The 258,637-nt window shown below is 46.7% G+C and overlaps 3 protein-coding genes and 1 long non-coding RNA gene across 29 annotated transcripts; 2 read left to right on the top strand and 2 right to left on the bottom strand.

Annotated features, from left to right (window-relative positions):
- Positions 1-38,618: 38,618 nt before the first annotated feature.
- Positions 38,619-46,124, top strand: KIF12 (kinesin family member 12). 3 transcript variants are annotated; one of them, XM_033123905.1, is made up of 19 exons: positions 38,655-38,677; positions 38,870-39,035; positions 39,135-39,213; positions 39,340-39,467; positions 39,570-39,645; positions 40,034-40,168; positions 40,350-40,485; positions 41,270-41,361; positions 41,539-41,686; positions 42,388-42,506; positions 42,590-42,694; positions 43,280-43,382; positions 43,464-43,554; positions 43,757-43,843; positions 44,223-44,313; positions 44,385-44,489; positions 45,092-45,192; positions 45,284-45,402; positions 45,733-46,124. In XM_033123905.1, exons 2-19 carry the CDS (start codon positions 38,944-38,946, stop codon positions 45,852-45,854), a joined length of 1,929 nt encoding a protein of 642 aa, XP_032979796.1. In that variant the 5' UTR covers positions 38,655-38,677; positions 38,870-38,943; the 3' UTR covers positions 45,855-46,124. The 3 variants fall into 3 exon arrangements, with proteins under 3 accessions (XP_032979797.1, XP_032979795.1, XP_032979796.1); XM_033123906.1 differs by having other exon boundaries at positions 38,619-39,035; positions 41,542-41,686; XM_033123904.1 differs by having other exon boundaries at positions 38,619-39,035.
- On the bottom strand, positions 45,222-57,207 carry LOC117032394 (uncharacterized). The gene is made up of 4 exons (XR_004424725.1): positions 56,900-57,207; positions 48,270-48,334; positions 46,131-46,220; positions 45,222-45,395 (listed from the first exon to the last, which is right to left on the bottom strand). It is a non-coding gene; the product is annotated as an uncharacterized LOC117032394 (long non-coding RNA).
- Positions 56,255-69,956, top strand: AMBP (alpha-1-microglobulin/bikunin precursor). Of its 2 annotated transcripts, XM_033123907.1 has the most exons (11): positions 56,255-56,462; positions 57,747-57,889; positions 59,398-59,474; positions 60,406-60,522; positions 61,007-61,108; positions 61,851-61,897; positions 63,650-63,652; positions 67,235-67,316; positions 68,406-68,573; positions 68,898-69,071; positions 69,791-69,956. In XM_033123907.1, exons 1-11 carry the CDS (start codon positions 56,346-56,348, stop codon positions 69,820-69,822), a joined length of 1,062 nt encoding a protein of 353 aa, XP_032979798.1. In that variant the 5' UTR covers positions 56,255-56,345; the 3' UTR covers positions 69,823-69,956. The 2 variants fall into 2 exon arrangements, with proteins under 2 accessions (XP_032979798.1, XP_032979799.1); XM_033123908.1 differs by lacking the exon at positions 63,650-63,652 and having other exon boundaries at positions 56,257-56,462.
- A 2,981-nt stretch (positions 69,957-72,937) lies between these two features.
- Positions 72,938-240,054, bottom strand: ZNF618 (zinc finger protein 618). Of its 23 annotated transcripts, none has more exons than XM_033123367.1 (16): positions 239,940-240,054; positions 148,806-148,849; positions 131,313-131,572; positions 120,299-120,376; positions 119,597-119,635; positions 114,963-115,052; positions 114,059-114,094; positions 113,888-113,965; positions 107,110-107,169; positions 106,475-106,564; positions 96,987-97,226; positions 93,164-93,247; positions 91,000-91,044; positions 89,877-89,954; positions 81,367-81,468; positions 72,938-80,729 (listed from the first exon to the last, which is right to left on the bottom strand). In XM_033123367.1, the coding sequence occupies exons 1-16, from the start codon at positions 239,970-239,972 to the stop codon at positions 79,213-79,215; spliced, it is 2,874 nt and encodes a 957-aa protein (XP_032979258.1). In that variant the 5' UTR covers positions 239,973-240,054; the 3' UTR covers positions 72,938-79,212. The 23 variants fall into 23 exon arrangements, with proteins under 23 accessions (XP_032979258.1, XP_032979259.1, XP_032979269.1 ...); XM_033123368.1 differs by having other exon boundaries at positions 93,164-93,244; XM_033123378.1 differs by lacking the exon at positions 239,940-240,054 and adding an exon at positions 199,452-199,485.
- Positions 240,055-258,637: the final 18,583 nt, after the last annotated feature.

Here is a 258,637-nt window from a genome sequence, read left to right as displayed (position 1 = left end):
CTTCACAAATTGTACATGTTTGAGCACTCTTCTGGGTGAGGGGCCATGGGTTTTCCGCAGGTTTTCAGAAGCCCGTGGTTCTGGAAAGTTGAGAACTCCCAGTCCAATCATAGTTGACATTTTTTGAGCTGCATGCTTTGTGCTAGGCGGATCCTGTCCTTATTTACATTTTTTGTTCATCGTGGATTTTTTTTTCTGCATTAATTTTGACATTTTTAGAGTATTGCATTAAAATATATATCTTGATTAGTTAGGGGTTTTATGGCACCCCCTTAAATATAAAACTCCTTTGCATATGGTGGTTTTTGGGGGTCCCCTAGTATTTTGCCTTCTCACCAACCTCAGCGTACCCAGGTAAGCACTGTGCTAAGTGTCACCGTTGGTGGGAGGCTTGTTATCTCCATTTACAGATGAGAAAGCCCGGAGTCTGAAAGGTTAAGCAACTTTCCTGAGATCACTAACTGGCACGTGGTGGAGGTGAGATGTGAACCCCCGTAGTCTGATCCCTGTCGTCTGCAGCTGAGCATGAAGACCCCAATCTTAACTTTTAAGGGGTTCTGAGCAGATCCTTGCCAGTCTGCCCAGCTTCATGTCCTGCCTCTGGGCTCCACTCTCTCTGATGCTTGGACCCAGGCTCTCGACAAGCTGGGATACTTCAAGGCCTTGTCTGTGCTGTTTCTTCCAGGGTTCTCCCTCTCCCCCAATCCTGTTTTCTGCCTGATCACATCCTCTCTGTCCTTCTAGGTGCAGTTCAAAGCTCTGCCCACACCCATATTGTAGCACACGTCACATGGTGTTGTCATTGTTAGATCTCTGTGTTCCCACAACCAGCGTGGAGGCTGGGACAACAATAGAGACTCAAACCATTAATAATTTAAATGAATTTCTTTCAACTCCTATAGCATGCAAACCCCTGTACAAAGCTAGGGGAAGAGTGTCTGCCACAATGGGAGTGAAGACAAAGAAACTTGCACGTGGTCCTGCTTTCTGATCACTCACACATTTGTAATGTGGACAGAAGATATGCACAGCAGTCTTGGGGCAGGGAAGAGAGCCTGAATGGGAGACATCAGACATGGCCATGTCACAGAGAACCTCCTGCAATCACATAAAGATAACACAAGGAGAATGTGATAGACGCTATCAGAGAGATATGAATAAATTGAATTGTCAAGCACACCAAGGAAGCAAGAGAAACCAGGGAAGGCTCCTAGGAGGAGGTGGCTTTGACTCCTAAAGGGTGTGTTGGATACATATGCAGCTATGGAGGAAAACAGCTCAAGTGGAAGAGTCACATAAAAGGCCAGGAGGGTGGGAATAGATTTCAGGCAGGTTTTGAAGGAGGAGTGAGGGGAGTCCAATGGAGAAGCAATCTAATTCTGCCCACTGCATCATGTGGGTGACGTCCTGTCACTGTCCACAAAGTCATCTCCAGGCAAGGGGATACATTTCCTCAAAGGTCAGTGGCTGAGCACAAGGCCTTTCCAACTCTCACTCCCAAATCTGAGTTGCAGTGGTGGGCCCCAAGGAGCCCTGCTCCACTAATGACAGCCCAACAGAGTCATGGGAAAGCCCTCAGAGCCCATAAAGATTAATGGTGTTCCCTTGTAGAGCCTTGCTCTCCGTCTGTAAAATGGGTGCATCAAACATGATCATCTGCATGGGCCCTTTGAGCTTGGGAAGATGAGAGCATTGTTCACCAATAACTCTAACTCAGTAGATGACCGAGGGCTAGCTGCGTTTTGCTAGGTTAGGAGGGAAACAAGGCTTACAGCCTTCCAGGAGCTCATGGTCAGCTGGAAGGAGAAGACGTGAAGACTGATAAGAATTTTTGGGAAGAGACCTTGTTTCCTGCCTCTGCTGCCTCTTCACGCTCAATCTTCCTGCCAAGGAGTTTCCTGGCACAGTGCCAGTGGCTGGGCATGAACAGTTCTGGACACAAGTTCCTGGCTTGGAAGGGACTCAGGGGCCACATAGTTTATTTCCTGCCCAAGTAGATCAGCCATGGACCCATTGCTTTCTGTGGCACATCTGCCTTGAGAGAAACCGTTAAGCTCAATAGCCTCAATGGTGGACACATAGTAGGTATTCAATAAACGTTTATGAATGAATCACTAGTGAAGTCTCAGCCTGCGGAACACAGGGTTGCACATGGCCAAGGTATCAATCCCCATCGATTTATCCACCACATTTTTCTGAGAACGCTCTGTGTGCCAGGTTGTGCTTCCTTGCTGTCAAAGTGCTGTAGTCTGCTGGAGGAAGCCAATAAGGAGACAGACAGATAACACAGGTCAGGAAGACCTGCCTCAAGTCCTACTTGTTTAACTGGTGCTACAGAACCGGGACGAGAACTTAGATCCCAGTCTTAGCCTTTACAGTCTTAGACTGAGTCTTGGTCCCAACCTTCCCCAGTATCCTCCCTGCACTGCTGGGCACACCCGGACAGCTCTTACTTTCGTATTTGGGCCCTGCAGGGCGTGGAGCATAGGATGTGTGCACACACACAATATATACTAATAATAGAGTCACTCCTTATCTGGTCTTCTGGCCAACTGGGAGATGCTAGCATGCATCAGACCCTGAACTGGGCACTGATCACAAGCAAATAGAAGCTGTGGCCCCTGCTGTGAGCAGTTGCCATGTTGACTTTCTGGGACCAGCATGAAGTACAGTGCTTGGCACATAGGAAGTACTCCATCAATGCTGAGTGAAAGACGGAATGAGTGAATGAAGGGATGAATATATGAACGAGAGTAAAGTTTGCCAGATTAGACCAGGTTGGCTCCCCCCTGTCACCTGCTTCCTCTCTTATATCCTGACCCTCACCAATGAACACATATTTGTTAGGCACATGCCATGGGGCAGGCCCAATTCTAGGTGCTGTAGATATCCTACCCATGCCAGTCTGGTCCCTCTCTCCAGGGGAGGTGGCTGGAGCCATAACAACTGGCTGCTATCATGGCTTGCTTGTCTCCTAGAGCTTGGGCTCTGCCTGTGGAGCCAGGTCACGCTGGCCTGGCAGCTGCCAAGAGCCCAGAGACAATCATTCCAATCATTCCACCAGGAGGAATGAGGGATGAGGCCAGGGAACCTCCTGGGCCACTATCCAGGAGAGCCCATCCTCTGGGCACAGGATCCCATTGTCTCCCTGAGGTTTTCTCTCCACTCCCCAGTCTGGCTTTATTTCCTCAGGGCTGGGCCAGGTGGCTGAGGACTGTGAGATATACAAAGTCTACTTTGTAGGGGCTGATAACTGACCCCAAATGTGGGGGCACCAAAAGAAATTCAGGCCTGGAAGAGACCCTAGAGTCATCTGACCCAATTTCCTCATTTTACAGGTGGGAATACTGAGGCTCAGAGACAGGGTGTATGATTTTCTCAAGGTCACACTGAGTCAGTGCACGGCCTGGGGTGAGAAGCTGGGGCCTCCCACAATAATGTCTAACTACCTATAAGACCCGGTCTTATTTTCGGGGAAACATGGTATAGAAAGTCAAATCTATCTCCTCATTCTTCGATTCATTCAGTCAACCTTGGAAGAATTAGACCCATTTTCCAGATGTGAGAACTATGGTAAGCTAAGATCACTAGACTCTCTCTGATGATATGTCTGGAACCACTGGCTGTACCAAACAGGCCATTAATGTTGAGTTCTGAGACACTCCTGCAGCTAAGAGTGGAGACAAAGCAGTTGACGACCTAGGAGAGTTTCAGGCTTTCATGCCTGTGACCACCTCTTTCTGGAAAGTCCCTCTTCACAGGATCCCCCCTCAGATTCTCACAGCTGCACCACACACAGTCCTCATCCTGCTTGGTTCTTAGCATAACATTTCACATCGGGTTATATATTTGTCTCATGTACCTACTCAACTGGAGCTCCTCAAAGGCATGGCTCTGTCCTGGGACCCACCCAGTGGTAGCACACAGTAGGCTCTCAGTAAGTGATGGATGAATGAGAAAGGAAGGGTGTGAGGGGCAAAGGATGGAGGGAAGAAAGGAGGGAGTAGAGGCAGAGCTGGGGGCTGGTCGACCATCATCCTAGGATATCCCCACAACAGAGGCAGACACTATTGTTTCATCCTTGCTAACAGAATTCTATCTCCACCCACTATCTTCTAAGCAGCTTCATCCTTTCGTGGAGACTGTGTCCCTCCCAAGCCTCAAGTATTGAATCCTACTTGGAATAAGCCCACCTTTGTGGTCCTTCCCCAGGCCAGTGAGTAGTTGGAGTGTGGACGTAAGATATAGTCCAGCCACTGAGATGTGAGAGGAATTATATATCCTAGGGCCTTCTGAGAAAGTTCTCCTCACCTTCATAAGTAGACACAGAGCAGCAACATACCCCATTTCTTCTCTTTGAACATTGTTGGGTGAGGATGTGTTGCTTGGCGAGGCTGCAGCCATCTTGCCACAGTGAGTGACAAGCTCTAGGTTCATGGCCAACAGGCTGAGGGTGGCAGAGAGGAAAGGCAGAAAGAAACCAGGTCCTTCGAGACATGATTGAGATGCTAAATCAGGCATGCCTGGATGGCCCTTTCTCAAAACAACAGTGCCCCTTAATTTTAGTTAGGTCTTCTCTCACTGGCCGCTGAAAGCATCCGGGTGGATGGAGCAGAGGAAGAGGAACTTTGCTCTGTATGATACAGATCAGTGGATGACAATAACAAAGCCAGTAGTAATCCCCTCCCATCACATAGCACACGACAACTTTACTGTCAGCCTCTCAAGTTTCCCCATCAGACAGGATATATTATTCGTCTTTAATTTAAAGATGAAGAACCAACTTCCAAAAGGGAAGAGTCTTGCTAAGTTCACCCAGCAGCTAGGTGACAGAACTGGGGCTAGAACTGTGGTGCTAAGTGCTCCTTACAACGTAGCCTCATGTATGTTGTGATGGGGTCATGGCGAAGTCCCTTAACAGTCCAAGGAGTGGTCAGTCAGAGCCAGCTGGGGAAGGGACCCCCCCACAAGGTGAATTTCAGAGTTGAAAATGTGTCCAGTCCAGTGCTTGATTCCACCATGTCCTGAGCAAACTCCTAGGTGGAGAGACAGCTGTAGGCAGCCATCATTCCCCCTCCACTAGCTGAAATCCACACTCCAAGACCTTGGCCGCCTCATTCCCCTATTCCCAGGCCATGTGGTGTAATACATTCCTGCTTGCAGGGAGTTCCAGGAAAAGCTGGCCAATGCAAATGCCCTTAGCTGCTTCTCCTTGTCACAAAGTGAGGACAGAAGAGTCACACAACACCACTCTGCCTTCCATCCAAGAAACCAGTTCTGCAAAGAGCTCTTCAGCTGCGTCTCCAAATATCACCGTGCCAAAGCCCCTTTACAATGGCTACTGAGAACAGCAACTCCAAAATCAGCTAAAACCTGACTCTGTGGCTGAAATCGCTCTGGAAGTAACAACCCCACTCCTCTAAGGCATCCTTTTGCCAGGCTTAGCATTCTCATGTCCTCTAACCACTATTCATCTGGCACCTGTTTCAGGTTTTCCAGCATTATCTCTTCCAAAGGCATTGCGGCTTTGCAGTACCCAACTGCTACCAAGTGACCACAGCAAAGCTCAAGGGTTCAGATGGCATCTGACTAGCACAGAGCTGAGCAGGACTATCACCTCTCCCCATACATGTTCTATGCTCCTGTTAATACAACCTGAGTGCACATTAGCTTTTTTTGGCTAATGTGCACAACTAAGTTGATGACCATCAAGATTTCCTAAGATTTTCCCATGTGCCTCTTCTGGGGCAGTAAAGTTGTGTTCCCCTGAGCGAAGCCCTTGTTAAGTATGGTCCATCTTTTCAACTTATCTGAATTGTTGTTTGTTAAATATGCTTATCTTGTTTTTGCTTAAGGACCTATGATGGCAAGACACTGACCATTTGTTGCACTGATGACCATACTGATGAATAAAGCTTTGTAACCAGGGGTCTGAGGCATTTCAGCATGGTTAGTACCACGTGTCAGCATAGTTGATTGATAACAGTGAGATTAATGATTTGTACTTGGTCTTGGTGAGACCCCCGGAAATCTCTGCCATTGGAGCTGGCTTCCCAGCAGGAATACGCCTGTGTGAACCGGCTGGGATAAGAAACCCCCGATGAGACTCCATTTTGATCTCCCTGGTTTTGAGGTGTTCTGTGCACAAGTCGGTGGTTCCTGATCTGAGAGAGGACATGCACCCTGGTTTGTCACTTCAAAGGGAGGACAATTGGAGCTCATGCCTGTCCTCTCCAGACCCCTTGCTTTGAGGCAGCCTTTGGCTGAGAAGGATAGTCTCACCTTAGTGAGGTGGCTATAGTACACCATTTTCCTGCAAAGAACTACTAGATGTGTAAGCATTGTCATTTGGAGTGTGTCTTCTTTAGCAATTGAACCTTGTCTAACTGCTGTCACTCATGCAGGACCATCTCACAGGCCGGTCAAAGGGAGATGCTGATTAACTGCTTAATAGGTCATCAAAGATGGGCGGTTACCACTCCTTTCTCTCAGGGCTGGGCAATTTGTTCATGGATAGGTACTACTTCCATATTTTCTGCACTTTTTCAACCACACTCTAGATATCTGGGAATGGTTATAATTTTATATGACCCCCAAGCCTGCCCAACACCTGAGGCTAGCTGCAGGGGGTGGTCAAATTGACACCCCTGGGCTCATGTCACAGCTCCACTGTGGGGCCTTGGGGACTTTCTTTTCCCGTCTGAGACTGTTTCCTCATCTGTGAACTTGGGGTAACTAGCATGCACCTCCGTGGTGCACCTCTTCCATCTCATACCTGAGCCAGTAGTCTGGACACTGTAGAAGCGGGGTACGTCCTTCTCCCTTAGATCTGCAGTCTTATCCTAGGGCAGAGACCCAGGTCTTGCTCAATCTCAGGGCATCACTTGGTGCTGTAACCTTCTCTGCCTTCTTGAAACTTCCTTCTTCTGCAGCATCACACATTCCAGCTGCACTCAGGTCTTTGTAGGTTCCTAAAAACGATACAGTAAAGTCCTCACTTAACATCGTCAATAGGACTTCAAGTAAAATGACATATAAGAAAACCCATTTTACCATAGGCTAATTGCTATAAAAGGCATCTCATCAACGCTGTGATAAAACGACATTGAACCAAACAGTGTTATTCTAGGACCTGCTCTATACTTTTTCCCACGCCTCTGGTGCTTTGCACATTGAGAAAGGCATGTTCTTTCTCTTCTTTTTCTAGATTCTTATTCTGCAAAATTTAGAAGGTATCTCCTTCTCCAGGAAACCTTTCTTGTACCCCCACCCCTGATGCAGTCTGGAGTGCAGTCTATAGTGGCATGCTGGTAAATATTCAACAACCAGCTCTCCAAAAAGGGAGGGGAAAGCCTTGGTTTTTAGCATCTGCCAGTGGCCATGGTGTAAATATTCCCATCACGACCAATTTCAAGTTACCAACATGCTACCCCTGAGTATGAAGTTGGGTAGAGATGTGTAAGGCGATGTGAGTTAATTCCAGCCACCACTGGCTGGATCAGATGCTTCCCTTTTCTGTCCCACAGCAGCCCCCAGTAATATAGTGACATGCTAAGCCACATTGGAGCCTGAGGCAAATGGCAAAATCTGTGATATTGTTCCTATCTTCATTTAAAAGTTTTATCTTTTGTTCATCCATTACCTTTTTTGTGTTAATTTTGATTTTTTAAAAAAATATATTGCAATACATTTTATTTATCTTGATTACTGAGGGTTTTTTTAACACCACATTAAATTTTGTTCCTGAGATGAAGGCCTCCCTCACACACCTGGTCCTGGCCCTGACATACTAGCTCATATCACACTGCAATAATGACCACTGATACAGTTGTCTCGCCTACCATGCTGTGAATCTTGGGGACAGAAATTCCTTTCTGCGTTCCTAAGACTTGGCACACAATAGGTGCTCAATGACTACTGTCCAGCAAACGAGTAGATGGATAGATGGATGGACCAATCGCTCAGTTCCTTTGCCCATGAAATAACATGCTGATGAAATACATCCGCCACTCTTGCCGAGGGGCAGATTTTGAGTTTTTGAGTTTCAGTTCTTCCAACTCAACAAAGATAACCCTGCTCTTGACCCGGGTGAGTCAGCCCCTGCACTGGGCATTCTCACCAGGGCCAATCTGCAGATGCCTCAGCCTCGGGCAGCGATGGCAGGAAGATGAATCTGAAAAGTGGAGACTGTGATAGGACCAAGGATGCGAAGTCACAGAGAGGCAGCTGTCCCTCAGATCCCAGAAAGACTTTCTATCAGTTTGTGTCAACTACCTCAAGAAGTAGCAGAGTTTTTGTCTCTGGATGGATCCCAGGAGACCGCCGTTTGGCAGGGTCAATGGAAAAGAGATGCAAGCAGTAAATACCTCAGCATGACTTCCAGCTCTACAATTTGATGGCTTATCTGCCATCTGAGGGCACCAGAACTTGTTCCCATGCCTGACCCCTTCCTCACCCCAGAGGTCTTCTGGGGGTGCCCCTCATTGGCTTCTTAGGTATCCCACTGGATTGCAGCGCGGGTGGGGGTGGGAGTTAAAAGTTTCTGTTTCTATAAGATTGGCCATGGCCTCCATTTTTAAAGCATATGATATATGCCATGCCCACCGCAAAGAACCTCACACATATTCGTTCATTGCTTACCCACAAAACTCTCAGCTAACTTACAGATGGGAAACAGAGAATTTGGCAACTTTCCCAAAGTCACATAGCTGGTAATTGATGAAACTGAAATTCTTACCTAAAGTCATCTGCTTCTGAGAGTCTATGATCTTAACCCCATCGATGCAAAGAAAAGGAATTTCTAAGAGGCACTTCTTTTGAGCACTCCTGTGAAACTCAAAAATGAGGGTGGAATGGGCAGATGTAGCCATTTTTGTCGTCTGACCTGGCCTTGTCACCTGCCCCAGACATGCTCTCTGCTCTCTCAGCCCTCCCGCCACCATATTCCCCTTTCCACCAGACTCCAAAGAGGAGTTGCGTGTTCCCAACAGGGAATTCGTCAGCTCAAAGACACTTGTAAATCCACATTTCGAGGGGGCAGGAGACGGGGAGGAAGTGAATAAGCAGTGGGCATCTATCACGTGCCAGGATCTATGTCCACGTTATCCATCCTTCTCATTCCAGGACTAGGAGCAGGTGCTTTTTCCATCTCCATTTTAAAGGCCTGCGTTGTGCCTTTGGTAACCACTAGCCATATGTGGCGATTTAAATTTAAATTCCTTAAAATTCAAAAAAAATTAAAAATTCAGTTTCTCAGGCACACTAGCCACATTTCAAGTGTTCAATATCAATATGCAGCCAGCGGCTACTGTATTGGATAATGCAGAACTAGAACATTTTCCTCCTTGAAGAAAGTTCTATTGGACAGCACCGCATTGAGGAAGAATGCGGACTCTCAGAATGACTTGCTTGGAGCCACACAGCGAGTTGTAAACAGAACTGGGATGGGACCCATATTTCTCGCTTCCAAAGCCTCCAGTCCCAGAGCCTGGAATAAATTTGCCACCACCTGGCCCCAGAACAAGGAGGATTGTTTGCCTGGGATGGTAGGTCGACTTGGGAAACCAAATAAGAGATCAGAAGACTGTGGGTGAATACCAAAGTGGAGAAAAGGAGCCAGCTGTTCTTGAGGGTTATTTTTACCCTGCCCAGATATCCTAGGGGAGCTGCTCCCCTCCCCTTACAGCTATTTTTATCTCAAGAGCTGGAATCAGAATGTTGTCTCCTGTGGATGGATGGAAGGATCCACTGACACATCAGAATTCCAGCATCAGTACCTCCCTCCTGCTTGGCAACTTCCAAGCAGCTTTATGTCCATTCTCTGATGCCATTCTCGTACCAGCACCGTCAATGGGGAGTGCAAGCTCCAAATGACAGATGCGACAGCGGGAGGGTGTACAGTGAGTTGCTTCGACAGCTTGTACGTAGTAGAGCTGGGATTTAAACCCAGGCTGAGACAGGGAACTTTTTTTTGAGTGGGAGTGGCTTTTATATGAGGGGTATCTGCTGAGTGGTAGAAAAACAGCCTGAATTTGTTGCTGACCTCACCTCACCCCTTTCTGGATAAGTGGGCAAGTTGTTCAATATCTTTGGGGTGTTTTTTTCCCTCGTCCATGAGAGTTCTAATCTTTTTCTGCCTCCTCCATGAACTTGCTGGGAATCTGGCCAGTGGGAAGGCTTTGGAAAAATTGGAAAACACCCAACGCCCAGAAAAGATGATTTATTACTCTCACCATCATCATCGTTATCATCATCAACATCTTCTTCATAAGCTATGAAACCTATAACTGTATGCAGCCTCCATCCCTTCGTCCTCTCTGGGCCTCAGTTTCCCTGACTGAAACCTGAGCAGTTTGGCCCAGAGGATCTCCATGGGGCCTTCCTTCCAGCGCTGGTGTGCCATTTCTATGACCCATTCATTCAGTCAACAAGTGTTGATTGAGTTCGAGCAGGCTGACACGGTGGGGAAATGAAGGATAGCTTCTCCAGGAGGCTCCCTGCCCGGGCTGTTGCAGCCACATACGCAAATTTCCTTGTGTTTTCAAAAGGCAAATTATAGGAAACATGTTATTCACCGCAACACTCCCTCTCCATCTCTCAGGGAAAAAAAAATCTCTTCAACCCCACCAAGAACTAAGCTAACAGAGGACAGAAACCCACCCTTGTTCCTTTGGGCAACTTTCCAGAAGCTCACATCCCTGTTGAAAAAGGGGAAACTGTATGTGACTGTGTCTCTCTGAGGCTGCTTGGACCTCGTAAACAACCTGTGTTTGTCCCAGCTCCCTCTATCCTGAGGGGTCAGCCACAGCCAAGGAAAAAAACAGTTCTGTTCTGTGCCTGGCCATCCCCAGAGTGCGGAAAATTGTCCATAAATATTTTTATCTTCCTGGTCACCAAGGGAGCTGAGAGGAAGGCTTTGATTCTCCAAGCCCCTGAGCCACTCCCTTCCTCTGGGGACGCAGTGGTCAAAGCTGACCTGGGTGTCCCATCTCCCACCCCCAAATTATAGGCTGCTGCCCATGCCGCCTGGTCCCAGAAGGTGGTGGGATTACAGGCGGGACCACACTGTACACCATGGCAGGCCTCAGGGCTGCTGGAACAGCCTCTCCCGGGCAGCTGGTTTCCTGCCGGGACCTGGGTGGTCAAAGCAAAGGAAGGGGGGACCCAGAGATGGCCCTGGGGGTGGGGACAGGGCCCCAGGGCTGGGACAGAGAGAGACTCAAGGTCGCCATCTGGATCTTGAGTTTCCTTGATCATCAGGGCCCATGTAGAGGAAGTCCTGAGAGCATTACTGACCAGGAAGTGGTTTATGGTAAAGCAGATGATTGGAGGTCAAAGGACTTTCACGTTCTGAGGAAAGCATGGCTAATGGTGAAATTTCAGACTCCGTGATAGCCACTGACAACGGCATTGAGGGTCAGGGATACCAAGCCAGAACTCCTAAAATCACCTGTCCTTCCTTGTTATAATCGCCAATCCATCTGAAGCAGACTGCTACTTTCTGGAACTTTCTAGAAGGGAACACTGCCTCGGGGAGTATATCAGACATGAGAACCTCAAAGGGTCATCCAAGTACAAGGTTCTGTGATTCTGTGGTTCCTAGATCACTTGAGCCATAAAATTTTATGCCCAAAGCGCTAGACTTCTAATGCCTTTTGATGCCAGGACTCTGAGGCTCTAAAATCCTAGAATGGCACCTGGCACCGACTTTCTGCTTCCATGATTCCAGGCCACAGAGCCTAAGATTTCTGTGATCCTTCAACTTTGTGACCTACTTCAGAGCAGACAAGGACCTTGCACAAGGAGGCATTCATTCTCAGCAGGGATTATGTGTGAAGCAGCCCCATGGGGCCAGCTGACTGCTCCTCCATCTTGATGGGCAGAATTCCATGACCCAGAGGCTCCCTGAGCCCAGCTTGCCTTCTGATCTCCTCCTGGCCATATTCACACTTGGCTCCCACTTAATCCTGCCCAGCCCCTCCTAGCTCGCGTCACCAGGTATGGGCAAGGATGCTGCAGCAGGCGGCTCCAATGTCCTACACTCCCCAACAGCAACCGTTCCCATAGGGCAGAGAGAAAGGGAGGCAATAAATATGTTTCCTCAGGCAGTATGTCTCCCAGGAACCCAGAATTGGAGAAACCAGAGAAGGTGGGCTTGTCCCTGGACCCAAGACTAACTTGTTTCACCCTGACTTACCTGACCAGAACCAGAATGACCATATCTGGGTGACTAAAAGGTCCCATCAGCCTCAAGGTATGTTCTTCCATGGCCTACCCTTCTTGGGGTAGGAATTTCCTTGTTGGAAATCCCATCTGTAGAAGATGCTTCTTTAGATGATGGTCTCTGGAAAGACTGTTTTAGCTGGAAGTAAAGGGGGATCCTTCATTCCTCTTTCATTGTCTTACTCATTTATTCAACATACTCAAAGGATAAATCTCAGTCCACAACTCAGGATACAAGAAATGTGACTTCCCTTTATTTTCTTTAAATAAACTAAAATCCAACTTTGGGTCAATGTATTAACATGCTAGCAGGAAACTCAGTGTTGGTCATTACTGAGGCTGCCTTATATACCCTTATTCTGGTTCTAGTCATGCAAAGGTCCTGGAGTCTTATGCAGAATAACACATTCTGGGAAGTCTCTCTGTCCTTCTGCTTTCACCTTTGGCCACTGGGGTGCCCATTGTCTGTGCCAGATGGCCCTTTACATCCAGTGACCTGAGGGCATGCTTGAGACATAGAAAGCTGGGACACCAATGTGTTGGGTCCAGCCTCCTTAGTGATACCGTGGACCATTCCTTTTGGGCTTTATCTGTTTCCCACCAACCTAAGGACCCACCAACACCGACTTTCACCTCCTTCTTGCTTTCAGAAGCATTCACCTCTTCCTTTCCCTCTGAGACTCAGAGCCTCATCTCCTCACTGAGTTCACACAAGACTTAAATTCAAGCAGCCTCAGCTTTCAGCTCTTTCAAAAATACAGCGACCAGAACATCTTGAGGGCTGACCATCTGATTGAACTGGGGACAAAGGAATAAGCCCACAGACCATAGTGCAAATTAGCACCTCACAATCTCATCGCCCCACACACATTTATTTGCACATGATCTTGGAAGATTTATTGGAGCAGCTGGCTGGCCCCTTGCCAACAAAGACAGGAGTAGAAACCTAGAGGATTGGGGCATGGCATAGGCATGGTTTGTGTGGTCAGTGAAGAGGTGAGGTCTTAGCACTGAGGTCCTCTGGGAAATTAAAGCTGGGTGTGGCAATATTGGGAGGAAGGGGTTGGAAAGGAGATGGAACTTTTGTGGAGGCCTGATTGCCTCAGTGTTCCCAGGGTCCTTCCTGCAGCCCTGGGAAGGGTCCTGAGAACTGCTAGAAAGAAAGAAGAGCTGTACTTTACGGAAGGCATCTGGCACCCATTCAAAAAGCATTGGGCTTGGAATCCGGAGCCCTGACTTCTGGCCCTGGGTCTGCCACAACTCACTGTGACACCTTGAACAAGTCCGTTCCCCCAACGCCCATCCCCAGGCCTTGGTTCTCTATCTGAAAATATGAGCTTTGGGCTTCCCTTCCTGTAGGGCCAGGTCCTCATTTCCTGGTTCTGATGACTGTATGTCTAACTGGGAGTCGGCATCACCCTTGTCTTTTGTCTCCTTCAAGCCCCTCCCACCATCTTGAATAGAGCTGTCCAAGGACTATTGTCTAAGTGGAATCTGGTCTAGAATCACAGCTCAAGGATGGCTGGGGATGGGATGGAGCCCCAGCCTATCAGAAGTGGTTTCATCTCTATATACAACGGAATATTATTCAGCCATAAAAAGAAGGAAATCTTGGGGCCGGCCCGGTGGCTCAGGCAGTTGGAGCTCCGTGCTCCTAATGCCAAAGGCTGCCAGGTCGATTCCCACATGGGCCAGTGGGCTCTCAACCACAAGGTTGCCAGTTCGACTCCTCGAATCCCGCAGGGGATGGTAGGCAGCGCCCCCTGCAACTAAGATTGAACACGGCACCTTGAGCTGAGCTGGCGCTGAGCTCCCGGATGGCTCCGTTTGGACTCCCGCAAGGGATGGTGGGCTGTGCCCCCTGCAACTAGCAACGGCAACTGGACCTGGAGCTGAGCTGCGCCCTCCACAACTAAGACTGAAAGGACAACAACTTGACTTGGAAAAAATCCCAGAAGTACACACTGTTCCCCAATAAAGTCCTGTTCCCCTTCCTCAATAAAATCTTTAAAAAAAAAAAAAAAAAGGAAATCTTGTCATTTGTGACAACATGAATGAAACTGGGGGCATTATGCTAAGTGAAATAAGTTGGACAGAGAAAGACAAATACTGTATGGCCTCACTTATATATGGAATCTAAAAAAATCGAACTCATAGATTGGTAGTTGCCAGAGGCAGGGAGTGAGGAGTGGGGGGAAATGGGTGAAGGTGGTCAAAAGGTACAGACTTCCAGTTCTAAGATAAATAAGATCTGGGGAGGTAATATACAGCAGGATGACTATAGTTAATACTGTACTGCATATTTGAGAGTTGCAAAGAGAGTAAATCTTAAAAGTTCTCATCACACACAAAAAGTATTATAACTTTGGGAGGTAATAATGTTAATTGAAGTTGTTATGATACATTCACAGAACTAATCATTATGTTCTATATCTTAAACTTATTCAATGTCATATGACAATTATATCTCAATATAGAAAAAAAAAGAAGTGGCTGCATCTCCTCCCGATTCCTTTCTCCCCAGCTGCAGAGACCAGGCTGGCAGCACCCCCACACATAAATCCACATGCATACACATGTACATGTAACGTGGCCCCCTGGAGGATAATGAGCGTTGCTGGGCAAGGAGGCCAACCAAGGAGACAACGCTGCAGAGCCTTGAAGGCCGCCCTCAACGCATCTTGTCCGCCACAGGCAGCAAGACCCTCGCAGCCCTGCCTAGCACACCTTCGCAGCCCTACCACTAACCCCTGACTGGTCCTGAGCGGCCCAGCCACACAGGATCAGGCCCAGGTGTCGGCAGTCACAGGAGAGAACGGGGAGAAAGAGGCAGAGAGAAAGAGATGGAGGTAGGAAAAGAGAGAGAACGTGAGAGAGACAGACAGAAAGAAAACCGGAAAGAAAAAGAGAGGTGCAGAAAGAGAAGCCAGAGAGAAGATGGAGTCATACAGAAGAGAGAGATAGACGAAGAAAGACAGATGGCACTGGGAGAAAGATGTTTTAAAGGCAGGAGAGACAGATCACAAGAAGCGGGGGGGTCAGAAATACTGAGAGACAAGTAGAGACATGGAAGGAGAAATGAAGACATGGGCCAAAAGGAGAGAAAGGAGGGACTACACAACACACATACAGTCCGTCGTACACACGGTTGTACACACATGCACATGAAAACACAGTCACCCACACAACCACACCGTGACACACACGCACATGCCCACACAGGTACAGCACACACAGTCACACATAGTCACACACATCAAGGACAGGCCAGGAGAGGAGCTGAACCTCATTGCCTAGACCCTGAACCTCTAGCCAGGAGAGCCCTTCACACCCAGCCAGAGCCTCAATGACTCCCAGAGACCCCTCGGAAGTCCCCGGACGCTGCAGAGCCGTTAGCCCAGCTCACCTCACTAGAGTGTTTCTCCCCTGTACCTGCTGTATGCCCATCTCAAAGTAGCACAAGGCTGGTGGCCTCTCCAGAGAACTGCCCTTGGAGGTCGGGATCTGATACGCGGGTACAAAAGCCTGCCTGTAGCTGTTGTGAGATATATGCTGCAGAGCACACATCCTCACTCCTTCCTCTTCCCTGTCCTGCTCTCCCAGCCGCCCGCACTCCCTTCCAGGTTTTATCAATAAACCACACACAGCTGAATCTCTCTCTCTCTCATGCTTGTTTCTAGGGAACTTGGCCAACGACACTCACCTCTCCGCTTCAACTCTTTCTGAAAACATGAGTAATCAGACTTACTACTCAGGGTTATTCTGATAATTAAATGAAAGGTGATATGCAAATCACTTGATATGGGGCCTGCTGGTATTAAGGAAGCCCTTGATAGGCCCTTCTTGTCATCACCATCATCATCATCACCATCACCGTCATCGTCACCACTATCACATGACCATCATCATCATCACCATCACTACCATGGTCATAATCACCATCACCATCATCACCATCATCGTCATCGTCTTCACCATCATCGTCATCATCACCATCATCACCATCATCATCATCATCACCATCATCATCATCACTGTCATTGTCATCACTATCACATGACCATCATCACCATCACCACCATCATCACCATCATCACCACCACAGAGGGGGCTGGGGAAGTGGGGAGACAGAGGCCAAGCAGGTCCTTCTCTTCAGTCTCTGCCTCCAGTACAGGTCTCTCCCATGAGCTTCCGGCCCATCTAATCCACTCGCCGCAGGTCCTCCCCAAGTATCTCATGGACACTGTAAGCACTATCTGTCCTAAACTCAACTGTCCCCTTCCCATACCCCAACTTGTTCTCCCTCCAGTGCTCCCCTCCCACCTGCTGCTCCCAAGGAGGGTAAACGCTTTGTCATTTATTGATCCTTCTAATGATAAGGATAAAGCCTGGAGTAGAGGTGATACTCAATACATGTTTACTGAATGAATGAATGGGAAACACCAACAAGGAAGGACACAACTTGCCTAACACAACAAGCATGGTGAAAATGAATACAGATGCACGCAGGGCTCTCCTCTCAAAGCCTGCAATAGGCAAAGCAGGCAGCAGGAACTGCTGTAGGTCAGCCTGAGGCAGCGTCTGCCTCCATTCTGGGCTCTTTGAGTCTCTGGGAACAGCACCTTCCTGCCCATGTCCAGCCTCCCAAATTATGGAAATAGTGAGCAGCACCAGCAGAGGCCCAAGGATGCTCACGGGCTCTCCTAGGGAGCTGGCGACAGGCCATGGGGAGCTTCCAGCCACTTCTGAGTCGTCTGCCCAGGCACTGGATACGCAGGTAGGTGCCCTGTGGGAGCGAGGCGTCTCCTGTCCTGCTGAAACTCACCTGATTGGGATCCAGGACTAGAGGGCCCTGGGCCACTTCCCATTGCCCAGATGGGAAGACAAGGGCACCATGGGACCTGTGGGTTGGCGTAGTATCTTGTCCACCACATCTTCTGATGTCAGAAATAACAGTCGCTGTGATAACTGCTATTTGTTCAGCCCTTTCTCTAGCCCAGGCACCATGCTGGGTTCTCTGGCCACGGAGCAATTCCTATGTGTAGGACTTATTACGCCATTTTAAACATATGGCCTGGGAAGGCTGAGCAACTCACTCAAGCTCACACAGATTCAGTTTCGGGCTGGCATGCCACAGGGTCCTGGCTGCTAACAGAGTCAGCTACGACACACTCCTCAGGCCCTCTGATTTGCCCCTTGCCCTGGAGCCTGGGCACAGGTACCCAGCGGGTGCTGGGTGCAGAGGCTTTCCCTTCCACGGCCCTCACCCACCGGCCCTCAAAGCCCCTTTCATGGGCCTGTTTCACACCCCACTGGGGAGGCCAGACAAAACTGCTAGTGTTGGGATTATTTTTCTATTTCCAGATGGATCTGTTTGCTGGCTCCATCCAGGGCCTCCCACCACTGCATGGGGGCCAGGGGCGCAGCGCCAGGTTAATATTAGGAGGCGGCAGGAAAAAAAGGCAGTCCAATGCAGCTCCTCACAGAGTTCTGGGCTGTTCCACAACGGCAGCCTCTGAGGAATATTCCTGGGGCAGTTAAGGGGTCCTGGCAACCAGGAGGGCCACGAGGAAGAAAGAATATTCTTTATTTTCTTTAAAAATTTTCAAGGAAGCTCTTGAGTGTCTCATTTTGGGCTGGGAGCCAACACGGAGTCCCCAGGTGATCTGCAGAGCTGAGAACGGTATTTTAAAATTCACCAGGTATTCATTTTACCAACATTTACTGAGTACCTCCTATTGTCGAATAATGCATCACACCGAGAGAAAACAAAGGTTTCTACCCTCGCAGAGCCCATGGTCTAGCAGGGAAATAGATGGCTGTTAGTCAGATAATTGCATATATGAATGGACACTTAGTATTGCCACAAAGTGCTAAGGCAAAGAAGGCCCAGATACAGATGATGGCAGACTTTGACTTTTTAAAAGCCCTCCAATCTAAATGCCTCATTTCAAAAGAAGAATAGTCCCAGAGAGAGGCAGAGACCCTTGGGTACCCGAAAACCTTACCCACCCACTTGGGTTGGGCCATGGCAGAACAGAATGGACGGCAGTGGGATTCTGGCAGCCTGGCCCTTGATCTTGGTGGAATATGTGGACAAGATCAGGGTATAGGCAACTCACTGGTCACCACTGATGAAAGCCAAGTAGCTGAGAAAGTTGTCTCCAAAGCTCATTAAATCTGTCTGTTAATGGAAATGTAACTCAGTTACTATCACAAAAAGTCCAGCACAACGGGGGGAAATGTCCCACCCCCCTCTTCATCCCCATGCCCAAACGAAAACAACAAATGTGACACACCAATGTGTATCTAGGTGGGACACTGGGGCAGAGAGAGACGGGAGGTCCTCTGAGGCCCGAGTGAAGTACCAGAGGAGTGTGACCTGGAGCAAAGTCATCTCACTGGGGAGACAGCCACATGAAGGGCTGTCCTGTGTAAGATGGTCACGTGGTGTAGGTGGCCTCAGGGGGAGCTCCAGAGGGAGATTTCCATCCACACTGAAAAGGAACTTGTTGAGGTTCAAACAGTGAATGAATGGGTGAGAATGAGAAGTCCTGGGATGGGGGCGACAAGAGAAGGGGAAGGGGCAGCGCAAGCAGAAATCAGTGGCTTCTGGGCAGAGGCTTGAGGGGAAACTTCTGGCCTGGTCAGGCGACTGGATCAGAATCCAGGGCCAAATGAGGTCTACACTCAGAATCCTGGCACGAGGCAGCACACACTAAAAGGGTTAACTGAGAGAGCATTTAATGCTCCACACAAAGACCGAGTAGCTTATGAATAATGATACCACCACTACTGATCATGATTTAAAAAGATTGGAATGGAAATTCTCAATGGAAATATTCAAAGTACGGCATCCACCGAGGAGGATTATGGGAATTAGGGCAGGGTTATGGGAACCAGCCAGAACAGGTGAATCTCCCTGGGGCTGGTGGCCATGAGGAACCCTTGTCATCTCAGCCTGAAGGGGGAAGGGAAAGGGGTGAGTTGGTGAAGTAGGGCAGGATCTGCAGCCTTAGGGAATCAGCCCTCTTCAGAGCTACGACAGCAGGGCAGAGAGGGAGCAGACACCCCAGCCTCTCTCCCTTCCTGCCCTCCAATTAGCAGGGCCTCCCACAGACCACACCCCTTCAGAAGTTAGGAGGCAAGGGAGCCAAGGTGAGGCTGTCCAGTATAGAGGTCAGCTTCCTGGGGCATAGACAAGGAAAGGCAGAGAGTAAGTAGATGGGAGCATCAAGAGGGGGAAAAGAATAAGGAAAGGCGTGTTGTGATTGGTTGCCCAAATGTGTCCACCTTTAAAAAAAAATACCTTGGGTTGTAGAGCACGCAATCTCCACTTGGCCACAGGCCCCAGTACGCCCAACGGCCTCACAGTTCAACTGGCCTCGTTCGTACATATGCTCCCAGCTGACCCCTGGGGGCATTTGAGTGATCCCCGGAAAGATGATCTCAGAGGTACCTTCCAAGCCCCCTTTGACTTTGTGATTCTCAGAGGCTTAGATGAAAAGAAGAGGGTCACTTGTTCAACATATACCAAGCCCCTGCTCTGGGTCGGAGCCCGTCTGGAGTTCTGGGGTCCCAGTAACTATCAAGACAGACCTGTTTTTAACCTCGGGGAGCTTACAGTCTGATGGGGAGACCTGATTTTATTTGGTGAACAAACATCTGGTAAGCAAGCATTGATTCCTCTGACCTTATATTCCAGTTGGGGGGAGACAGAAAATAAACAAGAAACCCCTAAAGGTATCATATAAATTTATAAGTACTGTGAAGAAAAACAAAGACAGCTAAGTGGCATGAGTATGAGAAAATTAAGCTTGTTAAAGTTATCAATTGCTGTGTAAAAGATAACTGCAAGCTTCGTGGCACAACACAGCCACCATTTTAATGCTGATGGATTCTGTGGGTCAGGAACGTGGGCAGACCACGGCTGGCTGGCAGGCCTGATCTCAGCCCCACGAGGCTGGGGCCTCAGCTGGGAAGACCCACACAGCTGGGCGTGACTCAAACAGTTAAGGGCTGGAATCATCTGGAAGTATCTTCATTCATGTGTGGTAGGCAGAATAATGGCTCCAGATGTCTATACCCTAATCCCCGCCCGGAACCTGTAAACATCCTATCTTACATGGTAAAAAGGACTTGCTAATGTGATTAAATGAAAGATTTTGAAGTGGAGAGATTATTCCGGATTAGCCAGATGGGGCCAGTGTAATCACGAGAGTCTTTATACGGGAAAGAGGGAGGCAGGGAAGTTGGAGAAAAGGATGTGATGATGGAAGCGGGGTCATAGTCACAGAGAGATTAGAAGATGCTTCTCTGTTGACTTTGAGGCTGGAGAAGGGGCCAGGAGCCAAGGAATGCAGACGGCCTCTCAAAGCTGGAAAAGGCAAGGGAATGGATTCTCCCCCAGAGACTCCAGGAAGAAGGCAGCCCGCCTGCACTTTGATTTTAGCCCAATGGGACTCATTTTGGACTTGCCCTCTAGACGTGTAAGAGAATAAATTTGTCTTGTGTTCAGCCACTGAATTTGTGATAATTTGCTACAGCAGCAATAGGAAGCTCGTACAACGTCTGGTGCCTTGGTTAGGATAATGAGAAACTGGGCTCATCCAGGTTAGCGGACCAGAGCACCCACAGATGACCTCTCCACGTGGCTGGGGCTTCTCACAGCATGGCTGCCTCGGAGTAGTCGGACTTCCCCAGTGGTTCAGGACTCCCACACAAGTATTCCAGCAAAATTGTCAGGAGCTCCATAGCCTTTCACAACCCAGCCTCAGAAGTTCCATGGTGTCACTTCCACCATACGCTACTGCTCAAAGCAGTCACAAACCCACCCAGATTCAAAGGGAGGGGACCGAGACTCCACTTCCTGCAAGGAGGAGGACCAGAAAATTTGCAGCCATTGTTTTTAAAATCATGACAAGGCTAATTGAAGTAGGGCAGTTAGGGAGAGGGCCATCTGAAGAACTAACATTTGAAGAGTCTGGATGAGGTGAGGGAGCAGAGCAGGGGCAGAGTATTCTGGGGGAGGAAACAGAAGTGCCAAACCAGAGGTGAGAATGAGGCAGGCAGATAACCAGACAGTTCCAGTCCATGTAACAAGGGGCTCAAAGGGCTGTAGGAACCCAGCTGTGGACCCTGAACCCAACCTGTGAAGGTTCCAGAAGGAAGGGATGTGTGAGCAGAGGGCTGATGATTGCAGCTGAGACGGCTCATGCTGGAGGACTTGGCAACTCCTCTCATACGCTCCCCACTCCATAGAGGAATGAGGGCTGGTCTATGCACTTCTCACTCTGGTCCTACTGGGCACTGGGAAACCCATGGGGCCAAGCTGATCTTGGTAAAGGCCTCTGCTTCCCGGGCTTCGGGTCAGCTCTTTTTGTGTGCCCTGTGGCCCTCTCTTTCCTGGCAGATGTCCTTTCACAGCCTTCACCAAATGAAATGTTACCTAATTAACGGAGGGCTAACAAGTGCACTTTCTCATTAAGGTAAAGAGAGCCAGTGGAAACAGAAGGAGGCAGTGTATTCACAGGGCACCTGCCTCTGGAGCTGGAGCCGGATACCCATCAGGCCTGCCCAGCCACCCACCTTTCTGGACCCAATCAGAGCTTTCTTTCCTATGCAGATGCAGCCGGGAAAGCGGGAGGAAGCCCCAGGTCCAGACAATCAGGAGGGAGCAGGGGAAATCCTTTTTCTGGTCCCCAAGGTCAGCACAGGGATTCTAGCCCCAACACAGGATTTGACATGTAGAAGATGCTCAATAAATATTCCTTGAATAAGGTGGAAGAGAGAAAAAATAGGGTTTTTTCTCTGACACACAACAAAGATGATTAAAAACACAGGCTCATGTTTCTACAGTCTTGGGTTCAAATCTTGATTCAGCCTTTTACTAACTTACTACAAGTCATTTTTACCTTTCTGAGCCTCAGTTTCCTCATCTGTAAAAGTGGATAATCATAGCAACCTTATAGAATTACTGGGTCGATTAAACAGGATGGTCTCCAAAAAAGGATGATGAAGATGATGACGGGTAACATGTCTAAGCCCAAAGCACAGGCAAAGCACAGTTCTGAGACCACTCTAAGAATAAGGGTTTTCATCTTCACAACTGTAGGAAGCATTTTACAGATGAGGAGACTGAGGAACAGAGAGGTTAAGTAACTTGCCAAAGGTCACAGAGTTGAGAAACCATATAGTGTGAATTCAAAGCCAGGCAATGTGGTGCCAAGCCTGTACTCTGGCACACAGTAGGAGCTCATTAAGGGGCAAGTGCTCTGCCCACTGTGTAACTGTCTTCTCTCTACTGGGTGGTGAGCACCTCAAAGATAAGGGTTGCTTGTTCCTACCTCTGGGTACCGAGCACTGGGCTGCATCTCGGGGACTGTTGCCTGGATGGGTGTGGCACCAACAAAGATGTCACTCTTATCATGCCCTTTAATGGGATAAAAATGCTCTGAGTCCAGCTGCCTGTAGTTGAATTCTGGTGCCACCATTTACTGGCCCTGAGCCTCAGTTTCCCTAACCGTCAGCGTGGACAATCAGAGTGCCCACGTCCCATGGTTTTGTGACGCAGGTCCAGCTGTATGCATATTAAGCTGAGCATACTAGTAGGTGAGAGCTCAATGGATGTTAGCTATTGTTACCATTATTATTTTTGTTCTTCTTGCATACTCCAGCCAGGTTTCCCCACAGGACCCTGGCTTTGCAAGGACCAGGCCAACCTCCCTGGCAAAGAACAGTTAACCAGGCTCTTTCTAGTGACAGGTAACTTAACTCCCATCTCAGATGCAAAGGTGGAGGCCAACACAGAGGTGGGGCGGAATGCGAGATTGGCCCTGGGCCGCATGCTCCCTAGCAAAGCGGCCAGAGCTTTCACCCCAACTCTTTCTTCTCCCGCCTTCCAGAGCAGTGGTCATAGATATGGCGAAACAAGATCAGCCTCAAGCAGGACTGGGGTTGGGAGGGTGTTGGGAGCGGGCCGGTTGAGGGGGTGTAACACAAGCCCTCTCAATGTCCCTCCCAGGCAACATTGGATCTGCCCTTTGACTTCCCCAGAGGCCCAGAGAGGTTAAGGTCCTGGGCCAGTATCACACAGCTTATCTGGCAGCCAGTTGGACTTTCTGATCCTAGAGGTCCCTAATTGTAAAACTCTGTGACACCCCCACCTGAGCTCAGCCCAAGGTCACGTCTTGGGGAATGAGGGGCAATAATGGGGGTTCCTGGAGCTTTTCACATGGGTCTTGGACAGGGAGCTAGACCAGTTGCCAGTGTGGGAAGGGCGGGTAGCCGTCAGGCAGTAAGATCGGGTACCAGGCCCTGCTCCTTTGCTCCCCATGGAGGATCAGTTGCTTGGAGAAAGGGAGGAGGGTCAGGACTCCAGGGATGGAAGGCACTGGAAAGCCATTTTCCTAGTGCAGGCTGAGGCTCTCCCAGCCTCATTTCCTTTTCTCTCTCTGCCTTGTTTCTCTCTGGCCCTCTCAATTTGTGGTCTCTATTTCTCTGCCTCTCTTCTTCTGTTTCCCCTCTCTGTATAATTCCCTTTGTCTCTATATCCCGTCCCCCTGCTTTACCCCCTTTCTTTTCTTGTTAGTCTCTCCATGTATCTCTTTCTGTTTCTGCCCGGTTTTTGCTCTGACTGCATTCCTCTCCTGTCTACGTCTCTCCCTCCGTTTCTCCCTTGTTTCTGCCTCCGCTCCTCTCCCGCCTCTGCCTCCTACACTGTCTCCCCTCTGACCTATTTTATTCACCTGGAAGGAGTTAATGGCTCTGGGCCAGGAGAGTGACACAGCAGAGCTGGGAGGTCAGCCAAGAGGCCTGGAGGAGGGGAGGGCAGGACAAGCAGACAAGAGGCTACTACAAAGGTACAGGGAGGAGATGGCAAGGTCTGAGCCTCGTGAAAGCTATGAGGTGGAGAGAACGGGGTGGCTGTGAGAACGACTGCGAAGGAGGGAGGCTCAGTGATGCTGTGGGCTTGGGAGAAGGGCCAGCAGTTGAAACACTTCCAGGACAAAGAGGAGAAAGGAGACTTCGGCAGGAGCATGTGCGAGGGAACCGCCGAGGCTGAACCACAGGGCTGGGGGGGTGGGGGGTGCAATGAGGAGGGTGAGAAGGGGTAGATGCTGACCTGGTCGAGGCAGGGGCCAACTTGGGGAAAGCCTTAAATGCCAGCCAAGAACCTAACCTTCAGTCCCCATGGAAGTGGCCTTTAATGCGAATCTCGGGGATTCTCCCCTGACAAATATATATGCCTAACGGTTGGCACCCATGTCAAGGCTTCTGGGACCCTCTGAACTTCTTCCACGAGCCACAGATACCTCAGGATATGAAGGTGATTCCAGGCCCTTGGGAGCCACTGGGGTTTTTGAGCTGAGATGGCAGACTTGGAGCTGCACCTGTAGGAAGGTGAAGCTGAAGACGTGTGGCCTTAATTGGTGGGCAGAGCCTTCTAGCAACCTGGCCCACCAGGCCCAGGACCTCTCAGAGTGTCCCTGCTTCCTAGAGACCTTGCAGGGCTCCAGGGATGCAGAGAAGAGGGCCTGAGTCCTGAGCCGGGGTGCCTGCAGCCCGGGACGCCCGGGCTCCGAGGGAGGGGCTGAGGCCCTGTCCCTCACACTGTGAAGGACACTGAGACTGAGTGCCTGGACCTGCCCCAAGAGGACTGAGCCTTCATAGCCTTTTGGATGATCAGCCTGGGGGCCGGAGGCAGTAGCCCTGCCCTGCCAGGCCCAGCCTAGCCTCGTTCCTCTTTCCCACCCACCCGCCTCCTCTCCCGTATGCCCTGCATTGAATCTCTATCTACCTCCTCAGACAATGTCCGTTTAGGCAAGGAACAGCCCCAGCGTGGGTGCTCCTTTCGCTCTGCCAGCTGGGCCAGCCTGAAGTCAACTGCAGTAACCTTAGTCCGCTGGTTTAACACCCATTATACAGATGGGGAACCTGAGTCCTAGAGGGATGAGACTTGCCAATTATTCTCCAGCCAGCTGGTGACTCAGGCAGGCCACCAGGCTCTCAGCCCCAGAGCTCTTCTGTCTGTACTTAAAGGATAGTCCTCCAGCTCCTGCACATCACTCTGGTGCCCTATTACCCAAAATGCCTGGGTCCGGTCCCAGTCACACCCTGCACTCAGGCTGCCCTGGCCAGTTGGAGCAGAACTCATTGCTGTTGCAGCAGTTACGTTTATTAAGTACCTACAATGTATCATGCACTTGATGTCATGCAATCCTCCTAATGGCCCACTGTGAAGGGGATAATATTACCCAATTATGCAGATGAGGAAGCTGAGTCTCAGAGAGGTTAAGTGACTTTCTTGTGATCACCCTATTAGTAACTGACAGAGCCAACATTAGGACTAGATGCGCCCAACTGCAAAGCTTGGGTATATATATACCTTTCTCTTCCTGTCACACAAAAGGGGCGCCAAACTGGCTTGCCTAGAAGCTCAGGAGAGCCAGGAATCCATCTCTAAAACCAGATGTCCAGCCACCTACCTGACTCCCAGAAGACCAGCCATGGGTCAGCTTTAACAGCTGAGGGGGTGTGTGTGTGGGGGGGCTCTCAGCTACTCCCTTTCCTTTAGCAGAACCGCAGGAGAGCATGAGATGCCCATGAACCTGCTCTCCGGTGTTCCAGCTCTACCACTGACTTCCTGTGTGACCGTGGCCTTGTTAACTCCCCCTTCTGGCTGTGTCTCTTTCTCTCCCTCTCAACCTGCAGGAGTTGGACTCCTGGCTCCCACAGGGCCATGGCTGCCTGAGTGCCTGCAATTCTTTGGCTGGAGGGAGATGTCTTAGTGCCCTCTGGGCAGAAGTTTGCCAAGCTATGGGTTTGGCATGCCATCTTTGCCTGCTCTGTTCGAGGGTGACTGTCTTATTCCAACAAGGAGCCACCTCAGGGTGGCCCACTCCAAACCCCAGTGACTCACTTATAGAGAGAGGCGCAGGCGGGCGGGAGCTGTCTCTGTGGCTCTTGGCGTCCAGCAGAGCCCACGGGCCCATGAGCCCACGCTGGGCGGGAACTTGTGTCAACCACTGGCTCCTATAAATCGCAGGGCTGGGACAAGGTGGGACAGTCGGTGGCCTTTGGAGAGAAAGCTCAGCCTGTGTGCTCTGGGGAGGTGACCCGGGGGGACCTTGGGGCGCTGCTCAGGGGCGTTAATGAGTGCTCCATCTGGTGCCATCCTCAACCACCAGCTGACGCTGACATAGCATTTCGGTGGGAGAGAGAGAGAGCGTGTGTGTTCCAAGGCTAGCAAAGGCTCAGTTTTTCCGATCCGGAAAAATCCGTTCAAAGAGAGGAAAATTGATGATGAGGAGTCGAAGATTGCCTGATTTATGTTGCCTTAGTCTGTGACTTAATGGTTCACAGAAGACTATCACCCTTGATGTCTAACTGGGGAGACCGAGGCTCAAAGAAGGCTGGGCCCCGTGGAGAGGGCCTTGGCAGGGCAAGAATAGAAATGTGATCTTTCACCTCCCAACCCAAAGGTCTGACCATTCTGCTATCCTGCCGCCCTCATCCAGGGGCCAGTTCTGCCTTTGGCCCCAGTGGAATATCACCCTGATTCTCTGACCCTGATTTGGACTCACGAGCACCCCATCTCTGGGACCACAGCATCAACAGATATTATTAGGAGAGACTCCAGGCAGAGCAGCTAGAGCTCTGCCTTCAGAGGGTTTATCTTCCTCTTTAGAAGACAGGAGAGAGTTTAGAAGTGAAACTAGAAAAATAATGACCGATGCTTCGTTGGTACTTATTATGCATCAGGCATAGCTCTGTTCCAAAGGTTTTTCATGTATTAACTCATTTAGTCCTCACAACAACCTATAAAATACTGTCAGCCCTGTTTTACAGATGAGGAAACTGAGGTCCCCTGAGGTTAAGTTTCTTTTCCTCAGTCATACAGCTAGAATGTCGTGTAGAAAGGCAGCCTGGTTCTTGGTTCCACACCGCCAAAGAAGAGATTGTGTGGCAAGTGTTAGCTCCCACTCTGTTCTAGGCATCACCCTCACTATTGGGAGCCAGTGTTAGAAAGAGTAGACAAGGGACCTGCCCTCAAGAAACTTGTCATTCTTCCTTCATTTATCCATCCATCCATCCATCCATCCATCCATCATTCATTCATCATCCATCCTTCTGTGTCTGGTTTTACTCACTATTTTACCCCCATTCTCAGCACAGTGCCTGGCATATAACAAGCCCTAAATCAATATATGCTGAAGGCATAAAGAAATGGAGACAGATCTGGGCCCTGTCCAAGAGCTCTTGGTCTGAGTCCCCCGCCCTCTCCCCGTCTCCATGCAATGGGTAGTAAACACTACCTTGCTCACCTCACAGGATTCTCTGAAGGCTCTGTTGGTGAGGAGGCAAGTGCTTTGCAAACTGTAAAGGGCTATGAAGGCATAGTCTGCACTGGGCTGCCGAGCTGCTGTGTAGGCGCCGAGGCCTGCAGAGCTGTGTCTCTCTCAGGTCTGGCTGGTGAGACCTGTCAGACACTTCCCCTCAGCCTGCCAAGAGGCCCAGAAAGGAAAGGAAATTGACATTTAATGAGCATCCACGATGTGCCAGGGCCTTCACACACTTTAACCCTCTCTTCTCTTTTCATACACAGATCAAAGAATGAAAGCCCAGAGAGGTGCATCATTTGCTCAAGGTCACACAGCCAGTGAGGAGCAGAGTCCAGGTTTGAACCCTGGTCTGTGAGCCCCAAGCCTGTGGTTGCGACGGTACCCAACACCACCTCCCCTTAAAGGGATGCTGCCGACGTCCTGCTTTCCAAATCTCCTTAAGTCTCCAGCATTCAAGGTTACATAGCAAGCCCCTGGCAGAGCCTTTTAAAAAGTGGTTCCATTTAGTTTTGCATTGATTATTTCCTTTCTGCTTTACAGGAATTTCTCCCCCCCCCATTTATTTGCAAAGAAAAACCAACATAAATGTTCTCCCCACACACAGGTTAACCCTTGTCTGACAGGTGGATTCTCAGCAGCCATGTGGGGAGGAGATGGAAGGTCAGCTGCTTGCCACAGCTTCCTGCGGGGCCTCTTCACAGACCCTCACGATAGTTCACACAACAGTGTGGCTGTGCTGCCTAATGCTATCCGTAGCAGAAGCCCCTGACTCCCAATTACCAGCTTCCGGTGACCCTCCGCATAGGGCAGCGTTCGGAGACCCAAGTGGAAACCACCTCTTGAAACATAAAGCCGAAAACAGGCTTCCTGAAGACACTGTCTTGAGCCACAGGCTGGGTCTGAAAAAGAAATGCCCATAGCCACGGTTCCTGGGCCACCCACCGAAAGCCTGGCACAGCACTGGGCACCTCACCAACATCCCTTCACTGAGTCTTCTAAATGGGAGAGGCAGGTCTTGATGACTCCATTTTACAATAGAAGTGAAAGCTGAGGCTCAGAGAGGCAAAATCACCTCCCAAGGCCATGCAGCTGGCCAGGGGCAAACTGGGCGTAAGACAGGACCCTTGCTTATACGTTGCTTTAAATCGAGGGCTAAAAATAAGACATTGTGCCTGTGAAATGACAAAGTGCCTCCTCTGTGCCAGACACCGTCCTCTGTCCTGGAGACCTGATCCAACAAGAAGTGGAAGCAAGTCTCAATTCTTCTAGACTTGCTGAATGATCTTGATTGGTCACTCTCCTTCTCTGAGCCCAGAATTTGCCCTATGTGAAATGAGTGGGTTGAATATCTCAGTCTTTTATGTTCTTTCTTGTTTTGCTTGGGTAATAATTTGCAAAGTAGAATGTAGCAGGTGAGAGAAGATGACTGAGGTTTATGGGTAGCACTGCGTTATGGCTGAGAGTTACTAAAACGCCGTCCAGAGACCCCCTACCAACACCACAAGGGGCAAAATTCCCTAAGGAGTTCAGGTACACTTGGGATGGAACGCCCCTGCAGCCTTGCCCCACTCCTGAGCCGCACTACTGAGTGGGAAGCTGAAGAGAGGAGTGGCAAGCCCTGGGCCAGACACCACACGGGCACACAGGATCCTCTGCGCCCCCCTCTTCCCAGCCCTTGTCTCTGGGCTGCCCATCACCCCAAGACCCAGCACCCGGTGCCCCCAGCCCAGCCCCCTCAGCAAAGGCTCCTCCTGTATTTGGCTCCAGCACCAGCAGGTCAGCCATTTAAGGCTCCACCTCACCCCTTTAAATTCTATTTTTTCAAACCACATTCTTGAACTTGGCAGATAAGGTGGCAGTCCGACAAGAGCCCTATTTACTCGGAGAGCCGTGAATGGGCCCTTTATAACAAGCTTCATTAATATTTCTACCTATTGGCCAGCTCTCCGTTTCCTCCCCCTATACAAACAGATTCTCCACACAGAAAGACTTTTCAAATGCTCTTGTTGACTTTCCCCAAACAGGGAGGGCAGCCGGGCCGGCTGGGGTGTATGAGTGTGTGTGAGTGTGTGTGCAGGGGAGGGGGCGGCCACGGGCTCACGCCCGCCTGGCCTGGTGCAGGAAGGAAAGAGGCCCGCTATTCACGGGGAGGGGTGGGCAGCCCGGGTGAGTTCAGGTATGCCGCCTCACAAAGGCACACTGAGCCCAGCCTGCGCCATGAATTCCAGAGTCCTGGCTGGAGGAGTCAGGCCGTCCCTTCTCAGCCCGTTGCCTGGCCAGGTAACCCTGGCCAAATCCCTTACTCACGCTGGGCCTTACTGTCCTCCTTCGTCAGTTGGGTCTACACCCTGCTCTTCAAAGTGTGGTCCATGCACCAGCAGCAGCAGCGTCGCCCAAGAGCTTATAAGACATGCAGACTCTCTGTCCAGATTTGCTGTACCTGAATCTGCGTCTGAAGATTCTGGATGATAGGTGTGCACCACAAGGTTCCAGAAGCATCACATCGATAGCACATCCCCTCCACCAGGACCAAGGCTGTTCTATGGCTGAAAGGCCATCACAGACCTGAAACATCATTGAGGTGGCAGCCACCAAGGCTGTTGTGCTCTCTACTTTGTGACCACAGGCCTGGCCCATGGTTGGGGCTCAGGAAATAAACAACCAGAAAAGTGCATTGTCAAAGTCTGGAAGCCTTGTGCTAATGACAGAAATTCTTCCTCTTCAGCAGATGATAAATTGTGAAGAACAACCTATTCCGTTGTTCAAAAGGTCACATGGCAACAGAAGGGACCTTCTAATTTGCAATGGATGGGTTGAGCTCCCTGTCTTTTGGAGATATGCAAGCAGAAAGTGGAAGACCTGTGAGGGAAATTGGAGAAAGCACTGAGCCCCATGTGTGCCTCTGGGCTGAGGAAGAAACAGTGCAGAGAATGTGGCGTCATCACCGCGTTCGCTCACAGGGGGCACGGTGGCGCCTTTGGAGAGAGGCAGAGCCGAGTTTGAATGCTGATGACGCCCTCTAACAGTGAGAACATGGGCAAATACCTTCCCTTCCCTTCCTTGTTCATGTGATAAATGTTTATCCTATGTGTCAGACCCTCTGCTGGACCTTGGGGACACAACGGTCAACAAAATAGCCTTTGTCCTTGCCCTCTCTGGGAAGAGAGACAACAACAACAACAATAAAATAAATACAAATGCCAAGGAGGAAACAGAGGAGGGTGACAGACAAGGTATGTGTATGGGGAAGGGGGAAACCTATTGGGGGAGTCAGGGAAGACATCACTGAAAGCTGGCTTTTTAAAATCAAGCCTGTAGACAGAGGGACCAACCATGTGAGCAGCTAAAGGAAGGGCACTCCCAGCGGTGCGAACAGCATATGCAAAGGTCCTGAGGCAGGAAATACTCGGTGTTCTGAAAGGGGTCAGTGTGGCAATAGCATTCCTCATACAAGGGGAAGAGGGTTGATCATTTCCAGCTTGCAGACCTGCTGGGAGGGAGGCTGGCACAAAGGAGGTGCTTAGAACATAATGTGTTTGCTCTTGACTGATCTTCAGGCCCCTGTGACTGCGTCAGTCCCCTGTGACTGCGTCAGGCCCCTATCAGGATGGCTGTCTGCTCTTTCCATCTCTCAGGAACAGCAGGGGCAGTGCCTCAGTCTGGGCCCCAGCCCAGAACAGGGTCAGCTGAGCTGGAGGCGGTTGAATGAGCTGCCTGTGTGCATCTTGGCTACCTACATCTTACCTTTTTGGGGAGGGGGTGGCCTGCTCTCTCCTGGGACAACGGCCCAGCTTTGGCTAGCCTAGGCGGCTTGGACAGAAATCCCCGACCCCCTGCCTAGGTCTCAACAGCCAAAGGCTGGACCCTCTTGGGAGGACAGAGCCCTCTGGCCAGCCCACACCCCACTCCCTGGCCAGTCCTTAAGTACCAGGCTAGAAATAACCAGTTGTCTCCTCCCCTTGGGGCTGTGGGCTCGCCCACCACAGGGGCTGAGGAGGCGGGCAGAGTGGGCAGGGCTGTCCTAAGACAGGCCTCTTGGATTCTTCCAGCTGGGAGGCCCCTACACTCAGGCATCAAGAGGTGGGGTGGAGGGAGGTTAGTTCCAATTCTGGATTTGCCATTGACTCCCAGGAGCCCTTCAAAAGCTGCTTTCACAATTTGAGCCTCAGTTTCCTTATCCATACAACAGAGTTGATCACTCCCTCAGAGGGTTGTTGTGAGAATGAAATAACATGAGAAAGAAATATGTGAGCTTTGTAAACTGTAAAGTGCAATGCACACAGAAGAGTTCGAGGTGGGGGGGAACAGTTCACGTATTTAAGGTCATGAAAAGACAGTATTGGGGGATAGTCCCAACTGTACCTCTGGGAAGATCACTGTGCTTCTGAGGCTGTTTCCCCAACTGTAGCGTCTGAATCTTTCTGTGTACCTCAAAGGGTAGTTATTAGAATCCAGTTAATTCAAACAATATATGTATTGAACACCTACTGTGTGAATTGCTCACGGCATTCTACATAGACATCTTGCAAACGGGTAGGTCCCCTTTTCTTTTTCAGCTTCAGGGAATCCTTTCCTGGGGACTCAAGATGAGTGAAGGATGTACTCAGGAAACCAGACAAAGTGTAGACAAGGGGCAGGATTCTAGATCTCAGATTTGCCCCCATAGTCAGGTTGCTGGTCAAGATCCTGCTTCATTCTCTTACTGTCCCTGTGACTTTGGGCAAGTTACTTAGCTTCTCCAAGCCTCAGTTTCCCCATCCATAAAGTAGGGAGAATATTAATACCACAGAAGGCTTTTGTTATGATTAAATGATATCAATTGATAGGTAATGCTTAGCTCAGTCTCTGACCCATTGTATGTAAGCCATTAATGCTTGCTATGAGAAATACCAGTAAATAAATAGTTCACTGTTGTAGTAGCAGTAGTAAAATACTGTACTATAAATACCAGTAGTCGCAAAGGTATTAGTAGTCATAGTATTAGCAGTAGAAGAACTACCAGAAGTACTATCGGTGGTAGTCATAGTAGAAGTACTAGCTGTACTAGTAAACACTGGTAGCTATGGTAGTATTAGCAGACATGCTAATATAATAGTATTAATATAGTGTCAGAGTGGACTTGTGTGACAGGGGAGAGGTAAGGCTAAGAGAATTCAGCCCCTTTTAATTCTGGGGAGGGGGCAGACAGGTCCAGTTGATGAAAATTGGAAAGGAGAGGGGTCAAGATAGATGGGTTGGCAAGAAAAAACGAAGGGCGCAGCGCTCTAGAAATGGGTGCTAATCAAACCCTTGTAGACTAAATGAGAGAAATGACTGTCTCAGGGATGGAATCTTGGGGTTGTGGGGGGCTGCGTCTCCCCCTCAACCTCTCCCAGGGAGGCAGATATAGTGTTTGTTCCCAGAAATCCCAGAAGCCTGGAGCAGGCAGGGTCTTAGCTATCTGTGGTCCCCTGTCCTCATTTGCATGTGGGAACACTGAGGCTCTGGGCGTGAGTGGGAGGGGGGTTTCCACTGGGTGACAGCAGAGAATGATTACTGGGCTGGGAGACGTGCTTCCCGCTGCTCCCACAGGACCAGCTCTGAGGGCTTGGGCTGATGTGGAAGCCCCAGCTCGGCGTTCCAGGTCCTTAGCTGCCAGAGGGGCGAGTCAGCAGTGGGGACTGGCACCCACCCAGGCCTCAGGAACTCAGTGTCCTCAGTTCTGATAGGATGGGTGGAGCTTCCTCGGAAGAGCTGGAATAATCACAAGGAGGGGGCACCAGGGCATCCCCAGGCTCTGCTCCTCTGGAAGAGGGAATGAAATTTCCAGCCAGGAGCAATCCGGGGCTTCCATAGAAACTTCTGCTTTTGGCACTTTGGAGTATGATCCCACCAGTCTCGCAGGCCTTGACCCCACTAAATAACAGTTTGTTCTTCAACTTGTCCCACTTCTGGGCCTTTGCTCATGCTGTCCCCTTTGCCTGAAATGCTCTTTTTCTCCTTTATGCCTGCTTCAATGCCACCTCCTTCAGGAAGCCTTCCCAAATACCCTAGCCTTTGCTCTCTGGCCAGGATTCCCTTTCTCTGCTTGTGGTCCCATGGCATTTGGTCCCAGCTGCTACGAGTAGTTCATTTTAACAGACATGCATTGATTCACCGACCAGTCCCGGCCCTCAGAAAGCTTCGAGTTCTCTGAGGCAGACAGATATTGATGTACCACCTCCACCCCTGGCAAATGGGTTAAGGTCATGGTGCTGGTAGGTGTGGGAGGGTGAGCGTCTTCAGGGGAGGGCTCCCATCCCAATCCAGGAGGGCTTCCTGGGAGAGGATGCAGCCACTCTGTGCTCATAACCAAATGACACAGTGGATTGTTAGTACTTAGTTTATGACCCAGCGCACAGTGGGTGTTTGGGGCATGCTTAATTAACATTCCAATTGAATATGCAGCTGCAGTTGCCACATTGGACAACTTCCTGTCACCTGTGTAGAGGCAATCTAGCAGGGAAGAAAAATCTGGAAAGCTGAATGGATCCCCTGGTCCCTGCAGGCAGGGCCTATGAGAAGTTCTGCTTTGTACAATCTATCATAATAGGTTGTACAGTGGATCCCATGCTAGAAATGAAAAGAGAGAATCCGGGATCACAGTGAGATGGCTCATCAGGAAACGTGGTGCCAAGAGAAAGGTGCGTATACCAGAAAAAGCAGACAGAAAGTCTCAAAAAGCCCATCAGGATCTGAAAAATTACTCTACCAAAATATAGCCCAAGACACACACTGGATAAGATGACTTTGGTCATCAAGAAAAATATCAAAAGCTGAATTTGTCAATCCTGGCTGTGCGTTAGATCCATCTGGGGGGCTTTAAAAACATTGATGCCTTGGCCCCAACCTCCAAACCAATTAATCAGAATCTCTGGGGGTGGGGCCTGGAATCGCCAGGTGATTCTGATGCCGGGGTGGAGCTCCGCGGCCTTAAAGTATCACTCGACATTCCCCAGGGAAGAAGGCAGGGCAGGGTGAAAGCTGATATGGGAACACGTTTCAACAGAGATGGTTAAACTAAGGCGAGTTGTGTACTTAAAAGGTCAACTTCAGTTATCCAAGTCTAGTTTTGCAGAACAGCTCACAGAAAAGGGCTGCAGAGAGTAGAGGACAGAAGACAAGCTTTGGTGACAGTCAGATTCCCACACCACTTAGTGGGTGCATGACCTTAGGCAAGTTACTGAGCAACTCAGAGTCTCATCTATAAAATAGGGACGTTTGTAGTGCCAGTCCCAGAGGGTTGCTTTGAAAATTAGTTGAAATGAAGTAGGAAAAGTGCCCAGTGTTCAACAAATATCAACTCCCATCCCTCTGACTCAGAAGGTTCCAGACACATGAGGCATTGTTGTGCAAGAGAGGGTCCTTAATGCCCCTTAACATTCTTACACGTTGCCATTGTTTTTGGAGGAAAATATCCAACTCATAGGTAAGTCATCCCTGGGTGAACAGTTGGTACAGACTGACTCAGGGGAAAGCTGATTATGTTTCTAGGAAAAAGAGCCGAGATCCTGGAAACAGCAGGGAGTTTCAACAACCCTGGGTCCTTTGATTTCACAACCACCCGTAGAGGCTCATCTTTACCAAAAGCCGAAGCCTGGCTTTAGGGTGTCTCATTTCCTCTTGCTTGGACCTTCATGCCTTCATCAGACAGTTAGTTAGTGGGTGCGCCTCTGTGCCGGGCCCTGGGCATTGGGAGGTGATCTCTACCCTCACAAGGCTCCTTGTTGAGCAGGAAGCCTGGCATGTCTGCCAGTACCCACCAGACACAGCAGATAAGCCTTGTGAGGCTGTGGAGGAGAGGAACCAGGTAGGTACTCAGGGGAAAGAGTAGCCCAGGGGCGTCAATGGGTCACTGTGACTCTCTCCATCTCTCCCTAAAATCACAGCTCTTCACCATCGGTACAAGTGCTGCTTCAGCCTATACTGGCCGCCCTTCAGTTTTCCCATCTGTAAAATGGGAGTAGGTGACCAGAGAGAAGTTAATTCAGTGATTCCCTAAGGCCCTTGCTTTGGAGAATGTTGTGAAATGAGTCCTATGGCCTACATTCACATTTTAATTAAAGATTACAGCAAGCTCTGTTTGGAAAATTTCACAACTGGACTTGGATCCATCTGGCTGTCCCTTCATGATGGGGGGGGGCAAAAGGGGTGGTACAAGTGGAACAATGAAAGACGAGTGTCATGTGATAAAGGGAGAACTTCCTTCCTCCCCGATCTTCTTTCTCATCTCTGTCCCACCTCAGTCCAATGCAAAGCTGTCTGGCAGGGTGAGCCCCAGACTCATCTGGGAGCTTGGCCAAGGCTGGGAGAGTGTCACCCAGCTTCTGGGCACATTTGAGAGCAGCTTTGTGGCAGGAGCTGATGATCACCATGATAAATGAGTCCCTAAAGGAATCCTTACATCATGAAGTTGAGTGTTTGCGGTTAGTCTTGAGAGGAGGGAGGGAGGAGAGATGGCGGTTGGCAAGGGATGCACGACGACGCATCCAGCAATCCTCTCACCAGCCTCCCTTCCTCCTCCTTGGCTCCTTCTCTTCTTCCCACCAACATTTCCTGAGCTCCTACTGTGTGCAGGCTCCTGTGCTGGCTCCGAGACCACAGGGATGAAGCCAGCACAGTCCATGCTCCCAACAGTCAGGAAGACCAACCTACTGTGTTCAGTATGGAAGAGTACTGAACCCAGTGTCATCAGCACTGCAACAGAGGGAAGCCCCGGAGGCCGCAGGGGCACAGACCTGGTGGGGAGGGGATGACGGGCAAGGCTTTCTACAGGAAGGCTTGCAAGACAAGTCCACCAGGCAGCAGACAGAGCTCCTGGCAGAAGGAACAGCAGGAACAAAGGTCTAGGGAATTAGAGGGAAGCGTAGCAAAGCTTTTGGGCCGGAGCACTGGATGCAGCGGCGGGGGGGCAGGTGGGTAATGGAGAGAGCCAGCCAGAGGAGTCAGCAGGAGATAGAGTCTAAATGACCTTGAATCTCAGCGAGGGAGCTGACTTTATCCTGAGGCCCCAGGGAGTCAGGGCAGGATTTTCCCAGGGATGAAGGCTGGGATTAAAGAGGCTGGAACCAGGAGCAGGGGTGAGTGTGGGAGGCCCCCTGACTGCTCAATACTGCTTTTCTTTACTCCCTCAAGGAGTACTTCTTGAGGGCCTGCTCACCCCTCTCCACAGTATCAGGCTGGTCAGCCCCTGCACGCTGCTCAAGCTACAGAGAAAATGTATGGAAGCCGTAGCTGCCCTTGACAAAGCCTCCTTTGTGGCGAGCCGTGGGGCCATCGTGGTGTGGTGCTCTGCTGCCCTCTAGCTACCTACGCCTGGAGACACACCCCTGCAGGGTCCAGCGGCTTCTAAAACGCTCTGAGTTTCGCAGCAAGCCTTCCCTCTCTCTCTCCATCAACGACGGGGGGTCCTGCGATTCTGGATGAAAAGGTGCAGTTTGGGATAGAGGACAAGCTCAGAACCTCCAGTGATGTACACATTTTGATCCAGGTTGAGAGCCTGGGGCAAAAAAAATCCCGACAAACAGCTCATCACACCCCAACATGCATATATCCCTTGTCTCTGCCCTATTCTCAAAATCCCTTGGCTGTGAAATCCCATTTCAGTTCTGTTTGAGGTGGACGGCAATCTGATTAAATCAACTCACGCTAAGATGTGAATGACTGATAGTCCTCAACCCTTTTAAGGACATTTAGGGAGCAACTTGTTCACTTCCTGGGTTTACAACTGAAAAGGGAAGCCTGCCATCGCAAATAGCACTAAGATTTAGAGCTCACAGCTCTGGGTTTAAACCTGTTGTTCACCATTTACAGCTGCTTTCTTTTTAGACAGCCTCCCCTGCCCACTTCTGTTTTCTGGTTTTTTTCATCTGACAAACAGGACTAGTAATTCTTGCCCTATCAACCTCAAGGATTAAAAAAATATGTTATAGATTATGAAATTTCAGAGTAGAAAGGAATCTTGGCGCTCATCTAGGGATTTTTATTTTGGCTTTGACCTAATTGTGTACAATTTATGAATCACTTTCAATTACAGGCGCCTCAACTTACAATAATAAACCCGTAGTAAATTGACAGTATATTAAGTCTAAATGCAGAGCGTCAGTTGTTTACCCTCGTGAGGGCGTGGCTGACTGGGGCCGGCTCGCCGCTGTGCCCGGCCTCGCAAAGAACGATCGGACTGTGTATCACCAGCCCGTGAAAAGATCAAAACGCAAAATTCAAGTACGGTTTCTACTGACTGCGTATTGCGTTTGCACTATCATAAAGTTGAAAAATCGTTAAGTTGAATCATTGTAAGTCCAGGAGAACTACGTAAAATCATTGCTCTCTTTTTGCAAGTAGGACACAGTTAAGAACGGGGAAATGACGTGGCCAGAGCTCTCTGGGATGTTAGTGGCCGAGCCCAGGACAGTGGTCTCTGTTCTACCTAACTCTACCTATAGATCCTGCTAGAACACCCTATAACCCTCACCTACCACCCTCACGTCCCTGTCCCTACAGGCCTCTGAACTCTTCCTAAAAGCCCCTGTACACTAAATAGCACTTATCTGTCTCTCTAGCAAAACTATGGGATTTCTCTGCTTGGTGCCCATCATGGAGCGTGGCGCTGAATGGGTGAGTGCCCCACCCCAGCACCTCTACAGCCAGACCAGGAGAGGGTTAAACAACAGTCCTGGCCTTGGATCCGCCTAGGCATTGTAGAAGCAGGCGGCCTAATGTTTAACCAGATGCTTCAACTCAGGAAGAACTCAATCCAGCCAGGTCTTCCCGGAGCTAAGACCTGGCCCCGCCCCCCTCCCCCTCCCCCAGGCCCCTGGGCTGTGAAGTAGTAGCTGAAGCTCCTAGGAATGGAGAAAGGGAAGAGGGGGGAAGGTTACAAAACTGGAGGAGTTTGTGGATAGAATAGGCAGAGCTGTTTGGTCTTGGCTGAGTCCCTCCCATTCCTGCTTCCGTATTCCTATCTGCGCACAGAGGACGCTGGTCTGGGGGGTCCCTTCTGATGGCACTTCGCAAGAGCAAGGAATCCTCAGAATCCAGAAACCTCTCGCTAGGGGTTCCCTAGCTTGGGAGAAACTTCCTCCACCACAGAGGTGGGGGTGGGTAAATCTTTAACTACCTGGCCCAGCGCAGGCCAGAGCCTTTCCGGATGGATGGCGGCCTGGGAAGGGGGGATGGGTGTGGGGGATGTAAGGTGTGTATAGTTAGTCCTAGCGTGGTGAAGGGAGGGTAGTGGGGAGGAAAAGGAACGAAATCGGGCGGGGCTAACTCCGTGTGCACAGCAGGACATGGAGGAACGCGGATCCCCTGATGGGTAAGCAGAGATTCTGGGAGATTCAAAGAGCCGCTGGGCGCCGGGATGGTTAACTCACCTTGCTGCCACAGGGACCCTGAGTGGAGCCTGGAGCAGGGGCCAGAGGGGCCGGAAACGCCCATCCAGGTGGTGCTCAGGTGGGTATAGATTGGTTAGGAAGTGCCCAAGAGAGAGGAAGGGAAGGGACCGATGGAGAGACATCGGGGTGGAACATCAACCCTACCGTCGGAGCACAGGGTGCGTCCCATGAGCGCGGCCGAGCTGCGTCGAGGGGAACAGAGCGCGCTGCACTGCTCAGGTTCCAGGACTCTGCAGGTGAGAAAACCCTCCCCCTCTAAAACAACCTACCGGAAGGATGCCTTGTCCCTCCCCCCCAGGCAACTTTGCCCAGGCCCCGCCCTCCCAGGCGTCTCCCCGCTTCTCCACCGCCCCCTCCCCCAGGTGAGCCCCCCGGGCGGGGGTCCCGATGTAGCTTTCCGCTTCGGCGCGGTGCTGGACGGGGCGTGCACGCAGGAGGACGTGTTCCGGGCTTGCGGTGTGCGGCGTCTTGGGGAGCTGGCGCTGCGCGGGTGAGTGAGGCCCTGGGGATGCTTTGCATCCCCGCACTGCCCTGTCCCCGCCGCGGACCCCCGCCCTCCGCCTGGGCCCAGCCACGCCCCTGCTGCCCGCAGCTTCTCCTGCACCGTCTTCACCTTCGGCCAGACCGGCTCCGGGAAGACCTACACCTTGACCGGGCCTTCTCCCCAGGTGGGCCAAGCGCCATGGGAGCCCTGGTGGGTCTGGGGTTGATGGGCTGGAAGCTCTGGGGAGCCGTTGGCGGCGCAGGCTTCCGGAGGGTAGGGCCTTGTACAGTGCAGCCCAGTTCATGTATTTGCAGACAAGGAAACTGAGGCCCATAGAGGTAAAGCTACTTGCCCCGTATGGAGTTCAAATTTTGTCTCCTTTACTTACTAGCTCCCAGTTTCTTCATCTATAAAATGGAAGCGATAGTACTGATTGTGAGAATTAGATGAGATGTTACATGGGAACTTCGTATAGTTAGTTCCTAGGGCATAGTAAGAAAGGGCTCTACAAAGGGTAGTTATTACTGTGGTGGTGACGACCCAGCCCCAGGCTCAGCTGTTTCTGCCCCCAGGGAGAGGGGGTGCCTGTACCCCCCAGCCGGGGCGGCATCATGCAGAGGACCTTCGCCTGGCTGTTGGACCGTGTGCAGCACCTGGGCACCCCCGTCACCCTCCATGCCTCCTACCTGGAGATCTACAATGAGCAGGTGGGGGACAGAGATGACTGGAAAGACAGCCCACAGTTGAAATGAGGCATTTCTTTCTAAGGAGCCTGGGGCAAGGGGCAGAATAGGTGGTGTGTGTGTGTGGGGGGCACTGTCAGTAAGGTCTAGGGGTGGATGGAACGTGGACTCAGAGCTCCTTCCTTCCCTCCACCCCATCACCCAGGTTCGAGACTTGCTGAGCCTGGGGTCTCCCCGGCCCCTCCCTGTTCGCTGGAACAAGACTCGGGGCTTCTATGTGGAGCAGCTGCGGGTGGTGGAGTTTGGGAGTCTGGGGGCTCTGATGGAACTTCTGCAAATGGGTGCGTGCTATTTCAGGGGCGCTTTGGGGTACAGGGGAAGCCCATCCCTCTATTGTTCACTGAGTGCACTCAGGGCCCCTTGCTGGAGCTGTGGATTCAGAGAAGACCCTTGTGGCAGCAAAAGGCCAGCAAAGCGACAGTTCAGACACAGCCCAAGGAGGGCCCCCATCCCACCCCCAGGCCTGCTGATTGTGCCTTCCAAACTCTTTCCGGGCCCACCTTCTCTCCAGCCCAGGGCCTCTGCGTCAGCCTTTTTTTTCACTCCCTGGATAGGTCTTCCCACCTCAAGGCTCTCCATGCAGCAAACCACATCCCTCTTTCCCTCCAGACACTCCAGACCCGTCCAGTGTCCTGAGGGCAAAGGTCATACCTCTTAGCCTAGCCTATAGGCCCCCTCTGTTCCAGTCTCATTCATTCATTCATCAAATATTTATTGAACATCCACCCTGTGACAGGCATTGGGGTCACTGAGACTCTGGGTTCCTGCCCCAACATTGTGCCACGTCTCCTAGCTGATCTTTCTGCTTCCTCTCCCTCCTTCTACAAAGAAATAGGAAGGATGTATACCAGGTGCGAATCTGACATTCTTCTGCTCAGTCCTTTCCATCCCCCTCTCACCTGTCTGTGCTCACCTGTCTCAGCCCACATCCCATCATTCCCCTTTCCTGCCACTGTGCCTTTGCACAGGCTGGCCCCTCTACCAGGATGCCTTTGCTCCTTTGCCTTTATTGGTGACTACATGCTCTTCCTACCAGGTCCAGTGCCTGATGCTTTTCCCCTCCAGGTCTTAGCCGTCGAAGGAGCTCAGCTCACACCCTGAACCAGGCCTCCAGCCGAAGCCATGCCCTGCTCACACTCTATATCAGCCGCCAGACTGTGAGTGCCCCAGCCTGGGGAAGGAGCTGGCCCAGGGCCACCCAGCAAAGGTCCGCTTCTGGGTATATAAACCAACTTGGGTGTGCAAAGGAAGTCATAGTGGAAACTCTGGCTTTGTGACTTTGATGGGGACAGCCCCTCTCAAGTCCCTATCAGGCTCTGATCCCCCAATCCCAGCAGATGCCTCCTGTGGATCCCGGGGACCCTGCTGGGGGGAAGCTGTGCTTTGTAGACCTGGCCGGCAGTGAGAAGGTGGCGGCCACAGGATCCCGCGGGGATCTGATGCTTGAGGCCAACAGCATCAATCGCAGCCTGCTGGCCCTGGGTGAGACCGGGGAGCCGTCTGACATCCCGAGACCTTCCTCTTGCCTGACCTGTAGCTGTCCACGGGAGGGGTGGGGAGAAGGGAGCGGAGCGGCGGCAGAACCAGAGGGGTTGTGGGGTTGTAGGGATGGAGGAGAATTAGGGAGCTGTGAGCTAAGAGCCACAGGCAGGCCTCCTTCTGGTCTCAGCTGGCTTTGACTTGTGCCTCGCCTCTTAGAACTGTGTTGATGACTTTATAAGCCTATAAGCTTCATTCTATTAGAATTCTAGTTTGGGAGGTAGACACACTCAAGTACAGAGTGTGAGCCCTCAGATATGTAACCTGTCCCTTGTGCAGTTGGGAAGACTGAGGCCCAGTGAGAAGGGACCCGACCTGTCTTCCCACACCCACCCCAGGTCATTGGGCCTCCACTGTGGCGTGCGTGGGGAGCTCCTCTTCATTCAGTCCGTTTGTCAGATGTTTCCTGAGCCCTTGCTGAGAGCCAGACCCTTTGTTGGGCACTGGGGGTCTGGGCTGGACAGGGCCACCTCTGCCCTCCGGCCCCAGTCTGGTGGCAGAGGCCAATCTGAGTGAGGAACGAGATCACATGGAAAGAGCGATTTTAGAGCACACTGGCCTAGGTGGATTTCTGCTCTGCTGAACCAGCTGTGTGTCCTTGGACAAGGGGTGTAACCTTACTGGGCCTCGCTGTCCCCACCCAGGTCACTGCATCTCCCTGCTGCTGGACCCACAGCGGAAGCAAAGCCACATCCCCTTTCGAGACAGCAAGCTCACCAAGCTGCTGGCGGACTCACTGGGGGGGCGCGGGGTCACTCTCATGGTACCTGAGGGGGGCTGGCAGGGAGGGCTGGGGTTTGAGGGAGGGGCTCCCATAGAGAAACACTCAAGACATTCTCCTCCCAGGTGGCCTGCGTGTCCCCCTCAGCCCAGTGCCTTCCTGAGACTCTCAGTACCTTGCGATATGCCAGCCGAGCTCAGCGGGTCACTACTCGGCCACAGGCCCCCAAGGTGAGTAGAGGAAGACACAGGTAGAAGGAAGGCAGGGTCAGTGGTTGGAGATCAGCCAGTAGTTGGAGCCTGAGTTGCTGTCACAGTTAATGTCTGGGACGGAGTCAGAGATAGGATTAGAGCTGGAATCCTGATGATGGGATCATGGTTGGGTCGGGTGGGGTCAGGGTCAGGGTCACGGTCAGGGTCATGGCAAGTCTAAGGTCTAAGGTGGGAGTTGACGTGGGATATGATTCAGGGTCTAGCCGGGATCCCAGCTGGTAGCATTATTAAGTCTGAGTTGAGTTGGGGTTTGATGTAGGGTCTTGTTTGGAGTCAGAAGCGGGACCAAGGTCTGAACAGGAATTTGGGGTTGCACTTGGAGCAGCTTAGAGGGGGCTCTCCGGCATGCATCTAAGGCCATAGGCACTTTGACGCAATTAGGATAAGGTGTCCCCTCCAGGTGTAGACTTATGCTAGGAGGCAAGCTGGTGAGTGAAGCATGGGCTCGTTTTTAGGCTTCACTCACTGCCCCTCCCGGAAGCCCTTGTGCAGTACACAACTTGCTCAACCATAAATGGCAGTTCTGGGTCTCTTTCTCTGCAGTCCCCTATGGCAAAGCAACCCCAGCATTTGGAGACTAAGATATTGCAACTCCAGGAGGAGAACCATCTCCTACGGTCCCGACTGAGCCAAATGAACCTCAAGGGTATGAGCTCCCTGGGGGTTGGGTGCATGTGGAGAGGGTCTGGGGCTCCTACAGATCCAGCCACCTCCCCTTTCCCTATAGTCTCCGGACTCAGTGGGCCCCGGGTGGCCTGGGCCCAGCGGAATCTCTATGGGATGCTCCAGGAGTTCATGCTGGAGAATGAGAGGCTCAGGTAAGGCCCAGCCCCAGCCAGGGGACTTGGTACCCACCCCTTACTGCCGAGCTGCTTCTGCCAAGTTGCCCCCCTCTCTAGTCTATGGCTCCCTTCTGTCCCCACCTGCCTGCTGGGGCTTGTACTACACTGCAATGAGGGGATGACTGATACCCCCGTCAGCCCTGCCTCCTGTTACCTTTCTGGGGCCTGTTCTTCCCAGGAAAGAAAAGAGCCAGCTGCAGAGTAGCTGGGACCTGGCCCGGGATGAGCAGCGCGTCCTGGCCCAGCAGGTCCATGAATTGGAGCGGTGAGCATGTCCACCAGCCCAGAGACAGGCCGTGAGACAGAGGGCAGGTGGAAAAGGGGTGGCTTAATGAAATGGTTAAGAGTCTTACCTCTGGATCAGACCACCTGGGTTCAAATACCAGCTCTGCCACCTAGCTGTGTGACCTTGGGTGAGTCATGTAACCTCTCACTGCCAGGGATTCCTCATCTATGAAATGAAGATAATATAATGCCCACCTTACAGCGTTGTTTTAAAGATTGAATCGCATGAGTTCATTTGTAAAGCATTGCGAACGGTGCCTGGCACGGAGTCAGTGTTCCGTTTGTTGAAAGGAGGGGTGTGGGGGCCAGCCTGGTGGTAGCGTTAAGGGCCACAGGCACGGACCCACTATTCTTTCCAGGCGCCTCCTTTCTGCCTGCTACCTCCACCAGCCGGGCCTTGGCCCAGCCCCACCATGTCCCTGTGTGATGGTGCCAGCTCCCTCCTGTCATGTGAGTCTCTACCCAGCCTAAAGCGGGGAGGAGCAAGGACAACAGGGAACCTCTGACATGCCCTCTTGCAGGCACTGCCACCCCTCTGCTCCTGCCCCTGTTTCCGCCTCTGCCCCCTGTGCCGAGCCCCGCCGGCCCACTGGGCCTGCACACGGAGGGAGCTCCAGCTGCCCCAGGTAGGAAAGGCCAAAGTAGGGGTGAGGGAAGTCTGGGAGAGCTGGAGACCTTGATCTAGGGGATTAGTCCTGGGCTGCAGAGCTCCAGGGCCTTCAGGGTCCCAGGCTGGGTCATAGGGGTGAGTGGCTGGCTTTGGGCTCCCTCTGCCCAGGGTGCAGAATAGCTCTTTACCTTGCCTTCCCCTTCTCCCCACCTCGCCTTCTTTTAGGAACTCACTCTGCCCTTCGCTTATTCATTCATTTACATACGTATTATTCATTTATGCATTTTCTTATTCACGTGTTCACTCACGCGTTCACTGACTCTCCCCTAAGCTCCTTGCTTTGTGCCGGCCCCTGTTCTGGGCACTGAGGATTCAGATATAGACCAGACACGGTTCCTGCTCTCAGGGAGTTCCTAGTCTCCAGGAAGGACATTATAAAGACCACCCGCTGCCCACAGAAAGAGCAACCAAGACCCCATGGCTTTATGCCCACCTGACAGTCTTGGTGCTTCGTGGGGCAGGTGTGGCAGTCATGGTGGTGTCACGGTGAGCTCCAGGGAAGTGGGGCAGAGAGGCAAGGCTGAGGTCCCCCAGTGTGGGCTCTGGTCTTTCCTGCAGGTGTTTGGCTCTAAGGCCCCAGATGGCATGACCCTGTCTGCTCGGCCCCCACCCTGGGCACCCCCATGTAGCCCCGGCTCTGCCAAGTGCCCAAGAGAGAGGTGGGCCTGGTGCTGGGGCACTGGGATGGGGGAGGAGGAGGCCTGGGAACTTGGAGGCTCACCTCCCATCAAACAACTCACCCTGCCCCAGGAGCCACAGCGACTGGACTCAGACCCGAGTCCTGGCAGAGATGCTGACCGAAGAGGAGGTGGTACCCTCTGCACCTCCCCTGCCTGTGGCGCCCCCGAACACATCACCAGTGCTGAGAGGTGAAGAAGGGAAAGAGGGAGGAGCTCTTAGTGTTATTTGATATCTTGGGCTGGAACACATTCTTTCCAGATCTTAGTTTTCCCATCTCTGAAATAGGGTGCATGCTGAGAGGTGATTTCTAGGACATTTCTTGTTTCCAAACTTGGAATTCTCTTCCTAGGGCCACCTGCATGCCCGAATGTATACCGGAGCCCATGGTGTAGGTGGGGGGGAAGGGAATGGGTACCATCACCTGAAGCTTCCCCAGAAGATGGTGGGACCCCCCTGATGGGCCTGGGTAGGGAGGGGTCCAGTGTCGTGCAGGCCTTGAGTCTCACTGTGCCCTTTAGGAGGGGGCACAGTTCCAAACCTGGCCCGGAGACTGGAGGCCCTCAGAGACCAGATTGGCAGTTCCCTGCGACGTCGCCAGAACCTGCCCCCCCACAGCGAGGGCTCACGAAGCCCCAGCTGAGTCCTTCCTCCCCACTGAGGGCAAAACAGAAACCCAGGAACCACTGTGTGACCTTGGGCTGGACTCTGCACTCTGGGATTCCAGTCTCCTCATCTGATAAATGGGGATAGCAGCTACTGCTCCTCTGTAGCCGGGCTGGGCAAGGACAGTTCCTGAGAGCTAGTGGGGAGGGGCTAGAGGGCAATTTGGGGGAGCAAAGGGAGGGTGCCACTCCAGACTATGAGAAATGAGACCAGATTCAGGGGAAACCAGAAGCAGGTGATGAAATATACATACCAATAAAGAGAGACTTCAGCTCCAAGTCTGGTTAATCCTGTCACTTCCCATGGGGACATCCCAGACGGGAGGGGGTGGTCTCGGGGGAGTCTGAGGAAGAGGAGGCAAGGACACTTTGATCAGGAATAGTCCAGGTTCCCATCTCCTTTCATGTATTTACAAGTTTTAATTGAGCAACTACTATATGCCACTGGGCAAACATGGGGAAATTGAATGGTAAGCATCTCCAGGAAGGAGGCCTGGGGAAAACTGATTTGGCCTTGAGCTGGGGCAGGTGGTGGACTTAGGGACTCGCTTCTGTGTGCCAGCTTCCTGTGGGCTTGTGCTGGATGGATCATCAGGCCTGAGTTCTGATGCCACAGACCTGCTCTGAGACCCTGGGGAAGCCCTGCAGCCTTCTTGGACCACTTTCTGGTTTTCAGTCCGTTAGATGGGGGACATGGTTCTCTGTCCTGTTGAGCTCCAGCGAGGATCAAAGAGGTGAGGAATCCTGGTATAGTGCCCAGGAGGATGCAGTTAGTCTACAATTATGGGGAAGTTCAGACGTGACATGAGAAACTGGGGGTGCTAGTGGAAGGACCTCATTACAAAAAGAGCCATGAGGCTCACCTAACTCTCCCATTTTATAGTTAGGAAAACTGAGACCCAGATGGCTCATTCCTTCATTGGTTCAAGCATTCACTCACTCATCCCAAAATCACCACTGGTATCAATTACAAATCAAGGTGGTGAACAAGACTGGCAAGGAACAGGGAGCTCGCAGCAGGTGGGGGACAGACAGACTGACATTTACAACCTCACACATGTGCTTTGACAGGGAAACCCGGGGGACTGACGGCACAGAGGAGGATCACCCACTCAGAAATTGTGGAGGGGTCAGGGAAGGTTTTCCAAAGGGAGTTATGATTAAGGCTCAGAGGGAGGGTGAACAGCAGCTGGACCAGGGCAGGTGGAGGGGCTGCCGAGGCAAAGGCCCACAGACCCCTGAGGTTCCACAGGTGGGCAGGGCCGGGAAGTGCATGGCCTTGTGGGCCACACCCAGAGTTTGGGCTCGTCCCAAGGGCAAAGGGGAGCCACAGAAGGGTCTTGAGTTGTCACATGCTTAGGTTTGCATTTAAGTCACACTGGCCACTGTGGCAGGTGGACTGACCGGTGAGGGTAAGCTGGAGGCAGGGGGACCCGGAGAACGACCAGTGCTGGGAGGGATGAGACTCCTCAACCAGAAGTGCCTGAGCCACGCCTCGAGTTGGGAATCCCCTGAGACCTGGGCCCTGGGCTCGGGGAAGGCCCTGGGCAAGCAAACCTCAGCCATAGGTTTGGGGAACACTGAGGGAGGGGCAAGCCAAGGCTAGAGTGCAAGCCAGGGGGTAGCTGGGGAGTAGCAGGAAGCCTGAGGACACCCCTGGGGAAGGGGTTGCAGCCACCATCTGGAACAGTGCTCGGACTTGCCCACAGGCCTGGCCTAAGGAAATCATGTCCTGTTGTCCCCACTCCTCTAACCCGTGCAACCAAGCAAGAAAAGACCCAGCACACGCCTACCCACCGCCACTCTGGAAAAAAGCCCTGGGGATGTTCCCTAATTATGCCTCCCTTTCCCCAAAGAAGTGAGGACCCACAGACTAAAAGCAAGGAGCCACAAAGCTACACTTGAGCATGCTGTGTGGGTCGGGGCAGGCGACTGGGCTTCAGGCGTCCCCCCTGCAGGGCCTCTGACTCTCGAGTCTCTCTCGGCAGGGCTGGTCCCTGAAGCTGGGCCTGGCAGGCTCAGCCCAGGGTGGAGTCCCCAGTGGCCAGGAATTGAAAGGCAAGTCTTATGACCAAGCATTAGTGGGTGTTCGACAGTGCTGAGTGGGAGACCGGTGCCCACGAAGGCGGAGCGCGGGGACGTGGGGTCACGGCAGACATCACAGGCGGCTGGGCCAGGCAGAGGCAGCTGTGGTGAAGTCCACAGACTGAGTCACACACGTTCAAATCCAGACATCATCACTTATCCGTGGCTGAGCCTGGACAGGTGACTTAACTGCTCTGAGCCCCAGCGGCCACATCTGCAGAACAGACACAGTAATAGTAGCTCCTCGTGGGCCGGCCCTGGAGATTCAATATACTGATACATGCAAAGAGGAGCGCACAAGGCTTCACCTGTTGCAGATGATCTAGCAAACAGCAACTTGTAGTCAGCATGACAATTTGATGGAATTGACAACCTGGGTTTAAAAAAAAAAAGAATTCAACAAATATTTAGAGAACCCACTTTGGGCCAGCATTGAACAAAGCATAAGAATCCTTACGCTCATGGAACACAGACAAGAAACAAGAAAATGGGCAAAATAACGTGGGAAGTCAGATAGTGATAAACGCGAGGAAGCAAAATGGAGTGGGGAGGTCCATCTGCCAGGGCAGATGTAGTTCTAATTCTAAATCAGGGAGTCAGGAAAGGTCTTGGGCAGGTGACATTTGTGCAGAGACCTGAAGTTGGGGAGGAGGGTGAGCCTGACTCATGCCATAAAGTCACTTTTTTCTACTCTAGGTAATTTTGATGCCACATCGGCTGGGGCTCATCCCTTCCCCAGAGCCCTTATCTCACTGGTCCCATGGCCCTGCTTGCTGGGAGGTCTCCAGCCTCAGGCAGGGGAGGCCTCTGGCATTGAGTGTGAGAGCTTTGCTCCACAGCGACAGCGTTGGGAGGATGGATAGGGACCACCCAGGGGGACCCTGGCTGTTGCCGGTTCATTCATGTTTGGATGACTCCTTCTGCTGGAGCCAGCCGCGATTTTCCAGTTTCCTAGTTCCAGCTCGGCAAACCCCCCCATGCACTTTCCCAGAGATAGATACAGAACACAAAGGGATCATTCTTCACTGCCCCATCTCATAAGCTCTGTGTCCATCTCCCTATCAGCATCCTCACTCTCGAACTGCCACTTGTCCAGAATCCCTAAACCCTGGGGGAATTCCATAGGACCCAGTCACATATCAAGGCTTCCAATCCAGTGGTCCTTACTGGGAACTTTTGGATTCCAGGGGACGCTTCTGGAACCCTAAAAGCTGTAGGCTTTTTCCACAATGCTGGAATTTGGGGGCAGATCTCTGGATCCGTGAAATAGGGTAGTATTTCTCCAGAACTGCCAATTTAGAAGATCTCTGGTACCTTAGAACATTAGAACTGGGGGCATTAGAACATTAGAACTTGGAAATCCTGAAGCACGGTAGGAATTTCTCAGAATGCCAAATCCCTAAAAGATCTCTGAAAATTTAAAACATTATACAGAAGTTGGGAGGGGATAATCTGGAATCTTTGGCTGGAGGTGGGAATGTTCAGAGCTTGCAGGTCCATCCATGAGTTTCTAGAATGCTGACAAATCTAGAGAGCCACATCTAGCTGTTGGAACCCTGGTTGAGTTCTCCAAATCTTGGGGACCCCGACTCTTAGCCAATGCAGAAAGGGTGGTAGGACAGCACGAGTTTCAGGCAGAGTACTGCTATGGAGAGTTGTGTTTAAAAGGCTATGAGGTCTCATCTGGGCAACCAAACCCCCTTAGACCCGAAGAGATGAAGTCAGTGTGAGAGTGTGAAGCTCCTACCGCCAAGGGCATCTCGCTCCCATCCCTCTGTCTGCTTCAGCCTCACCAGCCTTCTCTGGCATCTCAGATGTGCCCTGCTTTCCCTCACTCAGGGTCTTTCTTCCCTTTGTCTAATGACACACTTGCTCCAAATTCATGTTTATTCAATTTTATACACAACAGGTTGATTTTAACCACTTTGAAGGATATTTTGTGTCCTCTTAGATGACTTTTCCCATTTCTGTCTCTTTGTTGAGCTTCCAAAGACTTGTCTTTATTTTAAACAAACAAATATGGCGGGGCAAGGGTGGGCAGGTAGGTGGTCCTGCCCAAGCAGCAGCAGCTACTGGGATTTGTAGATGGGTCGGTGCTGTGGTTGGAGACCGGGACTGGAGTGAGGAGACTGGGTTCTAAGCATGTTCCGCAACAGACCTACTATGTGAGCCAGACAAGCCCTCTGGCCATCACTGATACCTGCACTGGCTGGCCATCAAGCAAGCCCTCTGGAAGTTGGCCAGAGGTGTCTCCTTCAAGAAGTGTCATTCAGCTCATGGCTCTGGGCACACACTCTCTCACCCGTCACACTAAGTCCCTACTTAAAGGGCAGACCTGTTCTACTGGGCATGAGGGACATTGGCCTGACCTTGAGCCACTGCCCTATTCTTAAGGAGCTTCCAGCCACGTGGGGGAACAGGACAATAAAAGTGACAATTGCTATCAGCAGACTAAATAACAATTAGCAAATCTCTGTGGTACCGAGCATTGTTCCCAGTATCGGTCATTCATTTCTCACAACAACTCTGTGAAGTAGGAACTATTATCATCCTCATCTTGCAGTGAGGAAACCAAGGCAAGGCCACACAGATAGCAGGTGGCAGACGTGGCACTTCTACCAGGGTGGACTGGCTCCTGAATAGATGCTCTTAACCACCATGCCACGTGCCACCCAGTAGGACCACAGAGGAAGGGCAAATAGAGGAGCCGTTCCTATCCAACTCAGGAACCAATGAGCACATGGGGCAGCCTCCCTGGACAAGTTGGTCTCCATTGAAGCCCAGCACAACCCAGCAAGGCCAGACCACGTAGAGGTCTTTGATGAGGCAGAGGAAGAGACTTCCCAAGCTCTGTTTCCTCCATGGAGGAACCCTCACCACCCCCAAAGGCAAAATAATTCTTTACAAACTACTCAGTGAAGCAAGATTCTGGGCAGCCTGCATTGGAACGAAGAGAATTAGAAGTGGACCCCTGAAGTCCAGCCTTTGTGTGATGGGCAGAGTCCTGGATGGATCTCTGGGTAGTCTCCAGACCACAGCACCTTGGCAAATCAAGTCCCACTCTCAGCCTCAGTCCACCCAACATACAGCGGTGGAAGCCTGGGCAAGGTAGTTAAGGTCTCTGAACCTCAGCCTCCTTCTCCATAAAGTGGGGATATGATTGGTTTACCCTTTGAGCTGTTAATAAGCTCTCATAGAGGATGATGTGAGAATTGCAAGAGTGGATCCATATAAACTGTTTAGGACAGAGCCTGCCACACGGTCAGTGCTAAATAATTGCTAGTAATTACTCTTTATTACTAATGGAGACTCTCAGCATAAACATTCTGCCATTCCGGTACTGTCAGGAGTGGAAGTACATCACTATGTGGACTCTGGTTATACAGACTCAGGAACCTGTTGACATCCAGCTCTGCAGCTCCTTTTTAACAAGGATTCTTCCACAGAGAAGTATCCATTCAGGATTCTCGTCCAACAGAAAAGCCAACGCAGCTGACTGAGAAACAGTCATTCGTCTCCATTGAAGAAAGGCCAGTGGGACTTTATAAGAGTCCAGCTTGCCTCGTGGTTTCAGAAAAGAACTATTTTAGTCCCTGCCAGGATACTGAGTGAGGTCAACTCAGTCAGCCAGGCGTCAGGCAGGCCCCTCGAGGTCCTGCTTTAGATAAGACTGGCCTGCGAAGAGCAGGAAATGCTCGTGCCTCTTCCTGGATGCAGACAGACAGGACTTTGGAAGTTTATTCCTTTGGAATCCCTTCAGGGGTGCAAAGAGAACCAGACCCTCGGCCACAGCTCTGTCCATGGGGCAACCGGATCTCAAGGACACTCAATTCCAAAAAGGCTTATCCTCTGCTTCTCCAGGCTAAGCCACCAGCTCCCACAATCAGGAAGCTAAATTGACAACACCGAAGGGCACCTTCCACGCAGGGCACTTCCACCCAGGGCTAGCATTGACTATTTGCTAAGCTCTCTCCAAAGAGCAAGAACATTCTTCTATGCCCCTAAGCTATGAGCTCTTATTAAGCGTCCAGCTCTACAGCCAGGGTGGGGATAGGCAAGGTAGAAGCCGGATCTTTCACACTCACCAAGGGACTTGAAGCAAACTCTGCGAGAAAGGCTGGTTCTTGCTCTGGTCTGACCTGTCCTATAGGCCTTGGCGCTAGCCTCTGACTCCTGGTCTGTATGACGCCATCTGCGAGCAAACCCGTGGTCTTTAGAAGTCCTCTGCTGCCCTCTAGTGGACGTGGGTTGCTCACGCCTTTTTGCAGCCTGTATGGAGCCCTCGCCTGGTACTACTCCTACGTGCTGTGCTCAGTGCCTGTGATGACATTGGTCCCTCCCGTGTGCACACTTGGGGAGCACTTTCACAACAGTCCCTCATTCAGTTCTTATTTCAGCCCTGTCGAGTGAGTTATTATTACCCTCATTTAGAGGTCTAGATGAGGAAGGTGAGGCCAGGGAGGGAAGGACTGCCCCCATGGTCAGCCAGCAAGTCGCGAGGACTGGGAGCCTAGTCTCTGGGACAGGGATAGGGAATGAGTAACAAAACCTAGACATTTCGGAGCAGTGAGGACATCCCCTCTCTTGTCACTGGTCATGGAGTCCTGGGTGCTGCTTTGCCACGAACAGATAGGCTTTGGCTCCAAGTTCAAGGGAGCTGGGAGGGTCAGGCATTTGGGGGTGAGGCACGCAGCTGGATACCTCCTTGTAGGGAAGGAAGGTCACCCTGCCATCCCCTTCCACCATCAGCAGAGGAAGGCTTGAGCCCTGAGCACACCCTTTGGCCTGAGTTCTGCCCGATGTCCTGATGTCCCTGCTGGTCCACTCACCAGGTCCCAGTGCCCCCGCTCCTTCCTTCTTCCTGGAAAACTTCTGAGGGATCTGTTTTCCTGGGCCTCCCACTCCCACGGCCTCCTCATTGATCTCTCCCGATTATGAGTCCGACCGGCCACTCACCTCTGAAAACCGCCCGTGCTCTCTGCACACTCGACAATGAGCAAACCCTCTGGCCTGGCGTCAGTCTGATCCTCTCAGCCCAGCCCCAGCTGCAGCCTCGTCTTGCCACTCTCCTCTGTCCCCCAAGTTCCAGACCTGTGGGCTTTGGTTGTTTGCATTCCAAATGCATTTTTCTCTCTCCCTCTTCCTCCTCTAAGCCTTTGCAGTTGCTGTTCTCTCTGTCTGGACCACCCTCCGCCCTCATGCGCCCCGTGCACTTTTGTCTCGCTAACTCCTGCTCATCAAGTTAGACTCCCCTCCCCTGGCCTCTGCTTCCCCCATCACTGCAGTGACCACCCTGCCTCATCATATTCTCCTCTCTCCTTCCCACCCCACCCTGACCAGCAGTGAGCTCTGGGAGGTCTGTCGTATTCTCCATCCTATCCCCACCACCAAGCACAGAGTGCGTATTTGGTGAATGAATGAGTGGACGAATGAATAGGTGACGGGAGGAGGCCTGGGCATCAGCTTGGCCACAAACTGGGTGACATTGAACAAGTCCCATTCCCTCCCCGAGCCTGTGTTTTCACCCGAAAATGAGGTCTCTATTCCCTACTGCTCTGGGCACCTCTGAGGCTCTGAGGCCTCCTACATGGGGCAGGCCCCCCCCACTTTGAAATGGTTCTGGAACCTGGCCAGTTCCTGTGGACTCTTGGAGCCCTGGGTCCCCTAGGAGTGCAGGGGCCCCAGAGCCTCCAACCTCCCACCCTGACAGCCAGAGAGGGAAGAGGAGTTAGCAGCTCCTTACCACTGCTGGCTGTTGTGGCCCAGGGTTAATTTTTAAAAAGCCGCTCAAAGTCCAGTGGGGTCTTGGCAGAGTTTGTTCCCTCGCTGGTTAATAATCTCGAGAGAACAAACATCCCTAGAGGCAGGAGAAGAGATCAACATTCGGGGCCCAGTCCCTGGCCTCTCCCCTCCTCCAGGAGAGGCTGTGAGGCTAAATGAACAGCCCTGTCCAAAGAGGCCCACATTTTTCTTGGTTCCGTGTGCCTCGGGCTTCCCATTAGCAAGTGGGGTTGACAACCCTAACAATGCAGACACATGGTGAAGACCAGAGGGGCCATCATGGCAATCTTTGTAGGGCGGATCTACTCCTAGTAATGACTCATTGCTAGTTTTTCATTCTTATACCAGGCCTGGTTTCTCCAAAGACATACACCTTGAGTCTACCACACAGGTAAGGCAGTGGACAGTTTACGGAGTACTGTCACACACACTGCCTCACTTAACCTCTTGGCAGACAGGATAGGGACTGTTATCTTCTGTTTACAGATGTGGAACGCGGGCCTCGGAAAGGGAAAGCCATCCCCAACGCCAGAACTTCCGGCTCCCACGTCTTTGCATTCCTCTTCCTTCAGACTGCCTCCTCACTGCCACCACTGACCAAACCATGAAAGAGTGAGAAATTTTGTAAACGAGAGGGAAGATAATTGTCCCCCAAATCTAAGCCAGTACGGTTGCTGTGATTAAACTTGTCACATGGCTTTGAGCTTCCTGGAAGCGACAGCAAAAAGGAGATGCCCTCAGTAGCCAAACTGTCAGTGTTGGAGCAAAGGAAATACACTCACTTATGGTGGATAGAGACACACTTGTTCCTGATACTGGTGCAAGGTACATGTGTTGTGTGGCTCTTACAGAAGGGACGTGACACACCATTTGTTGGTCTTATTGACTGTGGGGGGAACTCCTGGATCCTCACACGAGCAAGGATCTTGTTTTTGGAACCTCCTGTCTGAAGGGGGTCATTCCCAGCTGTAGCAGGGAGGCTAGTGTGTGTGTAGAGCACTCCATGCCAAGAGCCGTGGAGAGGGCCTGCGGCCTCCCTGGCAAGAGTGTGAGCTTTGCAGATAAACAGACCTGTGTTTTTAAAAACTCTCTTAAATGTTTAGTTTAACGAATGCCATATGGTTTCCTAAGGTTGCTTAAAAAGTATCATGAAAAATAAAAGAAACAAAAAACCACAAACTGGGTAGCTTGAAACAACATAAATTGATTCTCTCCCGGTTCTGGAAGTTAGAAGCCCGACTCCACGTTGCGATCAGGGCCCTGTTCCTCCTGAAGGTCATAGGGAAGAATCCTTCCTCGCCTGCCTAGCGTCTGGTGGCTGCCACAGTCCTTGGCGTTCCGTGACTTGCAGCTGCCTCACTCCAGTCCCAGACGCGGTTTTCACATGCTCATCTTCCCTGCGTGTCTGGGTCCCTGTCTGCCTCTCCCTCCCATTTCCCTTATGAAGACACTAGTCACTGGAATTAGGGCCCACCTCATCCAGTATGACCTCACTTTAATTCATTACGTCGGTACGTAAGATCACGTTCTGAGGTTCTGGGTGCACATGAATTTGGGGGGAGGCCATTTAACCTGCTACAAGCATATTCAGCTCTTACTATGTGCTAGGTGCTCTCCATAGGCTTTCTTTATAAATGTTAACTCCTTTAGCCTTCACAACAACACTATGAACTATTATTATCCCCATTTACAGCTGAGGAAACCAAGAAACAGAGAGGAAACGTCACTCGCCCAAGGCTAGACAGCGGGTGACTGGCACAGAAGGCAGTCTGGCTCCCGAGTCCATGCTCTCAACCACACCAAATGCTGCCTCCCCCAGCAATGCCACTTCCCAGAGGCGAGACCCTGGGCAAGTCCTTTACCTTTTGAGACTCAAATTCCCTGTCTGTAAGGGGGAAAGTAGCACCTACTTTATGGGGTGGTTGTGGGGATTGAATTCACTTCTGTGGTAAGTGTAAAGTGCTAGAACAGAGCTGGCGCATAGCAGGCACTCAGTGAACAGAAGCTGTTATTGTAATCATCACGATTTCTACTATTATTTGCCAGGGCTGTGGGAAGCTGGGGTGAGAGAAGGAAGTCTGGAGACAGGATGCCTGAATTCCAGTTTTGGCGTTGGCATAGATTTCCCGGTGATCTCTGGTAAGGCACTTCCTCTCCCTAGGCTTCAGTTTTCTCATGTGAGAAATAGGCCCAATCAGGCTTGTCCTGCTGTCTCACAGGAGTGTGAAGTACGGGTGGGATGACTCAGCAGGAAAGGCCAGGGCTACCCATGGACCCCGTCCTCACATGCCACCCGTGATAGGTGAGAAGGCTTCGGGGAAACCTTCTGAGGGTGAAGCCTACCAGGGCTGCTTCTGGGTCCTGTCGTGTTTGGCCAATGCCTCCTCTGAAACAGACACGCTGGCCCCTTCGGACCACTGACCCCAGCCAGGGCCCTACAAGGGATCGATCAGACCTGGCCTTGGGGCCCTGATTGGTCCTGGCTAAGCAGGGCAAACACTGAGGTCACCTACAAGTGGCAGACCCCTTCCCCAGCCTCAGTTTGCAGCTGCCTCAGGCAGGGAGCATCTCTGTCCCCAGACTGAGGTTCAAGAGCCACAGCCATGCCGCATCTCGGGGCCCTGTTTCTGCTGCTGACCGCCTGCCTGGTGGTGTGTGCCAACCCTGTGCCAACACTACTGGGAAACATCCAAGTGCAGGAGAACTTTAACATCTCTAGGGTAAGACTGGCCTGTTTGGGGGTGATGGCGGGTGTCTGTGCAGCTGGGCTTTGCTGGGGGGGCAAGTCCTGACTGCCTCGGGGTCTCTGTCTCCCCCTCTGGAACTCCAGGGTTGGGTCCCTAAAGGCCCTTCCTGCTCAGACCGTCTGGGTTTTGTTGAAGCGACAACTCTACGCATCTGCCATTCTTTGGGACTCTTGTCTGATTCTGAGTCAAATGTCCTCATTCAAACCTGCCCTCTCAGGCTCCAAGGGGAATCCACACTTCGATTAGCACCCACCCCGGAGAAGGCTTTGTCCTGACTGCTGCCCTTGCAGACCCCGCCACCCCACCGCCACACACACACACACACACACACACACACACACACTGCCTAGCTTGTCATGACTCTTCCTCACCCCCGCCCCCACCCCAGCCGTCACCCTTTAACTACTCACCTCTCCCCACATCTCCGTTATCTCGTCCTGGGTCCTCGACCCTCACAGGCGAGGGGTGGCCTGCGGTGTTATGGGGAGAAGCGAAGCAGGACAGAAATCAGGACTGCTGGGAATGGGAGGGATTTTGTGTGCGGGCGTCCTAGGACGGCATTCCAGCCCCAACTCTGCCCCAAATCACTGGGTGACCTTGAACAGGACCTTGTCCACTTAAGGCTCAGTCTCCACTTCAGGATGAGGGGCTCCCAGCCCCTCCCAGCTGTGGCGTTGGATGGAATTTGTTTACTTTCAGGGACAAGTTCGGGTGCCGGGTAGAGGGGTGGTGCGGGGCAGGGCCCTAGGCGTGGGCGGGGGTGGCGGAGGGTCGGAGGCTCACTGACCCTCTGCAGGGGTGTGAGGGCTCCCAACTCTGTGATGTGCCGTCAGGAGAAAGGTGGCAGCTTGTCCTGCGTCAGCGCGAGGAAAGGTGATACGTTCTAACAAGGAGGCTACGTGGGCTGCTTGTGCCCTGTCGCAGAGGCGTGAAAGACGGGGCTCCTGCTCTTATCAGAGAAGAGGTTGATGATGACCTTAGGCACAGGGTTTGCCCCCTGGCCCCGTGAGCAGCACAGTCAGGCCTTCTGCTGCTGGGTGCCACCGCGTCTGCACATCCTCCTAAGCTGGCTCATGCCCGCAGTTCCACCATTCGGGTTCTGTCTCCCTGAAAGCTGTGTGGCCTCCCATGAGCTGTAAGACATTGTCACTTAAAAGGATCAGTCATTGAGAGGAGGGAGGGGAGCAGATGTCTCCGTCAAGTCTTCTTTGAGGTCTGAGGCGAATGCAGATCCTCAGGGCTGTGGCTGCCTCCTAGTTCTACGGGAAATGGTTCGGCGTGATGGTGGCCACCACCTGCCCATGGCTGACGAGGTTCAACAACAGGCTGACCACAAGCTTGCTGACGCTGAGAGAGGGAGCGACGGAGACGCAGATCAACACGACCAGCACTCGTTGGATGTGAGCTTGGGGATGGGGTGGGAGGCGCAAGAGGGACCCCATCGTGGAAGTTACAGACCTCCCCTTCCAGGCAGGCCCTCCCCTGCGAGCCCCAGATCTCTCTGCCCTGCCGCCCCTGGACTTCCCTTTCTAACCATCCCATCTGTACCTCGAGGACAATGCCCCCAACACTATGCCTGCTTGCCAACCTGCTCTTGCTCCTCCTTGGCCATCCCTTTGCTCAGTAAGGGCACTTCTACCTGCCAGGGACCCAACCTGGAAACCTGGGCAGGAGCAGGTGGCCTCGATGCCTCTCTCTGCTGTCATGAGCCATTCAACCCATCATCAAGTCCCATCCATCTCTTCCTAACTCCTTCCCATCTGTTCACTTCTCCCCTCTTCCCCACCACCGCCTCGGTCCAAGCCACCTTCATTTCTTCACGGGTTGTGTACAACAGCCTCTCTACATTTTTCCCTACCTCTAACCTTCCATCCAATCCATTCTTCACTCAGCAACCAGAAAGACCTTTCAAAAACTCAAACCTGCTTAAACCTTTCCACAGCTCCCTATTGCCCTTGGAAATAAAATTCCACCCCTTTGACGTGGCCTTCCAGGTCCCTCTCAGAAGTCACCATTCCCTGCCCCACTGTTTCCCATGTTCTCTGTGAACCACCCGACTGGACCTTTCAGTTCCTCCATCCTCTTGTACCTCTCGGCCTTTGCATTGTATGTTCCTTCTACTGGGAAAACCTCTCCCCACTTCCCTGGGCTAATTCCTATGAATCTTTAGGACTCGGGTTCTATGTCACTTCGTCCAGGAAGCACTCCCTGGCCCCCCAAGTTCAGGCCACATGCCTTCCTTTGTGCTCTCGGAGCCCCTTGTGCTTCCCCCCCACAGGGCACACTGACTGCATCTGCCTCTGGCCTGCCCACCTCCCCCACTTCATTGTAAGCTCCATGAGGGGACAGGGTCTGTCTTGCCCTCCCCTGTATTCCCAGAACATAGCACAGGGCCTGGCACAGAGATGCTGCTCAATGTTCATTAGCTGAAGAATATTCACCGTAACAATAATAGCGACGATGTGCATAGTGCTACCTCATTTGGTCCTCAGAGCCACCGTGTGAGTTAGAAACTATCATTATCCCCATTTCACAGATGAACAAACAGAGTAATAAATGAATGAATCCGTTAATTAATGGATACACTCGGATTCCCCAGAGCCTCAGTATAATGTGCAGGATAGGTTAAGGAAGCTGATGTTTCGTGCTGGATTTGCCAAGGATCACGTGGATAAGTCCCTGTTTTCTCTGTCCCTCTGTTCCCTCATATGTGAAATGGGTGCCTCCAAGGCCTGGTGTGAAGGTTAAACAAGATATTTGAAAGTGTTACTTTCCAAAATAATAATAATAATAATAATAATATTATTATTATTATTATTACATTTGGGAAGGACCCGGCGGGAGAGTAGGGTGTCAGGACCATGGTCTCTACCAGAATTTACCTTTCTTTGCGCTTGTTCATTTCCAGAAATGGCGCCTGTGAGGAGATCTCTGAGACTTATGAGAAAGCAGACATTAATGGAAAGTTCTTCCATCAGAAACCAAGTAAGTTGAGTTGAAGGAGACACCCAGTTTTCTCCTTTGCTAAAATATACCTTGATGTCTTAAGCTCTCTTTCCTTCTGTCTCAGCTCATGAGATTATAAACTTTCCTCCCATATTTCTGAGATGTCATCTAGCTTTCCTCCAAAATTCCTCTTCTATCTCCTCCTCCTCTCTCTCTCTCTCTCTCTCTCTCTCTCTCTCTCTCTCTCTCTCTCTCTCTCCCTCCTCCCCACCCCTCTCTCCCCCCCTTTCTCTCCCTCTCTCTCTCTTTCTTTTGCACGTGCACATCCAGAATTAGAGTGATGGTGTGAAAGCTGAGGAGAACATCACGATTTCATCAGTCTTCATATTCGGCATCAGCAATCAGCTGATAAAAATGTGCTGAGCATCCACCATGTACAATGTGTGTGTGTGTGGTACTTCATGACAGAGTCTTGGACATGAATTTACTCACTTGTCCAGCACATGTTTATTGAGTATGCTCTATGTGTCAAACGATTGTGTTAGGGGTTGAATATATGAATGTTTGGGTAGATGGATGAATAAATGAGAGAACAAACAAGTGATTGGTACACGAATGCATGTATAGATGGCAGGTAGGTGAGTTAATCAGACATCTAATAGATCAATAAACTAGATGGTTTAACGGATGGAGGAAAGAAGAAAGGAGGGAAAGAAGGAAGGAAGAAAGGAGGGAGTGAAGAAGGAAAATGGATGAATTTATGGATTGATATGTGGGGAGGATGGAATGATGGTGGATGAATTAATGATGAATACATGGAGGAGATGGATGGATAGAGAAAGACTGAAGATGGATGGAGAGATAAACAAGTATACAGAGAGATGGGCAGACAGGATGGCTGAACAGATGATGTCAGGCTGAGGAGCCTTCTGACCACTGAGCCCTTTTGCTTCCTGCATCTCCCATGCAGAATGGAACCTCACCCTAGAGTCCTATGTGGTCTACACCAACTACGACGAGTATGCTATTATTCTGACTAAGAAATTCAGCCCCCGCTATGGACACAGCGTTACCGCCAAGCTCTATGGTAAAGGCCTGGAACCAGATAAGCTCATTGGAGTTGGGGGTGGCAGGAGACCAGTGACGTAGGGATAGTGGAGTGCGGAGGAACAGGGAGTTTTGCTTTTTTCTTCTGACAAAACTTCACTTAAAGGAAAGGTGAGAACATTTACTCTTCTTGGAGGAGGTAGAGCTCAGTCTCCCATTTGAGGCAGAAAGCTCTTCTTTTGATCCCTAAAATTTCAGGCCCAGAGAATTCCAGAGCCTCCAGGCCTTTCAAGGAACCAGAGGAAAGAGCCCTGTGTGGAGATTTGGGACCCCTGGGTTGGGGCCAGGAAGGGGACACATTTCCTTTTCTGGAGATGATCTTTCCCTAAGTGTGTAGAAGAGATCACATTGGGCCAACGGTTTTCAAACTTCCCCTAAATAAAAAACACTGGGCAAAATCATCTCAGGCCTTGCCAGCCCAGGCACCTCTGGTACTAGGCATCTTCTCTGCTTCCCACTGGCAGGGCGGAGGCCTCAGCTCCGGGAAAGCCTGCTGGAGGAATTCAGGGAGTTCGCCCTGGGTATAGGCATCCCCAAGAAGTCTACCTTCACAGTGGAGAACAGAGGTAAATGGCACCCCACCCCACCTCACATTTGTGTGCCCTCCTCATCCTTTACGGCCCAGAGAACATCTTCCCAGCCCCTGGGTCTTTCATGTAACCCTCTGAGATAAGCAGGGCTACAGTCCCCTTTCCTTCTTTACAGAGAAGGCAGCTGGGGCCCCTGGATTTGCTCCAAGTCACATAGCATGTACCCGGCAGATCCCAGACTAGAACCAATTCAGTGTCCACTCTACTTCCACGTGTCTAAGTGAGGTTATATCCAAATCCATAAGTACCTCGTAGGAGGCAATAGAGTGTTGGGGTTAAGAGCCTGAGCTCCAGACTTACAGCACGTAGGTTCACTCTGAGCTCTGTATCTTCAGGCTGGTCAACCTTCCAGAGCCTCGTTTTCTTCATCTGTAAAATGGGGCTAATAATGCCTCCCTTATAAGTTGCTGTGAGGAGTCAATGAGATAAAGCCATTCAGTACAACAGCGCTGTGCCTGGTGTCTAGTTAGTGCCCAACAAATGTTAGCCATTGCTGTTCTTGTGATGGGGCTGATGAAACACGGGTGGTGGGGCAGAGCTGATACAAATGGGGGTGATGGTGCAGCCACCAGTCTCTTTCTTTTCCAATGAATGACCTTCAGCAAGCCACGTGGGTGGAGCCATTTATGAAGTGGGCTAATGCACAAAACAGTTCCCAGCGAAATGCCCTCCAAGAGAGGTCCTCTGTTTCACCTCTGTCTCCTGTCCTCTGATCTAGGAGAGTGTGTCCCTGGGGATCAGGAACCAGAGCCCACTCTACCCGCAGTGAGTACCTCTTTCCCCACTCCATCCCCTTCCGGCCCACTTGAATTTTGCTGCCCTTGCTTAGGTCCTGCTGTGGTGGTAGGTGGGGTCATTGAGAAGGGTTAAGGGAAGACAGGAAGGGGCATGGGTTTTGTAATGAGACCCACCTGGACTCAATCTCGGTTCTGTCATTTAGGCTAGTTGCTGCTCCATCTGGACCTCACTCTCCTCATCTGTGAAATGGGCTGATTATACTTACATTCCAGGTGCTAGAATTCAGCCAAATGCTAGAAAAGGCCGTTTAGCATAGTACCTAAAAGCAGTAATACACTTAATGAAATAACAATAGTCAATACTCAATACTGAAAGTGAACTTAATTGATCTTTCTAAAAAACAGCAAACCTGAGAGCAAGCAACTTCCCAAACCACCTCTTCTCCTATGCTGCTTTTTGATTTTTTGGGCTTCCTTACTCTTCTGTTTTATTTTCCTGCTTTTTGATTAAGCTTTATTCATTATTTTTTTCTATGATTATTTGAAAATTATATGTTCTAATTTATTCTACTGATGTGTGTGTGTATATATGTGTATGTATAATTATATATAAAATCTATTCAGAAATATATTCTTTTTTTCCTTTTATTTATTTGTGTTTTTCCAGGACCCATCAGCTAAAGGTCAAGTAGTTGTTTCAATCTAGTTGTGGAGGGAGCAGCTCACAGTGGTCCCTGTGGGGATTGAACCGGCAACCTTACTGTTAAGAGCAACCAACTGAGCTAACTGGCCGCCCCCTAGAAATATATTCTTGAAAATTGAAACAACACAAGAAAAAACATGTCCTTATTCCTACATAGAAGTGACAGAGTTAACATATTATTTGTTTGCTTCTACATTTTTAAAGAAAAATTACCAGTGATTTTATAAAACTATGTTCATTATAAATAATTAAAACAATGCAGAAAAGTATAAAAAATACGTTTTTTAAAAATTCCACCACCTAAAAACTACCACCATTCACATCATTCCAGGAATTTTGACATGCATATCCATGGATAGAAAAACACATGGAAGGAAGGTGTTAGATAGGCAGATGCACAGATTTAGATATACTGTTATTCCATGATATATTATAGATACATTACAGGAACTATTTGCAATTTTTAAAAGCTTTAATTGTAGTTTTATTTGAATTTTTAAAAAAACGAAGTGAACTTCTTGAACTTCCAGTAGATATTCCTTTACCACAAGAGATTCATTTCCTAAAGAATGCTCTAAGTAAATTCAAGGTTAAAAAACAACAAAACAAAACAAGTAAGAGGCTGGCATCACTGGATATGCTTTTAGAGAATATCTGTTGTCACTATGATTTGAAAGACAAATATTAGCCCTCTCAAACTTTGTTGCATCTCCTGTCCCCTTTTCCCTTGACGTTGTCCATATTTCTACCATCCCCGTTCTGCTCTGTCGTTGATTCCAAGACATTTAGTAGTTCTGTATTTTAATGGCTTCTACACTTACCCTTACAGAATATAACCACAGTGTCTCAATTCATGAGTTATTTATTTCTATTAATCTCTTAATTGTGCCATTTCTTTACCCAGGGGTGTTTTCGAGGAGGGTTCGTGAATGTTTTAATCCCTGAATTCTTTCTTGCTTGTGAATGTCCGCCTGTGTCTTTCATACTTGAATGACGTTTTGCGTGGGTGTCATATTCTTGAGTCATGTTTTCTTTCCCTCAGAGAAAGCTTCATATGCATTTTTCCATTGTTCTCAGGCAGTGATTATCACTGTGGGAAACTGGAGGCCAGCCTGATATTTCTTCTTGTAAGCACTTTGTTTCTTCTGCCCAAATGCCTGAACAAAATTTATCCTTGAAGTCAACATCTTAATAAGGACATGTCTTGGTGTTGAGAATTCCATATCAAAATTTCCTGGAATACAACATGCTATTTTTACCCACAGATTAGATTTATTCTGTATTTCAGGGAACTCTCTTGCACCATATGGAATCCATCCTCCATTCCTTTTGTTGGGTTTCAGTACGTCAGGAACACTTGTTCATCCTGCAGCCCTCTTTGTCTTCCACATGTACTAGCTTCTCCCAAATTACTTTCATCTGTATTCACTGGACTTATCACCAGTCTTTCTTTCATGACAGTCACTCCATTTAGCAACATCCATTTTGTTCCTTACGATTTCTCATTTATTCACTCGCTCTGAAATTATGTTGTTTTGGTTCTCAATTTGTTTATCGGGGCCTGGGTTCTCTCTTTGCATCTTATTCTGTTGTTTACCATTTCATCTTTGAGTCTTGTTTTAATAAATGCATGTTCTTATTAAGTCATTCTATAGCTTGAGGCCATTGAGGAATTTCCTTCTGCTCCTTGAGTTATGTTGTCTCCTAAGTTGGTGTCACAGGTGGGATGCCTTGGATCAGCACTTGTGGAAGGGAAAGGATGAAGGGAGGACTGAGCAGTGGGAGAAGTAGCACTGCAATGCGGTCACAGCGCCTCAGCAAAATCTCTAAGGAGTTCTGGAACCAGGAGGACTGCTCTGAGTTGTCCCAATGGTGCTGAGGGGCGGGGTCTTGATACCCCCATGTTGATCAGTCTGGGAAGGACACACGACCTTGAGCTAGAGGCTTCCCTTCGCTGAGCAGGGGCTGATAGCTGAGGGCTGTCAACAGCCGCACTTCTGGCCTCTGGGAATGTAAGTCCATTCCTGAGGGGAAGTCTAGGCAGTTCATAACCATTGGGCTTTCTCTAGTTCAGGCTATTTTTTCATTTATTTCTGAAGTGGAGCTGGGTGGTTTCTGTATCATTTCCTTTTGTCTTGCTCCTGCTTAGTCAGTTTTAGCCAAACTTTCTGTTTGAACTGATATGGTGGGGTGGGGAGTTTCATTTACTGCTTGGCCCTTTCCCCACTAAATTTGAGCCTACTCCCCTCCCACCGCAATTTAGTGTAAGGTCTGGGTATTTTGTGTTCCATCCACTTTCTGAAGTCCCAGGTTGTTTGGAATAGCCTCATTTTGCTCTCTCTTTTGAAGGACTGCTAAATATCCTCTGTGGGCTTCCTTCCACTTGGTTGAGGCTGGCAGCAATGTACAGCTGTCCCATGGCGACACCCCGAACATTAGATCATGTAGCTCCAGAACCTTCACTTAGAGTCAGCCTCTAGACTATTTTCCTTTTTCTTCCCTCTAGTCATTCTTAGTGCTCTTCTGTCAGAAGTGGAAAAAGATAAGGTTCCCCTCAATTTTTTTCTCTCAGGATCTGGGAATCTCAGGATTAGGGAGGGTTGTCAGGAATGTGATGACTTTCCAGGACTGGGAGTTGGAGAACAGGGTTAGGAATTGAACCTTGCTGCCACCCGATTCAGCTCCAGAATATCTGATTTCTTTCCTTCACCGACAGTTTCAGTTTTTGCTTTAAATTATGCCCCTCTCCTTGTTTGAGTGATGTTGATGAACATTTGGGGGCTCGTATTTCTGAATTGTTTGCTAATTGTTAGGTATTGAAGAGGGCAATTTTGAGGGACATATCAATCTTCCATCTTAATCCAGATCTCAGTGGAATCTATTCCTTATCAATGTGAAGAATGAAACAATAACTAATGACACCACTTGCGAAAGAGAGAAATGTAGCACACTGCCTTTTCTTCCTTCCATGCTTCCCACATCCCCGTTTTTGCGGATGTAATCTGAGATTGATGTTTATATTTTCCACCTTTTCTTTTTGAGAATTATTTTTAACATTTACATTAAATTGAATGACCACTTTAACAATAATGTGACCTCAACTCTATATTTTATTGGCTTTATATTTACCATCATTTCTTTGCTATCACATCATTTTTATTTTTATTATTTTTTTGTATTTATATTCTTTCTCAATTGGTGGGGATATTTCTATAAATAATTTTTCTGGAAAGATACATGGCGGGGAAACTCGATCCTTGCATGTCTGAGAATATCCTTCTGTGTTTATAACATATGGTCAATAGCTTGGATGAGTGAAGAATCCCTAGGTTACAACCTTTTCCCTCTTACAACCTCAGGTAGTGCTCTGCAGCTTCGGTCATTAAATATCATTAATTTGCTCTGAGGGCCACTGGGCTCTTCACGCTTTGTCTCTAGGAAAGGTCTAGGTGGGGCTCTTCATTAATTTTGCCTCATTGCCCTTGAGCTCTTATAATTGGACAACTCAAGTCTTTCTACAACTGGGAAAAGTTTTCTTCTATTATTTCTATGTAGATTGCCTCTCCTTCTAAAACTCCAAGTATGTGCATTTCTTTCTTATAATCTCTGAACTGCAGTTTATTATCTCTACTATGTGGTTAAATTCAACAAAATCTTTTCCACCTCCAATAACTTTCTATTTCTCTTGTATTATTCATTTCCATTAACTGTTGACTTACGTTATATTGATGCAATGTCATCTTGAATTTCACTGATGGTTTCAATTTTCTCCTGTTTCTTACTGTCATCCTGTGTTTAGTGGGGCTATTTCTCCAGCCCAGTCTGATTCTTTTGAGCATCTGCGTTATTTAACTTGTCCCATGATTTTTCCCTTTTCCTTCATTCTCACCAAGGATGGCCTATATGCAACCACTGAGACGGGTTCTGGCAGCCAGTGGAATCCCTAACCACAGCTTTCGGTTGCACCTTAAAAGGAGAAGGGAAAAGTTGAAAGTTACTATAGTTTTACTTTTGCAGATTGCAGGTCTCACCACTGTGCAGGAAGACTGCCTGGTGGCTGGCATTTCCCTGTTCACCCCTTCCTAAATTACCCTGGGATCCTGCCGCAGGGAACTCTATACTCAGAGACACTTTTGACAACTTCGGCCGTCTTCCTTGCTCTGCAGTCCCCCACACGACAGTTAGAAGTGTTAGGGTCAGTCTCAGGGTCCTTCTCCTTCCTCTATAGAAAGCTTTTCCTCTGCAAGCAGCTTCCTTTGTAGGCATCCCTTACCTGCAAACCAGTCACACCCATACTCTGTTGTGTAAAACTGCCTTTAAGTTTCTAACATGGGAGTGCTGCCCTCCTCTGCTTTCCAACTCTGGGGTAGGTTTTTTCCATTATTTTGTTCTTTTGGCATTTCAACTGGAAGTTGGATATGTACATATTGTTATACCTCAAGGTGCCAATTTTCCCTTGCATACCGGAAATCTGTCCTGTGATGCCCATTTTGGAATTCAGCTTGATGTGTTTGGGGAAACAGTCCATTAGTCGGTGTAGTAGCTGTGCTTCTGTTTCCACCTTGATTCCTGAGGTAGATGATTTAGTTATGTATTCCAGGGGTACATGTGAGCAATAGTAGCAAGGTCCCTGCAACAGCTTCTTTTCTTTCTTCCCCCTAGAGAGCCCGGCGGGCTGTGCTGCCCCAGGAAGAGGAAGGATCGGGGGCTGGGCAACTAGTAACTGATTTAAAGAAGAAAGAAGGTAATGATCACTAGCCTTTTCACCCCCTTCTGCATTACTCCAGAGAGGAAGGACTCAGGGCTGGCGCCCCCTGGCTGCCTTCACAACCATGAAGTCTCTCTTATTTTTCTGCTAGAGTTAAGGAATGGGTCTAGAAAAGGCAAATCAAGTACTCTGTCCCGTGACAGGGATTGTGAGGGGACAGGAGATAAGGCATGGTCCCTAAGCTTAGGAACTCTTAGCTCCACGATGAGAAGCCTTGCTCTGTGGGCATCACTGTGTGGTCTCCTAGCCTTGGTTTCCTCATCTATACAATGGGGTAACAGCCTGCTGAGCTGACCACCATGGCTCTTGTGGGAACAGGTGGGGGAAAGGACATAAGGATGCTTTGTGTAGTTGAGTGTTTACGAACTCCCTCTCCAACTCACTCAGCAAACACTGACCCCTGCTCCACCCCAGACCTTGTGCCATGCACCTTGGTCATGGAAACAAACCATCTGTGTCTTTTTGGAAGTTCTGGTCTAGTAGGAGAGGCAGTCAAGGAAGAAAGTAATGGACTCCAAAGGGAGGGTCAGCTAACAGGCTGGGGGAACTCAGAGGATGGAGGGGTGAGGGGGTCAGGAAGACTTTACAGATGAAGGGGAACTCCTGCTGTGTCCAGGCACCCAGGTGGGGTTTTAGGGAAGAATGCATTTCACGGGAAGGAACAATGAGAGCCAAGGCACGGGGGTGGGACCTCAGTGAAGAGGTCCGGTTGGCTGGCATGGGTGCTGATGAATGTATCAACTACTATTATTACAGTTTTTGGGTAAACAAGATCAACACAGGGGATGGTGTGTCTGTGGGTCACTAGTAACTCCCCATGTTATAGAGTGGAATGAGCATTGATTATAGAATCCAACAGCCATGGTTTTGGATCTCAGCTCTATGTGACCCTGAGCAAGTCACTTAACCTCTCAGAGAGTCAATATCCTCATCTATAAAAAGTTGATAATCCTTCCTCTTAGGACAGAGATGAAAACTAAATGAGACGATGCATGGCAAGTGTCCAGCCTGGTGACAGATACACAATAAGCACTCAGTAAGTGCTGCTGTTATGCCCTTCCCCAGATTCCTGCCAGCTAGGCTATGCAGAAGGTCCTTGCTTGGGGATGAACAAGAGGTATTTCTATAATGGCTCGTCCATGGCCTGCGAGACTTTCCAATATGGCGGCTGCCTGGGCAATGGCAACAACTTCATCTCAGAGAAGGAGTGTCTACAGACCTGCCGAACTGTGGGTGAGTGCAGGCCCTTTCCCCCTGTGCACGCCATACCTCACAATGCTGCCCTCCCAACAAACCACCTGCCAAATGGACAGGCAGCTGAGAGAGGATGTTCTGATGGTGGATTTGCAGGGCAAGCTTCCTGAAGTCACAGGAATTGCACATTTGCATATGAGCGACCCCAGGAAAGTTATTTCTTCGCATGCGCCTGGGTTTCCCAGCCTAGAAGAGAGGGAGTAGGTGGCCTAGATGAGCAGGGTCCCCTAGTTCAGGCCCTTTGCCCCAGGTCCGCTGCTCCTAAGGATTACTAACGCTGTGTGCCTCCCCTCCACTCCACAGCGGCCTGCAATCTCCCCATAGTCCGTGGCCCCTGTCAAGGCTCCGTCCAGCTCTGGGCATTTGACGCTGTACAGGGGAAGTGCATCCTTTTCACCTATGGAGGCTGCCAAGGCAACGGCAACAAGTTCTACTCGGAGAAGGAGTGCAAGGAGTACTGTGGTGTCCCTGGTGACGGTACGTGGCTCTGCGGGGTACCAGGCTGGGCCAAGGGGCTGTTGGGGTCCAGGTAGGAGAGCCCTGGTAGAAGGTGGAGGTCTGGAGAGCTGAGTTCTGCACTCTGTACCAGGTGACCAGCCCACTCCCTCTCTGGACCTCAGCTTCCCATCTGTAAAATGGGGCCAAGCCCTAGGCCTTACCCAAGCTGGGATGGGGTATGTGGGGAAGGGCTGGCCAGGCACCGGCAGAGGGTGTGTAGGGCCCGCTGAGAGCCACCAGAGCTGGGCTCTAATTTTGGTGCTGCCACACCCAGGCTGGCCACACTGGACAAGTGCCAATCTGAGCCTGTTTTCTCTTTTGTAAAATGGGACAAAGTACTTACTTCCCAGACTTCACAGTGCCTAGTACAGTTAGGATTCAGCTAGCGGCAGCTGTTTCTGATAATGAGGGTGGTGCTACACTCATAGACCAGTAACAGCATTCCAGCAGCCATTTAAGATTTCTGTACCTTATCTCCGCACTGGAAAATGGCACCTGAAGTAAATCAGAAGCAAAACATCAGATCATTCTGTGGAATGCACTTTGGAGATACCAAGTCATTCAGCAAGTGGAAGTTTCAGGCTTCAATGCAGCCCAAGCTGCCCTTCCTCCTCCATGAGGCAACCTCCCGATGGTCCCCTCCCATGGACCCTCGGGAGAGCCCCACACCTGCTCCCTGAACTTCTCTCTGTCCACAGGGGATGAGGAACTGCTGCGCTTCTCCAACTGACCAGTCCAAGGCCAGAGGTCCACAGGCCAGAGGGCGGCAGGGAGGCTGCAGGCTCCACATGGGACAGGCCGGGCCAAGAGACCTGGGTTCAAATAAAAACCAAACTGTGGGCTCCTGAAAGCCCATGTCTTGACTGTGCATTGTCGTCATTAGTGCAACAGGGGGTGAGGTGGGGGAGAGGGGAGACAAAAGCTGGGGTGGAGGCATGAGTAACCCAGCCTTTCCCCAGAAGTGAAAAATGTTATGTGCCGGAAATGTAATAGAACGGTCTTCTACACGTGAAATTGGCTATGCAAATTACTAAACATAAATCAGTTCAATTTCCTCCACAATAGTATAAAGTAGATTTGTTTTGTTTTCAAAAAGCTAGAAAAGAGGAAAAAAACTCTGGGTACTTGTTTCTGGGAGGGGTTTGACGGGTCATCAACGACCCAGGGTCAGAATAATTGTGTGTGCCCAGGTGGCTCAGTGCCTGAAATCATTCCCCTGTCCTACCCCCCTCCATTGTTTTACTTTGGCCATAGCCACGTCCCGTCCCCAGCACCAGCTGCCAGCTGAAAAGCCTTGGGCTGTTTCTCCACCAGGCCCTGGGATCCTTACTCTGGCCCTTTGTGCTGGGAGAATGTTCACTGACCTTTACATCATGTCCATGACAACCAGCAGGGCGCTTGACCAGACCCAGAAGCCCTCGGTCTAGCCTGCCTTCTCCTCCCTTGAGAGTAGGTAGGCCACCCAGGGTGGCTCAGGCACCAACCTGGCCCAGGAACACGACTCTGGGAGCCCCCACTTTAGACACGCTGGATATACAAACATCTGATGTATCAGTATCTCTTGCTAGCTCCATTCAGAGTCCAGCTGGCTGCAGCTGCTGCTGAGGGCGTCAAGCCCCCATTTTCTGTGCCCTGGAAGTAGTAAGCGGACCCGGCAGCAGAAGCCCAGGCAGGGCCAGCACCTCCTCTCTGTGGGGTGACCAGCTAAGGGCTGGGGCTAATTCAGTCAAGGGTTGTCCTCACACCATTAGCCTGTTGGCTTAAGAGACCCATCAAGAAGGAAGACGGGAGGAAATTCCATCTGGCGTTAAAGGGATAAACCCAGAGGCAAGGATTTGGGTGCAGGAAGCTTTACAGCCCTCTTGGTCAGACCACGTAAGTACTCCCTCCCCGTCTCTCCCCAAGTCCAGAGCTTGGGGTTTCCAGGTTCCAACAGAGAGGACTGTCCTGAGGGACAGTGTCTGTAGTCATGACCAAGAGTCTCTGGGCAGAAGTGGGTGGAGTCAGGCAGTGTGTTCAGGGAGAAGTGACAAACAGGCTCTCCAGGCTGGAACTAATAAATGTTGTAACAGCGTATGTCCATACCTTGTTCCCCTCCACGCATGCATCACACACCAGGGACGGCCACCTATGGCAATTTGAAGGTGCCACGCTGAAGAGGGATATTTTGAAGTCACCTGAAGAGCAAATGCTTAAACCAGAGGATGCAAGCCACAGGTGCGCAGGCCAGCTGGTGGATGGGGTGCGTGGCTTGTATTTTTTACAGTTCTGAATTCACCATTTAAAAACTGAGCTTCCATATAAACATCTGCGTTTCCCAATTCTCTAGAAAAATAAGTTCCAGCAGTCCTGGGCTTGCATCCTTCACAATGTGAGGCGGGAGCTGAGTTGAGTTGGCCCCTATAGACAGAGCCTACCATGCAATTCACCAGCCCTGCCCGGACCTGGAGGCATTTGTCTCCATGACACTCTTACTAACCTTCACCACGAAAATTCCACTGGATTCTCCCGACTTTATCCCTCAGGGATGGAGTGGGGTTCAAGTACATCCGTGACCCAAGTCCACGCTCACCTCAGAGGCCCAGAGACATTCTCGGCAAAGTGGCTGCCCTGAAAGCTCACTTGATTCTTAAATAGTCACACTCATTTGTTACAAAATAGATGTGGCTGCTTAATCAAGACACATATCCTTTTTCAAACTTTCGAATCCAGAGGCTGGCCCTTCAGCTGTACGAAGGCCCTGGGCCAGGCACTGGCCTCATTTGATTGTGATGTTGGGAAGCGTTGGGATGATTCCTTCAGCTCCAGTAGGTCTCCTGCCTTTTGTTCTGGACCGCATAGAAACGCCTCAATTAAACGTCCACCACTCACTCAGGCATGTCCACACAGTACAATTATCAGCGGGCAACTCCCACAGAAGGATGGTTTCGAGGGCAGGCTGCTGCCCTTTGGGAGGCTGGCCCAGCGTGCTGCCACACGTGGGATTCGATGGAAGCTGTTCGGCTGATTCAAGTAACACTCTCTTCAAGGAGAGCACCCTGTACCTGGTTGAGATGCTGGGGTGTCTGGAATCCCCTTACCTTGACAGCAAGATGTTCAGGTGTTTGGTTTCACCTTTGAACGGGTGTTCGGGCAGCATCAGGCCTACTGTACGTGGAGCTGTCACCTCTCCCTGCCCACGCAGCCCACAGCTTGTCTTTGGGTGGCATCTTCTCTCCGACTTGCCTTCCGTTGGATTCTATTCCAGCAGAGCACTGAAGAGTCGTGTCTGTAGAAGGCTCTGGGTGAGGCCTGCAGTGGGCACGTCCTCCCAGGCTGGTCCCGCAGTTCACCGTGGAGGGTGCTTGCAGATGCCATCAGGAAAGCTATGGCAAAGCTATGGACACTCTTCCCCAGAAAACGGACGATACACACAACACAGAACGTCACACATACTCCTTGGGAGGAGGCCACGGCCGCAAGGTACGGGGTCACAAGCGGCACATGAAGGACCACTGGAGAAGGGACGTGTCCCTTAGGCATTGTGTCTGTAGGATTCCGATTAAATCCACCCTTCCTTCCATGAGATAATGCTCCATCAGCAAGCCCCACAGGGATCACATCTCCTTTTGTCCATGTTCCTCCCTCATTTATCAAACATTGGCTGAGCCGGGTCTGGTGTTGGAGGTGAGCAATGAGCTCAGATAAGGAGTTGACAACCCCGACCTCAGTGTCGTCCTTGGGATGGATTCCAGCTGTCACCCCCAGAAGCCTTGCCTCTGGTCCATGTCCACTCACCAGTAGATGTTCCTAACTGGATGACACGGCCCAATCCCAAACGCAAGAAATAACATCACACATTGACATCTTTCTAAAGGTTGTTTTATTGTAAAACCATAAATACAACACTGACATGAAATCATTTAAGCAACTGATCCTCTAACCATTAAAAGGATGTCTTTTTGCCTTGGCATCAACCAACTGGGAAATAATGTTGCAAGAATTCATGGGGTAGAGGGGTTCTGAATTCTGGGCTAGGGCTTTTGGCGATTTCAAGAACCAAGTGGAACCTTCCTCTTCTCCCTGGGAATGTCCCACTTTCAGACAAGGACAGGTAAAAACAGCAACATTTAAACAGCTCAGTTTTAAATTTTATTACTTTGTAAAAATCTTTTCTTTTTCTGTTCCTTTCCTCCATTTGACATCAGTAAAAGTTTTAAACATCACGAAACTGATTTAGCTGCAAATGGAGAAACGGTACCAAAACAAAGTGAAACAAAAAAACCCAAAGGACAAACAAAAACCTTAAATAAACCCTCAAGTTTGGTCTCGGGGGCTTACATATCACACAAGAACTGTCAACTCAACCCCCATGCAATGTGACTCCTTGCAGAGTGGTTGGATCCACACGTTGTTGGATCCACACTGACACAGGAGACTGCAAACGACTTTTGTTAATTAACACAGCAAGGGTGACACTAGGTAACTTTTTTTTTTAAATACAGTACATGGTACACAGGGTCCCAAGATAGCCCTGCATAAACCCCTCGTGGAGACTTGAGCCAAGCACTGGCTGTTTATAAAAATATTGTGTTGCTACAAAAGTATAAATTAATGCTACCGGTATTAAGAAATATTAAACACATAAAACTTATAAGGATTAAGAAAAATATTCATTAATACCTGTAGAAAACTCTGGCCTAAAAAAGATATTTTTTTGTGTTTGTTTTTTTGTAAATTTTTTTTGTATTTTTTTTTTAAGATGACTTGAGTTTCTTGCACTCGAAGAGACACAGTCAGATGTGCCTACGGTATTGCCTAGAACGTCTTAACTACTGAGAAAGGATGAGGGGTGCACACACGTGGTTACTGAGTGGGGCATAGGAGGGAGGGGGCACCAAGGCTTTCTCAAGATTTACCTGATGTATAAGAATCACCGATGTGAAGTTGTGGGGAAAAAAAGGTAGGATCAGAAGAGAACTGAAAATAATTTATACTTCTTAAAAAATATCTCTGCTTCAGGTGGTTGTACAAAACGATTTCCTGATGCTTGGGTTCTGAATGGCCCTGGACGTGTTGCCTGGTGGGTCTGAGAGCCTCCAGCCCCGCAGGTCCCTCTGTCTCCTGGCTGGTGAGGCCCAGCCCCATGCCAGTCCATGAGCTTGCTCACTGCTTGGGAACCCAGCTTTTCGGGCTGGGTGGGAGGGAGGGTCCCAGGCAGGGACTGGCTGGCACCTGGGTTGGGGGAGGAGCTCCTCCTTCTGGCTGGTCTCAGACCCCAAGGTCTCTGCCAACCTGGACTTTAGGAAGCACCACAGGGGTCCCCAGGCCCCTGAGGTTGCGGTCAAGGCTGGGCTGTGCCCCATAAGGAACTTTGGTTTGAAGAATCAAGGTGCCCGGCGGGACGCGTATGGAAGGGGAGAACCCTCAGGAGTCCTGCTGATGCCCAACTGCAAACCCAGCAGATCGTTCTCTGTACAGGAGTGGAATCTTTAAAGCGACACCGTGGTGGTGGGGCATGAATATACAAACAGCAACCTAAGGATCTTCACCCTCATCAAAGCGGAGCAAGTACCTTTTCGCGCAGAAAGCACAGGGCGCCTTCATGAAAAGGCAGGCCTCTACCGACTACGATCCTCAAACCCAAATGAGACACAAAAAAAAAACAAATAAAATCCTTCAGAAAACCCTGAAATGGGGAAACCGGGAGGGAAACGTAAGAGGGAAGAACACTGTATCATTGGTTCACCATAACTGGCCTAGCAAACATTAGCCACAGTGAAGAGAGGCGCACGCCCTGTCCCAGTTCTCTTGCTGATCCAGGTGGATACGCGAGGCTGGGGTGGGGCTGGCAGGGCCGAGACAGAGCCCCCCACCCAGTCTCCAGGGGACAGCCTGAGCCTTACTTATTAGCCTCTTGGTTCTGTCTAAAGCGGCAGGCTTTCTAGGAGCCCTTCCTTAGGGCCATCCCAGGGACACAGGCAGTGCCCTGTTCCCAAGGCAAGGGCACAGCTATGAACCTACTCCAGCTCAATGGGGCAGGAGGCTGCCCACCATGTCCTGCATACCCCCTCTTCCCGTGTCTGCAAGAACATCCATCATGATGAAAATATCCCGGTACTGTCCCCTTCTGGGCCATTTCTCACGGACCCCTCTTCTCCATCCGCATCCCAACCTCATTTCAAACCTTTCTTGTGAACCTGTGGACCCCAGAGAGTCTATGCTGTATCCTTGACATCTCTCCAGGTGCCCAACTCGCCAAGGAATCTAGTCCAAGTCCAGGTGGAAGCTGGTGGCCTCCTGCAAGCATAGGGGACTCCTAAAGACAGAGGTTCCGCTTCACAGTGGAAAACATGCCTTGTGGAGGTTTTTCTCTGGTGTTTCTTGAAAGTGCAGGAGATAAAGGAGCAAATGAAGGAGAGAACACCTGCCAGCCTACGGATCTGCTGTAAGAAAAAAAAAAGTATTTCTTTGAATCCTGGAGACCCATGACTTCTCAATTGTGTCATCGTACCCTTTTCCGATCCAGGAGCCAATCTTTGAATGCCAAGCATGAGGTTTGTAGGCAGGCCGGATGCGGACGCAGCAGGTGGCCCCTCCATTTTGTTTCTTGGCTTCTAACAACCATCAGGAGGGAGACCAGGCTGGGTGACCGAGGCATAGGGAAGGGAGACCAGTGTTGGGACAAGAGCATCCACTCACTGGGATGGCACTGCTGCTCTTGGTGGAGCTGAGACCCCTGGGCTATTCCAAATCTGAGGGAACATCCATGATGCACGGTCCTTGGCTTGGGCTTTGGTGGTGAAACCAACTGACCTCAGATGAGGTGCAAACCCCCTGAAGTCTCCTCTGGGGACTGGATATATCAAAACAAAGACTAGTTCTGTCCTGGGAATCACATGGCTTGAGACGAGTTGTGTCCAAGTCAGCAGGCAACCCCCTTGAGCTGCCCAGAACACGACAGAAATGGTTCCAAGGGCCTGTGGTGGAAAAGTCCTATTGCAGTCACAGAAGTGGGAAGCAGAAGACAGAATCCTTCAGAAGGTCAATGCCAGATTCGGTGGCTGGAGATGAACTGGAAGAGCCTACCTCAATCCTTTGGCTGAACTAGAATTTGAACAAGATGGATATTGCTGGAACTCAGGGGGCCAGTGGCTGGACCTGTGAGATCTTTGGGATTTGTTAAGCTATTCGCTACAGCAGGATTTGCACTATGGTAATTACCTGTGTGAGAAAGCAGACAGGGGCAGCTTGGGACAGTCTTTCCTGTTGATGATACCAGTTTCTGGGGAACCAGAGATTGCAAGAGAGAAACGACTACCTACCACCCTGTTACCACATCTGGATGGGCAGCCCCAAGAGACAGCTTTCAGATTACCCAGTGGCAGTCACCGTGGGCCTGCAGACGAAGCCAAGCTTTAAGGATTGAACTGAGGTGGAAAGGAAGAACAGGAGGTGACATGTATGACTAGTTATATAGTGTTTAGGAAAACTTACTCGAATTTTCATTCTGGAGGGTAGACATCCCGCGTTCTAAAGAAAAGAAGGCTGAGTGCTCTAAATGCATATCCGGGCTTGGTCTCTGACAGCTTTGCAAGAAAGTAAAATACCTATTTTCTAACAACTGGCCCAATAATGGGGCAACACCAGCGCAGCTCTGCTCTAAGTAGGAGGAAGATGGGCTCCACGGCTCTGCTCCCACCGACCACACAACGTGGGAGCTCTGACTCTTCCTTGTGTGGTTCAAGTGCCAGGTTGCCGACCCTTCCCCAGCCGCAAAGTAAAGCTGGAGGGATCTTTTGCTGTAAGGATCTGTCACTCATCAGCAATGCTGCAGCCAGCCACCTTCTCGAATGCTCCCAAAGGCCTGACCAAAAAGTCTGCTGACGCTCCCGTACTCTCTAGCTGGCGACATTAGATGACTGTCCTGTACAGATGGAGGCTCTTCTCGTGACCCCAAGCTGGAAATGCTGTGGAGGAAACAGCTAGAGCTCCTCCAGCAGAGGAAATGGCATGGTGGTTCCTGAGACCATGGCTTACTGCAGAGACTGTGGAAACGGCCCACTTGGATGCATTTCAGTAGGTCGAAGACTCGGAGGGTTAGTTTTCATGAGGCAAAGTGAGCAGGCTTGGCCCGCAGGGACAGTGTTTTTAAACCAACTTCACGTCCCCGTCTGCCCCAGACCCGGGGAGAGGGCTGTTGTTGTACAGTGTTTTTTGTAGTCGAGGTATCTCGCAGTTGCGTTAATGCTTTATTACTAGGAGGGGATGGAGTAGACTCAGTCAACCCCCACGATGGTAGAAGGTGCCTTTGCGGATGGCCCCCCACAGTGGTGGGCTTTCTCAGCCTGAAGCCCTTGGTGTAACCACCTCTATCCCACGGCCATGGGCCCGGGAGGATACGAGCAAACTTGATTCACAGAGAGGTGGTGTGGGGGGTTGAGCGCTGATCCTGACAGAACCAACTCTTGTGAGGGGAAAGGGGCCATCCTCTTAGCACTGGGACTGAGTGCGAGGAACCTAAATTGCTCATGGAGAGAAAAGTCTAAACATCTTTCACAGCATCCGGTGGAATGTGGCCTAATGCCATTCCACCCCCAAAACATCAATTGTTTGGCCCACAAGGCACCATGCTCAACTACTGTCCTGCAAGGAGGGCTGAGGCTCACGTGGCGACCCCAGGGCTGTGGGCAATGGAACCACCGGAGCCCCTGGAGTCCTGGGGAAGGGGAAGAGGCAGTGGGTCTGAGGTGTGATGGATGTGAACGTGGATCAACTCAAGAGTCCCTGCTGAGCTGGAAGTGTCAGTGACGTGGCGAGTAGTGTAATGCACTCTGGGTATATAAATCAGACATTCGCAGAACCAGACACAGTGAGCCAGGAGGGCGGGTCACCCGCTTACATTCAGGAGAACTCGAGTTCTAAGCCACACGCTTCCCTATGGCTTCCACCAAACTTCACATCTGTGAGACCTGCGACTCCAACCCCACTCCTGGTCTCCAAACAACGCAGCCAAGTGCACGGTCTTGGCTGTTCAAATACACGAAAACTGGACTGTACAGGGAAGGCTAATGAAAACCTTAGGATAGTGAATATACCACTGAGATGAGCTAGTTTACAGTGTGACTTGAGGAACAAAAAGGGCAATTTTTTTAAAAAGCCTCCAAAATATAAGTTATAGACATTCAGTGCCTCCTAGTAGAGTCTAAATCAAATTAGAAAAAAACTAGATAAGCCAAAAAAAAAAAAAAAAGGTAAGAACTGCTAAAATGTTAGGGGAAAAAAAGGAGTGGAGACCGTTACCTATACTTCTCTGAAAAATGTCTTTTTTTCCCCCTTATATTAAAAAGCCAAAAGTCAGCTTTATACTTAAAGTCTCCTTTCCTGATTTGGGGAGATAGATAAGTGTGTTTCTAAGGCGGCTGCCCCAGGACACCCGATGGCATCTGGAAGGCAGCTGCTCAATGCCCTGAAGGTGCAAGAATTAAGTCCAGTGCAGAAACTGTCCATCTGATGCAGTTTGGAGAAACCATGGCAGGGCAGCCGGGGAGGGGCGGGGCGGAGCGGGGTGCATTAGGGTCAGGAGGGCTTGGAGGAGGGGACTGGAGGTAAAAGGTGGACCACAGGGTGAAGGACAGAGAGCGTCAAGTCACTTCAGATCTCAGCTGCCTGAACACTTTACATCAGCGTTCTACCAATCTGCACACCTGAAAATGGAGTCTTTAAAGCCCCTTACGGAGAAAAGGAGGTGAAACACCTTCCCTCTTTCCCGAACACTCAGCTTTCCTGACACACCTAGTTTAATGCACGCGCGCCCGCGTGCAGGCGAGGGTACATGCACCAGGGTAGTATGTGTGTGCGCGCGTGCGCAAAGCTTCTGCTACGCAGACGAGCGCTGAGCCCCTTGCCTGCACCCACAGCACGTGCGCTTGGACACGCCCGCACAGGTGTGCACACACATGCACACACACACTGAAAAAAGCACTTAAGTTTCCAGGGGGCATTTATAATGAGGTCCACAGTGTTTAGAACTTAAATTCCTTTTCTTTGTTTGCGACAGTGTTGTGTGTTTTTTTTTTTCCTTTCGTTCTCTTCTTTTCCTTCTGTAATTTTTTTTTTAAAAAAATTCTGAAGTCAAGTCTTAAAGCATGTTGGATTTCAGAAACATGAGTTTGTTCATATCTTCTGGACTGAGCAGTCGCCTCCTTTTGATTAGAAGTGCCTGTTCACACATATTTACACATCCGCTCCTGGCCCCCACAGCCGGGACCGCAAGGAGCCAGAAGGCGAGCTTGGCGAGTTTTGTGTGCTTTTGGGTAACGCACGACCAGTACTGGAAGAGATCAGGCGTGGCCTGGAAGAGGGGCTCCTGCAGGTAGTCATACACTTCGTTCTTCCCCATCCGATCGTCCTCCTGAGCAGTGGGGTTCTCGCCGGCGGCAGAGCGGGGTTTCTTGGTGGCGGGCTCGAAGTCTGCCTCCTCGGTCCAGGACTCCTTGACCTCATTGATGAGCTCGCACACTTTGCCGATGATCTCCTCGTGCTGGTAGGGCGGGACGGGCCGCAGCTTCTGCTGCGGGTCTAGGATCATGGCCACCTTATGCGCCGGGTGCACCTTGAAGTTCTCCTTGAGGGCCTCCAGGAAGAGGTGGCACAGCTTGCTGACGGTACCCGCATCATTGGCCTTGGCAGTGAACAGCTTCTCCAGCCTGACGTAGGTGGGCAGCACCAGCTGCAGGGTGGGCTGGCTCTCGTTGCTCAGCTCAATGACCGCCTGCTTCACGGGCGTCAGGATGGCCGCCAGGTTGCTGAGCAGGTGCTTGTTGAGGCTCTGGATGAGGTTCATCTTCTTGGCCCGACTGTAGAATTCGCAGATCTGCTCATAGCGCTCGTGTACCAGCAGCAGCGAGTCCGTGACCGAATTCCAGCAGGGAGGGGGCGAGGTCTCCTCCAGCGACCCAAAGGTCTCCTTTGCGAGGCCGGTGGAGCCTGCCAGGTCCTCGCAGACATTGAGCAGCTCGATCACCTCATGCATGCTGCGGGCCTGCAGCGTCCGCTTGCTCAGCACACTCTGCACCACCGAGTTCAAGGCACAGGCTGAGCAGCGGAGGCACATGCCGGCCTTGGAGAAGGCGGACGCGCTCACCCGGCAGTCCGTCACGTACACTGTCCGGATCTCCGACATCACGAACTCCGACAGCACATTCTGCACCCAGTGGTGCACCAGGTCGCCACTGTCACGAATGTCCGCGCCCTTCACGCCCAGCACGTAGCTCTTGATGTGGTTGCCCTCGGCCTGGTAGGCTGTGAGGATGTAGCAGGAGTCGGGGCCGACGCTCTGTGAGTGGCAGGTGACGCCGATGCCCAGGCAGGCATTGCTGCCCAAGGCACACGTCACCTTCACCTTCACCTGGTTGTACATGCGCGGTAGGTGCTTCAGTGCCAGTGTGTTGAAGTTGCCCAGGATCTCCGTGACCGAGAAGGCCCCGTAGCGGGCGCCACTATCCACTAGTGTCTGTGCCAGTTTCAGGAACTCCTTCCCGCTCACCACGCTCAGCGCACCCAGGTCGGCACACATGACCCGCAACAGCCGCTCAGCGATGTTCTGCCGCTCCTTCTCAGGGATCATACTGTTGGGTGTTAAACCACTGCTCGTGGCTGGCAGGGGACACAAGGAGAGATGTCATTAATCCCGGCAGCTGAGGCTCCTTGGTGTGGTAGCAGCCTAATACTCTAAACGTCTAGGATTAGGAATTATGGGCCGATTTCATGTCGCACACAGATTGGGGGTGCTGGCTGTCTGTACCGGGAGTCTCATGGGACTAAAATAGAGTGGTATGTGTGTAACATACGTGCTACATGTGTCATTCACCGAGACTTTTGAAGCCAAGTCTGACTAGACTCGCCTAACCGTTTCCTCAGTATACGAATGGCCTCTCGTGAAAGAATCGCTAGTGAATAAAATACATGAGGCCACAATGTCAGGAGAGAGCAGCCAACAGAAATCGGGCGAGTGGATTCCAGTTCTGATTCTGTCACTAAGGTGTGCTCTCTGACCACAACAGATCACCTCCTCTCCCCGAGCTCCATCTGCCTATCCATGTGAGCTCATAATTCGCACAAGCGAGGTCATAGGTGTGCAAGTACTTTGGAAACTGCCATGCATGGTCTTCCTTCATCATGGGAGGCACAGGTGGTGGGGGTGGGGGCACAAGGGAACAACCAGAGCGGGGACTGGAGGTATCTGAGGCAGACCTCCACGAATTCCCCAGGCTCCAGCCTGGGAGAGACCTACTGTTGTTGGCACTGTTCCTCTGGGCCTGGGGTTTCCACTTCTCTTCCACAACAGCAGGTGGCGATCGGGACTGGTTGGAGGCAATGTTGTTCTCATTGTCCGCTGTGGGCACAAAGGGGACAGTGTGTTACCCTGAAGAGTAAGAGGCCTGACAAGACGGGAACAAGAGCACAGCAGATGAAAGCAAAACATGGCTTCTGGAACTCAGGCCTGGGTCCAAATCCTGGCTCCTCCTTACACAACTATCTAGGTTTGGGAAGCCTCATTTTCATCATTTGGGAAACTGGTGTGTGTGTGTGACCCAACTGCTGGAAGACTAAGAAGAGATAATTCAGGGAAAGAGCTGAGCACAGTGCCCAGCGTGGACTAACACTCAGTAAATAGGAATCACTGCTTCTGAGTCTGGCTGGGAGGCCTCACACCCACACAAAATCACCAAGTTCTAGCTCTGAAACGGGGCAGGGTGCCAGTTACACCCCAAGAGATCTGAAGCATCACACTCTCACTTCTTCAAAGTGAGCTTTTTTGTCTTTTCAGTATTTTTGCCAGAAATTCACTTAATGAGGCTTGCTTTACCCTGATCTCTAACTAGAGGAAAACACTGCAACACAATATCTCTAATAAATATACATACAAAAAATCCTCGACAAAATATTAGCAAACTAAATACAGGAAAAAGAATAATACATCACAACTAAGTGGAGTTTACCCCAGAAATGCAAGTTGGGGTTAATAATTAAAAACCAACAAGCCAATAATTCCCTATACTAAGAGAAAAAAGAAGAGACATAATCTCCACAGATATAAATGCACATTAGAATGTAACAAAATTCAACACCTACTCATGACACAAACTCTCAGCAAACTAAGAACAGAAGGAAACTTAAGTTCACTGAGTTGTTAGAAATAAAGACGATTATAAGGAAATATACTATGAATAATAGTATTCCAACAAATTAGATAACCTGAATGAGATAAACAAACTCTTAGAAAGACATGAACTACCAAAACTGATTCTAGAAACAGAACATCTGAATAAACCTATAGAAAAAAACTGAATTACTAATCAAAGTATTTCTCTCTCTCTCTTTCTCTCTCTCTCTCTCTCTCTCTCTCTCTCTCTCTCAGTCTCATTCTCTCTGAAAGCTAGAACGAAAGGGAGAAATAAAAGTTCAGATTCAGATGGCTTCACTAGTAAATTCGTATGTTAAAGGAACTCTTCACAAAATTTTCCCAAAAACAGAAGAAGAGGGAACACTTCTCAATTCATTTAATGAGGCGAGTATTATTATAATACCAAAATCAAACAAAGAAATCACAAGAAAAGAAACTATAGGCCACTATCCCATATATAGATACATCCTCAATAAATATACAGCATACCAAATCTAGCTATATATATGTAACAGGTTATACATCATGACCAAGTGTTATTTATTCCAGGAATAAAAGGTTGGTTCAACATATAAAAATCAATGTAATATGCCTTAATAACAGAATGGACAAAAACCACATGATCAGATGCTGAAAAAGTTTTTGACAAACCCAACACATTTTTCATGATAAAAACACTCAACAAAGTAGGAATCAAAGGGAACTTTTTTAACATGATAAAGGGCATCTATGAAAAACCCACTGCTAACACCACATTTAATGGTTAAACATTGAAAGCTTTCCCCCTAAATCAGGAACAAGAAAGCATATCTACTTTCATCTCTTCTGTTCAACATGTATTAGAGGTTCTAGCCAGGGCAATTAGGCAAATATAAATAAATAAATAAATAAATAAATAAATAAATAAATCCAGATCACAATGGAAGAGAAGAAGTAAAATTATCTCTATTTTCAGATGACACACTGTTTATATAAAAATATCCTATACTGAAAATACACACACACACAAAACTACCAGAACTAAATAAATGAGTTTAGTAAGGCTGCAGGAAACAAGATATATATATATATCTATATCTATATATACACACACACACACATATGTATATGTATATATATATATATATATCTCAATTATATTTTTCCACAATAGCAAATGAACACTCCAAAAATTAAATTAAGAAAATAATTCCATTTACAATACTGTCCAAAAGAATATGAATAAACTTACAAAAGAAGTGAAAGATTCGTACAGTGAAAACTAAAGACACTGCTAAAAGAACTCAAAGAAGACTTAAAAAAATGAAAAGACATTCCATGTTCATGAACTGGAAAATAGCAACAAAACAAAACAAAACAACAAAACAAAACAAAACTGATCTAGATTCAACACAATCTCTATCAAAAGCCCTACTGGCTTTTTCATAGAAACTGACAAGTTGATTCTAAAATTCATGTGTAACTACAAGAGATGCAGAATAGTCAAAACACTCTTGAAAAAAAAGAAAGTTGGAAGGCTCACACTTCCTGATTTCAAAACTACTACAAAGCTACAGTAATCAAAACAGTGTGGTACTGGAGGTACAAGAACAGATCTATGGATAAATGGAATAGAATTCAGAATCCAGAAATAACCCTCACACTTATGGTCAATTGATTTCGACAAGGGTGCCAGGATAATTCAATGGGGGTAAGAATAGTTGTTTCAAAAAATGGTGCTAGGACAACTGTATATCCACATGAAAAAGGACCCCTACCTCACACCACACGTAAAAATCAACTGAAAATGGAATATATGCATAAATGTAAGAGCTAAAACTATAAAACTCTAAAAGAAAATGAGTTACGTCTTTGTGATCTTAGGTTAGGCAATGGTTTCTTAGATATCACACCAAAAGCACACACAATGAAAGAAAAAAATAGATAAATGGATTTCATCAGAATTAAAAATTTTTGCTCTTCAAAGGATAGTATCCAGAAAGTAAAAAGGCAACCCAAAGAATGGGAGAAAATATTTGCAAATCACCTATCTATAGAGGCCTTGTATCTAGAATATGTAAAGAACACTCATAATTCAATAATAAAAAGACAAAAAAAAAACACAATTAAAGAATGGGAAAAGGATCTGAACAGACATTTTTCCAAGGAAGATATTCAGATAGCCAATAAGCACATGAAGAGACGCTACACAGTACTAGTTACCAGGTATGTGTAAATCAAAATCACAACGAAATTCCACCTCACGTACACAGGATGGCTGAATAAAACAAATCAGATAATTAGTCATCAAGGATGTAGAGAAATCAGACCCCTCATACATGGTTGGTGGGAATGTAAAAATGGTACAGCCACTTTAGGAAACAGTCTGGCAATTCCTCAAATGGTTAAACATAGCGTTACCATATGACCTAGGATTTCGACTCCTAGATATACACCCATAGAGTTAAAAACTTATGTCCACACAGGGATTTGTACTTGAATAGTCACAGCAGGTTTATTCATAGTAGCCCCAAACGGGAGACAATCTAAATGTCTATCAATTGGTGAACAGATTAAATGAATTGTGGTGTATTCAAACAATGCTTTACTACTCAGAAATGAAAAGGGGACTTGCCGATAACACAGAACAACATGGATGAGTCTCATCCATGTGCTAAGTTTGTGCTAAGTAACAGAAGTCAGACACAAACGACTAAATACCATATAATTCCATTTATATGAAATTTGCTAAAAGGAAAATTATTGCGAAAGAAAAGCACATAGTGGTTGCCAGGGTTGCGGTGAAGGAAGGGACTGGCAGCAAAGAGGCAGGAGAGAACGTTTTGGGTTGATGGTAATGTTATACATTTTGATGGTGATGGTGATTAAATGACTGCATACATTTGTCAAAACCAATCAAAGTGTACTCTTAAAATAGGTGAATTTTATTTCTATAAATTATATCTCAATAAATCTGATTTTTAAATGACTGAAAAGAAACCCATTTAAAGAGTAATAGTGGTTAGCTTTCAGGAGTGCGTCTATGGCTAATTCTTCACTTCCTTATTTCTCTGCATTTTTCCAATTTCTTCTAAAGAATACATCTTACATTTAAAAAGGAAAAGCACAATTTAAAAATGAAAACCAGGAGCCATTCTTGTTGACTTTCTCCCCTAGAGTACAGAAATTTGAAAGCCCTGGGTTTGAATCTGGCTCTGCCATGGCTGTTGGTGTAACCTTGTATACAGAGCATTAATTATGAACACAAAATGGACTCTGATAACTCTGATAGCTATGCCAGTCACGAAGTGACAGTCATGCCAGAGCATCCCATGAAAGGCGTACCCAGTGAACGCCCTGACCAGATAATTCCAGACGCAGGGTGGAGTGTGACCATGTGGACGGCTTTCTCGGACTGCAGATGGGTGCCCCGCACCCAGTCTTGAGCATAAAACCAGAGCTCTCTGACGGCTCATCGCTCAGGCCTCAACTGACGAGCTGACACTGCACCTGCACTTGTCCCAGAGAGAGCGCAGGAAGCCTCGCCTCCCGACCGTTTCACTAGCCCTGCCTGACGCCTGACCCTACACACCCCAGCGCCGCAGGGACTCTCGCTGAACACCAGGCTCTCTCTCTCATCCTTCTTTCCTAAGACTGTTCACTTTACCTAACCCTATTGCTTGTAAGCCTGTGTGACCCTCCTGTGTGAAACCGCTCTACCTCAACTATTGGAGGCCACCTTCTGGCCAGAGCCTTGATTAATGCCCGTGGTTAATCGAGTCAGAAGGACCAGATCCATGGCTTTATTCTAAGAAAGTCTGACGCTGTGGAAGGATACAACCGTGTGTGAGGTTGCTACTCTGGTAATCACGTCCTGCTCAACAAACCTTGAGTTAGACGACACTTTAACTTTCTGGGGGTCAGTGTCCCCTCCTCCCTCCAAAATGCTGGGGAAGGGCAAGCTGCAGGGTGATTCCCTCACTCTCTGACTTTGCACAGAACTGGGAAAAGAGGTTACCCAACCCAGCAGGAGATAACAATGTCTAGTATTGGTTGAATAAAAACAGTTTTTTCTCCGTATCTCACAGACACTGCTGTTGAATGGGTGAGGTACTGAGTAAATGCTCTGTGAAAAGGCTTGATTCATAGCTTGAGCTGGAAATAAGGTTTACTCGGTGTGGCTATCACTATGTAAAACACACACACACACACACACACACACACACACACACAAACACACACACCTGTAAAGGGCAGGCTATAAAGCTGAATAAAGGCTGTCACCCGGGGGGGGACTGGTGCAGGAAGGAGAAAGCGGTGGTTTCTGGCATAGGATGGAAAAATAGGCTTCTGTTGCTGTCCGGTGTTATCTTAGAATGTGCCACAGCTCTGAATACTTCACATGTCATCTCCAGAACCCTCACTCGGCCTGTGGGGAGCCCTGGTTAGCCCACTTTACAGATGAGAAGACTGAGGCCCAGAGAGGTGAAGTGGCTCAATGGGATTAGAAATCAGCTGTGGCCATTCCAAAATCCTAAAACTGCAACTGCCAGCCTGTTTGCTGCCTGGGCAAGTCCCCATGCCTCTCCTGGCTATGGTCGTTCTCAATTTACTTTAAAAAGGGACTGGCAGGAATGACCTCTGAGGGGGCTTTGCCTCTGCTAACCCTCCAAACCATCTACCTGGCTGAAGAGGGTGGTAGTTAAGAGCACCCTCTGGAGTGGGCTCTGGAGTTCACTGAGAGTCGGAATCCTGGTCTGACATTGTGACTGCATAGCCTTGGGCAAGCTCACTTAGCCATTTTGTGCCTCAATTTCCTTATCTGTAACGTGGAGCTAATATCAGAGTGCTATTCTGAGGGTTAAATGAGCTAACGTGTGAAACTCTCAGAATAAGTCCTGGCATCAAGTAAGAGCTTCAGTCATGTTAGTAGTTGTGCAACTTTGGGCCAGTGATTATGTTCTCTGAGCCTCAGTTTCTTCATCTGTACAATGGGATGATAACGTCAGCTGGTGAATATAACCACACCTGATACATACTGATTGCTCACTAAATGTTAGCTGTCTTTAGTGTTTATTATTACTGTCAAAACACGTTCCTGAACTGCAGAGGCAAGACAGGTTTTCCTACAGCACAGAAAGCAAGTTTATTAGTGGGAATTACCCTGTGCCATTCAGCATCCTCTTAATGAGATTGGTGTTATTCGAGGCTGATCCCCCTTATCAGCAGCACTGTGAACTGCGCAGATCATGACGCTTAATTTCTCTCTATGGAGTCAATCCTTTAATCCCGACTCAGCCTGGCTGGGATTCAGTCTGGATTTGCACTGGATTGACTCCTGCATTCTCTGCCAGCACTGGACCAGAACAAAGCAACCCAAAGCTTTTCGTGGAAAACAAGTCGAGATGCTTGGGGGCAGTGGGGCCACCACAAGGTTCAGCCTTGATTTGCATTTTAATGGCCTCTGCCCAACTGCCTGAGGGATGGGGAAGTACAGGCACCCAGACTCTTCCCTAATTAACCTCAGCTTCCAGAAGCTGGGAGAAGCATAGGTGGAGGGTTGGGGTTTCAGAGCAGGAGTAGTGAGGGGACTGGGCTGTGAAAGTCTCAGTGCGCTCGACGGGGGTCCCTGAGCAGCCTTCTAGCTGCTGTCCCAGTTTCCCATAAAGTCAAGTCTAAGTGGCTTTCCCTGGTGCAGGATGGTTGATGGCAAAGGTAAGTGGGAGTTGAGACACGTGTAGGTAAAACCTTGGTGCGAGGAGGGCAGCTAGAGACAGCAGGCTTATGTGCCCTTGTATTAGACATAGAGATGCTCCGAGAGGGGGACAAAGATGGTGGCCCAAGGTCACAGGGCCTGGAGACACACCAGAACATGGAACTCGAATGTCTTGGCTGCCAATCCAATTCTGTCCTGATTTTAATAAGTCCATTAGAAATAAATAACAGGCTCCCCAAAAGATCATGTGAGTTAGTGCCTACCCTACAGCAGATACTCAATAATTAGATGTTGAATGAATGAATGAATGAATGAATGGAGGTCACACTAACAGCGCAGTACCTAGCCTAAAAGAGCCTAGTCTTGTACTACTCTGCGCTAGTCAGATCAGACCTGGAGGATTATATGAAAGATTTGAAGATTTGTAAGCCTAAGAGACATACAAGCAATAATGATAATTACAACAGTAGAAATAACAGCAGCTACCATTACTGAACTACCACGTGTCTGGTACTTTCCGTACATCATTGCCAACGCCTCCAGCGGATCACTGGGAGGGATGGGTGTCAGGGATCACTAGCTGCCTCCCCCAGATTCCTGTTTCCCTTTGCGGAGTCTTGGCATTTCTCCTGCCCCTGGAATTTGGGCATATATGACAGGTGTCACTTGTCACCTAAAGAAGGATGAAGTGTGCTTTTCTCCCCGCCCACCCGTCACAGAGGGAGGACTCTGAAGACGCAGGGGAAGATAGGGCCACACAACGCAAGTACTTTGGGTCCCTGAATCACCATATGGAAAGCCACCCAACCAGACCACTTGCATTAGGCTGTGATGTGACTGAGAAATAAATGATTATGTTAAACCACTGAGAATTTTAGATTTATCTGTTACAGCAAATAGTGTCTCCTTGACTAAAACAGAAATTAGACCAGAAGTGGGGTGCTACAGTGACAAAAACCTAAAATCGGAGGTATCTGTTTGAAGGGGGATGGTCTAAAGCAGGGGTATCCAAACTTTTTTCGTTTTTCACCAAGGGCCATATGCGGTAAAATACACAAATAGCCGGGCCACTCACTCGAGGTGAAGGACGTATTGCCTCACCTGGTTTATTTAAGTAAACTGAATGTATTTTTGGAATTTGCTGCGGGCCAATTAAAAATGGACTGCGGACCACAGCAGGCCCGCAGGCCGCAGTTTGGACACCCCTGGTCTAGAGTGAGGGAGCTGATACTACAAGCTGGAAAGATGATGGCAAAACAGCTGATAAAAAGGTTATGTGGACAGCAGACTCCTAGCCTGCAGCTCCACAGCAGTGGTTCTCAAAGTACGGTCCCTGGCAAATCCTAGGCCACACCCTAGACCTACAGAATCCGAAATTCAGGGTGGGGCCTAGAAATCGGTGCTTTAACCAGCCCTCCTGGTGACTGACACCTGCTTAAGTTTACGGATAACTGCTTTGTGGGACAGTGTCACAATGAATGTGACTGTGCTGAGATGGGGCTTAGGCCCAGGTTGCCAGGGCTGACGCCTCCCTACTTCCATCTCCTGCCTCTGCTCACCCTTATTTCAAACCACACTCAATTTCCACCTTTGTGTTTCTTTTCTGGTCAGCTCCTATTTGGCCGTTAGGCTCAGCACAGGAGCCACAACCTTCAAGAAGCCTTCTTCAGCTCCATGCCCACTCTCTGTGCTCCCACCGAGCCTGCTGTCTCCCCAGAGCACAGACCTCCCCACCCCATAATATAACTGATTGACTGGGGCTCCCTGAGGGCAGGTCCCATGTCCTGTGACCATTTCCTGGGAAAGAATGGCCTCCTCTGGAGGGTCTCAGGCTGGCTCTGCCATCTCTGCCTTTTGCAGGGTCTGAGGAACGGGACAGGGGAGGGCTGCAGCATCCCCGGTGGGCCATTCGGCCCCTTACCTGCATGGGACTGCATGTGCTCCAACAGGTTGTTGTAGAACTGGAACTGGATTCCACAGGCGCCACAGGTGTAAGGTTCTAAGGGGAAGAATGAAGCCGTCATTTTAGGGGCGGGGTGAAACCGGACACCTTTCTGCTGAGCTTCGGGCAGATAGGGAACTGGGAACCCAAACACACACTGGGACTCTGGGCCCAGCCTGTCTGTCCCCGTCACTAACTAATGTGGGAGAGGCTGGGGGGAGGAAGGAGCGATGGAGAGAGGAAGACGTGCAGATAAAGAGACCATCTAATGCATCAGGCAGCTATTTATTGAGTGCTTACTGTGTGCCAGGCACTGTTCTGGGCACTGGGGAAGGGCTGGGGGAAGACAGCACTAATGGACCAGGAGCTCTCTTAGGCAGAGACCGCGTCTTATTGGTGCCACAGCCCATCTCTCTGCCTGTGGAAGCACACGAAGTCCCTGTTTGCTGAGTGAACAAATGAATGACTGTATGAACGAATCAAAAACAAGGCAACAGACACAGAGGGCAGGAAAGGGAGGGGAAGAAGGACAAGAGATCAGGGTGAAAAAATAGAGAAAGCCATAGAAAAGCAAGAGAAACGTGGATAAGGTGCAGAAAGGGACGAGGCGAGAGACGGAGGGTGGGAGGAAAGGGATGATGAGAACATCGTAGGAACGGGAACCAGTCTGCCCTTGGACCTTTATCTTCCATCTCTGTGTCCCCAGCACGCATGTCAGGGCCCAGCATAGAGATGAGGGAGGAAGCAGAAGGGGTGCAAAGGAGAATAAGGAAAAGAGAGGAGGAAGACGGCTGACACGGGGTCGGAAGAGGTGTCCTGAGGCTACCACAGTGAGCAGGAATGGGGAGGTCTGTACTCTCGCGAGGGCTGGGGGTGAGCAGAGGCAGGCTGCCCACGGTCAGGGCTCATTCCCGTCCCGCGTCCAAACTCCTCCACCCGCCTGTGGCTGGGTCCTCCTTCTGCCTCCACCCACTGCCTGGTCTGCCTGGAAGGGCAGCCCAAGGTCAGACGCTCTGGGGAGGCCCTGAAAGCGTGTGGCCAGCTGAGTTCATTCCCTGTCCTGCCTCACCCTCTCCAGCCCCCCAATGGAACCACCACTTACTCTGTAGGAGAGGGAAAGTATTGGAAATCAGGGGACTTGCAGTTTCTGCAAAAGAGAAACAGTTTAGCTAAGTCTCTTCCAGTTCTGGTGCTCTGAGATGATTGTCATTAGTTCCATTCTGAATAAATAGAGAGCCAGATGGGGTTCTCAGAGGAGAGGAAGTATCTGAGCCAGGGTCACATTCTGGGGTTGTGGCCGGGTCAGGGGGCAGGGCAAGATCAGCCAGGGCCATCCCTCTAGGACACGCTCAACTCTCAAAAAGTGAGCCCGCAGAACATAAGGAAGAAACATCCACGCGTGGCTGCCTGCTTCAGGACAGGAAGCTGCTTTTAGGTGCTGGCACCGGAATGCTCCGGAGTGTTTGGCACCAAACACCAGAGCAGCTACAGCGAGGGCTGTGTTTCTGAGGGCACTGCCTGCTGGAACTTCCCCCACACTTCCTGGTGCTGTCAGGTGAGCCTCAGACACGGGGCAGCAGAGTGGGGCCAGAGGGAGTAGGCCGGGAACCCTGGCTCCACCACTCAGAAGCTGGGAACATGGGGCAACATGGACCTCTCCTGAGCCTCAGCTTCCTCATCTAAAAAGTGGAGATAACACTGACCCCCACTTCCCTCGGGGCTGTGGTAAATAAAGATGGAAACAGGTAAGACACACACAGCTCTGAACACATGCCAGGCACATAGTAAGCGCTCAATAAATGGTGGCTGCACTTTACACCGTCGTTCCCAGTTCTGAATATCACCTCGGCTGGAAGGAGAGGCAAGGGATACAGCCTGGCTGGCTGAGAGCAAAGGCTCCCAGGACACCGTGGTTCCAGTCCTGGCTCTGCTACTTATTCCTGTGTGGCCACTGGTCAAAAATCCATCACTTAGGAGAAATTAAGAGGCCAGAGTCTTACAGGGTGAAGCAGCCTACGAAAGTCAATAGATACACTCTCTTCCTACGATTTAAGAGATCGTGTCAACATTCTCGGGGCTCTCATAGCACACCTCACTCTTTTGCTCAGGGCACTCATCAAATCACTTGGTTTACTTTAAAAACAAAACAAAAACGCACCAAAACACCTCACCACATGAGTGTTTATGGAATCTATGCAGGACATTCACTGAGTGGTCACTAGCAGGGGGACATGTGTGCTCTTCCCACTTTATAGCGGAGGAGAAATTAAGAGGCTAGAGTCTGAGTCACCAGCTCATAGGTAGTAGAGCTGGGGTTCGAACCTCGGCTGGAAATGGGAGCTGGAGCTCAGATTACTACCCAGAAACTTCCATGTTCAAGTCTGTGTTCCTGGCTGTTTCATCATCAGTCTATACCCGAGCACTGCCCAGGACAGCTAAAACGGTACGTGAAACTTCAACTGTGCACGAGAGAGACTAGGTGCCTTACCTTAATGCAACAAAAGTGTCAGAATTCTTTTCCCTTCCTGCCCTGGCTGTCACTGTGCAGACCGTCTTGCTATGCCTTTCTTGGATAGAGGCTGTTGGTGATCACCCATGGCCCCGCAGGCTGACCTGGGTCTGTCAGGGGTGGTGGGACGAGGGTCGGGGAGGAGGGGGTGGGGGCAGAGGAGCCTTTCCCTGCTCTTTTCTCAGGCACTGTAACTCTGGGCTCTGCCAGCGTCCAGTGGGAGGCAGCCACCAGGGGGCGCCAAAACACCACCGAGAACCTCAGGCAAACCTCGGCTGGTGGGGGCTGTAAGGGAAACATTGGAGGTCCCTGGTCCAAAGTGGGGCCTAGAACTCAGGGCCTCTGGTTATTAGGCCACAGCTCTCTCTACTGCACCGCCTTTGCCCCTCCTGGAAAGAAACTGACTACAACGTTTACCCTGAAAACATAGCAATGGCTCTTTCAGGCCCAACCCTCTGGAGCCATGTTAGTGGATGTGGCAGGCTATGGGGAGGGGGGAATTCCTCTCTCCATGGGGAAGAGACAAAAAGGGGCCATAGTCCTGGAGATGCCCGAGGCCCAGAGGGATCTTCCTGGAAGAAAAGGCCCCTGAGCTTCTGCGCAGCCCTGGCCTCCTTCTAATTCCCTGCCCCCAGCCTCCCCTCACCACCACCATATGCACCACAAAGACCCCGGCCCACAAAGCGCCTGCTACCACAGTGGGAGAAGATGGAGGCAACAGCCACAGCACGGGACAGCCGTCAAGGGGCACACTCACCGCTGGAGTTTTGGGAACTGCTATTCGTCTCTTCAAAGTGGTTTTGTGCTTTGCTTTCTACCCTCCGACTGAAAGCACTTTCTGCTGGGTGGGGGACAGGAGAGAGCAAGAGAAAATGATGGTGATCCATCAGCACTAGGTCCAAATGGAGGGCATGCCAGACGCCACTCAGAGGCTGAGGCATCTGGGAAGTGTGCAGGTCCCTGGGCTGGGGGAACCAGCAGTGAGGGGCTCCAGGATCCCAAACCAGATTCCCCAGCTCCTCAGGCTCCCCGGAGTTGCCTGATACCTTGTCAGGGCCCCAAGAGACCCTCCTGACATGCTGGAGTGGGTGGAGGTCCCGGCATGGGGGGACATGTGGATGACCTGGCCAAGAGCACGCAGATGAAATCCAGCTGAGTGAGCAGATGGCAAATGGGCCTGGATCTCCCGTCTTTGACCCCTGGGGAGCCACATTTGTGACACTGGGTAATTTGGACCTGCCCTCACTACTCCCTCTGCCAGATTCTGTTGCCACAGGCTCCCAAAGGAGCAGGGAGGATGACAAGCCTATCTCCTAATGGTGGCTCAGGCAGAGGAGGAGGGCCAGTTCATTCCTATTCCACAAGCTGAGTGGTAGGTCCCGGGGTGGCCGGGAGGCATCCTGGGAGAGAAGGCATGACAGGTAGAGCTGGGGTGGCCCCACACCTCAGGAGACGAAAGATCAAGTACGGTCTGGTCAGAGTTCACCCCGGGGAAGGGACTGGTTCCTGAGTGATTTCTGGGGCATCTTCACTTACAGGTGGCACTTTCCTGAGTGGCTCACCCTCTCCTGGAAACCCCAGAAGGCACAGATAGGGTCCAACAAATGGGAAAACAACAATTTAGGCCCCATTCCCATGCCCACCTGCAGAAGGTACTGAGACAGAATATCCAAGCTGAAAGGTAACTTGGCTTTTCCAAGTTGCTCTTGGCACAACAGGGGTGCTGGATGCTCCAGGAGATACAGGCTTCAGGGAACAAGTCAATTTGGAATGAGCAGCCGACCTAGCCCCCTTCTTAAGGAGAAACAACTTGCAGAAGGATATCAAAGGCTCTGAGAAGTTCAACCGGAAAGAGATCCATTTAGCTTTATTTAACTCAGCCTTCCCAAATATATTTGGCCACCGTAGGCCATTTTTTAAATATCAGATTCCTTAGTATTCCTCAAAACTGGTGATTTCAGGAACCCACTTTGGGAAATGCTACTGGTCACCCAGTCCATCCCACGCTAGAGGTAAGTGTTCAGACTGTGGGGGCTGGGGTTCCAGATGATCACCAGGGTGATGGGAAAGGAAACCAAGGCAGCTCCTACAGGCTCTGCTCACTGCCCCGTCCCCTTACCCCAGCGGTGCCTCCTGGTGCAGCCTCCTTTTGCAGAGGCTGTCCACAACACAAGCATAACCCTCTCTTCAAATCATGTCTCCAGAATGCCTGGACTGAGAGAGACACATTTGCCTCCTTCAAGACACCATCTGTAAATTGGCAAAGCCCCTCAATTCTTTGTCTAGAAGGGCGGGGGGGGGGGCTCTCATTTACTGAGCACCTACTATGTGCCAGGCACTAATCCAGACACCTTACACCCAGGGTCTCCCTTAATCCTCCTGATAGCTCTGTGAGGTCCACATTGTCATTTTAATTTTACAGGTGAAAAATGGAGGTAAGTGAGGTCGTCAAGTTCCTGGGGCTGGATACACCACTAACCCTCTAAGACAGCAGAATAAGGAGACTTCATTCTCTAGGCAAATGCTTGCTTTTTTAAGCAATTCTTTTCTCCATCTTAATCCTTGTATATGCATGGGGATGCTGATCCGTGTTGGAGGATTTTTGTGCAACCTAACCAACATACTGGTAGAACTTAGGACAACTGAGGTAATAATTAGTTTCTTATTACTCAGTTGATAATGCAGATTTTGACCAGCTATCCCTGCCATACGCACCTCTGACCGCTGACTAGTGGGCAGTACCATAGGTGAAGTCCCACACATAGGCTTGTACACCCACACAGGAAGAGCTGCCTATTCTGGCATGACGAGGGCAGTGACAACTTCCAGCTCTAACACTGCAGGTTCCTGCTCGCAACCTGGTATCCTCTGCCCTGCCCACCTGGTTAACTTAAGTGTGACACCCCTGCCCCAAGTCTTCCAAGTCACATAAACGCAGCCAGAGGCAAGCCCCAGAGTTTGCTGGAAGCTTTCTTGGGGACACTGAGGTCTGAGAGCTGCCACAGACCACATAGCCCCTTGCAGGCAGGTCTCTGCAGAAACTACAGCATGTAAGAACTCTCAGCCAAGGTCAAGAGTAAAAAGCAAGACCTGAAAGCCATGATCCCAGTATTTAGTTGAGCCAACATCTACCACCAACGAGCAGCCCATGACGACCAGTCTGGTTCTAATTTGTGACTATTGTTGCAAAAATACAACGGCTATTGGCTTTTCTCCAAACAGTACCTGAAAAGCCATTACCTTCAAGGTTGATGAACTATTAACCTTCAAGGTTGATGAATTGCAAAAGTAACTGCGGTTTTTGCAATTATAATACGAACTCTCCTTTTGGGAGATTGAAGCACAATAAGCATATCTTCAGACATTTTTAAGAAACACATCCTGGCCCAAAAGGAGACTCCTGAACCCAAAGAGCAGAGGCAAGCACAACTAGTGACTTGGCTATGTCACTGGTCCACTTTAGTGGGTCATTTAACTCAGTTCTCAGTTCGATTGCTTGTGTGTATTTAATGAACGGCTGTGGGTCTCTTGAAAGCAACTGACAGACCCACGATCCCAGAGGGACCACATCATCACTCTACCCAACATCCCACAAATTCAGGCTTGCAGCCCAAGACTCGTTCCATCTGAGTATGAATCCGGATTCCTGATAACTGGCACTTAGAACATAGCGCGTCTTATCAGTTTCCCCAGGGGAAATGCTGCTGTGAACTTATCACTGCCTGTTCACTGTTCTGGAGTCTGGGCCCCTTTGTGCTTGGACTCAGAAAACACTGGAGCTGGCATCCATCGGTTTCCTGCCGGGCTACGGCTCATGGAGTGATTTCACGGGTAGTACTAGGTAGACGCCAAGAGAACAGAGCTCCCGGTCAACCACTCTGCTTCAAGGAGAGCAGCTCTTCATAAAAATGAACTTTTGGATTGGGTCTTCTGAACGATGGGGGATTCAATCTCATGCCAGGAGGGTCCAGGCAGGTGATGTAAATGAATGAACTGGGCTGGATGTAAGACAGACAACAGTGTGATCACAATGAGGAATGATACCTGCTACATGACCATTGTGTTAGGTAGGCAAGAGGGAGGGGTGAGAACTGTGGAAAACTGGAGCGCACATGCTCTATGAAAGGAGGCAGCTGTGACTCAGCCCCAAGCCAATTGTTGTCCTGCAGGAAAGTGGGCCCACAACTGCCAGATCTGACTTTTCAATGCCAGCTAGAAATCAAGCTTTACATAAAATCTCCTAATGTTCAAATGTTGGTAATTAATTAAAAACATGTTTTTAAACACCTTAGGCCATGACTTGGGAAAAAAATATTGTGTTTTTTTTTTAAAAAAAGTTTGCAAATTATCTTGTACAACCCTCTGATTTTGGGAAAGAAAATCCAGACTCAAAGAGGTTAGGTGGCTCACCATACTCAGAGGGCCAGCCAGAGGCACAGATGGGACCCAGATTCATCCCAGAGAACTATGGGACCTCCACTCTCGTTCTTGCAAGGGAACAATGACCCAGGGCACAGCTGTGGCAGGTGGGTGAATGGCGGGGAGTCAAAGTAGTGTGGGGTGACATAGGCCAGTGGTACCTGCGGTTGCCTTGCTTGCCGGAGATCCTGAATTTGGAGTGCGGAACGTCTGGGTTTGGGTGGCTGGAGGGGTGCGGTGTAAGAGCGTGGCGCATCGGACCACGGAGGCCGAAGCTTTTTTCCCCGACTGGTTCGTCTGGGTCTTCGCTGCCACGAAGCGTGGAGATGGGGAGACCTCTGGATGTGAACACTCAGAGCCTGTGTCTGGATCGTCCGGTGGCTCCCACCCGGGGGCGGTACCTGAGAGGGTCACGCTCTCAGTCCATGAGGGCCCTTGGAGCTGGCCAAGTAAATGGCCTCTCGAGCCACAGACCCCACACTTGAGGGTTGAAACCCCTTCTCAGTCCACAGAAAGCAAAGATTCTCACTCCTACCTGGAGCCCAAGAAAGTCCGGGAATCTAGAACCTTCCCCAGCTTCTCCTTGAGGGAAGCCTATCTTACATGTTTATCCTCCCACTGGCCCCAAGGGTATAAGGCAGATGAGGATGCAGAGGCTCAGGGAGGTACAAGCATCACTCCAGGGTCACAGAGCAGGTTGGGGCTGAGCCAGGAGGAACTTCCCAGGCTCCTAACTCATTTCACTCAATAGTTTGCACCACCTTCTCACATGGAATGTTATCAGGCTGAAATTCCTATCTGGGCTTTCACCGAGAAAGGAAGAAAGAGTTTTAGACTGGCTGACTGCGCTTTAAGAAACAGATGAGCTATTTATACGTAAGAGATGTTTAAAAATAAGAGAACACAGTGGTCTCTCCTTTCTGTAAACCTGAAAATTTAACTGGAGAAAAAAAATTCAGAGAATATAAGGATATGAAAAAAGTAACTATGCAGCTGAGAGGGTGGCGAGAGACCAGGAAGTCTCTCTGAAACCTCTCCTAGGTAGAGGGGGCTGAAAATGCACTCGAGACAAATGGAATAGTGTGCTCAAGGCTGGAGGTGGACATGAGTGGGAGACGCGATGCAAGAGTCATCTATTTGGGAAACCCTCCTGGTGGATTTTAGTCTTAGAAAGAAAACTGGAGACCTTACACTTTTGGCTATGATGGAACTGGTGTAGGACTGACTAGACCTCCTCCAAATTCAACTGTAAAGCTGGACAAAATACATGAAACAACAGTTTCCAGATCTTGAACGGCAGGAGGTGCAGAACTGTGATACATGAAAGACCTGACATAAGCCCCTCTGATCACTCCAGCTCCCTGCCTGGAGGGACCTTCTGGACCATGGCACAGAAGTGAAGCCCAAAGGAAGCACTGCAATCTCGCTGAACTGAGGAGACAGTGACCAGAGTTCAGGACTTCTGAGGTGGCTGAAATTTGCAAGGCAGAATAACAAAGAGGAGAGAATCAGGGAAAAAAACCAAACACACACACACACACACACACACACACACACACACACACACACACACACAAACAAAACAAAAAACCAAAAACCTCCAGAAATGTGCAGAGGGGCCCTATGACGTCTTTGGCTGAATGCCAAACGGATGTGTGCAGAGGGAGCCTCTACAAAGCCTGGTAGCCAACAGCTATTGGGGGGCTGTGAGCTGACTGGGGATTCAGAGGTTGTACAAGGTTAGAGGATATTTGCGTTCCCACCTGCCATTCAAGAGAGGCCTTGCTGAATACCTCAGGCATTCAGTCAAGACCCAGAAAAGCCCGGCCTTGGCAGGATTACTCTAATTCTAGAATAAAGATTGTAACAGTATCCCCTTATCCACAGGGGATGCATTCCAAGATCCACAGTGGGTGCCTGAAACCATGGGTAGTACCAAATCCTAGATATACTATGATTTTTGCTCTAAAAAATCTATCTTTGATAAAGTTTAATTTATAAATTAGGCACACTGAAGGAAAACAAGGCTGAAACACTAAAACAGAGCTTCAGTTGATCTATAAATATCATCACACAATCTAATACATATGTAAATAGTCTCAACAGAGACTCTCAAAAGAAACTGGGAAAGAAAAATGTTTACAGACATACTACTGAAAATTTTCCAAATTTGGTGAAAAATATAAATCCACTGATCCAGAAGCTCAATGAACCTCAAACAAAAGAAACTCTAAGAAAACTACACACCCATAACCAAATTACTAACAACCAGTAATACAGAGAAATATTTAAAATCATCCAGAGAAAAGAGATACATTAAATATACAACAACCAGAATGATCTGACGTCTCATCAGAAACAATGTAAGCCAGAAGATAAAAGAATGACATTTTTAAAGTGCTAAAAAAGAAATTCTCAACCTAGAATTGCATATCCAGAGAAAGCATCCTTCAAAAGAAAAGGTGAAATGAAAACATCTTCAGTTAAGAGAACCTTTTACAAACAGACCTACAACATAAGCAATGTTAAAAGAAGTTCTTCAGGGAATAAAGGAAAATGATAATAGAAGAAATTCAGATTTATACAAAGAAAAGCACAGAGAATGGTTTATCATTTTCATATGTGTGAGTAAATACAAAAAGCATTTGTCTCATCTCTTAATTACTTTAAAGAATAATTGACTGTTTAAAAGCAAAAAAAAATAAATGTTGGGTTTCTAACTTATTTAGCCTTATATGCATGAAAAGAACAGTACAAAGGACAGGAGGGTAAATGGAAGTATGCTGTTATAAGGTTCTTACATCATGTGTGACATGTTATGATATAAATTCATGGTAGACTGTAACACATTAAAGATGTATATTATAAACCACAGAATAACCATTAAAGAAAAAGACATAGCTAGAAAGCTAACAGAGGAAATTTTTTAAATTCTTGATTAATATTAAAGAAGGCAAGAAAAGAAGAAAAAATGAACACTAGAAATGGGGCAAATAGAAATACAACAAGATGGTAAACTTAAATCCAACCATACCAATAAATTACATTAAATGTAAATGGATTAAACACTTCATTTACAAGGCAGGGATTGCCAGACCTGATAAAGGGATAAGAACCAACAACAATGTATGCACTTCAATATGTATGCATACATAGATTAAAAGAAAAGTATGGAAAGAGATATACCATGCAAACACTAAGCCTAAGAAACACTAAGAAAACTGTAGTGACTATATTAATATCAGACAAAGTATTAGATTGGTACAAAAGTAATTGCGGTTTTTGCAATTGTTTGTAACCTGTTTAACCGCAATTACTTTTGCACCAACCTAATAGATTTCAGAACAATGGGTATTACCAGAGATAAAGAAGGGCATTGCACAATTTTGAAAGGGTCATTTCATCAACATATAATGATCCCAAATGTGTGCACCTGAAAACAAAGTTTCAAAATACATAAACCAAAACCTGACAGAACTAAAGAGAGAAACACCACATCTACAATTAAAGTTATGGATTTTAATGCTTCTCTCTCAGGATTTGATAGAAAAAGCATACATAATTTTTAAAGCCTGAAAAGGTATAGAGATTTGAACTACATTATCAATCATTGTAACCTAATTGACACTCCACTCAGGGAATACTCTTTCCAACTCATTCTATGAAGCCAGCATTACTCTGATACCCAAATTAGACAAGAAGATTACATGAAAAGTACACTGCTGCTTGGAATGTAAAATCGCATAACTGCTTTGGAAAACAATTTGACTGTTTCTTAAAAGTCAAACATACACCAGCCATTTCACTCCCAGGTATTTACCGAAGAGAAATAAAAGCATTTGTCCATAAAAGACATGTACAGAGTTCACAGAAACTTTATTTGTATCAGCTCCATACTGGAACAACGCATATGTCCTTCCATAAGTGAATAAAGAAAATTGTGGTATCTATACAGTAGGTCTTAGAATTAATATCATTTTGTTCAATGTCGTTTCATTGTAACCTTGATAAGGTGCTGTAGAAATTTAACTCTTGTTTATATCAATTAGCCTGTGGTAAAAATAGTTTTGTTATTCGTCGTTTCATTTAAAGTCACAGAACCTATTGACAATGTTATGAGGTCTGACAATTAAGTTCGCGAACTTGTTGCAACGATGTTGCTAACCTTTTTTGATATCAGAGGGATTATTCAGTAGGAATTTGTACCAACTGGACAAACAGTTAACCAAGTTTACTATCTGGAAGTGCTAAAAAGGCTGTGTGAAAAAGTTAAGACAACCTGAACTTTTCACCAACAATTTATGGCTCCTCCACCACGACAATGCACCAGCTCACACAGCACTGTCTGTGAGGGAGTTTTTAGCCAGTAAATAAATAATCGTACTGGAACACCTTCCCTACTCACCTGATCTGGCCCCCAGTGACTTCTTTCTTTACCCAAAGATAAAGGAAATATTGAAAGGAAGACATTTTGATGACATTCAGGACATCGAGCATAATACGACGACAGCTGTGATGGCCATTCCAGAAAGAGTTCCAAAATTGCTTTGAAGGGTGGACTAGGTGTTGGCGTCAGTGCATAGCTTCCCTAGGGGAGTACTTTGAAGGTAACCGTAGTGATATTCAGCAGTAAGGTATGTAGCACTTTTTCTAGGATGAGTTCAGGAACTTAATGGTCAGACCTTGTATATCTAGACAATGGAATACTACTACCCAGCAATTAAAATGAATAAAGTACTGCTATATGCAAACACAGATGAATCTTAAAACAATTATGGTATGTGGAAAAAGTCAGACACCCCTGTACATACAACAAAAGAGTACCTACTATAAGACTCCATATATGCGCTTACATGCAATATTCTAGAAAATACAAACTAATCTAGTAATAGGAAGCAGAGCAGTGCTTGCCTAAGGATGGGGTAATGGTGAGGGATTTTGGGGAGTGATGGATATGTTCATAATCTTGATTGCAATGATGGTTTCATGGGTGCCTATATAGGTCAAAGCTTATCAAACTGGACACTTGGATACAGGCACTTTATTGTATGACAATATACCTCAATACTGGTGTTTAAAAAACTTCACCAGAAAAATTTATTTTCTTGACTGTGACCGTCATTAACAAACCACTGACTGAATATGGGGCACTGTGTTAATCCTAGGACTGTAGTTCTCTGCCTGTGAGGGATCAGTTTTGGGAGTGATATTAAAGCCAGGTAAAATTCTGGGAAATTTCAGATAGAAGTGATCAGAAAACATACTCTTGACTAACTCTACAAACTACCATAGGTCTTCAAGTAATTTAGATACCTACTCAAGAAAAAGAAGCTTCAAAGAAGGAAGTGATTTCTTCTGGCAAAGAAAAAAAAATCCCAACATTGTAACCTTCTTCAGTTTATTTCATAGTTTGACTTTCTGTGCTCTAAATGTATTTTAATAAAGTATAGGCATAATAACTTATTAAAAAAACAAAAACCAATGCATGTTAATTCACCGCATTATCAGAATAAAAGATAAGAATCACAGAATCATCTCAACAGATGTAGAAAAAACATGTAACACCAATTGATGATAAAATCTTTCAGTCAACTAGGAATAGAAGGTAACTTCCTCAACTGATAAAGGGCATTTATGAAAACTTACTTCAGCTAACATAATACTTAAAGATGAAAATGATGATACTCAATGATGAAAAACTGAACCTTATGATTGGGAAGAAGGCAGAGATAGTCACTCATTTCTTCTATTCAACATTGTACTGGAGGGCCCTCATCAGTATAGTAAAGAAGAAACATATAATAAAAAGAATGCAGATTAGAAAGAAAGATATAAAGCTGTCTTTACTAGCAGACAATGTCAGTATGTACAACGATAACCCAAAGAATCTATGAAAAGCCTATCAGAACTAATAAGTGAATTTAGCAATACTGAATTCAACATTGAATTCAATATTGAATAATCAATTGTGTTTACATGTACTACCAACAATGATTAGAAAATAAAAAATCACCGTAATGTAAAAAAAAACATAAAATATTTAGAGGCAATTTAATGAAATATGTGCAAGACCTCTCTACTCTGAAAAGTACAAACTATTGTTGATAGAAAATAAAAGACCTAAATACTTGGAGAGATATACCATGTTCATGGATTGGAAGACACAATATTATTATCATGGCTATTCTCCCCAAATTGGCCTATAGATTCAGTGTTATACTAAATAAAATCCCAGTTACATATTTTGCACAAATTGGCAAGAAAACTAGTATTTATAAGGAAAAGATCCTAGAATAGACAAATATTCTTTAAAAAGTACAACACTGAAAAACTGAGAGTACCTGATTTAATACTTAGTATACAGCCCCAGTAAATAAGACCATGTTGGCATAAGCACAAATAAATCAATGGAACAGAAATAAACTAATTTACTTATACATTCAATTGATTTTCAACAAAGGTCCCAATGCACTGTAATGTGGAAAAGGCAATCTTTTCCACAAATCATGTTGGAGCAACCAATATCCCTATGGGATGAAATGAATCTTAACTCATACCTCTCATCATTTACAAAAATTAACTTGAAATGGATCACAGACCTAAATGCAAAAGCTAAAATTATAAAGCTTCTAAAAGATAATAAAGGAGAATATCATCACCATCTTGAGGTACATAAGGATATCCTGGGTGGGACCCAGAAAGCACTAACCATAGAAACAAATGATAAATTAGAGTTCATCCAAATGAAAAACAACTGCTCATCTAAAAACACTATACGAAAATCAACATAATGAAGACAGAGAAAATATTCACTCTAAGTAGATATACGTGTATCTGATAAAGGCTCCAATCTAGAATATATAAAGAACTCCTATAACTTAATAAAAAGACAAACAACGCAACCAAAAAATAGGCAAAATATTTAAATAGCTTCCAAAGTAAAATATACAAACAGCCAATAAACAAATGAAAAAGTACTCAACATCACTAGTCATCAGGAAATTACAAACTAACAACATGAGATACCACTACACAATCCCCAGAATAACTAGAATTAAATAGCCCATTGCCACCAAATGTTGGCCACAATGGGGAATCTGTGACTGGTGGGAATAAGATGCTACAGTCATTCTGGAAAATGGTTAGTGAGTTCTTAAAAGTTAAACATACTCTCTCTCCCCTATGATCTAGCAATTCTACTCCTTGGTATTTATCCAAGAGAAATGAACACATCTGTCCACAGAAAGCCTTTTGCAAGCATTTTCATAGCAGCTTTATTTGTAACAGCCTAAAACTGGAAACAACTCAAATTAACAAGCAAATGGCAGAACAAACTGTGGTATTTTTTCATACAATGGAATATTGCTCAGTAGAAAAAATGAATGAACTGATGTGTGTGTGTGTGTGTGTGTGTGTGTGTGTGTGTGTATAACAATATGTATGGATCTTAAAAATATTTTGCTCAGTGAAAGCAGCCAGACACAAACGAGTACATACTATATGACTCCATTTGTAAGAACTTTTGCAGTCAGCCTAGGTCCCTCTGGCTATTCTCATGAGACCCAGGCCTGGCCCTGGGTACCACTTAAACCGTCAAGTCCAGCCCTTAATTCCACACAGAACCCATGGACATACAAATCCCCAGATCCAAAGGAGGGGCTACCGGTCAGCCTTGGAGAATCAGTCCTCTGTTAGATCTAGCCTAAATCTCTCATGCTGTATTTTAAACACAGATGATCCTAGAGTCTCCAGACTTTAGTAATAGAGAAGAGAGATTTATTCAACAAACGGGTGCAGAAAGACAAAGAAAGAGTCCATAACAAAGAGAAAAAGAAAGTGAGGAACAGAAAAACAGCAAACAGCTCTTCAGGAGAGAAGCACCTGGATGTTAAGAAGAAATCGGGGTGCAAGCAATGACCCCTTTGTGCTGTACTATCTGACACGTGATGCAGGATAGCTTCATAATTAAAAGTATGGGCCTGGAGCTTGCCTGCGAAGTTTGGAAGCCAAGCTCCCACTCTTATTAACTCCATGATTACAACTTGTTCTAGAAAAAGTGATCTGGGGAAAGAGCAGAAGGTATTCTCCAGAGGCTGAAACTATGGCCCGCCTGATAACTAAAAGGCAGGCCGGCCTTATAACTAACACCTGAGTGCATTCTGGGCAGCATGTCCTCTGGGCACCAGACAGCAGGCAGTTGCCTACATGGCTGCCAGTCCCGGCCCATGGAAAGAGGAATCCATAGAGGGGTCCAGGCCATGATGCTCAGGCCCAGCCACAGCCCTGATGACTCAGCACCATTAGTGGGTCAAATGGATGGGTCATGCCCACTAAGTGGAAGCTGCATGCTCTCTCCCCACACAGGACCCATACATGTGGTGGGAACTGGGTAACCCATACATCCCTAGCCTGGGTGGCGGGATGGGTTTCTTTAGCTGGGCCACCAGGGATGCCTGCGTGAGGGTCTCCTCATGCTGGAGATGCCTACAATCCAGACCCCAGGGCAGGAATGACCTCCAGGGCTCCCACAGATGGGAAACCTGAGCCCAGAGAAGGGAAGTGACAGGCACAAGGTCACTGTGCAGTCAGAAGCTGAGCAGGACGAGAATCTGAAACCAGTTATCGACCTCAGGACTTGTCAACTCTCACCCAGGGCCTCTGCTGTTTCATCCACCAGGGTGGACTTCCTAGGGAACCTGCCTGACCATCCTCTAAGCTCCGGACACCTCTTCCAGACCACCCGAATGTCCTTGGCTGGGGGCCATCTGGTCTCCCAGACTGTAGGCAACTTAAAACCCTGCTGACCTTGAATAACCCCTCCCTGTCTTTGAAAATAAGTCTCCCTCTTCTAGAGTCAGTGGAGTAGGATCCACATAGCTCCGCCCTGAGAAACAAAAGCAGGGATGCTCCCACATCCGCTCTTAAACATCCTGCTCTGCTGCCCTGAGCCTCTGCTCTGGTTAAGCCCCACCCGTCAGGATTTTGGTTGGGGACTGAGGGCCTCCTAGCTCATATACTTGGGGATCTAAGGATGGAGCCCCGTTTGACACCCAGAAGGGGAGCTGGGAAACCAGCAGCATCAAGAGAATGGAAGGTCCAGATGTCCCTGTGGGGAAGGCCCTTAGAAACTTTTCCGTTCGTCAGGGGAGGAAGGAGAGGCTGGGGGCCAGAGACCAAGATGAGGCCTGTCCAAGGTCACACACAAGCCTACAACTCCGCCCCAGATGAACACCCAGGGCTCTGAGTCCTGGCTTAGCACTCCCTCTAGCTTCTTACCCTTTCCACCACCAAGGGCAAAGAGGGTGCTGTCCCAGCTAGTTGGCCATCGCCTAGCTTGGGCTAAACCCTGCATAGGTTCAGACTGAGGCTGCATCACACGGCGCTGGCTTTGCGGGTGAGGATTCAGGAACCACTTGGATGAGTGATGCTACTCTGAGTCCACCAACAGGAAGATTCAGGCTTTTCTGTCTTAAGGGTAGGGCTTTCCTAGCTATTCCAGCTACTAGAGTAAGGTGGCCCCAGGTCACACCTGGACACCTAGAGACTGGCCCACATCAAGCTCACCTTTGCTTTCCCCGACCTCTGGCAAAGCCCCCGAGCCTCAGCCTCTGGCTGGCCCACCCCTCCCCCAACAACAAAAGGTACTCACTGATGGGGGCATGTAAGGCCACGTGCTCCTGGTAGGGCGTGTAGTACTTGTACTGCTTTCCGCAGAATTCACAGGTGTAGTTACCAGTTTCTGTCCAAGAAAGAGAGGAAAGCGTGGGAATAGGCGCCAGGCTCCCATCCAGAAGCAGCAACGTGCTCCCTCCCCCAACACTCCTTCTCATTTTGGGACCATCAGCTAGAAGCAGAAACCCACTTGAGTTGACTACCTGGGTTCAAATCCCAGGTCTGCCATTTCGAGCTGTGTGACCTTGGGCAAATCTCTTAACCTCTCTGTGCCTCAGTTTTCCTATCTGTAAAATGGGGGTAATAATAGGACCACCTTATAGGATTGCTGTGAGGATTAAATTTATACGTCAAGTGCTTAGAACAGTACCTGGCACACACTGTTCTCCTTTATCACTCTGCCCCCATGCCCCAGTGCTCAGGAAATGTGTGGTGACCCAAGTAGACCTCTAGTGCCAACCTTTCTATCAGCCCCTTTGCAAACCCTGTCCTCTGCAATGGCCACACTTGGTTCCCCTTTTCTCCAGGACCTTCACTGCCCCCAAGCATCCCCCACCCCCCAGCAGAAGAGGTCACTTCTTCCTCTCAGGTCCCATCAGACTTTATTTTTACCTCTCTTTTGGGTCTGCCTAACTTCTTTCTTCTTAAAAATTTCTGATGTAATATTGTTCACTGGGGGAAAATTATAAAATACTGATAAATACAAAATTTTAAAAATGAGAGAAATTTCAATCATCTGTAACCCCCAAAGAATAGCAGCTACTACCCCTTGGGTAGAATGTGCACCTTGCCCCTTGTCCCAGACGCCCCCCCCCACTCCCATCTCATCTGGGGTGTGCTTCTCACCGACATCATCTGCCTGGCTCCTGCAGCCCTTGAATTAGCAGCCCTGATCTATATCTTCTTTGTAACCTGGTGCATTCAATCGACAATACTTTGTGGACATCTTGCTCAATCAATAAACTTCGATCTCTACTGCATTTATTGGCTGCGTGGTTCCCACTGGACTTCAGAATTTGCTGAGCCAGTCACTTACACCAGGGGACATTTAGATGGCTTCAAAAATTTTTTCCTTACATTAAAAAAAAATGCTGTGATCCACATCTGTGTAGAAATTTTTGCACGTTTGCTCATTATTTTTGCACTTCATTGCAAAACAAGGATTATTGTGCATAATCTTCGCACATTATTTCCACAGGGTAAATTAAGGGTATGCATTTTTAAGGTTTCTGACAACCAGAGCACCAAGTACTATCAAAAGGTTGGTTCAATTTTTATCTCAATCAGAAAGATGTGAAAATGTTTCCATACACTGTAGCCAGCATTAAGTATTCTTATCTTCTTAAATTGTGACTGGTATGGGGAACTGTAACCATTGCGGGGTTTTTTCCCCACTTCTTTCAGGTGTAAGGCAATTGACTATTTTTCATGTTCAATTAACTATAGCTTTTCTTTTGTGACTTTCCCATTTGTGTTTATAGCCAACGTTTCTATAGGTATTTACCTTTTGTAAATCACTAAGAACTCTGTAGACAGATGAAGAACACCAACATTTTGTCCTATATGTTAATTGTAAGTATTTTTTCTCAAATTGGCTTATTTTATCATTTTGTTTCTCAATACAGAAGTTTTAAAATTTTTCAGTTAAATAATTTTTGGAACTGATTCATGAACACTGGAAAAGATCTCTTTGCTGTTTGTAGGCTTCAAAGCTGTTAGGTCAACTGTATTAATTATATTAATCAAACCCTATCCTTTGTCTACTTGCTCTGTCAAAGACTACATGTGATAAATCGTTCCATTTCATTGTATTTCTAAATTTATTTTGTATATTGAGATACAATGTTGTTTGAGGCATATAGGTTCGGGAGATCAACATATTCACTGTGAACTGTACTCTTTTATTCACATTACCCGATTTTCTAACACAGTACTTCTCTAAGTGTGGTCTCTGGGCCAGCAGCATCAGCAGCACCTGGGAACCTGTTAGAAATGCAAATTCTCAGGACTTACCCAAGACATACTGAAAGAAAAATTCTAGGAATGGAATCCAGCAACCTGTGTTTTAACAGACCCCCTAGAACATTCTGATGCAGGGGAAAGTTTAAGAACCACTGTTCTAACATTTAATTACACAGTTTTATTAGTTCACCTGGCATTAATGTTATTAATTCTTGGTAATTACTTTGTCAGATCCTCCTTTCTACTCGTTTGCATGTGCCTAAAGACATTTCCCTAAATTTTCCTGGATTTGCATTCATTAAACAGACGCTGTGCTAAATGCCAGCACAAAATATTGAGCAAAAAGACTCACGGTTCCTGCCTTCAAGGAGCTGACAGTCTGGAGAAGGAGACAGGAAAATCAAATAATCACACAAATTTAAAACTGCAACCATGATGGGTGCCCTTAAGGAGATATTTACAATGCTATGACAATTCTAATAGGGAATCCAATTTAGTTAGGGAAGGAGCAAAGAGTTTCCTGAGAAAGTCAAGAGTAAAAGATAAGGAATTCACTAGGTATATCTCTAATAAACCATTAGTAATTGGATTATTTTAAATTAACCTGAGAATCTTTGTCTTCCAACAGAGGAGATCATGCCATTTGCTTTTACTGCTATAGTTGACTTGGTTTTACTCCATGATTCTCCCCCTTTCACATGTGTCACCCTTTCTGGTTGTTCCCTTAGTTTTCAGTGGTTTCATACATAAACTCATTTCTTTGCCTTTCCATTATTCTCCAATATTCAATTATTTTGCAATATTCTTCATTGTTTTAGACAGTATGTATTTCTCTAATTGTTATAATGAAGCAGGAAATGACATTTTCACAACTATTATCATTGAGAAGTTTAACTCGGTGCTTCTCAAACTTCAGCATATCTCAAACTTCAGTGAGAATCATCTAGAGAGACTGTTACAACACAGATTGCTACTCACCCCCCAACCCCCACCCAAGGTTCTGATTCCATAGTTCTAGTGTGGGACCTAAGAATTTCTATTTCTAGTAAGCTTTTAGGAGATGCTTATGCTGCTGGTGTAGGGACCACACTATGAGCAGGACTGGTTTAACCTACTTTACTGTATCCTTCACCTATTCCTTCCTTCTTGTGTTTTTAAAATTCATTTTTAACATTCCAGAGTAAACTTTGCCTTTTGCATACAATTTTATAATCAGATTTGCAAGATTTTAAACTTACTTCTAGTTTACCTGGCATTAGTAGTCACATGTGCTCTTGTACTGCGAATTAATTCCTCATAATTGAGACCGTTAAGTGTGTTCTACCACTCAGTTCACTGGGGTATAACTGCCAGTAATTCCATGAAGATGGTTACACAGGAGATATAGTATGTTTTTGAGCCCTGACTTTTTTCTTTACACATAAATCACAATTTGTCTAGATACAGAATTCTTAGGTTACAATCTTTTCCCTTCAAAACTATTTCACTGCCTTTGGCATTTGGTACTGCAGAAAAGTCCGAGGCATGTCCATTGTGGATTCGTTGGTAAATAACTTGCTTTTTGTATTTCTAGATGGCTGTATAATTTTGTCCTGTATATTTATAGTTTTAAAAAGTCACTAAGGACTCATTTAGTTGTGAGTCTACTTATATGGACTCTACCTGATATATGATGAGCCCTTAAATCTGCATACACAAGTCTTCCTGTAACCGAGCAAATTTTTCTTCTATTGTATCTTTGAAATACGGCTTCTGTCCCACTGGCACAATACCATCAATTATCTCTGCAACCGGTTCTATTCTCCGTATTTATCATGTTTTCCTCTTACTATCTGCATCTGTTCAAATTTGACCTTCACGTCATTAATTCCATTTCTGCAAATCGATTCTGCTGTTTGATACCTACAATGGAGATTTTAGTGCTGTTCTGGTATTTTCAGCTTCTCTGCAATCCTTCCTCATCTCAGGTCTCTCTCTTTGCCTTTTCATCTTATCCTGTAGCTTTTGTGCCACACAACTCCAGGCTCCCTTTTCACAGGGGTCATGCTATGGACTGAATTCTGTCCCCCCCAATTCAGATGCTGATGCCTCCCAATGTGACGGTATTTGGCCAGAAAGTGATCTCACTGGGACCCAATCACGCTGTATCCTGATCTCAAGACTTCCAGCGTCCAGAACCGTGGGAAAATAAATTTGTTGCATAAGCCACCCGTCTGGTATTTTGTTAAGGCAGCCCGAGGGGACTAAGACAGGTCATATTTTCTTATAATCAATTGTGGTTGTCAAACAGAATTTTCTTCTAGAGTTTGCGGTATCATTTGCAGAGGTATTCTCTTCCTCTGGGTCTCCTAAATTCTCTTTTTCGTGGTAGGTGGAATTTCATAGTTCTGACGTTTTGTTTTTATTTACCTACTTATTTTTATTTTACGAGTTATTCTTCCTTATTCACACATAAAAATCAAGTAGCCTAAAAATGAGTCTAGCTTATTCTGTTTCAGTAGATGTGAATGCATTGCCCTCAATCTTCCCATTATCACAGCAGACCATTACCACGGTGGTAATTCTCCGATCCACAGCTGGAGAGCAAGCCGCCATACAGGGCCCCTTGACCAACTCTGTCTTCCTAACAGCTTTCCTCTGCTCTATCACGGCTTCGGCTTCTTCCTCCGAAAGCACCCAATTCTCTAATTTGCTCAATTGATGCAGATGTGCTTCCCAGCATGCGTTGCTGCTGGGTTGTGTTCCTCTTTCTGGACCTACAGAGCACTACTTATGGCAACTAGTCCTTTCAAGGGCACCATGCTGCTACTGATTCCCCTTGTTCTACACCTCACCAGTTTTAGGGTTCTGTGGCATTGGCCTGGTTACAAGAAGTGGCAGAAGTCCAAGAAGCAGTATTTTTGTCTCACAAGGCAGTTCCTGAGTGGTAACAAGGGATAGCCTCACACTATTCTAACGACCTCACTTCCAGAGCATCAAGTTGGGAGCGTGCGGGGACCCAAACTCAGTTTGGTTTTCTCTGTACGATTCCCTACTCTGTGTCATTTGGGATAATTCCTCCCAGGTTCTAGCACTGGTTGTCTATAAGGCTTACTCACTGATATACAGAACAAGTGTTAACCTTGTTCTGCACCTGTCTGGATAATTAGTAGGTACCACTTATTTAATGCTTTCCATGTCAGTGTCAAGGACTAATTCTTTTACAAATATAATCTCATCTCATCTCCATGACAATCCTGAGGTTGAGTTTTGTTGTCATCACTCCATTTTAAAGAAATGGTGGATTGGGGGCGGCCGGCTAGCTCAGTTGTTTAGAACGCAATGCTCTTAACACGAACATCGCCAGATAGATCCCCACATGGGCCAGTGTAAGCTACACCCTCCACAACTAGACTGAAACAACTATTTGACTTGGAGCTGATGGGTTCTGGAAAAACACACTTAAAATAAAGAAAGAAATGGTGGGTTGGAGAGATTACAAAATTTGCAGGATGTCATACAGGGATTAAGCGAGGAGCCAGGATTCATATTTGGGATGGCTCTAAAGCTCACTCTCAACAGCCTCTTGGCAACATGGCTCATTTGGGACATCCTGAATACGAACCAGGTGCTGGTGAGACACTTTATGCATTCGTCCTGTAGAACAGACATTCCCGTCCTCAACTTACAGATGAATCAAAGGACACTCAGAGGGGGTACATATCTAGTAAACTGGTGATGCCAGCATTCAAATCAGGGCCTGATTCCAGAGCCTATTTTCATAATGATGATGCTAGAGAGGGAAGGGCAGTGCTACACGGGGGCTGCTGGCAGGTAGTACAGCGGGGGTCCTGGGTGCTGCTGTCCCTGTCCTGTATCTGTCGACGAATGTCCGTCGTGAAACATGTCTGATGCACGTCTGGGTCTTCCCACAGTCTACCTTCTAACAGTTTTGTGTTGAGGATTTCATCCTTTTCTTCATTGTCAAGACTATTTTAATGCTACTGTTTACTGAATATTTACTAAGCATATGATAAGCACTGAGCTAACCACTTTACAGATATTATCACATATGCAGTTTCCTGAGTGCTTACAGCAACTGTATTAAAGTAAAAACAATCATCCCCTGGGAGGAAGGAGGGAGAAAAGCACACCGGGGACCTCGCCAACACCTTCCAAGGGCCTGGAAGCTCCACGCTGAGGACCAACTCTGGCTTCACTGTTGTCGCTCCCTCGATTTCCCTTCCCTCAGATTTCCATATCCATTCGTTCTACATTTGTGCGTATATTTTTGCAAGCCACCTTAATCCTTATTGTGATGACGCAGAGTTAATAAAGGTCTTTTCTTGCTGGGTAGTAAGACAGGCACAGGAAGTACAGAAAGGAATAAATAAGTATGTACATTTCTGAAGGGCGGGACCGGAGGAGTCTCACTTATCAGAACACCTCCCACCCCCACCACCAATCCATTCTTGCAGCAGCCAAAGTGGTCTTCCTAAAATGTAAATCGGATGAAGTCCCTTCCCCATTTAGTAAACTCTCTGACTGACTCCCTCTCAGGATGAAATCTAAATAATTTCACTTGGCATTCAAGACTCTTGAAGACCCGAACTCAGAAGTGGTTTGGCTTTCACTTTCTGGTGGGGCTCTCCTACCTTTGCGAGAGACACAGGAACTCATTCTCCACCCTGGACCCCATGTGGAAGCCTCTTAAGATTCCCAAGGCTGGTCAGGTGCCCCGATACCCACAGCCCCCTGTGATTCTGGCTATGCTGTAACTACTGATTACAGACCTACGCCCCCCACTTCACCTCAGGTGCATGATCCAAGGGCAGGGCCACATCTCACCACTGTGTCCCCACAAAACTCAGTACAAGTATGCTGCAAACAGGCAGGTCTTGTGCATGGCTCCTGCCCTCATTTACTGGGACAAGGATTTACTGGGACAAGGACAGATGGTTTGCATGTGGCTGCCCGGGACAGCTTCACTGGCTGCTAAACCCCTTCAGATGATAATAACAACAGTTATTTTCTGAGCACCTACTATGTACCAGGCACTGTGCTAATTAATAGGTGATTTATATCCATGATCTCATTTAATCCCCCAACAAACCTGTGGGGACATGTCATCCTCATGCCATAGGTGAGGAGCCGAGGCTCAGGACGGCTAACAGATTGCCAGGGCACCAAGCACGCGCTACCTTCACTGCCTTGACCTTGACTCTGTGTTGTCCTGCTGTTTCTCAAAAGCTAAAGTCCTAACACTGACTGACCCGCTTGTCAGGTGGGCAAAGTGAGGTACAAGGAGGCCAGTCGCTTACCAGCCAGCGACGTTGATGCAAGATGAGCAGTGCCACCCCCTTCCAGCGGCGGAACTCACCCTGCTACCCTCAGCCAGCACCCACCAGTCTCCCAACCCAGCCCTTGTCCCAGGGAGAGGCCCGCATACTTGGCCCGATTTTCTGGAATGGTTCTGGGGGTTCCTCCTTCACCTCTTCGGTGGCCACGACACCTTGGTCGAAGGGGTCTGTGGGAGAACACACGGCCCTTAGCGCCCTGGTAACCAGGTCTTGGGAGCCCAGCTGGGGACAGGGGAGGTGGCTAGCCACCGAGGACTTACCTGCCCGATTCTCGGGGGCCCCTTCCACACTAAACACTGCGCCCGGGCGGGAGGCAGCAGCCGCAGAAGGAAAGAAGCAAACAGGAGCCCTGTTAGTCCCTGCCCACAGCTGCCTCTGCCCATTGCTCCCAGCCTCTGTCCAGGTAAGCTTGCCTGTGGGGCCTAGGAGAGCTGCCTTGGCCAGAGCTGATGCCCCAGAAAACCAGGGGCCACAGGAGGGCGTGTCCCGATTGGGACGTAGCCTGTGCCTCCATTCTGTTTCCTTCCACCGCAGGGGCCCACCCCAAGGGCAGGAAGATGCTTTCTGTCTGCCCTGTTTCTGGAATCACCAGTACCCACTTGAGGGGCCAAGACAGGAGAGAAAAAGAAAAAGATCGGGAGGAGAGGAAAAGAGGAGGTGAGAGAAGGATGCGCCCGGTTGTCGTAACTTGAGATGGGCTGGGGTGTGGGGCTAGGGAGGGAGTGCCCAGATCCCTCCCAGGTCCAAGACCCTATTTCTAGGATTCTTGAGATTCTAAAAACAAATTACCTAAATTAACTGTTCTAATTTCAAACTCTACAATCTAAGATGCTAAAACAGCATCACTCATTTTTAAAAATTGGTTTAATTTCACCAGAGCATGTGAATACTCGATATGAAATTGTATAATGAATCAATATAAAATTGTGGGTATTTGACTGATTTTAATCTACAAAACCAGCAATTTCACTTGCATTACCCAAGTCAGAAGCACATATGGAGAATGAGAGACTTTTTCTCCCTCAGGACCTTCAGGGGTTGCTCACTGTCCTCAGTCTGGCCGCTGATGACCTTCCTCTGGGTACGAGGATGGAGGGGAGGGCTGGGGCAGGGTGGGGGCCCTAAAAGCAGTGGGAGAGGTGGAGAGTGAGGGGTCTGACTCACCATCCACTGCATGGAGGTCTCGGTGCTCCTGGAAGCAGCTGTAGTATTTGTACTTCTTCCCGCAGATGTCACACGTGTACCTGAAATTGTCTGTGGGGACGGAAAGACACACATAGTTACCAGGGCTTCAATCACTCGGGGTAGAGGTTTTGGGGCCAGCTCATCTGCCTCAGAAATGAAAGAAAGGACTAGCCCAGACTGGCCCCAACTGGTGATGCCATGGAGAACCAACTCCTGGGGTGTTAGGGGTCTTCTACACAAGGAGACTGGGGAGCCCTAAAGTAACTTCCAAGCCAACCCCCAATTCTACCCTACATGAGCTGAGCTCCTAAGGACCTATGTCATAACTGGCCCCACCTCCCGTCGTGAAGTTCCTTGAGAATAACAATCACATAGCTACCATTTCCTGGGTGCGGCCTGTGCAAGGCACCAGGCTGGGCGCTGCCCCTGCATTTCTTTCATGAGTCCTTGCAACTGAGGGAGGAAGTAGTAACCCATTTAACAGACAGGGAAACTTGGGCTCAGAAGGGACCTCCCCTAAGCCCCACAGCTGGGAGGCCCCATGGCAAGCCGCTTTGGAAATGGTTGCCAATGACCTGGACTCCTGGCGTTCACGTTCATGCGATTCTTTCCCCTTGAGTCAGGGCTGGACCTAGTCACTTGCTTCTAAAGTGATGGGGTGCAGTCAAGTGATGGAATGCCATTTCTGAGATTAGGTTACAAAGAACTGTGACTTCCGTCTTGCGCACACCATCTCGCTCTTGTTAGCTGCCACGTGTAAGCTGCCCCATAGAGAAATCCATGCAGCAGCCTCTGGTGAACAGCCAGTGAGGACCAAGCCTGCTAACAACATGAGTGAGTTTGGAAGCAGCTCCTGCCCCGGCTGAGCCTTGAGATGAGACCACGACCCTGGCCAACGTCTTGACGGCTGCCTCTCGAGAGACTCATGGCCAGAGGACCCAGTGAAGCCACATCCAGATCCTCCCCACAGAAACCGTGAGATAACCAGTGATTGGTGCTTTAAGTCATTAAGTTTTGGGGAGCCGTGTTCCACAGCAATAGATAATGGATACAAGATCCAAACTAAGATGATCCCCTCAATCTACCCCAAGTCTGAGGCCACACTTACACAGGACGCTGCCCTCCCACCCCGGCAACACTCTAATGTTTGTACGAGCACACCCTTGTGTGTGCATTCCTTGAGCTGATCTAGGGACGACCCATCCACCCCATCTTCCTGAGGACGCCCGGCACAGGGAGGTGGGCGGCTTGCTCAGGCTGCACAGTGGGCCGGGGAATAGCCAGGATTCAAACACTCACTTAACTCCAAGCGATGGTTGAGTCAGGGCACGTGGCCCTTCTCTGTCTGGATAAGCCACCCTCTACTCCTGGATCAGGGCACCAGCCCCTTGGCCCCCCTTCGGCTCCTCAGCACCCAAATATAGGATCTGATGGAACCCCTCCATCCCAAGGTCGCAATGCCAGGCAATTCCGTGAAAACATTTCTGGCCCTCGTGTAGCTGGACTTTGGGACGCAGGTGACATTAGCCATCTCCCCACCTCTGCCCCCACGTCTTCCACCACACCTGCCGTCTCTGAAGGTGCCTTGGTAGATGCCAGGGCCACAGAGAACAACTGGTTCCTGAATGACGTACACATAGCCCTGGCACATGCAGACATTCTGAGGGTGTGGGGACCAGGCAGGGTCCAGACATGACACCATCCTACCAGGCTCCACCATCACACCTGAACCAACCAGAGAGTTGTGGGGAGCAGAGGCCTGGTCCTGCCCTGCCTCACCCACACTGCCAGCAACTGCTGACTCCACCTTGGGATTCAGATCCCCTCTTTACTCTTTAATTTGAGGGGGAGGGGAGAGTAGTATATGAGCTGATTCCTGGGGCCTCTCCAGGCTGGCGGTTCCAGAATTCCAAGCCTGGCTCAGGCTTCATCTTTTTCCATGCCCAGCATTCAGCTTAGACAACAATCTCTCCCATCAGGTCCCATCTGGATGTAATCTCTTGGTGCTACACACCTGGGGAACAGAGGCGGAGAAGTTAAGGCTGCCTGAGGTCTGCTGGTCCAGATGGGGCCCTGCCCCTGGATTTCCTCGCCCAGACCGGCCAGTGCTGGTCGCCCTCCACAGCTGCCTGCCCGCTTGCCCTGCCTCTGTCCACACAGTCTCTCCTACCAGTGGGGCCACGTCTACCACCTCCAATAAAACATGAAACGAACCCTCAGTTTCTGGCCCTGAGAAGCGCCCCACCCTGCTCTGTTGAATCCCATACCACTCCTTCTCCTCAGTGTGGATGGGGACCATCCCTGGGCCCACCTGAGGCAGGAGGGGATTAGGACAAAAAGAGAGTTATCCCCAAAGGAAAAAAGGCAAAATGACTTTTTGTCAGTAAAACGCAGTTTTTCAAACCCCAAGAGAGCCCAGTGTCTCCAGGAAAGCCACTGCAAACCCGTTTTAGGAGGCAGGCCGCCCGAGCTCAAACCCAACTCCACTGCTTACAAGTGTGACTAATGTCGGAAACACTCCCTGACCTCTGCCCCGTGGTTTTCTTATCTGTAAAATGGGAATGGTAGTTCCTTCATCTCCCTGAGTTGTAATAAATAAATGAGCACAATGCCTAACACAATAAATGCTTGGTAAATGTTACCTAATACTATTGTTTTGCAAAGGGAATCGATGTGACAGTAGCAAGAGAACTAGATGTGGAGTTAATCTTTTATTTTCTTAGCTGAAAGATGGGTAAGTAAGATGCCTCTATGCATGACTATATAATTTTTCTAACAAATAAATGAAAAGATTCCTGGGCTAAAGGTATGAGACCTGGTTTCTATGCCCACCTCTACCCCTAACAAGCTGCATGACTGCTCTCTGGGACTCAGGATCTTCATCTGCAAAATAGGTAGGCTGGCCTTGCTCTTCTCGACGGGACCCTTTTGGTGCCAGGGCTCCACAGCCAGGCTCCTGTAATGAGGCTGGGCTGTGGGGACGGCAGGCTTTCCGAGCAGGCACTGCCGGCCTGGGTCAGGGCAGGGATACAGGACTGGGAACAAAATAAAGCACACTGGCCATGGGGAGAAAATTCCACAGGGAGGAAGGAAAAAGTGATGGAAGGACTAAAAATATCCTTAGCTACAGACTCCTCAACAACCAGCAGGCCTCCAGGAACAACGGAAGCCAGACAGAACACAACGCATCATTGAGGGGCTGCTGGAGACGCCAGGGGCCCAGAATAACCAAGGAAGGAAAGATAAATGGGGAAGTTCTTTAAATGTGTGGCTGACCACAGGCAGACCATGGAAGCCGGAAGAGAAGGGAGCTATTGACGTTAAAGGAGCCAGGGGCCAGGCCAGAGAGGGGCAGGGCTTGGGGAGAAGGGGCAGGCTTTCGCTGCCAGCTGTCCAGCCGTGGGCCTCCAGCAGATAGCGACTAATCTGAGCCTCAAATTCTCCTCCAGAAAATGGAGGAGTAGCCTCAGCCCTGCCTGCCTCTCACGTGGTTATAAGAATTCCGGAGGCACCTCCTTAAACTACTTTGTTTTAGATGTGGGGGGAGGTCATGTATATTTACATTTTAAGAAACTTTTTATGGCGGCTTAACAAACATGTAGAACGGCTGACAAACTATGGCCTGCCACCGTCTGTCTTGGTAAGAAATCCATTGCCATATCATTTCTGGCTGTGTTCATGCTATATGGAAGCATTGAGCAGTTGTGATGGAAATGTTTGGCCTGCAAATTCTGAAAGGTTTACTATATACGTAGTCCCCTATAAAAACGTTTGCTGACCCCTGACGTAGAAAGGATACAAATTCTAAGTGTTCAGCTTGTTCAGTTTTCATAAACCGAAAACACCTGTGTCACCACTGCCCAGCTCAAGGATCAGGACTCAGAAGCCCCTTCCCAAAGGTAACCAGCATCCTGACTCTTCCAGCATGAACTGGCGTCCCCTATTTTTATACTTTCTGTACATAGATCTTAGAGGAGGAACTCTTTTGTGGCGGGCTTCCTTTGCTCACCAGGCCCATGGGTTTAGATCTGGAGAGAGGGCAGGCAGGGCCTGTGAGCAGCAAAGCAGAACACTGTCCCCAGATGTCAAGGCCCTGCACACCCCACACTCTGGGATACCACACCTCAGCAACTGGGTGCCCATGGGTGCTCATGAGATAATTCTCTGAAGCAGCAATTCCTAAACATCAGCTGTGCAGCTCCAGACCCGTGAGTGGGAATTAAAATACAGAGGAAAATGGCATACGCTGGACCCCTCTTGGAGGTACACATGCTTATTTGCCACTGAAGGGCCTTGAGAAGTCTACAGCAAGAAACATGTTCATCTTAACAGAACTCAAGGTTTCCCCAGGTTACCTTACCAGAGAACCCTTTACCAGCAGAACACCTAATAGCTTTCCCCAGAATGATGTCACGGAACATGCTTTGGGAAAGGCTACTCCGCAGTACTGTGTTACAATTTCATAAGGACTCACTGGACACAAAGTCTGGACCATAGCAACATGTATCCCAGAGGCCATTTGAGGCACCCCTGGGGGGTGAGGGATAAAAGTGTCTCCTCCTTCCACCCCTGGCCCTCTGGGCTAAAGCTCACAAGGAGGGAAAAATACTCACTGCCTTGGGAGGCTCCCTCCCCTGAGGTGGCTTCAGTGTCTGTAAGAGAGAGAGAATGCGAAGGAGGTGAGTACACAGACCAATGGTAGGGCTGGTGCCAAAAGAAAGAAGCTGGGCCAGGCAGTGGCCAGGAGAACCCATTACAACATGCGCAGGGACACTCTCAGCCCACTCAAGATGCAGGGAACAAGCCTTACAGTCCTGCCCCATACCCCGCGCTGTCGGTCAGGCCCTGACCTGGTACCCTTCTTCCCTGTCTGCCAGGCTCAGGGAGGGTCAGGAGCCAACTCTCCTGTCCCCTCAGCCTGTGCCCTCATCTTCAGAATTGGAGACAGCTGCCCTGCCCCAACTCCAAGGCTGTCGTGGGGGGCACATGAGATGACACATGAATACCTTCCCTACAGGTGCCACTGACACTGAGCAGCACTGAAGCATTCTGGGAGAAAGCAGGCCTGTGCAGAGCAGGCAGGGGACACTGGCAGCAGAAGCCTGGTGGCATGCCCTGCTGCCTCCTACCCCTGTGTGTTCCCCCAAGTAAAGGAGGCCTCCTCTCCTTCTCAGGTCTCCCTCCTGCTGCAGAAAGAGGGAGAAGACTGGGGCTCTGAGCGCCTTTGGCGTCCCCATGAGGGGAGCAGGTGGAAAAACAGGCAGAGAACAGGGAGGCTCAGCCCTTGAACTGTGCCCTAGGGACACACTGCTCACCTCGGTGTGCCCGAACGTGGGTCTGGAAACAGTTGTAATACTTGTACTTCTTGCCACAGATTCCACACTCATAGGATCCTGGAAGACAGGAAAGGAAGAGATCAGTCAGCCAGCACCCAACACGTGGCCCCAGGACCCGCAGTGATGCCTCCAGGGACCATGAACTCTGCATCAGGGGACAGGGCTCCTCCAATGGCTGTCTTGTCCCTGGCAAGCAAAGAGGCAGCAAGCACCAGCGGAAACAGCGCTGAGCTGGAAGTCAGGAGGCCTGGGTCTTGTTCCAGGTTTGCCTCAACTCTTTGAGTGACCTTGGGCAAGTCACTTACCATCTCTGGGCCTCAGTGCCCAAATCTGTGGGACAGAGAAGGTAACTTCCTCAGGTATCTCTCATAGTTATTCCTTGAGGAAAAAGGAAGTGAATGGAAAAGTGCTCTTACACAGTAAGGAGTAAGTTGCACCCACGTAAGGAAGCCATCACTTGAACGCATTAGATTAATTTCTAGCTACCTTTCCTGTTTGCTGAGATGGCACAGAGGATAAGAGGACAGGCTTCAAATCAGACATATCTGGGTCCTCGTCCCTGCTCTGCCACTTACCAATAGCACAACCTTGGTAACTTCCTTAGACGCACTAAGCCTCAGTTTGCTCATCTGTAAAAAAGGGGCTAAAAGTACCTACCTCTTAAGGGTGGTCCTCCACTCCCCCTAGGAAGTACCCAGACCAACGACAGCTGTGCCTAACAAGGAGAGAACCCCCTTGTCTGCTGAGGAGCGGTCCTGGTCCCTCAGATGTGCAGAGACCAACATGATAGACACACCTGACCCCAGCCCTCTGCTGCTGGGTCCTTCTCCCAGGAACAGGTTGACTGAAATGGCTGAGTTTCCAGTGGGCATTTCAGACAGATCAAAGGCAGAACGCACCATGCCATTCAGAGCACGAGGCAAAGGCCCACGGTGGGAAGACAAGCAGAGCCCAACAGGCCGAGCGTGGCAGGGGCCCCAGGAACAGAGGCCTTGTCCATCCCTCACGGAGGCCTGACACCATCTGGGCCCAGGCCACGTCCTTCCTCACAGAATGGCCAGGGAGCCTGAACGGATACAGAGGCCCTGACCCCACTCCAGGCTTACTGTGCTAGAATGGCTGAAGCTACAGGCCTAGGAATCTGCCTTTTTTTGTTGTTTACTCAGGAACCTGCCTTTCATACCTGATGCCCAGCAACCAGGTATGAGAACCACTAATTTAGATGGAGTCTCAGCTCTACCATTTACTGGCCGGGCCTCAGTTTCCTCATTGGACAAAGGCAGCTAACTAAACAGCACTCACGTGAAGACTGAATGAAGCCTGAACGGTGTTCCTCCCGTGAGCCGAGATAATACTTAGTGAGTGGGGCATCACCCACTCCTACCGCGTTTGGTCTCACCTGGGGGCCAAGGCCCGTTTACCAGGTGTGAACTCCAGGTATCGGATTAAGTCAGAAGAGTACTAGGCTTGGAGTCTGTCAGCTCAGCTCTGATACCCCCTTGCTATTTGATCGCAAGCACATGCCTTTTCTGGTGTGTGCCTCGGTTTCCTCCCCTGTAAAACAGGACTATGATTCCTAGGTCTCATGACTGAGGCCAGGATTAATGAGATGCAACATGCGAGTGAACTGGCGCACAGGGGGCATTGCCACCTTACTACTGTGGGTCACTCAAGGGCACACTGGCATCCTGACACCAGCGTGGAATGCAGCAGTCTGTTTGTTACCCAGTGGTTTCATGTGTGTCGTCTCACAGGAAGAATATAAACATGTGGAGGGCAAAGACCAGACTGTGTATTTCTTTGTCTTTCGCCCAGTGATGGGCACACAGCGGGGGCTCAATGAATGCATGGCGTCTTGCTGTTCTACTCGTTTGTCACTGAGTAATAACGCCCGGACGACTCCATGGCCACCATGTACCCGTTTGGTGCACGGGGATGCTAAAGGGCCTTCTCAGAAACTGGCAGCTCAGACAGTTCCTGTCCCAGCTGCCCGACTCCCTGCCCGGCATGCTTCCTCCCTCTGCTGGGTTCCTGAACTACATTTTGTCCTTTGTCACCGTGACTCCCTACTAAGCACCAGGTACGGTAACTCATTTCATTCGAGTGAGTCTCTCCAACGTCCCTGCACAGGCCTGGCCGCTGAACCCATTGCACAGGTGAGGAAGCAGAAGCTGGCCAGGTGTGCAGCAACCTGCCCACTTCACACAGCCAACTAGCAGGAGTGGGGTCCAAACTCAGGGGCTTCTCACATATCAACTCAGTTCATCCTCACCAGCCCAGCAGATAAAGGCGATTATTACCCCCCTTTTTCAGGTGAGGGAAGCGAGGAGGGGAGGAGTGACACGCTGGGCCAGAGGTTGCCCAGATCTGTCTCGATCCAGAGCCAGTGCATGTACCCACCACACATTCAGCCTCCAACAGAACTCCAAGAATGGATGGTGCCTGTTAAGCTTACCATTCACCAAGTACACCCAGGTCTCGTTTCTGTCCTCCATCTTCCCAGAAGTCTTAATGTGGTTGGGACAATTCAACACCCACTTCAATGATGAGCTTGGAAGTTCCAAGGGCCAGGTGGTCCAAGGCTGGGGCTACTCAGTTAGCGGTTTGTGAGGAATTAGGCTCAAAGCCAGCCATCAGAGCTCCAGAACCATCCAACTGCCACCATGCCAGGTCACCTCCAGATGCCAAGGGAGCCTTAAATCCCCTTCAGTTGTTGGGCTCCCCCTAATGCTGCAGGGCAGCAGAACCCGCTACCATGGCTAGTACCACTCCAGGACTCCCAGAGTTCCCTATCAAGAGCCAGGGACAGCAGGCAGGGCACTCCACCACACGAGAGCAAGCCTTGCCTCTCCCCCATCCTGCTGTCACTAGTGACACAACAAGAATCCACCAGCACTAATCAACAGTGTCTGCCTAGCATTTTCCATAGCTACTTGGCAGAGACCTGGCTTAACTCCCTCCGGGAGAGCCCTGGACAGAGCAGGTGAGGCCAGGTGGCTCTAGTTCCCAAAGCCACGGAAGGGTGAAGTTGTGAAGATCGAGAAAGAGGAGGCTGTCTCCTAAGGATAAGGGATGTGGATAGTATTCCTCCACTCTATCATTTGCACCCAGCTAGCTCCAGATAAGCTCAGACACCTTTCAGGATCCACTACAATACGCGACAAGGTGGAAATCCAGACCAGGTGAAGGAGAGAAGAAAAACGCAAGGGGTGGGGGGCGGAGAGATGGCTCCTTACGACGGACAGTCCTGTATTTAGTTCAGAGCATCACAGTGGCTGCTATTTAGAGATCAAACACTGAGGAGCACTCAGCCCCCTTGGTTCTAGGATGCAACAGGAGCTGGACCCAAGGCCTGCGTTAGGACAGGGGACCTGGAGAGGTAAGTCATGGATGAGTGGGTTTCCGGAGGCTCTTTGAGGCTTGCTCGGACTCAGACCAAACATCCTCCAAACCAGGGTCTTCCAAGGAGAGTAGAAATCGTCTAGGGATATGTGAGCACAGGCAGTTTTAAGATAATCAATGCTCAATCATCAACTTCCAAATGTATTTTTCCTAAAATCAACACGACAGAGAACATGGGAGCAGGCGGGAGGGCCCCACTCAGCTGGTTCTCCTTTCCAGCTATCCTCTCCCCTTCACCTTTCCCCCCACATTACAAACAAGACAATTCTTTCATCCCACCAAGTCCCACCACAGTGCACTCTGTGGGGGACGACCGTCTGTGTGATCCAAAATAATGATGCCGGACTTAGAAAGCGGGTGGACCCATTGACTGGGAACAATTTCTTTTGTGAATCGGGTGTTTTCCAAATCTTTAGCGCTCCACAAAATCGAAGATCTAACGGAGTTGTCAGTGGAGAGCCCAGGAAAAATAATGTCTGACGAGAAACCCCCACGCGATTTTTCGCAGAAAACTTGGAGTTCAAAGAACGACGCGACGCTCTTAATACAACACTCCACCCCTACCTCCCCGGCTCCTGATTTATGTGATCAACCTTTCTAAGCAGTCGCACTTATGACAACTGAAAAACGGGAATTAAATTAATGCTAGAGCGCGTCTCCTTCAACATATAAGAAATGTTAGGTCACAGAAACATGAGCCAATTGAAAAAGAAACAAAGCCCCATCTATTTCATTCAGAGGTGATTTTTCGATCATTTTTTACTTGTACAGTTACTATTTCTCCAAATTTGTTTCTGGAAAATTGTACGCTCACAATAACTCGATCTGGAAAAAAAAAGAAGGCTTTAAAACGTAGAGCTTTATGATCCCAAATTTTTTTAGAAATTTCTGTTTCAATCTACATACATCTTGTGGGAGATGAGTGTGAAAGTGATCAATAAGACTCAAGCATAAAAACCCTATTACATTAGGATGAAAATCCCGTGAGGGAAATGGACTGAAAATATGAGTTCAGGGAGCAAAAAGAAAGAATTTCTGCTAAAGATGGGCCTGTTCGTATGTTTCTTCAACGGATGCTGGCGGATACCAAAAAGCCATCAGCAGGATCGGGATTATCCTGGATACATTTAAAAGAGTAGTTCACAGTTTTCTTTCCAAAATGCCACATTATTTACACGGTACTCGGAAAGCATGTCCTTTGCAATTACTTAAACTTTGGATAAAAATGTTAGATGTCAACTCGAAAATGTGAAAGAGAATATCGTTTCCCAAAATTCTTTTGGGAGGTATTAAACAAAAAAAGTGTGAAGCCATTGGTCTTTTAGGGAGCTGTCACTCCAGAGCTAACCCCGGATGTCAACGTCCCAGGCATCAGCTAATACCACTGGTATCTGTTTTGCACTTTTGTCCCCTCTTAACAGCACTTTCACACCTGTTCCTTCACTCTGCCCCCAACAATCCTACTGGAAAAACGGGCAGATGCTATGATACCCACTGATCGATACAGACAGTATGGCTCACAGAGGTTAAGGGGCCTGTCCAAAGACCCACAGCAGGGCAGATCCTGGGTCTCCTGGCTTACAGCCCATGGACCCTTTACAATGGGGACCCTCCCACCGCGATCCCCTTTCCACCTCAGACCTCCAGATGAAGCGTCATCAGCAGAGACAAGATGCGCCTGGGAGGGTGGCCAAATCCCGCTCCTTTCCAAGTAGCTGCAGCAAAGAGCTTAGTGTTGTTTCTGGCAGGCTCAGGCGCCAAGCCCTGCCAACCACTTATTGAAACAGGAAACTATCAGCTGGCACTACGAAGCAGGACCTGGCACCTTCGCTACCAGGTTTGTCACAGACGAAAACCCACGTGGCCTTGTCTGAATGGCTGTCTGCTCTTCTGTTGCTCCTTGCGGGACTGTGGCCGAGCCCCCTCCTGCTCCTTTTCCTGCCCCTCCTGTCTGGGCAGCCCTGCCTGTATGCAAACAGCTCCACCCCTTGGTGCTCAAATTTCGATGCCTAGAAACGTCCTTGCAGGATCCAGTCTCCCAGCTGATACCTGACTCCCCCTCATACACCCAGACCAGGGAGTGACCCTCTCTGCTCACCTATCTCCAGGACAGGAACTCGCTCCCTCACAGGCTTACATCTGGTTCTGGTTCCCATAATCACAAAGTCCTTCCTTTGACTGAGTTGAAATCACCTCCTGGTAACTTCCCCGTGTTGGTTGGAGCTACTTGGAATGTGTTCGCCCCAACCCCTTCCACCAAAATACTCTTAAGTTGTAAACACTTAGATCCCACCCTTCCCCCGGCCTACAGACATCCCCACCTCTACCCCCAGACTCTTCCTCCCCAGGACAAACAGCCCTTAGCTCTTCCACGAGGCCCCTCCCCACACTGCGAGTTCACTCTAGAAACGACCTGCTGGTCCATACCCCTCATCTGAGGAGGGGCCCCCCTGGGTCACTTGCTCCCTCATGGGCTCCTGTACCACCACTGGAGAAGCCCTGGACCGCCAAGTCTCCAGGCATCTGCGGCTCTCCCTGGGCTCCCTCGCGTGTGACCTCCCTGGATTAAGGACTAATGGTCTCACAGCACAGAGAAGAGCACCCACTGCGCGGTAGCACATTCTGACCACCATGATGGGATCTGGGCATTCTTATCTCTCAGAACCAGAAAATGTTCCATGGCCTGGATGTCGTGTCTTCACCATCTAGGACAAGAATGACAAGAAGCTTTCCACCTCGGATTTTTCAATTCTGGCTGACAGTCACTTATTGGGTGTGTTGTGTTGAGAAGGATTCTGAGGTACGTTGTTAGCAAAGTGTGCAGTGATTAATTAGCAATGCCTGCCATGAATGTAGAACGGGGGAGTAGCAATAGTAGTGCCTTGGGTTTACATTCCACATAAAGGAGGAGCCCCCAAACCTCAGTGGTTCTGCCACTCCTTTGAGGCTGACCTCTGCATGCAGCTTGTCAGGAGAGAAGAGGCAGCTATTAATGCACTTCCGGTTTTATCCAACAAAATTGTCACAGTCCATATTATCTCTGCTCTCTCTGCTAAGTCAGGAAGCTCAAGGTTTTGCCCTCAAACCCCAAGCTGGCTCCAATGGCAGTAATGTTCTTTCTAAGAGCGAGGGATGCCCTTGTCAGCACAAGAATTTCTGGGCAGCAGGGAGGTAGCAGCAACCACTGCAGGCTTGGCAGCCCGCCTCCTGGGCACTGAGGTCCCTCCCCAGTCTCCCAGCCTGAGAAGCTGCCAAATGCCATCCCCGTGTCCATGACCCGGGCTCCTCCATGGGAAGTGCCTCAGATAATGTTTGTGTCATTGGAAACACTGTTTGTCTGATGGTTGTTAAAGGGCCAGTGAGGACATGGGGGGAACGAGGGGGACGGAGCTCCGAGAAAAGGCAAACGGGAGGTTCCCTCATGGCACAGCACTGGGTGACCAAACAGGACCACTATTCTATTCAGCAACAGAGTCCTCTCTGAGCCCTGAGCACGGCACTCGAGAGGCCCTCGGCCCTGCACAACCCCGCACTCCCCTGCCAAGTGCCTCGGGAACATGCTAACTCCCCAGTGCCTGGTGAGCAGGGCACAGAAGCACACTGTGGCACGGGTTCACTTCAGGGGAGGGCTCTAGCCAGCATCCTGCCCCCGGCCAGCTCCCCGGGCGTGCGTTCCCTCCTTGTTTGACTTCCAGAAGCGGGTGGGAGGGCTGCTGTGAGGGAGAACGGGGCCTCTACCACAAAGGGGAAGAAAATGTCACCGACCTGCTGTGTGACTCAGGGCGACACTCTTCCTTTCTGCAGGCCACTGTTTGCCCTTCTACAAAACGAGGGGGACAGGAGTGTCAAATTTACAGCATGAGCAGCCCTACTGCCCACCTCCACACCCACGGCAACCATCAATAGCCAGGCACGCCCCACTTCAGCTCCAACACAGTCCCCTAACAGCCAGCAACAATGACCTGGGCTTCGCCCACAACATAAAATCTACTTGCCATCTTGCGATTAGATGAGTTCAAAAGGTTCAATTCTAACACGGATTTTTTTTTTTTTTGGTTAAGTGCTTTTCTTTCCTGGTGCTGAGGCCAAGCGAGATTCCTCTAAGCCTGAACCTTGGCACAATCTACACCCTTAAGGAATCTACACCCTGGATGGATGCGAGACAAGCAGCCATGACCAGCAGGGAGCGCCCGTGGGCCTGTCTGGTACGGGCTCCAAAATGACAGTGCCACTTTGAACTCGTCACTGTGGCTTTTACACCCTTTTTTCACAAGGGTCTGCCAACAAGTTACTCAGAAATGTCACAAGTACTCAAAGTTCCTGTATTCTAGGGAGGCGGTGCTGAAAAGGAACTCCAGGAACTGGACAATTCTGTCCAGTTCTTAGATGAGAAAACTGAGGCCCCATTAGAACCCATGTTTTCTGACACCTCCCTCATCCAGTGCCAACATACTTCTCATGCTGTTTTTTCCCTCTATATCACACTGGCTTATTTCTTAAAATTGGGGGATAAAAAAAAAAAAAAACAGAAAATATTACTACGAGTACTCTTTGCCCTTGAAGAGGTACTTTATATTATTAATACTAGTACTACTACTACTAGCTAATCGTTTACTAAGTACAATGTCGAGTACTTTAAATACATTATCTTTATTGAATCCCCACATAATCCGATGAATTTATAATTGTGAGAACTCAAGCACAGAGAGGTCAAGTAGCTTCAAGGCACAACAGCTATTAAGTCAGAGTCTGGATTCACTCCCAGTCCAAGGAGCCAAGCTCGTTCGCGCACAACACTGTTCTCTTCCACTGCCCCTTTCGATCCCCACAAGGTGGCCGGGACAGTGACCACGCCTCACTTAGCAGAAGAGGACACCACGGCACAGTGAGGCCAAGAGCCCTGCTGCTGAGCAGCAGCTGAGCTGGAAACCAGCATGGTGGGTGGCACGAGGCCAAGAGCCCTGGGTCCCGTCACTGTGCAGGCAGCTGGCCCAGGGAGGACTCCCAACATTTCCCTAGCATGGCTGCTCTAGGCTTTCCCCGCCAAATCCAGACTGTTGGCTCCATCCCAAGATTCAAATTCAACTACACTTCTGGGCGTCTCCTGGTGAAGGGCATAAATAAATAGCTACCGGGTCCAGTGAGTCTTAAATCACACCCGCCGCTCCAAGTGAGCAAGAACATGTCCTCTCCTCCGTTAACTAGCATTCACTAGCAGCTGAAAGTCCTCGGCCTCGGGGAGTGAACACTGAAAGACAGAGGTCAGACACAGGCCCCTGAAAACAGTCTTCTCTCATATGGCCCTGGGCTACGTCACTGATGCTCTTCACCATATTCCTGGTTCATTCCCCTCTGTCACATGCTAGGATGACATTTCCCGGCCTCCTTGAGTTGGGTGAGCCACGTGACCAGCTTTGGCCAATGACTGCCGATGGAATTAATACTGCTCACTTCTGGGCGGTAGCAAGTAATTGCCAGTATGAGTCATTCCAGAGCTTTCTTTCCCTTTGTCCCATAGGGTGGCAGCATTCCATACAATGGCTGCTTTGATCCTAGGTCCAGGGTAGATTGGAGCCCCTAACTGACCCACAATCGACACGCAGTAGGACTAAGAAATAAACGCTACCAAGATCTCTTTTTACTTTTAGGATCTTTGTTACTATGGCATAACCTAGCCCCACGCTGACAGCTACAGCACCAATGTCAACACTGTTTCCTAGAAGCCGGCACCTTGCTAGGTATTACAGGGTGGCAGTGGAGAGCACAGGGACACAGATCTGACAGGTCCTGGAGCTCCAATCTCCAGGAGCTCCCAATCTTGTGGCAGAGACAGGCACGGACAAGGTGCCTCTAATTTAAAGTAGATGTGATGTGTTCCCCAGTGAAAGGCAGGGTAGAAATGGACCACTTCTGCCCAGAGCTGGCCTTGAAGGATGGATTGGATTTGGGCATGTGGGAATGGGGAAAGAAATACTAGGGAGAGGGAACAGCATAAGCAAAGGACAGGAAATGCTGCAGAGCAGACTGTGCTTAGAATAAAAGGTCCCGGAAGATCAGAAATAAGAAATGGGGCTAAAAGGCTCAAGTTATGGAGTACCTTGGTGCTATGCTCTTGACCCTAGATGCAGTGGGGAACCCCAAATTTAGAAGCAGGGAGTGACACAGCTGGTGTTTTGTTTTCGCCAAGGCCCCTTGCAGCCAGAGTGGAAGGCTGGTAAGGGCAGGGGACACAAAGCGTGGCCGTTAGCGGGATGCCACAATGACCCAGGTGGGCCAATGGTGACCACAACCAGCAGAAGAACAGCTGGGAAACGGAGCCCGAGGCTGACTGCCAGCGGTTGGGAAGAAAAGGCAACAACATGACTTGAGTCTCCACTTGGGGAAACGGACAACAGGGAAACTTCCCCCACAATACCCTACATGCCACACATAGGCTGTGCACCTAGAAGCTGGGAAGAGGTGAGTTAGAGCTGGTGCAGGAAGGACAGACAGAGGAGAGGGAAGTGGTAGCACTTCCCTAAGTCTAAGTGCTACTAAGAACGCACTGAGCACAGAAAACAATGAGGAGGGCACAGATGAAAACAGAAGTCTGGGACCAGGGCAGGCAAGGCCTTGATGCCAGGCACAGGCATGTGGACTTAATTTTATAGACCAGGCGCTGCAAGCTTCTGGCCTAAAGAATGACTCTGATCCACAGAGATGTTTTGTTTGGCAGATTTCAGAAGTCGAATTAGTCGCCAATGGTTAAAGCCAAAAGAATTGACATGAAAATTTTCATTTCTGGCATGTGGTGTATCCAGAGAGCTGGCCACGCGGAGCCTGTCTTCCCACATAGTTACCGTCAGCAGCGACTGAGGAGTAACCCTCCCCCCCTTCCCCCCCCTGTGCGTGAAGCATGGGCTCTCCAGCTGGACACGCTCCCCACCACCTGCCTGTCTGGCTCATCGCTCCGTATGCTAAATAAACATATCTGTTAGGCCTTGTGGGCATCTGAATTTGTGAACCTGGCAGGAGTACAGGCAGTCCCCGAGGGGTATCCCCTGGCTCATGCTACAGAGTGAGGGGAGACATGATTTCTAAGAAGCTCAATCCCACAGAGCTCCGCCGAGCCTGGCCCAGACCAGAGGCAGGGGAGGGTACCAGTCTGTCGGTGACCTGATCCTGACTGGGCGTCTGCTCTGAACAGGACTTGCACTGAGAGTTGGCTCCGGGAGTCCCCAGTGAAGCCGAGGAAGAAGAAATACAGACAGGCGCTTAGGACACGAGGTGACATGGGCTTAGCTAGATCCAACAGGGGCATGGGAGCCCCACAGCATGAGGGACTCACCGGGTCTGCAGGAAGTTCCAGGCATTTAACTGAACAAAGTTTTACAAACGACGAGTAGGGCTTTGCCTCATCAGGTGGAAAGAGAAGAGCTCCAGACCACTAGGACTGTGGAGGCAAAGGCAAGTCTAAGCAGCCTGGGTCTCTCCCGGAGGTGGGGGAAGGGGACACCGAAGGCTCCCTAAGCCAGGGAGGGGCGGAGAGCCCTGGTGTCTTCTCTCCAGGACTCAGATCTGCCCCGACCCTCGCGATTGGACACTCACTCACCGAGGGTCTGCTGGTTGCGGACACCACCGATCACCACGCAGATCTCCGCGGGCACGTCACTGGAGCCATCCTTGCTGACTGCCTTCTTCTCTTCCTTGGCCTCACCCTGCCAGATCACCTCCTGGATGTAGTCGTCGGGCACCTCCGTCTTCACCTTCACCTCCGTCATCGTCCCCTGATCGGCACTCAGCGAGGCCTCGACCGGCACAGGCTCTGGCCCCTCCACCTTGGTGCTCTTCTGGCTGCGCTTCAAGCGCTCCCTGGGAAAGAGGAGAATCTGCTCAGTGTGGACCATACGCATCCCTCAGACCTATCTGGGAGCCCTCCAGCTCAGGGAGTTGCAAAATGTTTAGTTACAGGCCCACCTGTTACATGAACCTCACCTGGAAGCGTGGCTGCCCCCGAGGTTCCTCCAGGGAACCCTGGATGGAGCTCCAAGGAACACAGTTTAAAAATACTGGGCGAGTCTGGCTCCAACTCCATCCATTTTATAGGTGGGGAAGCTGGGGTGTCAAGAGGTCTAAATGTGCCCAGTAACTCCTATAACTGGAATTATGAGACCGACAAAGAGAGCTCTGGCTGGTTGAAATCAGTTCTTCTCAAGCTTCAATGTGCACATAAATCAGCTGAGAATCTTGGTGAAATGCAGATTCTGGTTCAGCAGGTCTGGGGTTTGGCCTGAGATTCTGCACCTCTAACAACTGCCCATCGAGGCCCTGTTGTACCAGTCTTCCACCCGCATGTGGAGCAGCAAGGGTTTAAGTGGTGTGATGTATGCAAAGTGTCTAGTGTTGTTCCCTTTGCTCCTTGGCAGAAGGCCTAGAGATCTCATCCAAGCTCTTCCCTGCTCCAGTTTTACAGATGGTAAACCACAAGCTAAAAGGCTCACTTGTTTGAGATGTCCTAGAGCCAACACGTGGTCCCAACACGCTGGCCTCTAGGTGGCTCGTAAATATCAGAAAACATCCTCAAGGTAAGAGCTCAATAGAGGTGGGCAGGACATGTGGACACTGAGGCCTAGCCCAGAGCTGTGACATGCCCAGGGCCACACACAAGCTTGGTGGCATGTCAAGGCACGAAGCCAGGTCCCTGCCACCTACTCATGAACCGTGTTATCATAAGGGCTCCCTCATCCTTCTAGCAGGGGATCATTGCCATTACTCCTGTTTCTGAGGTGGGAAAGCCAAGACGTACACAAACTGGGAAATCAAGTCAGATTCTAGCTCTGGGGCTGCTGCCCTGGCCATGTCCAGCCTTCCCCACTGCTCCAGAGAAGCGTGTGCACTGTGACCTACAAGGCCCAGCCCTGAGGCCCATTCAGGCAAGGCCCGCTGGCATACCTACTGCAGCACAGTGGAGGCACCAGGCTGGGAGTCAGGGACCGGGGTTCTGATCCTGGATCCACAGGAGCTTGTGGTGTGACTCTTGATAAGACCCTTCTCCTCTCAGGGCTTCAGCTCCATCTGTCACAAAAGCATGGGTTTCATTGCATCTGCTGCCCCTCCCAGCTTTCCGCTGCCTCTCAGGGTAGAGAAAGGATGGGGAACTGAGCAGAGAGGGAAGGTCCCTGTTAAGGGCGCAGAGAAAGGCCACTAGGGAGGTGCTAGGATCTGAAGTGTGTCCCGCCCCCCAACTCCTATGGTGAAGTCCTGATCCCCAGTGTGACTGTGTCTGGAGATGGGGTCTTTAGGAGGTAATCACGGTAAAATAATGTCATCAGGGTGAGGCCCTCATCTGATAGGACTAGGGCCTTAGAAGAAGAGGCAGAGAGACATCTCTCTCTCACTCTGTCCCTTCCATGTGAGGACATAGAGTGAAGGTGGCTGCCTGCAAGCCAGGAAGAGAGAGTCCTCACCAGAATCCAACCGTGCTGGCGCCCTGATCTCAGACTTCCAGCCTCCAGAACGGTGAGAAAACACCCAGTCTATGGTATTTTGTTGTGGCAGCCTGAGCTAGTACACCGGCCAGGACTGATATACACAGGATGGGACTGCAAAAGGGGGCTGGGAGACACCAGCCAGCGGCAAGTCAGCCACTTCCTTGCTGTGTGACTTGAGCCAGCTCCTAACCTCCGAGTTTCAGTTTTCAAATCTGCAAAATGGAGCTAATAGGGTTTTCACACTGATTTTAATCAGCTAACACTTGAAAAGCACTCAGCACAATGCCGGGCCTGTTACAGCTCTCAAGATACACTTATCATTACTATTATTAATAATGACAAACTGTTAGACTGTCTTCAGCACCCAGTGGACCGACCCAGTGATGCCTGCCATGTCAGGATCACCAGTCAGTGTCTGGCCTTCTGCCCTTCTCCTCCGCAGGAAATGTAAAACAGGTGATTCGATCACCTCAGCATTTGTTTCCTTTATTTATTAAAGAAACACTTAAATAGAGTTTCCTATGTGCCAGTGTTCTAATACACTGACTCCTCTCATCCACAAAAACAAGTCCCACAGAAATTATGTCCATTTTACAGATGCAGCAACGGAGGCACTGAGAGGTGAAACAACTTGTCTCAAGTCACAAGGTTACAAAAAAGCAGAATCGAGATTTGATGCAGGCATTCTGGCTCTTAGCTATGACGGACCTAGACTGGGCGAGAAACTTTCAGAAGGAAGCCCACGCACCCACAGCCTGCCCACCTCATGTCACCCACTCTTGATCTTCGGCATCCAGAACAGAGTCAGAACTAAGGTGCTAGTGGGTGAACAGGAAGACGGAGGCTCCTCGCTTTGCTGGCTGCTACTGCCTCCACAGGGATATCTTAAATTACAGCCCCCCTGCTAAGGTCCAGCACCCTCTTGGGAGGGGAGGGTGCCTACCCCATCCCAGCAAAAAAACCTCCAAGTTCGGAGAGGCCCCAGGAGCATAACCACGACCGACAGGTCTGAGACATTACAAGGGGAGAGGTATGGCGTTAGGGAGGGAGAACACGCCAGCCAGCAACGGAAGGGACGTGCTGGGGGTGGGGAGCTCCGTGGCTCTGAGGCACTGGAGCAGAGGCTGGCTGACAGCCTGGTGGGAATGGGATGTGACGGACGAAGTGAGATGCAAAGAGCACCAGGGTTTGAAGTAGGATCATCCCAGGGACAAATCTCACACACACTCACACCTGCCCTGAGCCTCAATCTTCACACACATACAATGGGTAAACACAGCACCTACCCCTCAGCACGGTGATGCAGAAACAAGGCAATGTCTGCAAGGGACCTAGGACAGTGGCCCCAGGGGAAAGGGCCTACGGGTATCTACTGTCTTGCAGAGGGTGGGGGAGGGGAGCACGCACAAGGGAAGGATCTTACAGGACGTAGACTTGACTGCAGGGGCTGTGGAGGTCGACCGACAGGAGTTCAAATCCCAGCTCTATATCACTTTCCGACTGGCGACCTTGAGCGAGCCTCCGACCTTCTCTGAGCCTGTTTCCATATCCCTGAAGCGGGGACCCCCACATCTACTCAAAAGGCGTGGTAAGGATCAATTTCAAAAATGTAAATCCAGGACCTTATCTAAAGTGACTCAGACACGATCACGCTGGTGGAAAGTGGTGACCCTGCTGTCTGAACAGACTTAGTGCCCCTTCCTGCCCTCAAGGACCTCACTAGTATCACGACATTCTGGTGGGAGGGAGGAGCTTTGGGGAGTCAGAAAGCCTGGGTGTCCACACACCCTGCGACCTTGGGCAAGAGACTTCCCCTCTCTGAGCCTCCGTTTCCTTCTCTGTTAGTTAAAGGGAGACCACGATCCCTGCCAGGGTGGGGGCAGGAGATGAGCCAGGGAAGTGGCATGGAGTGGATTTCCATGGATGGCAGCTGTCCTTATGAGGATGACATACTCACCTCTGGGAAGCCTTCCCTGCTCACTCGAGATGGAGTCAGACACCCTCTCTGAATGTCCCACCTGCCTCGTGCAGGCGACTCTTACCCTGGGGGCCATGTGAACCATCCTCCAGCCCGTAGGCGCGAAAGCGCACAACATCCATTCCCTTCAATGTAACAGCCCGAGCCACTGCTGCACGGAGGACACAGGCAACTTCTCTTCCCTGGCTTCACGCTTTAGATTTACAAGCCCAAATGTTGCTTTTGTGGGATGCTTTACATTTAATTAGGTGTCCTAATAACAATGGAATTGCAGAAGTACTTATATCACTTTGAATTAGTGGTGCAGCTCCTTCTAACTTCTTTAAGATTTTTTTTTCATATATCATTTTTTAAAATAGAGCTCATTATTTTAATTATATCCATTTAAATGTACAGTGGAGCCCTTGGATATTCTCAGCACGAATCATTAGGTATATTAGTGAAAAGCACTCGGAATCTATCTACATGCTGACACTCCACAATCTATTCTATTTGTGTCGCTGTAAAGTAGATTTATATATAGATAACTACAAAATAGTTGCTCAAGATATGCTATGAATTTTATATTTAACCCGAGTCACACTTCAACATAAAATCTAAAGTCGGGCACTAAAAGGATATTTCTCAGTTAAGTATATAGTGTCTGGGGTCCCTGGCTACAGCTCATGCCAGGATGCTAGGAGAGAAGCCAGAACAAGTGGATCCCGGCCCAAGGAATTCCCTAAGAGCCCTTTCAACGAGACACTGGTTCTCCACACATGTTCCCCGAGGGGTTCCACAGCAATGGCAAAAAGCACCCATGAGGCCTGAATGAAGAGGGTAGTTTTGGGGAGGGCTCCAAAGATCCCTAATCTGTCTTTCATTCGCACAGCTTCGCTTACGGGTTGAGGGGTGTTGTACCTCTTTCTCCTGGTAGTAAATGGTGCCCCACCCTCCACATCCCAATCCCGAGAACCTGTGAATGAGACCTTATTTGGAAAAAGGCTCTTGGCAGATGTAATTAATTTACGGATCTTGAGATGAGATCTCCTGGATTATTGGGGTGGGCCCTAAAGGCAATTGACAAGTCCTTATAGGAGACACATGGGGAGATTGGACAGACAGAAGAGGGAATGATACAGAGAAGGCGGCGACAGCAAGATGACCACAGCGGCAGACTGGAGTGATGTGGCCACAAGTCAAGGAATGCTGCAGCCCCCGAAAGTTCTCCCCAGAGCTTCCAGAAGGAATGTGACCCTGCCAACACCTTGACTTTGGACTTCTAGCCTCTAGAACTGTGAGAGAACAGACTTCTGTTGTATTAAGCTACCCAGTTTGCGGTAATTTGTTACAGCAGCTACAGGAAACTAATCCACTACATAAGACTAAATTGGAAGCCATAGCTCCAAAGTGGTTAAGTTTGCAAACCACTGCCCTCCATTTTCTTTTCCTTTTGCTTCATTCTTTCTCATCCTCCATTAGCGCGTCTGGCCAGTGCATTGTGCTGCAGATCCTGCCTGAGGAGGTTTCACGCACAGATCCCTTCCTCGGGATCTTACGAGATGGTTCTCCAAGTACTTAGACCCACCCCATCACATCTGGTGTCCACAAGAGGCCTGGGGTCCAGATGGGGAAACCGAAGCACAGGACAGCCTCCTTCACGTCCACATCCTACTTGTGCACGAGACCTGGTGCACAGCAGGGACTCAATCAACACAGTGAGTGAATGGCATGCCTCAGGTCACACAACTTCCAGTGATGAGCTTGGTCTGGAAACAATTCTTCCAATAGGACTGTTCGTTCCCACTAAAGCCTGTCGCCCGAGACAATGCAACCAAATAACAAATCAGAGTATCTGAGGTCTAAAGACACATGCCATTTCTGGGCAGGTTGGAGGAAGAGTCCCAGGTGATGCCAGGTGCCCCAGAGTCAGACTACTTTACTTCTGGGAATAATTTCTACCTCATTCCTTCAAAAACGCAAATGCTTGAAGTTCTACCAAGTCACAATAGTTGTGAGAAGTCATCAGCTCGCCAGACTTCAGTCCTGCCCCTGCTTGACACAGTTTTCCCATCTGCCCTATAAGTGAGCTGGAATCTGACGTTAGCTTCTCAGGCCCAGACCCTTGAATTATCCTTGTCTTGAATCTACCAGCAAATCCTGTAAAACATGTCTAGAACCTGACCACTCCTTACCACCCAACGAACCTGTTAGAGGTCAGACTCCTATGTAGCAGGGTGTGTGGATTTCCTTGCACAGGACAGGAAGCAGTGTATCGACCTGCATCCCAACCTCAGCCTGAAGACCATCCTACCCCCTCCAGAGGTACTTTAGCCAACGGAAACGATTTGAAGGGTAGAGGATGAAAACTGTAATTGCAGCGTGTATACAACGGCTTGGTTAACTCCCTCTACAATAAAACTTCATTAAAAGACTCCACTCATTAGGAATGAGGGTTAACTGGCCTCACACTGAGCTTAAGTACACTCTCCATGAAGGCATGGATGCATGGGGTGTTCAATGAATTAACGCACATCCAGCCATGACTTCAGGGGCTGTGTTTACCCTGCTGCAGAGGCTGACCACGGCCCCAGTCCTCCAACTCTTCCCACCTACTGTGTATCTGAGTCAAATAACTCTCATGTATCCAGATGTCGGCGGGCCCCCCCATGACAACGCTTCCTAAGTCCAGTGAGGTCATTGCCTCACCCATTCCACCAGAGCTGCTCTTCTCAAGGCCTCCTGGGACCTCAATGCTCCTCGATTCAACAGTCCCTCCTCAGCCCTCACCAAACTCATCCTCTATCAGCAGCCTTGGACAAGCTCTCCTCTCTCCTCCAGTCCAGTTCTTTCCCCACTTTGCTCTGTGCTCAATGGTGGGCCTCCCACCTATCGGCCACTCTTCTGCCTCCTTCTGATTCCTCTTCACCCGCCCGGCCCTAATACATTGCCATGCCCCAAGGATCAGTTCTAGAACCTCTTCTACTTTTATCCACACTCACTCCTTAAGTAATCTCACCCAGACGCATGCTTTTAAATATTAACTATGTGAAGAGGAATCGCAAACTCTATCTTCAGCTCGGACCTGCCCCCTGAACTCCAGACCTGCCCCAACAACTGCCTGATTGACACATCCACTGGGTTGCCTAACAGGCACCTATATGTAACAGGTCCACACTGAACTACTGCCACGCCCCTTCCCCCAAGTCGAGAAAACAGTTCTTCCGACTCCTACCCCAGTGCTCTTCCCACTAAACACTGCAATCTGACACACCATCAAATAACTGCAGTCTTCTCCGTTTCAGTTATTAGCGATTCTATCCCTCCAGCTTCTCAGGCCCAGACCCTTGAATTATCCTTGTCTTGAATCTACCAGCAAATCCTGTAAAACATGTCCAGAACCTGACCACTCCTTACCACCCAAAGACCGCCACTCTCATCCAAGCTGCCTGCTTTTCTCCTGTCTTGTTATAATAACCTCCTAGTCAGTCTCCCTGCTCCTACCTTTGTCCAGCATCCCCAAATCAATGTTCAACACAGCAGCCAGAGTGATCCCATTAAAACAAGCCAGGTTGTGTCCCTCTTCAGTGCAAAACTCATTTATGGTTCTGCATCTCACCCAGAGTAACAGCCCCAGTCCTCACCCGCCCTCACGGCTCTCCGTGACATGCCCTGTGCACCCACTGACCTCAACTGCTAACACCCACCCCCCCACCCATTCCTTCTTACTGGCCACACCAGTCTGTTCCCTGAGCATGCAGGCAAGCTCCTGCCTTGGACCTCTGCACTTGCTCTTTCCTCTGCCTGGAATAGTCTCCCGCCCCCCAGATGCCCCCATAGCTAGTTCTCCACTCCTTGAGGTCCTTACTGAAACATCCCAGTGTTAGCGGAGACATCTGACTGCCTGTTCCAAGGCCTTCGACACTCCATTTCCCCCTTCCTTGCTTTATTCGTTCTGCTCAGTATTTACCTTACATTTATCCAACATACTAGTCACCTCTCATCCTCTTCACTGTCTGCCTCCCCAACTAGAACATGAGCTACAAGAGGATGGGGGCTTTAGCTCATGTACACTGTCACATCCCCGCACCTCTAGCAGCGCCTGGCACGTGGGAGGTGATCAGTAAGCACCTGTTCATGGAAGGATCCAAGGCACGAGCCCTGGAAAGGTCAGTGCGACCTTCAAGGTGTCTCTCTCCATGGCCCACCCCTAAAGAACAGATGGTTTAACTGTTTCAACGGATACTTAGAACTGAAGACAGCAACGTCCCATCCATCGGGGCCTCAGTGTAACATGGGGTGGAGATGTTTCACACGACCCAACCTACTGAGTAAGTGATGCTTATTCGTGAAGTATCAAAGTCTTATCTGTATCCTTCCCGCTGGGAATTTCCTCAGATGTAACATACTCTTCCTACTTCCTCTTTCAGCAATGCCGAAATAGAGTAGCCTGGTAATGCTCTGACACCAGCTCTTTTTCTCCAGGTGTACTGCGATACTAGTGACCTGTAACACTTGTTAAGTTGAAGGTGAATGATTTGTGATTCACCTTAATGGGATGATTTGATACTGCAAAATGATGACAACGCTAGACAATTCACGGTCACCATTCTATTGAAAATTAGCAGACTTGGGCCCTCAGGGCACAGCGTGGGGTGCTGAGGTCTCAGGGAGCTTGCAGTCTCACACCAGTGGTTCTGGGAGACCTCCAGAGGCAAGAGCTCCGCCCCACTGCTTTCTGTACCCCTCTACCTATCGCCTGCTGAACGATACAAACAGAAAATGACCGGATGTCAATTTGCTAGCACGCAGGGTGGAGGAGGTGCTGGTGGTGATGATGGTCTGATTCGAATGATGCAAATAACAGGGTGAGTGAAGACCAGGGCAGCTAGGGTACACTGCGTGCTACGTGGTGCTTCACCCCGTATTCATACACCATGTCACTGTTCTCCACCACGCCTTATATGGTAGGTACTTTTGTTTGCAAATAAGAAAACTAAGGATCGGAGAAGCAGAGTGACTTTTTCTTGGTCATACAACTTTCTAGTGACAGAAGCAGGATTCAACCTGGTATGCCCAACTCCGATGCCAGGGCTTTTAATCATTTGGATGATTTCTCTTTTCATTTCTCAAGGGAAGAGAAAACAACAAACACAGTGTTGAATGAATGACTAAATGACCACAAGCTCCAAGGGATGGGGAGCATAGTCCCTTGTCTCCTATTGTGCCCTTAGTATCCTGATGGAACATGGCACGTGCTAGATGCTTAGAATAGTGACATGGACGTGCAATAAAATAAAGGAATGAGAGGACCCATCTGTGCCAGAGAAAAGTGCTTGGGCTTTGTGTTCATTGCTGACCTCCAAATCTCCTTGACGTGTTCAAAAACAGCTGCTGTGCTCACACATGTCCTTTGGATAGAAATGTTTTTAGCTACAAGGACAGAAATCATAATGGGGATAAAGGCCACAGCTTCCATCAACCTGGAAGGACCAAAAGAGAGAACCTACAGCAAAACCTCCGTTTCCACAAAGCCCGGTAATGAGGCCTGCGTCTGTAGTTACTACTCCACCCATGTTTCAAATCTTCACGCCATCACCCAGGCCTTAATAACCCTCAGAATTATCCGTACTTCCATTTCTGTCATGTATCACTGATACATTTTAATAAATAGTCAAGTAGAAAAGACGAGATTAATAGATTAAAACTATTAACCTATTAAACAACTCTTAACAGCCTAGAAATTCAAAATAATGTACAATGCATAAATATATCATTAGTTTGAGGTAATTTTTAGGCACTTAATTTTCTTCAGTGTATGGTGTCAGTCAGCCACAACTAGGTAATACAGCAGCTCAGAAAGACAGCATGAAGATTTCAATATTAAGAGGTAATTCCCTGGTTAATTTAAGCCGACGATATAGAAAAACAGGAATCCTGAGTAACACTGTCAAGTCACAAACTCTAACATTTAGCAGGTGGGGCCCTCTGGGTCAAGCTGGGAACTTCTTTCATGGGTATCATGGCACATGGAAGGCTTGCTCAGGTCACTGAAAAGAATTACTATTGACAGAATTTTAAACAAACGCACAGCCTTCGTCTTCCAATGGGCCTGGCAGTGGCGCAATTCAGATCCATTAGTAACATGCACTGCTCTCCGAAGACACACCTCGCCGTGTTTCCTCTTACATAATTGTGGAGACACTGCAGATTCAGGAATTCTTGTGCCCAGATAGAATCCCTTCGCTCACAGGTGGGAAAGGGAAGCCATAGAGGGCCCATGCCCACTGTCCTGCATCTTCCGGGGCACCCGTGGGTTTGAGGAAGACTCCAGAGGCCAGGTAACTCAACCAGTGGGGAGGCAGGCAGTCCTCATGCTGGATGATGCAGAAACAGAGAACAAATACACTCCCTTTGACACCAACGTTATTTCCTGCCAAGGCTGTGACTTAGTTACCACCCCTTTCTCTCACAATTCCTCTGGCCACTTTCTCCTTAGAAAAAAAGGTCAGCCCAACAGGACCACTTCCCCTCCAACATCCTGCACACACTGACAACTGATGCCTGGAGCTGCCCAGCTGCCATCCCTCCAGCGTGCTCCCCATGTCCTGGTATTACATCTGGCTTCTTCCCTTCCACATTCTACCCACCAGACCTTGAGGCTAGCTGATCACAGATTGAGGTTTGTAATGCATAGCCAGCTGTGTCCACACACGCTACAGTGAGAATCCAGGCTTGGTCCCTCACTGCCCAGAGGCATGCTGCCCTCGGACACACAAATGAGATTCCTAACTCTATGGTCCAGGCCTCCCAAGGGGTTGGGGAGGATAAACCAGATGTATGGACCATTGCCAAGCTTCCTACCCTACCCATACCACTGTCTCCTCGTGTGTAACCCAGGGATGTTAACACTAACTGCTAAGGGTTGTGTAGAAGGTTAAAGCACAGAGATGTACACAGGCGCCCAGCATGGCACCCCACACATAGAAGGCTTCAATAAATGTTAGTTCTTTTCTCCCGTCCTTAAGAAGCGCTCTCCAGCCAAAATGTGAAGTGTGGTCAAAGTACGAAAAAGATGAGCTCTTAGGACATGGAGGGAGTACTCATAGATGAATGTAGAAAGGGAATGTTTAGGCTCAGTGGAAACAAAAGGAGTGGAGGCCCTGACACACTTCCATGCAGCAACAATGAAGAGGAGAGCTCAGGACACACAATACAGCCACGTTCACTGCAGCACGGGAAGGTAGGAATGATCGAGGAGGTGGGTTTCGAGTGTACCGACTTCTTAACCACCACGTATTGCACGGAATCTGGAGGAAACTGAAGCTGAGGGTCAGGATTTTTCCCTTCAGTTGGCAGAGCCAGACAGACGATGAGGTTGTGGAAATTGGAATTGCTTTCTCAGATCAAGGGCCTTTTGTCATTAAGGGCCTCTAGAAGCAACCAGGTCGGATCATTCTAGTTACCGTTCTCAAGACTGCTTCTTTGGGACAAGGCAAGACCTCTGAATGCTCTGAAGTGAAACTCCAGCTTCACAAGAAGAACTTTCTGAACCTGCTCACGGAGGCTCATGCTGGGTGGGTGGACTGAGCAGAGGTTCCCTAGGGTCTCGTCACTTGATTCTGCCGGACCACTCCTTGCTTGAGAACCACAGTGCCATTTGGCAGCAGTGATTCACCGATTTTGATGTGCCTAAGTAAGTCGGCATTTCTGTGGCTGTCTCCACAAGGCAAACCTAAGGAAGTGTCTGAATTTTCAAGACTGCCTTATTTGCAGGTTTCACAGTTATTGATTACGCAGAGTAATCTCTGCCTACCAAAAAAGTCACTGGCTCCCCTTTGGAATAAGTACCTGAACTTTCAGAGTCAGCCAATAATTTATGATTTTTGTGGCCCAAAGTTTGGTAGGGTGAGAATACACATTTCTGGAAATCAAACAAGCTCCAATAACAGGGGCATAAACCCAGAGTCAAGGTGAAAGATGCAGCCTGACTACAACACACCCAGAGTTCTCCAGTAATTCCTTCTGCTAATATAATACCATACTAGTCCCTGACTAGCATCGGGCCTACTGTTACTGTGAATGTTTGTGCAAATGAAGTTAATTTGTTTAGGGCTATTTTTATTTTACTGCTGAAATCCAAAATGCCAAAACAACAAGAATGTATTATTCAAAAAAATAATTATGCAGTCGCACACATGTAGTTATCAAATTAAATGGTCCACCAGTGAAAAATCTTGGCTTAAAGGACAAGACTCAGACTGGCCCAAAGCCATGTGACTATTTGGATGATAGCAGACAAGTCTATTTCTCAACTCCCTCCAAAGAAGAGGGATGCCAGTCACTGCTTCAGAGGCCGTGGGAGGATCAAATGCGGTATGTGTAATCTGCCGTGACACAGGAACTGAATTATGCTAGGCCCGCGACACATACGAGCTTCATCCCTACCCTCATGCCTACCACCAGTCCTGTCTCAGATGTCTAAGCTCTACAAGAAATCAACTGCTACCCGACTCTTACCTCCTCCTAGGAATGGAATCCAGCACGGTGGTGATGCGGTGATAAAAACAAGCATTTACTGAATACCTGCTTTGGGCCAGCCATTGTGTTACGGGTATACATAGTATTACTATTACATTTGGTAATATTATTACATTATTATTACAGTTAATATTAATAATATTATTATCACCAATAAGACCATGAGGGAGGTACTAATACAACCTCTATTTTACAGATGAAGAAACGGAGGTCAGGCAACTAGCCCAAGGTCACATAACCAGGTAGAGGATAGTACCAGGATCTGAACCCCGGCAGTCTGGGCTCTTCAACATTGCGCTAAACTACTTGGCCCTTAGCGGGATAGACATAGGGTAAGGAAGAAGCCTGGCACTGCAGGCATGGAGAGTGGGAGCCACATGAGTTCCAGATGGTCCACTGTGGCGCTAACCCAGGACTGAGCTGGAGGCTGTGCACTTTGGATGCAGGACTCACATGCTTTGCTGAACTAGATTCCTCAGGCCTAAAAACCATGGCCTTTCAGAAACTCATTTCCAAGCCTACCTTCTAAAACCCTGCCTATCCCGAACCTTTGGCAACACCTCTTGTAGCATCTGGCCACCTGCAGTTTATTCTCCTCCTGGCAGCCAGAACAATCCTTTTAAAACCAAATCACATCATGCCATCTCTCTACTCAAAATCACCAGTGGTTCCCCACTTCACGCAGGGTAAAGGCCAAAGTCCTGAGAACAGACGCCAAGGCCCTACACAGCCACATAAGCCTCTTTCTGTTGTTCAACACGATGTACACACAACCCTGCCCCAGGGCCTTTGCACTTGCCATTCTTCTCTGCCTGGAATGTGCTTCCTCCACGATGCCTGCCTCAGTCCCTCATCTGCTTCAGACTCCTGTTCTTCGTGATGCAATACTCCCTCTGGCCCTCTAATCCCCCTCCCTGCTTTCCCCCATAATATTTTTTACCACGTGACATACTACATATTTTATGTATTTATTGTGTCTCTCCACTCCCACTAGAACATAAGCTCCGCTAGGCCAAGGATTCTGTCTGCTTTGTTCACTGCTATATTTCCAGCATTAAGGTCAGGCTCTGGCACTTAGTAGGTGCTCAATAAATATTTGTGGAATGAATGAATGAGACTTGGTTTTTCATCTTCTTCCCCACCCTGACAATCTCCCTGTCTACACAATTCTTATCACTTGTTAGACAGTTGGTACACACAGTGAACAAATGACTACCTTAACCTATTGTATCCCTGGTTTCCTTATATCCAAAATGAGAAGGTTGGACTAGATTATCTAGAGTCCTTCCAGCTCTGAAAACCTTCAACTGACAAAAAAAAAAAAAAAAAAAAAAAAAAAAAGGCATAATTCTTCATTACAGCAAGCCTGTAGCTGAATTTACTCGATTATAAAAGCTGAATTTCCTTTAGAATTTTCCACAGTTAAGGCCCCACAGCCCCCATGCATCTTAGAATAAGTGAGGTTTGGCTGCAGCTGTGCTACGTGATTTGTAACCTGCACACAAGGTCAGCATTAACCTCAAGTGCTGGGATCACTGGTCTTGTAAAATCGACCTAGGTTGAGTTACAGGGAAGTAAACCAAACCACATTCGGTTGTCTCTTAGGATCAGAAACACCACCTCTCCTTGTCCCCCTCAATTTAACACTAATTGCTTAGCAGCCCATGTTGTTGGTTTTGGGGTTTAGCCAGAGGCCCTCTGGAGAAGTAACAAAATTAGGTGTTCTGGGCCAAAAGGAAGGTACTGGGACGAAAGCAGACCCTGGCGTGTGTCGTGCCACGGCTGGGAGCTGAGCGTGAAGGCCCACGTCAGAGTGGCGGGTTCTTCAAGGTCATTCCTGACCAGGCCAACTAGCCTAACTCTGACTTCAGGGAGCCTCAAGCCTTTGTTTTCCCATTCGAAACAGGGACTAAATGAGTCTAATGCTCTACAAAGGGTCTATTGAGTTTAAACCCCACCTGGCCAATCTAACCCAAGACCAGGGTCCACTTCACCAGGGGCATCAGCTAAAGCCTAGGCTGATGCTCTCTTGACACTTAATGCACAGTTCACTTCTCAGACTAAATGTTGGGTCACTATACAATACTACTGCTTTGGTCTTTCCAAGATGCTCTATTAGCAGTAATGACAGGATCAATATAAACTCATCTGTGAGGTCCTTCGAAGTCCCTGCTTCTTGACAAGCCCCCAGCCTATGCCCAGCCCTTGGCCCCTAAAAGGTTCCTCTAACTGATCCCTTCATCCTGAGAAGCGGAAGGGTGCAGTGGTTGAAGCACATGCATCAGAGAAGGCAGACCCAGGCGGGCATCCGGGCTGTACTGCTCACTTCCAGTTGCGCAGCCTGAGCCCCGTAAACCTCTGTGCCTCAGCTTCCTCACCTGTAAAGTGGAGACAGTAAGAGCACCTTCCCCTTAGGGATATTATAAAGATAATATAAACTAATAGTAAGCTAATATAGCAAATCACTTAGCCCAGAGCCTGACATGTAAGTGCTGACTCAATGTTAGCCATCAGCAGAAATTCCTTCTTTATGCCTCAAGGGACACACAACGCTAAGATCTGGATAGTCCTTCCTGGTATATATTCTAGCACCGTGGTAATGACATGAGGCTCCATCATCACTGAGGATACGCAAGCCTAGCCTAGTCAGGGAGAGCAAACAGATGGCACACATGCCACCTGCCCACCCATTCCCCTGACCCAGGCAGGCATCTCTAATCTATCTCAGCACTTCTGTCGCTCTCCCTGCTGCTGTGGGCTTGTAAGACTCAATACAGAGCTTCAGGCAGCCACAGTGACTATGGGGAAATCTGCCTGTTGTCCTCTGATCAACTGACAGATACGCTGGTGTGGGAGAAATTCACACATGAGGGCAAGGGCCACCTCTGTGTGAGAGTCATGAGAAATGAGCAGAACTTCGTCTCTTTGTTCACTGCTATAGACCCAGCACTTTGAACACTGCCCGCCACGCACCAGACACTCAAAGATCTGTTGGATGAATGAGTTAACATCAAATCCACCTGAGGCCATAGCACACAGCACTGGACCTAACCTAGCAGGTGCTCAATGAATGTGGGAGGACAATGAGAGAGGCTAGCTAGACTCTCACGTGAGCACAGTAGTGCTGAGAAGAGAAAGCACCCGGCTTTGGCAGGTTCAAGGCCTGACACAGCCAATCACGCATTGCTGAGCAGGGCCTTCCCTCCCCATGCGTACGGTATAAGGAAGAAGCTCCACAAAGCCCAAGGCCCCTTCCAGCCCTGATATTCTGATCCAGGAAGCACTTCCAAGACCCACACTAGTCTAAGGATTCCCACTGTCCCACAGGCCACGGCTTTGTACACTGTCCTCACGCAAAATCCCTCTTCCAGGGCGCAGGAGAAAAACACAAGGTGCTGGGCAGCGGCTGTTCATGAGGGGGGTCACTGCCTGCATTCACAGGTCCAAACCTGGCCGTCCACCTCTCCATTCCACCCGGTCCCTCTAATACCCCCACATATTCTCCCACCTCATTCAGCATATCCAGCTCATAAACACTTACTGAACACCTGCTACAGGCCAGCCCCCAGCAGTGAACAAGACAGACAAAGCGCCCCCACCGATGGAGCAAGCATTAGAGAGGCAGAGAAACATACACAAATAAGTGAAAATAAGTAAAGAGCGGAAAGAAGCCACAGGCCCTTGAAGAAGGGGGTCAGGGAAGGCTTCGCTGGAGGAGCGGGGATGGAATCGAGACCCGAAGGATGAAAAGGCACTAAGTACGAGATCAGAGAAGAGAACACTCCAGGCAAAGGAACAGCAGTTGCAAAGTCTCTGAGGCCAGGGCCAGCAAACCATGGCCGTTTGTATATTTACGTATTATCTATGGCACTTTTGCATTACACTGGTAGAGCTGAGAGGCTGCCACAGAGACCGTGGCCCGCCAAGAGTCATATAGTTACTGTCTGACCCTTTACCGGTAAAGTTCGCTGACCCTGGGTTTTAGAGTGTTAGATAAATAGAGAGGTCAGGGTAAATAACTAAAACAGATTGAGTGAGAGGGAGACTGACATACGAAGAGATTAGGGAGGTGGGTGGGAGCCACCCTTTGCTGCGTCATGTGGGTCACAATGACCTCCAGCCTGATGTCACTGCCCCTATTCTACCTGCCTCCACTCCACCCTCAAACAGATGCCAGGGTGATCTCCCTGAAACACAGAGCCAGACATGTTCATCTTCTGCTCAAAGAACTTGAACAGCTCCCATGGTTTCCCAAAGTGCATTCCAAGGAACACTCACTCCATGGAATGACCTTCAGTAAAAGGGTTCCATGGTCAAGTAAGTTTGAGAAGCAAGGCATTCTTATCTCTCTCGTGGATGTTCTCAAGCACACACATTAGCACATGAAAGGCTCTGAAAAGTTGCCCCGGCAAAGAAATTTGTTGACTTTGTTTAACCCACTGTCCAAAGTTATTTGACCACAGTACCCCTTTTTCCCACCAAAATCTATTAACATTTTAAAGAGATAGTGTTCCATGGGGTGAAGGGCAAACTCCTCTGCTTGGTATTCATAAGCACTAACATTTCCCAAGTGCCTGCCTGTGCCACTGGTGGACGTCCGGTGCGTGGGCCTGTCCAGTGTCCTTCCCACCTTCTTTGCTAATGAGCCCAGCTTTCCTGTGGGGACCACCCCTCCCCCTATCCTGCCAGCTTCAAGGGAGAGGACACATCCCTGGTGTAGCTCAGCAGAGTATTCCATCCCCCTGCTCTGGAGTGACTGTTCCAGGGGGATGAGCACAGGACCCAAGCCGGGCCAATGATTGCAGACTAGGATGGGACTGGCTGCCCCAGAGTTCACGACGCAGCAGCCGAGATGGGCTAGCCCAGGTGTTTCTGCCCAATCATGCGCTTCACCCCTAAGTTCCACCCAACTTGAGCAGCCTTGGTTCCAGTCACAGGTGCCCACAGAGGACACCAGGAAGGCTAGAAAGTGCCGCCTATAACCGCACATCCTCCTGGGAAGTATGGACACTTCGCAGCAAAGTGAGCTGGCTTGGACCATCCGTCCCTTCAGGTAGAAGGGAAAAACCAGAGACAGGTGGCTGTTAGTTGTGAGGCCAGGAGAGGGGGAGAGTACCTGCTCGCCGTGCTTTTCCTTCCAGCCGCACTGGCTCCGTCAACCTGCAAAAGAAACCCAAAAGACCTACATTAGCCAAGGGGGAGACAAAGATTCTACCCACAGTCACCCCACCAAGTTCCCCCGCTCCACACCAGCCTTCAGACACAGGGGTGAGCTGGCCTCCACCCCGCTGCTCCATTCCTCCAGGCTGGAAGTATCTGCCTCTAGTGGTAAGAGGGAGTCAGCACACCCCCTAACCCAAACTTGCTTGGCCCTTTAAATCCAGCTGAGCACCCATTGCCAACACAAACCCAGCAACCACACAGCCCTGGGGACGCGGTGAAAAGTAAGTAACCAGCTAAATCTGAGATTGAATTGCACCATTTTTATTTTCAGCTGGGATTTCCAATAAAACAGTAGCCGCAGATTTATTCCCACTAACCCGAGGTTGGGGAATCATATTATGTTAAAATATTCCATCCCCCAAAGCTCCGAGCAGGGGGAGGCAAGAAAGTGTTGGTTTTTAATCTCTTTAGTTGGGGGGGGGAGTTGGGAAGATAAGGCTGACCAAATGAAATTTTCAGAAATCATAAAAATTCTGGTTCAGATGGAGAGACTGAGGCCCTGGGCAAAAAAGAGAGCTGCCTCAAGTCTCGTGAGAACTGAGTGACAAATACCTGGGGATTCTGACTCCTAGGCCAGTGCTGGGGGGGACCTCGATGCAGAGGCTACAGACATGGGGAGAATGCTTAGGTTCTCCACCACCACTGGTTGAAGGTACATTCCCCAGTTTTGTCCAAACATTTATAATAACAGTAAGTCATAGTACGAATAATGAAGGTTCAAAACTCTGGCACACATGTGTTCCCAAATTCAGAATCCTTCCAATTTTAGAAAGGTAATGTGATGCTTTCTGTATTTGGAAGCAATCCTGGCAGAGTTTGGAGAGCCCCAGTCCTCAAGTACATTGATATTTCTGTAGTAAAACTAACTTACGCAGTCGCCCTACGTGGGATAAATGAAGACAGCAACTAGCGTTTTCCTTCTTCAGGTCAAGTTCTGCCACCTCATCAGACACCAAAACTCTTTTTCGAATTTTAGGATTGTGGATGAAGGATTGAGAACGTAAAATAAACACAGCAGCAGCTACCTGCTGATGAGTGCTTATGGGAAGTTGAAAACTGGCAAAAAAAAAACAGATGGCGGACTTCCATCCAAAGAGTAAATATATAAAGGGATTTCACCCCCCAAAAAGGGGCCATATTTCAGCTTCTCTTTAAAAACCAGATAATCCAGCAACACATAATCCCACATGGCCACAGTCAGCAAGAGCTGCCATACCTGGGTCTCCACCCCTCCCTCCTGCCTTACACCCAGTCTTCCAGCCTGACCTCTGTGGACATCCAGACTCGTTCTCACAGCAGGTGCTAGTGGATGAACATCAGAGGTCTCTTATGCAATCCTCTCAACAGGTCCGCCAACACATAGGCACAATAGCCCCATTTTACAGGTGAGGAACGGAGGGTCAAAGAATTTAAGCCATTTACCCAAGACCCCACAGCTACAAACCAAGGCAGAGGTTACTCCAGTGCCTGCCTTCCTCAGCTCTTTTGTCTTTTATCTCCTGTCCACGCTCAGGAGAGCCAATCAGGAAATGAGGGGAGCCCACACAGCCCCATTGCCTACACAAGGGAAATGGAAAGGTGAAGGACAAATATGGAGGTAGAAATGTGAGGCCTGAGAGGGAGAAATTAATGGGTTGCTGGTGTATTATTTCAATGGAAGAAACAAAGCAGAAAATGGTTTGCATATCATTTCACTGGGAGCAAAAAAACAGGATCAATTACAGCCTCTTTCCGACATCTTGCATTCCTCAAAACATGTCTGTAAAGCAAACTGGAAGACGTTTCAATGTCCATATGGTAAGAGGCAGAAGTGGTAGGGGGTGGAAATTCTGCCCCAGAGAGCTTAAAGAAATGGTAAAATCCCAAATAACCTCTCCTTGCCTTTCAGACTCAACTCTGGGCATGGATTTCGAGCATTTCATACATATATTTAATGTTGTCTTTTTTTTGTCCTTTTCCTTCATAATTTCACAGAGAATTTACCAGTTTAAGTACAGGGAACCTGGGTAAGAGAGAAGATTCTGGTTTTGGCACACCTAATCCTCTCCATCTATTTCCCTTGTATGATGTTTATGATACTTGAGCTTCTTACCCCTGGGTAGCAACGCTCATTTTTGTTTTCTACCCATTTTTTAAAAATGAAGACGAAATACTAAAAATGTTCAAAGAGTTGTCCAAACTAACCCTTTTGCAGAGACTAAGGTGGTGGCACCGGGGAAATGGAACCACTACAGGGAGGAGTGCTGTCTTGGCTGGGTGTGAAATGTCCATTTATGGGAAGATACAGAAAGCTGATGAACAAGGGGTATAAACAAGAGATGTCCAAGACAGCATGTGTCAACATCACAGCACCTGTCAATCACAGCTTTTGGGCCTGAGTCCAGACACACTATAACAACAAGGGATGGCCTCCTGGGCCCTCCCAGTCCTAGTGGGAGTCCACAGTGCTAAAGGCAGCGACTCTCAGTTGTAGACAGACTCTCAGTTGTAGACATCCATAAGATGCCAGGTTGGCTTGGTCTATGTCCTTACAATACATCATAGCAATCCCTACTATTCAAATTCAGTTGAACCTCTGACACCGCCATTTTCCTAGGTCCCAACAGTCTAATACCAGTAAATTCGTATGACTTCAACCTAAATCACAAATTCACATTTACCCAATGTAATCTGACCTGACTCTCAATTTGAACCAAAGTTTAAGAGCACAGGATTTAGAGTCAGACGGTCTGAGTTCAAGTCCTGCCTGGTTCTGCCACTTTCTAGCCGTATGATCCTAGGCAAGTCACTTGTACTCACAAGGCCCCAGTTTCCTCATGGGAGAAATGGCAATTCAGTGATCCTGGGACCCACCTCATGGGAGTGGCATGAGACTTAAACAAATAACTTAAGTACGGTAATGAATATAAAAGGACTTAGCGTGGGCTCAACTACACTAATGGTAATCGATCGTTAACAACCCTCCATACAGTCATCAAGGCCACCATTTATTGGGCCCAGGAAAACTGCGTGCCTTGTGTAACATGACACAGCAGATGAGCGAGTGGCAGAGCCGGCCTGGATTGCACCAGGGGTCCTCCCAGGCTGTCTCGGGCCTGCTCGGAGTCCTGTGCTGCAAGTCAGCATCTCAGAAGCACCCACCAGAACCAGACCCCACAGCCCCGTTCACAAGGACACTGAATCCTGTGACGCGGGTCAAGTACTGAGCACAGGCCAGGTGTGTGTAGTAAGCACTTCAGTAACGGAATCCCTACTTCTGCTGCCACCACTGCACCACGTATTCCCAAATGATGCCGCTTCCTGCCCTGGCGGGTTGGACTGTCTGGGTCTCAACTTTGAACCTTAGACAACCTCTTTCCCAGGACCGGAGGTTCTCCATAGGTAGAAACAGGAACAGGAGACTTGAGAGTTAAATCAGATCATCCCCGTCCTCTGCTTTCATCTCTGTCATTCTATGTAGAATTGACCCAACTTTAATTGACCCAAACCCCTCTCTGGCAAATAAAATATGGTGGGGGACAGTGGGCCCATGAGAGATGCTGCTCCTCACTCTTACCGAGTATCCAAACCCCCAGTTGGTAAAGGTATCCACCCTGCCCTCCAGTTCCCCATAAGGTACCTGCCCCCGTTTCCTTATCTCGTCCATTCTTTATACACCAGCGTCTCCTTAGGACCTGGGCAAGGCTATTTTTGGTTTCATTCGATTCTCCTCTTCCCTTCCAAACGAATGTTAAGTTGTTCTTTTCCATTCTCTTATTAAGGATTTTCTTGGAAAGAAAATATTATTCCAAACCCAGAAATTTTATTTCTAAATTTGTGCAAATGTAAGTTGTAATACATTAGCTGCATTTCACATTTTGTGCAAATGGCAGAAACAGGCAATTCGTGTGCTACGGGATGGGGGCTGGCCAACGATTTCGATAAAATAAACCCTTTTTTAATTTAAATGCTAATGCACTGAATTAAAATTTAATAACTGAGGAAATTGAAAAGCCGAGCAGGAATATTGGAAATAAATCCAAGCAGAAACAGCTGAAATTAAAAATTCTAGAGAGTGGGAGGATAGCAGCTAAGCTGTCTTATATGATTACATTTTTTTTTTTCAGAATGAAGCAAAAAAAAAAAAAAATCCTATCTCTCGCTGGCTCTAGGGCAGTAAATCCACAGTGCTGTGATTTATTGCTCAATTTTCCTGAGGGAAAAAGGCTTTCTTTCATGCTGAAATATTTCATAAATTTCAAGCCAGCATAAATTCTTAATTTAAAAGTTATGGAGGTCACATTTAGTGCACTGGTACGGTTCCAAAATCTTAAAGGAATAGCAGCAACCAAAAAAAAAGCAAAGAGGAGGGGTAGAATTTGCTTTTTTCTCTTTTTTTTTTTTCATTTTGGTTTTAATTCACGAGTTGAAATTTCATTATTAAAGATTCCTCCTGGATGGATGAACCCCAAGCACGTGGGGAACTGGTGAGTGTTTGGAAATCTGCTGCAAAAGATGAAGAGATAAAGATTTAATTCAATTATAAAAAGGCATTCTTTTTTTAAGCCACTTGAGGAATTTCTGGTAAAAATTTCCTCCCTCCATTGCCCGGGAAGGGGTGAGGGTGGGGGAGGGTGGCCAATGTAATTGCTTCTCTTAGATCTCCAATCTTTTGTGCACACTGATATATTCATTTGTTATACAGCTGTTCAGCGGCGGAAAGAATGCTGGGGCGCCCATAATTCTAAGCAAATCAATCAAAAATTAATGATTTGTCATGCTTGCACAATGGAGGAAAACAGCTCCTTGGGTCCTGGCCGCCTGATCTCAAAGAATGAACTGCCTTTCTTCGATAAGACAGCCAAGCCAGAGGTTCAGGGAGGCTGAGGTGCCCCGGCAAATGTGGGGGCTCACAGTCCCCCAAGCTCTGAGAGGATGGAGGGGGGCCACCATCGTGGAGGGGGCATCTCCAAGATGGCGCCTGGGCCAGTGAAGCCCAGGACCTGGTGCAGCACATTTCTGTGGTGTTATAATTAGGATCTTGCCTTTTCCCTCCCCCACTGAAACTCAAAAACTGCTTCCTCTCTGGAGACTTCAGTGACTCCTCCTTCCCCCATCAGATTTGATTTGTCCCCGTTCATTGTTCTCCAACACTGCTAACACACCACCACCAGTGCCTTTCCCCAACTCTATGGGGCTGGGACCACAGTTCCTGGAGTGCCGCCCCCTCCCCCCGCCCCCTGCCCCAACTGTAAGTTCCTCCTGAACAAAGACCACATCCCACCATGTCTCCAGCACCCAGCTCGGGGCCTGGCACAAAGCAAAAATCTAGCAAATATTGTCGAATCCATTAATCATTATTTTTCAGGAAATAGAGATAATGAGGTTCCTTTGAATGATGAACTGCATTTGCAATTATACTTGGATGAAATATAACAACTGATCTTAAATACGCAATCACTCCTTTTATTCATTCAACAGGTATTTCCCTGAAAGCCTACTATGTGCCAAGCACTGTGCTCAGCTTTGGGTGGACACCTTCAACTCCACTGGTGGACTATTCCAAATCCCCAATATTCACTGCTTCTGGGGCCTCTCTACACACTTGGAATGGAAGAGTGAATGTGAACCCAGGAGAAGGGAGTTCTCTGCACGCTCAAATGCCCCTGAAGTCTTGTGTTCTTTCTTACTAATTCACATGAATGTTATATTCACAAGTATCAAATGCACATTACTCCGTAACACAAATGTGTATACTTCATACATACCTATGTACGTTAGTTTGAATATATAAATTCTGTCCTGAATTACCAATTGGTCCAACTAACTCTATAGAGGATGCTCAGCCCCAACGATGAGTGAAACCAAGTACACTCGACATGGAGGCTTGCAGGACACACTGCAACTGCGAGAAGCACCTGCCGGAGCCCCAGGACCTGCCCAGAGGATGAGTCTATGACCCCTACTATTTAGTGAGGACAGGCGGATGAGTGGATCCAAAAGAACTCAAGCCTCATCTATATATATTTCCTTTCCAACAGCTGGTGGATCCCCAAATACAACTTAACTTTCGCTCTCTCCACTGAGGCAAAAGACGCAAATCAGGAGAAAGCTATCTGCTCATCTGAAAACTATTTACTGAACTCCTTCTATGCACCATTGTTCTAGGCAGTTGGGATATGTTCCTGCCCTAATGGTGATTACATTTGAGTGGGGGAGACAGTAACGTTAGGTGTCATAAGTTAGTAAAATACAGAGTGTGCTAGAAAGTAATCAGTACTGTTGCAGTGGCGGGGGGGGGGTGGATAGAGAAGGGTAGGGGGTGATCAGAAGGCTGGGGACAAGGGAGGAGTCAGGGGTTGCAGTTTTAAATAATGTGATCAGAGTAGGTGTCGTTGGGCAAACAATGGAAGGAGGTGGGGGAGTTGGCCAGGTGGTGTCTGGGAAAGAGAACATCGAGTGCAAAGACGCAAGGGCAAGAGCAGGTGAGGACAAGAGGAAGGGAGGTACAGGAGGTTGGCCCATGGCTTTGGAGGCCGCTGAAGGGCTTTGGCTTTTACTGTGGAGACCCACTGGAAGGTTTGGGCAGTGACATAATTTGACTTTCATTTTTAAAAGCTCATTCCCGCTGCTGTGCGAAGAACTGACCGTGGGGCAAGAGTGGAAGAAGGTAAGGGGAGGTTACTGCAGCAGCCCAGGTTATAGATGAGGGTGGCTGAGAACCAGATAGTGGCAGTAAGGGGGTGAATATACTGGAAAGTAGAACAGGACTTGCTGATGAACTAGAGGTGGGGCATGAGAGTAAAAGTCAAGAAAGATTCTAAAAATCTTAAACCTCAGCACCAAGAAAAATGGAACTGCACCTCTCATGAGGATATTAATCACCAGCATAGCACTTTATAGATCGTTACATGGCACTGAATCCTCCTAATAACCCTGAGGAGACAATGCTGTTTAATTTTGATCAAGAATTAACCAAGCACCCAGGGGCCAAGTGACTTGCCCAAGGTCACACAGCTGGTCAGTGGCTTGGCCAGGGCTCACACATTTTCCATATACACCTTCATCTCTAGAACAAAGGAATCAAACCTGGCCCCAAACAACAGAGATGAACCGTTTTTCTATCTCACCACGGGGCCCTGACTCAAGCACAGGTAGTGTCCACTTTTGTTCGCCACGTGATCTTGAAAAACACCTACTAAGGGTGACTGTGCCAACACTGAACAATAGTATTGCAAGTTGTAAAGAGGAGTCCATACCCAGGAAACAAAATGTATTATAAATTCCCTAATTAGACCTTGCTTTTTAGGTTGCATTCAGCAATATGATTCTAGGAACTTGGTTTTTAATTTTGTGTATCTGCTTTCCCACATGAACATGGTTACTCAAAGACACTGAGTGCCCTGGGTTCCAAGCTTGAGGGGTGGGGTGGAAGCTGCCAGAGAAGGCTCTGTGATAAAAGAGCTGGAACTCGGACGGGGGGTGCCATTTTCCGAGATCTTTATACAGTTCGTACTCGATGCGTGATTCTACGCAAGGCCCTGGGAGATTGATACCAAGATGGATCAGACATGGTTCCTTATTCATTCACCCAAATACTACCTGTTAAGTGCCCACAATGTGCTGCGGGGCGTCAGGGTAGTTACTGACGACACAAGAGCAACAGGAACGGTGAGGGAGACAAGCAGTGATTACTTCATTACTTCACACTGTCAGCTTATAATTACCAACTGAGCTATGTACTCTGAAGAGAAAGGCCTCGATTCCATGAGCATCTCTGACAACAGGAAACAACGAGACTGCAGGGTGGGAAATGGCTTCCCTGAGGAAGTGATGCTAGAACACGCACGGGGGCTCCCGCTCAATGGGGGAAATGTAAAATCTAGATGCAAATGAAGCTAACACAAGCAGGGGGGCAGGGAGGGAGAAGGGTGCTACCTTGCCAGCTGGGAAGCCTGGGGCACTGAACCCCACAAGACTACAGACTTCACTGAGGGGCTGCACCTCTAAGGGAAGGGACCAGCCCACCGACATGCCCAGGCTCAAACAGGGAGCTCCTGACTAGGCTCCAGGCCAGAGCCCAGAGGCTAAAGGAGGCCCCCAAGATGCCACCAACTGAGCAAGGTTCCAACGACAAGAGAAAGCTGTGGGAAATGGCCAAGGTCTTCATTCCTCTTGGTTACGCTGCCCTTCTGCCCCTTCCCAAGCCCCTGCTGCCTGAGGTCAACTGTCAGGAAATAAACCAGGCTTCCAAGGAATGGAATCAGTAAGGCTTTGCTTCAGGTGAGTTTCCAGGTACAGGCAGGGTCTTCTTGCTCCGGTGGGCAGCCACGCAGACTGGAGCGGGACCCTAACGCTGCCATTATCATCATCATCTCCAATGATTTTGCGGTCACTCTCTATAGCTGGTAATTACTGAGCACCTGTAAACCACGCTAAGGAGTTTCTGCTTTATTCCGAGGCTCACAGATTCCCCAGGAAGGCACATGCACCTCTGAAAGCAACTGCTGGCTGCAGTATGGAGGCAGGGAGCCCAACACGAAGGCCAGGGTCATGTTCCAGGGAAGGTATGATGGTGGTTTGGGGACAGCAGTGGAGAAGAGAAAGCCCCTGGGCTGAAAGCTTTGGGAGTGACACAGATCACCTGAGACAGAGTGTGGAAAGCACCCAGGACAGAGCTGGCACACAGTGATTGCTCAATAAACGGCAGGTTTAAAAAGAAATAAACTGCTGCAGCTGCGGTGCGCAGAGGGCCTGGTCTCCTCCATGCACAGACCTGGCCACCTGGAAGGACCAGAAGTATAATAATAGATTAATCTACTTCCACACCGGGGACCTGACTCATGGACCTTCAAAGAAGGGGGAGTCCTGGCCTCAGACAGGAGGTGCAGTGGCCTTCCCTGGACTGTCATGCAAGATTCACCACCCAGACCACAAGCTTCATTCTCATCCCAAGGCACCTGCCAGATGCCACCACAGCTGGAGCCCACAGTCCACACCTGGATCTAAAAAGTCTGTGATAGTTCCTGGTTGTTTAATGTGTATAAATTCTCTCCGCCCATCTGGGCTGGATCACAAAGGATTCTCAGGCTGAATCAAAAAGCATGAGGTTCCTGAAATCAGGCCCAGCAAGGTTATTGTTTTTTGTTGTTATTTTTTCAACTTTTTATATTGAAATAACTTTACATTTACTGAAGAGTTTCAGAAAAACTACAGGGAGTTCCCTTCCACCGCTTCACCCAACATGAAGGGCTTTAGGCAGGGAAGAAACCTGGTCAGAATTCTGTCTGCACAAGGGCTGCCGGAGGGGGCAATATGGATGCATTAGGACCAGCTGGGGACTGATGCCAGCACCCAGGGAGGGTCAGCTGAGGCCTAGTCTCTTGCCCTGGGATTAGCAGTCAAAAAGCCCTCAGGCTCCAAGACTAAACCATGAAGAAGGACACAAGCAGCAGGGCTGGCGGTCACTGACTGTGCCACTTGCTAGAGGGACCTCGGGTAAGTGACTTGACCTCTCAGTGCCTCAGTTTGTTCCTCTGTGAAATGGTAGCAATGCTGGTGCTCACATCATAGCCGGTTGTGAGGACTAACTGACCCAATCAGTCACATGCTTAGAGCAGGATTTTTACATCCATACAGTGTCAGTTTGCATTATTAATCCAGCATAAAGAGCCTCAGGTGGGGATACTACTAGCAATCCCGGAGCAACCAGCATCTACTGAGCACCTCCTGTGTGTCAGGCCTGGGCTCAGGCACTTCGCGCACCATCTCCACCACCATAAGCAGGAGGGACTGTCCCCAGCCGCGCTAAGCAGACGAAGACCCAGAAGCTTCACAGGGTGCGGGCACCAGCTGGGAAGAGGCTCAGATGCTCTGATTCCAAGTCCGTATTCTCAAACCTTATGCCACCTTGCCTCCAAGGCCCAGCAGGGTGACTCTGGCGAATGCCTTTCCCTGCCTTTAAGAGTGGACACGCTCCTTTGGGTGCATAAATGCTGCTCTGTTTGTTTTCTTTTTTAAAAAGAAAAGTGTCTCAGTTCTTTACAGTCACACAGTTAATCTCTCAATTTACAAAAGAGTAAGTCATGTGACTGGATTCCACAAAAATTCTCTCTCCAGGTTTATGATTTTACAGAAAACTCCAGGGAAAACCGCCTGGAGCGAGTTAAAACCAGATCAGCCATAAACCATGTCCTGGTACAGCCTCACCAAGCCAAGACTCAGATTACTCATTAAATACATGATAAATATTCGCCTCAGATCAGCAGGAAGTGGCGGGGGTGGGGGGGTGTAAAATAAGGAAAACCTTTTTGCTTCATGAGGGGGAAAAAAAAAACCTATTATAAATACAGAGCGTTGCAAGCTCCAAATTAGTGAACCCAGAATTGGGGGACAGGGTTTTTAAAAGTCACCTCCTTAGGTATTTTTAAGTAAGGCAGTAAGGGGAAAGGGCTGCTCCTCAAACCTCTTGAAGGGACCAAAGCCAAGGGGACACTGGAGTGTCCGGACAGCCCCAGGGAGAAACAGCAGTCCCCCCACGCCTGGGGACCCCCTCCTCTGACTGTGGACACGGGCCATCTCTGGCCCTCCATGTGCACTTCTGTCCAATGAGGCTGCTAGACTGACAGCCTCTCAGAAACCTTCCAACTCTGACATATGGAGTCAGGCAGTCCTGGGTTCAAATTCTGTCTGTGCCAATAGGAGCTTGGTGACCTGGCTCAAGTCACATCACCTTTCAGCCTCAGTTTCTTCTCATGTCAAATAGAGAGAAAAAGCCCCACAAAACACAGCTGCTGGGTGGATGAAAAGGTTAAAAGTTGGTAACATTCTCAGCAAGTGCTAACAATACTACACGAGCCACAGATCTGGATGATGTCATGATTACATTGATGGTGGTAAGTAAAATACATTTTAAAAAAAGATACTCTGATCACTCCAGCAGGATTTAGTTCCTGGCACAATAGTTCCCAGCATAGACTCTGAAGCTGGACTGGCCTGGGTTCAAACCCTGACTCCACAACTTATGAGCCATGTGACACTGGGTAAAGTCACTTAACCCTTTGAGACTCAGTTTCCTTATCTGTCAAATGGGGATAATATTATAGTGCTCACCTCACCAAGTTACTTAGGGCTAAATTAGTTAATAGATATAAAGCCTTCAAAATAATGCCTGGCACATAGTAAATGAGATATACAAATTTATCATTATTTAAATGATTTATCATTTACTAAACTTTAGCTATATCATTTATTAAAATTCGGGCAAGTCGCTATTGTTCTCTGAGCTTCAGTTTCCCTAGCTATAAACTGGAGAATGTTGACCAGATGGACTCTGAGGACCCTCAAAATTCAGAAACTTGTTGATTCAGTTGTTTGTTTTTGCTCTTGCTGTCCCACTGCATAAACTACAGTCCACTCTGACCAGCTGGATCCCAGGCCCTGCTCCAGAAAGCCTTCCCTGAACACAGGGACAACCTCCTAGAGGACCAAGTCCGTGCCTGAACACACCCGGGGACGTCACCGCTCTCTGGGGCCTCGCTCCCAACCAAATTGCAAGTTCTAGGAACATGGCCAGCTTTTTATAAACAGATCCTCTGTGGCTCCCTAGCACCCAAAGCTGTGTTGCATACAGAAGGGGCTTAATAAAGATACATTGGTTTAAAACATAAAGGAATTGTACTGCCAATACCTAGAGAACCATGGTGGTGAATGAGGTCTAGGGAATCATCTAGTCCAAAAACGGCAAACAGGTTTTATTTTCAGTGCCAATTCTCATCAAGTAGTCGTGGCTGCCTGGGGCAATGTGTTGAGAAGGATTCTGGGGCCACATCAGAGCTCAGCTAGGAAGAGTGCTGTGATTGATTACCGATGTCTGCAGTGAGCGTGGTAAAGCTGGGGTTGATTACTGATGTCTGCAGTGAGTATGGTAAAGCTAGCCTTGATAGCATGCTTGCCCCTTCTAATCTAGTCCTACACCCTCCTTTTATAGAGAAACTGAGGTCTCCTGACCCCCGAAGCACCCTTTTTCCTGTCACCACATTCTCATTTGCAAAAACATTCTACATGAAAGAGGAGCCCTGGCCTTTTAAAATTTAGAGTAAAGAGATCCCAAAGAAGAGAGAAGATCAGAGACAAAGAAATACAGAAAAAAACTGTGTGTAAAACACAGGGCTCACTTTGTGAAAGAGAAATTATTATGGAAGGGCAAAGCAGACATTCTAAAAAGGAATTTTTTCTTTTTAAAGAAAGACAAGTCTGTCACACATGCTCAAAGTAGAAATCTTACAAATTCCTATTGCAAAATAACTCCTGGTCAGCCAACCACAATCTCTATAAATATATCACAAGATCAGCAGCCCAGGCAAATAGGGGGAGGGGGAGAATGACTGCATGAATTTTTAAAAAATCAAAATAGTTCCTCTCACAGTTGGAAAGGAAGGAGTCACCCATTTTCCTACAAAATGAGAGGCCCATGAAGAAAAGGAAGATTGTAATTCTACACATCCCAATGGGCACCTGCTGAGAAATCTAGACAGCCAGACTATTTCGAAATTATTTTACAATTCTGTTTTCTTTGCAAGGGGAAAAAAAAAAAAAGCTGGTACCCTGAATTCATTAGGGCAGCCAGGGTCTTACAATGGCTTACATGGAATTGTTCAGAGTGGGAATAGCCAAGTGCTCAAAGGGGCGTGTGATCTGGGTGGTATGTCCTATAGGATCTGGACCAGAAAAACAGATGCTACTCTGGGTCTTTAAAATGTAGGCAAATTAATATAGTGAGCATTTGAGTACACAGGTGACGAAGAGGCCAATAAGTCAAACGGGACAAAAAGGGAACCAAGGATTAGCGTATGAGGCAGGTACTGCTACCACCTCTAGGCCTGGGAGAGAAAGGGAAGAGAAGGTATTATCAGAAGTTGGGGCTGTTCAGCAAGGGCTGTCCAGTGGGAATGGATCCTAGAGGGAGGGGCTGGAGCTACAACGAAAGAGTCGGAGAATGAGTTGGGTAGACATCCCCTGGGCTTTTCCCTTCTTCCCACCTTCTAATCAGCCTGCTGTGAATTTTTCTTGCTAAACTATTCAAAGGCCAGAAAGCAAGGGCGCCTGGGAAATGTAGTTCCTTGAAATACAGAGCACAGCAGGGGAAAACAGGGATGGAGCTGAGGGAGGTCAAACCAACAGCTGATCAGCTCAGGCCAGGAAACTGCTGAAGAGCTGCAACCACTTGATGGCAGTGTCCTGCACAGCTCACCAAGGGGTCCTCCTGAGTCCAGCATCCCCATATGGACTGTAACTTCCTCACACGCAACGACTGTCTTCCCTGAAACTGCATCCTCTTCCACACTACCCAGCAGAGTCACAGCTCAGAGCTGGAAGGGTGCTGAAAGTCTAAGAAATGGAAGCCTGGCCATCTAGTCTTGTCTCCCAACACAGGGGATGCTTGTATGGCCTGCCAGTGTATTTCTGCTTCCAACCTTTGCTGAGAATCTACTATTGACAGAAAACTCATAATGTGGAAGGACAGTTGTCCCTAACCCATCACTCAGAAGATCCAGGAACCCAGTGGACACTCTAGAAGCATCTAGAACACTCTGTTCATGGGGATGGGAAGTAGAGGCTCTGTGGTACCAAAGTCTGATGCCAGCTGGGCAGGCTGAGGGGAAAACACTCCTAGGGCCCCTGAACTTTCCACCTTCAAGGACACTACTCCAGATTTACACTGAAACTTCATGGTGGTGTTTTTTGAACCATATTATATAAGACAAGAGCATTCATTCAACCCTGTGAACTTCTTTGTCCTGACTGTGGCCAAAAGCTCGGTTTCAAACTACATTCTACAAAGAAAGACAGGGCCCTTCCCCCTCACTGAAAGCTCCATTCCCCCTCCCCCAAGCCACAGGGCCGAACTCCCTCCCCTGTTTTCTTAAAGCACTTATTGCCTGGGCCATTCAAATACTATTGATCAACCAGCTGGTATACTCAGTCATCTTTTTATGACCTGTCTTCCCAGTTGGACCATACATCTTTCCTGGGCAGGGGCTGTGCCTCTGGATTCCCAGTGCCCACCACACGACCCAGCATCCCGAGAGCATCTATACAGCATCCTTAAAGGGACAGATGACCCAGGTTCCCAGAGCTGACTCTGGGGTAAGGTAGAAATAACACATTCTATCAATACCGCACATTTGTTGAGTGAATGATGGGATTTTTACATCCATTGCTTCATCTGATTCTCCTAAGATAGGAGTCACGATTACCAATGCAGAGAATAAAGTGGAGGTTAAGTGACTCTGCCCACATCACTAGGTACTAGCAGGGCTGAGATTCAAACCCAGGTCTTGTTCCAAGACAAATACTGAGTTCCTTCCCTCTCCTGGCCATAGTCTCTCTTCCCAAGACCCCATGTCTTGCTTTTCTTTCATGAAATGAATTGATTTAAGGAAACCATTAAGTGATTAAAAGAGTTAATAAATGTAAGGCACTTAGAAGAGTGCCTGGCACAGACTGCTATGTAAGTAATGGCTACCACGGTCTTCACTGTTACCATCGTTACCTCTCCATTGCTGTAAAATTCATTTCAAAAATCAACTCACCACAACATCAACAGTTAGTAACCTTCATGGCCAAAGTAGCACAAAATGCCTACATTCAATTAAAACTGGGAAATTAAAGAAAAGTGAAATGACTGAACAGTTAAGAGGAGACATTTGAAGACACCGTATGATACGAAGAGGTTTATCCAAAGCACTGACCTTCCCTGTACCAGAAAACCACCAACGCTTTATTCAAAACTACGCTAGAATCTCCCGTCCTGATTGACCTGATGGACAACACCTTCAGTGCATAAAATACAGTGCTTTCTCATTGATGCATAGTCTTTTGAGCCAGAAAGCCTGTTGTGCAGAGGGAAAGCAAAGGCCCAGAGTGGAGGTAACATATTCGTATGCAAGGTCACATGTGTTTAAAAACAATCTGCACGTGACTTTCACAAGTGTTAACCATATTGCTCCCTTGTCAGGCCGAGTGTAGGGCTATGCAATTATGGGAACTAAATAATATGTTTTAGGCCGGACATATAAAAATCCATACTCCAGCTCACTGCTTGGCCCAAAGTCTTTGTGCAAACAAAACAAGTCAGCAGCTACCAACCCCAGCTAAGACAGGATGAGAAGGCCGCATTCTGCTATGTCAACTATCCCAAATGGGGTTCTTCTTCAAGAATCTCCAAAGCAGCTGTGTGCCCTCAGCTGTCACATCCACTGCCACGTTTCTCTGATTTTAACTTGGCACTGTTACAACAGCCTTACCAACTCTCACATCCTTTGACCTAGTAATCCACTTTGGGGATATCACATAAAAGAAGGAAAAGGATTCATGCACAAAGATGTCCATTGCATTATTTATAATAAAAACTGGGGAACAACCTACAAGCACAACAGTGTCAACAAATAACTACTTACAAAGCCATTAGAATAGATGCTCGTGCATGGTAGAGAGCTACATGAAGAACGCTTAAGTGCTAAAGTGAAATGGCAAGAACAAAAATAAAAAATATATATATGATTTTATATAAACAAACAATACATGCACGTATATAGTACCTCCAAAAGCATTTGCCCTGGGAGGTTCAAAAATAGATGATATTTTTTTTCTTCCTTCCTGTTTAACTTTCTATCATTATCACTTTTGAGGAAAAACTCACCCAAGTTTACACATGCTACACATCTAGAAAGGCAGGTATCGGGACAGGGTGATCTCCTGCCATGACATCCTTCCCCAGATTGAAGACCTGTGATTCTACAAGACATGTATTTAGTCTGTCCTCAAGGATTCAGTCACTTGAGTAGACATGGTAGCTGGACCCAGGTACACACCTATGCACTGGGAAGTTCGGCACGCAGGGCATTCAAACTCCACCTGAGAGCAGAACAACATGACCCTGAGACTACCTTCGAGCACTGAGATTTTCAAGAGGCTCTTGGGAGAGGTAATCTTTCAGCCTGTTGCCCTTTGAATACAGAAGAACCTGAGAGTGAGGTTTCTATATTGTACGAGTACGTAGGCATAACCACAATAACTGAGACCACTGGAATGTTATTGAGATACTATTATGAGCCAGCAACTCCAAAAGGTTCATTCAATGTGTTTGAATGCATCCTACATCCTCATTAACCAGGCAGGGGTTCTTGATCTACTTTATGACCGGGGAAACTGAGGTTCTGAGTAGCTAAGTGATTTGCTGGTGTAGGGAACCGGACCGAAGTGAGAATGCTTGGAGATGAGCCATCCGACTGCATGTGAGTATGGAATGTGAATGTATGTCAGGCATCTTCAGTAAACCATCTCATTTTATCTTCACCACTTACCTGTATGGCGAAGAATAATGTTGTCACTTCTCTGGGCCTTTCCAGAGTTCCTAATACTATTGTGATCTTATAGATAAAGAAATTGAGGCCCAGAGAGGTAAACTTACTTGCCCCAAATCACATAGCTAGTAAGCAACAGGGCCAGTGTTTGTACCCAAACTTGTCTGCCCCCAAAGTCCATGTACGAAACCATTGTGCCATATCTAATTCTCCCAAAAGAAAATGAAATGAAAGAGTGCATCACAGTATGAGGAAATACGCTCAGAGGCACAGTTTGCCTAGAGGCGGTGAGCTTCCCAGGGGAGGTGTGTCATCAAAGGATGGACAGCCATCTGGTGAAAAAATAATCAGTGCCTACAAGCAAAAGGATGGATCAGCTATAAGGGAGGAAGAGACAGGGGAGATGGAGATAAAAAGGTGGTGTTCCTTGCCAAGATATTCTAGTTCTGGATCCTTCTGGAAGATCCCAGACCATCCTAACAGTTCTTCAGACCAGCCCTAATTATCCAGCTTTTTCATCCTCCATATTTAAAGGCCACCATCTTTTAGTGAAATGTTGCGGACCAAATATTTCATTTCCTTTATTCCCCTTTTTCTGGCTTCACACGTGTAGTAAAAAGTTAATGAATCTATAAATTGCTCACTGGCTTAAAAAAAAATGAAAAAAACAGTTAATGGAAATTTTAATGAAAATGTTCCATCTGCATAACTGATGGCAAACCCAGGGACAGAATACCTGGCACTGCATGGCCCAAATTGAGTGCCATGAAAGCCTGAAAACCTTTACTGAAAGAAAGTGGGGTCCCAAGCTCATGGATGTCCGAGAAAGGAGAATGACTCCACTCCAGGCTTTGAAGTGGCGACATGAGTCATATCTACCCTAAGGGCTACATCGTCTGCACATTCAATCATCAAACTGGGAAACCCAGTTTCTGAGAAAAGAAAAACGGCCAGAACCACACTTTTTCTAAGGCATGAGGACAAGGTTTGGGACTTGAGGCCAAAGATGGGAAAAGTCATGATAACTGAAAAGCCACCATGTTCTGCTAGGGTTCCCAAGAGGAATCCATCACCATTTAAGTACCTGAGTTCTCCTCCTCTGGAAATATTAGTCCATAGAAGAAGGGTATGTGTATTTTAGAAAAAGTGCTCCAGACCATCCTGGTACATGCTCGCTATTCAAAAGTACCTCTTTGATGTCTACTCTACATGAAGCGCTGAGCTAGAACCTCTATAGACTTTCTTATATGCCCCCTACAGCATGAAAAGGTAAACATGACTACCCTCACTTTAACTGGTAAGGAAACGGTGGCTCAGAGAAGTTAAGTGACCATCTCAAAGTCACACAGCTCATCCATCCGCATCATGGTAGGTCGATATTCAAGCAATCAGCACTCAAAAAATCACCCAGGTTTCCTTCAAAAGCCTCCTAGCAGGCTTTTCAGCCTCCATTCAAGGTCCTTCACTTCAAGAGCCCCCACCTACAGCCTGTTTGGTCTCTCTAAGATAGAAGCGTGACCCTGCCATTCCCGTTTAAATCCTTCACAGGCTCCCCTTTTTCTGCCAAGGTAAAAATCACACTCCTTCTCAGCTGCCACCAACACAATCCTCACACCTAATGCTTCGGCCACACCAGGGCTCCTGCACCTACTCCCTCGCTCACTGACTGGGTAACTCTGCTGCTCATCCTTCGTCAAGTCTCACCCTAGACATCACTTCCACCAGGAAACTTCTCGACATCGCTACTCTGCCCTACTCCACCTCTCATCTCCCCCTGGCCACCAAGGCAGAGTAAGACCTCCTGTAATGTACACTCTTCCTAACGGTCCCACTGCTCAACTACCTACCTGCCTGCCACCTTCCTTAGGCCATGGGGTGCCCTCAGGCAGGGAACAAGGCTTGGTCAGCGAGCACAGGCCCTGGCCCAGAGACGAAGCCTGGGAAACGCTGAGAATGGGCGGGGTGGCAGGAGATGTCTTCCTGCAGCATCCTTGCCAGACAACAGGCTCAAACCCTGGCACCAGGTCCCGCTCTGCCCAGCCTTCCCCACCATCCCCAAAGGAGAATCACATGGACCAGCCGCCCATTGCTGAGGGGCTGATGGAGCACTGACAAGAACTGGAAGCGATGGAGTTTCCCCCAACACCTCAACCTCTTTGCCTATTCATTCTTTTCTCACCAGCTCTAAGAGGGTAAAAGTGGTGGAAGTAGAGTCAGAGAAATGAAAGCGAGAAGGACAGGAAACCACAGAAGCAAGAAGTGCCACAAGCACATGCTCGGGAGAGTGGAGACAGGTCCACATTTGTCCTAAGGGTGACCTGGGCCAACTGCAAAGCTCCACAGACACAGACACCAGCCCTCCAGCAACCAGGGCTCTCAAAGAAACACACAGGGACAAGAAATACCTGGAAATTACAACAGCTACTTTTAGTTTCCAGAGATTTTGAAGCCTCTTTCTTTTTGTTTTTCCCCTAAACCAGTTACAATTAGCATTGAGGGATATAATTACGTTGTTACTCTAATTGCTTGTTTGAAGCAGGATCTACGGGGGTTTAATAGAAGATTTGAGGGGGAGGGCAGAGAAAAGCAAAAAGTCAGGATAATCACAGAAGATAGCGTAATGGTACTTTCTTCCCAGGTAGAGTCGAGGCCTGACTGGCGCCAGGGGCCAGGGGATTGCGTCCCCGCCAACTCCCTCGCCTGGCTGGGTCCGGAACGGCGCTACCAGGCGGCGCAACTTCACTAGAAATTGATTTTGGAGACGCTGACCTAATTAATCAGGAAAGGATCCTAGGAAGGCCCTCGGATTTGGAGCCTTTGCACTATTATTGGCAGTGACACACTTACACATTGACGGGCAGTATGTTCCCAGGCGGAGTGAGGGTGGTGGTGGCTGACAGAGCTGGGCTGTGTGGGGCCAGAGGCCTGCCTGTCACTCTGGAAGGATGGTCCTGAGCAGGGGGAGCACACGGTTCTGGGGCTCTGGGGACAGAAATTAGAGGGAGGCAGCTCTGAGCTCAGGATGAACAGGAACATTCTCCTCCAGGGCAAGAGGACGACTGAGACATAGTGAACACCTTGCCAACAGAGGCATTCCGGCTGCATGAGGATACAGAGGAACCAAGCTGATGAAGAACCAAATGCCTTTGGGGGACTGTACCAAGGACTCCCGTCCCCAGACCATAGAGGGGACAGGGGTCTGCAGGGACAGTGAGGAGGAAAAACGTTCTTTTTACATCATAGGATCCTTCCCACCTTCCAGCCACTAACTCCTTGAGTTATGGGGACTTCTGCCCTGAAGAGCCAGCCCTCATGAGTGGGCGGCAATGGAAATGCTCCTTCTCTAATTACTTTTTTTCAATTACAGGTAGCAATTTGCAGTAGTAACCAAATGCTACCTCCATGTGGGAAATGTGAAGCTCCAATGCAAAGTCAAAAGCAAGGCAATCTCGTGGGAAATTATGGCCACCACAGTGGCCGTTCCGTGTTCCAGGACCTTCTCCTCCATCCATCATCCCATTTCATACAAGCACAACATCTGGACTGGGGATCCTGCATTCAAGCCTAATCTTTGCCACCTTGAGGTCAAAAAATAGGCCAAGATCAACTGCCCCACTGTCTTTAAGTTTCCCATCTTAGGGAGAAGTGGGGAATAGGATCACCCCATAGGCCCCCCAACCCCCGGCCCAAAATGCAGGAAAGCAGGACGTTTCCCTAAGTGCAGAGATAATAACTCCATCGAACAGATCTGACCCTATATATGCACCTCTCATCTGCAGGAGGGCCCTGCCTTCTGAAGTCATTGCACCACTAACTACACAATGTCAGGGCCTCCCACCTGCTCACCCCAGCAGAGCTGGTTCCTAGCACAATATTGGAACATAGTGGGTACTCAAAATAACGCAGAGATGAACAGCACAGAGTGGGCACTTAACTGGCAACTATCAGGTGGGTCTGATGAAAAGACGTATATCCTTTGAATCCAGTAAGTTTGGTCTGAAAAATCTTAGATTCAGGTCAGAGGAGGGGACCTCCTGGTTGCTTCCAGAACCTTCCAATTCCCATAGCCACAGGCCTCCTTGGATCCCTCCTCTGATCTGGCAACTGCAAAGCTGTGAGGCGTGGGGGCCCTCAGCAATTCTCTTTAAGGCCCTGAAACATTCCACAGAATGTGAAGATGTGGGCTTCCAGGCAAAGATGGCCACTCAGGTACCATGGAGTTTAGCAAAGCCCTCTCTGCTTTCCTCCCCGGTCCGGCCTTTTGACTAGTTTGTGCCTTTAAGCAGAACTGTCATAGTCCAAATCTCAGAGCTGCCTGCGAGAAATGAGTTCTGCTGGGTTTTCTGCATTTTCGCCACTCAGAGTTGACAGTGGCGAGGGAGGGTGCTTGAGGCCCTCAGTACAAAGGGAGCGAAAATTCCACCGCGCCATTTATGAGGTTGCACTGCACATATGACCCAGAGCAGAAAGACTCATTGAAATCCAATAAAAGTGAGGGGCGGGGGACTCTGCTCTGTTCACAGAGAGGCTAACAGCATCTCCTTCCACTCGACCTGCCCAGCTCTGCCATCGACCGAGGGCAAAGCAAGCTGCCATTCTGATGCTCTGTCAAGAGCAACACGATGGCAACCAACGGGACATCCTGGACGCGCCCTTCTCCCCCACGTTCTTCCAGGCCTTCAATTAAAAAGGCCCTCAGAAGTCTGAGACAGCTGTGGTGTGCTTTGGGGGAGGGGGTGGGGGGTTACAGAGCAAAAGTTTTATTTATAATAAAACATAAAAATAGAGAGGTGGCACTTGTTTTTCTAGTTGAGACAATTATCGGCTGCTTTCACACTTTAAAACCTGGGAGACCTCGTACCTGCTTGGAAGCCTACACATCAGGGCTGTTCCAGCCGCAGAAAGCAGCCAGAGAGACACGCAAGACCTGGTCCCAAACAGGGCCTCCCAAGGGCCTCGGCCTGAGCTTCGGAACACAGGCCAACTCTCAAGTCAGTTCAGCTCAGTTCAACAGTCACTTAATGGTCAGAAAAGGTATGTGGCCATGGGAACTGGAAGGTTCTAGGACTCTATGTGTCAAGCCCTGTGCTGGACTTTGGGGATTTAAGTAACAAGACACCAAGGGACTTGCAATGTGGGCAATGTCACGTGTACTATCGTGTGCACCATTTGAGCGTTCACCATGTGCACAGCCGTGTGCCAAGTACGTTACACACATCACCTTTTAGTCCTTACAGTTCCATTGCGGGGTAGGTATTCCATACCTTAATTGTCCAGATGAGGAAACGAAGAACCACTGAGATGAAGTGTCTTGTTCAAGGAGAGGAGCCCAGGTCCAACTGCAGTGCTGTTCCCAAGTCCCCTGGATAAGTCCAATCAACGAGTGGATAAGGATTCATTGAAAGGCCCCAGGACAGATCCTCTGTCAGGAGAGCCAAAGAGACATTTCCTTCTTTCCTTCCTTCTTTCTTTCCTTCTTCCTTCCCTCTCTCCCTTTTTCCCTCCCTCCTTCCTTCCTTCCTTCCTCAAACCTTCCCTGAGCTCCTCCTCTGAACCAGGTCCTCTACCTACATGATCTAAGTGAAGGGCAGTGTGGGAAAACAGTGGTCGCTTGGAAGGGGAGAAGAGGGACATTGTCAATGTAATCCTCGAAACAGAACCAAGATAAAAGAGCCACAGACAGCAGGAGACAGGCCTTCCCAGAGCCATGCAAAACAGAATGGCTGGGCTGCTGGAAAGAAGTGGGTGAGCTCTACCACTGGAAACAAGGAGTGCCTGGTCAGGAATCCTGGAGCGAGAACAGGTGTCCAGTAAGGTTCCCCCGATGACCAGCCGCTGGTCTCCCTTTCAGCTCGGTGAGTACAGATCCATCCAAGACATCGAGACCCCCAGCTTGCACACTGCCATTTGCACGGCACATAAGCACAGGCTCTCCCACCCACCCGGTCCCCACCACACCCCTGCAAGGGGTATTTTCATACCCCACTTCAGAGATGAGGAAACTGAAGCGCAGAGATCCTCACTCCTTGGCCCATAATCAGTATGGGAACGTAAGGGGCTGTGGGATGATTAACATCCAGCTTGCCCCCCACCTTCCATAAGTAATTACACAATGGCTCAGGTCTGGAGGCCCTCCCTCTAGGTACCATGTCTGCAATCAGGGGAATGAAGCTGGGACGTCTTGAAGGAGCAAAGGGCTATCTGTCTCTGTGAACTCACACGAAGTCCCAGGACACCCTGTTTCCTTGGAAAACAGTTTCTAGACTTGTCACCTATAATTTGCCTGAGTCGCTTATTTTTTTTTTGGTAGGTTTTCCCCACATCACTAATTGCTTTCACTGCCTTTTTATCCATAAATTTAATTAACCTGCTATGTGATCTTGGGTTAGGCGAGCCACCACCCACTCTTCAAACTCAGTTTCCCTGTCTGTTAAATGAGAGTGGGCTCTAATCTCTCAGAGCCCTGACAGCTCAACTATCTCAGGATTCTGCCACCAGGCTCAGGCTAGGCATCTGACCTTGATGTTTCTCGCTACCTTGCCTGATAGCTCCCCAGAGCACCCCAGACCATCCTGCTCAGACTACCTCCCAGCCTTGTGTCAGTGGAGCTACCTCTCAAGGTCTTGCCTTATCCTAGATGAAAACGCAGGACAGCCTACCTTGGCAAAGTCCCCTCTGTCCCCAATGAGGCCCCAAAGCTCAAATTTGCCTCTGGCATTTCAGCGGAGCTGCCAGTCCCCGGGTGTAGGAGAAACTCCAGATCAGGGGCTGGATCAAGAGCATAAGCGTGAGGCTGAAATTGTAATAATAATAACTGACATTTATATCACGCCTTTCATCCCCAAATCCCAAATTAATTAACTTTTTACGAGACATTTTTAAACTAGTGCCATTTAATAAAATTCTATTAGGAGAAGTCTTTTTTTTTTCCCCCAGCCCTGTATTTTTATTAACAGCCACCAAAAATATAATTTACAGGCAACCGAAAGCCAGTCAAGAGAGAAACAGGGAGAGGCTGATTCTGCTGATGAAAAAGCAGAAGATTCAGCACTGGCCACAGGGGCTGACCCTCTGGCTTCACTGCTAGGGGTCTGAGTCCTCTGGGGCTCCCAGGGGCCCCTATTACTCTACAAGACCGAATCTCAGCCCTGCATCATTCATCTCATATTAACTGATCACCTATTTTCTGCAGCCACTATATGAGCACTGTGGATAAAACAAGCAAACAAAGCCTTCACGCTCCTTGCTTTCTTGGCGCACACACTCTGATGTGGAAGAGACATGCTAGACGATTATCTCACTGATAACTAGATAATTGTAATTGTGGTAGGTGCTGAAAAGAAAGAGACCACTTTCTCCCCGTGACAGCATCAAATGGAAAAACAATCTAGCCTGGAGTTAGGGGCAGGTTGATCAGGAAACACCTCCCTGAGAAATTAGTATTTAACCTGAAAAACGGTTTGGCCATAAGCCAGGGGAAGAGAAAGAGAGGCCATGGGAACAGGATCCATGAGGGCTCAGAGGCTAGAAGGTGCTTGGCAAGTCTGATGAAGAAAGAGAAGGTCAGCCTGGTGGGGCAGAGGGAGGGAGGGAGGCTGTGAGATGGGGCTGGACAGAGGACAAAGCCGGCGGAATTGGAATTCCATCCTGAGACGAATGGAGAGCTGACCAAGGCTCAGGCAGGGGAGAAGCATGATTCAATGTATCCTTTTCGATAATCGGTTCATGGCTGGCCTGTATATAGCAGTCCCCCCTTATCATCCACAGGGCATACGTTCCAAGACCCCCTAGCAGATGCCTGAAACCACAGCTAGTACTTAACCCAATATAGACTATGTTTCTTCCTATACATGCCTATAATAAAGTTAAATTTATAAATGAGGAACAATATAAAATAGAACAATTATAACAATATACTGTAATTAAGGGTAGGTGAATGTGGTCTCTGTCTCTCTGTCACTCTCTGTCTCAAAATATCTTATTGTACTTGACATACCGCATGGATACGCTAGACAAAGGGGTGATTCATGTCCCAGGCAGGACGGAGCGGGACGGTGTGCGATTTCATCATACTACTCAGAACAGTGCACAATTTAAAACTCATGAACTGTTTATTTCTGGAATTTTCAATTTAATATTTTCAGACTGTGGTTGACCACGGATAACTGAAAACATGGAAAGCGACACCGTGGATAAGAAGGCTTTACTGTACTCTTTTGTATCTGTGGAATGTCACCTTTTTTATGCACCTGTTAAACCCACACTGTCCAATACAGTTGCCACCAGCCACATGTGGCTACTGAACCTTTGAAATGTGACTGGTCCAAAGTAAGATGTGTTATAGGTGGAAAATACACACCGATTTCAAAGACGTCATATGAAATTAAAAAATGTACAACAGCTTAAGAATGTTTATATTGATTACCTGTTGAACTGATAACACTTTGCAGATATTGAGTTACATATGTTATTAACATTCATTTCACCTGTTTTTTTGTTTGTGGGTTTTTTTTTTAACTGTGGCTACTAGAAAATTTAAAGTTACATATGTGGCGTGCATTATATTTCTATTGGACATCTCTGTGTTATGGATTTAAGAAGAAAAAAACTTAAATATTTATTCATCTACTTTGGGGGATGGGCATTCATGGCTACTGCGGCTAGTTGAAGCCCAAGAGTGTATTCATCGGGCCTTCACCCCGTCCTCCAGGAAGGTGGAAATCCTAGAAATTCCACATGGAATCAGAACTGTGCAGGGCAGCAGCACAGGGGGCTAGGTGAGGCTGGAGGTTCTAAGAGGCAAGCCAATCCCGACAATCACCATCATATTCCCCATCCAGATTTAGCAGGGAGGGAAAAAAGTTTAAAAAGTTACAAGGAGAAAAACCTAGAAACTGAAAAGCCTTTCGACTCCCACCCTCTGAATCACAGTCAAGTATGGTCAAGGCACGATCCTATCCAGAGCCTCCCGAACTTTGTTTCAAAGTTCAGGGCCAAGTTCTTTCCTGACGTTGGCAATGGACGGGACACAGTCAAAACCAGGGCAGGAGGGCCTGAGTCCCTCTTCTTCCTCATTTCTCTCCACACCCTAAACAAGTATCACAAACTAGTGGCCTGGAATGGTTTTGGTTTTGTTTGTGGGGGGAGGGGGGGTTCCACATTTAAAAATTTTTTATAATTGGTTGCCCTAATTTGAAATTTAGGAAATTTTACGTAGAACTCCAAATTTAAAGTTTCTCTTTAAAAAAAAACTGGAAGACTTGGCTACACTGGGCCTATGTTCTGACATGGCCACGATCAGCTGTAGTTGAGTGGCAATGGCTCCCCTGAGACGGAACACAGGAGCTCCCCAGTTCTACTGCATGTGGGTCTGTGCCCTGTCCCGATGCGCCCTACACTCCAGCTGCACTCAGGCTTTGGATACCCCACATGCTTTGGAGCCGCCACATACGCAGTAACTTGCCCAGAGCACCGTGCTCTCACTCATAGCTCGCTCCTCCTCATCCAACTCTGTTCTCCCAGCCTCCAGCTGCCCTCACCCCCCAGGTCTCCTGGATGGAGAGCAGTTCGCACTTACCACACTCTACTGCAATCATTCATTCCCATCTTGCTTCCTCCACCGGACACTGAGCCATTTGAGGGCAAGGATCGTGTCCTGCTTTTCTCCCGTCTCATCAGTGCCGGGCAGAAAAGATGCTCAGCAATGTTTGCTTGGTGAACCATGCCAAGAGGAGAGAGAACATACTGGAACTCACACCCTACCCTTGTCTCCTCCCCAGTGGGATTTCTTCTGGTGATGTTTCCAGATGCAGCTGGAACAGTCAACTTAGCAAAACCAAGCTAGAACACCCCCCAAATTACACTTTCACCAATTACCTGAGAGGCAAAAAAAAAATCATTAGAAGTTGAAAGTTATATGGCGTTTGGAGTGACTTTGAACCCATGTAACCACCCTAAATAGCTTTTTCTGTTGAGCAAACAAGAATTTCTTGATTGCCCTTTTTGAAGTTGCCAGAGTCCTGTCTTGTTGCTATTAAAATGAAGTTTCACAATGGTCCTAAACCAGTTATTCTAGTTTTCCTGAAAGAACTGACTGTCATTCAACACAAATAAAATCTTTTGTAAAACAACAAATGCAAAGGGACCTGCCCAGTGAAGTGAGAAGCAATCATCTCTCTCCATGCAGGAAAAATAGAGCACTGATTCATCTTCGGCTCCATAAGCATTTCCTGAGCAGCTACTGAATGCAAGACCTGGGGACACAGAGTTGAGTTTATAGCCCAGTAGAGTGGCAATAGATACAGAGGAGGCATCAAAGGATATGCCAGATACAGATCATGCACAAGGATTTTTTTTTTCAATTTATTTAATTTATTCCATCAAACCAGGCTCAGGTAGGCAACACTGCAGTCTTTTCTCTTTGGCAAATTAAAGGCTTTTTGATCCCCAGATCCTGCCTTCAATAGTCACATTAACCAGAAAGACCAAATACAATGTAAATAAGAGACAAAAGAGACGAGGAGAGGAGAAGAGAAGGGAGGGAGAGAGAGGGAGAGAGAGAAAGAGAGAGAAAGAGAGAGAGAGACAGAGAGAGAGAGAGAGAGAGAGAGAGAGAGACTGACTGCAAAAGTAGGGAGAGAAAAAGGAGAAAGGGGGAGAAAAGACCAGATTTAAGATTCAGGAGTGAGAAAGTATTTCCCATCGAGCCATTTCTCTGTGTGAAATTGAGAGAGAACACGAGAACTATACCAATGAACTTATCAAGTTCCATTATTTTGAATAAGGAGACTGAGACTCAGAGAAGGTCGTATCCTGCAACATCCAGCTCAAAAGCCCATTCTTTCCTCCATTTCTGATACCTCCAAGGAATTACAGAAAGAGCAGTGCCTATTAATGTAATGCCAGACACTGTCCTAAATGCTTTGCTAGTGGGTCCTATTTTATATTCCAACAACCCTATGTGGTAGGAACTGTTCTCACCTGCCTTTTCCAGATGAGAAATATGAGGCTCGGAGAGGGCTGACCAGTTGTCCAGCTGCACTTGCACCCCAAGCAATCTGGCTGCCAGGGCTTCACTGCCTCTTTATTCTGGAGACCCACCATGGACCCAATATTGACTCATCTCTCCAGAGCACGGAACAGAAATAAAGGCTGGAGTTTTCAGAGCAAAAGATCTAAGTACTGAAGAGGAAGAATGATACAAGAAACCCAGATACAGCCTGATAAAATTTCCCAACTCCAATAACAAAAAAGAATCCAATATACTTCCATAGTATATAGGGGGAAAAAACCTATAGAGAAAGAAGACTCAGTCTAGCATTAGACTTCTCATTTGCAAGATCAAGGGCCAGAAGACAACAGTGCAATAGTTACAAGGTTCTGTGAAAAAGGACTTTGATAGTGTCCTTCGATAGATGACTGGATAAAGATGTGGTATATATATACAACGGAATGCTACTCTTCCATAAGAAAAGATGAAATAGTGCCATTTGCAACAACATGGCTGGATCTTGAGATTATCATGCTAAGCAAAATAAGTCAGACAAAAAGTTAAGAACCATATGACTCACTGATATGTGGGATATAAAACTGAAAGCAACAAAGGAACAGACAAAGAAAGAAACAAAACCTCACAGACACAGACAACAGTTTAGTGATTACTAGAGGGTAAGGAGGAGAGAGGGAGTAGTAGAAGAGTTTTAAAGGGGGTCAAATATATGGTGACAGAAAGAAAACTGCGTGGTGAACACACAATGTGATATACAGATGATATATTACAGAATTGTACACTTGAAACCTATGTAATTTTACTAACCATTGTCACTCCAATAAATTTAATTAAAAAAAATAAATAGAAAGGAATTTGAACCTAGAACTCAATTACAAACCAACCCATCACTCAAGTGTGAGGAAAAATAATGACCTCTTCAGACAGACAAAGATTCTGGGGACACCCTAGCACCTTTTCTGAGAAACATTAAGGAGAATGGATCCAAGAGATAAGACATCAGACAGAATTTTAAAAGAGAAAGAAACCCAACAAAATAAAGTTAACTCTAAACAATGGCTGAAAATATACCTGTGAAGCTCAATGACGTTCTTACATAATTCCCAAAAAACATAATGTAGGTTATTTTTAAAGCTGGAAATAAAATTCGGTATCATAACAACCAAGAACTGATTATGGAGGATAAGGAAATTATAAGTATATTGCAAGGTCAAATATTTGTGTGTGTTTGGGGGAGGAGGAGTTTGGAGGCAGAGATACTAATTTATCTTGCCCAAGTTCAAATATGTTTGCTAAAAATTTAAGCATAACTAAGAAATGAGAAGTAGGATTATGTCTTCCAATCCAGTAGGGGTAGGAAGAAAATAAATCGAAATAAAGAAAAGGAGAGACTAAAGAAAACTTTGGCAATCCAACAATAAGCAGGAAGAAAAAACATCAGGGAACACCAAAAGCAAAACAAGGCGGCAGAAAAACAGTTGAAACTTAATCACAATAAATATGGGTGGTATAAGAGCACAAATTCCCCCATTAAAAAAAAGGGTATCACAAATGAGGAAGGGGGATGCAGGGTAGGCCAGGAGCTAAAACAAAAGACCCAAAAGGCTAGAATTATGTAAGAGGTTATCAATGAGGAAAGCCGAGGGAAAGGGGATATGGAAACTGTTTGTATGTCCAACTCCTTATGAAGTCTTAAATGATTTTAAACCAAAAAGGTTGTTTTAAAAAATAAGGGATTAACAAAATGACACCAGGCATACTCGTATGTCAGTAAAAAGCACAAATGGTAACAGACGGCAAAAAAAGAAAAAGAATTACAAAAGACAAAAAGACTTTAATTGATATAAACTTCAACCACCACAAGAACATGCAGTAATAAACTTCTGCATAGCCATGAAATACATGGAGCAAAACTTGTTGAAAATACAAGGAGAAATGGGAAAAACAGTGAGTTATAACACGAGAATGCAGTACACTTCCCAATAATGGAGAGAACAGTGAGGATTTAAAAAAAAAAAAAAGGCAATAATGGACTTGAAAAACAATTAGCCAGTTTGATATATTTTCATATGTACATATAAAACAATGCACATATTTTCAAAAATTCCTAGAACAATTACAAACTTATCATATGATTGGCCACAAAGAAAACCTCAACAATTTTTTTTAATTAGAAATCACACAGGCCATATTCTCTCACCACGAAGCAATAAAACTAAAAATTAAACAAAAAGAGAGCCACAAAAAATTTAATCATGTGGAAATGTAACCCGAAAGTTATTTAGAGAAGTTTTTTTTAAAGAAATTAAAATAAACTGCAGACGGTCTAAAAATGGACAATAAGAGTCTATGAACAATGAGGGTACTATATAGCAAAACCCATGGGATAATTCCAAAGCAGTCACACAAAGAAGTGAAGGGAAAAAATCCAAATAAACCAAAAGAAAGTAGAAAATGAACAAAAAATAATCAGAAGTTAAAGAAATAGAAAACAAAAGATTTGATAATAACAGCAAGGGCACTAAGTTCTTTGAAATTACCAATAAAATAGTCCCTCCCCCAATGTGTCTGGCCAAGAAAATAAATTTAAAATATTAACAAATGAGTAGGTGGCTAAAACTAAAGAATCAGGAGCGACAAAAGGAAGGAGGGAGGGTAAGAAAGGTTATATATATTTTTAAATAGGTATTTATATACTTGACAATGTATACAAAATAGATTAGTTTCTAAATAATAAAATTTACCCAAAATTGACTCAAGAGGAAATAGAAAACCTGAACAGACCAATCAGAGGAAGAAATTTGAGTTATAAAATTCTTGGGAATGCTCAAACAGTATCACTGGCAAATTCTACCTAATTTTCAATAAACAGATTATATCTGTGTTTTCTAAATTGTTGAGGTGAGGGGCGTATCCCAATTCTGGCTACAATGCCAACATAGTCCTAATAAAACTGGGCAAGGATAATTTAATAAAGAGAAATTTATAAATAAATCTTACATAAACACAGATCAAAAATTCCTACTTAAATTAAAACATGGCACTAAATTACAAAAGTAATGCAACTCCAAAATTAAACTTCAACCTCGGTCGTCTGGGGTAATTTGAGATTTTTTTTTTTAATGATCAATTCACTAGGAATTTTTTAAAACCTCCACATAAAGTGTCTCTCCAGAACCTCCTTCAAACACTTAATATAATGCCAGAGCTATTCCATTAAAGTTCAGAAATAACCAAGAATGCTCAATCACTTCCATATTGTTCAAAATTATTCTGGAAATCCTAGCCAATGTAAAAGACTAGAAAAAGAAACAAGTATAAGTAAGTATTGGCAAGGATGAGACAAACCTGCCATTATTTACAGATATTGTCTACATTTAAAAAAATCCAGGATAATTTTTGGATTCTGAAAATTCATCTGAAAAACTATTAGATTAGAATTCAGCAAAGTAACCAGATACAGGATTAATATTCACAAATCAGTGGCTCTCCTACAATCAATGACATCTATAATCAATTAGAAAATATAATGGGAGGAAAAACACCATTCCCATGAGTAACACAAATGATAAAACACCGAGAAGTAAACTTAATATAGATTGAAGTTACAGTAATTAAACAGCTGGGGGAAAATGGCACAGAATTAGGTAAACTGATCAATTTAAAAGAATAAGAAGTCCAGAGGCAGACCCATATATGTATGAGATTTAGAAAATTGTGTCGTTTCAAATCGTGGGAAAAGGATAGACTTTTCAATAGTAATAATGCCTCCTTAATAAGATGCACTGAGAAAGCTGCAGCATCACTTCTGGGTACTCACCCAAAAACTGCTTAACCTGAGGTCAATAATAAGGAAACATTAGACACACCCAAGTCCAAGAACATTCTACAAAATCACCAGCCTATACTTAAAAAAAGAGGTCAAGGTCATAAAAGACAAAAGAAAGACTGAAGAACTGATTGAGATGTAAAGAGACTAACAGGACAGCACAGCTGGAGACAGCTTGTGATCCAGGATTTTCTTTCCTATAAAGGGCATTTTGGAACAGATGGTGAAATTGGAATAAAGTCTGTAGATTTGCTAATAGTACTCCATCAGTGTTAATTTCCTGATTTTGGTCACTGAGCTGTGGTTATACAAATAGAAAATACATCCTGAAGTACTTAAGGGTAAAGCGGGTATATCATGCCTGCAATTTTGTCTCAAATGGTTTAGAAAAAGAATTTTATAGAGTTGCGGGGAAAGGGAAAAGGGAGGAGAGAAAGGGAAGAAAGTGAGGAAGAGGGAAAGCAAATATGGGAAATGTTAACATTGAGGGAATTTGTGTGAAAGTGACATAAGAATTATCTGTGCTAGTCTTACAACTTTTCTATAAACTTGAAATTACACTAAAGTAAGTTTTTAAAAAGAAAAACGTTAAGTTGCAATATCCCTTGGGAAAGTTGTGATTTAATTCATATACAGAATCATTATAAAACATGTCTGAGAATTATAAACATCAAATTCTAGATTGTTGTTACCTCTGGAGAGGAAGGGGATTGTAACTGGGGAAGGGGATTTCAACTCTGTAAAGTTTTATTAAATTAAATCAGATGTGGCAAAAACAAATAAATAAAATTTATAAATAGATAAGAGTGAGACACCTGGAAAATACATAAAAATAAATGCCAGATGGATTAGATAGCTAAGCAGGAAAGAAAAACACTAAAAAAATACTAAATAAATACAGGAGAATTAAAAATAATAATAATAATATTGGAAGAGAGGTATTTCTAAGCATCTTCAGAAAACAGAAAGTAAAACAATGACAAAAAAAATACCACCAATATGCCAGGTTCTGTTCTAAGCTTTTATACACATATTATCTCAACTGATCCTTATAAACAACCCAATGATATAGGTTCTACTATTCCCAGCACATACATGAGGTTCAGAGAGAACCTTTGGTCAGAGGCCCAAGACACCTCCCAGACTCCAAATTCTGCACCAATTCCTGTCCTTCTATGCATTCATAGCAGAAGGTCCCCAGTTCTTTGCATTCCCACATAGCAAACTGAAGAAAATCCAGGAGCAGGTAGACTCTAGAAGGTTCTAGAAGATTCACTAGACTCTAGAAGGTTCACTCTTTCAACACTTACTACACATTTTTTTTTAATTACCGCATTTTATTGTCACTGTGGTATGCATTTCACTTATTTTATTTAATCCTCACACTACCATCATGAGGTGGCTTTCTCTATTCCTATTTTCGAGCTGAGATAATGAAGGCTCAGAACCTTGGTCCCTGGCTACCAAGCTGCACCACCTTTTCTATCGAGCACGCAGTGTGCCAGGTTCTGTGTGAGAAGCTTCCCCTGGAAGAGAAAGAATCTTCAGCCTGTGCTTTCAAGCCAACCATCCCCTTCCTTGAGATGTCAGAAAGAAGAGGCCCAATCTGCTTCGGCAGCAACAGCTGAGTCTCCCTCCGGGTGACAGAGTGCTCAGAGCTGCAAGTAAACATGACTCTGATCCATGCAGCAAACACTTGTTGAGCAGCTATTATGTTCCAGGTCCTGGGGACACAGTTGGGAATCAGAGAGACTTCACCCAGTCCTCAAAGAGCTTGTGGTCCAGACAAATGAATATCCAGCCACAATTAAGGATGAAACCAATTAAGACTGGCTGGGGGGAAGGGGCAGAAGAGAGGAGGTTAAGGGGACTTCACAGAGGCCCCCATGCCCCCTTCTTTTCTCAGAAGCAACGCAGAGGCCCAGGAAGAGCTGTTTGTTCAAAGGTCATGCAGCCAGCAAATAGGAGACTCAAATTCAAGGTTTCCAACTCCAGTCCTGGGACAGTGCTTCTTCCCTGGGGTGAAGCGACAAACACATGCTCAAGGCACAGTACTGGGTTTTCCAGAGCCAGGTAGAGAGAAAGCAGATGGTGCTTCCAACCTTGTAAATAACTCTCACCCCCAAGGCAGCCTTGTGGGAAACTGCCCAGAGGGCATCAGTCATGTCCTCTCCTGGACCTGCCATTGGACTGGCGGCTCCCACTTTAGCTCCTAAAATGATGCATGTAACCTGGGCGAGATGCTCTGCTTAGTGAACCTGCTGTGGTTGGCCATGGCTAGTCTGGGAAGAAAGGTCCATCTGCTTCCACAGGGCACTAGCCAAAAAGGTCAGGGCAGCGTGGAAAGTCTCTCCATCCGGGGGCCTAGGCCACAAAGCAGCTTCCCATCAGGCAGGGGACCCTGGTCACACCCCCTCACCAGCCACAGGGGCTCCAGCAAGCCATCTGCACTGTCTTGCGTCCCTAACCAGCCAGCTGCCCTTGTGGCCATTCATAACACCAGGCCCTGCGTCTGAGGCCATGCAGGCCTGCATTCGGGAAGGCCAGGCTTGTGAGGAGGGTTCCTGGGTATGAGTGACTCAACCCTTTCGAGCCCCCTGCTCCTCTTCATCCCAACACGGCTCCTTCATGGAGTTGCTGTAGCAAATGAGCTTGCAGAAGCATTAAGGGCTGTACAAAGGGGATACCCTAGCGGCCCCCAGTCTCTTCACGCTCAGACCAAGGCCAACTAATTCCTCACACCCAAGGTTTCCCTGAGTCCTCACGCCTGCCCCAAGTCACACACAGCTCGGGAATTAACTTAATCCAGCTTGTATCATTTAAGCACCCAAAAACCGACACTTAACCACAGGCCAGAATGTACGTGACCAAAAGGGTATATCCCCTTCAAAGTGCCCTTGGAGGCTGCTCCTTCAACAATCCTATTTTGGGGAACACATTTGCAAATCCCTCTTTGGGAACAAATCTTCCTCGTTTAAGAACAGTTCTGCTTTGGTGAAAAGAGCTACCAGCCTTTAGGCGCTTACCGTAAACCAAGCACCAGGCTTAAGCATGCTCCATGTATTTTGTCCATTTAATCCTTGCAATCGATGATGAGGCCGGTGCAGTTAATTATCCCCACCTTTCAGAGGAGGAAGAGTCATCTGCCTAACGGCAAACACTGGTAGCAGAGCCAAGACCGGGCCTGGGATAGGCTGACTCAGTCTGCAGCCATCCTCATTACACTTTGCCACCTCCAAAACATTTCTCCTTTATCTAGCCTCCTTTGAAATGGCAGGGGACCCTGGCCACAGCCCCATACCAGTCACAGGGGCTCCAGGAGGCCATGTGCACTTCCTCTCATCCCTAAGCAGCTGAAGCACACCGAAGCACACAGACAGGCAAGCCCTCCCACCAGCTCTCCTAGTGACTTCGTCGAGAGACAGTGTGTGCTGAAGAGTTCAGCTCCCAACTCACTGTCTTTCTCTCTGTCTTCAATTTCAACAATGAACAGCTCCTGTAACTCTGGCCAATCAGCTCTTTAATCTTTCTTCCAGTGGCCTCCCTTTCACCTGCCTACCAGGTCAACTACCCACTCCCATTCACACCTGGAACGGGTCCTCACCAATGACATCACCACACCAAATCTCAATCTCAATCAGACTCCCAGTGCCTTGCACCTGTCCTCGCACCAAGGGGGGAACCTCCACCCCACCGTCCTATCTCCCCTTCTCCCCCCAACTGCCCCACCGCTATCTTTCCCCAGCTAAGACCAGGCCTACCGTAAGAAGCCCCCTTGGCATAAGCTTTCCACTCTCCAGCTCTCTCTATCCTTTTACTCCCTGGCAAAACCCCACGTCAACTTCTTGCCTACCCTGTGCTAGAGGAACACACATGATCCCAGGGACTATCTCACTTTAAATTTATAACCACAAACCTCAAGTGGGCCCTTACTACAGCCCAGCCATTTCCCTCCTCAAAATTTACTCTCCCGGGTGAGTATTTGAGACTTTCCCCTTTCTCCCCAAACCTCAACCTGCTCTCCATGGCTGGTTACTCTCCCTGAGAAAATAAAAGCATTCAGAAGAAAACAACTCATCTTTCCACACCACATCTCACAGATGACTCCATCTGACTCCACTTCCTGCCTGACACACTGGCCCAAATGTCACTTTCCCATCCAAGCCAATCCCTCACTGGGGCCCTGGGGCCCATCCCCTTTCCCAAACCAAGGTCACTGCTGCAGCAATTTCCCCTCTTCTCTCCTGCAATATTAGTTTTCCCTTCTCCACCAGATCATCCTCATAGCACAGAAGGAGCTGTAAGATCAGCACCAGGGCCCATTTTCCCCTCCACCTAACTGTCCCTCTTTACAGCAAAACTCCTCAACACGCGTATCTGCTCACCGGCTCCACCTCCTCACTCTAACTCTTTTGATTCCTCTCCACTCTAAGTAGCCAACCCACCCTCAGTAGACCACTGAAATCACTCTCCCCAATGTCACCAATGACTGACCCTTCTTGTTGCCAAACTCAATGGACGTTCCTCAGTCCTCATCTTGGCTGGTCATGGCTGGTCTCTCCTTCCTTCCTAAAACTCTCTTTTCTTGGCTTTGAGGACCCCTCCCCTCCTGGTTTTCCTCCCACCTCACTGGCCTCTTCTTCTTGGCTGGTTCCTCCTCCTCTTCCAGAAGCTCAACTTTGGGACTCCTCTCTACCTCCACGCTGTAGGTGACCTCAGACAAGTCCCCCAGAGTTAAATGCCATCTACATGCTGATGACTCACCCATTTAATACTCAGCCCTGACCACTGCTCACGTGAGCTCCGGACTCTCATCGCCGACTGCTCACGTACCTCAAGGGCATCTTCAACTTCGCCTGTCTAAAGGTTCCCCCTTCCCACCCCACCAGTACCTGCTCCCCACCGCGTCTCACCCCATCTGGCAATGATGCTACCAAGACACCCAGTGCTCCAACAAACGCTTAGGCTGCAGTCAGTCTCGATTCATGCACGTCCCCTCACACTCCATATCCAACGCACTGGTGAGTCCCATTGGCTGTGAGGGCAATCCATCCCACATCTGACCTCCCCCCCAAATCATCTCTCCGTCCCCTCTCCACTGTCCTCTCCTCCCGACCGGCAGCACCTCTCACCTGGGCTACCTCTAAGCTTCCCAATCGGTCTTCTCATCTCCACTCTCTTCCCTCCCAGCAGCTTGGGGGTGTGCCTTTTACACTGACACTATGTCTTCATTTGGACTAGCCACCTTTCAATGACTCAGTAGCCACATGTGGTAAGCGGCTATCGTACCAGAGAGCAGAGATCTCAAACATGAACATCATCAGGTCACTCCTGAACTCCTCCCTGACACCTTACCACTCTCAGGATAAAGTCCCAACTCCTCCACCAGGTATGAAAAACGTCTTACGACCTGCCCCTCTGGACTCTCCAGCCTCATCTCTCAACAATCCCTTGTACTGACATTCAGATCTTTGAATGTGCCATCTACTCGCTAGCCTCTGGGTCTTGGCACATGCTGTCCTTTCTGTCTCAAAAGCTGCTTTCTTATTCATCTAAACACTTTCTACTTATCTACAATACCCATTCACCCAAGAAGTCTTCACTGACACCCTAAGCTCAGGGGAGGTGTCCCTTTTCCATGCACCCAAACTGCCCATCTCCCCAACTCGCGTGTGCTCCCCAAAGGAAAAGGACCATCTTGGTTACCTGTGCTGAGCACCCAGCAGGTGTTCCATGATTATTTGTTGAATTAATGACTGAACGGGCTCCCCTTCCAATCAGCCATAACCCATCCTCAATTCTGTTCACTCCATCTCTCAGCATCTCCCTGCCCTTACTGCATAAAAACGGTGCCACAATCATGTTCCCACTCCACCACCTTCCCTATTCTTTCACTTCCCTTGAATTTTATCCCAAAAAGACAAAATTCCTTATTTCCCTCAGGATTCTGATTTGGGGGGGAATGATGAACATATATTTTCATGTAAAATACGTGCACATGCTGATCTGGCCTTTACATCCCTCCCCTACCCCAAACAAGGCTAAAATCCAGGCAAGACAAATAATTTTACGTGAAAACAGCAGTTCAGTACCAACACCAGAGGTACCAGCAGCCACCACTGTCCCCACAGGGGCTCCGCCATTGTCGTAAGAGAGGAGAGACCTGAGCGAGGCAGGGAAGGAATCGGAGCCTTCTTTGCTTATGAGCGTCTTCGTGTCAGGCTCTGATGGACAGAAATTCAGGCATGTTACTGTCCTCACTAGTTCCCTCAACAAATATTAACGAGCACTTCCTCTTCGCAGGTCCCATGCCAGCTGTTGGGATACAGGATGGAAACGACAACCCTGAGTTTGTGTCCCAAAATGGCAGTAATTTCTTGTCTATTCAAGGACCAATTTGCTTCTTTTGAACAGTTTTGTTTTTTTTAATATAAAAAGTAGGGAACTCCTAAACCTAGGAAGTTCACCAATATGAAGCTCAATGCATATCTAAAACTCTAAAAAAATGTTAAAGAAATTCAAAAGCAGTATAATTGGGATAATTTAAACTGACTGTAGGTTTAAATGTATAAACCTTTCTATGAGCAAGCAAAGCACGTGCAATGTTTTTCCTGCTCCTCAATGACTTTAGTGACATCACATCTGAGAAAATGAACAAAGGATGACCCCGAAATATATTTCAATTTCCCCCCAAAATTTCAGTTTTCCAGAAAGAAGGCAATTTCCCCAAGGTTTGGATCAGAACCCACAGAGAATGTATAGCACTGGTTCTCCACTGCAAAAAGGGATGAATGAAGAAAGGCCACTGGTTTATGACACCCTGGGAATACCCTACTCCCCTCACAACACACAGAAGCCCTGTGAGTGAGGCCTGGTATCACAGGAAATGCTCTTTAAAAACACACTAACCATGGGAAGAAAGTTGAGGATAAACACACTGTGAGTTATTGGTTATTCACTGGCCCTCTTGTGACTGCCGTTCCCACTGTCCCTAATAGGAAGCCATTTTATTACAGGCATATCTCGTTTTACTGTGCTTCACTTTACTGTGCTTCAGATACTGCATTTCCATCAACATGGAAGCAAGACCATCTACCAGCAGAAAGATTATGACTCGCTGAAAGCTCAGATGATGGCTAGCATCTCTTAGCAATAAAGTATTTTTTAATTAAGGTATGTACATTTTTTAGACACAATGATATTGCGCATGTAATAGACTACACTATGGCATAAAGATAGCTTTCATATGCACTGGGAAACCAAAAAATGCGTGTGACTCACTTTACTATGGTGGTCTGGAACCAAACCCGCAATATCTCTGAGGTATGCTTGCGTTTAGCAGCAACAACAAAGACAAAGCTGGCATCTGAAATACTTCCGTAGAAACAAACTCATAAAATCATTCCCTCATCTCTGGTGAAGCACCAACTGAGGGCTGTTTTATTCTCGCAAGAGCACCTAGTGCTAGAAAGGCTTCCACTCCCTTCCCACTGTACCACTGGAAAAACAAAGGTGGAGAGAGCACAGCTCGGACTTGAATACAGGACTCCCAGCCCAGCCCGGTTTATCCATCACTGAGGCAGGAGTACTACAAAACACAGACTGTGATCTGTCTGGCCAGCCCAGGCAGGGCCAAGAGGGGAAGGGGAAGGCAGGAGAAATTACTACATGCCCAGGCCCTGATTGTGTTCCCATTTCCTGACAAATTTAACAGCACCAAGCCGTCTAGCGCAATCATGAAATAAGAGAACATCAAAACCCAGCAGGTGGTGACTTCCAGTTTCAGAGCCCACATGGAAAAATCATTGAAGTCATCACTCCTGACCTCATAACAAGAAAAAAAATTGAACAAACTGAGACTCAAACCAGAAATTTAAAGTAACTATAATTAATACGCAAAGGGTCTAATGGAAAAGATGGACAACATGCAAGACTCGATGGCAATGTAAGCAGAGATGGGAACTCTAAAATGAATCAAAAGGAAATGCTACAAATAGAAACTTCCCAAACTGATAAAGCAAAGAGAAAAAAGAATGTTAAAAAAAAGAGAAAAAATCCCAGAACTGCATATCCAAGAACTGAGGAAAATAACAAATGGGAATACCAGAAGGAGAAGTAAGAAAAAGTAAGAGAAGAAATATGTGAAGTGAAAATTGCTTAAATTTTTCCAAAATTAATGACAGACACCAAATAACAGATCCAGAAAGCTCCTAGAGCACCGAACAAAATAAATATGTGCAAAAAAAAAAAAATTTACACCATGTGATTCGAATATCACATTCGAATTGCAGAAAAATCAAAGACAAAAAGGAAATTCTGAAGGAAGCCGGAAGAAGAAAATAAAACAGTTTACCTATAGAGGAACAAAAATAAGAATTACATCAGATTTCTCTCCAAACACCATGCAAACAAGAAGATTGTGGAGTGAAATAAAGTGTTGAAAGGAAAAAAACACCAACTTGGAAATCTGTATTCAAATAGTCCTTCAAAAGTGAAAAATAAATAAAGACAAAATTGAGGGAATTTACCCCACAAGAAAGATTAAGTTATTCAGAGAGGAGAAAAATAACATAGGTCAGAAACTTGCTATACATAAAGAAAGGAATAGTGCTGGAGAAGGAATAAATGAAAAATGAAATATTTTCTTTTTCTTATTTTTAATTCACCTAATATGTAACAGTTTGTTCAAAATAATAACAACAATATACTGGATGATTTTAACTTATGGATAAATGAAATGAATGACAGCAATGTTATAAAGGATGGTAGGCAGAAATTGGGAATACTCCATTATAAGGTACTTGCACTACCTGTGAAAGCAGTATAGTGTTATTTGAAATGGACTTAAATTGATTGTAAATATATATTATAAAGTCTAGGGCAAGTACTAAAATATTCTTTGAAAGAATTTAGATGCTATAAGAGGGGAGGAAATGGAATTATAAAAAATGCTCAATTAAAACCAGAAGGCAGAAAAAAAGTGAAAGACAAAAAATAAATAAATAAGACAACAAATAGAAAACAGTTCCAAATACGATAGATATTAGTAATACTATATCAATAATGACATTAAATGTAAATGGTCTAAATATAACCAATTAAAAGACAGAGATTTTCAGAGTGGATTTAAAAAACAAACCAAAACAAAACAAAAAAACAACCAAGATCCAACTATATATTGTGTACAGAAAAATCCACTTTAAATATAAAGACACAGATATATTTAGATTAAAAGTAAACATGGAGAAAGATATACCATGGTAGTACCAATTCAAAGAAATCTAGATTAGCTATATTAAATTCACACAAAGCAGAAATCAGAGCAAGAAAAATTATAAGGGGAATTACATAAAGGCAAAGGGGTTAATTCTCCCTTTAATAGTAATACTCTTTAATGTGTATGCACCTAACAGCATAGCATCAAAACGTGTGAGGCAAAAACTGATAGAACTGCAAGAAAAAATAGACAAATCCACCTCGATATCCTTTACCAATAACTGCCATATTTAGCAAGTAAAAAAACCAGTAAGGATATAGTTAAAATGAACACAGCACCATCTATCAACTGGGTCTAATTGACCTTTATAGAGTACTTCATCCAACAGAATACACATTCTTCTCAATCTCACATGGAATAGTCACCAAGATAGATATTATCTAGGCCATAACACACACCTTAACACACTTAACAGAAACCATACAAAATATGCTCTCAGACCACAATGGATTTAGCTAGAAATAGATGACAGAAAATTGTGGTTAATTTCAAAATGTTTGCTGGGAAAATCTAAAACATTTGGAGATTAAACAGCACACTTCTAAATAACACATGCGTCAAAACAGAATTCTCATGAGAAATTTAAAAATATTTTGAACTAAATGTAAATATAATTACCAAAATTTGTGGGAAGCAGTGAATGCAGTGCTTAGAAGGAATTCAGAGCACTAAATACATATAGTAGAAAAAAGAAAGATCTAAAATCAATAATCTATGCATCCACCTTAGGAAACTAAGGAAAGAAGAGCAATATAAAGTAATCAGAAGAAAAGAAATAATAAAAATTAAAGCAGAAATCAATGAAACTGCAAACTGGAAATCGGTAGAGAAAATTAATGAAGCCAAAGACTGTGGTTATTTGAAAAGATCAATAAAATTGATAAACCTCTAGCCAGGCTAACCAAGACAAAAAGACAGAAAACACAAAAAATTGCTAATATTATAAGTGGAAAAGAGGCCACCACTTATCCTGTGGACACTAAAAGGATAATAAAGGAATATTGTAAATAATTCTTTGCCCACAAATTTGGTAAGTTAGATGAAATGGACCAATTCCTTGAAAGATTCAATCTACCAAAACTCGCATAAGGAGAAACAGATAATCTAAATATGCTTGTATACATAAAAGAAACTAAACAATTAATAACCTTTTAAAAAAGAAAGTACCAGACCCAGATGGTCTCAGTGGTGAATTCTAACAAACACTTAAATGACACCAATTCACTACAATCTCTTCCAGGAAATAGAAGCAGAGGGGACACTTCCTAACTTGTTATATGAGGCCAGCATTGTTCTAATACCAAAACCAGATAAACACATTACAAGAAAGGGAAACCACAAACCAATATCTCTCCTGAACACTGGTGCATAAATCATCAACACTACATTACCAAATTGAATACAACAATCTATAAAAAAAAGTATACACCACAACTGAATGGGATTTATTCCAGGTATGCAAGGCTGGCTCAACATTCACAAATCATTTCACAGAATCCATCACATCAGCAAGCTAAAAAAGAAAAATCACATCATACAAGGTATGATCAAACAATATGGTTAATGTTTAAATAAATAAAAAATTTATTACAGTGAAAGACACACTGCCATTAACCCCCCTCAAAATACTCTCCCTCACTTCAAACACACTTATCCCATCATTCTTGCCACTTTCTGATGCAGTTCTGGAAGTCCTCTTTCATGTCTTTAGTTGTGCTGTCATGGCTGCCTCAATGTCCTGAATCATTTTGACTTTGGTGAAGAGCGAGAAGTCACATGGTGCCAGATACAGCGAATAAGGTGGATGAGGACACACCATAATGTTTTTATTTGACAGAAATTGCCGTAAAGCACAAAGTGATGAGTGACACAGAGCACTGTCATAATCAAGGATGATTTACCGCATACTTTAAAACACAGCTTCTCTCAACCATAGCTCACACCCAACTGACTGCACCGAACAAGCTGAAACTTGTCACACACTGTTACTAAGGTTCGATGCACCACTTCCTGTATTGAAGATCCCTGCCTTTCTGTTGGATGGCACTCGGCAGCAGCATTCACCATATTTTGTGATCACAATGGAAAGGCTCCATGTCACACATCACTTCTGGTATGGCAATTTCTATCAAATAGAAAACATTACGGTGTGTCCTCATCCACCTTACTCACCGGATCTGGCACTGTGTGACTTCTCACTCTTCCCCAAAGTCAAAATGACCATGAAAGATAAACGTTTTTAATCAATTCAGTACACCGGGGGCAGCCACGAAAGCGCAACTAAAGACACTCACATAAGAGGACTTCCAGAACTGCTTCAGAAAGTGGCAAGAACAATGAGATGAGTATGTTTGAAGCGAGGGGGAGGATTTCGAGGGGGAGGATTTTGAGGGGAATTAATGACAATGTGTCTTTTACTGTAATACATTTTTTATTTAAACATTCACCTTATTTTTTGATCACATCTCATGTGAACAGATGCGCATTTGACAAAATCCATGATTAAGAGAAATCTCAAAAACCAGGAATAGAGGGGAGCTTCCTCAACTTGATAAAGAACTTAAACAAAAAAACCTATAGTTAACATCACACTTAATGCTGTCCCCCAGGATCAGGAACAAGGCACCACTCTCATTCAACATCATATTGATGTTGAAGTCCTAGCTAATGCAATAAGACAAGACAGGAAATAAAAGGTATACAGGTTGGAGAGAAAGGAATAAAACTGTCTTTATTCATGGAGAAATCCCACAGATGTAGAAAATCCCAAAAAATTGATTAAAAAATAAGAAAAACTAAAACTAATAGTGATTATAGGAAGGTTGCAGGATACAAGGTCAATATAAAAAAGTATATTGCTTTCATATGTACCAACAATGAATAACTGCAATTAGAAATTTAAAACACAATACTACTTATATTAACTCCAAAAAAAAATTTTTTTAAAATAAACACACCAAGAATTACTTAGGATAAACCTAACAAAATATGTACAGGATATATAAAGAAAACTACAAAACTCTGATGAAAGATATTAAAGAAGATATAAATAAATGGAGAGAGATCCCACATTCATGGAAGGAAGACTCAATACTGTTAAGATGTCAATTCTTGCCAACTTGATCTACAGAATCAACACGATTCTAATCAAAATGCCAGCAAGTTATTTTGTGAATATTAATAAATTGATACTAAAGTATATACGCAAAGACAAACAACCTAGAGTAGCCAGCACTATATTGAAGAACAAAGTCAGAAAACTCATACTACCCACAACTTTGAGACTTACTAGGAAGCTATGGTAATCAAGACTGTGGTGTTGGTGAAAGGGTAGACAAACAGATCAATGGAACAGACTAGAGAGCTCAGGAAAAGACACACACAAACACAGTCAATTGATTTTTGAAGAAGACCCACACAAATAACAGTCAACTGATCTTTGGAGAAAGGATAGTCATTTCAACAAATGTTGCTAAAACTGGACATCCACATGCAAAAACAACAACAAAAAAAAAAAAAAAAAAAAAAACCAACCTTCTGTGATGCATTCTTGTTCCCCAGGATACACAGATGCCAACCACCACTACTTTCTTTGGGCAGTCAGCTATTCTGGCAACTGCCAACTTATCTTCCCTCTGCCCTATCCAGCCTGTTTCATGCCTGACCACTCCCGGGTCAGGTCAAAACTCTCAGAGCCCACGGCAACTTTCACTATGAATTTCAAACCCTTCCTCAGTCCTATTTCCACTTCAATTTCTTTCCTTCCCTTTTTCTATATAAATTGCCTTCTGGAGAAACGGTATTTTTTAGTCCCTGATTTCTCTCTAGTGCTGTGCATATAGTAGACGCTCAATAAACACTTGCTAAATGAAAAAGCTTTTAAGTTGTGTACATGTAATATGTGTATTGAGTATATACATCAAAATATCACTCCATCAAATATCAACACCCAGAGTGATTATCTCTGGATGGGAAGGTTATGGGGGATTTCGGTTTTTTATTCCTTGTTTGCTCATCTGCACTTCCTAACTGTTCAACAGTGAACATGTATTACTTTGGATAATAAAAATAATAATAGAAGCAAAAAGAGAGAGAGAGAGAGAGAGAGAAAACACAACATAAGAAAGGCCAGGCTTATACAAAGGAAACATCAGAAGCAATGGAAGTGATGATTCACTTTATAGAAGGCATTTTTTGCTTTGTAAAAAGCTTTGTCATAAAAATCTTTTATGCAGGGTGTAGTCCAAAAAAGGATTTGATTTGTGGGAAACTTTTCAGGGTGGTGTGAAATTTGGAAAGTCTTGTTTCCCCTGAGAATGGAGAGGGTGCCTTCTTCCTTCCTTGCAGCCATGTGCTATTTCCTTCTCTTCTCCTCAGTGGAGGTCACAGCACATTCCCAATTCTGTCAGTTCTGAGCTCTATGACTCCTGACCCCATAAGCTCCTGGGGTGTCTCCTCTAGATAAGGGTGTTTTGTGACTCCAAAAAAACAGACTGGATTCTCAGCTGTTATAATCAGGAAGGAGCCTTCAATTGACTGGAAGGAGACAGAACATCTTCAGCCTGACAGGCGAAAGGAAAGAGTAATTCTCTGGACTTCTGGCCTCAGAGCAGAAACTAGATACATAACACTGACCTGATTTGACAGAATGCAAACGTATGGCTAAACAAAACTACACCTCACCACGTAGCAAACTGCAGAAACCTCCACTGATAAATCCCATTAATACTACTACAAACTGGTGTTGTGGCTCTTCCCATGTGCCAGGCACGGTGCATGGCATTTCCTATCCAGTACTGAATATGATATGAGCTCCCATATCCCCATTTTACAGACAAGTAGATTGAGACTCTGAAAATAAGTGAAAAATCAAGATCTACCGCTCTCTTATAGTACCTTTTCCAGCACTACAGAGAACTGCCCCTAGCATGAGCTGCACTCTGCAGGAAACCCCCACCACCACCACGTCAAACACACACACACACATCACAGCTCGGAGGAGGCCTCCTGGCCTCTCTTGAGGCAAAATTCTCAGAGACCATGGAGGTGACTTCAGCATCCTCACAGCCACTGGTTGAACGAGGCCCGTCAGGAACCTGAGGTACAAAGGCCTGAGGGAGGAGAACCCAGGAGGGCCTGGGAGCTCGTCCAGCACCAATTCTCCACTCTGGACCTGGAGCTGCAGAGGCCTCCATGCCCAGCCCAGAGCTCCACCTAGTCCCCAACTTTAAACTGGTGTTAGGCCCCTGCCCGGTCCAGATGGGCCACAGGCACTCAGCATCCTCACTCATTCAGATCGTGGTAAGACAAGGAGGCTGGGGTGATGGGAGGCTTTGGCCCAGCTCTGCCACGGACTGCCTGAAACACTGGGCAGCGCCCTCCCTCACTGCAGTAGTGCACATGGGCTGCAACCTGCCTCTGCTGCCTGTTAGCGGAATAACTTCTGAGCCTCAATTTCCTCATCAGCAAAAAGGTAACAGCACCTGCTTCATAGTGAGGATGAAATACACATAATATATGGACACAGGATGCCTTCTACAGACGCCTGGATTTCCACCATTAGTGCACTTAGCTACATACTGTATAACTACCTGTTTCATTATCTGTGAACCCCTTAGGGGTCCTGCTGCCTAGTTCACCCCCGTGCCTAGAACAGTGCCTGGCATACTGAAGGCACTCAATAAACACTTCTCAGATGGACGTATAAATGATTTAAAAGAATGCTACAGTGGAATCCTTTCCTGCCCGGGGCCACCTGCACCCTGGAGTGGGATGGATGTGCTGAGCGCTAAGCTGGGGACATACCAGGCTGAGTGCATGCTTGGCTGCATCCCCAGGCTGAGCAAACAGACCCCCAGCATCTCTAACCAGAGACCACAGAAGGCTCATTGTCCTTGACAGGTGGTCTTCCAACACCTGTTGGAATCTCTCCATGCCCTTGCCTCAGTAAGTATCACATAGTACCATGTTTCCCCGAAAATAAGACCTAGCCGGACCATCAGCTCTACTGAGTCTTTTGGAGCAAAAATTAATATAAGACCCAGTTTTATATAAGACAATATAAGACCAGGTATAACATAATATAATATAATATAATATAATATAATATAATATAATACAATACAATATAATATAATATAATACCGGGTCTTATATTAATTTTTGCTCCAAAAGACACATCAGAGCTGATAGTTCGGCTAGGTCTTATTTTCGAGGAAACACGGTAAGTGCTCAATAAATACAGATTCAAGGCAAGCTCACACTGCCCTCACCTCCCAAGTGAGCTGCTCCAAGCAAATGCAATTCTTCCTCCTGCTCCTCCCACATCTCCCTCAACACGTAAACCTTGGCTGCTGTCCCCAACCCAGGAGAGCCCTGCCGGGCTGGCAGATGATGTTCAGGGATCCCCTGCAGCTCCACTCAGGTACTGTGACTTTTTTTTAAATGTTCATGATTTCCAGACCCCTTAGCTCTATGAAGAGTCAGTCACTCCCTTTTTCTGGGCCTCGGTTTCTCCATCTGCAAACTGAACAACCATCCCTGCCTGGCCCACTCCCCAGGACCACCATGCAGAATATACGCGAATGCAGATGTCCAGGTGCTCTGCAAACCTGAACTGCTGAATCAAGGCAGTATCGGTATCCTTAACTTCTCCCAGAGAAGGCTCTACCTTGCAAAGGGGACAGCGCCATTCTCAGAGGACACCGGCAACAGCGGCCAGGAGCCAGCCAGGCCTCTCTTGACTCTGAAAAGGCTACCACTTGCCAAGTTCGCTCCTGGCATCAAAGTGTGCCAGAATGGATGACAAGAAAGCCTGGCAGCCAGTTTTCCTCTTCAGGGGCACACACACCACATACAGTTCAACTCATAAATAAAAATCTGATTATCACAGCCTTTTCCAAAGCCAATGTAACTGAGTTTTAATCTTTTATAAAGAAAAATGCATAAAATATTCAAGCAAGGCCCACACGCCTCAGGAGACTAGAAGTGGCTCTCGGCATCCCCCAGCTACAGACCCACCAAATGGGGACCCCAGGACCTGTGCCATCAGCCACTGGAGCATCGTGCCTGCTGTGGCTGGTGTTCAACAGTCATCAGCAGTGAGCGGGTCCAGGCTCTGCCAGCCACAGTTAAGTCTCGAGCCAGCCTACTCCCCTTGGCTGCTCTCCACACTCTTGGCTTTCTCCTCTACAAGATCGGGGATGCCCTGGGCTGCTTTTCAGACTGTACAGCACTAACAACAGACTGAAAGGGACAAAACTGTACTGTCAAGCCCCTAAGAGACACACAAGGGGAGAAAACAGGAAAAAGACCCTCTCCTTCTAAATCACAAATTCAGGCTCACCAGAAGGCGGCTAGTAAAAATATGTACTGCAGCCTCTGTAACTGGCCTACTCAATCTCCCTTTCTAGGACTCATTTGCTCACTCATTCATCCAGAAATTAATTGCTGTGGCCCTACTATGTGCCAGATACTGTGAGTGCTAGGGAAACAACAAAATGTGGAAGACAGACAAAAACCCTTTACCACCTTTGTGGAGTGAAGGTCGATTCCTGAGCTGGGACAGGGACAGTGTAAGATATCTTGGAGAGTATAAAGAAGCACTCAAGGAACGCTGGGGACTTGTCTAAGGAGAACATGCACAAAGAGGCAGCCACTGGCCAAATCTGGAATAAGTGGAGCAGCAAAATAATGACAGTCATGGGTTATAATCCATAAAAGAAATCTAAACTGATATAAATTTATATGTAGATCCAGGAATCTACACCGATTTAAATAAATAAAAATCAAACAAATAAATAAGTGGGAGAGAACGAACCGCTCTTTTTATAGAATTCAAATTAATGAATGTAGAAGGAATGATGGAAGTAGGAAATCACTATTTGGCAAACACCATGGCAATAACGGTCACAGGCGAGAATCATCAACGGATGCTAAAATTAGTGGACAAAAACCCTGATGAGGAAAAAAGACATTTGCATAGTCACAAAGAACCTCCCACAAAATGTTTATTAATATGAAGGGTAAGAGAGTAACTTTACAGAGAACTTGACAGACACCACCTTAACTAAGCGTTCAAAGTTCCCATCACCAGTGATAAGTCACGTCAACACCCCATACCCACTGCCGTGAGGCACTAAGAAGTGGACAGCATTACTTCTGAGGTCCTACCGCCTGAATCAGTGATCCAGCAAACTAGCCCACAGACGCCCGAGTGGCATTCTACAAAATAACTAGTCAGGACTCTTTACAGAGGTGAAGGGCAAGGAACTCAAAGAAAGACCAAGGATCTGTCCCAGACTTGTGATGACTAAAGAGACATGACAACTAAATGCAATGTGGGACGCTGTTTTGGATCCTGGGCCAGAAAAAGGCCATGAGTGAAATCTGAATCAGGTCTGTGGATTAGTTCGTATCACTGCATTACTATGAATTTCCTGCGTTAATATTAACTCCACAGTGTAATCTGAGCATTATACGATGGTTATATAAGGTGCTAACATTTGAGGAAGCTGGGTGAAGGATATATAGAAACTCTTTGCATTATTTTTGCAGATTTTTAGGAGTCTGACATTCTTTCAAAACAAAAAGTTGGAACAGAGCAATGCTTCTCTGGGTGAGCACTAGATAAAGGCGTTAGCTTGAACCAAAGGACTGTACTGTATGAAAGGTACACATCTCCAATGCAACAATCCTAGTCAGCCGAGCAAGTCGCTCTCATTGTGGGAGGAGCCGAGAGAACAGCAGTCCTCCCCTCCCAGTCATCCTCCCGGGACACCTGCACCCTGCACGCGTCATAGTCTCCACCGTTAAGTAAATATCTGGTGAAATATCATGATGGCCACTCCTCAAATCATGCCCCGACTTCAAAACTTTCCCATGTGATACTTTTCCGTGGACTAGACGGGCACACTTTGCATCTACAACTAAACAGGGGACGTTTCCTGACTGCAAGAGAATGGCAATTAACAATTCGGTGTTAAGCTTCTCTTCTATAAATTTTCTGCTGGAATCTGTTTACTTCCTATCTGCAACCGAGCTCCGCATTCATACCATGAAGGAACAAATAACAAACAACCTCTAGCTGAAAAGACGTGGAATTGGCTAGTGCTACTCACGTGGTCAGCTTGCTTGGTTTTCTGGGCCTGGACTCATGGCTGGGATTTTTTTTATCACAGCCATATAATACAGTCATATTTTCTGCTAGTAAAATTGTCCCTGGGTCACACAATGGAATCAAATTGATCAATATTTCATGGTGCTATTACAAAAAAATGCTTTCTGGTGTCCCCATTATTCTCCCCAAAGCCACAATACACACACACACACACACACACACACACACACACCCCCAAGAAGGGCCCATCTTCATCAGTAAAAAGGGATAATATCTCCTCATAGGATTGCCATAAAGATAAATGTGATAAATACCAACTAAGTACCCTTCATTCACTCAACAAATATTTAATAAGCACCTACCATGTCAGGACCTTGCTGGGAACTGAGGCAGTGATGAAAAGACAGAACAGACCGTGTGCTCAGGTGCCCTCCTGGGACTTAAGGCCTGTTCATATTCATTTCCTTGGTTACAAAAATTCTCCTCCAGGATCCTCCACAAGGACACCTAGCATCTGTCTGTCCAGCTATCCACCGATCTGCCTTTTTCTCTCCCTCCCCCTCAACACCCCCCTTTCCCCCAGCACACACACCCCTTATGTCGCACCATTCCCCAAATACTCTCACCACTCCCGGAATACTCTCTGTTCAAGTAGACCACCTGCTATTTTCGTCCTCCCTCAGAAAATATTTTTAAGCATCTTGAAATACTACTTGCACATACGAGTAAAGCCTTTGCTAATTATAATCTTTCCACCTCTTCATTAGAGGCTGGGATGACCTCGCCTTTCCCTTCTGCCTAGCTCAATATTAACCACACCACAAAGTCACACACCTCCTCCTGCAGGTGTCCCTGCCCTCCCGCCACTGAACGCCCTCCCTTCTCCTCACTACAAACACACCTCAGCAGCCCCAAAGCTCAAAGGGAGCCGACAGCCTGGTATCTCAGGAGTTCACCTCACCCTCTGTCTTGTCTCTCTGACAACGGCAGGTCAAGAGCAAGGACCATATCCACCGTTTCAGAATCTTCTGCCGCCATCCATCACGCAACAGGCAGGACAGAAACTCTGGGTGACACATGGCTGGTGGCTGAAAAGCATCCTCCAACGCACGTGGTGATGGCCACTGTGGCAGGTAGCAAGTTCTGGGGAGGCAGGGAGGAGGTTTTTCTCAATACCAATTGCAGCTTCTTGCACAGAGCCTGATGCATAGTAGGTGCCCAATAAACAATGGCGGGTTGTTGTTGAAACTGTTTATCTTTGAAAGTTTTGCTGAACGAAGCAGAGAAATTTCTCTATGGTTAATGGAGAGGAAATGAACCATTATATGCTAACTGTGCTCTTCAACATTGGGGAAATCGTTCTTAGAAAGGCAGGGATGTAAATTTCAACAGGTCGGGGACCATGCAGGTAACTCCCACAATTAAACCAGGCTGGGGTCCAGAGTAAGGAAGAGAAGAAGTCGATCTCGCCCATTCCTGCTGACTGTTGCCAATGGAAGCACAAGTCCACCGCTGCCCAACTGCCCAAGTTGTAAAATAAGTGCCAAATCTGAATTTTTAAAGATGGGCAACTAAATCAACTCTTGTGGCCAGTGTTTAATCTCTGGTTTAACCTCTGTTCAAACCCTCCTCCCCTCGTCCACCCAGCACCCCCATCCTGTTTACCCAAGTTCTGAACAGAAAAGGTGTTTTTATAATCAGCACAGTGTTTATATTCCGACGAGAGCTTTCAGAAGGCTTAAAAATAGACTGATTCCTTACACACCTTACAGTTCTTCCCCTGAAGATCTTGTTTACACTAGCATTTTCCTTGGCAAACCTTCTTTTGAAAAGGTCAGTTGCAGTTCACAAATTCTTAAACTGGCAGCTCCGAATTATTGGGATTACATATTTCTGCAACTTCCAACCCCCACCAATAGCAAATTCTACAGATACATGCTTGCAAAGGGAACCCAGAGTCGAATATATTCCAGGTCTTGAGGGCCTGGCTAATGAGGGCTCCTGGAAACAAGAAGCGCTCCGGGAACTTAGCAGACCTCTGGCATTCTAAAACAAACATGGACTTTGGTTTAAGAAAACCTAATTTAGGGGAGTTAGATACCACCCTCCTAAGGGCCGGTTTATACAGTTTACTGAATGGATGTTAGCAAGACAAAAAGAACCAGAGAAGCCACCACCTTAAAAAGTAGCTCTCTCCTAGGGTAATATTTAAGTGTTTAAGTCTACTCACCTCAGCCAGCAGGTCATTAAACAAAAGGTGTGCTTGGAGAGGAAAAGGGTGGCTGGGTTTGGGGAGGCGGAGTAAACAAAATTAATCTCCTTTCTTTACTGCAGGATTGTTCAGAGCCTGTAAAGGTCCAATGGCTGCTGTGAATCTCAGCCAGAGTACGCTCCATTCACAGGTTTATCTGGCCCTAAACTCATCCTCACCCTTCTCTTTCTCTACCTGTGGACCACCCACGGGGCAGAATGCCTTTAGCCAACTTTCAGCGATGAGGGAAATAAGCTTAAACTTCTACAATTAGGAGAGAAAGAGGCTTGCTTAAGACCCACAGCTGACTGACTAAGCTACCCTCAAACCCAGGACCACAATTACCCTCCCTTAAGAAAAGCACTGCCTGGCCTACTGGTTTGGCTGAACAAGATGTGATCTGACAGAAGACAGTCAGTCACCCCAATGTCCAAGCACCAGGGAGTCATTCCTGCTGAGCTCCCACCCTGCTCTCAGCACAAACAGCTTCAAAAGCGGAAAGCAGCAGCCAGGCCCAGAAATGCAGGATCTTGTTCTAAGAGGCCTATCTGAGCAGTCAGCCAACTCCTGCTTACATACCTCCAAGGATGGGGATGTCACCCCCTCTTTCGGGTTCCTCATATCGGGATACTGGCTAGAGAAAAAGAACATTTCTGCTGTTTTATTCCCAATGACTACAATGTTGCACATTGTAGGGTTTGGCTGGGAGATGCAGCTTTATTTTAAACGCAGAAAAAAGCAGCCACCACAGGGGCTCTGAAGCACCGCAGCCCTAAAAGCAAATCTCAAACTCCACCACTTACTCATGAATAGGTTGCTCGTGCCCTGGAAGCCTAAATACCATCACCCCCAAAGTGCAGGATACTATTTCCAGCTTGCAGGAGGTGCTGAATGAGAATCTGCATGCTGCCCCTTACCTCAGCTCAGGTGTTAGGTACTGTCCACCCTGCACACTCCCCTCTCCGGAACCTGCACCTCCCCTACGGGTCACCTGTCCTTACATCCACCCCTGGAAACTGACCAGATACATTGGATGTGAAGGAAAGGCGAAGACCCGGCAGCGCACCTGTAGTAACAGCTGCTTCTGAACATAAGGGACTGGAAAATCCTAGTAATGCTGGTGCTGACGAGGTGCGTGTTCAAGGGCCAGTCCATTACTTAACTGTACAGAAGGGGAAACTGAGGCCAAAGGGAGGTGCAATCTGCCTCAGCACGCACAGCAGGTCAGCAGGGGCACCAGATTGGGCCTCTGACACCCCCTCCTTTGGTGTACCCCATTACAGGGAAGGAAGATAAGGGAAGAAATCTAGGAAAGTGATGTGGCGTCCCCAAACCCTCATCACGTTCCACTGATTTTTTAATAGACTTTAACAATTTACTGACACCAGCGGAGCTTATAAAGTAGTTTAATTGAATTAATTAGCAGTCACGACTTACTCCTGAGTTTCCCCTTTGGCTCCGGGGAGGCTGTGCCAGCCGCCTGTTTAACCCCTTGTGTCCTAGAAAGGCTGTCACTCACTCTCAGTTAAGACAATGCACCACAGTCTCCGCCAGTTTCCTTCCTAAACTAGCTCTTACCGTGGCCCCACCTGCATCCCGGTGCCAAGCACATGTCTGTACCCGGTATCTGCCTGCCCCGAGTGACTGAAATCCCATCCTAATAATTCTTCAGTGGAGGAGATCCCCTTGTGTGGATGAACGCTGCCTTCTGTAGATTCCCCAGGTGACAGGCTCTAGAATGGGAGCCACCCATTGGCCTGACCTGGCCTGGGCGATGGCCACCCCGGCCCCCACTCTCTCATCTCCTTAGCCTCACCTTCCCTCACCACAAAGGAAAGGCCTGAATGATGATTCTCAACGAGTGCTCCGCACACCAGCCGCACCAGCCCACCTGGGAGCCAGGGAGGACGCACTCTCCGGCTCTGCCCTCACCCACTGAACCAGAACCACTCGGGTGCAGCCCAGAGAGCTGTATTTTCACAAGCTCCCCCCGCCCCCAGGTGATGTGTACACGGACTGAAGTTAGAGAAGAAGTGGTTTGGGTGGTCACTAAGAGTCCTTCTAGATGAAAAGCCTGGAAAGCAATGCAAAACATGAAAACCAATTCACTTACAAGGTATTCTTTACAGAATTATTTATAATAGGGAAAAACCGGAAGTAGCAAAACATCCCCCCCAAACAGGGCATTGTTGGGTAAACGAGGGTACAGCCACTTCATGGAACACCATACAACCAAACCCGCAGGGTTTACAATGAAATTGGGAACCGCGTGTCATATAATGTTGAGCTTTTCTTTTTAAGAGAGAAATTGTATCTATTGCGCCTATTGGTTAAAAAATAATAATTAGAAGGAAAACAAGCAAAATGTCAAAGGTGTAAGCATCTGGTAGGGATCTATAGGTGACTTTCTTCCTTAGACTTTTCTGTGTTTTCCAACTTTTTCTATAAAGAGTATGTGCTACTTTTTATAATGAAGTAAAACAAACTTTGTTTTAAACAAAAAGATTTTGTGAGAAGACACTGCTTAGGAAGGAGAGAGTTCAGCACTAACTTGGAATTCACTGAACATGTGGGCTTCTCTCACGCTAGACCAGGAGCTCCTTCATGGCTGGGGCAGGACTGGCCCTGCTCATAGTAGGTATGAGGGGACGGAGGGAAGGAGGGAGGGATGGATGGAGGGAAGTAGTTTCCATTCTGTGAAACTGACTCTTCCCTTGGCATACAGTGTTTTCCCGAAAACAAGACGGGGTCTTATATTAAAGTTTGCTCCAAAAGACGCGTTAGGGCTTATGTTCAGGGGATGTCATTCTGAAAAATCATGCTAGGGCTTATTTTCCAGTTAGGTCTTATTTTCAGGGAAACACGGTATCAGTGGATGACTTCTTTAAAACCAACCGTGAGAGAGACAAAACCACCCTGAAGAGCCAGATCCAAGAGAAAGGAAAATTCATTCAGTGCCGTGAAGATGTCCTGTAGAGCACCTCACACACTCCTGCTTTCTCCTGGACACACCTGGCTGGCAGAGACACACTCACTGTTTCCAGGAACTTCTAAGCCCCTGAAGCTGACGCTGGGCGGCAAGTCCACCCCAGCTGGTGCATGGTAAGTGGACTTACAGAAATCAATAACTACAAAGAGGAACCAGGTGAGCAAACACCAGGCACAGATTAGAAGCTGAATTAGAGGCCAGGATGGGGACTCACCCCACACCCCACTCTTTCGGTGGGTTGGGAAGTCATCGCACCGACTGTCCCGGAGGGACAGCATGAGCCAAGTGTGGAGGTGGGAAATCATAGATATTTCTTGAAGAGCCATCTAGTACAATAGGGACAGGGGCGGCATGGGGGAGGAGAGGGGTCACAAAGACAAGCTGGGCAAAGAGTACCAGGGGCAGGGTACGTGATGGGAGCATCCTTGTTCCATGCACCAGGGGCTGGGAGGGGCTGGACAGGAGGGGAAAGAAAAGGATCATTCCCATTCTGCTGAGCTAACGGTGTTTCCCCGAAAATAAGACCCAGCCGGACCATCAGCTCTAATGCATCTTTTGGAGCAAAAAGTAATATAAGACCCGGTCTTATTTTAATATAAGATGGGTCTTCTATAATATAAGACTGGGTATAATATAACACAATATAATATAATATAATATAATATAATATAATATAATATAATATAATATAATACCAGGTCTTATATTAATTTTTGCTCCAAAAGACGCATTAGAGCTGATGGTCTGGCTAGGTCTTATTTTCAGGGAAACACGGTAGTACGGGTCATCCCTAAGCCAGCCCAGTCTTTGAGGCCAGCGAGCCCCAGGGAGCAAAGCACACCAACATCCTGATTCCACTCTCCCCCACCTGTGTGGGCAAACATATGGCACCAAGAGGGCACTGGATGGTTGCCCACTGGGCTCTGAAATAGCAAAATTTTCCTAAATTTCAGGAAAAGTGAAGGACAAGGAGCGGAGCAATCATCCTGAGCCACCTGACCACTACCCTTCCTCCTCCTGGAATTTTCTCAGCACCTGTTGCCAAGGCCCGTTAACAGTGCCCCACCCGGACCCAGGAAAGGGACACAGAGCCTCTGGCCCCTGACTTCCAAGTAAGAGCCAACAAGCTCTCTGTATCCCAGAATAACCCGGGCTTCAGGCACCACCTGCTCATAACAAGCCTTGGTCTCCCCTTAGCATCCCACAACAGCAATAGGTGAGAAGACCATCATGTCCAACCCGCTCCTTTTCCAAATAGGGCACCTCAAGCTCAGAAAGGGAGAGGTTCTTGCTAGGGTCACACAGCAGCAGACGGACAGAGCTGCGCCTCCAACCCCAGACTCCTGACTCAAAAGTGGCTTGGGCACTACAGGATTCACAGATTTAGGGGTGACGGACCCAGGAGGTCGCTGAGTACCATGAAGTCCTGCAAAGTGGGACCAGAAAGAAGTCAAACACAGTAATGAAGTCCTTGTCCCTAAAGGGGTTCAAGCAGAAACTGGACAGATGATCACATGGCAGGAATGATGCGTAAGAGATAGAAGAACAAGACCTGGGCTTTGCAGGAGGAGGAGAATGACTTGGATATTCCACCCTTGTTGTGATATCTGATGATTCTTCCCCAGTGAAGCAGCCTGATAAGCAGTGTCTGTGCAATAGTCTTCAATCCGGGTTCCTGCAGCCCAGGGGGTGGCCGGCAGGTGGAAACCTGTCTCTTCAAAGTCAACCTCCCCATCGGACAAAGCCGTCCCAGTGTCTGGGGCCCACAAAAATGCTTTACTTTCTTTTAAAATCAGAGTAAAGAAACTCAATTTGTAGGTCAGAGAAAATGTGTAACACATAATGTTCCTATACTCATCTTTATACCCATGCAGTCATAAAATATAATTTTTTATATTTTTATGGCGGAAGGAGCCCCCGAAAACCAAAGTGCCTCAGGCCCACAAAAGTCACTCATAATGGGGACCTCCCTCCCCCATTTTAAAAACCACTTTTATGAAATATACTGAGCTCTTATGTAAGACTTCATTTATGAGAGGGTTCTCTGGCTAAAACAATTTTTTAAATCTCGTAGGGAGTAAAAATAATGGTTTTCTCTACAAAGATTTAGGGTCTCAACTTACAAACAACTGAAATGTGGTGTCATATGAGTCACTGAGCTTTTCCAAGCCAGAGACTCCTTTCCTTTGACACATCTATGCCTCCCAGTTGTCATGACCAATGCTGATGTGTCACTGGCTTTAGGGGTCAGCACGTCTTAGTAAGAAATGCAGACACACTGTGCGTTGTCTTTTCTTTTCATGTTATTGCCAATGTGTCTCTTGAGACACGGAAAGTGCTGGATGGACAGTACTGCTGACCTCTTCAGAAAGGGAGCCGACACTTCAGACTCACTCCCAAGCTCACACAGTGAGCCCCCTCCTTATTCTGAAAGGAGCAGTTCAAATCTAAAGGAGGGAAACCCTCAAAACTGGATAAATTAAACAGTCCCATGAAGAAAAAGGAAAATCCTTAAAAAAACAAAAACAAAGACTTGGGCAAGGAAAAACATCCCACTCAAAAGACAGTCACCTACCTGAGTGAGGCTCTGCACCTGCCGTGTGTGAAAACAAACGTCGCTTGGGGAAGTCTTAAAAGCTCACATTCTCGACCTCCCCCTTCCCCAACATTCAGAAACAGCAGGTTTGTGGATGGGGTTGGCATCTGCTGGCTGCTCTAGTGCAGGAAACCCAGAAAACCGCCCTCAGAAAAGTCATCCACTAATGATGAAAGGGGGTTTAGGGGAGTCCCCAGCTTGCTGGGCCATTGTTTCCTGGTCCCAATTAGGAGGTAAGGTTCAGCCCCACAGGGCCTCTTGTTTAGTAGCCTCAGAAGTGAAATGGGCAGTGTGGTGGGCTTCTCTCTCAACATGCAACACCCTACACACACACACACACACACACACACACACACACACTTCCTTCGTTTTTCCAGCTTTAACCTCCTCGGAGCGACTCACCCCGACTCTGAGGCTGAAGAACTGAGAAGTGGAGGCCTGACATCTACCCCAGTCTGCTCGATGTCCACGTGGTACAATTCTAGGCCAGAGTCAGCTCTGGCAAGATGGAATGGAAGCCAGAAAGCTTCAACTGCCTGAGATGGTGAGAGAGAAGAGCTGATGGCCAGAACCTGTGAGGGCAGAATGCCATTGTCACACCAAGACCAGATGAGACAAGGTGCTCAGCTGCTCAGGCACCACATAGACCTGTGACAACCATGAACAACAAAGCTCCAAGGGCTAGAGTGGCTCAGCTTGCTTTCAGAGGCCAAAGGGGGACAGTGGACACTTCTGTTTCTGCCTACTCAGCATCTCGTCTTCCAATAAAGACTATGTCATCCTTTTAGGGTGACGCGATCTAAGTGGTTTCAAAGGGCTATCCCTAGACCCCAACTCTAGGAGAATCAAAAGACCGATGCCTGTCCAATCAGAGTAACACACCCTCCTAGCACTGTGACAGGCTCAAGGATGAGTCTGTGACCCAAGCTGGGCCAATGGGGAGCCTTCCTTAGGACTTTGGTTGAAACCACTGGGAAACAGGTGCTCTCTTTCCACTGGGACTACAGCACTGGGGTGAGAAATAAGCCTGGTGATTGTCTCTGCCACCGCTTAGGGAAGGCCTGCCTGAAGAATAAGTCAACGCAAGGAAACAAGAGCTGAGACACGGATAGCAACGCATTTCTGACAACGTTGTCTAACTACGATCTGGGTCTAGCCCGAACTTTTCAGTAGGTATATGCCAGTAAACGTCCCTTTTGACGTAAGCAAGTTTGAAACGAGTTTCTGTCACTTGCAACCTAAGGGGTCTTGACTAAAATGGATGGTCACTTGTATAAACTGGCAGATTTGGTTTAAAGGCATAAAGAATCTTTGCTTTGACCCTGGGCAAGAAACGCCACCTCTTTCAGTTTCCATTTCATCCCAAGCTCCCAAGGTTGTGGTAGAGAATTAAGTTAATCACAAGGACGACATGAAGCACCTGGGACGTTCTTTAGCATTTGGAGGGCTTAATACATGTCAGGAAAGAAAGTAGCAGGCTATAGGAAACCCCCCCACACAGGCACCCCCATTTACTAGAGATAAACATAACAGTCCCACAATGCCGAGCCTGCGCATAGCTGGGCAGAGCGAAATGGCCATCAGAGACCCAAGACCAAGGAGGAGCAGCCAGAGCCCTTTCTTAAGAACCACAACCCTTAGCACGTTCCCAGCACATTACAGAGCTCAACACAGTCTCACGTCATCATCTGTCCCCACACCCCTATTAGAATGAGACTCTCAGAAGTACAAAGTGGCACAGCTTTTACCAGGGCCAATTTGGGAATGTCATTAAAATGGAGAGCCTCTTCCAGGAAGCCATCTTCCCGAGTACCCTCACAAATGCAAAATAACATTGATAGAAGAAATGTTGGTGGCTCCTAGTCATGAGGGAGTGATTAGGACCAGATTTACCACCCATTTTAAACAACTAAGAAACTGGACAAAATATATGAAACAGTGATTTCTAGACACCGGGCAACAGGCCACACAGAACAGTAATCCCTGCGAGGAAAGGTAAACAAGGTAGGTCCTACAATTGTCCCAGCTGGCTGCTTGGAGGATTTCCAGGCTGTGATACAGGGAGAGGAAACCCAAGCAGGGTTCAAGGGTCTCCCTGAGCTGAGGAGTCGGAGTTAAGAACTGGGGAGGAAAAGGAAGCCAGAATATGCAGGATGCAGAAACAGAGGAGAGAGAGGTGCCCAAAGGGTGAGCTCTAATTTTATAGCTGCTTTCGCACTGATCATTACAGGCACGTAAGAAAACTGAGGCTGGAATAAGAACCACCAGAAGGAACCTGGCAGAACAACTCTCAGAGCTCACACTCAGCTAAGACTAGTTCACATTCCCAACAGCCAAGTGGAGAACTCTCATAATATACAGGCCATCAGATTGGGTACTCAGAAAGGTCTGGCCTCAACAGTGGGGAAAAATCAGTGCTAGAAAGGGGGTTGGAACACCTTTTCTGTAAAGCGCCAGAAAAGTCAATGTTTTTTAGCTTTGTGGGTCATCGTGGAATGAAAACAGCCATAGACAATATGTGAACAAATGAGTATAGCTGTGTTCCATTAAAATTGTATTTATAGCACAAAAATAGGTGGCAGACCAGATTTACCTCATGGGCTACAGTTTGCCAAACACTGCTCTATTCTGAGGACTGCTCTGGTCCTACACAATGTAACTGCTGTGGCAGGCAGCATAATGGCCCCCCAAAGATGTCTTTATTCTAATCCCCAGAACTTGTGAATATGTTAGGATACATGCAAATAGCACTAAGCTTGCTAATCAGATGACCTTGAAGAGGGGGAGATTAACCTGGATTATCTGGATGGGCTCAAGGCCAAGGTCCTTCTAAGTAGAAGAGAGAGGCACAAGAGAGAGACAGAGGTGGCAGCATGAGGAGAACTCTGCCCAACCTTGCTGGCTTTGAAGACAGAGAAATGGAGCTAGACGCCAAGGGATGTGGGTATCCTCTAGAAGCTGGGAAAGGAAACAGATTCTCCCCTAGAGCTTCCAGAAGGAACACAACCCTGCCAACACCTTGATGTTAGCCAAGTGAAACCCATCTTGGACTTCTGATTTCCAGAACTGTAAGATAATAAGTTTGTGTGGTTTACAGCCACTGAATTTGTGGTAATTTGTTATAGCAGCAACAGAAAACTAATACAACCGCAGTAACCAGAACAAAGCACAAAAATATTTAAACGAATATTAAAACATCCAGCAATGAACAATGTAAAATTCACAATGTTTGTCAATCAAAAATTACTAGGCATGAAAGCAGAAAAACCAATTAATAGGAAGAGACCCAGAAATGACATAGATGATAGACTTTAAGGACATAAAAGAGCTATCATGAACACACTTTATAAATTCAATAAGGTTAGAGAAAGACACAGGAGACATAAAAAAGACCCAAATAAAAGTTATAGAGGTGAAAAATACAATGCCTGGGATGGAGAACAGATTAGATACTAAAGAAGACTTTTCTTGATGAACTAGAAGACACAGCAATGGAAACTATTAATGGAACACAGAGAGAAAAAAGATGGACAAAGATAAGCAGGGCATGGACATGCTGTGGAACAACTTCAAATGGTCTAATACACATGCAATTGGAATCCCTGAAAAAAGGAGGGGTGGGAGTAAGGAGAGAAGATATTTGAAGAAATAATGGCCCAACTTTCCAATTTGATACAAACTATAAACCTAAAACTCAATGACTCCCAAGCAGAAGAAACACAAAGAAAACTATTCTCAGGCTCATCACAATCAAATTGCTTAAAACCAGAACTAGAGAGAGCATGTAAAAAGTAGTCAAACATTTTAAAAAGACATAACATACAGAGGAACAAAGAAAAGAATTACACCCGATTTCTCATCAGACCCAATTAAAACAGAAGACAGTGGAGCAACACATTTAAAGTATTGAAAGAAAAATAAACGGTCAACCTGGAGTTAGATAGCGAGCAAAAATATCTTTCAAAAATAAAGAAGTATAAAAGCTAAAGGAATTTATCACCAGCAGACCAAACCCACAAGATGCGCTGGTTCTCAGATTATAATAGCCAAAAAACTGACAACACCCAAAATACCCATCAAAAGGGGATTAGTTAATTATATAAACTATTGTAATAGATCCTTAAAATGAATACTGAGCATGGATAAAAACTGAAGCAGATCTATTGGGGCTCACGTGGACTGACCTTAAGACATTCTACTAAGTGAGAAAAGCTAAGCTGTAAAACAATAGGAAAGAGTCACGTTTGTGCCTATAAATGTGTAAGAAAAGACATAGTATGAATATGCCACTGTCACTAGTGCTTACCTACTGGAAATGGGGCTTAGGAGGACGGGAAGCAATGTGAACGGGCCCTTCCCATTTGTATTCTTCATTCTACTTAATTCTCTGTCATCTGAATTGTCGTTTGCAACGAACATGTATTCTTGTGATTTCCAGTTAAAAACTTAAAAAACAAAACAGGTCCTTGGCTGGGAATCGAGACAAGCCCAATGGACAGACAAGTTCTTATTGGGCCAATTACTATTTATGACTTACTCAACTCAGGGCAGGACAACACCCATTCCTTCAAATAGTCTATTTCATTTTACCCTGAATTCCATCCTTGGGCACACGTCTTAGTGAAGGTCTCACAGAAGTCGACGTGAACGCATCACAAGGATGCTCACTGCAGCTGTGTTTAGGGTGGAGAGAAGTTAAGGCAACCTGGTTGTCCATCACTAAGAGACGGCTGGGTAAAATGGGGTGGCTGTGCTCAGAAGCTAGAAGTAATGTGATGGATCTCAAAACCCTGCACTTCAGGACAAAAGTGAGAAACACAATGAGATCTAGACACTGCAGCATTGAAGGAAACTTTTTTAAACATGCACACAAAACAGCAGCACACATTCGCAAGAGCACAGAGACGCAAAAAGATGCATGGTAAATACATGGCTTGGAGACGGGGAGGAGCAGAGGCAGAAGGAAAAGGGGAATAACAAGAAATGACTACATGAAGCAAGAAAGGATTGTAATCCGCCCAAAATGATCACGCACCCTAAATTGAGTATAATTAACTTAACCTGCTACACATGAGCTTAAAAAGGGGGAACAGGTAACATGTGAGTGATTATGTGCCGGGTGCTTTACGTGTGTTAACTCATTTAACCTTCATAATTAACTCTCTCACGGGATTCCCTGATCTCCAGATTATAAAAAGGAAACTGAGACATATAGAAAGGTTGGGCGATCTGCCCGAGGTTGCACAGGGAGGAAGTAGCAGAGGTCAGACTTGAATCACTGGCTAGGTCCAGAGGCTGTGTTCTTCACCCCCACTAGGCAGCCTCTGACTCTACCTACCCTCCTTACAATGAGAAAATCTTCTCAGAATCACAGAAATTAGAATTAGAGGCTGCATTACATCTCATCAGACCCCTTCACATGGATGCAAAAACAGGCCCCAAAAGGCATGGAGGAGGTACCTCGAGGCCAAGAAAACCAAGCCCAATTTCCTCCCTCCACAGCACACTGAGTCCCCCACTACTTCAAGACCAATTAGAAATGTGGAGAAGAAACAAAACAAAAAAAAATCTAAAGAACAGTAACTTGAAACAAAAAACATGATGGGTTAGGAAACAAGGGAGGGACAGGACAGAGGGCAAAACTTGCTTCCAGGTTTGTGACCCAGGCCCATAAACAAGAAAGCCCAGGATTCGGCCACAAGAAGGTGGCACTTATGAGCTACAAGACTCCATGAGAACTCAGTACCTTGGCTGGGCCTGCCACTCAGCTGGGATGGGGACTCTAGCCAGGGTACACAGGGCTTTGCTGGCCTGGGTTCGTCACGTCCTGGAAAAGCCCATGAGGCTCTGGCACGGACGCTGATGTATCAGCTAATGTCTCATTCAAGTTGTCAGCGTTTTGTTAGAGCCAATTCAGTGGGTAATTAAGGAAAAAGTTGGGACCAGATGGGGAAGCAGATGCTAGCTTAGCCATTAAGTACAGTTCCTTGCAAGTGTCTGCGAAAACGCTGTGCTGGCCCAGTCCGAGAGAGAGGGGCTGAAGTGACAGCAGCCCAGATAGGAGTGGGAGAATGGAGGTGCCCATTTTAAAGATAAAGAAACTGAGCGCAAGAGAGGTGAGGAGACTTGAGGGCTGTTGGAAGGATGACAGAATGGAAGGAAAGGAAAACCAGAAGCTTGAAAACACAGGGGTGATTCTACCCTGAGGAAGAACTGGAGACAGGGCAGGACCCCCCAGGCAGAACACAGGATCTCCAGACACAGGGGAGAAAATGATGCTAGGAGACAGGAGCCTGGTTCTAGCTTCAGCTCTGCCCCTTCCCTGCTGCCTCACCTCCCATAAGTCACTTTCCTCTCTGTGCCTCAGTTTACACATCTGTAAAATGGGGGAAAAGATTCCTGCACAGCCCACTCAAAGGAATGATGAAGTTAACCACTGTGCATAAGTGTTGCGTATAGGAAATGGAATACCTGGGTTTGGTTCCTGGCTTTCCTGCTCACTAAATGTGTGGCATTTCATTTAGCCTCAATTTCTTCATCTGTAAAATGGGAGTAACCGTACATATCTCACTTGTATGTCGTGAGAATCCAATGAGTTCGTAAGACTTAAAATAGTCAAAGGTACAGTGTAAGTGTACAAGTTACAACCCCTACTACTGATACTACAGAGCCAATAAAAAAATGACCACCGTGATATTCATGGAGCTAAGTCGAAAAGTATTGACGTATCAATGGTAAGTGAAAAAAATGGGATATAAAGTTGTATGTGCTATGACAGTTATATTACAAAGGAAAAAGGTATACAGAAAAAAGACAGTTAACATAGAGCAATGCTAATCGTGATTCTGCAGTGATATCACAATGATGGATTTATTTTCCCCTAGTTCTCAATATTTCAAATTTTAATATGTGAATAATTGTTTTTGTAACAAAAAGGGGGTGTTAAATACGAGTTTTAAATGTTGGGTTTTTTTCATTGGGCACCTTTATAGCACTAGCAGGACAGAATAAAAACAAAAGCCAAAGGCAGTGGTAACCTAACCTGACATTGAACCCAGACCTGCAAAAGGATGAAAGAGGATTGTCCTGTGAGACGGATGGCACGGGACCACTAACATCTCCTCCTCTCTTCCCCACCCCTAGAGACTGACCATAGCAACGTGCAAATAGGAGGCACTATTTATGGAAAGTTCTAGACCAGGTAAACTTGTCTAACATGAAGATAATCAGAATAGCAGCTGCCTCTGGGGGAGGAGGTGGTAACTGACAAAGGACCAAGGAGACATTCTGGGAGATGGAAATGTTCTATATTGCAGTAGGGGCAAGACTGACATGGGTATACCTATTCATCAAAACCTTCAGCTATGATTATCCATTTTACATATGTAAGTTTTGCCTGAAACAGCTATAATAATAACCACCGTCATCGTTATCATCAAGTGGGGAAGTAGGTGGAGATATAGATGATAAAAAAATGGCAACATGTCGATGACTGCTGAAGCTGGACAATGGGACACGGTGGGTCATAATACAACTTTGTTTACTCTGCATACTTTTGGAATTTTCCATAATAATTTATTAAATAGGAGGAAAACGGTATGGTGGTTTTTCCAAAACGTAAACACAGAATTACTATATGATGCAGCAATTCCATCACTGGGAATATACCCAAAAGAACTGAAAGCAGAATCTCGAAGAGATATTTATACACCTATACTCATAAAAGCATATTCATGATAGCCAAAACGTGGAAGCAACCCATCGACAGATGAATGGATAAACAAGATGTGGTCTATACATACAATGAAATACTATTCGGCCTTAAGCAGGAGGAAAATTCTGACACCTGTTACAACATGGATGAACTCTGAGGACACTATGCTAAGTGAAATAAGCCAGTCCCAAAAGACAAATCCTATATGATTCCATTTATATAAAGTAACTACTTTTTGTGGACGGAAAGTAGAATGGTGGTTGCCAAAGGCTGTAGGGAGGGCGCAGTGGGGAGTTCGTGTTCAATGGGTAGAGTTCCAGTTTTGCAAGATGAAAAAATTCTGGAGGTTGGTAACAGTAATGTGAATATACGTAAGATTCCAGAACTGTACACATAAAAATGATGAAGATGATCAATTTTATGTTACATACATTTTACAATTAAAAACTTTAAAAAAAATAAAAACGAGGCCCTGAAATCTAGAAGAGTATTTCACGCACAAGCCAACCACTGAGGAATTTCTGCTAGATGTTAGAGAGTTGGGTACAAATCAAAGGACATCATAATGGATCAACTAACTGCCACCTCCTTGAGATTCTGACACAGAATCAGTAAGATGAAAAACAAACATGGCAGGGCGGTGAGGTGGGGAGGTGTGACAGGACCTACAAGGATCCCCAAATGCAGGAATTTCTACAGAGAAATCCTAGTGGCAGCTAAGCTTTTTCCAGCTAGGGCTTTCCAACTCAACTCTGATCCCATCAGGAAAAAATCTGGGCACAGACCCCTGAGCGCTTAAGTATAGCTTCTCTAAACCAGGTGAAAGAACCCAGACTTCCTTCTCTGAGACTGAGATAACCTACAGCCCCAGCCTGGGCCCCCTGATTCCCGGCATCATTCATCTGTCACATAAACTTACAACTTCTGGCCCTCCCCTTTCAACTCAAGATCTGAAGAAGCAGCTACTGATATCACTTTAGAGTGTATACCATACCAAAACATAGCTTTCCTTATTTAGGATGAATAATTATCTCTTCTTTTTAAGAATAAATGCAGCAAGCAGGGGGAGGGCAAATGAACTAAAATTATGTAACAAAAAAAAGATAAGCATGCCTGCCACTCAAAATTCAGCGAAGGAATGTGAAAAACATAGTTTTACTCTAGAAAGCTGAAATAAATTGAAACACACTCTCCTTTGCACTCTCAAAAAAATTAGAGACAATGTCAGAACAGAGTAAAATGAAAAGGAAGCTCAAGGAATTGAAAAAGACTGCAAGGAATCAAATAATGCCAATGCAGAATTAAAACCAGCATCAGAAACAGTAAATAGCAGAACTGTCAGTGCAGGAAACTGAGTGAGGCAAAGGATAAACCTGAGAAGCACTTACAAAACTCAGAAGAAATAAATAGACTAACATAATCAAAAGAAGAGATAATTATGGAAAACAAATAATAGACAAAGATGGGTGTGTGTATATACATATACATGATGCCAAAAAATGTATACACATTTGAAGAAAATAAAACTGTATTAAAATTGTGATACTTAATATATGCCAATAACAAAAGATGAATACAAGTTACGTTTGACTTCTGCAATTACAAGAGGTGCTCAAAGTGGTTACCATCAGCGTCCAGATACTTCTGATTATGGCAAACTATTGCTTGAGCAACGTTGACCAAGTGTTCACTTGTATACATTTTTTTGGCACCCACACCCAGTGTGTGTGTATGTGTATGTGTGTGTGTGTGTTGTGTCTATGTGTTGTGTGTGTGTGTGTTGTGTGTGTGTGTTGTGTGTGTGTGTTGTGTGTGTGTGTGTGTGTATGTATGTATGCCACTACAAAAACAGATGAGACCCGTGGAACATATGGAACAAAAATTTTCCTACTATTAAGAGTGAAATCTGTAGACTGAAAGCATATACCATGTACCTAGTAAACTAAAACATAGACATTGCCTGGAATAATCTTCGAATTTCAAGGGTGAAAAAGCATTCCGGAAGGCTGGAGGTGGGGGGATGGGGAAATCAACCACAAAAGAAAAATATGGCCTCTGAATTATCTTCTGCGATATGAACATGACTACAGAATAGCTATAGAGTACTGAAAGACAAAATATGTAACTCAAAAATGCTCTAGTCATCTAAGTTGCCATTCACGTGAGAAGGAATCAAAACTATCTTCCCAGTTACTTAAGTACTAGGAATAATTAAATGAGAAAAAAAATACACATTAGGTATTATAATAAATATAAATAGACATACTAAAAGACACAGACACTAAGACCGAGTTTTTAAGTTTAAAAAACTACATGCTATCTGAAAGAAATATCACTATTTTTTAAAGGGCATACAGAAAGGTTAGACGTAAAATAAATAATGTAAAATTATAACAGGTAAATTCCAACAACAGAAAGCAGAAAGTGCTTTATGAAAATCATTAGAAGTAAAGGTGAAAACAGGAAATGCATTAAAAAATAGAAAAAGTGGAAAGCATAAAAAAAGGTCGAGGGCCTATTTTTACAGATTAAAGGTAATAAATCTATAATAAATAATAAAATGTAGCAGACTGGTACAGTTCTGTTAAATAAAGTAGCAATAAAATACATAAAGTAAAATATAAAGAGCAAAAAGTAAAATCAAAGGAAACATAGTATTGAAGGACATTAACAGGTTCTCAAATTCTTACAATAATAAATGGAAAAAAACCATACGATTAGGGCTCTACGAGGAATCTGAAAATGTAATTAAATAATGCTGATGATATGTGAAATTGAAAAATATATGTATATAGCAAACAATAAACCCTAAAAGTGGAAATTACTTTTTTTGCAAGCAAATGAAATATTTACACAAACTAATATTTAAAAAGGAGTCCAAAATTTTCTATAAATTACCAAAAGCAAACCTATATCATCACTGGCAACATTCTCTCACAATAAACTAAAAGTAAATAAAAATAAAAACTAATGCAAAAAAGGGAATCAGACAAAAATGTAAATGGTACTTTTATACAAAGGGAACAGCAAAACTAAAATTATACAATATTTAGGGGAGAAAATAGTAACAACACTTCACAACAAGGCTTATGGGATGTGACCAAAAATGTATTCTGAGGAAAATTCATTGATGAAGCACTTTTATTATTAATGAACAAAAAAATAAAGACCTAAGAACTCAATTCAAAAAATAAAATCTAAAGAAAGCAGAAAGGTGGGTTTATTTAACATAAATATAATAATTTGGAAATGTTTTAAGCAGTTAGAATTAACAAGTTACTTTAAATTTTTAAAAGGTGGAATGCAAAAACAATAAATAGGCTTGGATATTAGTATTCAACCAAAAGATAAAGAAAAAAAATACACTACAAGGAAATCAGATTAGGAAATATAGCCAAACAGAGGACAATTAAAAAAAATTGTTTTATGAAAGTACAGTTCAAATTCTTGATGAAATGGAAAAATTTCTAAGAAAATACAAATGACCAAAACTATTTCAGCAAGACAAAAAAAACAAAAACTTATTGAAGAAAGGATTACAGTGGAAAATAATTATTTCCAACAGCCTAAGATAGACAGTTTTGAAAGTAAGTCCTTTTCAACTTTCAAAAGATAGATAATTCCCATGCAATATAAATAATTCCTGGCAAGAACTACATATAAACATCTGGCATGCACGCTTAAACGCTCATTTCCTACCCTCTTACAAAACACTAAATTGTTTACACATGACAGGGCCTCAGAATCCTTCTCAACACAGCAATCTCAGTAGCTACCAAAAGGTACATAATTTGAAATGTATTTATCCTTGTTGTTCCAGATCACTGAAAATGATGGAAGCCTTTCCAATTTATAACCCACTGTACTAGCATAACCCCCATAAAAATGATACAAACAGCACACTAAAAATAAAACTGCAGGACAATCTCACTAATGAATAAAGACACAAAACACTGCAAAATAGACCTAGGGTGTATTAAAATAATGAAACACCATAAACAAAATGGGTTCTTTCTAGGATGGTTTAATATTGGGAAATCTATTAATATAATTCATCACATCAGCAGATCAAAGTAGGAAAACCATATGGCCATCTGGATACATAATGAAAAGGCATTTGTTAAAAATTCATCATTCTTTTTTCCCCCTCTCATTACTAAGTAGCTTTATAGTGGGGGATGGGATGATTCACACCCCACTGTAAAAAAAAAAAAAACTTAAATACAAAAAAGTGAAAATCACTCCTAAATCATACCATTCACCTCCACCTTAATTAAAAAAAAGAGAGAGAGAACTTAGCAACTCTGAAGGATGCTTAGTAATAAAGAATACATATCGGAAACCAAAATAAAACTTCATATTTGATTACAAAACACTATAATCCTTCCAACTAAAAAAAGAAATAAGACAATGAATACCTCTTATCCCTGCCATTATACAAATTGCTCTGGAAGGTCCAGTCAACACATAATGCAAGTAAAAAAGGACAATATTGCAGAAGGGAAATAAGTACTGTTTGCATATGATATTCTCACCTACCTAGAAACCACAAAAAACTATTGGAACTAAGAAGATAATATTGTAAGTTATCTACTAACAAAGCAGCCATATAAAAACCAGTAGCTTTTCTATGTACTTGCATTAATTAGGCAAAATATATAATGAGGGAAACGATCCCATTTACAATTGCAGTCAAAAATATAAAGGACCTAGACATACCCTTCAAAATAAATGTCCAAAACTTATTGAGAAAACTACAAAACTTTACTGTGGGTCATATAAAGGAGCATGAATGAGTAAAGAGACAGACTACGTTACTGGCCAGAAAAACTAAGATTGTGAGAAATGTCCTTCCTACTCAATTCAATGCATAAATTTAATACAGTCACAAAGAAATTTTTACCTTGGAAAAAAATTATTCTAAAGTTCATCTAGTGGAATATGAGACTAATGAAAATTTTGAAAAGAGAATAATTGGGAGAGATGTTTACCAAATATTAAAGTATTTTAAAAGCAATGCTACCAAAACAGGGTGGGACTAGAACTACCAACTCTTTATTGGATCTTCTAGGGAGTTCCAATTTGGTGAAAAACTAGTCAGTATGCAGCTGAGTCTGTTGGGTCTGTGTCTGTACTGTAACCTATTTCATTTATCTGCCTGTCCATGCCTATGCCAGTTCCACCCTCTCTTACGTAGTTATTACAACTTTAAGTTGTAATAACTTAAATTATTATGTACATTTGGAAAGTATGACCTCAAATCTACCCATCTCTTGGTCACAGTACTACAGTGAATTCATTAATCCTTTTTTAAGCCTTAGAACCGTCCAGCCATGGATTAAGTGGGGCCCATGAAGCCATCCAGCCCAGGAGTAGCAAATGTGATCTAGACCACCACCACACTGCCTTCCGAGTGGCAGACATCACTAATTTATTTCTGCATCTCTTTCCCACTATGACCTATCCACGAAACCAATACTGCTGAAATTCATAATGAAACCCCTCGGACATCTCTAAAGTCCAATCCCTTCATTTTATGGGTGAATGTGTTTTTATCATCATGACAATTTTGCAAGGCAGAGCTGAAAAGCTCATTACCTCATATTCTAGACAACAATGTTTCCAAGTGGGAAAAATAACACCCCAAACTCAGCTGAGGCCTGATAAGAGACAGAGCCCTCAGTACTAGGTCTCTTTCATCCATCCAGTCCTACAGTCCTTCCACTCTCTCTGTCTTATACCCCAATGGACTTAGTGGGCCTACACAAAGGTTCCATCTTCTGTGCAAGAAAAAAAAATTCATATGGAATTAGCCAGCTAGTCCTTATGTAGGATTTACCATGTGTCAAAAACTGTTCTAATGCTTTTAATATTTACCCATCTAATTCTCAATCTACCCATTTTATAGATGAGGAAGATGGCGCCAAAGGAGGTTAAGAAATATGCCCAGTCACGTGATCTGAAAGGGGCGGATCTGGGCATTGCATCTGGTAGACTGGCTATGAAGTGCCCATCCTTAGCCATTCTGCTGTATGCTTATCTAAGCAGGAACGTAGTAACGGTTTTTCCTGGGGCCAGAGCACCACCGTGTGCCACAGCACTTAGTCCCGCACTGCACACTCCTGCCAGACCTCACATTAGACTTGTGTAAAATTACACTGTAATGAACAACTTCATATATACGCTATTTTTATATTTTTAAATCCACTCCTTTGGATATATGCCCAAAGAGGGATTCTTAGGTGAAAAGTAGACCTTAGTTTAACACATTTCCATACTAAACACACGGAGGGGGGCGGGGGAGAGGGGGAAAGGGGGAGAAAGGGAGAGACGGGGAAGAAGAGAGAGAGACAGACAGACAGACACACTTGTGGCTATTTCCTTCATAGGCATTCATTGGAAAGGAAATACTAAACTCCTCAAAAAATGACAAACTGTTTTGTTGACTCACTTTATATTATAAACAGGTTCATGTTCAATTATGAAAACTTAGAATATATATGCAAAAGACATTAACTGAATATTCTGGTGGGTCCCCATAAAGGATAATCACATTTTGGGCAGAATTTTGTGATTCATCAGCTTTCAAAGAATTAGATTTACAATAAAATATACTCAACACTAAAAATTCACTAAAGATAAGTTCATCCTTCTTTGATGACTCATGCTATTTCATTGGCCCAGAATGCTCTTCTCCGTCCCTTTCCTGCCACAGACCCATCTTTACACCCTCAAATTCTATCCTGTCCTTCAAAGCCAACCTCAAATGCCTCTTCCTCCAAGAAATTGCCCTGGGTTCCCTTCACCAGGATTCATCTTTCCCTTCACCAAACACCCCTGGCAACCAGTTTTAGAGCACTGAACACTTTCTACAGCACATGATAGATGCCCGTAAACATAATTCATATAGATTCAGCACCTTGGCACCTATCAAGAGTCACACCCATAGTTGGGCCAAATAATTTAATGGATGGTCAGGGGATGGAGAAATTCAGAAGGTGTTCAGAATCTCAAAAGAGGAAGGATTATCATCCAAAAATGGGTTATCAACATAAATGCAGACAAACAAGTTATCAGAGAATTCTTGCTAATAATGAGATTTAAAATATTACTGAAAAATTAATATTTGTATAAGTAACTAATGCAAAGAAGAACATGAAATGAACAGATATCATCTTGGAGAGGTGTGGAATTATGGAGTCTTTTCTTTTTTGCATATATAGTCTAGGTTTTCTCACTGAACATGAACTCCTTTCATGATAATAAAGTCAATGAAACATTTTTTTAAATAATTTACTGTATTTCTTTTCCAAAACAACAGAAGCTGCCAAAGCTGAGTACCAATAAATAACCCCAAACAAGCAAGACATATGGAAATGTGTTAAACTTATATGTACCAGGTAATCTCTCTTTGGGAATATATCCGAAGGGGATGGCTGTAAAATACCAGAATATTTTATATATGAAGATGTTCTTTCTTTACAGGGCAATTTTATAAAAGAAAGATTAGAACCAACCTAAATGTTAAATAAACTATGTTCACTCTCATCTGTGAATATTACACAGTTTTGAAAAATAATACTTAGGAAGACAAGGAAAATATGGGGGGGAAGGCGGGAGGCAGAACTCTAATACAGTATGAGTCAAATAATAAAAATGTGTTTACAGAATAACTAGAATACAATGCACCAAAATTTTAATAGTGACTGTAAGGGGGCTAGAATGTATTTAGCACAATCTTTTTATTTCCGAATTTTCTGATTTCTCTGTATTATCATTAGGTTACTTTAATTATTTAAAAATTAACTTACTAAAACAAATGTTACCATACATCTAACCGCAGCTGGGGAATAATCCATTTAATAATACCTGTTTCAAATAAGCCATGACTGTCGCTTCCCTTTCAATTCAACAAGCACATACTAGCACTACTCTGTGGTAGGCACGATGCAGGCAGAGGTATGTATGGTCCCTAAGGAAAGATACCTATGCGTCCATGAGACATAGCATGTTGTTAAAGGAAGTCCATAGGCTTTGAGTTTGGGCAGACCCAGGCTCCAACCTTCGCTCTGCCACTTCCCAGATGTGGTAAACGAAAGCACCAATTAGCTAGCTATGTTACCTACCTAACCTCAATGAACCTCAGTTTCCGTATCGACGGATAATGGCCCTGAGGCCAGTCTGAGTAACAAGGAGTCTGTCCGATGAAGGAGCCCACCAGAAAACTGCCCCAACTTGGTGAGCACCGCACATGGCAATTTATATGCTACTTTATACGCCTGTTCTCTTTTGCTGCGACGTTGGGATATGTTTTCCTGTGGCTTGCACTATCAACAACAAAGATGTTTTGTATGCCATACTGTGTAACATTTTGTAATAAATTGTTTATGTCATCAATGCCATTAGATTCTAATTTATCTATACTTAAATCTAATTGATGCCACTTAGCATGTTTTGAGTATTTTTTGCTAAAATTCAATATAATGGTAAATTTGTTACCATATAACAAAAGTTTAAAATAAAAATGTCATTTATGTACAAAGCAGCTCAAAATGTTATTAAATGCATAAAATAGTCAAAATATCAATTTTTGTTTTTTGTGGATTTTTGACACATTTTGGGGAAAAAAAACTTGAACTCAATTAATGCAATGAAAGAGTTAAGACATGATTCTAGTGTTAAAGTTTATGTTAAAGCGATCAAATTAAAACAGTGTTATACCTATACCCCCAGAGAACATAACAGAGTCTAGAAATAGACCTAAGTATATGGAAATTTAACCTAAGATGAAGATGGCATTTCAAGGAGTTAAAGATGGATCATTCAATTTTGGTGTCACAGCAAGTAGCTCAGCATTTGGAAAAAAAATAGAGCCTGATTCCTCTGTCCCTCCTCTAAAGCAAATACATTCCAGATAGAGGAACAACTTAAATATAGGGAAAATAAACCTATACAAAACAATAGATGAAATAAGAATGAATATTTACATAAATTCTTTGTTTTGTTCCCAGGTACTTAATATATAAACATTTCTATTATGAGTTCTCATACACATCTCACATGGTATACAGGCACAAGTATTTCCTGAGTGTACAGTAGAACCCCTTATCCGCAGTTTCAGTTTCAATTACGCACAGTCAACCACAGCAGAAAATATTAAATGGAAAATTCTAGAAATAAACAACTCATAAGTTTTAAACCGTGTGCCGTTCTAAGTATATAGCATGACGAGCTCTCCACAGTCTGACAGCATTCCGCTCCATCCTGGGAGCGGACAAAGGGATGACGTTGAATCATCCCTCTGTCCAGCATAGCCACGCTCTCTCTATACGCTAGCCGCCCGCCAGTCACTGAGTAGCCGTCTGTTATCATATCGACTGCTGTGGCATCTCAGTGCTTGTGTTCAAGTCACCCTTATATTTGTTCAAAATGGTCTCAAAGTGCAAGAGTAGTGATGCTGGCAATTTGGAGATGCCAAAGAGAAGCCGTAAAGAGCTTCCTTTAGGTGAAAAGTTTGCACGCATAGGAAAAAACATAGTTAGAGAGGGGTCTTGGGCATCCATTGGGGTGGGGTGGGGGGTCTTGGTATCCCCCACAAATAAAGGAGGACTCTGTATGTTCCTAGAAGACAAACTGTTGATTTGTTAGGTTACATAAATGTTTAACTTCTGTTTTTACCATCTTAACCATTTTAAGTGTATGGTTTGGTAGTGCAAAGTACATTCCCAGTGTTGTGCAACACATCTCTAGAACTTTCTCATCTAGCAAAACTGAAACGTTATACCCACCGAACAACATCTTCCCATTTCCCCATTCCCGTCAACCACCATTCTACTTTCTGTTTCTGTGAGTCAAACTACTCTAGGTACCTCGTAGGAGGGGAATCATGCAGCATTTGTTTTTCTGTGACTGGCTTAATTTGACTTAGCACAATGTCCTCAGGTTTTTCCATATTGTAGCATGTAACAGGATTTCCTTCTTTTTTTAAGGCTGAATAATATTCCATTTTATGTATTACCACAATTTATCCATTCATTCATTAATGGACAGTTACTTCCATCTCCTGGCTATTGTGAATAATGCTGCAATGAATGTGAGTGTACAAATATCTTTTTGAGATCCTGCTTTAAATTCTTTTAGGTATATACCCAGAAGTAGGAATGCCAGATCATATGGTAAGTCTATTTTTAATTTTTTGAGGGACTGCCATACTGTTTTCCACAACAGCTGCTCCAACAGTACATACACAAGGGTTCTAACTTCTCCACATCCTCACCAACACTTACTTTGTTTTTTTTGATAGTGGTCACCTTAATGGGTGAGGTGATAACTCATCGTGGTTTCAAATTGCATTTCTCTAATAATTAGTGATGTTGAGCATCTTTCATGTGCTTGTTGGTCATCTGTACAGAGAAATATCTATTCAAGTATTTTGCCCACGTTTTTTAATCAGCTTATTTTGCTATGTATTGTTGAGTTGCGGGATTTCTTTATATATTCTGGAAATGAACCCATTATCAGTTATATGATTTGCAAACATTTTCTCCAATTCTGTAGGCTGCCTTTTCCCTATAAATTCTTAATGTGGAGAAATCTTTTTAAGACTGACACTAAAAAAAAACTATAAACAGAACCCAAAACACAAAAATGTACACCTTTCATTTCACCACCACCACCACTAAATAACATTAACAAGGTTAAAAAAAATAAGTCTAGGGGGGAAATAGTTGGGACCTAAATAACAAAGAGTCAGTATCTCTAAAATCCAAAGAGCTTTTTAAAAATAATAATAAAGGAAAAGACAAATACCCCAAGAGAAAAATGGGCAAAATGCTTGAACAGGCAATTCACAAAAGAAGAAATGTAAATGGCTAATAAAAATATACCAACAGATATCTGACCTCATTAATTTGACCATCCAGGACATCAAAGATTAAAAACACTGGCAATACAAGGTAATGACTACAACGTGTAAAATGGGCACTGGCAATCTCCTAGTAGAAATGTAACCTATACCACCTGTGGAACGTGAATACGCCGTAATTCAGCACTCAGCCTTCCAGAGAGTGATGCTAAGGAGATTAGCATACAAGTGAGAAATGTCACATGTAAAAAGATTAGAAATAACCAAAGCCCAGTAGGGTACTGAATTTTGGAGCATATATACAATAGAAATACAATATAGTTCATAACGTGATAATAAAGGTCTCCATTTACTGATAAAGATATCCATGAATTTAAAAAGAAAAAAAGTTACAGACGAGCACATAGAATATAATCCCATTTGTATTAAACCGTAACCATATATATTTAAGTATGCAGAGAGGTAAGTTGAATAAATAATGTTCATGAACATGTAAACAGTGCTTATCTCTTAGTGGTAGGATTTGGGTATTTTTTTTTAGAGGATAATCATATTCTTCTGTACTGCTTTAAAGTTTTTGTAATGAACGTATTATTTTTATAATCAGAAGAAAAAAAAAAGAACTGATTTCCACTCTGAAAAAAAAAAAATAGGCATGGAGAACTAACTCTTGGACAGCCATTTCACACTCAGAAACCAGTATGGAGACAGACTGAGACAGTGTGGTCAGCAGTCCTGAGTTGCAGTTCTGGCTCTGACACTAATTAACTGAATGACCATGGGCAGTTATTTAGCTTTTTTGTGCCCTGGATTTCTCACCTGCAAAACAGAAATAATGACGTACGTTATGCAATTATTTTGAGGATAAAGAGACTAATACTGAGTAGGTTCTTAATAAATATTAGTCTCATTCTCCCACTTGAGCTCATTATTAAAAGCACTGAACTATACCTGGCACTTACTAGGTACGCAAAGTGTGTCAGGTGATTGAATGGGATAGATGAGTGGGATGGACGGACGAACAGTCATATGGAAGGACAGATATCTAAAGGATGCAAAGATGAAATGGGTGGATGGGTAGAGAAAAGGCTGGATAGGTGAATAGCTAGACAAACTGACTGATGGGTAGACAGATGGCATGGCAGCCTGTATTTTCCAAATTTGACTACATCAATATATATCCCATCTCACGTGTTCAGTGGGATACTGACACAACTCCATAGAGAGCTGGGGCACATCATTGCAACTGCCTCAACCAACAGACTGAGATGAAAGTTATGCTGCATTACTTCTAACACTAAGTCATGCTTGACTCTGTCTCTCTTAAAGAATATGCATTTCGGAGCCTAAAGACTCAATATAAAAGTTAGGCCATATATTAAGCCTCTGTACTGGAGAGACCACACGGAGATGACAGATAGATTAGATAGACAGATCTCCAGCTCTTCAAGTCTCCCAAGCCCTGGCACCGAATATGAGAGTCGAGAAGACTTTGAAGATGACCCCAGCCCCAGCCACTATAGGACCTCAACTAGAGAGAGACCCTAAACCAGATCAACCAAACGAGCTATTCCCAAATTCCTGACCCACTGACACCATGAGAGACAATAAATAATTACTGTTGTCTTGAGCCACTAAGTTTTGGGGTGATCTGTCACACACAGCAATAGATAACCTAACACAGATGGTGAGATGAGAATATGTGGGTGGGAAGACGGAATGATGCTGAATGGATGACGTCTCTGTGAGGAGCCCTGGAAATCTGCAACATCTGGCGCTAATGTCAAGCCTTGTACACCTCTTGTCTCTTCCAATCGCCTCCTGCTACCTTCCTATTCCAAAGCCTTTCTCACCTTAGCTGTTCATACCTAGTATCTCTAAAAGCTGGCCCTCCAAGCTCCAACTCTCTGATTAATTGCCCTCCTGCCCCTGAACAAACTAATAGCACATGCTTTCTTTTTCTTTTGTTTTAAGCTTTTATTGGGGAAGGGGAACAGGACTTTATTGGGGAACAGTGTGTACTTCCAGGACTTTTTTCCAGGTCAAGTTGTTGTCCTTTCAGTCTTAGTTGTGGAGGGTGCAGCTCAGCTCCAGGTCCAGTTGCCGTTTTCTAGTTGCAGGGGGCGCAGCCCACCATCCCTTGTGGGAGTCGAAACCGGCAACTTTGTGGTTGAGAAGGTGCGCTCCAACCAACTGAGCCATCCAGGAGCTCAGCAGCAGCTCAGCTCAAGGTACCATGTTCAATCTTAGTTGCAGGGGGTGGAGCCCACCATCCCTTGCGGGACTCAAAGAGTCAAACTGGCAACCTTGTGGTTGAGAGCCCACTGACCCATGTGGGAATCGAACCAGCAGCCTTCGGAGTTAGGAGCATGGAGCTCTAACCGCCTGAGCCACGGGGCCGGCCCCTAGCATATGCTTTCTGAGACCATGTAGTCCAAGACCTTGTTCTCTAGTAGGAGAAACTGAGGCCCAACGAGGGAAAAGAAATTACTCCAGACCATGATTGAGTCAGAAGCAGGCTGACACTAGAGACCAGGGCTATTTCTCCTCCAATAGCCTGTGGGCTCCAGGTATCCCCGAGTTTGAGTCCTGCCTCCACCACTCACTGCCCATGACGATAGTCCCACCAGGGCAGCAGGCACCGATGCAGGCCCTGGCGGGGCCGTGCCAGAGCTCTTGGCTCCAAATATACCTTACATCTGTCTGGGCATAAATTTGCATTCTAAATCCAGGAGGTCCTGATTCCAAGTATGTCAAATGTAATTAATTACAGCAAACCTTCTGCAACTGTTTTCAAACGTGGTATTAAAGGCTCTGGTGCGCATGAAACACACAACCCACTGGTCTGCAGAGGCAAACCGGGAGCTAGGGAATGGGAGCCCGGGAGCCTGGACCCAGGCCCCACGGAGTGGGGTGGGCAACTTCCCAAGACACCATGGTTCAGTACAACCCCATGAAGGCATGGGCAGAGCATCTAAAGGACCCGGGTTCAAATCCCAACTTAATTACCAACTCCACACCTTGGGTAAGTTATTTCACCTTCCTCAACTGTAAAACAGGAATGGGAAGACTCCACACCTCAAAGGGCTGTGGCAAGCCTGATTTTTGGTGACCATCTAAACTTGAAGCCACTTACCAGCTGTGTAGTCTTGGGCAATTCCTTTCACCTGTAAATCTCAATTCCCTATTTAAAAAAAAAAAAAATCCCTACTCTCCAGAGTGATTGTATTAAATGAGATAATAGATGTTAAATGGTTAGCCCAGTGCCTGGCATATAATAAGCACTTGGCAAATGGGTAATAATTAGAGTTCAAGGCAGAAAAATTCTATTTGGCAGAAATCAAGTGCGATAAATAACGCTGAACTTCAGCCTTTTGACAGAAACAGTTCCTGATTAAAAAACAAAAATTTGTAAGGTTGAATTTCCAACACATAGCTCAAACTCCTTTCAAAACACTAACAACAGGAGAACTGAGCTGGAAAGTTAAAAGACCTGGGTTCGAGTCAACTTCGCTGCTCCCCCTGGGGCTCGTCACCCCTCTCCAGTCTCTGTACCAGGCTGGAGGTCAGGGTTGCTACATGACCTCCCCATGCTGCCAGCTCTGTCCACTATGGCAATACGCCCTCTGGGTCTTCTAGAAGCCTTGCTTCCCAAATCATTACAGAGAACAGACACGACTTAGCAAGAGAATGGCTTCTAGGTCCCCAGGGCCCCAAATCAATAGCTTCTAATTGTGACCTGGGTTTCTATGCCCACACCAGCCCTGCACTCTCATTCAGAAAGACCCCAGTTAAAACCCAAAGACTTTGGGAAAAATAGACTTCAGAATTTTTTGGCAAGCAGAGAAATCTTTCAGTTTTTGCCTGCCTTGTTAGATTTATTTTTTCTTTCCTTCGTAAGTGTTTAATTAATGTTTAGGGAGATGAATAAGCAAAGTGTGAAACAGCTTAATTTTTCCCGTTGAATTACTAATCTCAATCTCTCTCTCTCCCCGCTCCTCCCCCCGGCTCCCTCTGTCTCTTTCTGTGTGTGTGTCTCATAAATTCCTATTACCTCTCCATTTTAAGCACATGGTTATGCTGATGCCTACACCATTACGTCACCGGCCCTTCTCAATCCCAAACTCTTGAGTCTTGCGGTCTGTCCAGTTACCTGACAGAACTGCTGTGCTCTCTGAGCAAGCCACTCCACCTCTCTGAGGGGGAACAGGTTGGCTTAGATCCACACTGTCCAACAGAAACAACACAAGCCACATTAGGTAATTTCAAATGTCTAGTAGCCACACTGTTAAAAAAAAAAATTTTAAATAAGTGAAATTAATTTTAATAATGTATCTTATCTAACCCAATATATTAAATGTTATCATTTCAACTTATAAACATATTAAAAATTACTACTGAAATCTTTTACAGTCTTTTTTTCCTACTAAGTCTGTAAACACCAGTGTGGATTTTCCACTTACAGTGCCTCTCCATTCAGGCTGGCCACAGTTCAGCTGCTCAACAGCCACATGAGGGTAGTGGTTACCAATGCATATTGGCTGACACAAGTTTAGATAATCTCTATTTACCTTTTTTAGCTCTAGACTCCTCTGATTCAAAACGACTAGTCTCACAACAAATTCCACCTCAAGCTAGTAGCACCCCAGGGAAGTTTCTCTTCCCTGGGGCTTCATTACAGGCCAGTTTCAGTTTTATTTCAGATCAGTTTCACTTTCTGCTTTTCCAGCATACACCCACATAAACACACTTAAATTTTTATTGTTATTTTTCCCAGTTGATGAAATTAAAAAAAAAAAAAAATCTCCAGCATCCAATAATGTCTTCATCTCTTCTCTCTGGGTATTCCAAGTGCCCTGGCTATGTCCACTTGGCTTGCAAAACTCTAAGCCCAAAATAAAACAAACAGCAAATTCTCTGCAAAATATCACCAGAAGAAAATTCCCATCCTAAGTCTCTACAGTAATGTTGGGGCTGGTGAGGATTTGTCTGGCAGAGGCTCAAAGCTGACAGGTAGAACGGATCGGCCCTCAGGCATGCTATCTTGGACAATAACGGTATCCAGTAAATTGGCCAAAACAGCAACTGACTTTGAATGTTACCAGCAAGCCAGGGGCTGGCCAAGGGACACTAGGGCCTCCTTCGCTTTGCATTTCCACCCATGGGAAAGAGATTAGGTTTCTTTTCTTCCTGGGCACCCCCCACACACCCACAACCCAGGACCAGGGCTGGCCTCTGGGAATCAAAACTTCCATCCCTGACACAGAGCTCACTTCATTAAAAAGTGGTTTTCCTATGTGTCCTATGGCAGACTGGGAAGCCGAGCACCACCTGACTCCATTTATTCTCTTATATATGAAGCCTCCTTCTGCTTTGTCAGCCAAAATATTTACATCACTTTTCTGTCGACTCAATACCATCTTCACCTCGGCCTCCGTCCTTTCCTTTTTAAGCAAAGAAAGGAACTGTCGTCAACATGTTTCTCCAGTCCTTCGCTGTTTATGAAGCACTTCTGAGTCCTTTACGTGATGCTTGCAGGAAGCCCGTGAGGGGTATAGGAGTGGACTGTTCTCCTGCTTAATGGATAAACAGAGGCTATGTCAGTGGGCCCAGATGCAGTACCTCCCAGAGCTAGGCAGGTCACATACATGATTGAAATGGCAGGAGAGTGGGAATTGACTCAAACAGGAAAGCACATACCGTACCAGAGGCCTAAAAATTCCAAACTTTTTGAACCTTTGACTGGCAAGTAAAATAAAATGAAATAAAACAAGAGACCAATTCACCTTGTGGGTACCCACCTGTGACTCTGGGTTTACACAATTTACCCAACAGGGCACTAATAATTAGTGATTAGTGCTAGTTATAAAAATTAACACGTATTTAAAAAGTAACACATATGTAGGGCCTCAATTTAAAAAGCATGTTCCACTATGTTATTCCAGTCCTGTGAAGGATTTCCATCCCATTTCCCAGATGTAGACGTGAGGATTCTGAAAGACTGGGACACTCATCTGTGGTCACACAGTGTGTAAACAGCAAACTGGTCGCACACCCAGGTCAGCATCCAGGAACCCCAGGGCCTGCCTTGCCCCTCTGCCATGTCATCTGTACTATCAGAGAGAGAGAGGGACACCACCCGGCCCAGTGGCCCAGCCACCAGCATCTCCCCTTTGAAACCTGAACACGCTAGAATCAGAGAAGCAGGACGTCCAGCCCTGCTTTGATGACAACCCCGAGGGTATCTAATTATAACAGGGAAGGGAGGAGTCAGGAGCCTCTATTTCTCAAGACCAAACTAACTTTAATTCCTCCTGACACACTGTATGTGCAAATAGTAGGAAAAACATTGGTTGAGGAGTTAAGAAATCTGAGGCTTGAAGTTCCGCCTCTGCCTATTGAGTTAGGTGTTGGACATGTAGCTCCACCTCACTTGAGAGAAAGAGAGGCACTCCATCAAGGATGACAAATCGGCTTCATGTCCCATGCTAAACCCAACTGACTGGTAGCATCAAACTAAGGACGACTCTGAGGCCACTGGCCAGACTCAATGGAAAAGACTGGCATGATCCATTAGCAATGTCTGCCACAGGACTGGAAATGGGGCGTGGTGGCGTGTACGTTACTTATTTACTATCCCGGGACTAGATGATGTACAAATAGCATACTGTAAGTGAAAAACACTTTGCCCTTTACAAAGCCTTTTTTATCACACCTCTCACAACTTTTTATAAGAACCCTGTGCCACACGTATCATCCTCATCTTCATCTTCATCTTCATCATCAATATCCCCACTTTACAGATAAAGAAAACAAAGTGCAGAGAAATGAAGTACTTTGGCAAAGATCACAAAATGATTAAGTAGTAGAGCAGAGAGGAGAGCCAAGCCTTGTCCCTCAAACTTCAATCTATTCATTCTATCCTTGGAAATGTCGAACTGGTGTTCTGCCATTGGCAGGACAGCTCATCCATGTGGCTGTACAGAAGGACCACTGTTCACCAGGCTTCACTTCCCTCCCGCTGGCTAATTACGCCTTTTAGAGAAGCAAAGTTATGAAAGGAAAGGTGTGCTAACTCAGAGCTCCAGAAGCTTCTTCCCAAGGTGAAGTCCTACCTCACTGCACAGGTGGAGAAGTCAAGCATAACTGGGAATCCCTAATGTCACAATCCACCCCACCAGGAATATGACATTCTATTCCTCAATTCCAAGATGCTCTAGACTGTTAAGATACACCATTGATTTTGTAAGTGCTTTTTGAGAGGAAAAAAATAAGAGGGAGAAACTGTGCTAACAGAGCACATCTATTGTAACCCATATCCCAATTTCAGAAATATGAAAATGTGGGAACGTGACATTGAGGAAATACGGTCTACCTCAAACTGGGATACTGAGATGGACCATACATAAAAGTGTTAAAAATGGCAGTGTTTTATAAAACTTACAGAAAAAAGATTAAGCAAATAAACAGAATAGTCTCTTTTTTCCCATATACAGTGGTACCTTGGTTTTTTAACGTAATCCGTTCCCGAAGACCGTTCGAGTTCTGAAACGTTAGAAAACCAAGGCACGGTTTCCCCAAAGAAAGTAATGCAAAATGGATTAATCCGTTCCAGACCTTTAAAATCAACCCCTAAAACTGCAAATTCAGTATGAATTTTACTATTTAATGATACCATAGATCCATAAAATTTATGGCGTTCGTAAACCAAAATGTTCGTCAACGGAGACATTCGAAAACTGAGGTACCTCTGTACTTTCCTCGACTCTTTGGCGTCTGCAAACCAGAATCCAACCAAAGATGGGGTCTGGTTGGACAGCAAATCACACATTTAGTTACTTCATATTTAAGGGGCCCATGTGTCCCAGTGTTCTGCAAACAGCCCCCTGATGTCCAGTTCCGGGCCTGTGGCCAAGCAGACCAGCACCTAGAGCAAACACAGGGTAATGTCGAGCCCCTTCCATCCTGAGGCTTCCCCATTTCCACCTACTCAGAAATGCTGAGTCCCATTCACCATACCTGCATCAGCCGCCCGGATGATGGCCCTAGATGACCCCTCTACCCCCCAGCCATTTTAAAGAAATAATTTATACAACAGCGTGAAGGGGTTGGGAACTTTTTAAAACTTCCCCAAGACATGTAAAGTCAAAGAAGCATTATCCCCAGCCAAGGAGCCCCTTCTGCTTTGTCATCCCAATGGGGAGCATGGCTTCAGAGCCAGCTCTAAGAAAATGAGCTTATGGCTCCCTAATCAAACACTGGTTTTGACCAAACAGCCAAACCCAAAGTAGTCACCTACTCTTCACTAGACTCAAATCCGAGTGATCTGAGCTATTTCCAAAAATCCAATTAACTTATCAAATATGTATTGAGCTGCTGTTCTGTGCCAGACCCTAAAATGAACAGCCCATGATCTGTACCCTCAAGGACCTCACAAGCTGGCTGGAGAAACAGAGATGCAACCAACCAACTCTCATCTGTGGGTCCACAGCACTTGGGAAGTACTGCAGGGTGGGCAGAGCTGAACTCTACCTGGGGACACTCCTCAGAAGAGGACGTGCTGGTGGTCTCGAGGGGGTCTGATTTCTCATAGAGCAGAGACGAATGAGGGAAAGGGCGCGAGAGACAGGAGGCCCAGTGTGAGCAGAAGCTCAAAGGTACACAGTTTATCGGGATTAAGATTTATCGCTTTTAAACACTGTGCCACAGGCTTTGAAACAAATCCAGAACTATTTGGAGGAGTTAGAGCATCCCTGGAATGAAAGCACTGAGAAGAACACTGTTGACAAGTCAGACGTGTAAGACGCAGGAGATGTCTCACCCTGGTCTGTCTTAAAGCAACCAAAAAAAATGTACCTTTTCTGTTGTTACCTAACTCTGCCTATTCAAGGTAAGCCGCCAAGTTTCTAGAACTACCAAAGCTGTTGTTGTTGGGGCTCAATCTTCCAAAATGGAGACCTACTAGCCACTGGGTCAAGAGAACTAACAAGTGTTGACCACCTTCCAAGGATCACTTTCTAAGGACTGGCTGGGTGTTTGCACATCTGCTACTTCATTTAACCGTAAAACAAACCTTCCAGGTCAAGACTATGACACCCCACGCCCACCCCGTTTTTCCAGATGCAGAAGCTGTGGTTCCAAAACCAGAAGTTAACTTTCCCAAAGTAATACAAAGCTAAACGTGACATGAGGTTGGATTTCAAACTCCGGTCTGGTTGACCTCAAATCCAGCTTTCCATTTCACCCACTGGGTAGATGTCAGAAAATTGCTATGCTTCTAACCTAAGTCCTACCCTGGGGGAATTTCCTGGTGATTCCATGTTCAGGTCAGAAACGATTTCACCAACTGACCATCTTTGCCCCCTCTCGTCCCTCCCCTTAGATGCCAACCCTAACCCTACCCACCTGTTGTCTTCTTACATCTTCATACTTTCAGGCATGCTTTATTTCAAACCCACCTCCTACAACTAAGTGCCTCCGCACTTGTATTTTTCAACTTCAGTGGCACACATACTGGAGTTTCTAGCCATCATTTGTCATTTTCAACTACAGCACTCTGGCATAATCCTGGCAGAAGACTGCTTTGGGACAAATAAAAGGGAGGTATGGACCACGTTAGCCAGAGAGGCTAAATGGATGGAACTCTTCACCACTATCGGCTAGAATGCCTCCGAGCAGATAGGGCTCAGGAAGGATGCCGCACCAACAAAACCGAGAACTTTAAAAGATGGGTCGCTAAACTTCTGAGGCCACCCAGTAACAACAACTAACAGAACACTGGTCTGGCCCTGTGCTGTCCGATACAGAAGCCACTAGCCATACGTGGCTACTGAGCACATGAAGTGTGGCTAATCAGAAAGGACTTACCCTCCAAAGAAAGAATGTAAAATATCACATCAATAATTTTTATATTAATGACATACTGAAATGATAATATTGTGGATATATTGGGTTAAATAAACTATATTATTAAAATTAATTTCATCTGTTTCTTTTTACTTTTTTTAAAAGCATTACTAGAAAATTGAAAATTACATGTGGTTCACATTTGTGGCCCAAATTATATTTCTATTGGACAGCACTGGTCTGACACATTTAAAAGATGAAGAGACCAACACAGCAATTCTGGAGTGTTTAGGAAGTGCATACACACAAAAAATATAGACACTTACACAGAGTCTAATTAAATTTTAAATACAGCATAAACATGAACTCTCTAACTGCAGAAAAACTCCTCTGGCAATTTGAAGTAAAAGTGAGAAATAAAAGTAACTGACAGCTCTCCCTCCCACCAAGACAGGGATTCAGTGTTACTTGAAATCTCCTTTCCAGCACTAAAACCTGGCAAAGATGTGGCCTTCCCTCTAACACCTGTCCTGTACGTCTCATCCAAGGGCAACAAACTGGGGTAGGAGCCTAACCACGACACAGCTAAAGCTTCTTCACAGGTGGCCCTTAAGGCAGGCTCAACCAGGGGACAAACATGTGGCACAGGACACCTACTCCACAGGGTTCCCGTAAAAGTCAACTAGGATAATAAGTGAGAAAATAAAGTAGAAGCAGTAAAGTGTACTTGCAGCATCATTGTGGATCATCTAGTCCAGTACCTCTGAAACTCTTTAACCATGATTCACAGTAGGAATTCCATTTCTTATCATGCACATACATTAGCAAATATAAATGAAAGTTTCATGAGACAACACTTACCTGCAATGCTGTGTTATGCCTCTGCTGTTTTGTGTTCCCCTGTATTCTATTCTATTCTTTTTTTAATTCTGATTGTCATCCACTAAATTGATTTTACAACCCACTAATGGGTCATGACACAGCCTAGCCTGGCTTTGGTAAATAAGAGGCACAACCGCCATTCTGTGACTGACACTACTATTTGACCACTGCATCCCTCTCTCCAGAATATGGGTATATGGATGTGGCCTCAGAATCCTTCTCAACACAATGATCCAGGCAGCAACAGCCAATCACCTAGAGTCAGAATCAGGGATGAAACCTATTTATTATTATCCCTGTTCTGATTGAAAGCTCTCATTTCACAAACGCAAAAACTGAATCTCCGAAGGAAAAAGTGATTTGTCCAAGGTCATACTGCAAGACTGTGGCAAAGCTAGGATTCCTGGGTACCCACAAATCTACATCACTTTACATCAGTAAGGAGGAGACACAAGTGAGACAAAACATTACAAAAACATGGGGGAAATTCAAAATTTCACCACGACCACGAAAAGTCAGCCTATACACCCAGTGGAACACAGCAAGGAAGCTCTTATCACCCCACCAAGAAGACATGAGGATTCTGAGGTCACAGGAAGCAGCATGCCAAGAGCTGGGTCAAAGGTGGAGGGGGGAATTGTATCTGACAATGGAGGAGTTTTAAGCTCTGTCTCTGAAATGAAACAAACCATTAGCTGTTTATTTTCTAGGACCAGGGAGAGGTCAGCCTTCCACTGACCAGCCATCTTTGTTGCTTTCCTTCTGCAAAAGCAAGAGGCCTTGTTCAAGTTCACCTCTGTGCAGGGCTAAAGTATAAGCAAACCCTTTTTCCTTGCTTGGTCCAAAGTCAAGCTATAAAGCAGGCCCTTGAAATTTCAAACCTTATTAGAAAAAAAAAACTCCTTAGGCAGAAAAGCAAAACATTAAGTAATAAGAGTCTCCACTGTGAAACTGAGTATAAATGATCTTTCACCAAAATAACTCAGCCCATCATCAAATTACCACCCCTCAAGTCCAATTTGCCAGATTTTTTGCCCAATATTATAAGAGAGTGTGGTGAGCAGACACAGGCTAATAAAAATTAGCTCGTATATCCATTTCTGGTCACACTTCCATCTAAAATAGTAGGTGAGAGAGGCAAGGCCCAGGTCAGATCTCAATCCTGAGAGACGCCAATAGAAACAAAAGAAAACTGACCCCACCCCCAACAGTACCATCATGCACCTCTATTTCCTTTACAACAAACATGATCAGAATAAACAATTTTTTTTTTTAATGGAAAAACAGGTCTACAAAACAGAAATGATTTTCAATTTCTAGCCAGGGGTTCCCTTTAAAACATAGACAACACAACAAAATTTCAGAATAGAATGAAGGAATCTGAGTTGTGTGTCAGAAGAGCCAGGACACACAAAGGAACGTGCTGCAATATTTTTATTCCTTGCACCAGAAATAACCTGTTATCTACAATCCTGACTTTTTCTCAGATGCCTGGTAGGAGTGCCCACCTACCCCCTCCCCAGCCGAGGGCACAGCTCTCCTTCATCTCTTGCTAAACTCAAGCCTACTGTCTCATGAGGCCTCCAGAGCCCTTGGAAATTATAAATTCTTTGACCGTCCTAGGCATCGGCCTAAATAATTCAACAGGAAAAAAATTTTCTTAATTATGCTACTTAAAAAAAAAAAGCTCATTCCAAATATGTCAGAATGTGGCCAGTCAGCCCTGAAGGATTTTGTTACTAAAAAAATAAAATCTCCCAAATGCAATGGCGATTGATGGGAAATGTCGAACCTCTGCCACTGTCAAAGATATTTCACAAAATTCGTATCCCCTTAGAAATCTGAATTTCCACAAAATGGGGTTGGAAATCCATGGACTGGGGCCACCATTTCTTCCAAGACCAGCTGGTGGATGGTGAAAGGGGCACGGGGTTTCCAGTCCTAGACCTGTATGACCCCATGAGCTCCCCACCCATGCTGCCACCAAGATCCCCCCACCCACCCTGGCAAATGCTAACAATATTCCCCCCTTTTGGACAGAAAAATTAGAACTTTTTTTGTTTTTTTTTTTTGGTTCAAAATCCCCAGCAAATTCAATCAGATAGTAATTCATCACAAATAACCCTTCAACTTTGGGTATTAAATTTTATTTCATCTGTTAAATTTTAATTCAGTTCAATATTAGTCTTTGGGAAAATTTTTTTTTTTTTTTTTTTTTTTTTTTGTTTCACCTTCATTTGATTCATTTTAAGGCCAAAAAGAACATCAAATGCTGTTTACACATGTGCTTTCATGTTCCAAAGGCAAGTATCTTTGGGTTTGGCTTTTGTTTGTATTTTGATTTTTTTTTCTTCAAAAAAAAAAAATTAAATTTTGATGCTAGAATCAGCTGAATTGGTGTTTTACCCCATTTTTTCAGCAAAGTAAGTGTTCCACTAGGGAAGATGAATAAGAATTGGAATTTTCATCTCCTCTCTGTCCTTCCCTTTTTATCTTTCCTTCTTAAGTCAGTAAAATTTTGTTCTTTTCAAACATAGACCCCCCCCAAAAAAAAAATGATAAAGGCTAATGGATTTTCTTCCCCTTTTAAAGTAATCAAATTTGTGAAAAATACCAAACGTTAATGAACTACTAACCCTACATCACAATCAAAGAGGCCTGTAACCAATCTAGATTTTTTTTAATAATAAATTTTTTAAATTGGAAGAGTGAGCAAGCACAGAGAAGGGCAAATTTTCTTCCTCCAAGGATTCCTCAACCCTTGTCTTTATCAACTGATTCAGTTGCATGTCATAAAAAATGAGCTTCTGTGAATCCACTGTTAGTTTTTTCATAATAATGTTAATTATGCATATCTTATTTTAATGGCGGTCTCTCCTACAAATCTGTGGGCTACTCAGTTTGTATAATGTAATGAATTTACATTTTTTTTCCACTGAGTATTTCTCAAAAAACGGTTCCTGACATTTTCTGAATAAAACAACAACAAAAAAAGAAATACCCAGACCTTTCAGAAAACAAATTCAGAAAACAGTCTTAATTATTCCATCAAAATAAAACAAAATAACACAAAACCCAACAAACACAGGCAAAAAAAGAGAGGATTTCACTCTAACTTTTCCAGTTTGTTTTTCTTTAGAATCTTGGGATTTAAATGCAGTAAAATGTAAATGTAAAATTTAAAAAAAAAAAAAAAACCCTACAATTTCTGGGTGTGTCCAAAGCCAACATTTTAGGGTCTATTTTCTCTTTTAAATCCTTCCTTCCTGGAAATAGAAAAACTTAAATATTGCCAAATGTTGAAATTAGTCTTTTTTGCCCGCTGAGCTAAACAAGTTCCAAATTACAATGAAGTACAATTTCTAATTGCTTCATAAAGCCAATTCTCCCAGTTTTCCCAAAACTCAACAATTTCCCTCCTTTCCTCATTCCAATTAGTTTTTTTCTCAAACTAAAATTAGTTGAGCAGCCAAATTGACTTTGGTATTAGGAGGTTTTTTGCTTTCTCCCCTTCAAAAACTGAATTCATTCAAATTCCAGCTTAATTTTCATTTACATATTATCTGGATTTGGCTTCAGAAATAGAAATTGTCTCCATGCTCCTGGAAAGATCAAAGTGAAAATTTTCACCCCAAAAAGGAAAAGAATCCCTTTCCCCTCCACTGCCTTATGGTGCAAACTTTTGAAAAAATAAGAAATAAAAAATATTTCTTTTCAATTTTAATTTCTTTTTTTATTTACAAAATAGTATCCTCTAGGTGGCGTCGTTTTAATGGGAAAAAACTACCGTTTGAAGAAAAATTAGAAAAAAAAAAAATTGAGAAAGGGAAATATGGCCTAAAAAAAAAAGATTGTTGCAAAGATGGGGGGCCAGGGGGGAAAGACCTTCCCGGGGGTCATCTGGAACCCCGAGAGCAGAGAGGGTCAGGGGGAAATTGCAAATTTGGGGGGGAGGGGGGAGAGCTGGAAGGGGTTGCATTTTTGCAAAATGTGAATTGTCCAAACTGAAATGGCTGCTCTGTTCTCTCACCGCTTTGTTTTCTGGGCTCCGGTCCGAGCCCGGGGACAGTGAGGGCGCTGAGTGGGGGGTCCGAAAAGACCCCCTTGTCTCCCCCACCCTCCTCGCACCCCGCGGCACCCGGGGGGGCTCTCCAGACGCCGACCCTCCCGTTTGTGCCCACAAAAAGCCCGCAAATGTGCCCAGGCACTTTGCATTTTGCAAATCTTGCAATGAAGTGGCGCAGTGCCCGGGGCCCCGGCCCCCCGGGGTCCCCCGCGCAGTGCATGCCCCTGGCCCCCCGTCGTACCTGCGGAGCCGCTGCGCCGCCCGGCTGGTTCATGGGTCCGTGCGGGAGGAGGCGGCCCCAGCGCGTCCTGCTCCTCCCGGGCCGGGCTGCTGGTGCGCGCACAATGCCGCCGCCGCCGCCGCCGCCGCCGCCGCCGCCGCTCCCTCCTCCGCCCGCCCCGCTCAGGCCGGGGGGGCGGGGGCGCTGGGGGCGCGCGGGGGGGGGCGCCCGGCCCTCGCCCCCACCCCCGGCCCGCACCGGCCGCCGCCGCCGCCGCCGCCGAGCCGCCCCTCGCGGGGCCGCCGCCGCCCCCCGTCGCCCTGCCCGCCCCCCGGCCGGCCTCGCCGCGCGGCCCGCGAGCTCCGGGCCTCGGCCTCGGCCTCCGAGCCGCCGGCCTCCGCGCCGCACACAAAGCTGGCCGGCCCGGGGCGCGCCGCTCCCGCCCGCCCGCCAGCCCCCGGGCCGCGGCGCACCCGCCCCCCAAACTTTCCCGGGCCGCGCCCTGTCCGCCCCGCGCCCCCCGTGCCCGCCCCCCCGCGCCCTTCTGCTCTCCTCCAGTTCTCCAGCCCCTCGGAAAGGTCATTTTCAGGTTGGGGGAAAAAAGTTTGGGGAGCTGCCTCTTAGCGGAACACAAGGGGTTAATGGGAACTCTTGCCCCCCACACACCCACCCCCAAAAAAATCAAATTGAATTTTTAAAGTTTGAAGAGTTGGCCTTATGGAAGAATCGAAAGGTTGGATGAAGATATTCCTATTGGCCCTTCCACACCTCCATAAAAATCGAATGGAATCTAAAAATATAAGTTTGAAGAACTGGCCCCATGTCAGAAGAGGGTTAGTTAAGGGGCCTCTTTCTAGCCCCCAATCAGATGGATTTTACAAGTAAATATTTGAGGAGCTGCTTTATACTTATGTGAAATGAGGGATGAACAGAGGATTTCTATTTACCAGTCAAAAAAATGTTTAAAGAACATTTATTTTAAAAATAAAAGTTTGAAGAAATGGCCCTATGTAAGACAAGAGGGGTTACAAGTTAAGGGGAATTCCCCCCTGCCAGATCCCCCAATTAAGTTCATTTAAAAAAGAAAAACTTGAGAAACTGTTTCTATGTGAAATGATGAACAAGAATATTTCTATATAACACCCTAAAATTAAAATCTTTTTTTTTTTTTAATTTGAGGAACTGCCTCCCTGTGACTTGTGAAGTTTTAAAGGGTTTTTTTTATTTTTCAGACCTCCTCAAAATCATTTTTAAAAACTTAAAAGTGTGAAGAATCTGCCCCTAAAGAGACAAGAAGGATTACTGGGTCCATCCCACATTTCCCACAATTGATTAATTTTCAGAATAAAAATCTGAAGAACAGCTCATATATAAGAAAAATCTTTCTTTGTCCCTCCCCAAGAGAAAAATATAAGGATACTTTTTAAAAATAAAAGCATCGGAAATTAAGGGTAAGCAGGTATCTTTTCTCTACCCCACCTTAAAAAATCAAGTTTTTTAATGTTTGAAGAGCTGGATCCATATGAGACAGAAAGGGTTACAGAAATTTTTTCTCTGCACCCCCCAGAAAAGTTATTATTTTTTAAATGTCAGGAAACTGGGACTGTATAGAAGACACTTCCTCTCCCTGAAGAATGAAAATGTGGGAATGCAGCCCTCCATAGAAGGTATAGAATTAAAAGACACACTCTTCTCCCGAAACCAACACAAACACAAGAGGTTAAGAGGGAACTTCTAATCATTCCCCTGCCCCCAAAAAAGGTTGGAGGGTCATTAAAAATAAAAAGTGGCCATTTCCCTCCCTGCCAGCCTGGCAAGTACGCTGGCAGAGGTTTGGCAGCTTTTGCCAAGGCTGGTGTAAAGCAAGCACTGAGGGGAGAAGGACAGCCTGCGGAGTTTGGCAGAGTTGGGCTCCCATGAGTCCTGGGCATATGTGCTGGTTAGGGGACCCACTGCGGGCCTGCCCCTCATCCACCAGGTGGCTGAGGCCTTGTTGCCTGGATAGATGACCAGCTTTGATTCTCTGGCTCCAATCCTATGTGAAGGTTTCTGGGTACTTTCTTCAAGCCCAAGCCTCCTCCTCGGCCCAGTGGAGCTAAGCCTTGCCTTAGGACCTGAGTAGAAAGAAACTGGACTCAAATAACATTGGGTCTCATTTACCAGACTCAGAGCTACAGGGTATCAAGGGGGAAAAAAACCTGTCCTGGGAGACAGTAAAAGATGATGCAATAAATATTCATTGAGCACTTACTATGTCCAAAGCACTTTATATATAGTACAGCAGACATGTCATACAGCCCTTCTCAAACTTGAGTCATCTTCAGAATCACAGGGAGGGCCTCTGCAAATGCTCATTGCTGGGCCTTACCCAGAATTTGCACTTCTACAAGTTCCCAGGTGATGTCGATGCTGCTGGTCTAAGGACATTTTTAAAACCATTGCAGTACAGTGCCAACATGGAAATACACAGGTGTGGGAGAAAGAGGAATGGCCTGGGGGGAGGGCGGGGAGGATGGGAGGGGAGTCAGTGAAGATTCTAGGAGGAATAACATCCTGCTGGAAGGCTGAGTAGAGCCCTCTTTCTCTCCAGGTCTTAATCTAATGGCAGGTCTCTCTAGATCAGGGATTCTTAAATGGAGACCTTAGATGGGTTTGGGGATCCATGAAGTAAGCAATTTTATGTCTTAAGCAAATTCATGTCAATATGTCCATTTTGGGGGAGAAAAATCTCTGGCTTTGACCATTTTCTCAAAAGGGTCAGTGACCCAACCTGGAATAATCTGCAGGCTGTTTCCAGGCACCTCTGACCTGGAAAATCCTCGTGGGTCCTTGTCATGCAGGGTGTCACGTGGGGTCTGAGCTCCAGCTCCCCACATAGGAACGCAGGACATGGTGAGGCCAAAAAGGAACACCCACGGAGCCATGCATGGGGGAGGTCATACCACTATAGTCTCGCTGGTGGCTGGGTTGGAGACACAGGAAGCAGGATCCACACGATCTGCAACCTGCCGTCCACTTCTCTGCCAACCAACCAACCCCACTTGCTAATGGCAATCCGCGCTTGCTAGCTCAGCCACCATCTGCTAGCATAGCCGTGGCAGTCATATTAGTGGCCAATGGCTCACTGGTTACAGCTGACGGCCAACTAGCCACAGCTGATGGCCGTCCGATCACAGTTGATGGCCATTTACCACGCAAGCCAGCACCTCTGCACGTGAGGCCAAGAGCCTGGAAACTGCACTCCTGGCTCCGTCCCCACAGTCCTTCTCGGCCTTCTGTCTCTGGAATCATCTCATCTGCTTCTCCACCACCCAAGGGCCACAGGAACTGGGCCTTCCTTCTCTTCTATCAGCACATCCCCACAGAGAGCCCAGAGTGCACGCAGCCCCACTGTGGGAGGCATGTCCTCCACAGAGGTCCCAGCTCTGGAGGGTCTGTCTCTTCTTCACTCTGTCCCTACTGGGTCATGAAGGGTATGCTGGGGGACGAACACTGAGCTTGATGTCTTCCTGACAAAATTCAGTTCCTAAATGCACACACACATTTCCCAAACCACGGTGGGAACTCTGCAGTCACCCAGAGCTATGATTTATCCCTGTTCAGGAGGTTAAGTAAGGGTTAACTAAAGGAGGAAGGACAGGGAGAGGAGTCAAAGCATTTAGTGAGAGCCCAGTGGGGCAAGACCAGCCCTGCTCAATGATGGAAGAGAGGGACATATCCCAGGGGCAGAATGACCATCGGTCAGAGTTGCTGAGAATGGACGCGTACCTTAGGTGGAAACATAGTCCAGGAGCGACCTCCAAGGGCTTACCCATCCTCTAAGGGTTAATGATTCTATTCAACATACCTGTGTTTACCAAATTCTGGAAACCTCTGACCCCTTCCATACCCAGCCCACTGCCCCCAGAACCAGCAGTGCCACATTAATGCCTATTTGGCTTAATTATTAAGAGCCCAGGCTGTGGGTTGCAACACCTGGGTTTCTGCCTTGGCTCTGGGGTTCCTATGCTCTGTGATCTTGAGCAGAAAACGCAACCTTCCCTTGCCTCCATTTCCTCATCTTTCAAATGGTGCTGACAACAGTATCTCCCCCATGGGGGTGCTCTGAGGATGAAATGAGATAACACATGTAAAGCTTTTAGAAAGTGCCTGGTATAAAGAAAGTACTCCATACACGTTGTCAGCTATTGGAATCACAGAGACACATGTTTCCCACCTCTGCCACTGACTAGCTGTGTGACCCTGGGTTCATGGCTTAACCTCTGAGTCTAGTTACTGTCTTTGTAAAATGGGGATCCTAAAACCTACCAGTCTTCAACACTCTTTTACTTATAACTAGCAGTAACAAAATCACTTTAAACGCCTCCCCGCCCAAGAAAAGGGAAAGTGTTATTAAATTAGGAGGTGAGTCCTAATACCCAAGGGCAGGAAATAAAACAAAGCCTCAGGAGAATTTGGAACAGGAGCTAGGCTCACTCTCACCCAGTTACTCTGGACCGTAGGTCTTTTGACATCTCAGCCCTAATTCGTTCTCTGTCTCTCTCTCCCTCCCTTCCCCCCGCCTCTCTCCAGGTGGGCACCCTCTGCTTCTCTAGGCACACAGTCAAAATGGTTCACCCCAGTGTCCTCTCATTACCAACGGGTGCTGACCAGTGTCTCTGTGTTCCAGTCCAGATTCTCAGAACAGAGAATGTGATTGACCAAGTTCAGGTGCCACAGGACCCAATTATTGATGACCAAGGGAGCAGGATCACCTAATACACAGAGACTTCTGAGACCCACCCCTGAGAGAAGGAAATGCAGTGGGCTGGGTAGACCCTCAGATGTTGAATCTCATAGAGGCCTGTGAGGATTTGCTGAGATCAGGACTGTAAAGGTGCCAGGCTTGGGGCCTGACACATACAACCTGGGGTTTGGCTAAAACCTCGTGGGTAGATTTTGGTGGTGAAGATGCCTTCAGAGTGAAACAATAAGTTCTAAAGTATGTGGAACAGAATGTAGGCAGGGACTTCACAAAATGGTGTCTTCTTCCTCAGGCTGAGTTTCTTCTTTAAGCCTAAACAAGGAAGGAAGTGCTCTCTTGGAACAGCCCAGCCAGGGAGACTTGGACTCCCTAAGTCTCCACAGGATGGGGAGAACCACACAATCCAGTCTTATAAAATCTCTTAGCAATTTATCAGGCAGCATTTTCTTATTTGATCCACTACTGCTCTGAAGTGGGCAGGGAAGGTATAATCAACCCCATTTTAAGGATGAGAAATTTGAGGCTAGAGTTCTTGGCCAAACCAGCCAGTAGCAGCCCAATCTAGCTCTCAAGCCATCCTCTCTCCACAGTGCTCTGACTGCCCCTGTGAAACTTTCTGGTGACTGAAATCAAAATCGACACAGTCTGAAATCATCCTGCTTTGGCTCTGGAATTTTCTTCTTTTCCTTCCTTTCATATTTCTCCCTCTCCTCCCCCAGAAAGGAAGAAATCTGGCAGCAACTCATTTCCTAAAGTGAGGTCCTTGCAAGTAATGGTGAAGTCTCTGGAGAGGCAGGTGTTTGAGGCCTTGGCAGTCCCCCAGGGAGGTGAGTCCAGGAGGAAAAGCCAGAAAGAATGAAGACCCAGGACAGAAGGCTGGCAAAGTGAGAGAAATCAAGCTGATGGCACAGACCAAGAATCAGAATCAAGGCCAAATCTGGGTAGCCCGTCCCTGGATTCATCAGCAGATGCTTATTATGTATCTAAAATGCATGGCACGGTTTATAAACCTATCCCATGGACATGCCATCATGTGAAGCCTCAGTTTTTTTATTTATAAAATGGGCAAACTAAGATGCCTAACATACAGGGTTATTTAAAGCATTAACTCATGTTATGCACTCAGCACATGGTAGTTATTATTACTAGTCCCAGCCCATTTCCCCTTTAATATATATAAAGAAATTCAGTCCCCCCCACCCCAAAGAGTGATGGTAGAATCCTTTCATTTGAGGAAAGTTATCCAGCCAAGAAGGGAACAAAGTCAGCTTTGGAGGCAGTTGCCCCAAATCTAGTAGGCGATGCCCTCTGCTACAGCAGCAATCCTGACCTTCATTCTGCAGGATCTCAGAAGGAAAAAGGACCCAGGTCAGGGGAAGGAAGGAAGAGGAAGAAAGATGGCAGGAGCTAGTGCATCTCATTTTCTCCTAGTGTCACCTAGAGGTCCCCAATGGGGGCTTTAATCTGTGCTTTCCGCCATGAGGTACACTTGTGAATGGGATGAGCTGACAGTGTGGCATGGTGCAGGGCTCAGACTTTGGACTCAGAGCACACTGGGCTCAAACCCCAGCTCAGTCCCTTTCCAGCCACATAAGTCTGAGCACATCACATTACTGTCTTTGAGCCTTAGTTTCCTTAACTGTTAAATAGGAACACTAACATATGCATGCATGTTTTATAAGAGGGTTAGAAAAGACAATGAGTGCCAGCACACAGGAGGCATCCTAGGTGTTAGCAAGGATGCTACGAATCATGATTGACCTCAATGGTTTCTATCAATGGCACAACTGCCCCGTGGGCGGAACATGTCTGATACGACAGCTGGGCCATGACACCATTCAGTTATGCTCCTCGGTTATCTCCTTGAGCAGATGAGGAGAGTGAGGCACAGAAGGTGGAATGGAATGTATCTTTCCTCAGTAAGTGGACAAATGGACATGATGTACCTCCTGATGGGAGGCACCAAAAAGAGCCAATAGCGCTTACACAGAATTCCTGCCAAAAATGCATAACCCAAATCTAGTCATGAGGAAACATTAGACAAACCCAGATCGAGGGGCGTTCCACCAAACAACTGGCCTGTATTCTTCAAAAATGTCAATGTTATGAAAGACAAAGGCTGAGGAACTGTTTCAAATTAAAGGAGACTAAAGAAATATGATAACTAAAGGCAGAGAGTGATCTGGAATTGGACCGTAGATCAGAGTGAAAAAGAAAATTACTATAAAGGACATCATGGGGATAATTGGTAAAATTTTAATATGGTAGGATATTAGATAATATATTTATTTGTGTTAAATTCCTGAGTTGATAAATATTTCGTGATTGTGTATGATGATGTTCTTGACCTTAGAAGTACACACTTTTGGTGTAAAGGGACATGATCTCTGTAGTTCTCAAATGGTTCTAGAAAAAAAATTATATATGTATCATATACATATCTACATATACACCTATATACGTATGTATATCATATATATGATAAAGCAATGATATGTGACAATATATTAACAAGTGATGAATCTGAGTAAAGTGTGAGTTCTTTGCACTATTCTTGTAACTCTTCTATATAACTTTGAAATTATTTCAAAATAAAAAACTAAGAAAATTAATCTATCAGAAATGTTTGAAAAGCTAGAAGCCTACACAGAAATTACCATACTTCCATCAAATGAATTCTTTTCATTGTATATTTGACAACAACATTTGATTCATCGATTGGTGGTTTGTCCACATCAAACTTTGCTGATTATTTTTTTCTAACAACCTGAGTTTTCCTTTGTGACCATTATTCCTACCAGGTCCAATTTTCCCAGGCAAATTTTGTGATCTAAATTTTGTCAAGCAGACTTGGGGGCTTCCATCAACTTTTAGTCAATCACAATTTTTACCATGTGCAGCACTAGTCTTTGTCAGTTTTATTTTCTGTTGCTTATTGCTACAAATTGAAATTTTCAGTTTTTGCAATTTTCAGTGTTATCAATAAGATTTAATTCTTCAAACAGGTTTTTTTCTTTTAATTGATTTTAAGGTGTGTAGTTTAAAGGGATTCTCAATCCTGGTTGGACATCTGAATCACCTGGGAGGGGCTTGTGAAAAAGGTTTCCTTTACTCACCGCCACTAACCCCTGGATTCTGAATTAATAGGTCTGGAGTGGGGCCCAAATATCTGTATTTCTAACAAGCCCTCCTCTCTCAGGTTCTTAGCAGTCATTGGCCCATGGATCGGCTTGGTATCCAACTTGCCTTGTATTATTGGTAATACAATAATTGTAAACTCTCTGGGCCTTGCTAATGAGGATTATTTTAACATTCCTTTTCCTCACCTTGATTATGAGGTCCATGGGGAGAGGGACCAAGTTAATGGTTTCTGTATGGCCAGCACAGCCCATTAGATAGGTTAGATTAGGCAACAAAAAGGTTAGCTGATTGGTTCTTGGCTCAACCAAATCCTTGAATGTCAGAATCAAGAGAAGGAGCTTCTTTTTTTATTGTGATAAAATATACATAATATAAAATCTACCATTATAACGACTTTTAAGTGTATAGTTCAGTGACATTTAGTATATTCACATTATTGTGTAACCATCACCACTATTCATCTCCAGAATTTTTCATCAACCCAAACTGAAACTCTATATCTATTAAACAATAACTCCCCATTACCTCCTCCCAGCCCCTGGTAACCACCATTTTACTTTCTGTATTTATGGATTTGGCTACTCTAGATACCTCCTGTAAGTGAAATCGTACAATATTGGTCCTTCTGTGTCTGGCTTATTTCACTTAACATAATGTCTTCAAGGCTCATTCATGATGTAGCATGTGTCAGAATTTCATTCCCTTTTAAGACTGAATGATATTCCATTGTCTGTATATACCACATTTGTTTATTTATTTATCACTTCATCCATCGATGGACATTGTGTGGTTCCACCTTTTGGTTGTTGTGGATAATGATACTATGAACCTTGGTGTACATATGTCTGTTCAAGTCCCTGCTTTCACTTTTTTTGGTATATATCCGGAAGTAGAATTGTTGAGTCATATGGTAATTCTATGTTTAATTTTTTGAGAAGCCGCCATAATATTTTCTACAGCAGATGAAGAGGAACATTTGTAAAGCTTCTTTAATAAAGGTAGAATGATGATTAATCCATTCCGACTTTTGTGCCAAGTCAGAAAAACAAAATCCAGATGTCTATCGTTAGCAACCTCAAAGGACCATAGGATGTTACACTTCCCCCTTTGTTCTGTGGAAGATAGGTTGCATTAAAAGCCGCCACTCTGCACACCTCCCTGCAACTGTCCCCCTCTGTCATGTGACTTTGCAGTTCTTCTCACTGTAAAGGTGGGGTCTATTTCCCTATCCCTTGATTCTGAGTTTGGCCACGTGACGGCCAATTGGATGATGGGAAATTTCACATAAGCAGAGGTTTTTAAAGTGTTTGTGCAACTGGGTTTGTGCTTGCTCTTGCACCTGTCTTCACCATGAGAATATGCCCAAGCTAGTCTGCTGGAAGAATAGGAGAGAAAGGTGAAACATCTCTGTCGCCCCAGCTGACCACCAGATGCGTGAGCCCCCAGCCAGCAGCCAGACACTCCTAGAGTATGAGAGAGCTCAGAGGAGACTAGATTTCACTGACTTCACAGAGCTGTCACGAGAAGTGAATGCCAGATTTGCCCAGGTCTAGCATCTGACACTAAAAGCGGATTTCTCTCTTCCCTCTTAAAAGTTACCAATTTCTAGTTTATTGGGAAAGAGGGCTGCAGAGAGCATCTGTTCTCCATTGTCCCTCATTCTAGTGACAGCATTTAAATGTTCCTTGGAGAACAAGACCTCCATCATGCGCAGTATAAGTGCTCTGGGTGGAGTTGCTCTGCTCACTCCCGAGTGTCATCAGCAAATGACCCAGGCCTGGCCAATCAATGTATGCCATCTCTTTCGCCCCAGATTGTTCAGGAGTGGTCACGTGGCAGGCCAAGCCAATGAGATTCAATTTCAAGAATATGAATGCAAAGTTTTCTATCCCATTGAGATTACCAAAAGGATATAATTGAAGTTTAGAGGAGCCAGGGACTATCATGCGGAAAAACCTTGACTGAATATAACTTGCTAACACAGAGGAAAACAGAGCCCAGAAAGAGGAAGAAACAGAGTCCTGATGACATGGTTAGAAGCCCTAGATCCAGCAAGGCCTAAGTTGTACTTCCTTTAAACTTTTAGCTATGTGAGTCAATAAGCATTCTTTTGTTTGTTTGTTTTCTTAAGCCAATTTGAGTAAGGATTCTGCTCATGGTAACTGAACAAGGGACTTGCTTGAGTCACCTTCTTGACTGCATTGTCCCTTGTCATCTTGGGCTCTCCCACAGTGCTCTTAACCCCACTGCTGTGAAGAACCACTGTGCGTATCACTGCCGGTCAACACCTGTGATTCCCAGGCAAGGCTAACCGGATAGGATGGAGCTTCTTCCACACGGGCTCCAGGAGCCGGGAGGATGTGAGCCAGTCTGGGCAGACCAGCAGCCTACTTTGCCCTGAACAATCCTGATTGATGCCTGTTGTCCCAGCATGGTTCCTAATAGCATTCCTTTTTACTATCAATAGTGTCATTGTTTGGATAACAACTTACATGGTTCCCTTCAACAGGTCACACTTCTTTTTATTGTGTTATCCCTTTATTCTCCATGAGAGTCCTAGGATGGCTACAGTAACATCTCCCATCCCACATGCTCTGCTGCAATGTGACCTTGCCTCTCCCTCTCAAGAGCTGGAGTTGAATTATCTTCCCTTTAAATTTGGGTGGGCTTGTGCCTGTTTCAACAAATAGACCACTGTGGAAGCAATGCTGAGTGACTTCCTAGATTGAGGCATGAAAGACAAAATAGCCTCCACGTTATTCACTAGAGTGGTCATTCTTAGAGCCCTGAGCCATCATGTAACCAGTCCAACTTCCTTGAGGCTGCCATGTTGTGAGGAAGCTAAGCCATACTGAAAGGCCATGAGTAGCTACTCCGGGAGGCAGCCTGGTGGATAGACTCTAAGATGGCCCCCAATTCTCCCCATCTTCTGGTCATCACAGCCTTGTATAAGCCCTTCTCCTTGAGGGAGGGTGACACCTGTAATTTGCTTCTAATCAGTAGAATACTGCTGAAATGATGGGTTGTCGCTTCTGTGATTATGTTACATAAGATTGTAACTTCTGTCTGTCTGGTAGACTCTCTGCCTTGCTGGCTTTGATGTAGCAAATTGACATGTTGGGGAGTTTTGTGTGGGAAGGAAGTGAGGAGAGCCTCCAGCCAACAGCCAGTTAGGAACCTCAGCCCTCAGTCTAACAACCCAAAAGCAACTGAGTCCCACCGACAACGATGTAAGTGACTTAGAAGGGGATCCTTCTAAGCCTTCAGGGAGACACTAGCCCTTGCTTGCAGCCTCATGAGAAACCCAACAACAGATTCCTGATCCAATGAAATTGTGAGAGAATGAGTGTGCATTGTGTTAAGCTGTTAAGCTTGTGATAATTTGTTACACGGCAAGAGCTAACGATTGCACAGTTCCAGCCCTGGAGGCCTCCAGCTCAGGCACTGCACATGTCAGTGATGAGCCTCTGCATAATTCCAGTTCCCAGCTTTTGACTCACCTCCCAGCTTTGAAGTCTCCCCTGCTAGGCCCAGACAGTGTGGAGCAGAGCCATCTCCTTGGTGCCCTGTCCAAATTCCTGACCACAGAATTCTGGAGCATAATAAAATGGTTTTTATTTCAAGCCACTACATTTTGGCAAAGTTTTTAACACAGCCATAAAGAGTGAAACAGGAGGTGCCATTTTTAACTGTACGTTAAATATGGTCTTTCCCAGGGTCCATGACAGAAGTGAACTCCCACCATGGAACATCACTGCTGGACCCTCAGGCCCTTCTCACTCCTTAAAAGTGTCCCCTACAGGCAGTTTCCCCTGGCCTTTTGTCAACCCCGTGCCAAAGGTGGGTGTGGTCTTGCCCAGGGTTGCCCACCAACAGTAAATTTTTTAGCAACACGAGCTCCTGTAAAAGCTCTAATGTTATTGCTTAAAAGAACCTGATTAAATTGTAGACAAGGGGCACTCCACGTCCCATATCTGGATGGATGCAGGTGGTTTTATTCTTTCAGTTTTAGGCAATTCAAATTGCTGTAACCATGTATCCTGAAGGCTCTGGTTAAGGATCTATGTCTATGATGGAGAAGGGAGGGAGGAAAAAGAAGGAGGGAAAAGGGGATCAGAGAACTCAGCAAGACGATGGGGATAAGCTCTTACCCAAACCACAGGATCTCATTTTCTCTTTGGGCCAGAGAGAGACTCTTACCGAAGAGAATAGATCCCTCTGCATGCATATGCACGCACGTGTGCATGCACACTCTCTCCTTGTGCCTTCCCTACCATAGCAGGACCACGAGATGTTGACCTGTGTCTATTTCTTTAAAAGATAATGCAATAAAGTTATGACTTGGAAGAGTTTTCAGAGAGAGAAACATTCTCAGCTGAGTCTTTCAAGTAGTTGAGGATTACCTCTCTTTGCACCAAAATTTTTATCTCCATAATTTGGAGTGGAAATCTTTCCCGGCCTCTCAAACAATGGATAACATCATTCCTGGTCCCCTTCTTGAAATCTCACGTGGAGCGCTGCCCAGGAAGCTAGCAAGGTGAATTAACAGCCCTGGACATTTTTACAATAGAGTGTATTTTCCAAAGTAAAACTTTTTTCTCCAGATTTTTGAAGAGCTCTTGATTTGATTCTTCACAAGTCAGTGTTTGACTCTATGAAATGAGAAACAATCCGTTCATGATCCACATGACTCCTGCTTTCCAGGACTGGGAATAAAGTATATATTCACAATTTAATCCAGAAATCCCCCAGGCCTTTCTAGCCTATGGGTATAAATGAGGTCAAACTTTATTTACTTATTTCATAAATACTAACCTAGAGCTTGCAATGAGCTGTTCTAAGTGTATTAAAGCCATGCATCTTTGTAACAACTTGGTGAGGTAGGTACTATTTAGTATATACTATTTAGGATTTCCTCATCCTGTTTTACAAATGAGGAAACTGAGGCACAAAGAGGTCATGTAACTTGCCAAGGACACAGAGCTCCTATGTGGATCTGAGTTTTAGACCCAGAAGTCCAACTCCAGAGCCTGTACTTGGGTTTACCTTGCTGTCCTGAATCTCACAGATGTGGATCCCCCACCTGCATGGTGGGAGCATTTGAGCCACCCTGGTGAGGTTCCCTCCTGCCTCCAACTATCACAATTTCTAGAGTCCTTGGAGGTGTTGTGTGTGGACTCAGTGTTCCCTTGGATACTGCTCCTGGACAAGTCTGCCACTATGCCCATTCTATCTGTTCTCTATTACCACTACAATGCTACAGAACAAATAGCCCCAAGCCTCAGTGGCTTCAAAAAATATGCATGAATGGAGTTCCTGAGGCTCCTGGTCAGTTGAAAGATTCTTCTAGTCTTGGTTGGGCCTGTTCACATGGCTGGGGTTGGCAGGCTCTTAGCTGATCTCTGCTGGCCATGGCTGGGACAAGTAGGGCCACGTGGGTCAGGTCCACATGTTTCTCATCCTCCAGCAGATGAGCCCGGGCGCTTGCACTTGGTAATGGCAGAGGAGAAAAGCAGACAAGCCCAACTGTGTATATATTTCTGAAGCACCTGTTTAAATCACATGTCCGAGCAGCCCACTGGCCCAAGAAAATCATGCAGCTGGGCCCCAAATCCTGCACAGTTACATGACCCAAAGCATGGACAGAGGGAGGGATAAAGAATTGGGGCATTGAGGCAAGCAATCTGCCGCACGTATCACCAACTTTCTTCCTTCTTAAAAAACATCACAGCAAAATTAAATTTCAAAGTAAAAAAGCATTTAAGTAAAGCTGCCCGAGAGTCCATCAATTAAAGTTGTGCTCTGAGAGATGGTAAAGGAAACCAAACCAGGGGCAAGACACACAACCGGTTTCTTTATAAAGGAAAATAGCCGCATTACTCTGTATCAGCAGGAAATGAAACTGAGAATTCAGAACTCAGCCTGCCAACGTGCCAGGGAGACCCACATTCTGGCGGCACAGTGGCAGTCAGCGGGGTCGGCATTGTGCAGGCCTGGTGTCTGAGCAATAATGTTAGCACAAAAGTCACATCAGAGCCAGCCAATAGCGAAACTGACTCAGTTAGCAACTTCTTAGCATATCAATGCCTCCTTTTGTTTCTTAGGCAGAAAGCTCAAATATTGGCTTGCCTGTTTCAAAATTAACCTGTAGGCAATCTCAGTTTTTCCAGGAGCATAGAAGTGAATATATACTTTATTCCCAGGCTTGGAAAGCAGGAACTATCATTTTCTAGGCTCACACACCCCGCCCATAGCTTGATTATAATTCTTGCTATGAGACATGGGGGAGCTCTATTAAGACAGCCAAACCGGTCTTCAAACGTACAACTCCGTGGTCCCTTTCTATCAGGTAGAGCACTGGAAACATCAACCTCCCTGAGTGGCAAAGGTCACCACCTGTGGATAAATACTGACTGATGCTTTTTTGGAAATATTGAAAAAGGCTCAATAGACAGTAAAACAACCCAACAAAGAAGAGCTAAAGAGGGTGGTGCATTCTGCTTTTCATTACAGAGACATCAGGACATTTAGAATGGCCTTAAGTTGGGAGGCTTAATGGAAGAAAACAGATCACACTCCGTGGGTGTGTCAGAGCTGGGAGGCACCTCCACAATCCTATAATCCTTTCTAGATATACTATTTGCATATACCAGGTGCTTTACACGTATTACCTCATTCAATTCTTAAAGAATCCCCGTGAGATAGACCTGTATGTATCCCCATTGTACAAGTGAGGAAACAAAGGCACGAAGCTTAAGTGAAGGGAGTTGCCCATGTCAGACAGCATATTAGTGTTGAGGCAATCTGACTCCAGAACTGGCCCTCCAGAACTTGGCCCTTTCTAGGACTCTATGAAAGATTCCACTCAGGGGTGCCCGTCAGACACTACCATGCCCGGTCCTTCAAATTAAGGGGTGTATCCACTGGAGATACAATGTCCAAGGAGCAGTAGACACAGAGGGTTTTAAGAGAGTCCATTTCTAGATTCTCAACTGCCATGTGTATGATTTTCTACAAGTGACCAACCTGAGAACTTCGATGTGAATGCATAAACCTGGTTCTCCTTTCCCACCTTCCCTGCCCTTCTCCTATTTGACAAAATAAAGGTGCATCCCTTATCCATCCAAATCTTACTGTGGGACATTGCTTGAGGTGGAAAACCCTGGGTGAAGGGGGTGAGGGAGAGGGCACCAGAGGGCTGATTCCAAATATTGGGGAGCAGAGTTTCCTTTAATCAAGACACCGCAACCCCTCTTCTATCCATCCCATTAAGGGATAAATTTCCATTAATTTTAGTTTTTATGTTTAATAACTATCAAAATTCTGATCAACTGTACCCTAAAATTAATTATTTTGATAACTATATTCAGAAAAATGCTTAACCCTTAGAGTCTTATGATCACAGGAAATAAAAACACTTTAAAATTTCCGCCTATAAACATTTTTGATTTAGAGACTATGTCAAAATGATCCATATGAAACTTACAAGCAGAAAAATATATTACATTCCTATAAAATTCTGTGGGGGAAGTGGAATGGAAAAAAATGATTTAAAGGAAAAAGAGGAACATTGTAAAATTTCTAGCTGTTAAGAATTTGTTCATCTATTTTTTTAAATGGATGACGGTGGGTATAAAATCCATCTGATATGTAAATTCAATTGGATATATTTAAAAGAGTGATGTAACTGTTTTATTTTTGAATGCTAATATTTCTAATATGCAGGGCATTACAATCTTTACAACTATTTAAAACCGTGATGGCAAATTTTTAAAATATATGATTATGTGGTTTTTCAGAATTCTTTTGGAGGTACACATGAGTAAATAAATGTGCCAAGTCCTCTGATTTTGTCCAACCAGCCTTTTTACAGACGAGGCATTTGCAAACCAGAGAGTAAAAAAGATTTAGCGAAGATCACCTGGCAAACTAGTACCTGAGCTAGGACCCAAAGCAAAGAAAGTCCCTGGACTCCCTAAACCGACCCTCTTTTCCAGAACCATGCTGGATTTCTGTATCAGTCAGAGTCTCAGCAGGTCTCAGCACTCAAAAGGGATGAAAGGCAAGAGAGTTAATCACGTGTCTATTTACACAGGTGAGGGCAGGGTTAAGGGAAAGCAACAGAGGCTGGCAAAGTACCAGGGACTAGCAAAGCCATTCCACCCCTGCGCCAAGGGCAAAGAGAAGGAGTCTTTACCTAGCTTCTGTGAGACCTGTAGCTACGGGAGAGGGCCACCAACAGGAGGAACATGTCTTAAGTAGGGGAACATGATCACTGCCAAACCACGGTAACAGGGAGAGAGCTGGAGGAATAAATACCATCTTTTATCCTGCATAGTTTTCCTGATGGTTCTTCCCAGTGGTCAAATCTACTAGAAGCCCTAGAGAGGGCAAGGGAGCTAGTTAGTTGATACAGTTCTTAGAGGTTAACCTCCTGGGCACAGAGCAAAGCAAAGGGGAGAAAGTGGACCTGGAGGGGAAGCCAGAAAATGTTGACTACACTTTCCATTTTGAACTTGAAATTTTTATTGAAACAAAATATTAGGCTTTCCAGTCAAGGTAAGTCACAGCAAAATGAAGAGATCTGTCCCCAGAAGAATCCAAAACCTTAAGTTTATGAGGCGGGAGGAATTTCAGAAAAGTTTAGGATTTTTATTTTTCATTTTTTAACTCTGACACACAGATATCTACTTGTTTTAATGCTATAATTTTTTGGTATCTCCTTTCATTGGAAACAGATCTTTATTTCTCTAAAAATTGCCTTGTTAAATCCCCACTCATGGATGCTTTCATAAACTGCTACCAACTCCAACTAAAACCCAGGAATGGAGGGAAAGTCCCTGAGAAAAGTGATGAAAATGGATATTTTAAGCAGAATTATATTATTAAAGATAACAATACAAATTATTAATAGTCACCTATTAAAGACATATTAATCCTGCTATAATTAGATTAAAAGAATGCATGCAGTTGCATAATCCAAAACGCTTTAACATTTAAATCACCTTTATAGGCAACCTGTGTAAGTGGTCTAGAAAGAGCAGCGCCCTCTAGGGGCAGGAAGCTCCAATCACTTAATACCCTTTGACCTGTGCTTTTCCATCACCCAAATAAAGCCATGATGGGGGATGGTGTAGGGGAGAGGTGGATGGGGTAGCCCTGTAACGGAGTGCGGAGGGGTACTCTTATCCCCCATCCTCCCTCATCTTTATGGGTAATGCACAAAGACCCTCCGCTGGGAAATGGAAGACCCAGATGCTAGTTCTAGCAGTCATTGATTTCATTGTATATTCTTGGTCAAAGACTGTCCTTCTTTCTGAATCCAAATTTTCGCACTTGTAAATATTCACCTTCAGTATGTCTTATACTTCAACTGCCTTAGCTCTAAAACTAGAATAATACAACCAAACTTTTTACAGGACTGTCCTGGGTACTAAATAGAGTTAATAGTTGTGAAAAAAACTTTGTCAGGTGCTAAACCAACATAATGGAGGCCACATGGTACAGTAGAAAGAACACATGCTTAGGGTCAGTTAACCTAGGTTTACAATTATAGCCTCAAATTCAGACTTTTGGCTATGGACAAGTAGCCAAATATTTTTTAGCAAACATTTTTCCCAAAGAGCAACTTCCCAAAGTTGGACAAAAATGACCCTTTCAATCATCTGGAAATGAGCTTAAGTCATACACCAATCTGAGAAGCATTTATGTTTGAAAACTAATGAACTTTGGATAAGCACAGTGGAAGTGTGGTAGTCTTACCCGTGGCTCTTCTCAGCCCCCACTTCCCTCTCAGCTTAGTTGGTGCGGTGATTCTGCCAGGATGGGCAGGCCACAAGGTCAGGCAGCTGCACTGCTGAAGTCAAAGGACTTATTTAATTTGGAACAATAAGCATCCATAGCATTGGATGGATTGCATCCATCCAGCAGCATTGGTGAGAGAGGCTATCCTGGTGGCAGGTGAGCAGGAAGGGTCTGGGATTATGGCCGTGATTGGGCCAACCATATCTCTGGCTGAGGCTACACATATAAGCAACAGAGACCAGAGAGCACACACGCGATAAACATAATCCTAGGTGACCCTAAGGCTGCTCATATGTGTATAAGAGACCCCAAAAGGCCCAGCAGAAAATAAAATGCTGGACAGACTTAAAAATGACCTGAACTTTGAATTTGCACCTTTACCCACATACAGATTTTAGCAGAGGTCAGAAGACTTACTTGCTTGAGGTGTTTCAACATAAACTCTGCCTGATCTTTAGCTGACTACTAAGCTATACAGACAAAGGGATGACCCTTAGGAAGCCAAGCTTACAAAGAAAAAAAAAAAAACTGGGCAGAGATATCAGCAGCTCCATACCGTGTTTTCCTGAAAATAAGACCTAGCCAGACAATCAGCTCTAATGCGACTTTTGGAACAAAAATTAATATAAGACCTGGTCTTATTTTACTATAACATAAGACTGAGTTTCATATAATATAATACAATAATGTAATATAATTTAGTATAATACCGGGTCTTATATTAGACCGGGTCTTATATTAACTTTTGCTCCAAAAGACGCATTAGAGCTGAATGTCTGGCTAGGTCTTATTTTTGGGGAAACACGGTACCACTAGGGAGACAGATTTAGCTAAAGCAGGTTACTAAACAAACAAACAAAATAATGATAATAACTTTCAGGGAGAAAATACAGCATCCAGACTTGTTACAATATGTTACCTAGAATGTTCAGGTTTCAGCAACAAATTATATGAAATATGCAAAGCAATGGGCAGTGTGATCCATACTCAGGAAACAAACAATAGAAACTGCTTCTGAGTGCCTCCAGGT

The sequence above is a fragment of the Rhinolophus ferrumequinum genome, chromosome 12 (assembly GCF_004115265.2).
Source record: "Rhinolophus ferrumequinum isolate MPI-CBG mRhiFer1 chromosome 12, mRhiFer1_v1.p, whole genome shotgun sequence".
NCBI classification, from domain to species: Eukaryota; Metazoa; Chordata; class Mammalia; order Chiroptera; family Rhinolophidae; genus Rhinolophus; species Rhinolophus ferrumequinum.
The sequence above is the reverse complement of the archived record's forward strand: the minus strand, read 5'-3'. Positions and strand labels throughout refer to the sequence as shown.

What these genes read in the sequence shown, in the direction of transcription:
- KIF12 (XM_033123904.1), top strand. Translation starts at nt 38,944, where the DNA reads ATGGTTAACTCACCTTGCTGCCACAGGGACCCTGAGTGGAGCCTGGAG. An exon ending in GGCGCGGGGTCACTCTCATG is followed by an intron (nt 42,507 to 42,589) that starts GTACCTGAGGGG and finishes TTCTCCTCCCAG; the next exon opens with GTGGCCTGCGTGTCCCCCTC. An exon ending in GCCAAGTGCCCAAGAGAGAG is followed by an intron (nt 45,193 to 45,283) that starts GTGGGCCTGGTG and finishes ACCCTGCCCCAG; the next exon opens with GAGCCACAGCGACTGGACTC.
- AMBP (XM_033123907.1), top strand. Translation starts at nt 56,346, where the DNA reads ATGCCGCATCTCGGGGCCCTGTTTCTGCTGCTGACCGCCTGCCTGGTG. An exon ending in AGAACTTTAACATCTCTAGG is followed by an intron (nt 56,463 to 57,746) that starts GTAAGACTGGCC and finishes GCTGCCTCCTAG; the next exon opens with TTCTACGGGAAATGGTTCGG. An exon ending in CTTCACAGTGGAGAACAGAG is followed by an intron (nt 61,109 to 61,850) that starts GTAAATGGCACC and finishes CCTCTGATCTAG; the next exon opens with GAGAGTGTGTCCCTGGGGAT.
- ZNF618 (XM_033123367.1), bottom strand. Translation starts at nt 239,972, where the DNA reads ATGAACCAGCCGGGCGGCGCAGCGGCTCCGCAG. An exon ending in GCGGCGCAGCGGCTCCGCAG is followed by an intron (nt 148,850 to 239,939) that starts GTACGACGGGGG and finishes TTTCTTTTGCAG; the next exon opens with GTTGACGGAGCCAGTGCGGC. An exon ending in ATTCCAGAAAATCGGGCCAA is followed by an intron (nt 107,170 to 113,887) that starts GTATGCGGGCCT and finishes ATTTTCCCCCAG; the next exon opens with TGAACAATATTACATCAGAA.